Source organism: Notolepis coatsorum (assembly GCF_963971535.1).
Source record: "Notolepis coatsorum genome assembly, chromosome: 19".
In the NCBI taxonomy this organism is placed as follows: domain Eukaryota; kingdom Metazoa; phylum Chordata; class Actinopteri; order Aulopiformes; family Paralepididae; genus Notolepis; species Notolepis coatsorum.
In genome coordinates, this window is record NC_140183.1 from 28,950,873 (window position 1) to 29,239,230 (window position 288,358).

At 42.3% G+C, this 288,358-nt stretch overlaps 5 protein-coding genes across 7 annotated transcripts; 1 reads left to right on the plus strand and 4 right to left on the minus strand.

Annotated features, from left to right (window-relative positions):
* The first annotated feature begins 1,569 nt into the window (after window positions 1–1,569).
* slc4a7 (solute carrier family 4 member 7) lies at window positions 1,570–227,068 on the plus strand. Of its 2 annotated transcripts, none has more exons than XM_084336015.1 (25): window positions 1,570–1,691; window positions 59,356–59,437; window positions 91,388–91,534; window positions 95,851–95,989; window positions 97,573–97,733; window positions 101,314–101,496; window positions 132,274–132,392; window positions 145,773–145,930; window positions 146,338–146,425; window positions 146,594–146,740; window positions 150,472–150,575; window positions 151,662–151,836; window positions 161,978–162,111; window positions 186,512–186,757; window positions 196,436–196,541; window positions 198,879–199,058; window positions 200,571–200,684; window positions 215,088–215,249; window positions 215,814–216,065; window positions 218,845–218,913; window positions 219,613–219,786; window positions 221,038–221,169; window positions 221,644–221,738; window positions 223,644–223,751; window positions 225,876–227,068. In XM_084336015.1, exons 1-25 carry the CDS (start codon window positions 1,647–1,649, stop codon window positions 225,952–225,954), a joined length of 3,399 nt encoding a protein of 1,132 aa, XP_084192141.1. In that variant the 5' UTR covers window positions 1,570–1,646; the 3' UTR covers window positions 225,955–227,068. The 2 variants fall into 2 exon arrangements, with proteins under 2 accessions (XP_084192141.1, XP_084192142.1); XM_084336016.1 differs by having other exon boundaries at window positions 221,647–221,738.
* LOC311245977 (uncharacterized protein) lies at window positions 67,760–72,117 on the minus strand. Of its 2 annotated transcripts, none has more exons than XM_084336017.1 (6): window positions 71,991–72,117; window positions 71,515–71,541; window positions 69,136–71,026; window positions 68,953–69,012; window positions 68,680–68,751; window positions 67,760–67,970 (listed from the first exon to the last, which is right to left on the minus strand). In XM_084336017.1, exons 3-6 carry the CDS (start codon window positions 71,021–71,023, stop codon window positions 67,771–67,773), a joined length of 2,220 nt encoding a protein of 739 aa, XP_084192143.1. In that variant the 5' UTR covers window positions 71,024–71,026; window positions 71,515–71,541; window positions 71,991–72,117; the 3' UTR covers window positions 67,760–67,770. The 2 variants fall into 2 exon arrangements, with proteins under 2 accessions (XP_084192143.1, XP_084192144.1); XM_084336018.1 differs by having other exon boundaries at window positions 71,515–71,538; window positions 71,991–72,032.
* On the minus strand, window positions 167,817–177,644 carry LOC311245884 (complement C1q tumor necrosis factor-related protein 4-like; the record flags this gene model as incomplete). Its single annotated transcript, XM_084335911.1, has 8 exons — window positions 167,817–168,100; window positions 170,848–170,976; window positions 171,781–171,831; window positions 172,907–173,010; window positions 173,505–173,784; window positions 175,694–175,819; window positions 176,822–176,872; window positions 177,503–177,644. 8 exons carry the CDS (start codon window positions 177,642–177,644, stop codon window positions 167,817–167,819), a joined length of 1,167 nt encoding a protein of 388 aa, XP_084192037.1.
* Window positions 227,069–241,023: 13,955 nt separating the features above from the next.
* Window positions 241,024–249,284, minus strand: LOC311246436 (ectonucleotide pyrophosphatase/phosphodiesterase family member 7; the record flags this gene model as incomplete). The annotated part of the gene is made up of 5 exons (XM_084336591.1): window positions 241,024–241,100; window positions 243,063–243,285; window positions 244,566–245,189; window positions 248,453–248,598; window positions 249,044–249,284. 5 exons carry the CDS (start codon window positions 249,282–249,284, stop codon window positions 241,024–241,026), a joined length of 1,311 nt encoding a protein of 436 aa, XP_084192717.1.
* Window positions 249,285–251,670: 2,386 nt separating this feature from the next.
* LOC311246226 (sialoadhesin-like) lies at window positions 251,671–263,797 on the minus strand. The gene is made up of 8 exons (XM_084336348.1): window positions 263,727–263,797; window positions 261,796–262,140; window positions 260,937–261,209; window positions 259,763–259,859; window positions 259,310–259,355; window positions 256,967–257,073; window positions 254,633–254,683; window positions 251,671–252,668 (listed from the first exon to the last, which is right to left on the minus strand). Exons 1-8 carry the CDS (start codon window positions 263,779–263,781, stop codon window positions 252,659–252,661), a joined length of 984 nt encoding a protein of 327 aa, XP_084192474.1. The 5' UTR covers window positions 263,782–263,797; the 3' UTR covers window positions 251,671–252,658.
* Window positions 263,798–288,358: the final 24,561 nt, after the last annotated feature.

Below are 288,358 nucleotides of genomic sequence, written 5' to 3' on the forward strand. Positions count from 1 at the left end.
CCATTTTCAATTCATCATAACATATATGACATACACAACATACAGATTGACAGTACTGCTACATCTATACATTTATGACATACCAGATTTGCAAATACAGTATTGTTTGTGATACAAAAAGAGTCTAGAAAAGAGAGTATATACGTTTGACGTAGAAACTGTACATTGGAGGAGGTTGGGTATAGGTGGGGTGGGGGGGGGACTGTACATTGGAGGTGGTTGGGTGGGTGGGGTGGGGGGGTTGGGTAGGAGGGGTGGGTGGGGTACACTGTACAACAACTGTACAAGCAAAACTGAACTGTACATTGGAATATTGACAAAACCATACTTGGTAATTACTGTACATTGGAGGGGGTTTGGTTAGGACATTTACAGGGGCCAGTCTCCCGTAGGTGTTCTTTGAGAGTTTTGAAAGTGGGTAGTGATTCACATTCCTTTACAGCTTTGGGTAGGGCGTTCCACATTGATGTAGTAGCATAATTGCGAAACGTGTTTAGTCCCTTGTTTGAGCCGAATCTGGGTTTAACATGATTTGTGGAGCTCCCTCTGGTGTTGTGATCGTGGTATTCACTGACCTTTGGGAAGTATTTTGACATGTACATGGGTACCTTGGTCGTGTAGTGTATCTTGTAGACCAGGCCCATTGCAAGTTGCTGTACTCTGTCATCTACTCTAAGCCATCCTAGGTTGTCAAAGTGGGCAGGGGTGAGGTGGGTTCTAGGAGTAAGGTCAAGCAGTAGTCTGACCAGTTTGTTTTGTGATGTTTGTAATCTTGTTTTTATTGCCTTTGAGGTGCTTTGGTACCATGAGGTGCAAGCATAGTCGTAGTACCCTTGAATGAGTGCTCCTGCCAGAGTCTTCAGGGTATTCTTGTTTTCCAGAGAGGAGATCCGGTACAAGAATCGGGTTCGTTGGTTGACTTTTTTTTATTACTTTGGATGCCATTTTGTCACAGGAAAGATTTGCCTCTAGGATGGAACCTAGGTATGTAATTTCATCTTTCCTTGTGACAATATTGTCACCCACTGTAACTGAGAAGCCGTCGGTCTTGCTGAGTTTGTTATTTGATCCGAAGAGAATTGTGTGAGTGAATGGGTAAAAAATGTGAGGAACAAATTGTAAAGCGCTATATAAATGCAGCCATTTACCATTTATACCATAGTACCCAAAACAGAGACCATTCATCATTGATTGATTGAATGAAAACTTTATTAACAGATTGCAGAATGGGTACAGTACAGTACAGCTCAATACATACAATTGTTAAGGGGATGCAGACCAGAGAAATACTTTGGTCTTGTTTACATCAGGGTCCCCCATTTTCAATTCATCATTCACCATTCATACATTACGCCCCCCCCCATATTAACCCCTGCCCTGGGGTGAACTGAATCATTAAAGGGGTCTCGTGTTTTGTTTCAAGCCCCGCCTGGTTTCACACATAGCACCCGCCCAGTCGACTTTCCCCATCAAATCATTGGTAGAAATAAAATTTTAGAAAAACTGTCGCTCAAAACGGGGCGGGTTTCATTCGGAGTTACATTTGCCAAGCAGTTGTAAAGTATATTGGCAGTGTGTGGCGCGTCAAACGGGGGGTCCTGACAGTTCCAAATTCAAAAAGGATAACGAGGACAAAAGAGAGAGACATGGAGGAAGAGAGCAGCGAACAGATGCGACCTCTCCTAACATCAGTAGGTCTTTTTTTCCTCGCGTATCATGAGTCTACCTTAGCTGAGCTGGCGGCTACTAGCGACTCATTTCATTACCCTCAGTATTCTTTCAAAGACCAAGGGGACTATACAGAAGGATGGGTCAATACGTCACTGTGTAGCGCGTGAACGCACATTGGTGCCAAGTGTGGACACTTTCAGTTCGGCCAACATTGAGTTGAATGGGATCAGCCATCTCCTCGATTATGACCTGCCATTTAAACGGGTTATTATTACCTTGGGTGTCAGAATTATAGGCAATGTGTTACATTGTTACCTAACTAACGTTTGGTATGTTGGTTGATGTATATTTCCTCGGATATCTGGTCTATTCTATTCTTCTCACAGGCTTCAATAGAACTGGCACCAACTTCTGGCACCAAGCAGAGCATAGAACGCTTGTATTCTGACGTGACGACCCTTCCTTATTTTATAGTTTCCTTGTTCCTGGTTCGGAAACTAGATGGTTGTAGCCGAGGCGTGAGGCTGGCTGCTTTTGTTGTTGGGGTCGAGTCAGACCACGCTTATGCCAGGAAGTGGCAGACTGTCTGTTGTCTATTCTCTCAAACGATGATTCACTGGCAAATGATGTCGGGAGAGTGAGAACGACATCGAGGGAACAGATGCCCTCCATCTATTGGCTGAGCTATGTGTAGTCTAGGCCAGTGGTTCTCAACCTTTTCTTCATGTAAAGGACCCCCAAATTGATGCGTAATAGGTCAGGGACCCCCCCTTGATTTATATCAGGGACCCCTATTTGAGAAGATCATTGTTTTTAAGATGTGATTTAGTCCAGAATTCCAGTCTATGATGTATGTAGGTGGGGAGATGTGAAAGTGGAGAAAGTGAAACCCATGGTCATAATAGTCATTCTTACATTGTTCTACTTCTAGTGAATATGAAATTCGTGAAACAAATTTAGCTGGGGACCCCCTGGAACCCTGTTATCATGGACTACTTTGAGAACAACTGGCCTAGGCTACATACTATGTACTATGGGCTTTTTTCCCTCATGTCCTTTGACACATTTTCTATGTCCTCTTGAATATCATTAGGCCTACTCTGTTATTGTAGATCTTTACAAGTGGCACAGACCCACTTTGTGTGTATTTTAGTGAAGAAATAAACGTGTATTTACAAAGCAGAGCTTTTTTTGCCTTATTTTCTAAGTATTTCTTCGCCAGGCGTGTTCAATGCCCTCAAGTTAATCTAAGCTAAAACAAGGCCACACGGTGACAGTGAACTCATTCATTCAGTAATAGATGTGGGCTACATGATGATGTCATGAGGTTGACTATTGTGCTATGGAGCCCTTTAGGCCTGAGATGTGTGGGAGATATACTGGATGTGGAAGATCACCTGGTCTAAGCTGTTCCTATTGGCTCCTTCACCGCCTACAACTGTCTTACTCTTACATGATTGTACCTTTGTCTACCCACATAACAGTGTGAAAGCCATGTACAATAACACCATATATTTATCTGTATCTATATGAATACATATAGATCCCATACCTACTCTTATTGGTCATAGTGTATTTAAACTTGTATCACCGTACATAATAATACTGTACATAAATTAAATTTGCATATTTAGTCTGTAGCTTTATTTTATATCCATTCAATCACATTGTTATGCACTTTACTGTTACCTTGCACTCTGGTTAGATGCCAACTTCTTTTCATTGTACTGCACTTGTGCTGTACGATGACAATACATTTGAATAGAATCTAATCTATCATGGCGCTGGCTCTCAAACACATTCAGACCACAGACGATATTTCCTTACCCTCGTGTTGGATGCTGCTGCTGCTCCTCTGAAAAAGGGTCATGTCAGTATTGAGTAGCTTTTGACCTTCAAAACCCTGCATGTTATCATATGGTAATACATCGTTTTGAAGTATCACCCTAGTAGCCTAGTAACCTACTATCTACTGAATATCTCTTGTAATTGGGCTGTACTGTACAAAGTTGACTGGAAATTGCCAAACCTTTAGCATTTATTTTCGCTATAGCTTTTGTAGGGCCTTTTTGTTTGGAACATTTGTCTCACTTGCTCAGGTTGGCAACTGATCCTTAAAGGTTCCATGGGTAACATTCAGCCACTAGATGTCATATTAGAGCAACAGCATGTCATTTATCCAATCAGGTGTGTCCATGTGGGGAAATGGGAAATAGGGAGGGGATGCATGAATACTTTACCCAAGGCAGTTGTCCTTCCGCGTTCGGTTTGCGCGCCCTGATTGGCCTCTCGGTGCCCAATCGCGTTAGCCCTACTATCGCCGCACGGAGGAATACTATCCTCGAGTTAACCTAATTTATACAAATGGAAGTATTGATTTTGCCGTAACGAATCATTAAAAAAATATACCGTTAACTGGAATATGTTGTTTCTTTACACATATGTTGGATTATGTAATTGGTTTGTCATGACAAACCAATAAAAAATCGCAAATTAACCGGTGGTTATCTTATTATATTAACATAGCTACAACAACACACAGTAACGTTAATATAATTACATGCATCATTGTTTACAATGAACGGTGGGGTTCTGTGTTTGTTGGTGTCTGTAGATTGTTGGTGAACAACTAACTTTAGGTTAGTTTTAACGTTAGCTAGCAGTAGGGATGGACGCCTTTGTGCAAATGCAGGCAGCTACAGGCACTCGAGGTGGAAGAGCTGCTGAATTTAATCAGCAGGAGAGAGAGAGCTCATCAAAGCCGGATATATCCCTGTGGTTGTAGGCACGAATATGCAGCTCGAACTACCTATTAAATTAATTGATTGCTGTTTAACTTGTCCGTGTCCAGTCCTTTCGATTAGCCCCACCGTTCATTGTAAACAATGATGCAATTGTAATTATATTAAAGTTACTGTGTGTTGTTGTAGCTATGTTAATATAATAGGATAACCACCGGTTAATTCACGATTTTTTATTGGTTTGTCATGACAAACCAATTACATAATCCAACATATGTGTAAAGAAACAACATATTCCAGTTAACGGTATATTTCTTTAATGATTCGTTACGGCGAAATCAATACTTCCATTTGTATAAATTAGGTTAACTCGAGGATAGTATTCCTCCGTAGGGCTAACGCGATTGGGCGCTGAGAGGCCAATCGGGGCGCGCAAACCGAATGCGGAAGGACAACTGCCTTGGGTAAAGTATTCACGCAGAGGGTATACATGTAAACAGCAACATTCATTTTGGACCTGCAAAACATTTGAAAATAAATCAATTAAAAAAATTGGTGAAAAGCAATACTTTTATTCTGCACCTTTCTAAAAGCTCTGTGGATGTATTTCTTTTAAAATTAAATATGCACACATTCTTTTGGCGGCGAATTGGAAATGAGCCAATTGCATAACTAGTATGAAATAGGCTACTTTACGAGTCATTGAAATGGAAAGCCCTTACAGGTCTGAAAGGTTTTCACACACATACCCATACACGTACACGTACACGTACACGTACACACAGTGAACGGCAAGAAGCAGCCAACCTCAGGTCCCAGACACAAAGGGAAACCAAACATCTACCAGTCAGCCAGAGGAATCTCTCCTGGTTGAGGGCGATACTATACATCGTCCACACTCATGTCATGCGAGCAGCACTGGTTTAATTTAAAAGCACGTTCTTAAAAGCTTGAAACTGGAAAGCAAGGTACTAGCAACTGTAGGGCTGTGTGGAAGTCACGAGTGTTTATGCAGGAAAAATAACGGAAAAAAATTAGCAGGCCGGGGTGGCACACATGTGATGGAGCTGAGATGTGATGGAGCTGAGAAACCTGAGATGTGATGGAGCTGAGATGTGCGCCTGCTAGGGATGGGTTATGGCTTATGGGTACCTTTCACATTTGAACCGATACCGGTACCCAACGGTACTTTTTTCCGGTACTTTAGTCTCTAAACATTTAATCTATCTACCTCAGTTGTAAAAAAAGAATCAAAACTTACTATTTAATAAATAAATAATGTATTATTATTAATTATTACTTAATTATTATTTACATCTTACTGATGTAAAGCACTTTGAACTGCAATCCCCTGTATGAAAGGTGCTATACAAATAAAGTTATTATTATTTATTTAGAACAACATATATCAGTCGCACACATATCTTTAAATAAATGTTATGTTTATTTAAAAAAATATGTTTTACAAATTAACTAAAAAGGTACACATCTATATATTTAAATACAAAATAAATAAAGTTATTGTATTTTACAAAATAACAATATAAAACAAGGGTAAACAAACCACTCTAGCAGCAATTAACTATTCTGTTGATCAAAAAATACACATCTATATATTTAAATAACAAATAAATGAAAGTATTTTACAACTGATTAAACAAACAAACAATCTAGCAGCAATGAACTACTCTGCTGCTGATTGAGTATTCTAGCAGTTATTTTTCAGAAAGATTAACATGTTCACTCTCTCTGGTAAGAGCAGAGCCCGCTCCACTCTAGTGTTGTCACGATACTGGAATTTCAAACTTCGATACGATACCTTGAAAAGTATCGATATTCGATACCATTTTCGATACCACAGGGAAAAAGGTTAAATCTTAAAATGTAAAAAAAAAAAAAGAAAAGATGAATATATATATTTTTTTTAAATAAATTTTGCTTTTGTTGCTGGTCGATTCTCCTCAGCTTCTCTCTGGTACTATAAGAGAAGATAAATATAACACTTTTAAAACCCTTTATTTATTTTTAGATCAGACATTTAAAAGTAACTAAATGATATAATCTTAGAAATTAAGTAAAGTTAATAGTACTGCGTGTTAAGCATAACAGATTGATTGATTGGAAATTGTAACAGATTGCAGAATGGGTACAATACAGTACGGCTCAATACTAGGGATGGGTACCAAATTTGGAGTATCGAATCAAGTGAGATACACATTTTTTTTTAAACTTTTTTTTCTTTTAATGTCAACGTTCACACGCACAATATATGCTTACCTAGGATTTGACTTGATTCAACAACAAAGCAGTCGGAGCAATGACGAGCCGAAAACTGTCGAAATTGTAGTTATTTGAAGTTTGGATTTTTTCTTTTTTACGACTGAGGTAGGTAAATAAAATTTCTTGAGACTAAAGTACAGAAAAAAGGTACCGTTGTGTACCGGTATCGATTCACAGGTACCGGTATCGGTTCAAATGTGAAAGGTACCCATCCCTACTCAATACACACAATTGTTAAGGGGATGCAGACCAGAGAAAGACTTTCGTCTTGTTTACATCAGGGTCCCCCATTTCAATTCATCAGGACATATATGACATACAGATAAACCGTACTGTTACATCCAGACATTTATGCAAGATATACAGTACTGTTTAAGAGACAGTTTCTAAAAAGAGTAGGGCTGACCTTCGAAGCTTTTTTTGGCAATCGAAGCTTCGGGCCGAGCTTCGATTTTAATTCGAATCTTCGATTTTTTCTTTTTATATATATATATATTTATATATATATATTTTTTTTTATCTTATGTTGTGGGACTTGTACAGCACTTTCGTAAACTTTGTTGTTTTTAAATGTACTCTATAAATAAAGTGGATTGGATTAATGAATTAAGTAGCCCCTTTCGTGACTGTGACGCAGCCAACAAGGTTTCACTCGGCTGTGTGATTTAATTCAAGGTGGATCGCTGTTGTCGTTTGAACAACTTCAGATTTCATGGGAACTACCAATCCCCCAAAATCAAGAATGTTTAAGATGAATGAAGTAAGATTTTGATTATTTGAAATATGGCCTGTGTAGACTAAACTATGCACAGAATTATGTCGGTCTACAAGGTCCGGATTCTACATGGTCCGGCAATGTAGACCTTGTAGACTCCACTACAGACCAATTATCAGTGAACATTTTTAAGAAGGGCTACTTCCACAAAAAAACAAAGAACTCACCAAAACATCTCAGTATCACCTTATCTAAATGTTCTATTTCATATATGGAGATTCATATTTATTTATGTATTGCATGCATTTCTACATTTTATTTCCTATTTTGTTTATTCATCCCAGTATCTTTCTTTCTTATGTGTGGAATTCTACAAGGCATGTAGGTGTATATGTGTTTGAGGATGATATCCTTCAAACAGGCAATAGTGATGATATAATTTGGGCAGTGCTGAGCTGGGTTACTTTCCTCCAGTGTATTTGTCCCCCGGCCCCACCCAATGGCCCCATGCACACACACACACACACACACACACACACAAATCAAAGTAAAAAATAAATACAATTTTTTTTTTAGAAATTATATATGTATATATATTTTTTTAACTTCGATTTTTTTTTAATGTTCGAAGCTTGTGCCATCGAACGAAGCTTCGAAGTATTTAAGACAGCCCTAAAAAAGAGATGCAGTTAATTTACTTAGTTCTTCTGACCATTAGTCAAAGTATTTTCCTATGCACTGAAACTCATAAGACCACATATAAGGCTAGCATCATTCAGTTACAGCTATTGACATTCATTAGCCAGCTATCTAGCCAGCTACTGCACCATGAACTGCCAGCTAGCCAGCTAGCCACCCCCAATCCAGCCAACCGTACAAATGACGGTCTCAGCCAATCACATCGATATGTACAGTTAGTTAGCTAGCCATTCCATTGCGAATTAAAAGGTAGGCACTAGGCAACCAGCCAGTATTAGCTAGCTAGTAGCTAGCTATGTAGCTAACGTTAGCCAACTGAGAAAGATACCTACAGGGCTGTACGTTAACTTTTTTTGCACATAGCACTGGTGCTACAGAGGTTGATAGTTTTGTAGCACAGGCCAAAATCTTGTAGCACAAGTATAAAACATGTTATATTTGTAACAGTCACAAATGTGCCTATTGTATTTGTGTTATTTAGTTGCAGTGCCATGTTTGGCTGTCATTTAGTATATCGCCATGTGTTATTATTACTATAATAGTAATACTCTCATATGCTATTTTCAATTAATATCATAAACAACATAAGGAATATTAGCATAATTTTGAGTGGACTGAAGGAATGAGTCAGCGTTAATAGTTTTAAATGCAAATAATTTATTGAAACATAGAAGTGGGGTCGGTTGGGACACACACACACAATGGGGGACCCTGATGTAAACAAGACAAACGTCTTTCTCTGGTCTGCATCCCCTTAACAATTGTGTGTATTGAGCCGTACTGTACTGTACCCATTCTGCAATCTGTTAAATAAAGTTTACATTCATTCATTCACACACACTGTTTCAACTCACCACCCCTGCATCATATTGTAGTCTAGTCTGTCTTCAAACTTCCACTCCTCTCGAAATTTTTTATATTTGAATATCAACATTATCTGTCCATCCTCAGTTTACTATAATATACTCCTGTCCTGAGTCCTGACTAGTGACTTCATCGTCTTTCCAAACGCACGCACGCACACACACACACACACACAGGGAAGGGGAGAGAGTGCCCCCCCATTTCCCTTTCCACACTGTGTCTGCTGGCTCTGCCTGTGATCAGGATTAGCTTGTTAGCTTGCTAACGTTGTAGTGATTGTAATGGTACATAAACGTTAATTTCGGGCGATGTGCGCATAAAGGAATGGCGACGGTGCAAAGCATGTAGATGCATTTGACCCGTTGCGAGAAAAAAAAAACACCACAGACTTATTTCGGGACGTGTAGGCGCACTGCTGTGTTACGCAGCAGCAGTGCGCACCAACACGCTGCTCAAGCACGGATAGGGCGGATATGACTCGTCGAGTTGTCACGGAGTTTTTTCAAAATAAGAGTATCATATGCACCTGAATGTTGCTAGCTGTCGAGCCTAGTTATTATAGCTGGAGCTGCGCGTGGGCAGAAATGAGACCCGCTACAGGATTTTCAAAATAAGAGTATCTATATGAACCGAATCCCTATCGCACCAGTGCTAGTGAAGTAAATCCATTCATCGCACAGACCGCTGTTGCTGTAGCACGTGCGAGACACTGTACAGGCCTGCTGCAAGCTTGCAACGAACGCCAACATTAGACAACGCCTCATGTATTAAACTAAAGTCAATCGTTTAATGGGTCATTTTGTTTAATGATTCAGGGATGTTGAAAGAAGAGCTGTCGAGGCTCACTCGCTCCGTGAGGCTCACTCGCTCTGCACGGAGCGAATGAGAGCAGAGTTTTGTTGACAAGACACTCCGCAAGGGGAGGGGGGAGAGGCAATGGCCCAGCAGCGTACGTGTGCGTGTGTCAACAACTTGCTGTAGGAGAGAACACTGCGAGAACGCCAGCTGGTATCGATAGTGCAGGAAATGAGTATTGAAACTGTTTTAAATATTCAGAATCGATATGTATCGAAAAATCGATATTTTTGACAACACTACTCCACTCACTGTGTCCCTCGCTTTGGAGAAGACCCGCTCTGCGGTGTGTGTGGCTTGTTTACCGACGTCACATCTGCCACTCTTCTGTACTGCTACGCTGCACTGCTAGCCTAGGGAGCTAACGTTATGTCCGACGATTAGCTAACGTTAGCTTAATAACTGGATGTTTTCCCTTGTCGCACTGGTGCTCCCAGCTCCCAGCAGGTCTGTCTGTCTGTCTGTGTGTATGTGTGTGTGTTTAGCGTCTTTTCCCCCGTGGCCATGTGCGTTCTAAAAAAAAAATGGATTGGCTATAACTAGGGATGCCCCGATCACGATTTTTGCCACCGATACCGATCACCGATCGTCTATGAGCCATATCGGCCGATGCCGATCGTTTTTGGTTTTATAATATATATATATATTTTAAATATATACTTTTTTAAAATTTTTTTAATAAAATATATATATTATATAATTATACTTGTAGTTTTATTATCTGCGAGACTGCGAGACATCGCCACCACGCAACAAGTCAAAATGCTCGCTATCTGCAAACAGTTCCACTGTCTGTGTATACTAGGGCTGTCTTAAATACTTCGAAGCTTTGAAGCTTCGTTCGATGGCACAATCTTCAAAAAAATAAATAAAAATTATTTATTTTTTTTGCCTCAAATCTTGCGCCTCCATTCCAATGAAACGCAAATAAGCGGCGCCTCGACTCCACCTCTCTACAACAAGCACGTGGAGATGATCTGTGTTGAAAACAACAAGGACATGTGCAGCAGACATGTCGACGAAGAAGTCATCAGACGTGTGGTTACACTTTAAAATATGCAAAGACAATGCCCAAAAAGCTGAGTGCCAGATATGCCAGAAGAAAATGGCATATCACAACTCTACAACAACTTTGTCAAATCACCTAAAAAACGTAAGTATCGTTGTACACGATGGCGACGCCACACAAAACATTAATCAGGCTATGCCTATGCTGCTATGACTAATGTGTTACCAAGTTGGCTAATTTAATTGTAATCATCTGCTTTTGTAGGTGCATTGTCTGATATAATTATAAATTAAATATAATATAATTGTTTGCTTGATAGACGAAGGTTGCAACATAATTATGTAATGTCATGTCGTTGGCTGTGAGAGCAGCCCCACTGCACCCAGGCAGCGCAGCCGAGTGAAACCTTGGTTGGCACAGTCACGAAAGGGGCTACTTAATTAATTAATCCAATCCACTTTATTTATAGAGCACATTTTAAAACAACAAAGTTTACCAAAGTGCTGTACAAGTCCCACAACATAAGATACAAATAAAAATAAAAAAATATGTTATATATATATATATTATACTTAATTCTTTTTCCGAAGCTTTGAATTAAAATCGAAGCTCGGCCCGAAGCTTCGATTGCCAAAAAAAGCTTCGAAGGTCAGCCCTAGCACTATGTGCCTAAACTTTGCTAGTCAAGACTCGACAGTACGCTGGGTTGAGGCGCGGACGGAAGTGGCCATTTTTCAAAATAAAATACCCGAAAGACTATTAGTATAGCGAGGTGAGTATTGCAATATGAATCGATCTTTTTACGTTGCATCGATCCTATTTGATTATTGATAATAGATCGATATATCGATCTGGATCGATGTATCGTCCCACCCCTAGTTGAGGCGCGGACGGAAGTGGCCATTTAAAAAAATAAAATACCCCGAAAGACTATTAGTATAGGGAGGTGTAGTGGTTACATGATTGCTGTTTCCGGCCGGTCCATCATCTTGAAAACACAATGTATTTGCCCATTGCCCATTTCTAAATCGTCTCGTTTAAAACAAATAAAGCATCAACATTTGCATGGTGTACCTTTCTGTGCGTATTCATCCACAATCTATAGCTCAACATGAAAATTATCGCAATGAATTGTAAAAAAAAAAATCACTGAATTTTATTTCAACCAAAAATGCTTAACAAATAATGTTAGTGATAGAAGGGAACTCATTTTGTGCAAAAATGGAAAGCTTTCCAAATGTTCAATTGTTACAATAGCCGATAATCCATTTCCCCAAAGATAAATCACTATACGGGTGGACCTCGCAGGCGGTCCAAAGTGACGTCAGACTACACCTCCCTATTTAGGAGCAAATTGTTTGCATGATTAAAAACGATGGTTCGAACATCCGTTCGAAAAACCCTGGCGAATGTTCGAATCCCAAAAACAGGCTTGGGACAGCTCTAACTGGAGCTGAGCTGAATGTGTTAAAATAGACATAAAAAGGTGAAGGATTGGACTTTGCGAGCTAACTGTAATACAATGTTATTTTTTACAATAATTTACATAACATCTTAACCGTTGAGTGCCGACGACGCTAATTGTTGTTTGATTTTTTTATTAGCGATCTGAATTCATATTCATCAACGAGTCTCCCGTTGGTACAGCAGACCCTCTAGGACAGGGGTCTCAAACTCAATTTACCTGGGGGCCGCTGGAGGTAGAGTCTGGGTGAGGCTGGGCCGCATCAAATATTCCACAAAAAAAGGGTTTCAAGTATTCCAAAAATGTATTAATACATCAACAAACTACCCCTTTGCCTCATCATAAAACCTCACAAACACCAGCAACTGAGCATTCTCAGTGGTGTCAGTGGACTCATCCACAGCTATGGAAATGCACTGTGCATTTTTTTTATTCTATCACAAAGCTGTTTAATGAAATCATCAGCCAGTATTTCAGTTATTCTGGTTGCTGTGCTATCTGAGGAGGATTTGCTTTTGTTTGCCTTCAAACATGGTCTCCATCACTTCAGTCATACATTATTTTATTATGTATGCATCAGAGAATGGCTTCTTGTGTTTAGCCAACACCCATGCCACTGAGTGAGGACTTGGTTGCTTTTTATCGTTGTGACATAACTTTAACAATAATTCTGCTTGCAGCTTGATATGATGATTTCATTCCATTTATTTTTGTGGTTCTTAGTGCTGAAAGGTTGCATCAAAATAACTTTTGTTTCGTATTGGCGTTTCAAATTGCGTTTCAAATTGCCACTCTTCACAAGAGCTACCGTTTCTTGGCACATTGTGCTGGTTGGAGGGAGGATGAACGCATATTTTTCAGTCCATTCACCTTTGAATTGCAGCGATTTTCACTGTTGACTTTTATTTTACTGGCCATCTTTGAACATGCCATATCTTTCTACTAGCTGCCTGCTGGCAAAACTATGCTACTAGCTACAGTACCTGCAGATTAGACTACTGTAGATGCGCTGTCAACTCTCGCTCTGACTCCGACCCGTTGAAAGAGACAACATGCATTCCGTAAAGACCCGCCCTACTCTGCCTCTGATTCGCAGACTGTGGGTGGGGGGGGGATGGTGACGGGACGCTGAATATGATTGGACCAAAGCAGTAGACAGACACAGACAGTTGGAGCAGTGCAGCCGGACAGGAGCTTGCAGAGGAGATGGGGGAGAATTTCGAGGATACCTGCTATACGCACTGATGACAGGATATATTTCCTTCCACTTGGTATCACTCCGGAATCACGTTTCAACCACTAACGTTGCTGCCATGAGCCTGCGCTATGGTAGCCTACAAGTGATCAAATAAATAAAACGCCCAACTCGCGCAACGAGTCGGCAAAAGGTTTGATGTCAAGTAGGGGGCCGCAAAATATCATCCTGCGGGCCGCAAATGGGCCGCGAGTTTGAGACCCCTGCTCTAGGAGCTCAGATGGGAAAATACCGCCCCCTATCGTTAGGCCTGCCGCGATAAGCAATAAATCGATTAATCTGCGCAATAATTAAAATGAATGCATGATTTTGACGGGCGCGATTAATTGCTATTTGCGCGTTTGTTTTAATGAGGCAGAATCAGTAGCCCTTGTCAGTCACTCTGTGTGGGGAGGCGGGCCGCTGGCGTTACTAGAGCACAGCACGGGAGCTCCTGTGAGCACATAGCTTAACTACATTTACATTGCTCCTTTTAACTAGGGGGGGATGCACCGATGTAACTAGGGGGGGGTGCACCGATGTATCGGTCGGGTATCGGTATCGGCCGATAAGTGCCTTGTTGACTGCAATCGGCCTATCGGCCGATAAGCTCGAATGTGCCGATGGCAGTAGCCGATAAATATCCATCAATTTGTGTTGCGTCAAAAGGCAAAAAAAAGTTCAGTCGCGTCGCAACCTGCACAACGCCGCCCCCGGCCCACACACACACAAGCTACTGCATCAAAGTTACTACTTATGATTAACAAATTCATTCGTTTTGTGGCATTAACGTTATATAGTTAGTGTTACACGTTCAATAACATCAGCATATTATTTACCCGAACGTAGCAAGCATTACTCGTTCATACTAGCTCAGTTCCTTCCGTTGCTCATAGAGCCCTGAGTTGTACTCATTCTGCAATCTGTTAATAAAGTTTTCAATCAGACACATGTATAGAAAGGCTTTGTTTTATTATAACATTCGTTGCAGTAGGGCGGCTACGTGGCGCAGTGGGCAAGGCGCTCGCAACGAATGCTTTCAGTTTAGCTGGTCGTCCACAGTAATACACATTGGCCGTATTACGGGGAGGGAAACTGAAGGGTGGGGATCGGGCGTTGTGGACAGCGACTCCTACAGGTCGGTTGGTGCGCCTGCGCAGTAGAATCAAGCGACGGGGGCGGGGCCCCTCCAAAGCCCAGACCCCCGACGCTGAAAGATCGAGCCGCGCAGGTGAAAAGATGCGACGGCTGTTACCTCGAGTATCGGAGGGGACTCGTGCTATGTATGACTTAGTCCACATTGCAGCCGGCTTGTGGGAGGCAAGAAACAACGTTAGAAGACAGGGGAGGGTTGAATTGGACGATATGAAAAATTTGGATGGGAGATAAATAGAAAATGGGAGAAAAAGTGGATTAAAAAAAACATTTGTTGCAGTAAAATCATTATGCCTCGTTTAGTCATCCTGCGGAGCTAAAAGCTAAACGTCGGCCGCGCCGCCGCGGGGATCTAACGTTGTTGTTGTTGTAGAGCTCAGCTCTTGTCAAAATCAATGGCGGACAAAAGCGGAAGTCAAAAATGTATACGCGCTTGCCGATTGGTGGTAACAGCAGAGGCGGGTGCAAGCGGTGTGTGACGTAATTGGCAGAATCGACTGTCAATCAAAATTTCATTGGTTGAGACGAGCTCTGGTTGAGACAATAGTATCCAGCTGCAGCCCGGCAGACCATACTGGGAGAACTAGTACCTAGCTGCAGCCCGGCAGACCATACTGGGAGAGAGATAGTGCTATTTCTTGATGTTTCCTTTTTTTAAGTAAGTAAAGAGGCCTATGTTCATATCGGTGAGCACAATTTGTAACACAAATATACAGTAGTTTCATAAAAAAAAAAAAAAAAACTATTACAAAAAAAACTATAATTACAAAAAATAATAATAATAATATAATTTTTTTTTGCCACATATCAGTATCGGCCGATTGTGTTAGTTGAACAATCGGTATCGGTATCGGTGGCAAATTTTCATATCGGTGCATCCCTACTTTTAACCAAGTAGCGTTCTTTGTAGTGTAGCTATCTTTAGACCCAAGTAATTACTCGCTACTGCCCGGAGAAACTGGACTGCTAAATAAAGATTAAAGATCTAGCGTTGATGCTATTCAATGCTATCAACATTAGCTAAATAGCTAACAAACTAAATACAATGTATAGCATAGCTACAACACACAATAACGTTAATACAATTACATGCATCATTGTTTACAATGAACGGGTGGGGCTAGTCAAAGGACTGGACACGGGGACAAGTTAAACATGAATTTATTATAACAGGTAGTTTCGAGTCGTGCCTACGCACCACAGGGCTATACTATTATATACGGCTTTGACGCTTCCTCCTCATCGTTGATTGCCTGTAGTAGCTGCATCTAACGTTAGTAGCTAACGTTAAAACTAACCTAAAGTTAGTTGTTCACCAACAATCTCAACATTTGTTTTATCATTAGCTCAAAAACACAGAACCGGACGAGACAAATTGTCCGCTCATACGTTCTGCTAGGATAATAACAACAATACTTCCGGTCGGTGGGTTTCAAAATAAAAGTCTGAAACACCGGAAAAGACGTTTATTTTGTACAGCGTTTTCCTCCACGAGTACTCGAGTACATCATGTGATCAATCGATCTGGATTATTTTTGCCCATCCCTAGTTTATCCTGTGCTGAAGTCTCTATTCCAATAGAGATAGTATATATTTTGGTGTTTATTTGATTATTGTTTCACTGCCTTTTTATTTATTACGTTTCCACAGTTTTTTCCTCATACTTTATTAACATTTTGTACATGGTACCGCAAGGTCCATTAATAATACATGTACATGTTAAAAGGATGACACAAAAAGCCAGACAGAGGGCTTGTTTCCAGTTTCAGTGTTTTATAATAAACAATCAAACTGAGCATTTTTTTATTTAGGATATTTAAAATGTCTTCCAATGTTAAATAAAGGTTTATTGCACTTTGAAACGGTTTCCTTGCATTATTATGCTATTATTATATTAGTAAAAAAAATAAAAGGTTAATTGAAAACTTTTGGGAAATACATTACTAAAAAAAAAAAATCTCTCAAAACCGCAATAATTTTCGGGACAATTAACACTTTAATCGCCAAGGACGCCTTAACACGTCATTCCCCGCCATGCTAATTCTGCCAATGACTCCGTAACACATCATTGAGATCAATATTTCAAAAATCTGTGATCGCAATCATATTTCTCCCGCGGAGACTTGAGATCTACTGTTGATCCCCTCTCAACTCTCCAACGGATCGCCCAAACCGGAAACGGAAACTGGTGCTCATCCAAATTCGGTCCAATCACTCGCTATAGGTCCCGGGACTCGAGCGCGACACAATGGATAGCGATCCGTTACCAATAACTCGATAAACAACATGATTTGGACGTATATACTATTATACAACCTGGAGATGGATCGCATATTTCAACATCCCATAATAGGAATCTGTTTGCTCCACGCTCATCGCCCAACGGCCCGAGGAGACTGGGGTAAGTTTCAGCGTTTATTTTTACCGTGTTCGATACAAACTGCTCTAATGATCATATCACCGACACTACATGAATCATCTAACGTTGGCCACGGAATTATAAACGTCCCCCCCCCCCCCATCCGGTCAACATCAGATGATAAGTAGTAACTTCTAGAAGCACGTCCATTTGAAATTTTTTATCTGGCACCGATCGCTAGCATTTAGGGCTATAAATCACGTTCTGCAGAATGCTGCAGAAAACGATAAAAACATATTTATACTTTAGACCGTATTTTAGTATGAATATGTGAATGAAAAAGTATAACGTTCCTACTGTACATCCTGAACGATAGATAATTGACGTTGAATGGGCCATAGTAATGTCAATTTAGCAATACAATTTAAAAAGTTATAGCCCTGCAAAGAAGGGGAACTTCTCCATAGACGAATAGAGCTGGCAGAGGATGGTATAAGGATGTACATAAGCGTGGCAAAGAAAGTGTTAATCGCCCAGCAAAATGTGTTATCGTGACAGGCCTACCTATCGTCTATCCCTGTGTAACTGCAGGCCATTCGATTATACTGGTGGATCTGTGTGGGGGGAGCCAACTGGCTCCATTATGCTGGCGAGGGATCTGATGAACATGGAAGTGATCGCGAGTTGGAAAGCAGCCTGGAATATATATTTACAGCAGCCAATAATCAATCAATAAACGCGATCGATATTTGGAATGGTGATCAGGAATTGGAATAATCTTTTTGGAGAACATCTGATCTAAGGTAAGGAGTCTGTTACCAGTTTTAGGATAATCAGAGCTGTATTCACTGAGATAACAGCGTGTCCCATATGTGTGTGATCTTGAGGAAATGAGCTAATCGATTTCTCAGCTCGCTTTTATAGCGTGCATAAGTACACATATACTATCGATAATCGAGCGTTTATTTGAAAACAATTAATAAATAGGCCGACAAATGACCGTGTCTAGTGTATTCGAGAATATTCCAATAAATGCCGTTCATGAGGGAATCTTTCTATTTTCTGGAAATCTTCGAGAAAACGATGGATTTTCTAAATGCTATAAAAAGGATATGAACCGATTATTTAAAAATAAATAAATAAATAAAATACGTTTCGACAATGCAAACAAGTCATTGATAAGCGACGGGCAGATTAGACACATAGCCATAATTTAAAACATAGATTATGCGTTTTTAACACTAACATTGAAGTGGATGATGGCATTCAAGGGGGTAAAAAGGAAAACACGGCCGTCACTGAAAGTGTTAAGAAATTACTAATGTGTATGGAAACTGACAAAAAAGGTAATGGTAAAGGTAACACTTAAAATGTATTATTGCAGCGGCAAAAGGCGCAGTGGACATTTTTGGGTGCACCTAAATTATGTGCTGGTGCACCTAAATGAAAAAGTTAGGCGCACTGGTGCAATCAATGTAAAAAGTTTGTCTGGAGCCCTGCACACACTCCCACGCACGGGGCTGGAGGTTGTGTGTAAATGCTCGTATCTCTCTATCTCTATCTCTCTCTATCTCTCTCGTTCTCTGCTGTCTCTGTCGGCACCCGCGCACGTCAACCCGTTTGAGGACATAATTCCACTCGCTCTGTTGTTGAGCGAATTGTTGATTGTGGGCGGTGACTACAACCAGTGCCTTACTCACGTCAGCAAAACAGTCAAATCAGAATGGCTTAGTTGAGTGAGGGACGATCTCGTGAACTCGAGACTAGACTGATGAGTCAAAATGAGAATTAGAGACACAGACCCCATTGATATAAACCCCCATTGCTAGGAAACAATGCTAAACACTGGAAAAGGCCATTTATAAGACACAGGACCTTTAAGGCTTAGCAGGCTTCAGGGCTGCTCTTTGAGGCGAAGACACCAGCTGTAGCCTGTTTTAAGGGTTGTAAAACAGGACGACATCCTGACTTTGTCCCAAACCAAGCCAGACAGACACCCTTCCTAATATGGCTGGGAGAAAACTGTGTTGAAAATATCTTATATACCGGTGCAGCCGTATGTGTGAGTGCAAATTGGGAGTAGCTAACATGTTCTGACTCATCCTATAGCTTGTTGGGACACACAGAGCTTCTTCTCTTGTCAAGGTTAATGTTGTCCGTTTCAAAATGATCGGTCTGCATGTTGCTGGTGTTAAACCTAAGCCTGAAATTGTAGGTTTGGTGTTGTAGTTTAAGTAGACGCGTGTAGATGGGATTTAGCGGTAAGCAGGTGTAGAGGAAGCATGGTGGCTGAGAGACGACACCAGAATTGACTCTTGGAACCTCCTGGCAGGGGGTTTGTGGGTCTTAATTTAACATCTGTGATAAGGGGTGCCCATTCTGCAAACCCCAGTGGCCTACAGTGGCCCAGTGGCACAGCGCACAACACAAACACACCCTAACCTCTCCTCGGTTACATATATTGGTGAACGTGAGAGGGAATTTGTTTAACTAGAATTCAGACGTCAACAAGACTTTTAGTGGTGCGAACAAGTTGACAACCTTATTCCTTAAAGCCGCGACTCTTCCTCCGCTCCGCTTTTGCCGCGGTGATTACAGTCTGCTTTTTATCACAAACAGATGTGGCTTTTCTGATGCCAAGTAAACACAACTCCTGGGCTAATGGAGGGGTGGGAGGGACTGCCACCCTAACTGGCTTATGTTTGCTCTTTAAAGCCCCAATCCGTGATTTTTTTTCCCCTTTTTCATCATATGAATTTGGGGGATTTTCACGTAAGAGATTTTGATCTCTAGATGGAAAATAAGCTTTTTGGAATTTTCTTAATCCATCATTATGTCAAGTCAAGTGTTCCTTTATTAATCCCCTTGGGGAAATACAGGTGTCATAGCAGCATGGGAGAGAGGGAAGGGGGGAGGTACAGGCAGGAAATATAAAAGAAATGGTAATGAAGTAGAACATAGTCATAATAATAATAATGGTAGAATGGCAGACTGCCAATTGGTCAGTAATAATAATGATAATAGTATACATGGTACACAATCAAAATGTAGTAGGATTCTCCGCCAATGTTAGTAATTAAGAGTCCGAGAGTCTTAGCAGCAGTCCATGCCCACGGTTGTGGAGCCAATTGGCCCCTGGCACGAAGGACTGGCCGAGGCAGTTCGTGGAACATGCTCCTCATCTTGACTAGCTCCTCATAGAGGGGGTGGGTGGGAAGGGTCATCCAGTATAGAGTCCAGCTTTTTCCTCCTCATCCTCTCGACTACTACCACCACCTCTAGTTTGATCAGTTCAACCCCCACTATGGAGCTAGCCTTCTTCACCACCTTGTTCAGTTTGTTTTGTGTCTCTTGCTTTTATTCTTTTGGTTGTGGTCATTTGTTCACATTTGTGTGTAAGCAAAACACACCAACACCTAACGTTAGCTACTCACACACACACTAGCCTGGAAGCCAGCACACACAAACGATGCACACCTGTAGGCCTACATCCATTTACCCACAATGTAGCCATCACAATGTAGAGAGTGAGAGGCTCATGACAAATTATATATTATTGAGTCCCAACGAAGCTAAACGAGCATTTGGGCAAAAAGGTTTCAAATGATCTCCTACACTGACCAACTCCACACATGAACACCTCTGATCGAATACTATAATGGTACTTGCACATGAAAATAAATCTTCTTCCACTCACCTGAATGATGCTGAAGTTGAAACCTCATATCATGATGTTTCACCATCTCTGTAAAGACCACCCCAATACAAGCCCTGTCTGGATCAATGTACCGTTTGTTTTTTGGTTGCTTGCTATTATGTTAGCAGCTACTTTAGTTTAGTTTATTTATTACCTAGGGACAATGCACAATGTGCACACCGATCCGACTTTTTCAGTCCCGATACCGATACCTGGGTTTGGGTATCGGCCAATACCGATACCGATCCGATACCCATTGTCCAAATTTTTTCTCTCAAAAAGTAAAAAAAAATTGTTATCCATGTTTTTTTTTTAATATTTTTATATTAACACTTTGATCGCCGGGGTTAAATTCATAATTTACCATCCCTCGCCAGCCCTATTTAACATGGAGAAGTTCCCCTTCTTTGCAGGGCTATAACTTTTTAAATTGTATTGCTAAATTGACATTACTATGGCCCATTCAACGTCCTATATCTATTGTTCAGGGTGTAGCAACGTTATACTTTTTCATTCACATATTCATACTAAAATACGGTCTAAAGTATAAGTATGTTTTTATCGTTTTCTGCAGCTTTCTCCAGAACTTGATTTATAGCCCCAAATGCATTATATTGATGATCAAATACAGTTTGATAGGAATCTGTGCGAGATAAAAAATTTCAACTGGACGTGCTTCTACGAGTTACTACTTATCATCTGATGTTGACCGGATGGGGGGGGGGGGTCGTTTATAATTCCGTGGGCAACGTTATTAGGGCTGTCTTAAATACTTCGAAGCTTCGAAGCTTCGTTCGATGGCACAAGCTTCGAACATTAAAAAAAAAATCGAAGTTTAAAAAAAAAATATATATATATATAAATGTTTTTTTCAAAAAAAAATGTTTTCAATTTTTTTTTTTTTTTTACTTCGATTGTGTGTGTGTGTGTGTGTGTGTGTGTGTGTGTGTGTGTGTGTGTGTGTGTGTGTGTGTGTGTGTGTGTGTGTGTGTGTGTGTGTGTGTGTGTGTGTGTGTGTGTGTGTGTGTGTGTGTGTGTGTGAACTACCCATCCCAGTTAGGACAGCCGAATCCCGTCCAATCTTTCGCCGTCGACTAAAGACTCACTTCTTCAACCATTATCTGAAATGATAAAAAAAATAAGAAAAAAAAAATCTAACCGTGACTAACCTTACTGTCATGCACTTGTCCTAATAAACTAACCTACACTGTAACACGCAACACTTTGATGAACATTGTTACTCAGCTGATAGTTCAAATTTCTTTAATAGTTGTCATACAGAAGTACAGAATACTTTTATACAAAATGCTTCTTACTGTTACGCTCCAGAGACTGTGCAAGACAAGATAAGTATGAAATAAAATAACATAGTATAGCATGTGAATTAGAAGTAAAAAAAAAAAATGAGGTCACAGTGTTCAGTTTAGACATATGTACAATGTTCGATGCAGCATAGACATAACTGAGTTACCATATAATATACAATACTGTGCAGTGTACTAATATACAATACTATATAGTGCAAGGCAGAAATGGGATGAGGTGCAATTTAGGTACAATTTACAGTAGGTGTACGAGTTGTAGTGCAAATCCTTTATCAATAAATATAAAGTGTAAAGTGTGTTTGTGTGATCTAAAGTGTGGAGAGTGGGTGCTGCAGTGTGTTGTTTGTTTGAGTGAGTGTGTGCGTGTGGGTGTGTGTGCTGTGTGCATTTGATGGTTGTTGCATAGTGTTTATTGTTCGTTTAGCAGCCTGATGGCCTGGGGATAGAAGCTTCTTCTGAGTCTTTCTGTGCTCGCCTTAAGACTCCGGTATCGCTTGCCTGACCGCAGTAGTTCAAAGAGGCAGTTGTTCGGGTGGCTCGAGTCCTTAATAATTCTCTTAGCCTTCCCCTTGCACCGCTTGTTGTAAATGTTCTGGAGGGTGGGAAGCCCCCCTCCAATTGTGCGTTCGGCTGAACGTGTCACTCTTTGTAGTCTGCTACGGTCTTGTGCAGTGCTATTCCCAAACCAGGAGGTGATGTTGCCGGTCAGGATGCTCTCTATTGTACATGAGTAGAAGTTCCTAAGGATCTTCTGACTGACTTGGAACTTCCTTAGGCGCCTGAGGAAGTAGAGGCGTTGTCGTGCCTTCTTCACAACACTGTCAATGTGTGTGGTCCATGTCAAGTCCTCGGATAGTTGTACCCTTCTTGCTGTCTTGTCGTACAGAACTTGTAAGTCGCTTTGGATAAAAGCGTCAGCTAAATGACTAAATGTAAGTGTGTGTGTAGGTGTGTGTGTGTGTGCGCGCGCGCCTTGTAGAATTCCACACATAAGAAAGAAAGATACTGGGATGAATAAACAAAATAGGAAATAAAATGTAGAAATGCATGCAATACATAAATAAATATGAATCTCCATATATGAAATATAACATTTAGATAAGGTGCTACTGAGATGTTTTGGTGAGTTCTTTGTTTTTTTGTGGAAGTTGCCCTTCTTAAAAATGCATGAACATTCACTGATAATTGGTCTGTAGTGGAGTCTACAAGGTCTACATTGCCGGATTATGTAGAATCCGGACCTTGTAGACTGACATAATTCTGTGCATAGTTTAGTCTACACAGGCCATATTTCAAATAATCAAAATCTTACTTCATTCATCTTAAACATTCTTGATTTGGGGGATTGGTAGTTCCCATGAAATCTGAAGTTGTTCAAACGACAACAGCGATCCACCTTGAATTAAATCACACAGCCGAGTGAAACCTTGTTGGATGCGTCACAGTCACGAAAGGGGCTACTTAATTAATTAATCCAACCCACTTTATTTATAGAGCACATTTAAAAACAACAAAGTTTACGAAAGTGCTGTACAAGTCCCACAACATAAGATACAAAAATATATATATATATTAAAAAAAAATCTTAAAAAAAAATCGTTTTATTTTTTTTTAATTTTTTTTCGAAGCTTCGAATTAAAATCGAAGCTCGGCCCCGAAGCTTCGATTGCCAAAAAAAGCTTCGAAGGTCAGCCCTAAACGTTATATCATTCATCAAGTGTGGGTGATATGATCATTAGAGCAGTTAGTAAAGAACATGTTGAAAAATAACGCTGGATCTTACCGTATCTTCCTCGCGCCGTTGGACGATGAGCGTGGAACTGAAATATTCCTATTATGGGATGTAGAAATACCCAATCCATTTCCAGGTTCTATAATAGTATATACTTCCAAATCATGTTGTTTATCGAGTTATTGGTAACGGATTGCTATCCGTTGTGATCAGCTCGAGTCCTGGGACTATTGGCGAGTGATCGGACCGAATTGAAATGAGCACCAGCATCCACTTCCTGTTTCTGCCCTGGGCGATCCGCCGATCGGCCACCAGATGGCGCTCTTGAACCGTTGGAGAGTTGAGAGGGGCTCAACAGTACATCTCATGTCTCAGGGGGAGAAATATGATTTCGATCACAGATTTTTGAAATATTGATATCAAAGACGCTGTCCAGCGTCAATTAATAAACTGTATGCCTCACTGTCACTGTGTGGAAGAGACTGGGATCATTATTTTGTGCAAGGCAACATCAGGCTTGACTTAAAACATTACTTTCGGTGCATCCCTAATCTCTGATCACATCTTGATTCTGAACTGGAAATTATTTCTCCTAGATGCTCCCATAGACACTAGGGATGTCCCGATCACGTTTTTTTGCTCCCGATCCGATCCCGATCATGTGATTTTGAGTATCTACCGATACCGATCTTTCCCGATCCGATCAAATTTTTTTATTTTTATTATTATTATTATTATTTATTTTTTTAATCCCAATTTCTCACATTACATTCACCCTGAATGCTGACGTTATCCAGGTGAAAAGTTAACTTCATTCAAGCGAGGCATTGCAATCCTTGACATAAATCATTTGATGTATAATTAAATCAAAGGAAATGCGTTTGGGTCTAAGAGTGTGGCTGGTCTGCCGTTCTGCAGCTGGATACTATTGGTTTGTTTTGGCAAAATTCTTCTGCTCTGTGTGACAATAAATAAATGACTGATGATATGCAATTTAAAACTAAAACTAAGGCATCAGTATGAGTTTAAGACGTGAACATGGTCATGTTTGTTGAATAAAAAAAAAAAGCAAAAAAAAAATAATAATAATACAAATCTGGATTTTTTATTTTTATTTTTGTCTATCCCGATCTTCGGAAAATTGGATTGGGACATCCCTAATAGACACCATTCATAATTTTTTCTTCACCCGTATTGAACATATCCTGTTGATACCTTGCCTATGTTGAAATACAAATATGCACTTGTTCATTATGTAAATAACTATTCTGTTGAGAGATTTCTGGAACTATGCCTGGTTTTGGAAATGGAAAGGGGGATGTTTGTGTGGATCTAGAGACCAAATCAAGAATTGAACCCCAACACCATCCTCCCTCCCACCACCCAGTAGCTTGTCCAGTAGGGATCATTCACAATGGCCCTGTTACGGTGACAGGGGGGACACCATACAGTTGCGAGTGCCCTCCCTTGGATGAGATGTTAACTGAAGTCCCAACTCACTGTGGTCGACTCGTTAAGCTCTTAACACTTTGAGTGCCACGGATGTGTTTTGTCGTTAGTTCATGCCGCCAGTTGAGTGCCACCAACGCTATATAGCGTTTGTTTGTCGTATTTCTTTTTATTAGCGATTTGAATTCATATTTCATCATATTTCATCAATCGAGCCTCACGCCAGTGTTGCAGACTCTCTCTGAGCTCAATTGGGAAAATACCGCCCCCTATCGTCTCTCCCTGTGTAATTGCACCCCATTGGTCCAGCCTCCAGCCTCCAGCCTCCTCATGTTACTTCTCCGGCGAGGCATCTGAAGAGACCCAAGTTGATCGCCGGCCCGGAAAACGTGTGGAATACATATTTACAGTACCCAACGCTGAATCACTAAACGCGATCGATATTTGGAATGGCGAACAGGAATTGGAATAATCTTTTTGGATAACATCTGATCTGAGGTAAGCAAAAAAAAATATATATATATATCCGTCTCGACCATGTTGACTGCAAACAAGTCATTGATAAATGACGGGCAGATTAGACACATAGCCATAATTTAAGACAGAGATTATGCGTTCACAACACTATCATTGAAGTGGGTGGTGGCATTCAACCATGCTTTACCATGTTAACACATAGCTGTCAACATTGGGTTTTTAAAAAACGTGCAGGTTTTAGCCCCGCCCCTTCTCCTGGCCCCGCCCCCTCAGCCCGCTCCCTCCCACCCGGCCCCGCCCCCTCCCAATGGAGCTGCCTCGTCGCTGCCATCTGCTGGTCAAAACCGGTATTCTTTTGTTTTCCTACTGTGTAGAGTGTAAATGCTATAAAAATACAGTAAATTACCTTTTATCAAAATATTAACCATTAAATAAAGGTTGTAATCTGTAAATGCATTTGATTTTACTGTAATTTGACAGTATTTGGAAACCATAGATGCCAGACATTTAATTTTCTTGCAGCTTTTTTTCTTACAGTCTACAGTCAGTGAATCCTAAATCTCCACTAGGCAACCACTTAGAACATGAAGAACATATTTAGTATAACAGCGAACAGATATAATAACTAATTGTAAGAATTCTGTGTTTAAAACTGTTTTGAAACAGTTTGTACTCTCCACAGAGGAGAGGTGGGGGGGGGGTATTTTTGCATCTGAATAGAGCTGCGCCTTAGTTAGCAATCAATCAATGTATTACCAGTGTCTTTATACCTTCATCACTGTAGGCTACATATTAATACGACAACTCAAGAAGAATCAAGAGGTTTATTTGTCACATACAGTGAAATGCAGGTGGTCATGCCCGCATTGATTGTGCAAAATGCAAAAAAATATAGACACAGGATATGCATGATAAAAAAAGACATGCCATGTTCCTGAAAAAGCTATAAAAAATACCTATGGTCATTAATTTAGCAGTGGGAAATGGGAATATCATTTTTGGAACAGTGTGTGTGTGTCTATTAAGTCTGTGTAGTATGTCTGTATTGAGCCGTACTGTATTGTACCCATTCTGCAATCTGTTAAATAAAGTTTTCATTCATTCTACAGAGAAAAATGAGATAGAAAAAAGCCAATGCGATTTTGTGTTTTTCCTCAATATCTCTGCAATGCCTGCGAGTTACCAGTAACTGTATTTGTCATACCATGACAATTCACGACAACTTTTAAAACTGATCAATTTATTTATATGTATAAATCGCATTCAGGAAATTGGGCGTCAGTGAAAGCATGCTATCCGTGGAGGAATGGCAGGAGCAGGAGCAAACGGCTGTTAGTGTTCACTAGGGCTGCAACGATTAGTCGACATAATCGACGATGTCGATTATAAAAAATCGTCGACGAGAAATTGTTGCGTCGATTAGTCATTAAAAAAAATGACTACCTATCTTTGTGAGAGTGGCTTCTCAGGGTTCCAGACAACATCATAACATGATGATCCCATAGCAAATTTTGGACATTGAAAACATTGTTCCCCTGCAGGAGATGATGATCAGACTAGACACACAATACATTACACACGCACTCCTCTCACTCACACACAGCGATCAGAGTAAGACACACACATACACACTCCTCTCACTCACACACAGCGATCAGAGTAAGACACACACACATACACATTCCTCTCACTCACACACAGCGATCAGAGTAAGACACACACACATTCACACTCCTCTCTCTCACACACAGCGATCAGAGTAAGACACACACACATTCACACTCCTCTCACTCACACACAGCGATCAGAGTAAGACACACACACATACACAAATTACACAGTACACACCTCTCACTCACACAGCGATCAGAGTAAGACACACACAAATTACACAGTACACACACTCCTCTCACTCACACAGCGATCAGAGTAAGACACACACACATACACACACACACGGACTCCTCTCACACACAGCAAACAAAAGTTATTTAAAGTACACTTCCACTTTAATTTGTATTATTTAATTTATTTATCTTGTTATGAGTGATTGCTGTATTGTTCTTCAAATACATTTTCATTTAAAGTGGCTTAAAGATCCAAATTCAAATGTTTCATGAGTCATTATTTTAATTTGCTATGGGATCATCATGTTATGATGTTGTTGTTTGGTCCTGACAAGAGTCTCAAAGTCTGGGGTGATGGTAGACAAGCAACTCTGAGGTCATGCTCAATGTCCAATCTGTTCCTCTGCTCTGTCTTCAGCTGGACCAGAGCTGAGAAGCCACTTTCACAAAGATAGGTAATTAAAAAAAAAAAAAAAAAAAAAAAAAAAAATTGTTGTTGTTTACATTGGTTTTCGATTAGTCGACTAATCGAAAAAATTATCGGCAGATTAGTCGACTACCAAATTAGTCATTAGTTGCAGCCCTAGTGTTCACCAACCAACACATTTACACATTCCTGCATTTGTATTGTTTTATCCACAGAAGATTTGCAAACCTTTTGTTCCAGAGACAAAAGCCACAGAGTGGGCAATCAAGAGACACTGGCTAAGTTGATTTGACACCCTCGGTCCGCGGCCGCCTCGGTGCATCATCTACTCTCTCCCCTGAGCTCTGAGCTCCGGTCGCGTCGCTGTCTTCTTCTGGTCGCAACGGTCTGACTTCCTGTGATAACGGTCCAATCTACACTGCTGCCACCTGTCGTCACGGAGGAGAATTGCACCCATTTTGTAAAAAAAAAAAAAAAATAATAAGTACAAAATACGTACCAATCCGTGAGCCGTAAAGAGGCCGTGCAGAGGTCGAAAAAACAGGAGAATCCCGGTAAAACCGTGAGAGTTGACAGCTATGTGTTAACAAGTGGCACTGTTTAACAGGCAGGCAGAAAAGTGGCATTTCTTTTAGGACTACCTTTTTTGCAATGCTTAGCTTTATACTTATAGCACATGCATGAGCCTGGTCTCTTTTGAAAGATAACATTCGGAAGTTGCTAATGCAAAAAAGGATAAATCACTTTTAGTGCTAATGAAATAGAGTAACAGGTTTGAACTTGAACTTGTGTACTCTCATTTCTCTTAATAGTGGTTGCCAGATTCCAGATTCCATTATTCCAGCATAGAGGTATGAGCTGGAAAACACAGCGGTTCCATAGCCTGAAGTCTTATGTAGTACAGGTCCAACATTTTATAAAAATCAGAAATGGGTGCTTGAGAGGTTTTAGTAAACAGTGTCCCAAAAAAAAAAGTTCCAAAATCCTCCTTGGCCATCCACCTCTGTGTGTTCTGAAGTCTGAGTCACAAAATCTTTTCGCTTGTCAACTTTCACCTACTTCCTATATTCCAACCCCCCATGTGGGGTATTGTTGGAAGTGGACACTTGTTGGCTACAACGTAGGGCTGGGCGATTAATCGACATTTCGATTAATTCGAATTAATGATTTAGGATGATTTTCAAACTAATGTTTTTTTTTTTTTTTTTTTTTTCACCTTTTATTTGACAAAGTGATGTTTGGTGAAAGTTAGATTTGCACTTTATTAATCCCAATAGGGACATTCATCTTTGTTTGATCAAGAGTAACCTTTTATATTATATATTCAATATATTCAAATCGTAAATCGGATTTAAAAAATAATAATCAGCGATTTTTTTGGCCTGCAACAGGGCAGTTTTAAAACCAGAGACAGTGGACAGACTTGTCTTTCTTGCCTGCAACTTAAAGTAATGGCTTTGCTTGTCCAAATGACAATACTGACCAAATTCAGATTTCTTTTTCTCTTGTCCATTTATTTTGTTTGCTTTCTAATTTAAAATACATTTTGAAACCGTCTGTACACAGTAGGCTATGTGTGCTAGCAGAACTAGACTCCAGTCACGAGTCACAGTGCACATGTGCGGTGGTTTGTCCACCAAAAAAGCGCCAAAAGATCGAAAATAAACTAGCAGAGCCAGAACTGTTCAACTCCTCTGGAGCCACAGCCAGCAGAGAAGCCGGTTTACTTTAGCTTTTAAACCAGCTGCAGCCTGAGAACTGGAGTGTGAGGGGATGTAACACTAAAGATGGCGGCAATGACAAAGAAATGCTGCAAAATAAACATACATCTGTTGTTAAAATTTTTTTTTTTTTTTTTTTTTTATACTTATAACAATTCGATAATTATCGATATCGAGAAATAAAATAAAATTATCATATCGTTATCGCGATATGATTTTTTTCCATATCGCCCAGCCCTACTACAACGCTGACCAAACATTTTCGCCATCAGCGGTGATTGGTCAGTTCTTGAGCGTGTACTGTCCGACGCGGTAATTTGACACACAGCCCGTAAAAAGACGCTCGTCTGACATATCGTCATGGAACTCGAGAACCGAGGCATGGAATTGGTCGAGTGAGGTGTTCGTCGAAAGACGGCAAATTCAAACGGTATATTACATGATCTGTGAAAAATGCAGCCCGAGCCGGTAGACGCTCGCAAAGTGCCTTAACTCATTCAGCGCCAGTCACGAGAAAAGTCGGGTTAACTCGCCCAACCGCTCAGCGCCAATCACGAGAAAAGTCGGGTTTTAATCGTTATTTCTTTTATTAGCTATATCCATTCATTTTTCATCCATCCAGCCTGATGTTATCATTGGGAATGGGTCTGAGCTCGCAAAAGGGCAAATACCGCCGCCTACGCCTTATAGCCGGTATTGCACTCCATTAGAAATGGTGTGGTTTCTTTTCTGGGACGATCTGAGCCGTACAGGTGGGATTTAAATTAGGGCTGGGCGATATATCGAGTACATTATTATATCGTGAACATCGAGTATATGTTGTCACGCTGCGGCTGAGATGAGACTTGCTTTAGCGCAGAGCTGTCCTCATTTCATAATAGACACAGACCAGCGCGTATCTTAAATGTCATGCAATTGTAATTTCATTAGACAGACCAGCGCGGACCTTTAAAGACATGCAATTTAATTGACTGAAGCAATGGGCTAACGTTAGCTGCTAACCAAGTTATCCATGATGACTAGGCTAACTAGCTAGCGTTAGCTGCTAACCCTGGAAAACGCTCAAAGCGGACTCCACGACACTAGTTCCATTCGTGAGGAAAGGGGTTGGGTTATATTGACGACGCTTGACAACAGAAGTTTAAACATAACTTCATATTTATTGGTTATTTGTTTCTTTATATCAGCATCCAGTTTCAATCTTCGTGTGTTCAACTTCCTATGTTTACATTCGAGTGTGATGTTATCGCCTACGGCAGCTTAGACGCTCAAAACGCGAACCTAAAACAAAACCCGAGGGGGGGGGGGGGGGGGGGGGGCTGGCTCTCTCTCGCTCTCTCTCTACATTCAATGATTTAAAGTAGCCAAACGTTACAGTATAAATACTAACTGGATAGTTGATGATATAAACATTTAATTTCATTATCTGAAATATTCTAAAATCATTAAGTTTGCTATAAGCCATTATCCCTTTGTGTGTGATTTATTTTCTCACAGTAGTGTGTATATATATATATATATATTAGGGCTGCAACTAATGACTATTTTGGTAGTCGACTAATCTGTCGATAGTTTTTTCGATTAGTCGACTAATCGAAAAAAGAAAAAAAAATATATATATTTTTTTTTGCACTACCTATCTTTGTGAAAGTGGCTTCTCAGCTCTGGTCCAGCTGAAGACAGAGCAGAGGAACAGATTGGACATTGAGCATGACCTCAGAGTTGCTTTGAGACTCTTGTCAGGACCAAACAATCTTCACTCGCGCACTGCGAGTAAATTATTTTTCCGGTTCGCACACACACAGGGAGCGAAATTAACTTTTTGACTCACCGGCCAGTGGCGGGTAGATGGGAAGAGTTTACCCGCCAAGCATATTTCTTACCTGCCAATTTTTTTTTGATTAAAAAAAAAAAATATATATTTTATATAAAAATCTTTTTTTTAATAAAATATATATTATATAATCATACTTGTAGTTGTATTATCTGCGAGACATCGCCACCACGCAATAAGTCAAAATGCTTGCTATCTGCAAACAGCTCCACTGTCTGTGTGTATACTTGAGTAGCCTCCAGCTCCAGCAAGGATTCTCCGGCCCTGCAGCTAGACCCTATATTCAGCTAGACCCTACATTCAGCATGCAAGGATTCTCCGGCGATGCAGCTGGACCCTATTTATAACGTTATGGACCTTTTGTCAAATCACATTCAACATGCCCTCATCTAGAATACGCATTCAATCAATGTTATAAGACATTGATATCAGGAGCTATCTGTAGCTACTGCTAGCCCGGTAGATAACGTTAAGACAATTTAGTTTACTGGGACAGATCGATCTACCGTGAGCTAGCTAACGCGAGCTAACGAGGGAACGGAGGTATTTATGCACTCGAGTCGACTATTGCTGGAGCATTTGTTGATATCAGCAGCTATCAGTAGCTAGCCAGCTAGATACCGTTAGACAATGCCTCGTCATGTATTAAACTAAAAGTGAATAGTTGACTGGGTCATAGTTTAAACAGTACCGGTAGCTCGTGGAGGTCCGCTCTTCTAGAGCAGACTGCCTGTGTTGACATGAGCACTGCGAGCAGAAGCCCTTAGCCAATAGTATCCCGCTGCAGGGCTGGGCGTATATGACTCGTTGCCACGGTTACACGCCACACGGCGTGCAGCCCTCTAAGTGTCAAGCGCCAAAGGTAAAAACTGAGCGCCCCTGGCGGGCGGCGGGCTTTAGTTTCGGTCCCTGCACACACATATTATTAGGGGCAAATATGAGGGAAATGCTCGCACTGTAGAGCATATATATATTATATATATAATTAGTGAACTGTCTGGGGCTTTTCTTGCCCCCCTTAACTGATTTTCGAGGGCATTTGGTAAATTTTCGAGGGCATTTTGCCCCAAGCCCCCATTAATTTCGAAACCTTGTGTGTGTGTACTAGGGCTGCACCATTTTGAGAAATAATCTAATTGCGATTTTTCTGACAGATATTGCGATTGCGATTAAATGTGCGTTTTTTCTTTTTCTTTTAAAGCAGCCCCACAGAGGTTTATTGTAAAATGCGGCTTGCATCTGGCCTACGCGGTGGGTCTGTTCGGGACACCGAGCCTGAAAATGTTTCTTTTTACCTGGGAATCGATACCGGTACCCAACGGTACCTTTTTTCTGTACTTTACTCTCCCTCTCTCAAGTCTAAACTTCACAACACACAATCTAAAACCCCTTACCTCCCTCTCCCAAACCGTTCCTACAACAATATCAACCTGCAAATGAGATCTTGTATCTCAATGGGACTTCCTGGTTAAAAAAATAAAATGTAATTTTTTTATTTTATTTATTTTTTGTTAATTGCATCATTTCAAATCGCGATTTCGATTTAAAATCAATTAATCGTTCAGCCCTAGTGTGTACTATACTGCTATACTGCTGTCTAGGGGTGGGAATCACCAGAGACCTCACGATACAAGTTTCAAGTTTCTCAAGTTTCTTTAATAGTTGTCATACAGAAGTACAGAATACTTTCATACAAAATGCTTCTTACTGTTACGCTCCAGAGACTGTGCTAGACAAGATAGTATCAAATAACATAGTATAGCATGTAATTTAGAAGAAGAAAATGAGGTCACAGTGTTCGGTATAGACATATGTACAATGTTCTGAGTTACCATATAATATACAATACTATGCAGTGTACTAATGTACAGTACTATCTAGTGCAAAGCAGAAATGGGATGAGGTACAATTTAGGTACAATTTACAGTAAGGTGTACGAGTTGTAGTGCAATCCTTCATCAATAAATATAAAGTGTGGGGAGTGGGTGCTACAGTGTGTTTGTTTAAAGTGGGTGTGTGCTATAAAGTGTGTGGAGTGGGTGCTACAGTGTGTTTGTTTAAAGTGAGTGTGTGCGTGTGGATGTGTGTGCTATGTGCGTTTGGTGGTTGTTGTTGTGTAGTGTTCATTCATTGTTCGTTTAGCAGCCTGATGGCCTGGGGATAGAAGCTTCTTCTGAGTCTTTCTGTGCTCGCCTTGAGACTCCGGTATCGCTTGCCTGACCGCAGCAGTTCAAAGAGGCAGTTGTTCGGGTGACTGGAGTCTTTAATGATTCTCTTAGCCTTGCCCTTGCAACGCTTGTTGTAAATGTTCTGGAGGGTGGGGAGCCCCCCTCCAATTGTGCGTTCGGCTGAACGTGTCACTCTTTGTAGTCTGCTTCGGTCTTGTGCAGTGCTATTCCCAAACCAGGAGGTGATGTTGCCGGTCAAGATGCTCTCTATTGTACATGAGTAGAAGTTCTTAAGGATCTTCTGACTGACTTGGAACTTCCTTAGGCGCCTGAGGAAGTAGAGGCGTTGTCGTGCCTTCTTCACAACACTGTCAATGTGTGTGGTCCATGTCAAGTCCTCGGATATGTAGGCTCCGAGGTACTTAAAGCTGTTGACTCTCTCAACCGGTGCTATACCGGTGCTATACCGTGATACCGTGATACGATACAACCGGTGCTATACCGTGATACGATACTATCACGATACTTGAGTCACGATTCGATAGTATTGCGATACTAAATATATTGCGATATGCTGAGTATTGCGATATTAATATTGCGATTTATTACCTTTTTTCAACTGCAAAGTAAAACTTTGTCAACATGTTTTATCTAATAAAATAAAGTTCAGTTTGTTCATCTCACTTCAATAATTTTTATTGCAGAACATGGTATTTTCTCAAGCAGACGGATGTAAACACTGTAATCTGTGTTGCATGTACCTGACAAACTGAACTGTTTGTATTAGTCATATTCCAACTTAACTGAATGCACATGTGTGCGTGCAGGCATGTAGTCATGCACACACACGGTTACACGCCGTGTTAGTAGGTCACTGAGGCAGAAGTGCGCGTTGCGCCCTGTGATAAGTACCCAGCCGTTGTAGAAAGCAATTAAGCTACCCGGCCCGCACTTATCACCTAGACTTTGCATAATAATAGGATACCATAGCATAACAACGAGAAGTGCCAAACCAAAATACAAGCCCTGTAGCAATTGGTGGGGGGTTGCCTTGATCTGTGGTCAAGCAACCCGACTGGAAGGATGAGACATTAAGTTGTGCTTCAGTCTGAAGGAAACTGTCCTTCTGTACAGTAAACTAACTCTAAGTTACATTGTTAATTTAGTTTGTATTTACTTTTCTAGTTTAAGTTAATTCAATTAAAGAAATTGTAACTACAATTACATTTAAAACATTGTTATGCATAATAATCATGTTTTGTGCGCAACCGAGGGAACATGTATGCGCGTGCGCGGGAGCGCGCGTGCACGTGGCGTGTGGGCAGTTCCCATATTATGACTGCATCACTGTGTGTGTGTGGACTACTGTACTATTACAGGCAATGTTCCCCCTAAGGTGCGCCCGTGCGCGCGCACATGGCAAAACGCTCCCGCGCACATCTGAAATCGGTTGCACGCAAAAAATAATAATAATCTGGATTTTTTTAACTTTTTTCTTTTTATTCAACAAACATGACCATGTTCACGTCTTAAACTCATACTGAGGTCTTAGTTTAGTTTTTTAAATTGCATATCATTAATTTATTTATTGTCACACAGACCAGAAGAATTTTGCCAAAACAAACCAATAGTATCCAGCTGCAGAACGGCAGACCAGCCACACTCTCAGACCCAAACGCATTTCCTTTGATTTAATTCTACATCAAATGATTTATGTCAAGGATTGCAATGCCTCGCTTGAATGAAGTTAACTTTTCACCTGGATAACGTCAACATTCAGGGTGAATGTAATGTGAGAAATTGGGATTAAAAAAAATATATATTTTTGATTGGATCGGGAAAGATCGGTATCGGTAGATACTCAAAATCACATGATCGCGATCGGATCGGGAGCAAACAAATTTGATCGGGACATCCCTAACGGTAACCTGTTGCGTGTGACGTTACCAAGAGAAGCCCCGCTTTCAGGGCTTTGTGGGCAGCGCTACTGCACGCTCACACAGACACACACAACAGATGAGGAAGTGGACAGATCCGACCAGCATTGCTAGCTCCTCACAATGCAAATGCGAAAATGTACATTACAGATGAACTGCAGAGAAAATTTCCAATTTATCATCCCGGTCGAGACTAATTGGAAGCGGAGTGCAACGCGTGCAAAGCTTGACCATATGTCTGTGTGTCTAAGGTGCTGGCGATCTCAAAGCTCACATGGACACAGCAAAACATTACAAACAAAGCGGTGCAAGGCGAGAGTTTGATGGCAAAGTTGACCGAATTGATTGAAGAATGCAGCTATACAGAGAGAGAAAGAAAATAATTTAAAACTATTTTGATGCCTCAAAATGATGTTTTGGTTTGATAAGATGCTTATGATACAATCATTCTAAGGATTATGTGTAATAAATTTGTTTAGTACACTAATTGCAACAAATCTGAAACTGCATAGTGCACTTTTAAATTAGTATCTTTGTGAGGTTACTGTTTTATAATTACATTGAAAAGATAAAGATATATTTCTTAAAGCTGGATTTTCTAATACAGAAGAGGTATTATTTAGAACATTACATCATATTTTTCTTGTTATTTATTTTGTCCAGTAAGACTTGAAAATATATATTATTTTTAGTGCTGTCAGGCGATTAAAAGAATTAATCTAATTAATTACAGGATTTTCCAAAACGCATACTTTTTTTTACTTTTGTAACTTATTTTCAGAAATTACTGATATTTTGAAACTATTTAAGGCCAAAACATGTATAAAAAAAAAAGAAAAAAAAATCTTTTTTTTATATATATTTTTTTTATAATATCGGCCCTATCTTGATATCGGACCGATACCGATGTGTAAAAAAATTGGATGGCAGAATTCAGTACTGTATCTACAAAACCTTCTGTTTAATCATCTTCCATCTATTAATTTGCTTAGATTTTTCAGGTCTGGTCAATTTGAGCATGGTGTTATTCAGTCAAAGATTAAAAAAAAATTATTGATATTCTCATTTGGTTCATTACAATTTACTCAAAATAAAATTTGCATTCAATAAATCACTGCGCAGATTGATTGATTGAATGAAAATGTTATTAACAGATTGCAGAATGGGTACAGTACGGCTCAATACACACAATTGTTAAGGGGATGCAGACCAGAGAAAGACTTTCGTCTTGTTTACATCAGGGTCCCCCATTTTCAATTCATAATGAATTGTAAGTAAGGGTGCAACTTGCTCCGTGCAATCCATTCTTTGTGGATCTAGCCCACAGTATTTCTGACACTGGGAATACATTCCCTGAGATTCACAGATGTCCCTAGAATCAGATACCAAGAACATGCAAATGGGCCATATTAATTTTTATTTTTTTTTGTAATTAATTTTGAGTTAATTTTCATAACGCGATCATTTGCTGTGTAATTAATTAATCTAATTAACGCGATAAACTGACGGCCCTAATTATTTTGTCATAGGTTGATTTAGTTATTTTCTTGAGATTTGTCAGATAGATTACTTTAGGCATAATACAGCATGTTGAGTAACTTTGGTTATAGAGAGATATTATTTTGTTATATAAAATAATATAAACAATAATTTTATATCCATTATAATGATAAGGCATCTTTGAGTAAACTTTTAAGTATCTTGAGGCTGAAGGCAGAGTGTCATCTTTAAAAAAAATCACTATGGTCAAATTGGTCACCCTTGAAGTCTCATTATAATTCACTTAATAAAATAATGACGAGTCAGCCTCCTAAAAAGACAAAAGTTAGTGACACGACTCACACCGCCGCCACCAACCCAGCCAAAGTAAGGACTATGCTCTGTGTAACTGAGGGGTACAATTCCCTGACTGTATTATATAAGTATGGTATCATTAAACCACTACTGTCTTATGTACATTACTACTGGCCATACAGTACACAGGTATATCAGATGAACACTTCCCACAATGACACGGTTCCACACAAAACTGGGTTATAATAATATTTATTAGCAGCAATGATAGTATATAACAATACTTTACGTAGGGTTGCGCTTATAAGGCGAAAGAATGTGCGTGAGCAAATCAATAACGTAAGTCCATTATCATATTACGCAGGAGATAATGAATACCACCTGTATCTTAGGCCTAACAAAAATAATTGTTGGTTTCAGGTTGCCGACCGACCCTGCCGATTTAGGTGCGACCAGATATATTTTATGAGTTTTTAAAAAAAAATATAAAAAAAATAAAAAAAATACGTTTTTTTTTTTTTTTTTTTTTTTTTTTTTTTAAGAATAAAGTTTCATAGAAATCTTAGTCAAACATTTAGTATTATGGATATTAAACATGCTGGCAGAGTACATGCATCCATGTTGTTGTGAACATTTTAATTAAATAAAGAAATTCCCTATCCATAGTCGCCGTGGGAAAGAATAAAATAAAAAAATAAAATAAAATAAATTCCCTACCTACCCATGGCCAAACTGACAACCAACCTGAAACCAACTATTAATTTTGTTAGGCCTTAGGAATTATATCTATGGTACACAGTGTTGTGCTAGTTACTGAAAAATAGTAACTCAGTTACTTTACTAGTTACTTCATTTCAAAGTAACTTCGTTACTGTACTAGTTACTTACACCCAAAAGTAATGAGTTACTGTGAAAAGTAACTATTTTGTTATTTAAAAAAAAGATAAAAAAAAAAGATTGCTCCCGAGTCCCATGCCCTATAGTACTCAAAATCGGTTGATCAACTTGACAGTTTCCATTCACATCACCGAACTCTGCTAAGCAATGTGGTCTAGATACAAACACAAATCTGACACAAACAAATGTTGTCCCGAGTCATATAATAAGAAGTGCGCCGGTTGAAGGAACAGCCTTGATGTCGCCGGAGCGTTTCATTATAACCATTATAATTCAAGGGTACTACGACTATGCGTGCACCTCATGGTACCAAAGCACCTCAAAGGCGCTTAAAACAAAATTACAAACATCACAAAACAAACTGGTCAGACTACTACTTGACCTGAACCCCAGAACCCACCTCACCCCTGCCCATGACAACCTAGGATGGCTTAGAGTAGACGACAGAGTACAGCAACTTGCAATGGGCCTGGTCTACAAGATACACTATACGACCGGGGTACCCATGTACATGTCAAAATACTTCCCAAAGGTCAGTGAATACCACAACCACTACACCAGAGGAAGCTCAACAAATCATGTAAAACCCAGATTCGGCTCAAACAAGGGACTAAACACGTTTCGCAATTATGCCACAACAATGTGGAACGCCCTACCCAAAGCTAGGGGTAACGGTACTGTATATTTGAATACCGTTTATGTCACAAATGTATCAGTACTAAATACCTATATGTCCCTATGCCATAAATGTCATGTATGTTGTGTATGTCATAAATGTCTATATGAATTGAAAATGGGGGACCCTGATGGAAACAAGACAAACGTCTTTCTCACATCTGCATCCCCTTAACAATTGTATGTATTGAGCCGTACTGTATTGTACCCATTCTGCAATCTGTTAAATAAAGTTCTCATTCATTCATTCATTCACCATCTTGCAAGTTGCAACGTTGTTTAAGATATCAATCAAAGCATTGCAACGTTAGAATAGTTAGGATATCAATTGTGCATGAAAGGACTATATTTATATTGTTTGGTTAGTATTATGAGATTCCCTGGCAGATTTCGTACAGTCAAAATCCGTTGATCAACTTGAGTTTCAGTGAACACATTGCACTGACTCACCAAAGTCTGCGGTGGTTGAGATGTAGTAACGTTACGTTAGTCCAGTTGACTCCAGCAGCGCCTCAAACATGTTCTTTATCTCGTTTCCATGTTGTATATTAATTATCTCTCCAAGTAGTTGCTAAATGGTTTGTTAGTTTGTTACTGCGTTCTTTTTATATAGATTCATAGCGAGCGTTTGTTTTGTTTACAATAGAGAGGGTCTATTTCTTTCCGTAGCCGCATTTCTTGCGCACTTCTGATTGGCCAGTGGCCAGACTCTCCTCGTATCATTCTACGCGGGTGGGGATGAGGATGATAATAAAATAATAATAATCACTACCGCTCGCTATCAATCTACGCCATATATAACGCAAATAACGCAGTGACGAACCATTCAGTAACGTAAGTAGCGTTACTGAATTTCAAAAGTAATGCGTTAGAGTACTAGTTGCGGCAAAAAGTAACTTCGTTTCTGTAACGCGTTACTTTGTAACGCGTTAGTCCCAACACTGATGGTACACTAGTAAGGCAGCGGGAGATACTGGTAGGGTCCCTCCGGTTGTAGGCCAGCAAGGGGAGAGGATTTGTCGGTAGCAGAGTCTGGGTCAACGAAGAATAGGGAGACTCCAAGTACAGGAGACGGTGCAATAATCTCTTGATCCGCAGACGAATAACAGCTGTTCTCCGGCATGCAGCTCCACATGGAAGAAAGCTAGCCAGCCTCAGGCTTCTGAGAGGCGGGCTCGACGTTGCTCCTCACAGGGTAAATCCCACACAATTGTGGGTGTAGACGATTCTCCGCTCCATCAATTACAGGACCAAAGCAAATATAATCCAGCCGAAAAGGGCTATGTAGTCGTCGGGTAGGTTATCCAGTGTACATGTCCACACGGTCCTCGTCTAGGGCTCCTCGGGTGAAGGCGCCAGGGTAAGCTGCCCAGCCTGGATAAGCACACTAGCTGGTACGAGGAAACGTTGGTGATGCTGGTCACTGTAGAACGGTAGCCGCACGATACACTATACATAAATAGACTATTACTGAATTAATAGAATAGGTCGAACTTGACGGTACAGCGTTAAACTCTGATACTTCAGTTATTAATTCGCACGCGGTCTCAATGCTCTATTTGGGGCCAAACAGGCCATACTTCACCGCACGTTGTATCGTGGGTGAGGCTTCAACTTATTGGGTAACTTAACTTCTGTATTCACCTGCGCCGTATTTATACGTTAGGTGAACAAACTAGTACCAGCTTTATTCCTGTCTCGTATCCTTGCGCAGAGCCGTTCATGTCCAGGCAAGTCTTTGGCGGTGACTTTGAACCAGACCTTGGGGGTATGGCAGTGGCGCCTAAGGGACCGCTGTCAAATAAGAGAACGAAATATTATGGTCTGTACTAGGTTAAAGGGATATTCCGTGTATATGTACAAGGAATACACAAGGGATATCAAACAATATACAAATATTATGCAATATATATCAATTAATAAATATATATATTCGGTTTAATCTGATCCTTCGTAACACTCTGTATCGTCAATCAATGGTCAAATAAATATTTGATTAAGGAATATAATATGCCTTTTTGTATTATTTCTCTGTGTATCAGCAAAATGTATATATTTTTATGTTAGACATTAAGGGAAATTAAGATTCTCAGATTTTTTACAAACTGCCGCTTATCAACTAACGGTTAATCGGCAGGTGACGTATGTTGCTCAGTAGTTGCTGATGTCTGCTCAGGAGGTTTGAGTGTTTGCTCAGACCAAAAAAGTATTAGAGGGAACATTGATTACAGGTATTGAAATGAACAATGCAACTTCCTTAAACAAAAAAATAATTATACAAAAAAAATTTTTTTTTAAATGAATAATTAAATATCGATACTTGGCGTCCTTGTATCAATATTTCGATACAGTATCGCCACGCAAAGTATCGCGATACTACTACGTATCGATTTCCCCCCCGCCCCTACTGCTGTCATTCTTGACCAGGTAAGGTTGCTCTCAGAAAAGAGGTGTTAATCTCAAAGGGTTCTAACCTGGTATATAAAGGTTAATGAAGAAGTAGCAGTTGTAGTAAAAGGTTTTGGTTGAATAAGAAGACTTTCATGACCAATTTGTATACCGTTTGTATTTTTGTTATTATTAACTGTAATATTACAGTTTAGAATTTTTTTATAACCCCCAAAGTAGTCATGTTTTTTCCCAACAGGAAATCCCCCCACTTCCTTTTGCCTTATTTGCCCTGTATTACCCGAGGTGCCCCATTACACACACACTAGGGGTGGGACGATACATCGATCCAGATCGATACATCGATGTAATTATCAACAATCGAATCGGATCGATGCGATGTAATAAGATCGATTCATATCGATACTCTTATTTTGAAAATCCTGTGGCGAGTCTCATATCCGCCCAAGAACAACAGCAGTAGCTCCGTGTGTGTAGATGTTACAGCATAGCATTCTCCCTTTCTGTGTGTGTGTGTGTGCGCGCGTCTTTGGAAAGACCAGATGAGGTCAGAGGAGTTTGATGTTTAAATGTTATTTAAACATAAACAATATAATACATAATAAATGTAGGCCTATACATGATCATGCAACATCAACAAATTGTTGTAGGAACGGTTTGGGAGAGGGAGGTTGTGAGTTTTGAGTTCCAAAAAATGTAGCTTAAAGTTTAAAGCTCAATATATAAAAACGTGGCACTTTACAGTGAACAGGAGGTCTATTTGTATTAAAAACAATAGATTGATTTTCCTTTAAATGTCTGGAAGAGCTCAAAAATACAAATGTCAAATGATATTTTCATTACCTTTTTTTTGTTGATCTAAATGTTACTGATTGTGTTAAATGGGCATATGATATCATCTCATATCGATCGCATTCGCAGGCACCTGAATCTAATCGTATCGTATTGTATCGTGAGAGACTTTGTGATATCGGCAAATATCGTATCGTTGTCCAAAAAATCGATATCGTATCGTATCATGATGAAACTGGTGATTCCCACCCCTAACACACACACACACACACACACACACACACACACACACACACACACACACACACACACACACACACACACACACGTTTACAGTCCACACGTACCCCTACACAGATATACACATGCAGAGAGCTATAAATAATGAAATCATACTTTGGCCTCTACCGACTTCTGGCAGCAGAGGCAACATTTGAGAACTGTCATTTACTGAGGCACGTGTACGTCGCTATGCACTGGCGCACTGTGTCTAGTTGTCTACAGTATATGAGCAGAGGTTCAGACAATAATTTGCAGCAGAGCTGGAGTCGCTCTCTCCCGCACTGCAACCCCCGCGGTTAGTTTTGGGAGTTTGCTAAATTGATACAAGGTTCGGTTTTGAATGTGCTAGGGAGAGTGGCGTTTCGGAAGACCAGCTGCTGTTTTCTGCTGCCCTGTGGACTCAGCCAGACATGGACTATTGGGGTGATATCATCAGTCAATCATCCAAGAGGAGGGCCAGCAAAGCAGCTCTACAGCAACATCAAGTTCGTGTGGTATGTGCTGGTGTGTGTGTGAGAGCCCAGGGAACAGTATGAGGGAGAGGATGTGTGTGTGCGCCCAGAGTACAGTATGAGGGAGAGAATGTGTTTTGAGAGCGAGTAGGACAGCGAGCGTGAAGTGGAATGAGTCTGTATTCTGCGTCTCGTCGTCAGCGTTGTTGGGGTGCGCTGTTGTATACAAGCGGTGAACTTCCCATCACAGTCAGGACAGATGAAATGTGTCCAATGGTGGAACAAACTTCCCATGACAGTCAGGACAGATGAAACACGTCCAAGGGTGGAACAAACTTCCCATCACAGTCAGGACAGATGAAACACGTCCAAGGGTGGAACAAACTTCCCATCACAGTCAGGACAGATGAAACCCGGAAAATCGAACTGCTGTTTACTAAAAGCACACTTCTTCAATCAATAACTTAAGCAAAACCTCTAGGCTCTTACTATTATGTACTGTGCTACTATGTCTATACTACTATGTACTATGCTACTATGTCTATACTACTATCTACTATGTAGGCTTGCTGCAGTAGTCGGTGTTACTGGTGTTACTGTGTTCAGGCATACATTACTTGCCCACCGCCCCCAGTACAGAGTAGCTTAGCAGGGCTTGACATTAACTTCGGACAAGTGGCTCAGATATTTTACTTGTCCGAAAGCTAAACTTACTTCACTTGTCCGAAATGTACTTGTGAAAATAAAGGCCTATTAATAAAACCGACAAGAGATTTGGACAATTATTATGATTTAATAACTTAAACACAGTGTGTGTGCATTTGTGTGTGTGGGGTATATACTGTATGATCAGTCCTCCAGCTCATCTTCACTCCCCATCAGCACCAGCTCATCTTCCTCATCTCGCCTCTCTCTTGACGACCAGGGGTTGAACCCTGGTCTACGCCTATAGTTGTATAGTTGTTATTACGGTATAATTGTTATTGCCATAAAAAACACCATTCAAATAAATTTTATTTTTATTTGAAATAATTTCTTTTAACACTTTCGGGGCCAACCACGTATATATACGTTATTGGGCGCCAGCGGTTAACGGCCAAAAAACGTATACCGGTATATACGTTTTTGGATAGTTTTCCCTTTTTTTTTCGATTTTAATGTCCTATTCAGGGACCTGTATATTGCCGTTAAAAGGCATACTGTGACTACGAAGGTGCAGTACCGGCCAGATCCTGCTAGTAGGCAGTATCGAGAGTGCAGTAAACCCTGTTTCAGACCGGGTGCTAGACTCGAATGTCTCCGGGTGCACTTTTCTAGTAATGGGAAACCTAGGGCTTCACTCGATCGCATTGATTCGTTTTCGGGACCCCCGATCCATATGTTGTGGTGGGTTATGTCGTGGACCAAATGGACATACGATGAACCAGATCAGATGGCGATCAAACAATTGGAATATTCTTTTTGGAATACCCATCATACCCATCCCCCTGATTGCCGTGTGTTGTGGTAAAAACGAATTTTTTTTTTTTTTTTTTTTTTTCTGCAACAGGGCAGTTTTAAAACCAGAGACAGTGGACAGACTTGTCTTTCTTGCCTGCAACTTAAAGTAATGGCTTTGCTTGTCCAAATGACCATACTGACCAAATTCAGATTTCTTTTTCTCTTGTCCATTTATTTTGTTTGCTTTCTAATTTAAAATACATTTTGAAACCGTCTGTACACAGTAGGCTATGTGTGCTAGCAGAACTAGACTCCAGTCACGAGTCACAGTGCACATGTGCGGTGGTTTGTCCACCAAAAAAGCGCCAAAAGATCGAAAATAAACTAGCAGAGCCAGAACTGTTCAACTCCTCTGGAGCCACAGCCAGCAGAGAAGCCGGTTTACTTTAGCTTTTAAACCAGCTGCAGCCTGAGAACTGGAGTGTGAGGGGATGTAACACTAAAGATGGCGGCAATGACAAAGAATTGCTGCAAAATAAACATACATATGTTGTTAAAAAAAAAAAAAAAAAAAGTTTTTAATTTTTTTTATACTTATAACAATTCGATAATTATCGATATCGAGAAATAAAATAAAATTATCATATCGTTATCGCGATATGATTTTTTTCCATATCGCCCAGCCCTACCGTGAATGTGTTAACAATAGGCACATTAGATCAACAAGTAACAACAAAACAACCTAAACATAACAATATTGTAACACCTTTCTTATATTATTGTCAGAGTAATACTGTGTGTGTGTGTGTGTGTGAGTGAGAATCAAATCTCAGTCGCTTACCTCAGTCTTTGTTTCTGTAGAGAAAGAGAAAATAAATTGATTTAGTGAAAAAATATTTCACAATCATTATGACATACAAATAAAAAAATATATATCGTTAGTGTTAATGATGTCTTGTAGATTATTATGGTTATTTGCAACTCTATTCTTTTAAGGACTGATGGGGTAGTTTATGAAGTAATAAAACATGTAGTGAAAAGTACAGATATCCAAACTGACAATTTCGGTGGCAGCGTAGTCATACAACAGACACTGTGATGTATTGGGTTTGCGTTTGAGCCTCTTGGATGCCGTATTTGAGTGATCACAAGTGCGTCACACTAGGTCCGGAAGTCAAGACAAACACAGTTGTACGCTGGGCTCCGATGCATTAATGACATGTAAACGAACAGCCAATAAATGTGAAGTTAAATTTGAACCTCGGTTGTCAAGCCTCCTCGTCAATATAACAGATACACCTAGCTAACATGGGGCGGGCTGCTTTGAGCGAACGATACACACAATCAAATCAACTGCTCAACTGTTAGCTATTACTGCTGTGTAAAGTGTTTTCACACACAGGGCTAACGTTAGCTAGCAAGCAGCCCACTATCAAGCTAGAACGCTAACTAGCAGCTGACTACTGTATCATACAGTTCCAATAGACTAACATTACACCTCTGTGATTTTAACGTGTCCTTACCTTAGACTCGAGGGTTGTACTAGGGTTGGATGCAGTTCACTTCCCTGTTGGTCAGTCTGTGTCTGTTCTCCATCTTCTTCTGTTGTTTTTAACGTTATCCTCTTCAAATATTGCAGCATATTTGCGAGTGCTCCCTTGACTGAGAGAATGGCCAGTACCGCGGGAACTTTTATTAAACATTCTGATATTTTCGCCCTCAAGACGTTCACCGTTTGTCCAGGACAAGTAATATTGACGTACAGAGATTGAGAGTTTCCAGTGTGACACTGAGACAGGCACTTTCTGATAGAGCCATATGGAATCCGCGTTCACGGAATCGCGGAATTGAGCAATACAAATGGAATCAACTGTTAAAAAAAATATATATGTTGTGGGACTTGTACAGCACTTTGTTCAACTTTGTCAGTGCTGTAAAGTTTAAACCTTTTTAAATCTTAGACAAACAAAACACTTTGCTTTCATGAAATATTGTAAGCCGTCATTTGAGGCTTTATAAAAGCAGCACAATGAACACAAATCTGTCAGTGCCGAGTCCGACCTCATCTTAAATAACAAACAGCATTGCTTGTTGTAGTTAACAGAGAGGCAGAATTGATTTAGCAAAATATATATATATATATATATATATATATATATATTTATCTTTTTTCTTTTATATAATCGAATTTTATTTTCATATTAGAATCCCATGCCCATCGAACGAAGCTTCGAAGTATTTAAGACAGCCCTATTAAATGGACTGTTATATCTTATTAAATTGTGGACATTTATTCATTCCCACTTTATTAGACACTATTTCTGATGGTAAAATGAGCGTACAAAGCAAAATACAGAATTCTGAAATATTAAAACGGAAAAAAAACAGAATCTGAAAAAAAAAATCATGGAATTTGTAAAAAGATTTAACGGATTTCATATGGCTCTACTTTCTGATCAGATGGAATAACGTTACTATTCGTTTGGGAAATATATATATTGCAATGAATGCATCGATCCTAAGGTGACTATTCAACTGCATCGATTTGAAAATGTTAGAATCGGTTATAATTTTTTTATTTTTTATTATTGTATTTTTTATTTTTTATTGACCTATAGTCCATTCATGCTGAGTGAATCAGTTCCCCCAACCACATTTGTGTATTTTTTTTGGGGGGATTAACTGCTCGAAAATGTATCAAATTTAATCGAATCGTGGTCAAATGAAGAGATTTCATGATGCATTGAACCGTTGCCTGAAGAATCGTAATAGAATCTTTGTGGGGTCAAATATTTACACCCCTAGCTGTCACTAACGATTATTTTGTTATCGATTAATCAGTTGATTATTTTATCTATTAGTTGATTAATCTAAACCATTAATTTACCAGAAAAGCCAACAACAATTGATTATATTTGCAATTGAATATTTAAACATGTTTAATGAGTATAAACTACTAGCCAGAGAGATTTTTACTGGCCATAAATAGCTTTTTAGTATATTTCCATGAATTATTATATGTATAATATTGCGTGTTATCTCTCCACTCCATGCTATGGTAGTGCTTGTGCCAGCACAGGAGATATGATTCAATTGTATTTATAATATAGGCTATATACACATATATAAATCAATATCTTCCTTTTGAATAAAATAGGCTCAGGAGAAATCAGGATTGTTAAAGCTAATTAGCCTAATCCATGTTAAAAAGAGTAGCCTATAGGGAATTGACACACACACACACACACACACACACACTCCATCGAAATGGAGAATCGGAATCGGAACCGGAAGCGTTCAAATCCATACGATGCCCAACCCTAGTCAGGACCCTGCACATGTTTTGTTTGATATTGGCTGTCAGTGCAGTGTCATCGGGGCCTGGAGAGACACTTTAATCAGTTCCAGCACAGGCTTAACTGAGGATGCTGACGTATTTTTCTCCTGAGAGGACATCTGTCAAGTCAGCCACTGGTTTCATTGCTGCGTTGATGGACTCCAACACAGCAACATCCTGCCAGGTTGGGTTGAGGTGGCCATGTTTTCTGTCTTGAACCAGGACACTTCTTATGGCTGGGAGTTGCTCCAGCACCCTCTCTACAATCTTCTGCTTAGTGCCCCATTGTGTGGCAACATCCTGTGGGAAAGATAATATTGTTATTTTCATTAGTTAGTCTATATCAACATTCTTAATAGAGCTGTCCCTGAAGCCTGTTTTTGGGCTTCGAACTTCGTCAGGGTTTTTCGAATGGACGTTCGAACCTTCGTTTTTAATTACAAAAAAATTTATCTATTTTTAAATTAAATTTTTTTTAAATCTTTTTAATAAAATATCCTCAAACTGAATCCTAGGGCTGGGGGCGATTCTTGCTAAAATGTGAATCACGATTTTTCTCTCTAAGAATTGAGATCACGATTATCTCACGATTCTTATTTTTTCAATAAAATCATTTAAAAAGTAAAGTAAAAAATCGTCATAACTTAGAAATGAGATTGCATGGGCGGCTAGGTGGTGCAGTGGGCAAGGCACTCACCACCAATGCTGGAGACGCTGGGTTCGAGCCCAGCTCTCCACATTGTTTTCAGTTTGGCTGGTCGTTCATACTAATACAATTGGCAGTATTAGGGGGAGGGAAAACTGAGTGGTGGGGATCGGACGTTGTGGACAGCGACTCCTACAGGTCGGTTGGTGCGCCTGCGCAGTAGAATCAAGAAGCGATGGGGGCGGCGCCCCTCCAAAGCGCAGACCCCTGACGCTGAAAGATCACGCCGCGCAGGTGAAAAGATGCGACGGCTGCTCCCTCGAGTATCGGAGGGGATTCGTGCTATGTATGGCTTCGTCCACATTGCAGCCGGCTTGTGGGAGGCAAGAAACGGCGTTCGAGACAGGGGAGGGTTGAATTGGATGATACGAAATTGGGATGGGAGAAAAATAGAAAAATGGGAGAAAAAGTGGATAAAAAAAAAAGAAATGAGATTGCATAGGTCTATGAATCGAGATCGCAAATTTTTTTCGATTAATTGCCCAGTCCTACTAAATCCTCAATTTGAATAAAGTGATTAATCTGAATAAATTAGTATTTTTATAGTGTAGACCTAGTAGTGTAGCCTATAGTGTATACCTAGTAGTGTGCAACTGTGAAGAAAAACCCCATTCGTTTAAACAGAATGAATAGACGCATACAAAAGAAATATGTTAAAATTATTTTTTATATATTAAATATATATATTTAAAACATTTTTAATTCTAATGTTTATTTAGAATTCGAACGCCAACGTAACAAACGAAGGTCCGAACGTTTGGGCTCAGCCCTAATTCTTAAACAAATACTACCTTTTACATTTCCATTATTTATCATTAATAATTTGTACATGTTGTATTATTTTTATATTTTCTATTTCTATTTATTTTTTATATTTTTATATGCCCTCTTGGCCAATTCATATACGCTCTCATGAAAGTACAGACAATACAGGCTACTATAAAGTTAGATTATATAATACAAAATAAAAATTACTTTCATCATTAAACATCACTCGCCAGTACTAGACAGTGTTGGGGGAGATTATTCTCACTCTGTGCCTTAAAATTTTATTAACAGATTGCAGAATGGGTACAGTACAGCTCAATACACACAATTGTTAAGGGGATGCAGACCAGAGAAAGACTTTCATCTTGTTTACATCAGGGTCCCCCATTTTCAATTCATAATGACATTTATGACATACAGTACACAACATACAGATATACAGATATAAGAATCTAATCTAATAATGACATACATGACATACAGATATACAGTACTGTTACATTTGTGACATACAAGATATGCAAGATATGATATCCTCAGTTCTTTCTTCTTCAGCCAGCTCATGTTGAATGTGTTGACCAAACTTCTACAGAGTCCCATGGCACGTGCTGTCCGATCTTTGTCACTGTGCAGACCATGGGACACAGCAAGGTGGATGTTGTGGCCAAAGCAATTGAGCCATTGCCAGCCAAGGTTCCTTTGCAGCCACAATGTTAGCACCATTGTCTGTAGTCATTAGGGATGGGTACCTTTCACATTTGAACCGATACGGTACCGGCAGGCATGCGTTGGTCATGGGACGGGGTTGCACTCCGTGCAGGGTATGATTTGAGCAAAGATTTGAGCAGAAACGCGTGCACGCACACAGGAATGCGCTGCACTCGCCAACTCGCTATAAGTACCCACCTGGGCTACTTTGCATATCAATAGCACCGGTCATCAGGTGTGTTAAATACGTTCTCAGATACATTCACACCTAACTTGTGAATGATATGTGTTACATTCCATTCGTAGAGGCAATTAGGCACGGTCTGTAGTCTGTGCTCAAGCGAGGGGACATTTATGCGCACGCGCCGGGAGCGCGATTTATGCGCACGCGCCGGGAGCGCGCATGCACGTGGTGCCATTAGCGTGCGTGCAACCACAGTTGATATCAGGAACGCACCGCTGGGTACCGGTACCTGTGAATCGATACCGGTACCCAACGGTACCTTTTTTCTGTACTTTAGTCTCAAAAAATGTAATCTACCTACCTCAGTAGTGAAAAAAAAATCAAAATTTCAAATAACTACACTTTCGACCGTTTTCGGCTTGCCATTGCCCCGACTGCTTTGTTGTTGAATCAAGTCAAATCCTAGGTAAGCATATATTGTGCGTGTATCTCACGTGAATCGATACTCGGTAGTACCGACGTCCGACGTGTTTCGGTAAGTACCTTTAAAAGTACCGAATTCGGTACCCATCCCTAGTAGTTATGCAGACTAGATTGTGCTCATCCAGTCCCCAGTCTGCTAAAGCAGACTTAAGGTTTTCTCCAAGGATGTCAGCATATGGCTGGGCGATAAAACGATAACTATCGCGATAAATTATTTCCTCGAAATAAACATGAAACGTGGTCGCAAAGTTTCAATATATCGATTTTCCAAGCTTGGATATGAGCACACGCACTAACAACCAATCAGTGAAGGAGATGGCCGACAGCGGAAGGAGACCCGCGCTGCACCTCTGGGTAGAGAGGTAGGACTCAAGTAGTAAACAAGGCTGGCTAGGATAATTAGCTTGCACGGCGCTATTTTATAGTTTACGTGCCGAGTGGGTGTGTGGCGTGAATTCTGCTTTGCATCCTCGCCATTCCTTTATGCCCACGTCGCGTTAAATACCGAAATTAACGTTGCGTTAGCGTAAGCTAACTAAGCTAAGCTGATAGAGCCATAGAGAGAACAGCAGAGGTCCATTAGGGACTGGGAAGGAGGGGGATTACTGCATTCTCGAGACAGTGCCACTACCAGGATCTGGCCGGTACTGCACCTTCGGACTCCCAATATGCCTTTTCCAGCCAAAATACAGCTCTGTGACAGTGAATAGGATATTAATATCAAGAAAAAAAAGAAAAACTAACCAAAAACAGTGAACAGGAGGTCTATTTGTATTAACACTTTGAGAGCCACGGACACGTTTTGTCGTTAGTTCATGCCGCCAGTTGAGTGCCACCAACGACATATAGCGTTTGTTTGTTGTATTTGTTTTTATTAGCGATTTATTTTGAATTCATATTTCATCAATCGAGCCTCACGCTAGTGTTGCAGACTCTCTCTGAGCTCAATTGGGAAAATACCGCCCCTATCGTCTCTAGGGATGGGTACCGAATTCGGTACTTTTGAGGTACCGAACCGAAACACGTCGGTACTACCGAGTATCGAATCAAGTGAGAAACCGATTTTTTTTTTTTTTTTTTTTTTTTTTTTTTACTTTTTTCTTTTCATGTCAACGTTCACACGCACAATATATGCTTACCTAGGATTTGACTTGATTCAACAACAAAGCAGTCGGAGCAATGACAAGCCGAAAACTGTCGAAATTGTAGTTATTTGAAGTTTGGATTTTTTTTTTACGACTGAGGTAGGTAAATAAAATTTCTTGAGACTAAAGTACTGAAAAAAGGTACCGTTGGGTACCGGTATCGATTCACAGGTACCGGTACCGGTATCGGTTCAAATGTGAAAGGTACCCATCCCTAATCGTCTCTCCCTGTGTAACTGCACCCCATTGGTTTAGACTGATGGGGGGGAGGGTCCAGCCTCCTCATGTTACTTCTCCGGCGAGGCATCTGAAGAGACCCAAGTTGATCGCCGAGCCGGAAAACGCGTGGAATACATATTTACAGTACCCAACGCTGAATCAATAAACGCGATCGATATTTGGAATGGCGATCAGGAATTGGAATAATCTTTTTGGATAACATCTGATCTGAGGTAAGCAATTTATTTTACCAGTCTTGGGGTAATCGGATCTGTTTTGACCTATATATCAAAGTGTTAAAAACAATAGATTGTTTTTCATTTAAATGTCTGGAAGAGCTCAAAAAAATGTCGAATGATATTTCCATTGCCTTTTTTTTTTTAATATTACTGATTGTGTTAAATGGGCATATAATATCGTCTCATATCGATCGCAGGCACCTGAATCTAATCGTATCGTATCGTGGCAGACTTTGTGATATCGGAAAATATTGTATCGTTGTCCAAAGAATCGATATCGTATCGTATAGTGATGAAACTGGTGATTCCCACCCCTAGTGAGTACCATAACTCCTACCAGTTATAAATGGAATGACTATTCGATTCTGAAGTCTCTCAGACAAGTAACTTTTGAACCAATTGCAAATATTTGTATCAAAGCCTACTACATAATCTTTGCAATAGAAGAGAATGGCCAACTCTGTTGAATGCCTTTGACAGCTATTTATAAATAGGGCAACACAGTGTTTCTTCTGTCAAGGGCGGATACTATGTCATTCATAAGACATGGCTGAAATTGTGCTATGTGCTTTTCTCTAAAACCTTATTGGTGTGGATTTAAAACGGAATACTTTGAGATAAATGCTTTAAGTTGGATAAGCAGCAGGATAACTTTGAGATTGGTTGATAATTATTCAGGTCACTTCTATCTCCACCTTTATGTAAGGCGGTCACATGGGCTGAAATTAAATTAATCTGTGGAAAGGGCGATCCGGTTTGTCTTCTCCTGTTGATTCCCTTGATTCAATTAATTACTAGTGTATAGTAATTTATTGTATACATTTAAGGATTTAACTAAAAAGCCTTGCACATAATTTACTGCTCACTTATACTCTGTTACATATCTTACAGTGTGGAAGTATGGGGGTCGACATTTAAAAAGACAGTAAATCCAATAGTCTTACTGCAAAAGCGGGCCATTCGGAACCTTTTCAAGGCTGGTTACTATGAACTAGGGCTGACCCCTATTAGTCGATTATTTTGTATTTTTTATCATTCTTTCCAAAAGAAAAGAGGCCTAGAAGTGTGGCTAACGCTAATGGCATGCATACCAGAGGCTAACTGCCTACGAAAACAGGCACAGAGGCACTGAAAGAGGATTTCACCCATCTAATGAACACACTAGACTAGACAAATATCAAGATGTATCCATCAGTGGACCAATTGCATGCTTTTGCAGAGGACACAAAGCCTTCAGTCGACTCCTTCAGACATTAAGCACCCCCACAGCCCAAATGGAATGATACAAAAAAAAGAAATGTAATAAATAAACCTTTTTTTAAATATTATATATATTATATTAGTCGACCAATAGTCGACTAACGGCAGATTTTGGCCAATCATAGTCGACCATCCAAATCCTTAGTCGGGGACGGCTACTATGAACACACAAATCCATTGTTTATAATGTCTCATATTATGACATTTAATGATTTGGTTTATTATAAAACTATGCAAATAATGTACAGTAACAGAGCTAAAGCAAAGTTACTCCCAGACGGGGTGCAAAGGTCTTTTTCAATACATCAAAGAAAATATGATTTGAGAGATATTTGTAAATGTACTGTTCAAAAAGCTAAGAAGGGGATTAAAATGTATTTCTATTATTGGGGTTAACTTGTGGAACAATGCTGATATACAGTTACGTGAGTAATTCGCTTTTGGTTTTTAAGAAAATGGTTTGTAAAGTTATTTTTGAAAACTTCAAGGGTGAATAATACTGTTTTTTGCTATTTTCTTTTATAATACTGTTTGAGTCTTAATTTTGTTAAGAATATAGGACAGGCATATATAAGCATTATGCTTCAGTCTGTACCTTTTCAGTCACTGTAAAATCAAATATTGTTAAATGATGGTGTATATTGTATTGTGTGAGACTACTACTACTACTACTACTACTACTACTACTACTACTACTACTACTACTACTACTACTACTACTACTACTAGTGCTTCTAGAACAACATTATTAGTGAAGGGTTGAATATGTACATGTTAATTTCTACCAGTAGGAGGCCCTGTATAATTGTTTTTGAATAAGTGACCAGTGTTCGAAAGTGAATATTAAAAGCTTGATGTATCTCCTTCTGTTCCGATACTAAGCAATCATTAAATTGAACATGCTTGGGTGGCCCCTACTTTTATCAGCATTTACTGCTTTGACCAGCACCTTGATGGTCTTTCACTCTAAGCTGTTTTCATGGAGCATGTTATCTACAATACAAATAAATGTTTTAATGAAAAAATCGATCAATGAGAGTGGAGCAAACGGATCCCAATTATGTGACGTTGATCGAGGCGATCCAGTTCCGGTTTGTATAATACTAATATACGCCCAAATCATGTAGTTTATTGAGTTATGGCAACGATCCATTGTCCACGGTGTGTGGATTGAGTCCCGGGACGATAAACGAGTGGCCGGACGGAATAGGGAGACACACCGGGGTCACAATTATCGACTTCCGGTTGCAACTTGCCGATCGGCCACCAGGAGGCAGTATTGAAGCGTTGCAGAGTTGTGCGGAGTCCTACAGCATCAGCCAAGACTCCGTGGGTGAAATATGAATACCATGACGAAAATATGAAATATTGATCTTAAACACGCCTTACGGCGTTATTGGCAGACAACGCATGGCGGAGAAAGCCGCCTTAACACGTGATTGGCGGAGAATGGGTTAATAGCGAGTTTTTAAAGATTGCGACCACCCCCGCATTTCCTTCACAATGGTTTGATCAACTGCCTCCCGAGTCCCACCCACAGCACGCAGTCAGTGGTGCATGATGCAGGTAGGCTGAGTGCTGTGTATATCACCGCGACCAGTCTGTCATTGGTTGCAGACCTTTCCAGTAAGTTGTTCAAACAAATTATATGTTAGACATGTCTTTACTTCTACCACTCGATACAATAAAACACATTTATAATCACCACCTTCTCTTAATCTGATTAAATTAGTATTTTTCTTTTATTAAATCAACTTTCTTTAATGAATATAACTCATCAGTTTCGTCAACATAAATAATCCAATAAGGGCACGGTTGGTATGAAAGTGATGGTGACGTCTTATAGTATAATATTAGTGTAGCCTAATCTGTGAAGAAAACCCCCATTGGTTTAAACAGATTGAATAGACACAAAAAAGATAAAAATAAAAATTTAAATAAAAAATTCGAATGTTGATTTAGAATTCAAATGTCAACATTATGATCGAAGCTTCGAAGCATTCGGTACAGCCCTAGCTGCTAGTAACACCAACCAGTGTTTGACTAGCTAGCTACCTGGTAGATCGAAGCCCATTATAGAATAATAGAAGATAATATGATAGAAGCCCTTCTCCTACTGTAAATAACCTGCACCACTGTGTGTGTGTGTGTCTAGCCAGCCAGTCAGGTAGAACATGGCAGAAAAAATACCGACATCAGAGCCTTTTTCAGTACACCAAAACACAAAGTAATAACCCTAGTAGCCTAATATCTCAAAGACTTAGACTACAGAGGTTGAAACATGTTCATACGAAAGAGGTGAAATGCTCAAATAATTTGATAATTATGTTATTAGGCAGAGCAGGCAAGAAATGGTACACAGACACTGAGCAGAGCTGGGGACGGATACAGTAGGCAGGAACAGACTGGCAGAGACGGGGAGTCTCAGGTATGTTTGTTGAGTTTTTTTTGGGCAACATTATGAAATTTTCTCTATTTTTTAGACTTGTAAAATATGGACATATTTTTATTTAATTTATTTAACCTTTATTTACCCAGGCAAGCAATTAAGAATTTATTCTTAACATTTATTTGAACATAATTGGACAATGCCATGGATTGTTGTCACTCTCAAACTTAAACTGGTGACTGAACCACGACAGTCAACATAACATATCAAAGTGCTTGACTTAAAACATATATCAAAGTGCTTGACTTAAACTTAAAAGTCTCTTCTAACATACAAAATAACTCTGTTCCTCAATATACATTTAACATTACAACGTAGGCTATGTGTTGCAGCACTACTTTTGGTGTCTCCCCCAGGAATTGCTCTTGAGAAAATGTAATGTAATTGTCCCCCCCAAAGTTGATATCAGATTTTCGCCCCTGGGTTCAGTGATCAGCTATGACAGGTTGAGGTTACCACCTACTTCCTTAAGGTAATTTTAGTTAGCTTTCAGCCAGTCAAGATTGAAGTCACCCATCACAATCATCTCGGCACCAGAGCACGGAGAAAGTAAATCTGCCATTTTACCAATTGAGCCAATATCAGCAGATGGAGGCGATGAGGCAGGAATCATAACCTGGGTGCTGTCCATAATTCCTTCTTTGATGTTTGCCCCTTCCCCTGCCCGCTATTTGCCAGGGCTTAGGCTGGCGTGGAGTGGAATTGGTCAGCAGCTTAGGCTTTGGGCTCGGCGGAGACCATGTGGCGCCAGCGGGTCCGGGACTGAATGTCCAGTGTCTGTGGCGGGGGAAACATGGGTAGGGCCAGGGACTGAATGTCCAGTGTCTGTGGCGGGGGAAACATGGGTAGGGCCAGGGACTGAATGTCCAGTGTCTGTGGCGGGGGAAACATGGGTAGGGCCAGGGACTGAATGTCCAGTGTCTGTGGCGGGGGAAACATGGGTAGGGCCAGGGACTGAATGTCCAGTGTCTGTGGCGGGGGAAGCATGGGTAGGGTCTGGGACTGAATGTCCAGTGTCTGTGGCGGGGGAAGCATGGGTAGGGCAGGGCTAGGGACAGCACAGGGACGGGTGGAGTCTAGGGCTGCAACTAACAATTATTTTCGATTCATCTGTCGATAATTTTATCCATCAGTTGATTGATTATTTATGTTGATTTAATTTGGTTGTGTTGATGTTATTTTTTTTTGTATTTTTTGCAAAATGGGTATATTCTGTTTGGTTTTACACAATATGTCTATCGGTGTGTTGTACGTGTGTAGGGGCAGGTATATATAAGATTTTTTCTTCTTCCTGTTCCTTTCGGCCATGGTATTTTTTGTGAATTATGTGAATATGTACTGTTGGACTGTGGTGATTCCATGTACGAATGAATAAATGATGATGATGATGATGATCTAAACCAGCGGTTCCCAAACTTTTTTGGCCGTGCACCCCCTGTCACCTCCCGACCTAGCTGACGCACCCCCCAATGGGTTTCTGTTAGAAAAAATTGTTGCTGGTCTCTGTGCACAGATGAAGCACACCTGTGTCAGACACGCCCGAGACATTGTTTATTATTATTATTAAAACGTACGTTTTTTTATTAAAACGTTTCTTGAATTTCATGATTTTTTACAGTGAAAATCCCCATTTGAAATAATGTATATTAGTTAGATTTATTAGGCATAAAAAAAATATTGTTTGGTTCCTGTTGTTAAGACCATGAGTAGGTAGGGAATTTATTTAATTACATTTTTTATTTTATCTCTTCCCACGGCGACTATGGATAGGGAATTTCTTTATTTAATTAAAATGTTCACGACAACATGTATGCATGTACTCTGCCAGCATGTTTAATATCCATAATACTAAAGGTTTGACTAAGATTTTTATGATTTTTTTTTATTTTTCTTTACCACCATTAGCCTTTTCATGTCACGCACCACCGAGAGGGCGCTCGCGCACCACAAGGGGTGCGCGCACCACAGTTTGGGAACCACTGATCGAAACGATTAATTTACCAGAAAAGATTATTGATAAAATTTGCAATTGAACATTTCTAAATTATTCTAGTTATGTTTTTCAAGTGCTGTACTACTATCCTTAGGTGACACAACCTACTGAATACCCAGAGTAGGAGAGGAGCCATGCAGTTTATTTATGTCTGTAAATACTGTGTAGTGTGGATGCCTACTGTACATGAGTAGGGTGAGTAACCTACATGCCATTACTGGTTTTTATCTATTGACTCATTATAACTACTTTATTATCTTGAAATAATATAAGACCCATCAGTTACTACACCTTTGTTTATCATTACATACATGTATCTATGGCTATGCCTGTAGCTAAATGCTGAAAAATAGGGAACTTTTTGGCTTTAGATTTTGAAAATACCAGCCAGATTCTTTACCGGCCAAAAGGATAAATATAGCATTGTATTATCTCGCCACTCCAAATATATATTAGTGCTTGTGCCAGCACAGGAGATAAGATTATAAAAAAGATGATACATATACTGTATTTAAATCAATACCTTCCTTTTGAATAAAATAGGCTCAGGAATTAGGATTGTTAAAGCTATTTAGCCTAATCCGGAGTTGGCGTCAAAAACTAAACTTATTAAATGCAAGTCAAGTCAAGTCCTGAGTCCAGGCAGAATCGCAAACAGAATCGCAAACAGTGGTTTGAGATACGTTATTTATATTTAGTGTTTCATTCATTCATTGCACACTAGTTAGATGACATGTTGCGCATGTTATGGAACGTCTGCCATTTCTACTGCAAAGACGGCATAATAAGTAACGATATGATGCGTCGGTCATGAATATGCAAACAGACAAAATTTCATGATCAATGAAACGTTTCTTTGCTTACAGTTAATCTTCATTTCATCAGCTATACTGTTATCATTTTATTCTATTACAAAGACATATTTGAATAATATTGTCCATTAGTTTTTTATTTTTATTTTATTTTTTTTCCGATTTTTCTCCCATCTCACCCTTCCTGGTTGTTGCGCACTTTCTCTACTGGAGATTGTCACATGCTTTCCTCCGACGCATGTGCAGCCTGCCGGCAGCCAGCCTGGCCGCGCAGATTCTCACTGGGAGAGTGTAACGTGTGGGAGGCCACACTACCTCTCTCCAGATCCTACCCTCGCTGAGCAGGCGCCCCGACCGAACTGTAGGGGTCGCTGTCCAGTGTCCACAACGCCCAGGACCCACCCGCCTGCTTTCCCACCCTCTAATACTGCCAATTGTATTAGTGTGAATGGCCAGCCAAGCTGGTGACAACGCCGGGAGCTGGATTCGAACACGCGAACCCAGCATCTCCGGCGTTGGTGACGAACGCAATCTCCACTACGCCACCTGACCGCCCATTTGTCCATTAGTTATTTTTTTATGACTCTGCTATTCATTTACTATTTACTAGTATGAGCTTCCATGGACTGATTAGTGTTTGTGTCTCTCAGGGCAATGACGACGAGGCCGTGGTGGACCTGGGAAAGACCAGCTCCAACATACACACCAACTTTGAAAAGGAGGAGCTAGAGAGTAAGTCCTGCTTATACAGAGACACACACACACACACCAGTGTTTCCCATTAATTACCTAGACTGTGGCGGCCCGCCACAGTTGTATAATGAACCAAAAAAAAATGTAATTTATTTTTTTACTATTTTCTTTTTTAATATAAAGTTTGCCAATAGGGATGTATCAGTAGTATTGGCAGTGGTAGTAGTCGTAATAGTAATCCACTATATCTTTTTTATTTTCTAAAAAATAAACCAGTTCAACACAGGTAACCACTTTTGCTTCATTTCTTTGATTGCTCAAATGTATGCTCTAGTCCAGTGGTTCCCAAACCTCTCCTCGAGACACCCCAGCCGTCCACCACCAGCACACCTGATTCAACTAATACCTAGAGGGTCGGAGGTTCACCCCCCATAGTATCTGACAATCCTGTGGGAAACACTACACGCACGCACGCACACACACAGTAGCACAGAAGACTAAACCTGTATTTATATATACATAAAGTAGCAAAGATACCTTGACCCCTATACACACACACACACACACACACACACACACACACACACACACACACACACACACACACACACACACACACACACACACACACACACACAAAATAGCACAGAAGACAACCTTTATTTACAGACACGTACAAAGTAACAAAGATGCCTTGACCCATATACACATTGCGCACATGTACACAAGCATGCACACACACACACACAATAGCAAACTATGTTTCTACCACTGCTTTGTATAACGGCCGCAGGACATGCAAATTCTTTACATGGCTGTTTCACATAAAAAGGCCTCTCTGCACACTCACAAATATACCCCCCCCCCCCCTTTGCCCTCCCCTCACACACATGCACACACTCGCTGCCCTCACACATGACTCATCAAATCTCCCGGAAAATCCAGTCACATTTTCTCCCCTTAGCTGGGCTGGGGAATGGGAGAGGTCTGCACAACGTTTACTCACTCACATTCCACCAAGCCAAGGAGTTGGGGAAGGAGGGCTGAGGAGGGCTGAGGAGGGGAAGTGACTGAGTTGTTCAACACCTCTATGTGTGTATATAGCCGTAGGCTGCAACATGTTCAACATCTCTCTTATGTGTGGTGTTGAACACCCGTGGGCACTTATTCACAAGACCTGTTAAAGGGGCACTTCACTGAAAAACCACACCGATTTATTTTAGTTCGACAGTTATTGAGAGTAAATAAGTTTGAATAACTCCTTTTTTTCATCTACATAATTTCATTGAGCTGTAATTAACACTGGCTCTACCCCCCCCTCCATTTCAAATAACTACAACAATGGAATTTCCCAATACCTCAATAGTCTCTCGATCAGCTTCCAACTTTCTCTCGTCAGATAACGGAGTAACCAGAAGTAAATGCTCACCCCTTCCACCCCTTGTGTTTCTGGTAGGAGTGGCAATAGTTAAATAATACTAGAGGTCGATTTCTTTGAGGTGCCACCTAACAGTGGGCTGTCACCTCTTTCTTTCTTGTCCTAATCTGTTGTAATTTAATTAGGGCAGGGTGCCATATGAAGCGTTTTGAAATTAGTTTACCTACTTATGTATTATGGTTGCATGTCTCTTTGTATTGTCATATTTGTCTGAAGTCCTTTTTTACTAACTAACTAAATTGTATATATTTTTTATTATATATAAAATAATTATCGCAGAATGATGCAGCACTGATGTTCCAAGTACATTTTCCCCTCAAGGACAATAAAGTTTATTCTTATCTTATCTTATTTTTGACTGCTGTTCTCTGACGCCCACCCAAAGCAGGAAGTTGGAGCATGTACAGGCAGTTTATGGCTATTTTCTCCAGCCTGACATTATGTACAGAGCTGGCTGGGAGATCATTTTACTCTAGTAAAGCAACTTTTCTATGAGGGACCCAAAGTGGAATTCCCCTTTTAACAAGGTTCCCAAGTTACAAGAAAGACGTCCTCCTTATTCTTCAAAGTGTACGCTGTTCCAGTTGCAAAGTGTCATTGAGAATCTTTTAAAAAAGATCAAATGTTGGAGGATAATTTTTTTTTTTAGCTAGATATGACATTATCTCAATTATCTTCACAGCTATGGGATCTAGTGTCCTGTCCAATTCAGTACCAAAGAGATATTGTATAGGTGTAATGTCCAAACGGAATTTTCAAGCCTTTAGCAGTCAGGTCATGAACTTCTTTCTAAAAACGTTTACAATTTCTGCATTCCCAAAAAACATGGATAATTGACCCTTTACAAATCTTACAACGATGGCATCTGGGGGATGAGTTGGGGTACATCTTACTTAAACATTCTGTACATTCTGTACATGCACTTAAGTTATTAATAAACAAGAGTTCAGGGGGGGTGGGAAAGTGGAGCTCTTTTTCAATAGCTGTCCAACATACAGTAGTGGGTTTTTCTACCCAACTAATCAAGCCCTTTGTCTGGGCAGCCCAGTACTACATCTGAAAGTCTGGGAGACCCAGTCCACATTTCTCTTTAGATTTAGTTAACGTTTTGAAGGCTATTCTTGGTGGGGAGTTCTTCCAAATAATAAAGGAGCTTATCAATTTGTTCATGGATTTGAAGAATGCTTTGTCTAAGTATCAGGGGTAGTGACTGAAATAAGTAGTTGAATCGTGGCAAAACATTTTTATTAGGTTAATTTGACAAATGAGATGGGTATGAGATTACAGTGTTCCAATTCCTCTTTGATATTTTTAACTACACTAAGTAGTGTAGTTTATCTGAGACATTTTATTGTTTGATCAGCACATTCTTTTTTGGCTTATTTCCGTATTCATGATAATGTTGTTAATATCTCAGACAACACCAATTTGAAACAATTTATTTCCCAGAGGAACAGAGTTTGCCGTTCCTCCTCTTCCTCCTCCTTTTCCTCTTTCTCCTATTTGAGAGGCTGGTCCAGGCTCACTTCAAATCTGGCTTTTCACTCACTGGATAAACACCAATTTGACTACCATGAGAACAGCAGCACAGAGAACAACATCTCCTCAGTGCTACACTCCGCCATCTCGTACCTGAATGAGAGCAAGGCCCCTTACCTGCTCCAATTCCCAACACACACACACACACTTGTACCAAGTTGGCTAATTATATCGTCAAACATTTAACCAACAGCATTAGAGACAAAAAGAAGGGAAAGGCAAGGCTGGTAACAGGAAGTGCCACATGGGTTTTAAAACAGGAGGGCTTCTGATTGGCCAACTGGTGATTTGATTGATGGCTGGGATGACTGGCTGGTTTCCAATTAGTGTCCTGATGAAGGACAGGAACCTGGAAGAGAGAGAGAGAGAGAGAGACCCTCGACTTTAACCCCTCTGACTTCCTAACCAACAGACTCCAGTTTATTAGGATAGACGATCTCACTGGTGTCCCGCAAGCTTGTGTGCTGAGCCCCCTTCTCTACTCCCTCTTCACCCACAACTGCCCTCCATTATCAAGTTTGCAGATGACTGTGGTGGGCCTCATCAAAAACAACAATGAGTCGGCCTACAGGGAGGAGGTCTAGCACCTGGTGGGGTGGTGCGCCGACAACAACCTGGCCTTCAGCAAAACAAAGTAGGTTGTCTTGGACTTCAGGAAGACTAGAGCTGGCACTGACTAGAGACTAGAGCTAGAGCTGACTTATTTTATTTGGAATATAATGACTATACGCAAAAGTAGCCTAGTTTTAAGTTAAAATATTATAAATCTACATGCCTTTTGTATCCAATTTGTATGGATTAATTTAGGAGTGAAATGCGAATGAAGGGTTGAAATCAGTACTTGCAAGCTTGCCCCCAGATATTATTTTAAACTCGCACGGACCAAATTAGGGGGCAATTTGCGATCATCTCGTCGCAGTGTACAGCCCTGGTCTAAGGGGGGCTACTGAGTCCAGAATGGAGAGGCAGGTGGAATTAAACAGGGATGTGAGTTCATCTATGTTAAGGTGGGAGGGAGAGGCTTCAATAGTACAGAATCTACAGATGTTAGGGGCAGCTAGGAAGGCGGAGGAAAACGTACTGGTTGTTAAGGGGTTAATGCTGCGGGAGGGACGCCCAGGGGAGGGGGATTTGGCTGGGGGGAGAGAGAGAGAGGAGGTGAACATTACAGCATAGTGATCAGAGGAGCATGCATTTTCATCAATATTCATATTTGACACTGAGAAATCATGGGTTAAAACTAAGTCAAGCTTATGGCCTAGCTTGTGGGTGGCGGTGTGAGTTCGAATGAGTCGATCAGTTCCATGAAATCAGACACCATAGGCTTGGATGGGCAGCACACATGAATATTAAAGTCACCAAGAATCAGGATTCTGTCATGGATGGACATGGTATTTGACAGAAACTCGTAAAATTGGGAGATAAAGTCCTTGCTGCTAGGGGGCCGATAAACAAGGGCGATTAGGAGAGGTTTGTCCAAGTCAACCATGGTCAACTGAACTTCAAAGCTGGAAAATTGCGCACAGTTCACAACATGGCAGTTAAAGGAGTTTTTATATACCAAAGCTAGTCAAGTATGTCATGTATGTCATTATGAATTGAAAATGGGGGACCCTGATGTAAACAAGACGAACGTCTTTCTCTGGTCTGCATCCCCTTAACAATTGTGTATTGAGCTGTACTGTATTGTACCCATTCTGCAATATGTTAAATATTGATTGATTGATTGTTATTAACAGATTGCAGAATGGGTACAGTACAGCTCAATACACACAATTGTTAAGGGGATGCAGACCAGAGAAAGACTTTCGTCTTGTTTACATCCGGGTCCCCCATTTTCAATTCATCATAACATATATGACATACATGACATACAGATAGACAATACTGCTACATCTATACATTTATGACATACCAGATTTACAAATACAGTATTGTTTGTGATACAATAAGAGTCTAAAAAAGAGTATATACATTTGACGAAGAAACTGTACATTGGAGGTGGTTGGGTGGGAGGGGGGGGGGGGTAACTGTACATTGGATTATCGACGAAACCGAAACAAGTAGGTTCCCTTAAAACGCTAACGCTATATAAAAAAAAAAAATACAGTGGAGGTTAAAATAAGAATATGACTTGGCCTGAAAAAAAGTTCAGTCAGGAGATTTTTTTTTGCTTTAATCCCTGCTACACTGCCTCAGATTGGAAAGCACGGGTGGTGAAAGCCGCCCAATACATCACTCCCTGCAATTGAGACTATTCATCACAAACGGTGTCTATGACGCCTCATCCCAATCACGGACTGTTTGACTTTGCCCCCCTCCTCTCTGGGAGGCACCATAGCAATCTGTTCCAAGTCAAGTAGACTCAGACTCTCAGCTGTCATCTCTCAGAACTCTGCCAACCCACCCCATACTATAAACTCCATTGCCTATTAGTGTTGTCAAAAATATCGAAGTATCGATACATATCGATACTGAATATTTAAAACGGTTTCGATACTCATTTCCCGAAATACCGATACTTTCTGCAGTATCGGTACCAGCTGGCGAGTGTTCTACCGCAAGTTGTTGACACGCTGTTCAGAGCACGCTTGCCCCTCCGCCTCCTCCAGCCCTCCCCCTCACAGAGCCGTCTTCAGTTTGTAAACAAACATTTTAGCTGAAGATGGCAAATGCAGAGCCTCCGCAACTTGTGCTTGTGGATAAAGAAAACAGCAGGGTTTGAAGTAAACAACGAAGGACAAGCTAAAGATGCCACAATGCCCATTTGCAAGCGGTGTTACAGAGCAGTGCCAACGCGGATCTCCATAAAGAAATGAAAGAGGTTCGTGACAGCTGCTCTTTCAACGTCACTGTGATTGAAGCATTAAACCATTAACTCTAGTTTAATACATGATACGTTGTCTACTGATGGCGCATAATATCAACAGCTGATTCGTTGTTAGTAACGTTACAGCTATAAGCTAACGACTGCTAGTCGTTCCTCCGTTAGCTCTGTTAGCTTAGCTGGCCACCTTTATAATTACTGCATGGAAACGGAGTAACGTTAACGTTTAAACGTTATGTCAAGGTCATACAATACTACAGTCGACATAAGGTTAACGTTACCCCGTTTCCATGAAGTGTTTAAATAGCAGCAATCTTGTTGAAAATGTAACGTTACTAAATGCTCCGAGCATAGCTGCTCTCTCTCTCTCTCTCTCTCTCTCTCTCTCTCTCTCTCTCTCTCTCTCTCTCTCTCTCTCTTGTTATCTTTAAATAGAAATCGAAACTGTTACTAACTGTAATACAAACAGTTAAGTTTGTCAGGTACATGCAACACAGATTACAGTGTTTACATCTGTCTGCTTGAGAAAATACCATGTTCTGCATCTGCAATAAAAATGATTGAAGTGAGATGAACAGTTATTTTTAAATGTGTGATCTAAAGATAAACAAAGTGTTTTAAAAGTGTTATATTTATCTTATCTTATAGTACCAGAGAGAAGCTGAGGAGAATCAACCAGCAACAAAAGCTAAATTTGTTTAAAAATAAAAATAAATAAAAATGTTTGGTATCGAAATGGTATCGAAGTATCGATACTTTTCAAGGTATCGTATCGAAGTCGAAATTCCAGTATCGCACTGACAACACTATTGCCTATACTCTAGGCCAGGGGTGCCCAACCTTTTTTGAACCAAGATCTACTTTTTAATTTGCCACCTAGCCGAGAGCTACCAGCCCAAATTTGACCTACTCTCGGCTAGTATTAGTAGTAATAGTAGATTAATAATACCCATTCAATATGCACATGACAGAAAATATTATATGGCATATAATATTTTCTGTCATGTGCATATTGAATGGGTATATAATATAATATGATATTTTATATATCATTGTAACGGTGTAGTGTAGGAATTACAAGAATGACAAGAATGTTATTAATGAAATTAATGAATATTATCAAACGGAATTGTTTCTGTATACACATTTATAAAACGATCAAGGCATATTTAGCAATTTTTTATGCGTTCACATGCGCTTTTCAAGAATAAACAAACGAGACTTAATGGGAAGGGTGTGCTTGTACATTTGAACATAGTTTCATGATACGTGGCTGCGTTGTGCTGAGAAAGAGGCGCAGATCCGCTTCTACTCTGAGGCGAGATCTGTATTTATGTAAGGGTTAATGTATAGCTACGAGGTCATTGTCGCAAAATAATTGACTGACACGAGTTTAAAATACCGAGCCGCCTCGGCGAGGATGATGACCGAGTATAGCTATACATTATCCCGCTTATTACATGGCTAACTTACTAACAATATACCTAATTCATTTTACAAAATCGACAAGACGAGATCAAATGCAGACGCAGTTGTTCTGTGGCTCTGTCAGCCCAAATAAAGTGATTATTATTATCGCCGGCAGCCCGGCAGGTGTGTCTAATTGCACTGAAACAGTGTGTGTCAGTGGGGCTTGATTACTCCAGCTGCGAAAAACAATAATCACCGGTGGTTATCGAAAAATAATTCACCGCTGTCGGGGGCTATTGACCAATCACAATCAAGCATTTCGGCGAATGTTAAAATGCCATGTAATAATTTGTATTAATGTCAGAGCCGAGAATCCCGCTTCACAGAGGTATGTTGACGCAAACGGGACAATCTTTTTCAGCACAGCATTACATAGCACTGGGTAACGTCACAGTGCCCAAGTGCGGCCACCTTTTTATAGGATTCTATCACATTTGCATAACAATAGCGAATATTACGTACCTTGCGCCGTTTTCATTGGAGTTTTTTACAAAACAACGCTGTTTTATTTGTCCTATATATGCGGATATCATTTAAAAACTTAAATTTTACCATTTTAGTTCCCTTTAGACAACAAACATAATGCTAATGATGCACTTTAATTATGATAATTAGGTGGCCATTCACGGTCACTGTACTGAGGTGACGTGAGGGCGCATTCATAGTTTAACGCTCCTGTGTTCAGATCGCATTTTCATCAACTTTTACCGACCTGCTGACCTGTGAACTGTGAAAAAAGGTCTTGGAAAATGGAGTTCTTTAGTTTGAACCTGTTTTCATCCTTTAAAATCAATGCTGCCATCTACTGTCAGCTGGAAGGTAGTGTCGTTTGTCTACCATCTCATCTCAGGAGCAAACAACATCCCCATTTTATTTGTCTAACAAACAAAATATTAATCACAATCACTTGTCACATTAACATTTGTGAGTACATGTGTTTTCAACAAAAATATGACAAATTTAACACAACAGCCAGCACTTCATAAAATTTTATAAACATTATATAAAAAATACAATAAACATAACTTGGAACAATAACTATTTACAGCACACCATACATATTTATAAATTTTTTCATTCGCTCACTCATTCATACACTCATTCATCCAAACACCAGTAACACCAGAAAGTAGCATCTTCGTCCTCCTCCTCCCACTGGACACACATGGTGTGGAACCATTTGTGACAGTTGTCACACTGGACCCACGACACCAAACCCTCAGAGTCCACAGGGGGGTTCGCCTTTTTACACCGGCCACACCGCCAGATCCCCAGCTTCTGCCTCTTGGTGGTGTGACCTGCAGTTAAAAAGAAATTTATTATTATGACGCTGCTTGATTACAATATACCAAGGTCCAATAATAAGTAAGGGATAATGTATAGCTACGAGGTCATTGTCGCAAAATAATTGACCGACACGGAGTTTAAAATACCGAGGCGCAGCGCTGAGGTGTTTTAAACGTCAGTGAAGGTCAATTATTTTGCGACAATGATCGAGTAAAGCTATACATTATCCCGCTTATTACATGGCTAACTTACTAACAATATACCTAATTCATCGACAAGACTAGATCAAATGAAGACGCAGTTGTTCTGTGGCTCTGTCAGCCCAAATAAAGTGATTATTATTATCGGCAGCCGGCAGGTCTCTGGTCTGATTGCATGACTGAGTGCAGCTGTGCATATGCTGAGCAGCACTGATACAGTGTGTCAGTGGGGCTTGATTGCGAACAGCTGCGCACAGCGGTCATTATTGTCCCACAGCGGTCATTATTGTGTGATAACGGACCTCTGACACGGGCTATTGACCAATCACAAGCAAGCATTTCGGCGAATGTGAAAACGCCATGTAATAAATATGAATAACTATCTATATAGTACTTTTCACACATGGACCACAGTTCAAAGTGCCCCACAGCAATTTGTATAAAATCAGCAAATTTTTTACAAAATAAATAACAATTCATAAGTTTGCCCTGACAAACTCAAAAAACATAAGTAACATGCCGATGGGTGTCGTGGGTCTGGCGTGGGAGGAGGAGGATGTCGATGCTCCTGTTGGTCCAGGAATACAGGAGGCTGCAGACACAAAAAGGGAGCACCACTCAAAAAAATTATTTTGTTTGGTTTGGTAAATATTGCGCTATGAACAGTCTATCAGTGTACTGTGTGTGTGTGTAGGCCGTAGGGGCAGGTACAATAAGAGTTTTTCTTCCTGTTCCTTTTGGCCATGGACATTTGTAGATCGTGTTTTTTTCACAGTTGTTTGAAAAAGCTTACGGTGGGAGGGAGAGGAAGTTGGCTGGGACACCCGGTGGGACTGCGGTGGGACTGCCGGCTCTGAGAAAATGGTTAAGAAACAATAAAACATGATTATTTATTCATAAAAAAATTTATACTTTTTTGCTAACTGAGAATGTTGTCTCCCAAATAACTGTTAAAAGAAAACAAATAAATAAATACCATCCATTATGGCTGTTGGGGAGGAAGAGGTGGAGGGGTGGTGATCTTCCCCTCTCAAAGCAGGCAGGCGAGTGCTGGTGTGGAGGCTAGAGGCGGGCAGCAGACTGTGGGAGGCAGAAGAGGGGGGCATGGAGGCTGAGGCTGAGGGACCGGCGATGGAAAGACCGGAGCTGGTGGTGGGAGCGGCCCCGGGGGACACTCCTCTTCTGCGGCTGGGGAGAGAGCCACCACGCGGGGTACGGGAGGAGGTTGTGGGAGTCCTTAAAGTTTCAGCCCGCTGCCGCTGTCGGTCTGCCCTGGCCAGAGCTCCTGCCTCGGCGCGGGCGGCGCGGTCCTCTGTCTCATCGATGGCATCCGTCATCTCCTGGGCGGTGAGCAGGCGGGCCTTGGTGGTGTTCCTCCTGACCTTTCCAGATCTTCTTGTGAACTCTATCTGGGCCAGGAGTTGTCCCAGGTCCGCTGTGATCCTCCCTGCTGTTACAAGGGGGTGGTTGAGGTAGGGGTTGGGGGGTGAGTCCTGGACTAGAGCACGGGGGCTGGGTGGGGGGCTGGGAGGGGGGCTAGGAGCACGGGGGCTGGGTGGGGGGCTAGGAGCACGGGGGCTGGGTCGGGGGCTAGGAGCACGGGGGCTGGGTGGGGGGCTGGGCTGGGGGGTAACAGCAGGGTTGGCACCAGGAGATGCAGGGGGAGGGGCAGACGGCATGACCCTCGACCAATCAATAGCCGCAGGGTCCAGAGGGTAGAGGCCACACCTCCTGAAGCCAGCCACCACCACCCTCCGATCTTTCTGCCTCTGGTAGGTGTCTCTGAACACCCTTGAAAACTCCTTTTTAGAAATCATGAAGGAGTGGCTAACTGCCGACAGATCTCCCACAAGCCCGGAGAAATCTGCCTTCAAGGGTGCAAAGAAACTCACATCCAGAGGCTGAAGGATGTGAGAGGTGTGTGGCGGTAGGCACAGGAGAATGACCCTCTCCCTCTGTGCCGTCCGGACCAGCTCTGGATCCAGGTGGGACTGGTGACCGTCCATCACAAGCAGCAGCGGGCGCTCCTCCGTGGCATACTTCAGGAAGTGGTCGGTGAACCACTTCCTAAAAAGCTCTGAGTCAATGTACCCCGCTGGCGACTTCCCGTAGAGGGCATTGGGGACTCCCTCCCTATTGTAGGGCCCTCCTGGGTAGCCCCCCTTATAAATAATAAAAGGGGGGACGTCCTCCCCAGCCGCGTTGAGGCAGGCCAGGACCGTGATGTGTTCCCTGGTTCCCTGGGCCTGCCTGTAGGCGTGCTTCGTCCCACGGGGCACAACGACCTTCCTCCGGTTGGAGTCCATCTGAAACCCCGTCTCGTCACAGTTGTAAATATGACGGGGTTTCTCCCTCAGCCCGTGCTCCTCCATGGTGCTGGTGAGGAGCTTGAAGTATTCTTCTATGGCCCCCCTCTTAGCGCAGGCTGCCCTCCCACGGTCAATGGTGTCCGGGATCCGGATCGTGAGGCGATGGTGTTGCCTCTCCCTAAAATTGATCCACCACCCCTGGCCAAGGGATGTTTTTAGGTTCCCTGGGTGACGGAGGTTATAGATGGCCAGGGCGTGGGCCAGGACCTGCGACCTCGTCAGCGGAAACCCATAACTGGCAGAGTACAAGCAGTACTCCACCAGGGAACTCTCATCTTCAGGGGTCAGATAGGTGCCCCGGCCGATGTTGCAGGCCAGAGACACCTTTCCGCTGAGTCGGTCGATCAGGCTGGACTTAGGGACCTCGAACAACGTGGCTGCCCGCCTCGCACTCCACCTGCCTGCTCTGACCTCTGCAATGGCCTGATCCATGGCCTCCTGGGTCCACAGACGCACCTTCCTCTCCCTCTTCCGCATTTGCCGGATATTAGGCATGCTCTGCAAACACACAAAAATATTTTAAACAAGAAAGTAAAATAATATGAACTTTATTATTATTGTACGACTGACGAGTTTATTTTATTTGATTTATTTAGCACATTATTTAAAAAAAAACAGTGCTAGGAGGGAACTTATGTGAGTGATTTATGATGAAATTAAATTAGATTTGAATTGTTTTTTTGAATATGGATAAGGAGGTTGTTGACCTCAATGATGAATTTAGTTTATTGCTATGGTTTGTTGGATATGAGTGAAATTCTGATGAAAAGATGCAGAACAATGGAAGGTATCAAGAACATCTTGCCTTTTGTTAATGAACTTGAATATGAATGAGCATGAAACCAAAATGATTATGCTGAAATATTACCAGACATGCAAACACACACACAACCTTACCTTCACCCAGTTCAGCATGGCAGCCTCACACACACACACACACACCTCCATTCACCTGTAGAGAAACAAACAAGCACACACAAACCTACCGTGTCTGCTGTCTGACTTTGTCACTGCTTCAGATGTTTTTTTATACAGAGATTGAGAGAGAGAGAGAGAGAGAGAGAAAACCAGTTCATTATTTTCCCCGCGAAAATTATTGTTCTCCCTTCGATTATTTTCGCGCAACCTCAGTTCATCACTCGTTCAGACAAACTTAGATCTCTTATTAAGATTACAAATGTACAACACATTTCGTCGGACAAAACACTGGCTATATATGCTATTGCTAGCAACATAACCAAACAATCTGACTTCATCTTGGGGCGAGTGGGAGTTCGTGTTTAAGGAACAGGAAGCTACTTTTACTTGGAAATCAGCGTCGCCCCGAACACATTCGAACAATTATAACGTTGCAGTGGTACAAACGTTCACATCTAGTAGTCTTTAGATGACTAAATATAGATGAATACTCATGAAATTTGATATATATACTCTAAAATAAGTATGATTTCATATCACCTACCTTTCGACGTGAAAATCTGGTGGGGCTGTGAGGAAAGATCCAGAATGCCGCGCAAGATGGGGCGTGACCGAAGTTGGGTTTGGGCGTTCCCAGATAAAGAGGGTGACCGGGATTGGTTTACGTTCCGTTAGTCGTTCCGGACTGATATCAGAACTTTGCGAGGGCCTGTCCAGTGAACTTAACTTTCAGTAGCGCGTCACACGAAAGATCAATCAACGCCTCCTGCTCAGACAGAGGGAGGCCTGTTGCGACTTGCAAGCGTCATGTGCAATGAACGGATCTTGGATCCAGTTGTTCAAATTGTCCGTGCTCTTTCTTTCGGGGAAATAATTCCGAAATTGATCAATGAGCCCTTCTATGTGGCTACAGATGATGGGCTTCAAATCACAGTTTTAAATTCAGGATGCTTAGTTTCCAAGTGCCGCTGTAATTTACTTGGTTTAAAGCTCTCGTTAGAAAGAATCTCGTAACACAAAACGCACTGTGGTCTCGGGTCATCTTCTTGGCCAGTCCAAGTAAATCCATATGCCAAGTATTTAGGATCATAACTTCTTTTACTCCGTTTCATAGTAGTTCTGGTATCGCTTCTGCCTTTCTCTTGCCAGCATTTGGAACACACGCACGTGACGTGCCGCTTCTGACAACAGACCTATCCATTGCGAGTGTCCAGGTTAAATGAATCAACTTTATCATCAGCTTTATATGCTTGGCCTGGAAAGCCCCCCCCCCCCCTGGAAGTGCTTTAGTTATGAGACCGTGTCGATCACAAATATCTGAGTACACATTGACTCACAAAAGACCAGACGGTCGATATACCTGTGCAGGACTGTCACGCACGCTCGCGCATGCACGTCGCGGCACTTTGCGCTCCTCTGACTCACAAAAGACCAGACGTGGCCTCAGTGATGTATGATGTGTATTGAAATACTGTGCCTCCGTTGATGCAGGGGCGAGACATGGCAAATACACACAGCGGCCAGGTGGAAAACTCTATCTGAGTTGGGCTCGTGGATTTTCGCTTGATAATTTTAATTTTTTTTTGCCAATGCGCAACCCCACTGTCACCTACCTAAATAATCTCACGGTCTACTTGAAACCAGCGCGCGATCTACCGATCGATCGAGGTCGACTGGTTGGGCACCACTGCTCTAGGCTCTCATTGCCTATACCCTATTACTAGGGATGTCCCGATCACGTTTTTTTGCTCCCGATCCGATCCCGATCATGTGATTTTGAGTATCTGCCGATACCGATCTTTCCCGATCTGATAAAAAAAAGGAAAATACTTTTTTTTTTCTTTTTTTTATTCAACAAACATGACCATGTTCACGTCTTAAACTCATATTGAGGCCTTAGTTTTGGTTTTAAATTGCATATCATCATTCATTTATTTATTGTCACAGAAGAATTTTGCCAAAACAAACCAATAGTATCCAGCTGCAGAACGGCAGACCAGCCACACTCTCAGACCCAAACGCATTTCCTTTGATTTAATTATACATCAAATGATTTATGTCAAGGATTGCAATGCCTCGCTTGAATGAAGTTAACTTTTCACCTGGATAACGTCAACATTCAGGGTGAATGTAATGTGAGAAATTGGGATAAAAAATAAAATAAAAATAAAAATGTATTTGGGTGTGTGGCTGGTCTGCCGTTCTGCAGCTGTATACTATTGGTTTGTTTTGGCAAAATTCTTCTGCTCTGTGTGACAATAAATAAATGAATGATGATATGCAATTTAAAACCAAAACTAAGGCCTCAGTATGAGTTTAAGACGTGAACATGGTCATGTTTGTTGAATAAAAAAATTAATACAAATTCCAGATTTTTTTTTTTTTTTTGCCGATCCCGATCTTTGGAAAATCACGTGATCGGCCCCGATCACGTGATCGGATCGGGACATCCCTACCTATTACCCATATTGTACAAACGTTTTAATTGAATTTATTCTTGGGCTTTCTGTATTTTTCACCCATCCCAATTTAGTCGTTATGCCAATTCCCTTCCTGGTCGTTGCGCGCATTGCCCCACTGTCGGCTTGGGGAGGGTGTAGAACTACCACATGCCTCCTCCGATACATGTGGAGTCGCCAACTGCTTCACCTGACAGCGAGGAGTTCCACTGGGGTAACGTAGCGCATGCAGAGGTTCACGCTATTTCCCCCTGATCCCCTCCCTGCTGCGCCCCGACCGAGTCACAGTTTACAACGACCAGGACACATACGCCACTGGCTTCCCACCCGCTAACACTGCCAATTGTGTTTAATAGGGACGACTGACCAAGCCGGAGGTACCGACTGCTGGATTCGATATTGCACGAACTTTGAACTCTGTTGGCTATACTCAATTTATACCTGCATATACATATACCTAATCTACTCTACTGCTGACATAGTGGAGCATATACCTAATCTACTCTACTGCTGACATAGTGGAGCATATACCTAATCTACTATACTGCTGATATAGTGGAGCATATATTTAATCTACTCTACTGCTGACATAGTGGAGCATATACCTAATCTACTATACTGCTGATATAGTGGAGCATATATTTAATCTACTCTACTGCTGACATAGTGGAGTATATACCTAATCTGATCTACTGCTGATATAGTGGAGCATACTGTATATTTAATCTACTCTACTACTGACATAGTGGAGCATATATTTAATCTACTCTACTGCTGACCTAGTGGAGCATATATTTAATCTGTTCTACTGCTGGCATAGTGGAGGTCCAAGGTCTCCAGTTGCCCAAATGTCATCACATCACTGTAATAAGTGTCAGTTCATCAGCAGTACCAACTCCATGGAAAAGGTCTTCTCCCAGAGAGAGTTCTTACTGCTCCTGTTACTAATGACTCCTCCATCCCGACCCATGATCATAAACGAGCATCGTTCTAACTATATTTTTTACACTGTACTATATTTACACTAGATCATTACAGTTCTTTGAAGTCATGTCATCTCTTGGAAGACGTTGCGGTGAGGGGCCTTTTGGGTTGATTATATCCTTGCTGTACCTCACTCAGAATTTTCTGTCGAATCGGACTTGGCAGGTCAATATGACGATTTGACTATTTGTTTTATATAAAAAAAGATTATAATATAAATATATATATTTTAAGTCTATTCATAAGACTTTCTGGCTAAATACATTGGCATGCATTTCAGTGCCAGCATACATTAACCTCTTAACAGGTGCCCCCAAAAGTTGCCATTTTTTACTTGAACTTGAGGACTGCATACTTTTTTGCAAACCAAAATACTATACTTTATACTTATAGCACATGCATGAGCCTGGTCTCTTTTGAAAGATGACATTCTGAAGTTTCTGATACAATAAAGATAATAAACTTTTAGCGCGTGCATGGGGCGTTTGGCCTACTGTCATATTACGACTGCACCACTGGTGCTAATGAAATAGAGTAACATACAGTAGGTCTGAACTTGAGTTGTAGAAAAACTTGTTACTCACATTTTCTGTAGTAGTTAGTAGTCCAGAAGTAGTATTTCCAAAGAAATTTGCCATAGCCTGAAGTCTTGTGTAGTACATGTCCAAATTTCATAAAAATCCGTTCAGAAATGAGTGATTAGGACTCCAATGCATTCCACGGAAATGTATCTTCCTGTTACTTTTCACCTAGATCCCTGATTCGCTAATTCCCAGGTGGGGTATCATTGGAAAGCCAGACTCATTGGTTACAATCCTGTCCAATAATTGTCGAGATCGTCAAATGATTGACGGAGGTAGAGCCTCGGGAGTCGCGGGTGGTATTCGAAAAAAAGAAAAGTCTGCTGTGTACTTCGACGCACGCCTCACATATCTGCATGTAACTCGAGAACCGCTGAACGGATTTTGACGCCTGAACCGGCAATCGATAGGCAACAAGTAGGGCTTTAATTCGATCTATATATTGTATTAAAAAATACAATACAAAAAAAAACACAGAAGCCGCTAGAGGTCGCCAAAGTGGCGTGTGGCGCCGGTGGGCAAATCATCCTCAAGAGGGCCCGGGGCCGGGCCGTTGCACATCAAGTGCAACAGAGTAATATGATTTTTTTGAACATTTCAAATCAATAGATCCGTTAACTCATTGACTGCCACGCTGTTTTTCCATCTTTACTCCCTGGCGCCAGCGTTATTGACCATTTTCACGATGTTTGCGTACCCATCGTATATTCTATATTATAGCTATGGAGACAATAGTATGGCTCATTTGACAGGCACGATTTATACTCCAACAGGCACAAAACTGTTAATTTATATATATATTTTTTTATCTACTTTTTCTCCCATTTTCAATTTTTATCCCATCCCAATTTCATGGAAGGGTAGAATTGGACAAAACTGTTATTTATATATAACCTTCATTTGTGCGCTATACCACGCAAAAAATCGCCCCGTTTCACAATAATCCAGGCTGGTTTTCTAGATTGAGATATAGAGTGTTTTGTGCAGTATGTGCAAATGTCACGGCTGCTCACCTGAAACCTATATTATTGCCAGGTCAAAGGTAAATACGACCATGTTTCTTCACAAAATCGGGGGGGGGGTTTCCCGACTCTGCGACCATTACAAAAGCATGTTTTATGATTGGGTTCGGTAAAATAGACGTTACCTTCCCAGCCTTCCCAGAGACAGTCGCATTTCTCTCCTCTCCCCAGGCTCCTCAAGGCCGTTCCTACCGCCGCTAGGGATGGGTATCGTTAGGATTTTATCCATACTACTACTCTTATCGATACTGCTTAACGGTTCGGTACTTTATCGATACTCTTATCGGTTCTTTTTGATTTAGCAAAAAAATTATTAAGAACAGAATCGACATTGCTTTATTATTCTTTTATATAACTATATTACTGCACATGGCTACTTTTTTATCAATTAATACAAGCAGTCAGATAAACTATTAACTATTAACTATTTTGGGACTTTCTATTTTATTTAGTAGTAGTGGTCCTGAGTTAAGCTGGTCCACCCATCCGATGTAAAGGCTAACTTTGGCACATCTTTAAAGGGGAACTATTTTACTATTTCTTTCACTATTTGGGCACTTTTACACAATTCCTGTGAGTCTATGGAACACCTCTGTAATATATATATTTTTTTTATTCATTTTGTATTTCTAATCAAGTCCTCAAAAACAGCATTTTTCTACCTCAAGATTTCGAGCTGTTTTGAGCCTGGGCTCCTAAACCACTGCGCCGGGCCTGCTGAGCGTTGTGTTCGCCTGAACATTAACATGCAGCGGTGACTATATGACATCACATATAGGCACATTTTCAAACGACTCAGTTCAGTGAGGGTGAATATTGTGAGAGGAGAATTGGAAGAATGCACCAATATGAGAATTTTGAGACATAGATCATATTAATATAAGTTCACATAGCTAGGAAACAATGCTAAACACTCAAAAAGGCCATTTATAAGATAGTTCCCCTTTAAGCTCTGTGATAACATTGGCCTTTTCAACATTATACCAGGCAGGAATCGGTGTGTTACTGAGGACATTCCTGCAGGGAGGGGTATATTTGCAGTTGAGAGCATTGGTCATCTCCCTACAGTAAAGATTAGAAATGATTGAATTATTGTAAATTTGTGTGGAGTGGTGGGAATAGCTGCTTCAATAATAACTTATAACAACAACAACAGACAAGTTAGACAACTATGTATACAAAAAAAAACGATATACACTGAATGATTAGTTGTTGTTACCCTAAAGTCCTTGGACTCCACTGTAAAGAACGGGTGCAGGCCTTTGACAACAAACTTTGTCACAGCCCTGTGACACTCGTTCACCCTATCCTGTCATCCTTCCTCTAGCTGCTAGGGAGAAAGGACTTTGGGTGGTGGAGGTAGAGGGAGGATGTGTGGTGGTGCCAGGCTTACTGGGCTGGGACATGGTGGCTGACGCCTCAGCTTGACGATCTATAAAACGTTTTTAGATTGTAGTATTTGTAGCTAAACAATTATTTTGTTTATTAGCCTATTTGTAATAATTCGTTATTAGCCTAGGCAACTCCGTATCTTGGCTTACCGGCTGCAGTGTACGTGGATGCAGATGGAACACTGCGCACAAGGCAGTCGAATACGGAATTCACCGATCTCATATTTATACTGAATATCGGCCAATACCGATCGCTGGCCGATCGATCGGGGCATCCCTAGTATTTTTATGATTTACCAGAAGTGCTGAGTTCAACATAGTCTGGTGGAAACGCACCTTATCGTCCATAATCATCATCCACATAATCCCTTTTGGCCTCTTCATAATATCCAATAGTTCGCTCTAGGCGATCGCCATTGTCGAACGTTCGATTGCTGTAGTTTGCTCAGTGATGCCATGCCACTGCTGCGAGTGCCCTAGTGATCTGGTTACTCTCAGCCCATGCAGTTCACCTGCCACCTGTCGGGATTCAATCGTCATTGCAGGTTCCAGCCATCCTCACAACGGCCCGCACAAGTGTTTAGAATAAGAAAATAGCAAAAAGTGGCGCTGAATGAGTTAAGACAACTTCATATGACGCCAGATGGCTGATTTGAGTGAATTGCTGACAATGCATTAGCCTGCATGTGGATTTGTCGGAATAATGTATCAGAATAATGAGACCGTACTAGGGTTGTCGCAGTAACATTTCCCATGACTAATAAAGTCATGATAACACAGGTATTACCGGTGACATCAGCCATTTTACATAATGGTGCTCAATATCTGTAGAACGCTTACTTAGATTTTTAACGTTATGTGGCTACATTGATACACTGTCTATTTCTTTCTTTTTTATTTACCGGTATACTAATGTGGGCACTGATATGCAAAAAATTTCTAAATGGGTTTCATCTCTCTCTCTCTCTCTCTCTATATATATTTATATATACTAGTACTGTCAATCGATTAAAATATTTAATCGCATGATTGTCCATAGTTAACACATTGTGCGCCATAAACGGCGTAAGTCGTTATTGCCCGCCATGCGTTGAACTCCAACAACGGTGTAAATCGTTTTTGGGATCAATATTTAATTTTTTCACCATGGCATTCATAATTCATCCAGCCTCCCTCCGGACTGCAGCGGCACCCTGTCTGAGATTGCAACGCCTCAATACCGCCCCCTGGTGGATGGTCGGGCGAGTTACACTCACGGCAAAACCGGAAGTGGCCATCGGTGCATCGAGGAATTCCCTCCAGCAGTCATATCTTGTTACGAGTGCATTTGGATCGTTTTCTAAACGCAATAATCGATATGATTTAGGCGTTTATTGCGCCATACAAACCGGAAATGGATGTAGGAGGTCGACGTCAAATAATTGGGATATTTTTCTTCCAGTCTCATCGGCGAACGGTAAGAGGAATATAACGTTATTTTCAGCCCGATTGTTTATTAATTTCACTGCAAACCATCTGCTCAACATATCAACCCATACTAAATAAAGCCGTTACTGACGATCAAGGAATTATAAACGACCCCCCCCTTTCCTTCACGCATGATGAAGCATAATGTATACCGATCATATACATTTGATTTTTTTAATATAGCGTTTATAGGAAAGAAACGCCAATCGATAATCTATCATATACGTCAGGGCCTATAACTAGCGTTTTTGGAATTACAGCAGAAAAGCTTAAAAATATACGTATATTCTAGACTGTATTAACGCAACAATGTATGAATGAAAAAATATAACGTTCCCACATCCAGAACGATAGATAATCGATGTTGAATGGGCCATAGTAATGCAGATATAGCTATACTATTTAAAAAGTTATAGCCCTGCAAAGAAGGTAAGGCAGACTGGGTATAATGGGTATAATGATGGGCACAATGCCCAGTGCCCAATTTGTTAACTCGCGATTAATCGCAAATTAATCTCATTTTAAAAAAAAAATCTTTTTTATCTACCTTAAACAGATCTTTTTCAAGTTCCAAGTTTTAATACTCTTATCAACATGAGAGTCAACAAATGCTTGCTTTATGCAGCCATTTAACACAAAAGGATGACCCTCATGCATTGCAAATTTGCATCAAATTCAAAACCGAGTGATGCACAAAATAACTTAAAAGAAAATAATAATTTAAAACAATGAATAAAGTGTGCATGAAATAATAGGGGAAAGAAAACATTAGGAACTTGTTACATTCACCTAGGGCTGGGCGATATGGCCAAAAACCTTATCGCGATAAAATTATAAAATTATTTTCATATAACTCGATATCGATAATTATCGTCGATATAATGTCTGTCAAGTTTAATTAACTTCTTATGCCCGGCGCCGATGGACGGGCTATTAATAGACTTGTTTTGCTGCTGCGAATGTCTCGAGTTGATGTCGTCATCAGTCCGCGCACGTTAGCAGTTAGCCAGAGCAAGCGGTGTATCTAGGCCTGCCACGATAACAAATTTTGCTGGGCGATTAATTGCCCCCGAAAATATCGCGATAAGCGATATTATTGCGACCGGTTAGAGAATTTTTTTTTGAGAAATTTATTTCCCAAAACTTTTATTTTGAAGCCCACCGCTCCGTCTTTTCCGGTGTTTAGACTTTTATTTTGAAGCCCACCGACCGGACCGGAAGTATTGTTGTTATTATCCTAGCTTGCTGATGCTGCTGGTGGACTGGGGCCAGCTAACGTTAGCTTGCTGATGCTACTACTACTTCGACATGCTGCTAGTGGACTGGGGCCAGCTAACGTTAGCTTGCTGATGCTACTACTACTTCGACATGCTGCTAGTGGACTGGAGCCAGCTAACGTTAGCTTGCTGATGCTGCTGGTAGATCGACATGCTGCTAGTGGACTGGGGCCAGCTAACGTTAGCTTGCTGATGCTACTAGTAGATCGACATGAAACAAATGTTGAGATTGTTGGTGAACAACTAACTTTAAGTTAGTTTTAACGTTAGCTACTAACGTTAAAACGCTAACGTTACACTACAAATAACGCTACTTGGTTAAAAGGAGCAACACTATTGAGAAATGTAGTTAAGCTATGTGGTGTTGCCCCACGGAGCTCCTGTGCTGTGTTCTCTGCTCTGTAGTAAAGCCAGCGGCCCGCCTCCCAACACGGACAGTGACCGACAAGGGGCACTGGTTCCGCCTCATTAAAACAAACGCGCAAATAGCAATTAATCGCGCCCGTCAAAATCATTGCATTAATTTTAATTATCGCGGCAATTAATCGATTTATTGCTTATCGCGGCAGGCCTAGGTGTATCCCATGACAATGTACTAAATATGACCCTAAAATACTCCGTTCCGCCCCAATACATTGCAACGACGTCTACCGCATACCCCACACTACTCTAACCGTGGCCTCAGAATTCACGCCACACACCCACTCGGCACATAAACTATAAAATAGCACCGTGCAAGCTAATTATCCTAGCCAGCCTTGTTTCCAATGCACTAAATATCACCCTAAAATACTCTGTTCCGCCCCAATACATTGCAACGACGTCCACCGTATACCCCACACTACTATAACCGTGGCCTCAGAATTCACGCCACACACCCACTCTGCACGTAAACTATAAAATAGCGCCGTGTAAGCTAATTATCCTAGCCAGCCTTGTTTACTACTTGAGTCCTACCTCTCTACCCAGAGGTGCACCGCGGATCTCCTTCCGCTGTCGGCCATCTCCTTCACTGATTGGTTGTTAGTGCGTGTGCTCATATCCAAGCTTGGAAAATCGATATATCGAAACTTTGCGACCACGTTTCATGTTTATTTCGAGGAAATAATTTATCGCGATAGTTATCGTTATCGTTTTATCGCCCAGCCCTACATTCACCCACACAAGGGCTGAGTAATCACCCCCCCCCTCTCTCTCACACACACACTCTCTCAGCTCTCTTTCTCTCTTGCCCCTTCCTCGTCTCTCACCCCCCTATCTCCCTCTATATATCTCACACACACACACTTCAGAAACAAACATAGTATCAATGAGAGCATCAATAATACACCTGAGTGAAGTCTAGTTAAACACTTTAATTGCCAAAAACGCTGGAACACGTCTTTCCCTGCCATGTTCATTCTGCCAAAGATGCTGGACCACGTCTTTGATATCAATATTTCAAAAATCTGTGATCGAAATCATATTTCTCCCCCGGAGACCTGAGATCTACTGTTGAGCCCCTCTCAACTCTCCAACGGTTCAAGAGTGCCATCTAGTGGCCGATCGGTGGATCGCCCAAACAGGAAGTGAGGCGCCTGAAGTGGTGCTCGCCCATATTTTGTCCGGGCACTCGCTATCGTTAGCGGGACTCCATCTTGATACACTGGACATCGATCGGTTGCAAATAACTCTATAAACAACATGATTTGGACGTATATACTATTATACAACCTGGAAATGGATCGGATATTTCTACATCCCATAATAGGAACATTTCTGTTCCACGCTCATCGCCCAACGGCGCGAGGAAGCTACGGTAAGATTCAGCGTTATTTTTCAATGTGTTCGATACTAACTGCTCTAATGATCATATCACCCACACTAGATGAATCCTATAACGTTGGCCACGGAATTATAAACGACCCCCCCCCCCCCCCCATCCGGTCATCATCAGATCATACTTAGTAACTTCTAGAAGCACGTCCATTTGAAATTTTTTATCTCGCGCAGATTCCTATCAAACTGTATTTCATCATCAATATAATGCATTTCGGGCTATAAATCACGTTCTGGAGAAAACTGCAGAAAGAGATGAAAACATACTTATACTTTAGACCATATTTTAGTATGAATATGTGAATGAAAAAGTTTAACGTTGCTACACCATGAACAATACATATAGGACATTGAATGGGCCCTAATAATGGCAATCTAGCAATAGAATTTCTCCATGTTAAATAGAGCTGGCAAGGGATGGTATATCATGAATTTAACCTTGGGCAATCAAAGTGTTAAAAAAATTATAATAAAAGTATATATATATTTTTTTGCGATTTGATAGTTGCATGATTCCAAATCACGATTTCGATTTAAAATCGATGAATCGTGCAGCCCTACAGCCAGGCTGGTAGCAACGCCGAGAGCTGGGCTCGAACCCAGCGTCTCCTGCGTTGGTGGCGAGCGCCTTGCCCACTGCGCCACCTAGCCACCCTCCAAACATCACTTTTTGTAAAATAAAAGGTGAGTCTAAATATATATATATATATATATATACCGGTATATATATTTTTTTTGGAAAATCGATTTTCATTTTTGAAAATCGTTCTAAATCATTCATTCGAATTAATCGATAAAATCCATTAATCGCCCAGCCCTACTTTGGGTGTATCAACAGGCTGAATGATTGGCTAGGAGGTTGTCTGTTGTATGTGTGTTCAGTCAGTGTGCTGGTTGTTTGGATTTGGGGAAAGCAGTGACGTACAGCTTGTCTCTGTGGAGCTCCTGGCAGTCCCTGGCAGCACGGCCTGATGGGAGGATAGGAGAGAGAAAGAGAGCGGTGTTTATGTTCTAGCTGGCTAGGAGGAACAAAGAAGACTGAGGTGCTCAGCCAATGTTACTGCTATATAAAAACAGTATGTTCAGTTGCACAAGTATTTCTCCAGTTTTTTTTAGGATCTACAGTAGAAGGAAATTGCAGGACTACAACACACGTAGTTTCAAACTGGAATCTGGAGTACTGGACGCCTATATATCGGGTCAATACCAGGTTAAAATACAGTCGATATCAATAGAAATATCGCACAAATAAATCTGATATGAAGAGCCATGTCGGAAATCAAAGCTGTATAATAGTAGCATGTTAGATCTGTCTAATAGTAGCATGTTAGAGTTGTTTAATGGTGACTCCTAGTAGCATGTTCGATATATCTAATGGTGTCTCCTAGTAGTATGTTAGAGCTGTCTAATAGTGACTCATAGTTTAATGTTAGAGCTGTCTAATGGTGACAAATGTATCTAACTCAACAATCACTAACTCAATCCACTTTGTCTAATGACCCCAAACTAATAGTCTAAATCTACACTGTTCAGTAAAAGTGCTGGTTTGGATCGGTGCTAGGTATCGTAAGTTTAGGACTCTAAATTAATATTGGCAGTGTACTTTGTGCATCCATATTTTTTCTCCCATCTAAATCATGCCTCCATTGACGTCCACGGCACATCTCACAGCAAGGGCTATCGTCGCCAGCATTCAGAAGATGTTTACAAAAGAGGAGCCTTGCATGTCCCATCTTGTCCTTTTTGAGTCTTTTCTTTTCCCTCTGTCCCAGTGATGATAGATGGTGCGTGTCGTCCGTGCTCTAAATTCCTTTTGTCTAGACGTGATTTGTAGAGGTTGAAGTCAATGGAAACAAAACATAGTATCTAGCAGGACTGTGAGAGATCCTCGCACCACTGTGTTAATGGTTTCCTGTCCGTATCAGCAGGATCTACAGATGAACCACGTTTACTGGCAGAAATGTTTACATTTACTGCCCCCATGCATCACAACCATACTGTAGGCTAAGACTGATGTACATAGTATTAAATATATGAGGAGCGATGCGTACAGTACAGTCTACTTTCTGTTGGTGCGCTGTGCCTTGACATCATATTGTAACGACCCTGGGATTGAGGAGATTGGTCAGCCGAGCTGTCACTCTGCGCTCTACCAACCTGGGGCTGGCAGGTGACGCTATTGGTCACGAGAGCCCGGGTTGGTGGAGGGGCTGAGGGTATAAGAGGCTGGTATACCTGGAAGTTCACTCTCTTGGGGTATGGGAATGCAAGCAGAGATGATGCACCGAGTCTTTGTACCTGAGACCCATACCTGAGACATTGAATAAAGAGATAAGTGAGAAACAACAACGAGTCGGTGAGTCGTTAACACTTTGAGTGCCAGGGACGCGATTTGTCGTTAGTTCATGCCGCCAGTTGAGTGCCACCAACGGCATATAGCGTTTGTTTGTCGTATTCTTTTTTTATTAGTGATTTGAATTCATAATATTATTTTATCAATCGAGCCTCACACTAGTGTTGCAGACTCTCTCGGAGCTCAATTGGGAAAATACCGCCCCCTATCGTCTCTCCCTGTGTAACTGCACCCCAGGGCTGGGCGATATGACGATATTATATAAATATCGGGTACAGTTCATTAACGATACACTTTTTAAACGTATTGTGGATATTGTGATGTTTTGCCCAAGATGATTGTGTCGCGTCAATCTGGTCCACACGTTCAAACTTTTGAACAACGCCGCCCCCACACACACACACTACTGCATCAAAGTTACTACTTATGATTACCAAAGGCATTCGTTTTGTGGCATTAACGTTATATAGTTACACGTTCAATAACATCAGCGTATTTACATAGCAACATCCGTGGACGACCTAGATAGATAGCATATCTCAGCCCGTGCTGACTGAGTTGTGCCCATTCTGCGGTCTGTTATTAAAGTTTTCAATCAGACAGATGTATGGCAAGGCTTTTATTATAACATTCGTTGCAGTAAAATCATTATGCCTCGTTTAGTCATACTGCAGAGCGCTGGTAATCTAGTCGTCGGCCGCGGGGAGCTAACGTTAGTAGCTATGTTGTGAGCACTCGTCAAAATCAATGGAGGACCCTGGAAGTAAACAACTTCACAACACGCTTGCCGATTGGTGCTAAGAACAGCAGGGCGGGTGCAAGCGGTGTGACATAATTGGCAGACTCGACTGTCAATCAAAATTATTCTGTTTGCCGTATGAATGAATGAATGAATGATAACTTTATTAACAGATTGCAGAATGGGTACAATACAGTACAGTGGACTGGAGGATGAAGACCAGACAAAGACTTTCGGCTTTTTTACATAAGGGTCCTCCTTTTTCAATTCATTAAAACATTTAGAGACATACAAATATACAGTAGTTTCATAAAAATGCTAAAATGCTATTGATTGATTGATTGATTGATTTAAAACTTTATTAACATATTGCAGAATGGGTACAGTACAGCTCAATACATATAATTGTTAAGGGGATGCAGACCAGAGAGACTTTCGTCTTGTTTACATCAGGGTCCCCCATTTTCAATTCATCATATTTCATATCTAAATCATATAATATCTCATTGCTAAATATATGCAATATATAATCTAATAATCTAAATCTAATATATAATATAAAAATGCTAAATGCATGGGTATTTTATTTTGTCTTTAATGTTAGCTTGCAAACTCAAATACTGTCTTGGTAAGCCTCATAATGAATTGTTTGGGGAAAAAAAGAAAAACATCGTGATGTGTATCGTGTATCGCCGAAAGGTCAGAAAATATCGTGATATCATATTTAGGCCATATCGCCCAGCCCTACTGCACCCCATTGGTTTAGACCCTGTTACTTTTCCGGCGAGGCATCTGAAGAGACCCAAGTTGATCGCCGACCCTCAGAACAGCGTGGATTATGTATTTCCAGTACCCAACGCTGAATCAATAAACGCGATCGATATTTGGAATGGCGATCAGGAATTGGAATAATCTTTTTGGATAACATCTGATCTGAGGTAAGCAATTTATTTGACCAGTCTTGGGGTAATCGGATCTATTTTGACCTATATATCAACGTGTGCCCTATGTGTGTGTGTCTGTGTGTGCGCGCTGATCAGGAAATGAGAGAATATATTTTTCAGATCGCTTCTCTAGCGTGCATAAGTACACATACTATCGATAATCTAGTGTTTATTTGAAAACTATTCATAAATAGGCCGAAAAATTACAACGTTTTTGTGTATGCCCGAATATTTCAGTAAATGCCGTTTATCACGGAATCTATATTTTCCTGAATGAACAGATAAAAAAAAATTAAAAAAATATCCGTCTCGACAATGTTGACTGCAAACAAGTCATTGATAAACGACGGGCAGATTAGACACATTAGACAATTTAAAATAGAGATTATGCGTTTAGAGCGCTATCATTGAAGTGGGTGGTGGCATCCAACGATAAATAGTGCACGCCACGCTGGCAATCAAAGTGTTAATAGTGAAGACGCTACATTGGTGTCAGAAGTAAACAAAAATTAGAAAAGAAGCTACATTGGTGTCAGAAGAAATCAAATGAGAAAAGAAGAGTTTGACGGAAGAGTGCGTTTCGGTCGAGCGTTAGCTTAGCTTCAGTTGGCGGTTAGCATTAGCGCGGCAGCATAGATTTCTGCGGCGGGGCGAAAGTGAGGAGTGAGAAAGGAGAGGACGAAGAAGAAGAAGGAATGTGCGGGTGGTCAGAAAACATGGACAATGAATTAAGAGAAAAGATTATCCAATTATCCGCCGGCCGAGGCAATAGTGTTCCACCGACGCTTCGCAGGGTTCCGCTTCCCACCGGTCGGGGGTCAAATGTGACCCAGGATGTAAACAAACATGGCGGCGCCCATGGCACGATGGCGGGCTCGACAGTGAAGACGGCGAAAGACCCGGGGAGCCACTGCGGGGGTCGGCCGATGACATTGGGGGCCTGACCCGGCGGCCGTGTGGACATGTGCCCCATGTGTACGGAGCTATGGTTGAATGGAACTCTGCTGTGTACAGAGCCATGGTTAAATGGAACTCTCTGCCGTGTGTACAGCAGTGTCCTCCATCTTCACCAGGACACAGCAGAGTCAGAGTGTCCTCCCTCTTCACTAGGACACAGCAGAGTGTCCTCCCTCTTCACCAGGACACAGCAGAGTGTCCTCCCCCTTCACCAGGACACAGCAGAGTGTCCTCCCTCTTCACCAGGACACAGCAGAGTGTCCTCCCTCTTCACCAGGACACAGCAGAGTGTCCTCCCTCTTCACCAGGACACAGCAGAGTGTCCTCCCCCTTCACCAGGACACAGCAGAGTGTCCTCCCTCTTCACCAGGACACAGCAGAGTGTCCTCCCTCTTCACCAGGACACAGCAGAGTGTCCTCGTCACCAAGATTCTGGTGGTTGTTGATGTTTGGGGACATTGGGTGTGGTGGGAGTGGTAGTGGGTGTTTGGTTTCTCGGGTTTCAGCCCGGGGGGGAGGTAGAGTTTTGAGTACTGGGGAAATTGAGGCCATGTCCAGACGAAAACTATTTTGATCTTTTTCGTTTTCATTTAGTTTTCATTTAAAAAAAGGTTTCCGTAAAAACGAAAATGTCTCAAGATAATAAGTGAGTGCCACAAATTTACAAATTAAATGTCTTTCCTGTTTTAGACGTTGCTCTTTTATTTTGAAAACCCCTGACCGGAAGTGTTGTCGTTGTTTTCGATAACTTGAGCTAACTTAACGTTAGTTTTCAAAGGAGTGGAGAGAGACAGAGACCGCGGCTCAAACTACCTGTGTTGTATTAAAGTAATTGATTGATGTTTAACTTGTCCCTGTGTCCAAACGTTGTCTGTATTATTTAACGTTACCTCAGGATACCACTGTCTATTGTATTTAGTTGGTTAGCTATTTAGCTAATGTTGATAGCATTTTGAATAGCATCAATGCTAGCTGGCTGGCTACAGCTTTATTTACTAAATTATGGAGGCTTTTTAATCGTCAAGGTAAGAGAGGATTTGTCATGATCAACTGAAGGCGTATGCTATGGAACAATATGTGCTTGGCTACTACTTGGGGTTTTCAGAAAAAGGCCAGCTATGTGACGCTAATCTCTTGCTAGTATCGTGTATTGCATCACAGTAGCCTCCCGATCAAGCTCAATAGCTTCTGTAACACGACCGCAACCATCTGATGCCATTGTTGTTTAATAATAACTCCCGGTGTTTAATAAACACTTCTAGCCAGGACATATCTGGACATATAAGACATATATGTATCATGTTTCTTTTTTTGTTGGCTGGGTTTGCATGCGGATTAAGGGAGATGTCAATCTGTTCTCGACGGTGGTAGTACAGGCGCAATACATTTAGCTGTAAAAGCCTGATCAAGCTCAATAGCTTCTGTAACACGAACTGTACATGCCATTGTTGTTGTGATGTTTGGCTGAGTTTGCACACACGGGCTAAGGGAGAGGTGGGCTATCGCGTCATCGGTTCAGGAGAAGATGCGTATCGCTTGTAAAGATGGTGACGCAAGGGGGGCGTCTTCAGAATTGCGCACTCTGGGAGCCGGTCTCAGAAAGTAGCGCCTTCAGGCTGCCAGAATGCAGTTCCGTGTGGATGAAAGGTACATACGATCAAATACTTTCACTGATACGACTGAAATTGGTTTCGTCTGGACATGGCCTGAGTACTGTGTGTTTAGCAGGTATTTGGGGAGGGATTTGGGTACTGTAAGAGCCAATTTACATGGTAAAGTTCCATATGCTATATTTTATGTATTTGTTTGGATTTATGTATTTGTATACATTGGTACTTACACATTCTATGCGTTGTGCCTGTCAAGTTGGGTTCATGGCAGCAGTCCCTTTGCTCAACAGTAGGTGGCTTACCTGGCTACTTAAAGGGTAATGGGAGTGGGACTGATGGCAACAGTTTTGACCGGCGTCGTTATCATCGTTTCATGGACCTTGTTTTGTTTGTAGTTTGTAATGTTTTGTTCATTTGAAGGTACTAAGGTAGTAGCGTTTACTTTATATATTACATGCAAATTGTGCATATTGGTAATTGTGTGGCATAAATAAACCCACTGAAGTATTATTGCAATGGACCTTGTGGACATTCTATCTTTTGATCAGACGAGTAGCCTACAGGAGCCACAGACACGTCAACTTCTAGCCGGTTTCAGCCTCCTTATGGTTTGTAGGTTTATTGTTTTTTAGTCAAGTTCATTCAAGCCTTTATAGGTACTGTGTGCGATTTGAGTACTGTGTGTTTAGCAGGTATTGGGGGAGGGATTTGGGTACTGTGTGATTTGAGTACTGTTTGTTTAGCAGGTATTGAGATAGAGATTTGAGTACTGTGTTTTTAGCGGGTATTGGGGTGGATCATTTAGTTCGTCCCTCGAGGCGAGGGACTTTGTTGTGGGGGGGTAATGTAATGACCCTGGGATTGAGGATATTGGTCAGCCAAGCTGTCACTGCGCTCTACCAACCTGCAGCTGGCAGGTCACGCGAGCCCGGGGTTGGTAGTAGTGGTCTGCAAGGGCCTTGAAATAAAGCCCGAGCCCTGCCCGAGCCCTTGAACTTCAGGCCCTGCCCGAAAATAAGCCCGACTGTAAATAATATTTTAAGCCCTAGCCCGCGTGAAAACCCGAAAAAAATTATTATTATTATTATTATTATTATTATTATTATTATTATTATTATTATTATTATTATTATTATTATTATTATTATTAAAATATAATTTTTTTTGTATTTGTTTTAAATATTCGAAACACGGTTTTATATGAACGTAATAAATAAACAAAACTAAGAAGCATTTACATAGCCTGTTTCGCAATGCCGTCTCTCCCAGTGCTCGCTTATATAGACTGACTCACACTGTCACACATCAGCCTCGTAAAACGTGAAGGCTATAGAATCTTCTTTGACACACGCACACACACACACACACGACACACAATAGCCTACTCAGTCAAACAAACAAACAGAAAACAGAAATCAGATTTCGAGCAGAGCAACGTAATGAAAATCACAACAAAACAAGTAGCAGTCGCGACCCAGCAAATAGTAAACATCACTCACCAGACGTCAGCAACGCGTTGAACACCGTTAACAAAACCGGCTACATACATCCCAAGAACAAATTAAAACGTTCGCCAACTGGCTATATTCCAACACAACCAATCGAGTTGAACTTGTCCCCTGAGTTCTCTCTGCGCGCTGCAGTAATTACATCCAAATGTTTCTCTGGCGCAAAAGAGAAAGCGAATCTTAAAACGAAGGTTATCATATAACCCTAGTTATATGAAAAAAATGAAAAAAAAACGCAAAAAAAAAAAAAAAAAACGGCGGTGCCCGGGCCCGGCCGAGCCCGAATTATTTATAAAAAAAAAAAGCCCTACCCGGGCCCAGGTTGCAGTGCACTAGGGGAGGGGGCAAGGGCTGAGGGTATAAGAGGGTGGTACACCTGGAGTACGCTCTCTTGGGGTATGGGAATGCATAAAGCGTTTTACAATTTATACACATTCACACACCCACGGCGGAGGAAACCGTTCAAGTGTCTTGCTCACGGACACATCGACACATTCCCGGGGGGACCTGGAATCAAACCGGGAACCTTCCGATAACCGGACAACCGCTCTGGTAACAATCTCCTGAGCCACTGTCTCCCCAGTGTGTGTGTTTGTTATGGAACTTTGCCTTGGTGACAAGATTGCAGAGATATATCAACAACTTAGGAACTCTTCTGTAGATACTATACCTTGAATAGTAAATATATTACTTACTTATATTGTAAACGAAATTGTGGGCCATCAACTATGAACATTTTCTTCATTCAACTTTGTCTTCCAAAGTATCTTGGAGTTAATGTATGTACATGGAGCAGTTGTTAAACCTGTGTTTTCTCTCTTCCCACCCCAGGCCACAGGGCTGTGTATGTGGGCGTCCATGTCCCACTGGGTAAACAGAGCAGCAAACGCAGACATCGTCACCGTGGACACAGACACCATCGCAAGAGACGAGACCGCAGCTCCGACAGGGAGGATGGACGAGAGTCTCCCACGTACGGTAGGACCAGTCCCGCCTATATCATACCATACTATACTATATCAGACCATGCCATACCATACTATACTACACCTACACCACACTATACCATACCACCTTTTTAGACCCCCCCCCCCCCTACCCCAAAATTGATGGCTACACTGCTGTGAGACAGATCAGTAAAAACAACTTAGTACAACATTTTTTTTTTTTTTTTTATTGGTCTTTTTCCCCCTCCATTTTCCTCCGATTTTTCTCCCATCCCAATGTTAGTCGTATGCCAATTCCCAGTCCCTTCCTGGTCGCTGCGCACTTACCCCCCACAGTCAGATCATCTGGGAGAGTGGAGGCTACCACGTGCTTCCTCCGACACATGTCCAGCCAATCACCGCTTCTTTTCACCTGGCAGCGCGGATTCTCATTGAGAGGGCGTAGCGTGTGGGAGGACCACACTATCCCCCTCACGTCCAATCCGCGCTTAGCAGGCGCCCCGACCGAACTGTAGGAGTCGCTGTTTACAACGACCCGGACCCACCCCGCCAGCTTCTCCCACCCTCTGATACAGCCAATTGTATCAGTGCAGACGGCCAGCCAAGCTGGTGACAACCCCGGAGCTGTGAGCTGGATTCGAACAGGCAAATCCAGCTCAGCTCCGGGGCTGGTGACGAACGCAATCTCCGCTCGGCCACCTAACCGCCAGTACAACATTATTTTAAAGGACCAGCCCAGTCTTTTTTTACATGTGTGTTCCAAGTCATACTCACTTTGATACAAAAATCAAGGTGCTCATATTTTTTCATAATCTTTTACTGTTGCTGAAAGATTTGGTAGTAATTTTTATTTATTTTTGTCATTGGCTTCCATTGTATCTGAAACCATATAAACTCAAGAAAGTCACCATACTTGTCTAAAATACTTATGTATCACATGTTTTCTGAAATGTTGTGCCATTGTGTATAACACAGTATCTCAAGAAGATATATAACTTTTTAGTCACCGTATACTAGAGAGCTCCATTCCCACTAAACTGTTGTGGGTCCTCCTGCCGTAACCGAGAGGGAAATAGGCGCCGCTGTCAAAATGGTTATAGCTCCGGCATGCTGTAGACAGGCGGGAAACTACGGAAATGTTTCCATTAGCTAATTATGCCAATAAAGAGGGAATAACATTCTACCTCTCTTTATACGCAGTTCAATCTTCAGCGTTAAGTTAAACCTTTATTAATCCCCATGGGGAAATTTGTCCTAGCATTTAACCCATCCTAACTATTTAGGAGCAGTGGGGAGCCACACAGTGCGGCTTCCGGGGACCAAGTTCAAGTTTCAAGTTTCTTTATTAGTTGTCTACAAAATACAGAATACTTTTATATGAAATGCTTTTTCCTGTTCTGCTCCTGAGAGTGTGCTATAGATAAAAAGAAAATAGATAAGTAAAAAAATAAGTCAAAAGTACGTAACAAGTGTAAACAAAAGTGTTCAAAACAATATACCGTACATATATACAATATACAATACAGAGTAGAAAAAAACTATTTGCAAAAAAAAAATTAATTACAATATAAAGTACAATGCAGAAATGGGATGAGGTACAACTTAGGGTAAGGTGCAATGAGGTATGAACTGTTGTAGTGCAAATCTCTTTACCAATAAATATAAAGTGTCTAAAGTGGGTAAAGTGGGTGCTACAGTGAGTTGTTTATTTATTACAACTCCAGTTGTAATGCCAGTACTTTAGTCAAGGGCGATGGCAGGATAAACCTAGCATGCATGTCTTTTCATGATGTGGGAGGAAACTAACGCAAACACAGAGAGAACATGTAAACTCCACACAGAAAGGCCTCCTGCTGAGGTTTAAACCCATGGCCTTGTTGCTGTGAGGCAACAGTGCTAACCACTGCGCCACTGGAGATGGATAGGGGATGAGAAGAAGCGGTAAGATAGGGGCATTTTTCTACATGTTTATAAGGCTATGCCAAAAATGAGGTAATAATTGCAGTATCTATTTGAATCCATTACAGTAGAAGAGCTAAGTTAGTCTCTCTCTTTCTCTAACATACCCTCTCTCATCTCAAACTAGGAGGGACATTTTTCGAAAAGGCTCATAAGGACATTTTATTTTTTATGTTCCTTCTTGAGTCTGCTTGAAATTACTCTATTGACTGGAGCCCGTTTGAATAACATTTCTTCAGTCCAAACTGTTAATTGTCTTGAAACATTATTTGCATTAATTTTATTAAAACAAGATGGTTGTTTTTGAAACTGTTATTTTATTTTTTACATTGCGTGTTGGTGGGCAGGAGTGGCTGAGTTTTCTTTTAAAGGAGCAGGTCTGTTGAATAAAAAAATGTAAACTTGCGGGGTGCAAGCAAGCACAAGATGAACTGAACAAATAGAGCACCTTTCAGGGAACAGAAATAAACACAACTACTCGGGGAAATAAATGCACCTCAGATGTCAGTCAGACTTTCATGGATTTATGTGGTGTTTTAAGACACATTTTAGTCAGATGTTAGCATGGTGTTTTAGTCGGATGTTAGCATGGTGTTTGTTTTAGTCAGATGTTAGCATGGTGTTTTAGTCAGATGTTAGCATGGTGTTTTAGTCGGATGTTAGCATGGTGTTTTAGTCGGATGTTAGCATGGTGTTTTAGTCGGATGTTAGCATGGTGTTTTAGTCAGATGTTAGCATGGTGTTTTAGTCAGATGTTAGCATGGTGTTTTAGTCCGATGTTAGCATGGTGTTTTAGTCCGATGTTAGCATGGTGTTTTAGTCAGCTGTTAGCATGGTGTTTTATTCAGATGTTAGCATGGTGTTTTAGTCAGATGTTAGCATGGTGTTTTAGTCAGCTGTTAGCATGGTGTTTTATTCAGATGTTAGCATGGTGTTTTAGTCAGATGTTAGCATGGTGTTTTAGTCAGATGTTAGCATGGTGTTTTAGTCAGATGTTAGCATGGTGTTTTTTTTTTTGATCCACTTTTTCTCCCATTTTCTATATTTTTCTCCCATCCCAATTTCGTATCATCCAATTCAACCCTCCCCTGTCACGAACGCTGTTTCTTGCCTCCCACAAGCCGGCTGCAATGTGGACTAAGTCATACATAGCACAAGTCCCCTCCGGTACTTGAGGTAACAGCAGTCGCATCTTTTCACCTGCGCAGCTCGACCTCTCAGTGTCGAGGAGTAACGCGTGGGAGGCTCACGCTGCCCCCGACACTTCCTGATTCTACTGCGCAGGCGCACCAACCGACTTGTAGGAGTCGCTTGTTCACAACGTTCGATCCCCACCCTTCAGTTTTTCCCTCCCCGTAATACGGCCAATGTGTATTACTGCGGACGACCAGCCAAACTGAAAAACAATGTGGAGAGCTGGATTCGAACACGCGAATCCTAGCGTCTCCACACTGGTGGCGAGTGCCTTAGACCACTACACCACCTAGCCGCCCTGAGATGTTAGCATGGTGTTTTAGTCAGACGTGGTGACTTTCATGGGTTTATGTGGTGTTTTAAGACATATTTTCAGATACAATTGAATCTGCATGAAATAAATAATTTTAGTAACTGTTAAAAGGACACTTCACCAAAAAACACATAATTTCAAACACATCCCAAAACAGTTTTGAACAGATTAATCTAGTTTGGAAGTTTATTGAGAGTAAATATTGAGAGTGGTGTCATATGGGATATTGAATCATTGTGCTGTGTTAATTACAGCAATACCTTGTCTTATCATTTCATTAATCTGTAATTAACACAACACAAGGACTCAATGTCCCTGATGACATCACTGTGGCCATATTCAAACTAATTTACTCTCAATAACTGCCAAACTAATTGAATGTGTGCAAAACTGTTTAGAGTTTTTTGATGTGTGTGAGATTATGTGAAAAATAAATCGGCATAGTTTTTTGTTGAAATGCCCCTTTTTAAAGAATGAAAAAAGAAGGGCACAGTGATTCTCGTATGAAGGCAAGAATGACTTGGAATCCACATGGTCAAACAAACTAGTATGATCCTTTTTAGCATTCATGCAGTTATGCAAAAGTAAAAATAATTCAATAAAAAAAAAGTATGCGTGTAAAATGTCCATTCAAGAAAAAGAAAAAAACATTCTCCAGATGGCACTCAAAACTTCTACTAGAGGAGGGCCCCAAACACACATTTAAACTTGAACGCAGCTGCTCGCAACCTTAGGAATGTGGCAATTCTCCAAATCCACAATCCCATTTGACTCTCCATTTTTATACAAAAAATGGATAGAAAATTAAACGTATAAACACACCCGCCCGCCCCGTCTGCTCACACAGAAACCCATGAAATGGATCCATGTTCTTTCCCCAGACACGCCTTCCCAAAGGGTTCAGTTCATTCTTGGGACAGAGGATGATGACGAGGAGCACATCCCCCATGACCTCTTCACCGAGCTGGACGAGCTCTCCTTCAGAGACGGACACATCCAGGAGTGGAAGGAAACCGCCCGGTATATACGCAACAACACTACAGTCTGCTCTATATGGACCACTTACATGCTTCAAAAACATACCCCGGTAGCACAATGTGAAGCCATGCATGACTTGGTATTACATTTGAGCGCTCCTAGATGTCATACTAGACATCCATACTCTAGCCCTGTCATACTAGACATCCATACTCTAGCCCTGCCATGATACTAGACATCCATACTCTAGCCCTGCCATGATACTAGACATCCATACTCTAGCCCTGCCATACTAGACATCCATACTCTAGCCCTGTCATACTAGACATCCATACTCTAGCCCTGTCATACTAGACATCCATACTCTAGCCCTGCCATACTAGACATCCATACTCTAGCCCTGCCATACTAGACATCCATACTCTAGCCCTGTCATACTAGACATCCATACTCTAGCCCTGCCATACTAGACATCCATACTCTAGCCCTGTCATACTAGACATCCATACTCTAGCCCTGTCATACTAGACATCCATACTCTAGCCCTGCCATACGAGACATCCATACTCTACTCTAGCTCGTCATACTCCATGGATGTCTAGTATGACAGGGCTAGAGTATGGATGTCTAGTATGGCAGGGCTATAGTATGGATGTCTAGTATGGCAGGGCTAGAGTATGGATGTCTAGTATAGCAGGGCTAGAGTATGGATGTCTAGTATGACAAGGCTAGAGTATGGATGTCTAGTATGACAGGGCTAGAGTATGGATGTCTAGTATGACAGAGTATGGATGATATGGATACTGCGGTCTCTTTAGTTTGTGGATGTTAGATCAGTTGATTGCTGCCATCCAGGCACTGCTGTTTCTTTCTCTAATGATAGACATGGGTTTGGCTTTAGGTATAGTACATTTGTATTCATTAAGAGGAACAACCTACCCCTGGGCAGTAAGGCTCTGAAACTGACTTACAAGAGTTGCCATTGCACTCAAATAACTTAAAGTGGCACTTCACTTAAAAAAACGATTCAGATTTATTTTACACATAATCTCACACACATCCAAAAACTCTAAACAGCTTTGCACACATTCATTTAGTTTGACAGTTACTGAGAGTAAATTAGTTTGAATATGTCCACCAGTAATTTCATTGGGGACACGGAATCCTTGTATTGTGTTACTTACAGCTCAATTCAATTACAAGGTAACAGTTTGTTTGGAGAGCCATATTTGGACACAATTATATTCCCTGTCTCGGAAAAGACCCACCTTCGACTGCTTTTGGTCTCATCTTAGTCTTGACTACAACACTGGTTATAGAGAATAGTAGGCACATAATTAACTTGGAATTCTCACAAATGAGGTCAGAGATATTTGAGGAAATATAATTTGATATTTGACACATCACGACACATCACACATGAAATCAATTGGGATTATTTAACCTGTGATTTTGCCTTTGGGAGCAGATACACTGTATTGTGATAGCCTAAATAAAAATAATTCCCCTTTTGTAGTGATACATTTTTTTTCCATTAAATAACCTGAATTAATATGAATTAACTTCGACATCACCCTGCCATAACTGTTGTAACTAAACGGCTGTGCGTGTGTTTGGTGTTGCAGATGGCTGAAGTTCGAGGAGGACGTGGAGGATGGGGGCGAGCGGTGGAGTAAACCCTACGTGGCCACGTTGTCTCTGCACAGCCTGTTTGAGCTGCGGAGCTGCATCCTCAACGGAACCGTCATGCTGGACATGAGAGCCAACACCATAGAGGAGATCGCAGGTCCGTTGGCTGCTGAGGCTGAACGCCCACAGGGTCCTTAACCCTTTCCCCGCCAATAACGTCGTACACCGGGTTTCAAGTTCATGCGAATTCTGCCAATAACGGCGTACGACGTGATTCTGATCATAATTTCATATTTTCGCCATGGTATTCATATTTCACTCACGGAGCCTTGTCGGATGCTGTGTGAGCCAGCACAACTCTGCAACGCTTCAATACTGCCACCTGGTGGCTGGTCGGCGAGTTGCAACCGGAAGTGGATCTCTTGTGATCCCGGTGCGTCTCCCTATTCCGTCCGGCCACTCGTTTATCGTCGCGGGACTCAATACACACACCGTGGATATGGATCTTTGCCATAACTCAATAATCTACATGATTTGGGCGTGTATTAGTAATATACAAACCGGAAATGGATCGCCTAGATCCCCACCACATAACTGGGATCTGTTTGCTCCACTCATCGCCCAACGGTACGAGGAGACTGACGTGAGTTTCAGCGTTTTTGTTTATCATTTTCGATACAAACTGCTCTGATCAATATATGACCCATACTACATGAAGCATCTAACGAGTATCACGGAATTATAAACGCCCCCCCCCCCCCCTCGTTCACCCGCGCATGATCAGTTATAACCCTTAGGACCATGTACAGTTGACATTTTTAATATAGCGTCGATCGGTATCAAACTGCATTTGATGATCTAATATATGCATTTGTGCCTATATCTCACGTTCTGGGAAATACTGCAGAAAACGATAAAAACATATTTATACTATAGACAGTATTTTTGTGTGAATGAAAAAGTAAAACGTTCCTACATCCTGAACAATAGATAATCGATGTTGAATGGGCCATAGTAATGTCAATTTAGCAATACAATTAAAAAAGTTATAGCCCTGCAAAGAAGGTGAACATCTCCATAGACTTACAGTGCTGCCAGAGATCAAACAGCGATGGATATAAGCGTGGCAGAGAATGGGTTAATTTATCCTGAGACTCACCTGCATGTTTTGGTTTCAGTCGGAATTGTCCTCCCCTTCTGCTGTCTGCGACACGATTTTGCTTAGCGCAGCCCAGGATGATTGTGATTGGTTTAAAGAAATACAAACAAGCCATAGCGTTTTTTTCTATACCTGAATAATAATGGGTCCAGCCAGACCTTCCTCCGGCGCTCACACAGCCCTAAGGTAGTGTTGAGAGTGAGATATGGCTACGAGACTATGGTTTGTGAAACATTTGGAGACATCAGTTACCCTATTGTCCCGAATATAAGATAGTGTTTTCCCCCCCACAAATTAGACCTGAAAAAGTGGGGTCGTCTTATATTGGAGCTTATATTTGACCCTTTTCCCAGTAAGCTAGTATGACGTGTTTGTATCAACCGATTCCTTGCAAGCTCAAGATGCATGGTATGTAATCTTGATATGATATCAAGATACATATGATATCGCTGGCTTCATGCTAACTTAAAAACGAGCCCGCTGCGGCCTTCAAAACATAATGATGATGATATGTCGGGTGATCCACTGAATGAATGTCGGGTGATCCACTGGCTAAGGTTTCAGAGGGTTGAAAGTAAGGCCAAGTTAACCAAAGTCTGGACTGAGGAGGAGTTATTATATATATTTAATTAATTATACAGGTGCAGCTCAATAAATTAGAATATCGTGGACAAGTCTATATATTTAGCTGTATTGATGCAGTCATTTGTGCAAAAGGAGCCCCAACCAAGTACTGAGTGAACATACATGAACATACTTTTCAGAAGGCCGACATTTCTATATACAAAAGAAAAATACATCTATTTTTAAAAATGTATTGGTGATACAGACTTTTGGGCTTTCATGAGCTGTAAGACATAATCATCCAAATTAAAACAAATAAAGGCTTGAAATATTTCACTTTGTGTGTAATGAATCTATAATCTACGAGAGTTTCGCTTGAATTGAATTACTGAAATAAAATAACTTTTCCACGATATTCTAATTTATCGAGCTGCACCTGTATATAATATATATATATATATATATATATATATATATAAATATTATATATTTTAAGATCATGGTAATCAATGACTCAGTCTAATTGAAATATAACCTAAGCTTGTTAAAAAGCTATGTAAGACCGCGAAAACAAACTTGAAATGTTTTATTTTCACATTTATCCTATGTCGCAAAAACAAACACCAATAGAATAAAGTTCAAGCACTTTGAGATACCTTATGTAAGGCGCTATGTAAAATAAATGTATTATTAATAACCGCTAGGGGATCAGTAAATGGCAACTGCAGGGTGGCACAGCGCAAAACCACTTTTGGTCAATCATTCTTTTCTGTAAAAGGGATACATTTTTGGAACGCCCTGCCAACTGAAATAAAAACACAAACTGATCTGAAAACAACACTGGCTGAAACAACCAAACCTGCGATCATTGATCACTGATCGTGCACTCATACATACACATGGACATGTACACACAGATAGAGGAACAGACACACATGGATATGTACACAAAGCTAGAGGAACAGACTCACATAGACAAACATACATATTACTAGATAAGACTACAGTACACACATGCATACAGACACACACACACCTATAAACATGAAAATACACATATTGCCATGAATCACGGAACACACACATGCACACATACGTAAAATGACTGATGTAATTAACGAAATTATTGTATGATCATATAAAGAATGTCACAATTATGTGCTCATTTTAACTAATGTACTTTTGGTAATGATGATAATATCATCATTACCAAATTATGTAATGACCACTTTTAAGTAGGAAAGCCTAACCAGGGACAGGGGTTGCAAATTAGCCTTGGCTAGAAATCCTATATGCAATGCATCTGTATCTTGTTATTGTAACCAGCTACAATGTTTACTTTTGCATTGTCTCTGACAAATAAATAAATAATAAATGTAAAGTAATCATCAAACATAAAATATATATACACAGATCTTTATAAAGGTGCAAAATAAAAGTATCCTACTTCCCATTTCCCCATGTAGAATGCAACTGATTGGATAAATGGCATCTTCGCGAGCCTTTACACTGTGAAGGAAACACGGACAGTGTTTGAAGGATGGGATGAAGGAACAATGTAGGATCGTGAAATATAGAAAGTTCAGGGTAATTTTGGTTGAACTGGGGCTATTGACAATAAAGTTAAAATAATAATTTTGAAAATTTTCATATTTTTTACACTCTCAATCGTCAATTGATATAACAGAATAGTGATTTTACCAAACAGCTGTTCTGGGCTGTTCTAACCAGTTTTCTGGTGGGACATTCCTGGGGAAATCAACCTGCACACAAGGTATGACAGATAAAACGGTATGTTTTTTTGCCACCAGCAACAACAGCAGTTTATTTGAATGAAGAGAAGCCTAACTCCTTAGTTTGTAGTAGGTGTAGCAGTAGTTGTAGTCGTTTTTTTTATTTTCAAGATTGAAAGCAAGTCAATACAGTGCAAAAAAACTAAAACTGCAATGATCGCTTATCGCCAAAACAACCAAAAATGAGGATTACCACTTTAACCTTGTTGTCGTTCTTCCAGACATGGTGATCGACAGCATGGTGGCGTCGGGACAGCTTGAGGAGGACGCAAGGCAGAAGGTGCGTGAGGCCCTGCTGAAGAGACACCACCACCAGAGTGAGAAGAAGCTGAGCAACCGCATCCCTCTGGTGCGCTCCTTTGCAGACATCGGCAAGAAACACTCTGACTCTCATTTACTGAACGGTGAGGCCCGCCCTGCCCGCTTGATCTGTTTCTTCTTCATGTCACGCAAGCTGTCTAGAACAGCATTTGTCTGTATGTCCTGTCTGTCTGTCTGTCTCCACAAAAGTAGACGAGTCACAGTTTATGCTCCTATGTATACAATCACGGCTCACGCTGCTATGTGCATACAGCGAACCACAAGGTAACATGTTAGCTAGCGACATTAACATTAGCCAAGTCTTATCAACATTAGTAGCACACGTTTTCCATGCAAAGTTAGCAACGCACGTTAGCCAAGCTAACGTTAAGCTTGTTTGAGATTACTTTCGGCTCGCCTCAAAAACCTCCAGCGAGAGTAGCCGATTACAGCCGGGGGAGGAGTAAAAAAGTAACACTTCTTGAGTTGACTAGCCTGCTGGCCTTGTCTCGCAATGGCAGATATTGCGTTCTCTCACACACGCACACACACACACACACACACACACACACACACACACACACACACACACACACACACACACATTATATATATATATATTGAGGCAAAACAGAATTATTCAGCAGATGCTTTATCATGTAAGATGTGTGCAACGAGATATAGGCCTATATATTATAGTTTTGGCTAATTATAACTTCGAGAGCACTGATGAGGATAATGCCAGCTAATTATCCTTTGGATTTTACTTGGGGGGGGGGGGGGGGGGGTATATGAGAACAGGTAGAAATACTATAACACTCACTACAAATTGATGTGAATCAAGTCTTCATTTATTATTATTGGATACCGGAGTTTGTGTACCAAGAGCTTCTTCAAATAACTTTCTCATTATATTTTATTCAGGGTGGTTGATACTGTTATTTCGATATAAACTCCATTGCAGAGATGTTTATTAAGACAGCATTTATTAGGCATTCAATTGTGAATGTCAGTACTCCTATAAAGATCATTTGGTGTCTGTCTGACATTTCATGAAGTTTATCTTGGAATAATGATGGATAAGATGGACGTCTCATAACTTCCTTGTGGGTGGTGACAGCTTTTCTGAGCCAATGGGCGCTTTGCGCAAACCAGAGCAAGTCGTTTCCCATCATGCATGAGGTTGTGCAGTCGGTGGAGAGCAACTGCGTCGCCTAGCCCTGGAAACTGCGAGCGCCTTGCTCCCGTGAGATTTCCGTGGCTCGGCGGCTCGCGGCAACGCGCTTGGCAAGGCGGTGGTTAAAACTGCGCAGGCCTGTTATCAACCCTAGCAATGTACGAAGCTATAAGTTACGCAGCGTTAGCAACGTACATTAGCTAAATTGCACACCTAGTAACTTGCTATCTGTAGCTTAAGATTGCACAGGGAAGCCACAATGACAAGTGTTCACACAATGTCATTATTTTTAAGGTTTGCACTATTTCAAGAATGTCTTGTTTCAAACTGTGGCTTTTTTCTGTGACTTTGAAGGTTCCCACAAATTTTCTTTTGAAAAATGCCTTCCGTTTTTGTTTGTTTGTTTTGACCACAGGTGGTCATATTTTGTCGGATGATGTGCACAAACTTGTCTCTAAAGTGGGTTGGGTCTGTTGTGCTGATTGGTTGAGTTAACAGTGACAAAGTCACATGATTGGTGCATGGCCTCCCATCGACATGCAATTTGATGGTGATATATGACTAGACTTTTAAACACAACTTTCTCTAATGTTGTCTTAACTTGAGACTTATTGTTTAGTCCCCCAAGAGCTCTGATTCAAATATGATTAACACTAGATACTAGATAGTGTTACATAGTTGTTGACATTGTTGGTAGCTAATGTTAGAGCTAATGCTAGCTTGTTGTTATTAGCTAATGTTAGAGCTAATGCTAGCTTGTTGTTTGGTAGCTAATGTTAGAGCTAATTCTAGCTAACAGCAATTTTTACGATTGGATTCAGTTTTGGTTCTTGGTTTCATGATTTGATTTAAAATCTATTCTTTATTCACCACGATTATGTAGGCAATTTGTGCTACAAAGCTTATTTTTTGCTTTGCTATGTTTTTCTGCTTGGCTAATCTTGCCAATCTGTAGGAGAGAGCCAATTTAGGTTATGATTTATAGTTCTAAGGTCATAACTGAAAACTGAAAGAAAAGAAAATGTCTGGGTAATTTGTGAATAGATTTTTAATCTTAGAAGATGGAATATCTATGGCTATGTTCACACTGCAAGCCTCAATGTTGATTTATTGATCAGATCAGATTTTTTTGTTTGGCTGTTCACATTACTTATTTTAATTAATTTATTAATTAATTTATTTATTTATTTATTTATTTATTTATTTATTTATTTATTTATTTATTTATTTATTTATTTATTTATTTATTTATTTATTTATTTATTTATTCTTTATAAATGTGTCTAATATCAGATTCCAGTGTAAACTGGTCAGCCTCCTGAACTGACCCACGTGCGCAAATATACAATAACCAAGATGGAAGTAAACATGGAGTACACTGAAGTCACAGTTTACGGTTTAATTTATAAGTTGATGTGCATTGGAGGCCAGCTAATTTGTGAGCAGATGATAATGGGGGAGAGGGAGGAGAGTAATTTCTTCTTTCAATATGTTTTCCAACTTGCTTGTACAGAAGTATCACCCCAAATACTTATAAGGTAAACACCTCACTTGCCCTCCACTGACCACCTCCATCACAGCTGTCTTCCATGTTTGTATTGACCACCTCCATCACCCCCTCCCCCCTAGTCCGAAACCTTGGTGTCCTCCTTGACCCCACCCTCTCATTTGACCCCCACGTCCGCTCCATCGTAAAAATATCCTACTTTCACCTCCGCAACATCGCAAAAATCCGTCACTGCCTCTCCCCCCCCGCTGCTGAATCCCTCATTCACGCCTTTATCTCCTCCCGCCTGGACTACTGCAACTCCCTCCTCACTGGTATCACCTCCCGCTCCCTCCATAAACTTCAGCCGCCCGCCTCCTCACTAACACCCGGTCCCGCGAACACATCACTCCTGTCCTCCACTCCCTCCACTGGCTCGATCAAACCCAGCATAAACTTTAAAACACTACTCCTCACCTTCAAAGCCCTCCACAGCCTGGCCCCCCCCTACCTGACTGATCTCCTTCTTCCCTACCGCCCCACCCGTTCCCTCCGGTCCTCCTCCACTGCCTCCCTCACTGTCCCGACATCCAAGCTTAAAAACTTTGGAGATCGGGCCTTCTCTCGTACTGCACCCCGACTCTGGAACTCCCTCCCCCAGTCCATCAGAGACTCCCCTACACTCTCCACCTTCAAAGCTCGCCTCAAAACCCACCTGTTCTCCCTTGCCTTCAACCCCCCCCCCACCCTTAAACCCCCCCCTCCCCTCTAACCTGATTGATGTCTGTCTCCAGTCTTTTTTGTGCTATCATGCTGTCTCCCCTGTTCCCCCCCATGGTCTCATGTTCCTTTTGTTTTTGTTTCTTTGTTGTTTCTTTGTTTTTGTTTCTTTGCTTTCATTTCTTTGTTTGTACTCTTGCTCCCGACTACTGTCAGCGACTTTGGGTTATTGAGAAGCGCTATATAAATTAAATTAATTATTATTATTTATTATTATTCACAGTTACTCCCGCCAACCCAGAGTTGTGATGAATGTCAATCTAGAGTGACATAAAAGTTGCACGAATTCCAACACAACTGTTCAGACTGAGTTCGCATTTGCAAAGAATCTGACCTGTATCTGATATAGGATCACATTTGAAAGTGGATCAAATCAGAATTGAAAAAATCTGATTCCATGTGATTGATTTGTGCAATTCCCCCCCCCCCCCCCCCCCACTTTTCCCCCCTCCTTTTTAAATTTTTTCTCTCATCCCAATTTAGCCGTGCCAATTCTTCCCTCCCCTGTCTTGAATGTTGCTCGCATATGCCCCCCACTGGTCGGTTGTAGGGAGGATAGAAGCCTTGCATCACATGTCCCCTCCGATACATGTGGAGGCAGCCTGTCGCATCTTTTCACCTGCCAGCGCGGACTCTCATTCGGCGAGGTGTAACGTGTGGGAGGCTCACACTACCCTCGCCATTTTCCTGTCTCTGCTGTGCAGGCGTCCCCCAATGACCTGTAGGAGTCGCTGTCCACAACGTCCAGATTACCACCCATCGACTTCCACCCGCTAACTCTGCCAATTGAGTTAGTATTTTTGTGCAATGTTGTACAAAAAATCTGATTTGGGCCACTTTTGCCCGCAGTCTGAGGCCATGTCCAGATGAAAACGATTTTGATCTTTTTCGTTTTCATTTCGTTTTCATTTAAAGGGGAACTATCTTATAAATGGCCTTTTTCAGTGTTTAGCATTGTTTCCTAGCTATATGGACTTATATTAATATGATCTATGTCTCTAATTCTCATATTGGCGCATTCTTCCAATTCTCCTCTCACAATATTCACCCTCACTGAACTGAGTCATCTGAAAATGTGCTGATTTGTGATGTCAGAGAGACTCGGCTGCATAATAATGTGGCCCCATGTGGCATCAGGCCACACAGTGGTTGGAGCCCAGGCTCAAAACGGCTTAAGATCTTGAGGTAGAAAAATGCTGTTTTTGAGTACTTGATTAGAAATACAAAACAATTAATTAAAAAAAAATAATTACAGAGGTGTTCCATAAACTCACAGGAATTGTGTAAAAGTGCCCAAATAGTGAAAGAAATAGTAAAATAGTTCCCCTTTAAAAAAAGGTTTCCGTAAAAACCAAATTGTCTCGAGAAATAAGTGCGTGCCACATATTTACAAAATAATTATTTTTCCTGTTTTAGACGTAACTTTTTTATTTTGAAATCCCCAACCCCCCCCCCCCCCCCCCCCTGACCGGAAGTGTTATCGTTGTTTGTTGCTAGCAGTTTAACTTGTGTTGTCCGGTTCTGTGCTTTTGAGCTAACGTAACACTAGTTTCCAAAGGAGTGGAGAGAGAGAGACCGCGGCTCACATGCGCAAAATGCACTACAGCCTACAGGCAATCGATGATGAGGAGGATTTTAATCGGCAGGAGAGAGAGAACGTGTCAAAGCCATATATAATATGGTGCGCGCAGCTCAAACTACTGTTGTATTAAATTAATTGATTGATGTTTAACTTGTCCCTGTGTCCAGTCATTTCGACTAGCAAACGTTGTCTGTATTTAACATTACCTCAGGATACCACTGTCTTATTGTAGCAAAAGTTTTCTCTATTTAACGTTACCTCAGGATACCACTGTCTATTGTATTTAGTCGGTTAGCTATTTAGCTAATGTTGATAGCATTGAATAGCATCAACGCTAGCTGGCTGGCTACAGCTCAACACCAGCCATGGGTGCTTCAAGGTCCTTTTATTGGTTTACAAAGCCCTAAATGGTAAGGCCCCTGCTTACCTAGCAGACCTCCTCACCCCCTATACCAACACCAGGGCCCTCAGATCGGCTGATAAGGGTCTCCTAACCACCCGTAGGTCTAACTTCAAGTCTAGGGGGGGACATGCTTTTGCGGTCGCAGCCCATGACCTCTGGAACAGCATCCCCATGACTATTAAATCTGCCCCCTCCATCAAGTCTTTTAAATCAAAACTCAAAACCCACCTATATCGCCTGGCCTTCCCTGACTCACTTTGACTCTTGCCTTACTTGTTGACGTGTTGTTCTGTTTTTCCTTTGTCTATCCGTTGATATATTTTTTTAGTTTCTGTTTATTTTATACTTTTCTTTGTTCTTAGCTTAGCTATGTGAAGCACTTTGGTTGACAAGCGTCATGTTTAAACATGCTATATAAATACATTTGATTGATCGATTGATTGATTGATGGGAATACTATTTACTAAATTATGGAGGCTTTTTAATCGTCAAGGTAAGAGAGGATTTGTCATGATCAACTGAAGGCGTTTGCTATGAAACAGTATGTGCTTGGCTACTACTTGGGTTTTCAGAAAAAGGCCCCCTATGTAGGGCTGGGCGATATGGCCAAAAATGATATCGTGATAACTATATCGAATATCACTCGATATTCGATATTATCGATATTGTTATAAGTATATGTATGTATGTTTATTTTGCAGCAATTCTTTGTCGTTGCCGCCATCTTTAGTGTTACATCCCCTCACACTCCAGTTCTCAGGCTGCAGCTGGTTGAAAGCGAAAGTAAACCGGCTTCTCTGCTGGCTGTGGCTCCAGGGGAGTTGAACAGTTCTGGCTCTGCTAGTTTCTTTTCTATCTTTTGGCGCTTTTTTGGTGGACAAACCACCGCACATGTGCACCATGACTCGTGACTGGAGACTAGCTCTGCTAGCACACATAGCCTACTGTGTACAGACGGTTTTAAACTGTGTTTTAAATTAGAAAGCAAACAAAATAAATCTCAATTTGGTCAGTATTGTCATTTGGACAAGCAAAGCCATTACTTTAAGTTGCAGGCAAGAAAGACAAGTCTGTCCACTATCTCTGGTTTTAAAACTGCCCTGTTGCAGGAAAAAAATTTATAAAAATAATTCGATATATATTTTTTTCGATATATATATTTTTTAATATAGAATATTAAAATATATCGCGATAATTATCGTTATATCGCCCAGCCCTACCGCTATGTGACGCTAATCTCTAGCTAGTATCGTGTATTTCATCACAGTAGCCTCCCGGTGTTTAATAAACACTTCTAGCCAGGACATATCTGGACATATATGTATCATGTTTATTTTTTGTTGGCTGGGTTTGCGCATGCGGATTAAGGGAGATGTCAATCTGTTGTCGATGGTGGTAGTACAGGCGCAGTACATTTAGCTGTAAAAGCCCGATCAAGCTCAATAGCTTCTGTAACACGAACGCAACTACTCTGTACAATGCCATTGTTGTTGTGATGTTGGCTGAGTTTGCACATGCGGGTTAAGGGAGAGGTGGGCTATCGCATCATCGGTCTAGGAAAATGCGCGTATAGGCTTGTAAAGACGGCGACGCAGATTTTCCCACTCTGGGACCCGGTTTCAGAAAATAGCGCCTTCAGGCACCAAGAACGCAGTTTTGTGTGGATGAAAGGTGCATACGATCAAATACTTTGACTGATATGACCGAAATTGGTTTTGTCTGGACATGGCCTGAACATAGTATTTATGCTGATGTCCGTTTTGCCTTTGATGTGACCTGGAAGGTCAACCTGCTGTGAACCCTGGGTTTGCTGTTTGCCAACGTGTCCGTCTGTTGACTAAGCATGGTAAATAACTGTTTTTTTTTATAAGCCATCACTTGTACAAATTGGGCAGATTTTTTTCAATCTATGTCTTATGAATCATGCTGATAACACACTACTCATTCCCCCCCCCCCCCCCCCCCCCTACTTGACACCTTTAGTCTGAGAGCAGCCCTGCCTTTGTTAGTCTAATGACTTATGATCCCGCTTCTATCCCCAGGCCATCAGGATGCTCAATGACGCTATGCAACACTAACCCAACCATCTATGAAATCATAGCACTGATTGGAGACAAAATAAGTGATGAGATAGTCAAACAGGTGAAACAAGCTAAATACGTTCCCATCATAATGGACTGTACTCTTTGAAAGTTGCACATTTGTAATAAAAATTTTTTTATTTAGTATATTTTTTGTTCGCGTCAGATTATTTATGACATAATTGAGATGAACACTGGTTGGGGGCCCCTCCTAAGAATTATTGCCTAGGGCCCCAATAGACCCTAGCAGTGCCACTGCAGTGCACACACACAGAAAGGGAGAATGGCAATTTAAAAGGCTTTACTCCCCTTTGCGTAATTCACTCAAAGCTCGGGCTGTCGTTGTGGGAGACACAGGTTTTTATGCACAAGTCTCCCGAACAATTTAAAACCAAGCGCGAGTCGATCAGAGCTTCCTACACTGATTCCCGGAGGTATTATGCAGTGCATGAAAGTTACCAAAGCCAAGGAAGCTCTGATCGACTCGGGGCTTGGAACATAAACGTTTCTAAAGATATTAAGCTTTTTCCTGCATATGTTCACACTGCCAACAAAGTAGCCTATTGGGGCCATTGTCTCAAAATGGATTTGGTAGCTGTCATTTCTGCGTGTCTGTCTTCGAATACCTAAGACTGAAAGTATTCAGCCCCTCCCCTACGACACAACTGTAGTTCTTTAGACAACGAGGGAATGCGGGACAAGTTAACAATAATTAACATATTTACAAGTCGTATTCAATTTTGAAAATAAGGAAACTGATAGAGAACATTTCAAAGCACTAGAAATAGTGAATATCACATTTTTGACCTATTTCTGGTAAGGCATTTCCATGCCTCAGTATCCCAGATAACCTCACATCCCAGTTTTCTTATCACGGTTTCTCATGACCGGGATAAAGCGATTATCCGGATTAGTGTTAATGGTGTATGATGTGTCAACACTAATGCAGAAGACTATTTACATCCTGCATGTTATTCGGATATCATGTAAACACAGTGGGCTTATAATATGGCCATTGACATTTCTGAATTCCTAACCCCCTAATTGACATTTTATAACTGTTCACTGTGACCTCATTTTTTACTTCTAATTTACATGCTATACTATGTTATTTTATTTCATACTTATCTTGTCTTGCACAGTCTCTGGAGCGTAACAGTAAGAAGCATTTTGTATAAAAGTATTCTGTACTTCTGTATGACAACTATTAAAGAAACTTGAAACTTGAACTTGAAACTTGAGGTGAAGGTTGATTTTCTCAGTCTGTGGAACTCTCTTCTGCTTTAACCTGCACTTTAAACTACGCCTTGAGGAGCATGAGCCTCGTACCACCAGTGATTTCAACTTTCATTTCTGTTTTACTCTCCTTCCAAACCTGTCCTCTTTCTCCTCCTCCCTCTCCTGTCCTCCTCCTCCCTCTCCTGTTCTCGTCCCCCCCCTTTTCTGTCCTCCTCCCTCTCCTGTCCTCCTCTTCCTCCTCTCCTCCCTCTCCTGTTCTCTCCCTCTTTTTTCTATCCTCTTCCTCCTCCCTCTCCTGTCCTCCTCCTGCTCCTCCTCCCTCTCCTGTTCTCGTCCCCCCCCTTTCCTGTCCTCCCTCTCCTGTCCTCCTCTTCCTCCTCCCTCTCCTCTCCTCTTCCTCCTCCTCCCTCTCCTGTCCTCCTCCCTCTTCCATCCTCTTCCTCCTCCTCTCTTCCATCCTCTTCCTCCTCCTCCCTCTTCCATCCTCTTCCGCCTCCCTATCCTGTCATCTTCCTCCTCCCTTTCCTCTCCTCCTTCTCCTCCTCATGTCCTCGTCATCTTCCTCCTCCCTTTCCTTTCCTCCTTCTCCTCCTCATGTCCTCTTCCTCATACTCCCTCTTCTGTCATCTTCATCATCTTCCCTTTCTTGTCCTCTTCCTCCTCCTCCCTTTCCTGTCCTCTTCCTCCTCCCTCTCCTGTCCTCTTCCTCCTCCTCCCTCTCCTGTCCTCTTCCTCCTCCTCCCTTTCATGTCCTCCTCCCTCTCCTGTCCTCTTCCTCCTCCTCCCTCTCCTGTCCTCTTCCTCCTCCTCCCTCTCCTGTCCTCTTCCTCCTCCTCCCTTTCATGTCCTCCTCCCTCTCCTGTCCTCTTCCTCCTCCTCCCTTTCATGTCCTCTTCCTCCTCCTCCCTTTCGTGTCCTCTTCCTCCTCCTCCCTTTCATGTCCTCTTCCTCCTCCTCCCTCTCCTGTCCTCTTCCTCCCCCTCCCTCTCCTGTCCTCCTCCCTCTCCTGTCCTCTTCCTCCTCCTCCCTCTCCTGTCCTCTTCCTCCTCCTCCCTTTCGTGTCCTCTTCCTCCTCCTCCATCTCCTGTCCTCTTCCTCCCCCTCCCTCTCCTGTCCTCCTCCCTCTCCTGTCCTCTTCCTCCTCCTCCATCTCCTGTCCTCTTCCTCCCCCTCCCTCTCCTGTCCTCCTCCCTCTCCTGTCCTCTTCCTCCTCCTCCCTCTCCTGTCCTCCTCCCTCTCCTGTCCTCTTCCTCCTCCTCCCTCTCCTGTCCTCCTCCTCCCTCTCCTGCCCTCTTCCTCCTCCTCAGAAGGTCTCTCATCCTCTCTGCTCTCCCTCAACCGTTGGCTCTCCAACACCTCCTCGTGCAGCAACACCACTCCCCCGCCCTCCCCACGCGCCTCCGGAGGCTTCTGGGGCCCTGCCGCCTCCTCCTTCTCCCCCCACAACAGCCCTCGTCCCCCTTTCCTGTCGCGCCTGCAGCACCTGCCCAGCCCCTTGGCCGCAACCCCCACCTTGCCCCTTCGCTCCTCCACTCCGGACAGGCCGCTGGCGGCTGGGGAGCAGGAGGGAGGCGTGGGGATACCTGATGTGGTGGTTTCCCCACCCAAGGAGGAGCTGAAAATCAGCTCATCTGAAGAGGAGGACCTTTCACCCTCCTCTAAGCAAGGCAAATATCCTGCCGGCATGGTGTGGCGTGCCCCTCCCCTCCCCTACTCCTGTCACTGTGGTTACTAACTTTTAATTGGTTATTGGAACTTATTTTTAGGCATCTTACATATTGCTATCCTGCATCCGTCAATGAAAGAAATCCAGTATATATTAAAAGTAGTCTATTTCTTTTAGTATGAATATTACAAATTGAATAGGGTTGCAAATCGTAAGCATGTTCCTTAATAATTGATCATTGATAACGTTAATGATCAATTCATCGAATAATTGTAACTAAAAAGACCAAATTTACCAAACAATAATGAATGTATTTGTTTCCTCAATCAAAAGGTTTATCAGAATCAGAATCGGAAAGGTCGTTATTGCCAAGTAGTTTTCACATACAAGGAATTGGCTTTGGACGTTATCGGTGCAACATTAGCGGACAGACATTGACAGACAGATAATACAATAAAGAGGTGGAGTAAAATGAAATATGACCTAATTTAAGCACAATATAGAATAATATAATTATGAAATAAAATATAGGCCAGGGCTGTACAACTGTAAATAAGAGGTTGAATACAATTATATGGGATATAAACTAAATAAAATAGGCCAGGGCTGTACAACTGGTCAGATGTGGTCATTTATATACACTAATTAGAATGAATTGCAGCAGCGACATATAGTGCATTCTCGCAACATTGCATGGCATATGAAACATAGAAATGTAGAGGCCTACACATATTAAAACACATTTGTATCGACTTTAAGCGGGCGTGCTGCATATGTGGCAAAACATTTTTAAGTCACTCGCCACTTAAAAAAAACAAAAGCATGTATTTAACAAATTCTAAAATGTTCTAAACACGGTTTTATATTAACTTAATAAATAAAAAAAAAATGTAAAATCTACTTATGTCCAATAGGTATAACTAAATAACAGAGTGTGCTCATAAAATGCTGAAAACAACCAACTGTTAATGAAGCAACAATAGTATTTTTAATGAGGTTATTATTATTATTATTATTATTATTATTATTATTATTATTATTATTATTATTATTATTATTATTATTATTTTGCAACAAGATGGAACATAAATAGCCTCTCTCAGACTGACTCTCATGCATGGTCCCGATTCCAGCATATCGACATGGTCAGACGGGAGCGCATGCAGCCTGCATCACAATCAGTCCAAAAACACGGGTATAAGGTACTGGCTTTGCCAGCCTCGAGGGGAATCTCCCCGCATTGACTTTCCACCAGTCAGTCAGATTTGTATCCAGGGATGGGGAATGGCTTCTTTTAACTATAACGCAAGGTGGTCTGCATCTGCCATATGCCGACCCGGTAAACCTCTAACGTTTAGTTAGCAACACCGCAGTGGTGACTCGCCAGTCCTCTGTGATGTAGTAGCAAGTGACGGTAACATAGCTTTCGGTCATCAGGGCAGTCGAGCGGTCTGTCGTCGATGCAACCTTGCGAGCACCGGTAACGTTAGCTAGCTGCGTGAGAAACTCCGAACTTCGCATCGGTGTAGCTCTTCTCGATGTGCAAGGTGGTTGTGCCTCAGGATGGGATATGGCACGCTGGCTCAAGCAGGTGTATCATTTGCCGAAATCCTTCGCCATCAACCATATCGATCATGCCGTTTTCGATAAATGCACAGACTGACTTGGGTTATTTTTTTTCAATCTACCATTTGTAGTGCACACAGAGTTTGGTCAAATGCCATTCAGTATACTCTGACCGGGTCACAGCCCCCTAGTCCTGTCACCCTTTGACCTTTACCGTCCGTCCCCAGACCCTCTTAACACTGCAGACCCCCTCTTAACATTAAACAAAAGGCCAAGGATAGTCTGTTCCATGGATTTGGCAGAGTAGGGACATGCCTGTATACACCAGACACCAGCCAAATGCTTTGGCTGAGGCTGATATGGTTGAAAATTCCACCCTGGACACATTTTATAATCTGATCTCTTTGATTTGTATCTTTGATTTCTGTCTTTGATTTCTAACTTTGATTTTTATCTTTGTTTTTTAGCTTTGATTTGTATTTCTAACTTTTATACTTTTATATCTTTATATCTATGTTTATATCTTTCTTATATCTATCTTTAGGAGATTTGTGAGCATACACTACCGCCTCCTAAAGCTAGAAACTAAAGGGTTATAAAACCTGGGGCTGCTCCATAAACAATGAATGGTGCTCTGACTTCACGAGGCCATGTTTGTGTGAGCTCTCAACACTAAAATGTGGTTCATATTCTAGAATTCTAGAAGTTCTGTAAGCTCACAAAAACAGTGTATGGCCTTGCAAAGTCAAGATGGAGAGTTCTCTCTCTGATTTCTAGCTTTAGGAGAGAGTGGTGCGTGTTCACAAATTACTGACTTGGCTGTCCTGGGGCACAGGAAGTACATATGTGAATGCTTAAAATGGGTGGCTGTTCCCCTTCAAGTGTCCAGGCCTGATGCATTCTGTAATAACATAGTTTGCTCTCTGCTTACAACCACACCTCTCTGACGGTGACTGAGCACTGAGATGCGCTCCTACTCACGCCAGTTTCCACTGCCCCCCCCCCCCCCCCGCCTTTGTTGCCAGACCCCTTTTGTCAATGGAAACTATTTTGTCATTAACCTTTGACAGGAGACGGGGGCAAACTGAACCTGTCATTGATCCAATGCATGGCAGAACCCCCCCGGTGAGAATATTTTCTATGTAGTTTGTCGTTTCCATGGAGATAAAGGGGCACTTCACCAAAAAACAATGCTGATTTAGTTTTACACATGATTTAGTTTGACAGTTATTGAGAGTAAATTAGTTTGAATATGGCCACCAGTAATGTCATCGGGCACATTGAATTCTTGTGTTGTGTTAATTACAGCTCAATGAAATTATAAGGTAGCAGTCTCTATAAGTAAGTAAGTAAGTAAAGTAAAGTTTATTTATATAGCACTTTTCACAGAGACAACTCACAAAGTGCTTTACATACAGCAGAAATGAAATAAAATAAAATAAAAAGCAAGAACCATTCAAGAGATAAGAGACGGAACAAAACACAATGCATCACAGAGAAACAAAACAAAAGACATATTCTATACCTGAAGGAGAAACTCAAACATTACCCAAAGGCCTGTTTAAACAGTAATGTTTTTAGCTGATTTAAAAAAATTTCAACAGACGCTACAGCTCTTAGGCCACGAGGAAGGGCATTCCAGAGTCTAGGCGCTACAGACTGAAAGGCTCTCACCTTTGGTGATCAGCCTGGTGCGCGGAATGACCAACAGATCCTGGTCAGCTGTCCTCAGGGTCCTGCTGGGCACATGTTTTTTTCTTCTCTCATTTATTCGAAAGAAAAAAGTCATAATGTCTACTTCGGAGGGTCGCGCTCGCAACGCCACTCTTCACCAGCGGTTCTCCATTGCCGCCTCTGTCGTGCGTCTTGGAGCGGGGTTGAGGCCTCTCTCGTGGTCGGCAGCCACGCCTGGTAGGCGTCCGATGGGTAGTTTGCCTCTCCAAGGAGCTGGTGCACCAGTGTAGTCTCCTGTGCGATGGCCTGGTTCCGGCTCTGGTTCCTCTGCTTCCGGGGAGTCGTCCGCTGTTGGGCGGCCGACTCCTTTGGTTGCGGGGGATTTGAGACGCAAACTTTTTGCGTCAGCTCGCTCCCGTCGCAAGATGGTGGCTTGCAGACGCGAACGGCCTGGTTTTGGTGAGTTGCTGGAGCCAGATGAGGATGCGTCGGTCTCTACATGCCCGATGGAGACAGAGGACTACATGATAGAGGCGGACGGGTTCTTGTTTGAAGGCCCGGTGGAGACGTGTCCCCTGCCTGTCCAGGTAACACTGGAGGGGGAGAGATGTCTCCTTAAGGTTCCCCGCCCGCAGATGTTGGGTTAGAACCTCCAACTCGGCGGCGGGATGCCCTGCTATCAGCCACATCAGAATGTGGCTCCTTGACCAGTAGTCTGCTGTATGTGAGGGACGCGGGCTCGGAGGAGGAAAGTATGCAGGGGGAACTGCGTGCTTTGTTTCCCGAGCTCATGGCGGCGGCGGCAGTCGCAAACGGCGTGCCGCTGCCGCAGCCACTGCCTGTTCCTGTCCCTGATGATCTCATAGGTCATCTATGGCAACGTCGCCCGGTGAGAGGGGTGGACGTTGTCTACCCATTTTTCCCCTCAATGGCGTCCTATGTCCGTCAGGGCCAGGTGGTCTCCCACATCATAGGCCTTACTCCTGCCTACGTGCAAGTCACGCGGGTGGCGGTTTTGGTCAACGGCATGAAGGAGGGCGTGCCACGGCTTGATAGGCCGATGGCGGCGCTCCGTTGTCCGGAGGTGGTGTGGGAGCCGTTACGGAAGCCGGTTCCCCAAGGGAAATCGGCGAGGTGGTTGGCATATTGGAGCGACCAGTCATTTATCACCGGAACACAATCTCTAGCTGCCGCGTCTAACATCGCGCAGCTGGCGAGATTCATGTCCGGGATATTGACGGGCGGCACGGAGCTGACTGATTTACAGCATGATCAGCTCGCCAGGAGCCATCCTGCATCTGACTCAGCCGCAGGCTATAGCCGCTGGGAAAGTGCGCGCCCTGGCAACTCTGATCCAGCGCCACCTTTGGCTGGAGCAGGCGCGTGTGCCGGAGAAGAAGAGGACACCACTTCTGACGGCACCCCTCTCCGATGCTGGACTATTCGGGACGGCACTGCAGCTGATGACCTCAACCTGCAGGGAGATGCAGGAGGAGCGCTCCGTGCTCCAGCCTCATTTCCCCCCGCCCGATGTCGCCGGTGGAGTCAGACGGCTGCCGCGTCGTCGAGGATCCTCCGCCGTGGCCGCCGCTGCCACCAACGCCACTGCTTGACCTTCAGCGAAGAAGGCCAGGAGGAGAGAGGGCGCCTCCGCTACTGCAGCCGGCCCATCTACGCCCGGAGGTGACGGTAGGGAACGTCGAGACCAGCCGCCGATCGTTTACCGTCCCTCCGGGGCTCCCCGGGGTGGCAAATCCCGAGCGGCTCGTGGCAGGCGTCGCTAAGACCCAGTGACTTTTTCCCTCTGTGGTCCCCCCCTGTTTCTCTTCCCGGCCCCGCTATGATTTTGTTCAAAAATAAAGAGTCCCCTCTAAAGGTGGACTGTATTTTTTGTTAACAAATTGTTTATTCACCAAACATATGATGGGGTTGCAACGTGTGAATCTTTCGCTAGTATGCAGTGGTGCAGTGGCAAATTGACAGTAGGTAAAACGCTCCACGCGCGTGCGCGCGCATGTGCACGCGCATGCGCGATTGCGCGCGCGCATGCACAGTTTTTTTGGCACCGTTTTTTTTTTTTTTTTTTTTTTTTGCTGCATACTTATAAAACATTTTTTTTAAAGATGTTTTTTTTTTTACAAACATTAATAATGCTTGTAATAAACCAAACCGTTTGTAAATCCGTCAATATTTCAGCGAGTTATGAGTATTTTTGTCTGTGCAGCTCACTCACTCTCACTCAAGGCTAACTGGAGCAAGATGGCGGCCGTTCAGTGACGTCCCTCTCCATTGGCCGGCAGCGCGGGCAAGCTATCTAGTGTTCTATATATATCTATGCCTTAAAGTGTTGCGGTCCTGAGAGTGTTGGTGCTCTCGTCCTGCAGCTGGATACTATTGCCTCACAGCGCGGCCGTCAGCGCGCGGCCCAGAGAGCGCCGCTGGCTCTGCGGCTCTGCAGCTGCATGCTTCTCCGGGAGTCCGGTTGGATAATGCCATGTAAAAAGTCGCATGCCTGACATATCGGCATGTAACTCGAGAACCGAGGCACGGATTTTGGCGATCCAGATGGCATTCGAACGGCAACGAATAGCGCTTTATTCTGTAATTTATATGTTCGGCGAAAAATGCAGCCCCGAGCCTTCAGATGCTCGCAAAGGGCCGTGAAACTGAAACTGAAACTGAAAAACAGTGAAACCCCGGACATTTCGATGAATTAATAACCCCCCCCGGACGCCCCGGACAGGGCGTGAAAAGAGGACATGTCCGGGCAAAAGAGGACGTTTGGTCAGCCTACTCTACCTGTGCTTTTGTTATGTAAAAACGGTGGCCGCGCCGAGCCGGTACTTAGTTACAACGAATGGGAACAGCGGATTTTTGTGTGCGTGACTGCGCGTACACGCGGGAACATTTCCGTGCGCGATTGCGCGTACTTCAGCCTCAGTGAGCGAGGTATAACGCCGTTATACCGAGTTATACCAGCACTGCAACACTGCTAGTATGGGTTGATAGGAGGGTTACATTCATGTTGGAGCTTAAGCAAGGCCTGCAGCCTACACTCGGTTGAAAAAGGTTTTTTTCTGCCTCGACCTGAATCTCCACATAAAGGTAGAGGTTAGTTGTGTGCTCTGTTGCTTACACAGTGATATTGAGCTACAACACTATTGCGTTGGGTTTGCAGTAATGCTCGTATGAAAACGTACCACGGCTCAGCCGTTCTCTCTCTCTATCAATGTTTTTCTGTGTTACAACATGGATGCGGGTGTAGGATTCACACGCACACAACTTGGTCTTGCTATAAACCCTGTTCACAGATGTGTCTGTGGTTAGCGTGCATTGTATTAGCTTACGCTATTCATTAGCATTGCTACTAAAGGTATCATATGGCTATTGTTGTTGTTGTATGCAATGGTTGGGCTTGTGAGGGGGTGCCGGATAAACCCCTCCTTCCCTCTTCTGATTGGTCAGGGGGTTTATTAGCCTCTCTTTTTCGTTCAGTCAGGGCCAAGCTGTTAGGCGGCTTGGCAGGGAGGGGGGGGGGGGAAGGGTTTCCCAGACTCTGCAGTGCACCCATCACAGGCGTTTGAGTCTTGGGTTTCCCCCCGTCATAGCACACGTCACTAGGCACGTTGCTATTGGACGATGGCTTCCGTGAGTTTAGACCCGTATGTAGGGTCTGTTGTTGTCAAGTGTCGGGATAGAGCGTAGGAATTACGGTTCCACTACGCTCGATATACGCGTAACTTGAGTCGGTTGGTCACATGACTCAATGTTACCGTGGCTTTTCAATCTATTGCTCACGTGGGAAGTCTCTCTGAGTAGTTCCGTCTATCCTTTGTGGTAGGGATGACGGGATATAAAAATGTAAACTATTTTTTACCCTCGGCTGCGTCAAGTGGGATTCATGTCAGTCGGTGTTTCTTTCTTTTTTTTTATAAAAAAGTGTGGAGAATGTGAAGCACGACACCCTTCTTGTCGTTCTCCCAGGCGCCTTGAGGGATCGATGTGGGGTCTGGTTAGACTGTCCATTGATATGTTTTGTGTCCCGACGCATACATAGTGCTGGCTCGGGGTGTTTCTGATAAGAATCATGCGGGTGGCTAGTACGCCTTGGTTACTTGTTATTAAAACAGCGTTTTTATAAAGCAACTGGGATGGGGTTTTTTTCTTCTTCCGAGAGCCTGTTACTGGGTCTCGACGGATTCTCGTTCATATCTGGGGGATGTTAACGGAATAGATCAGAACATAGGTAGAGGGGTCTCACGCCCTTGGGGTGGGCCACCGAGCGCGGTTCAAACCGGACCATCTGGGTGGCACCCTCTTTTCATGTTTTAGATCAACACGCATATCTGCCCCTTCTCCTGGAGTAGGCATGTCGGCATGGTTAGGGCACGGGACTGGTTCTGGTCACGCTGGTCCAGGTCAGTTAACCCGTTGTCCGCCGGGGATGCAGATCTGCTGTTCTGGTACCCTGAGGGACCCAGGGGGAAAAATGCCGGGTCGGCCCGGGTGTCACAGGGTTAGGCGTTATGGAGACCCTTTGTTGGGTACACTTTTGTACCTGGCACTATTGTAAGGGGCTGGTTCTCCTTCTTTCGCCCCTCTCTCACGCATGGCGAAGAGGGGGCTGTTGGGGTGGTCTTCTGGACCTCCTCTGGTAATCCTGTGTGCTTCCCGGGCTGCCGGGCCCGGTCTGAATTAATGTTTTGTTGATACCGTAGGCCTGGGATAACCATTTTTTGGAAACTGAAACACTTGTACTGCGGTATAGCTGGTGTATACCCGCAGGTGTGTTTTGGAGTTTTTTCTTGAGGGGTTATAGGAACAGCCACCGTCTGTGTACCGGGAGGGTGGTTGATTCCCTGGTGTGTTGGAGCAGAGTCAACTCCCGTGTTACCCGGTTGAGTGTGCCCCTGCACTTCTCTGCCTCTACCCCTCTGGGTGGTTTTTTTTTAATGGAGGCTTTGTCATGGTGCTCAACAACGCCAACATACGCCCCTTCCGCCGGGGGGGCTGTTTTCAGTTGACTCCTTTGGCGCCTGTCTCCGCAGTGCTCCAGGTCTACAGCCTGCTGCCTGGTTTCCCCGGTGCGCTGCCTGCTTCCGTTGGTTGAACTTTTTGAGTGCTTACGGCCATGCTGACTGCCTGTTCTGCAGGGTCAGTGTGCCAGGCGGTGTACTATTGGGGGGGTAAGGGCCCGCTCTTGGAGGGGCTCTATCCGAATACGCTGGCGATGTGGGGGGCGGTGTCACTAAGTGACCGCCTGGTGGGGTCTTGATGCCTGGCGTCATTGACCTCTCCGGGCCCCCTTTTTCAAGGGGATCCAGTCCCTTCAGTGGGTCTGGGTCTTCCTTCGCGCTCCGCTGCTACGGCCTTGCCACGGGGTTGGGTTTGCTCTTGACCCCGTGATTCTGGGGGCAGTAACGAGGGTTGTTCCTTCCGTTCGTTCCCTGGTGGCATGCGGGTTGTGCGTGTGCGTAGTCGTGTGGTCAAGCCACGGTCTGCTCACCCTGTGCGTTGAGTTGCTTGAGTTCCTCTTCGTACGGTCGGATCCGTCTCCCTCCCGTCCTCCAATAGGGAGGGTATCCCTCCATTAGGGAGGGTCGGGCGGCTCGGTCCTCCCCGGTCTGATGGTTGTGGGGGGCCTCAGCGGGGTACATTTGTCGAGCTTTGGCTCCCGCTCAGCTCCTCTTGTGCAGATGATGCTGAGCGTAAGCCATAATGAAATAGAACGTAAGGTTATGTATATAACTAAGTTCTATGAATTATGGTGACGCTCAGCATCAGGATGCCACTGCGGCCCTTGATCTCGCCTTGTGGTGAAAGTTTGGGAAGGAGGCGAGTAGGTGACCACACACCTGCTTATGAAGGTAAGCGGATAGGGGTGTGGCCAGACGAATGTTGGGATGTAAAGGTACATGGTGGAATTCTTTATTCAGTGCACGTGCACGAAGTGAAGTCAGTGCAGATGATGCTGAGCGTCACCATAATTCATAGAACTTGGTTATATACATAACCTTACGTTATCACTAAGTGACTCACTAAGTATGATCACACCTAATAGTTGAGATTTGGATAAGCGAACATGTAGCCTGATGTTATTCCTCACAAACTATCATTACACCTGGGTAAAACAGAGTCCATTCTCTTTGGATCAAATAACAAATTCAGCAAGGCCAACGGCTTCTCTGTTACAGTGGGTGACAATATTGTCACAAGGAAAGATTAAATTACATACCTGGGTTCCATCCTAGAGGCAAATCTTTCCTGTGACAAAATGGCAACCAATGTAATACAAAAAAGTCAACCAACGAACAAGATTCTTGTACCGGATCTCCTCTCTGGTAAACAAGAATACCCTGAAGACTCTTAACAGGAGCACTCATTCAAGGGTACTACGACTATGCTTGCACCTCATGGTACCAAAGCACCTCAAAGGCACTAAAAACAAGATTACAAACATCACAAAACAAACTGGTCAGACTACTGCTTGACCTTACTCCTAGAACCCACCTCACCCCTGCCCATTTTGACTACCTAGGATGGCTTAGAGTAGAAGACAGAGTACAGCAACTTGCAATGGGCCTGGTCTACAAGATACACTACACCACTAAGGTACCTATGTACATGTCGAAATACTTCCCAAAGGTCAGTGAATACCACGACCACAACACCAGAGGGAGTTCCACAAATCATGTCCAACCCAGATTCGGCTCAAACAAGGAACTAAACACGTTTCACAATTATGCCACAACAATGTGGAACGCCCTACCCACAGCCGTAAAGTAATGTGAATCCCTACCCGCCATGACAAACTAGGGCTGGGCGATATAACGATAACGATAAATATTGCGATATATTTTAATAATCGTTTTTTTTTTTTTTTTACTTTTTTTTTATTTATTTTTTTACCTGCAACAGGGCAGTTTTAAAACCAGAGACAGTGGACAGACTTGTCTTTCTTGCCTGCAACTTAAAGTAATGGCTTTGCTTGTCCAAATGACAATACTTACCAAATTCAGATTTCTTTTTCTCTTGTCCATTTATTTTGTTTGCTTTCTAATTTAAAATACATTTTGAAACCGTCTGTACACAGTAGGCTATGTGTGCTAGCAGAACTAGACTCCAGTCACGAGTCACAGTGCACATGTGCGGTGGTTTGTCCACCAAAAAAGCGCCAAAAGATCGAAAATAAACTAGCAGAGCCAGAACTGTTCAACTCCTCTGGAGCCACAGCCAGCAGAGAAGCCGGTTTACTTTAGCTGTTAAACCAGCTGCAGCCTGAGAACTGGAGTGTGAGGGGATGTAACACTAAAGATGGCGGCAATGACAAAGAATTGCTGCAAAATAAACATACATCTGTTGTTTAAAAAAAAAAAAAAAAAAAAAAAAAAAAATTATACTTATAACAATTCGATAATTATCGATATCGAGAAATAAAATAAAATTATCATATCGTTATCGCGATATGATTTTTTTCCATATCGCCCAGCCCTATGACAAACCCTGTTTCTCACCACACAACACCGCTTGACTCAGACCTTCTCTCCTGTGTAGGGTAGATTGACTGTTCTTACATGTGTAATGCCACCTAGAGGCTCCGGAGGTATTCCATAATGAGGTGACTGATCCCCATCACAGCGCCACCTAGAGGCTCCAGAGGTATTCTATAATAAATTGACTGATCCAGCACTCTTTCCACTAAGCGGCTGCTGTCTAGATGGGAACTACCGGTACTCTCTGTAGATTTGTAATCTGTTTTGACTGAGCAATATAGGACATGTGATCCTGGAAGTGAACTTGAATCATCTCTCTTGAACATTGCCGTGTCAGGTCCAAGGCACTGATGCAGAATGTCACAGTAGTTTGACTCATTAAGTGGGGCTTTAAACAGTCTGGCTTAGATGGCCTGACCCTCTGACTGAAAGCTGATAGCAGGCTAAAAGAGGTTCATGGAGGTTCATTGTGTGTGTGTGTGTGTGTGTGTGTGTGTGTGTGTGTGTGTGTGTGTGTGTGTGTGTGTGTGTGTGTGTGTGTGTGTGTGTGTGTGTGTGTGTGTGTGTGTGTGTGTGTGTGTGTGTGTGTGTGTGTGTGTGTGTGTGTGTGTGTGTGTGTGTGTGTGTGTGTGTGTGTGTGTGTGTGTGTGTGTGTGTGTGTGTGTGTGTGTGTGTGTGTGTGTGTGTGTGTGTGTGTGTGTGTGTGTGTGTGTGTGTGTGTGTGTGTGTGTGTGAGAAAGCTGATAGCAGGCTAAAAGAGGTTCATGGAGGTTCATTGTGTGTGTGTGCGCGCGCATGTGTACCAGTGCTTAATTTGTAAATCAGGAGGTGCCGGAGTGCTGATCCAGTGGATTGAGGGGAGAGCCTCTGTGCTGCTGTGCTGAAACCAAACAAGAATGTCATGATAAACAACGCCATGTGCAGTGCACCGATTGTTGCATCTCGTAATATTATTGTTGCATCAATAACGCCTAGAGCCACACCAGAAGCCAAAGTGCCGTGAAGCACCATTTCCCGTAGTGACCATGGGAGCCTGGTTGTTCACACCAGAAGCCATTTCTCCATGCAAGAGATTCTGCTCCTCTGCTCCAACCACATGTAGAGGTGCTCACTGACAAAACAGACCAGAGGCCAAAGCTACACACGCACTATATTATGCCCACAACAATGGGACTTATAACTGACTATATTACCACATAAACACACACTAGCTGTGGGGCTTACAGTAATATGCAAAAAAAAATATTTCTACCCAAAAAGCAAACCTCTTGCCAGCAAACGGTGTATATATTTGTGGGGATTGCATTCCCTCATTCATTGCATGCCCTATGCCAGGGGTTCCAATACATTTTCTGCCCGGTCCACTTTCTTGGATTCAAATGACTTGGCGGGCCAACCCCCTAACCCCCTCACCCCTCCCTCATTCAAAATGCAGACATAGGCTACGTGAGAAGAACAGAGTTTCGTTCATTTCAGTTGCATGAAATTCCTTTCAGTTGCATGAAATGCAAGTCCGAATGTAACATTCAATAATAATTTTAGTATTTTTTTCGTTATATGAAGGAGCATCGAATTTGCGCAATTGTAGCCTACAGCTGGAAACACTTTAACGCAGGCCTAGACTTTCATGAAATAAAAATGTGTATTGTCCATGACAGAGAAGCGCAACACTGTTTAACCGAATGAAAACTAGATATGCAGGACCGCTTCGAACTTAACAATTAGCATACATTTTAACATTTTTAACAGTCGGAAGTAGGCTAGTTCACACAGTCAGCAGTACTTCGTTTTTTCCAAGTTCTGATTTAGATTGCGGCATTAAGCCACAATAGTCTATGCTATGCCTACTTAAACAAGTGATTTGTGAGTAACTTTAATGGGAAATAAGAGAATGACAGAGCAGATAACATTAAATCTCACATGATTTACACTATGATGTATTGACCAATTATGACCGTGACAGGGGAGGTGCCCGATCCAATCAAATAGGTGTCGGTCCCAATCTGGGAGGTTCTGGATCCTGTTCCTGGTGTCTACTGTATATGAGTGTATGTGTTGCTTTGTGGGAAACCTTTTTTTTGTATTAATTATTTTAGTTCTGGACATATAGTAAGAAGTAAGGAGCTTTTGAGGATATTTCAGGCAGTCCTTGTTTTCTCCTCAAACGTCCATTTTAGAATTAAAGGTGCTATTGATAACTTTCAGCCACTAGATGTTGCACTAAAGCACCAGCATGACATTTATTCAAATAGAATCTCGAATGAGGAACTTTATAAGAAGACAGGCAGCTTGCATATGTCCCTTGAGATAAGGAGACGTAGGTTAAGATGGCTCAGCCATGTATTGAGGATGCCCAATGAAAGGTTACCCAAAGTTGCCTTGAGATGGACCCCAGTTGGGAAGAGAAAGAGGGGTAGACCAAAGAACACCTGGCGAAGGACAGTGATGATGGAGCTGAAGGAGATGGGTCTTTCCTGGGACGAAGCGCAGGCCAAAGCACGAGACAGGATTCAGTGGCAGTGTATGATTGCGGCCTTATGCCCCAACCGGGACGAAGAGGATAAGTAAAAGTAAGTAATGCCATTTATTCAATCAGGTGCATTCCACATGGGGGAATGAGACATAAGGAGGGGATACATGCCTGCAACATGTAAACAACAACATTCATTCTGGACCAGCCAACATTTTTTAAATGATACATTCATTCATTAATACTTTTTTGGGGGGAGAAAGCAATACTTTTATTCCACATCTTTCTGAAAGCTCTGTGGATGTATACTGTATATTATACAATTGTTTATCTATGGCACCTTTTAAGGCTAGGATGAGAATTGGAGATAAGTTAAGCTTTGGACAAGACTTAGGTTGGGTATATATTGGTGAAAAATACTATCTACTACTGTAATGTATATAATACAGTGTGTGTGCCTGTCTGCCTGCCTGTCTGCCTGTCTGCCTACCTGCCGCAAGTAAGAAATGGCAACACGTGAACTCCCTTTGAGCAACCTGCATATTCCTTCCAGAGTAGCATAATAACCAATGATGTTTTAAATGAGCAACCTGCATCTTCCTTCAGTTTCAGTTTATTTATAAAAAAAAAAAAAAAAAGGACAGTACACATTGATAAACATTTCTGTAAATGTGTCAGTTTTAGCCAGCTGGCTAATTCGCAACTGTAGTCCTTTTGGCAAGATGTTATGAGACCGACAATACACCTAGAACAGAAACATTAAAAGTACAACACAGTATTTACAACATAATCCAACATAATAATAAAAGCAATAATAAAATACACAATGAAATGATTAAAAGTGATTACATGTTTGATTGGTTAATAACCAGCTATTGAGTTTTTTTTAAAGGTGTGGTAGGTAGCACAGTGTCTTATTTCAGTTGGTAGGGTGTTCCAGAACTGAGACGCTCTGACTACAAAACAGGACTGACTGAAGGAGCTGGACCTAAACGGCACAGTACAGTCCCCTCTCTGGGTAGATCTTGTGGACCTATTATAATATGTTTTTTGTTTGATAAAAGTATTGAGGGGTGAGTAGAGTAGCATAATAACCAATGATGTTGTTTTAAATGAGCAACCTGCATCTTCCTTCCAGAGTAGCATAATAACCAATGATGTTGTTTTAAATGAGCAACCTGCATCTTCCTTCCAGAGTAGCATAATAACCAATGATGTTGTTTTTAAATGAGCAACCTGCATCTTCCTTCCAGAGTAGCATGGCTTATTATTAGCACACATGACATGTGTTCTCTGGAATAATGACCGGAAATAAGGGCATATATCTGTGTGGAACTGACGGTTTCTAAAGTCCCACCTCTGTTGGCTACTGTTTTATGTTTTATGTCAGCAAAACTCTCAAGATGAACTTTACTGCTATTCACCTCAGCAAATGACTGTGAAATGAAAATAACACTCGGGACTGCACATGTCAATACAACCTTGTTGCATATAACCTTTTTTGGCTCTTTGGCATTGAAGTTAAGTGTGCGTGTTCATACCAATTGGCTAAAAAGGGGCGTGACAATGAGTGTCCTATCATAAAAAGGTTGCAGGTACTATAATGTATCGACATACTGTAATATATCAAAGTACTATAATGTTGTATCGACATACTGTAATGTATCTACCGGTATGTACTGTAATGTATCAAAGTACTGTCATGTTGTATAGTACTGGCATGTTGTATCAACGTACTGTCATGTTGTATCAACGTATTGTCATGTTGTATCAAAGTACTGTAATATATCAAAGTACTATAATGTTGTATCGACATACTGTAATGTATCAAAGTACTGTCATGTTGTATAGTACTGTCATGTTGTATCAACGTACTGTCATGTTGTATCAAAGTACCGTCATGTATCAAAGTACTGTCATGTTGTATCAAAGTACTGTAATATATCAAAGTACTATAATGTTGTATCGACATACTGTAATATATCAAAGTACTATAATGTTGTATCGACATACTGTAATGTATCTATGTACTGTAATGTTGTATCAAAGTACTGTCATGTTGTATCAAAGTTCTGTCATGTTGTATCAAAGTACCGCCAATTTTGTATCAAAGTACTGTAATGTATCAAAGTACCGTCATGTTGTAGCAAAGAACTGTCATGTTGTATCAAAGTACTGTCATGTTGTATCAAAGTACTGTCATGTTGTATCAAATTACTGTCATGTTGTAAAATTTTTTTATTTTTTCTCCCCATTTTTATATTTTTCTCCCATCCCAATTTCGTATTATCCAATTCTTCCCTCCCCTGTCTTGAAGGTTGCTAGACTATGCCTCCCACTGGTCGGCTGTCCACAACGTCCAATCCCCACCCACCGGCTTTCCCACTAGTGGTCTGCAAGGGCCTTGAAATTAAGCCTGTGCCCAGCCCGAGCCCATGACGTTCAGGCCCTGCCCAAGAATAAGCCCGACTGTAATGCAACATTTGAAGCCCTAGCCCGAGTGAAAGCCAGAAAAAAAGAATTTGACTTAAAAATGTATTTATTTTTATTTGTTTTAAATATTCTAAACACGGTTTTATATGAACTTAATAAATAAACAAAAACGAAAATGTCCAATAGGTCTACCTAAATAACAGATAGGCACATATCGCGCTGAAAACGAATGAAGCATTATATTATATAGCCAAATATTAAATAATTCTTTTTTTATTCGAAACACTGTTTATATATTAACTTAAAGGGGAACTCCAACATTTTGGGAAATTAGCTTATTTAACATCTTCCCTGGAGCTAGACAAGAAGATACATACCTTTTTTGTCTCTGTGCGTGCATTTTAGCTTTGGGAATAGACGCTCCGTTAGCATAGCTTAGCTTCATCACTGGAAGTGAGGCAGGACAGTAGCCTTACAGTGCCTTACAGTGTATTGCAAGGTCTGACATTGACCAAACTTGATATGCATGACCTTGGTGGGCTCTAGGTCAACTCCTGAAAAGGGGGTCAATGTCAGACTTTGCAATCAAAAGTTAGGGGGCTAATAACCCTTGCCATAATTTCAGTGCGCCCCCTAACTTTTGATTGCAAGGTCTGACATTGACCCCCTTTTCAGGAGTTGACCTAGAGCCCACCAAGGTCATGCATATCAAATTTGGTCAATGTCAGACCTTGCAATACACTGTAAGGCACTGTAAGGCTACTGTCCTGCCTCACTTCCAGTGATGAAGCTAAGCTATGCTAACGGAGCGTCTATTCCCAAAGCTAAAATGCACGCACAGAGACAAAAAAGGTATGTATCTTCTTGTCTAACTGCAGGGAAGATGTTAAATAAGCTAATTTCCCAAAATGTTGGAGTTCCCCTTTAATAAATAAACAAAAACAAAAATGTCCAATAGGTCTACCTAAATAACGCATATCACTCTGAAAACTAACGAGCATTATATAGCCTGTCTCGCGTCTTTCTTATTAGAATGCCGTCTATTTCCATTTCCCAGAACGCGCGTTAGACTGACTCACACGGTGCCTCGTCACAATCAGTCCAAAAACTGCTATGTCATGAGTATACAGAGGTACTGGCAGACACAGACTAAAACATTAATGTCATCATGACACAAAAGCATACAGAAAAAACTCGACCAGCAGCCAATTATATATCAAATAAATCAGGACTCACCACGCTGTTGACGTCAGCAACAAAAACGTCTTGCGTTGAATAACGTTAACAAAACTTCGCCAACCGGCTGCTACATCCAAGAACAAATTTAATGTTCGCCAACTGGCTATATTCCAACTTCAAACAACAATTGAACCACTTCGGTCTGCTGTTCATTTGTTCACCATCCACCGTTGATGTCCTTCAGCACTGTTCTACTGTCCTCGAATTCTCCTTGCGGTAATTACATCCAAATGTAACGCATTGGGAACTTTCAAAAGCTCTCCCTTTCCCTAATTCCCTTTAATATTTTATCTGGTAACTTATCCATCTTGACTCAGAGACACGAGGCTCTGACTCTCTGATCTCTGATGACAGCTGGCGCAAAACAGAAAGTGAAAGCAGCGCGAGGCGTGCACACTTTTTTTTTTTTAAATTTATTTAAAAACAAAGCCCTACCCAGTCTGAACCCGTCGGGTCGGGTAGGGCCCCGTCGGGCTCGGGCAGGGATGCAGTGCACTATTTCCCACCCTCTAACACTTGCCAATTGTGTTAGTATGAACAACCGGCCAGCCGGTAGCAACGCCGAGAGCTCGAACCCAGCGTCTCCTGCGTTATTGGTGAGCGCCTTGCCCACTGCGCCAATCAGCCGCCCCGGTTGGATGTCTTTTTCAGTGTAGCGTCTCAGCGGTGATGTCAGAGGAAGTAGTGCCTAAAGGCAGTAGGATTGTTGAATCACTAAGTCAGTCACTATCGTCTGGTTAACACTGTTGCCTCACAGCAAGAAGGTCCTGAGGTCAACCCCCGGCAGGGGAGACCTTTCTGTGTGGGGTTTGCATGCGTTTCCTTCTCATACACTAGTTTCTCACACCATGGAAGACATGCATGCTGGGTAACTCCTGCCAAGGCACTGGCATTAGGACTGGAGTGGCCTGTGGATGCGCATTGCTTCTAAATAGTTGGGATAGTTAAATGGAGAGGATGCATTCCTGGTATTCCTATTGCATTCCTATGTAAATAAATAATTTCCTTTCTTATTTGTTGGATGTTTTGGGTGCATCAACTCTTTGGTTTTGAAATTCATATTGTTGTTGTGTGTTTTCTATGCTTTGATTTGAGCTAATCCCTTCCCACAGCACGAGCAACATGAACTCTCGCATGCATAGTAATATGTCTTGGCACGGTGTGATATGACACACTTATTCATAAACGTTTGACGTTGCTGCGCGAGAGCGGTCTAGGGATATACCCATACTGGTGTCGGATGTCAAATCCGATATCGGACTAACGCAGGATATTTGTATCAAATAAGTTACCCGATACTTACAAATCTGACGGGCGGGAGCCGTGTGTGCAACACGTCGTAAATCAAAGCAGAGACACTGCATTCTGCTTTTTCGACACCCATAGAAACGGATCGGTACTCTAATGGAACAGATCGGTACTCTAATGGAACAGATCGGTACTCTAATGGAACGGATCGGTACTCTAATGGAACAGATCGGTACTCTAATGGAACAGATCGGTACTCTAATGGAACAGATCGGTACTCTAATGGAACAGATTGGTACTCTAATGGAACAGATCTGTACTTTAATGCAGTGGTTCTCAAATGTTCTCACGTCAAGGACGCCCAAATAGACACATAATGTCAGGAACCCCCATTTGATACTATTTTGTTCCAGGGACCCCCATCTGAGAAGATATTTGTTGTTAGATATAAATGATTCCAGAAGTTTATACTGTAGGTGGAGTGATAGCAGAGGAGAAAGTGAAACCTATGATCACAATAATCATTCTTATACTCATTGGGCTACACTTGTAGTGAATACAAATGCTTGTAAAAATAAACTATTCCCTATTTTTCTGGGGACCTCTTGGAACACTCTCACTTGGAGAACCACTGCTCTAATGGAACGGATGGGTTCACCATATCGGCTGACACTTTCAGTTTAGCACACAGTTTAGTAGACGGTGAAAAGCTCACACCTCCCTAGAACCAACCATTTCTCAGTTAATCAGATACAATGAGCGAAAAGAGGGGGAAAATGGCTATTTTCTTTTTTCATTTGAACCAGTAAAACTTATTGATTCAAGATTGTTTATTGTCATATGCACAGTTAAAACGACAGTTTGCCATACAATGAAAATCTTACTTTGCTAGTCCACCCTTCACAAAAAATCACAGTACTTAACTTAAAACATATTTAAATACAAGCGAGTGCTAGAAAATAAGGTAAAATAGATAAAAATATATATACAAGGCACAGTGAGTTACATTGTTCCGATCATGTGAATGGAGGTGACAGCGGTCACAGCAGCAGTTAAAAGTGTCTTTAGTGATTCATAGTAGAAGGTGTGTGTGGAGGGGGGGGCTAGGCATTCAAGAGTCTGATGGCCTGTGGGTAGAAACGGTTTGTCAGTCTCGTAATTCTGGCTTTCAGTGCAGTTTCCATACCAGACTGTGATTGAGCTGGTAAGGACACTCTCAACCGTACTTCTATAGAAGTTGCTGAGAATCTTGGGTGGCATGCCAAATTTTCTCAGCCTTCTTAGGAAGTACAGTCGTTGGTGGGATTTTTTAATTATATGTTGGGTGTTGTGAGCCCAGGTGAGGTCCTCGCTGATGTGGATACAGAGGAATTTAAAGGTTTTAACCCTATCCACCTCCAGAGGTGTGTGCTGTACACTCCTCCTCCTCCGTGGGTCAATAATCATCTCCTTGGTCTTATCTGCGTTCAAGGAGAGATTATTGTCCTGACACCAGGCCACCAGTTCCACCACCTCCCTTCTGTACGCCTCCTCAGCTCCCCCAGTGATCAGTCCGATGACTGTAGTATCATCTGCGAATTTGATGATACTGGTGGTGTTCTGGGAGGCCACACAGTCGTGTGTGAAGAGGGTGTACAGTAGGGGGCTCAGCACGCAGCCCTGGGGGGTCCCTGTGCTTAGAACCTTTGTGTCTGATGTCCGGTTGCCGACTCTGACTGACTGGGGCCTATTTGTAAGAAAGTTCAGCACCCAGTCACAAAGAGCCGGTGTCAGACCCACAGTGAGGAGTTTAGCAGAGAGTATTGTGAATACAAAAAGAATATTAGGTTATTTCAGTGGGTCATTCAGTAGATATTAATGATCCGGGTTTGGATGAATTAACACCAGCCAAGTGCTGGTACATTTTGGCTATGGCAATCTGGCTGGTAGCCAACCATCCGTCATCATCTACTGTGAAAATACTCTGCCTACGAAATAATTGGGTTTTGTTTTAACTTTTTACTTCATCAGGCTTGCTGGTGAAATGCTGAATGTTTTATGGAAGAAAAGAAATCATGGGAAATGCGCTACCATCTTGACCAGAGTCAGACAAATGAATGGAAGCGAATACGGACCACTAGCCTAGTTTAAAACAGCTAGGCTAGCTGGTCCATATCCGCTTCCATAAATTTGTGCTAAGCTACGCTAGCTTGCAGCCGGATAGCTTTTTACTGAACGCACAGAGGGGAAATTGGTATCCATCTTGTTGTCTGACTCTGGAGAAGACGGTAAGCGCATTTCCCATAATGTTGGCGTCTTCGTTTAAATTCCTGTGGCTAACTGTAATCCTGGTATATCCCCCCAGGCCTGTTGGCCTCGCCCCAGTCAGCCCCAGGAAACCTGGATAACAGCAAACTCGGCGAGAGTCGCATTAATGGAGGCAGCGGCGGAAGCCGAGAGAACAGCACAGTGGACTTCAGCAGGGTAAGACTCTCTCTCCTCTCCTCCCACGTGTTCTCCTTTCCTGCTCTGGGCTGCAAAGTAAGCAATACTGTTCCCCCCCAACAATTCGTATAGATTTACTTCTTTCATAGTAATTTTCCTTCATACTTGTTTGCCAGCATGGCCATGAAATATGTAATGAATTGTATTCACAGTGGTCTTAAAATTTCTTAAATTGAACTTGTTGAAACCTGCAGGAACCCTGCCTTTTTAAATGAACAGACTGTACAGAACACAACGGATGTTGATGATACCTGACATGTTGAGTTTAACAAGTTGAGAGTTTCTTTGTTATTTTATGCCCATTGCATACTATTTTAGTTAGTATTATCCAGTTTAACTACTGAACATTATACCATATTTTGTTCCCCACACACATTTTCATTCCATGAGTGCTTACAACCACAATATAGGAACTTGTACCCATAGACATAAACCATGTTTGGTTTCTATGCAGGTACCTTACATCGCTTAGCAACTGGGGAACTAGCTTAATTGTTGTTGGTGCCAGTATGTTATTGCCTCATTGCCTCAAAACACTGAGCTCACAGGGGGCTCGGTTTAAGGGTAAATCAAAAGATTTAACCAACCTACCCTGGCTATCTGAAGATGCTCTTATGAAATCAAGTACTCTATTCAAAACATTCTCTTGTCGATTAAATTAATAAAACTCACCGGACCCCTTCTTCTGCCTATACATGAATAAATAAGTAATTGGGATAAATAAAACATAAAAATAGCTAGCTTGCATTGCGTGCGGATCACCAGGGCCCTATCACCAGGGTACTTGGTTCACCTAAGTCCCCAGATTCAATTAACCCGATTAATAAATCCAGGCTTTCCCTGTTCCTCGAAGGCGGTTTCACTCTTGTTAATTCGAACCAGACTTGATACTCAGGATAATTGCGTGCGGCCGCATCACCTGAAAAGACAGCAGGTGTCGATTGCAGAATCCTGAATTTCTTAAATTTTTTTTTAATTTCAATACCAATCATTTACCCAATACGAAAGTTAAATACCAAAAGCTTACTTAAGAAGGAGGCCAAACTGCAGTTGGATCACATCCAGGAGATGATGGTCGTAGGCCCGATGTACTGTAGGGAGGTCGGAATGACCGGAAATGGAGCAGAGAGGAGCAGGAGGTGTGTGTCAGGGTGGCTACCTGGAACGTCGGTAGCATGTTGTGACGGTCAGGAGATGTGGTAGAGGCCCTACACAGGAGAGAGGTGGACCTCTGCTGTGTCCAGGAGTCGAGGTGGAAGGGTGGAAGTGCGAGGATGCTGGGTGTGAAGGGTAGAAGGTACAAGTTATTCTGGCAAGGCTGCGACAAAGGGATCGGAGGTGTCGGGTATTGATAGCTGAAAAGTGGATAGACCAAGTGTTGAGCGTCAGCAGGGTGAATGAGCGGATCCTTGCGGTGAAGATGATGATTGGGAAGTGCCTGGTGAATGTAATATCGACCTATGCCCCACAAGCTGGCTGGTGTGCGGACAAGAAGGATGCGTTATGGGTAGGGATGGGTACCTTTCACATTTGAACCGATACGGTACCGGTACCTGTGAATCGATACCGGTACCCAACGGTACCTTTTTTCTGTACTTTAGTCTCAAAAAATGTATTTACCTACAGTACCTCAGTCGTGAAAAAAATTATCCAAACTTCAAATAACTACAATTTCGACCGTTTTTCGGCTTGCCATTGCTCCGACTGCTTTGTTGTTGAATCAAGTCAAATCCTAGGTAAGCATATATTGTGCGTGTGAACGTTGACATGGAAAAAAAATCGGTATCTCACTTGAATCGATACTCGGCCTCAAAAGTACCGAATTCGGTACCCTACCCATCCCTAGTTATGGGACGAGGCCATCATGGCGATGCCAAGAGGAGGCCATCATTCTGGGAGGCGACCTGAATGGACATGTGGGGAGGGAGTCAAGAGAGACGTACGAGGTAGTGGATAGCTTCTGCTATCTTGGTGACATGCTGAACGTGGATGGAGGGGTGGACCTAGCGGTGGCGGCAAGGGTACGGAGTGGATTGAAGAAGTTCAGGGAACTCATGCCTTTCTTAACAGCCAAGGCCCTATCCCTGAAGAAGAAAGGGCAAGTGTATTCAGCCTGCGTCAGAAGTTGCATGATGTATGGAAGCGAGACATGGGCCCTCAGGGCACAAGGAGAAGCTGGACAGAGCAGAGATGAGGATGATCAGATGGATGTGCGGCGTGTCATTAAGAGAGAGAAAGTGGAGGAGTGGAGGCGATTGTGGAAATGGTGAGAAGAGACAGACTGAGATGGTACGGACACGTGCGGAAATACCCAATACTAAAGTACAATAACAATTATTTACCCAATTTTGCACATAATGATGTTTGGATGATCTGCGTTTTTACATTTGAGAAAAACAAGAAAAATGTCATGGGTACAAGACTGTACCTAATGCATCTTTCCAGGAAAGGGTTAATTCTCTCGAGCGAATGCTGCAGAGCTGAGAGGATGGCATTAGGAAACCAAAATAGTAAAAAAAAAAAAAAGGAATACTCCAACATTTTGGGAAATTAGCTTATTTGCCATCTACCCTGGAGTTAGACAAGAAGATACATACCTTTTTCTTCTCTGTGCATGCAGTAGGAGTAGGAAGACGTTGGGAACTAGGCTAATGGAGGAACCTACTTCCAGTGACTGACGCTAAGCTAGGCTAACGGTGCACGTCTTCCTACTCCTACTGCATGCACAGAGAAGAAAAAGGTATGTATCTTAACACTCCAACATTTTGGGAACCCTGGAGTTAGACAAGAAGATGCATACCTTTTTCTTCTCTGTGCATGCAGTAGGAGTAGGAAGACGTTTGGAACTAGGCTAATGGAGGAACCTACTTCCAGTGACTGATGCTAAGCTAGGCTAACAGTGCGTGTCTTCCTACTCCTACTGCATGCACAGACAAGAAAAAAGGTATGTATCTTCTTGTCTAACTCCAGGGTAGATGCCAAATAAGCTAATTTCCCCAAATGTTGGAGTTTTCCTTTAAAATGCCGTAGTTGACATGTTTTTTTGTATTTTATTTTTTTATTATTTTTTAAACAAACATATAAACAAACATGACAACACACGATAAGATATACAAGCATTAATTGTCAGGGCACATCCAATGAGATCACCTTTTGGTTAGTTGTTTTATATAAGATATACCCATAATACCTGTTATCTAAAAAAAAAAACCCTACACACATATGCTCAGCTCGAACCCCCCCCTCCCGGACCCCACCTTGAGAAGTACCTCCACTATCCCTCGCACCTAACCAGACACTACCATTATAAGCTAGCTTTTATTCTCTCCACCACTTCTAACCACATTGACATTTTGGATTCATTGAGACCCAGAATTCTTGCTGTAGATATTTCATGGTAAATTACATCGAGATATGTAAGAAACCAAACTTTACGGCACATTTTTTCCGGTTGAAACCAGCGTGATGCGATCAGCTTTTTGGCTACTGTGATACCCGATAAAACCAATCTCTTTAGCTGTGGATTCACTGCAAACTCAAAAACATCATTCAACAGCAATACCGAGGGGTGTACAGGTATATTCCAAGATACGAGTTTTGATATTTGTTGGGTCACATCTTTCCAGAATGCCTTAACTGGTGAGCAGTCCCAATACATGTGCATAAATGTCCCTTCGTCCCCATTTGTACATTGGGTGCATTTGGAATCTTGTTTGAGCCCCATTCGGCACAGTCTTATAGGAGTCAAGTATGTCCTGTGAATATAGTTAAGATTGATTTGTTGATGATCCGGGTTCCTTGATGTAAGTCGGACATTTGCCCAGGCTCCTTGCCAATCAAAGTCATTTTCCAGGTCTGGTATATCCCTCCTCCAGACAGAGTCAAGTTGGAGGGTTTCATACGAGGACGTTAGTAATTGATGATAAAATTCTGAAACAAAACCTCTCGATGTCTCTCTTGAGTAGAAGAATTTGTGGTATCTGTGGTGTTCAATTGGTCTGTCTAATGGAACACCGTGAGACTTCAAACATAGCTCTAACTGTTTGTGAAAAAGCCATGTGGACTTGGTGAGATAAAATTTTTTGCGTATTTCTTTATCACTACAAAAACCCTGTTTGTTAAAAACATCCCCTAATGAGTGTATGCCTTGCTCTTCCCATATAGGGAATCTTATAGGTCGTTTTCCAATTAAGAGAGCATTGTTATTGAATAAGGGAGTATGATTGTGCCATTCTTGTGGGTTAGGATTTTTTTTTTGTGATTCACGCCATATCCGGATCGCATGAGTAATTATGGGGCCAAATTTTCGTTCACAGTGCTTGATTGGTAGTTTAGTGTATGCTATGTCCTTCAGTCTATGTGGGGCTACTATGTTTTCTTCTATTTTTCTCCAAGATGCTAATGCTTGGGAGTCAAACCATGTTGTCAATGGACTTAATGAGTACGCCTTAAAATATAGGAAAAAATCTGGAAATGCCATGCCACCATCTGCTTTATTTCTCTGTGCGGTGGATCTTTTTATACGTGGTGGTTTGTTATTCCAAATAAATTTGTATGTGGAGGAGTGTAATCTTTTCCAGTAACCCTCTGGAGGGGGTAACGGTAGCATTGAACAGAAGAAGTTGATTTTAGGTAGTACATCCATCTTAACTATTGATATCCGTGCTTGTACTGTGTTCTTAAGTTTTGCCCATCTATCAAGGTCGTCTTTGATTTTGTTTTGGATTTTTGTGTAGTTGTGCTTCACCGTTTGTCTTATGGTAGGGAATATTTCCACTCCCAAGCATCTGAAATGTTTTACCATCGGTATCTGTCCTGGGAGGGTTGTATCTTTTTTTGCAGGGGTGTTAAGTGGAAGGAAAGCCGACTTCGGCCAATTTATCTTAAATCCCGATAAATCACCAAAGTCCTCAATCAACTTGAGCAGATGAGGCAATGTGGTGTTGGGGTTTTTCATGAACAATATTACATCGTCCGCATATAAACAAATTTTTTGTTGTGTGCCCTTGATTACGATAGGTTCTATGGATTGGGATTGTCTTATATATTGTGCTAAAGGCTCTAATGATAGATTGAACAGTCCGGGACTAAGAGGACAACCCTGTCTGGCAGAGCGTGATACCGGAAATATTTCAGAGATGATTGTGCCTGTTGTAATCATGGCCGATGGGTCTTTGTATAATACTTTAATCATATCGATGAATCCTTTTCCTAACCCCATCCTTTCTAGCACTGCCCACAGATACGACCATTCCAGCCTGTCAAAGGCCTTCATAGCATCCAGGGACAGCATCGCCTTAGGTATGGTGTCCTCCTTGTCGGCATCAAGTACGTGCAGTATACGTCTTATGTTCTCAGTGATCAGGCGGCCTCCTATGAAGCCAGTTTGGTCCGGGTGAACTAAAGACGTCATATGCTTTTGTAATCTGATGGCTAATACCTTAGAGTACAGTTTGATATCTGTTCCGAGGAGGCTTACAGGTCTATAACTACCGCACTCGTTGGGGTCTTTGTCTTTTTTAAGGAGGACTGTTATGAGTGCAATATTGTCAATTTTATGGAAGTTCCCCTCCTTGACTGAGTATAAGATCATATTTAGTAATAAGGGGCCAATTATGTCCCAACAAGAAAGGTACATTTCTGATGGGAAACCGTCTCTTCCTGGAGCCTTACCACTTTTCATTGCGGTTATGGCCTTCTTGAGTTCCTCTAGTGTGATCGGTATTTCTAACTGTTTAGCGTCATCCTCTGAAAGTTTAGGGAGAATAATTTGATTAAGAAATGTGTCAATTTTGTTTTGATCGAAGGTCATTTCTGATTTATATAAGTCGGAGTAGAATACTTTGAATGTATCGTTTATTTTTACAGGATCTGTTACAAGTACTTGTTGTGCTCTAATGGTAGTTATATCTGCAAATGTTGCATTAATTCTTAATCGCATGGCTAATAGGTGGCTGGGTTTGGAACCATGGGAGTACTGCTGTTGTCTTGTGCTGCGTATTTGTATTTCCGATTGTTGTCTGTATATGGCATTGATCTCTATTTTTAGTACGTTAACTTGATTTTCTAGTCGAGTTGAGTTGTTGTATTTCAGAGAATTAAATAACGTTGAGTAAAGCGTTTCCAGCTCATCCAGTTTTGTGTTTTGATTCTTGCGCATTTTGGAGGAAAAGCTATCCGTGAAGTCTTTGATCATTCCCTTTACCGACATCCATATTATTCTGGGGTCTTGCACCGAGTTTGCATTCTCCCGTTGGAATACTATAAGAGCTTCTTTGAGTTGTGTAATGAATTCCTTGTTGTTAAGCAGCAACGAGTTAAATCGCCATCTTGGGGCTCGGGAGGATAGTATACCAAATGTACCTTTAAGGAGTAAATAACAGTGATCTGATGCGTTGGGTATCATTTCCACTTCATAATTATCAAATAGTCTCTGTGATGCAAAGACATAATCTATTCTGGATAGTGTCTTATGTCTCGCAGATCGACAAGAGTACTTTCGGGTCGTGGGATTAAGTAACCGCCATAAGTCCTTTACACCTGTAATCTTTGACCAATCCTTTAATGCCTTCGATGAATTCTTTTATTCGCTGGAAAAGGCGAGGTAAGATTTGTCTATCCTTGGGTTCCAGATGGCATTAAAATCCGCTCCTATTATAAATGAGTAATCGGGAATGTCTAACATTGCATTGGTTAGTGTAGTGAAGAAATCTTCTTCGTACAAATTTGGGGCGTATACCGCTATCAACGCTATTTTCCTGTTCTTATGTTCAATCTTAGCTATAGTTATCCGACCTTCTACATCAGACCATACTCCCTTTAGTACAATATTCAACTTACGTTTAACGACTATTGCTACACCCCGAGTTCTCGTTCCAATAGAGGAGTGACTGATATTATGGTATATGTTGTCCGCTAATTTACCTATGTCTTTCCCTAGAATGTGTGTTTCGCTTAGCAGAGCAATGTCCACATGTTCTTTTTTCATCAGTGTGAGCACGCTTTTGCGTTTGAGTTGGTTATTTATTCCCCCGGTGTTCCATATCATTATATTCAAACTAGCCATAGTCTATACATGTTGCATTGTAATTTTTGGTAATGCTTCTAGAGTGCGAGGCAATAATAGATATACATCCCACTAGTGAGGTCCCGTTGAGAGCCGAGCTTAAAAACATACATATATACAAATAAAAATCCCCTACCCTTCCCTCCCACCGAAGTCGTACAGGATTGTGTTCCATGAACACAACCTTTGCGTATGACTCTCTCCCTTGCACCACCGGATATCCCAGAATGATCCAATTATCCTTAACATTCCTATGTATACCATAGGATCTAACACTCTAAATTCTACCATAAGTAGAATGTCGACTGTGGCTTGGCCACTTACCCGTAAAAAATAAATAAATAAAAATTTAAATGAGATAAACTAAAAATAAAGACCAAAAATAAGCTTCAATTGTCATGCCCTAATCACTACATTTTATATGAACGTGTAATTTATAGTAATTTATAGTAACCCATGAATAATATGAAGGTATTGAACTGAAGAGAGAGCCTCAATAAATCAGAGAGAGCGGATGAAAAAAAAAACAAGTAAAAGGAAGAGAACATTAACTTAGATCTTAAAAGAGCATTGCTATGCTTAAACATCTAAAGTATTAATTGGAGAAGTAGTGAAATTATTTCCCATTAATAAAAAACAGTTTTTAAATACGTATATGCAGCATTTCCCCTGACCGGGGTGGGCGATGATCGTTGTGTAGAGTGATCTTCAGCCGGCCGGCTATGATGGCTCTGTGGTTCTGCATCTAGATAGCTGTTGATTATTCCCCCGAGGGGCTTCTGGTAGAGTGAATGACCACGTATTGCTGATATTCCAGAATGCTCCATATATCAAAGAATGCTTCGATGTTCTAGATTATTCCAATATTTCATTTTTACATTGTCTGAATGTTCCAGTATGTTCTGGAGTGTTCCAATCTTAAATCCAATATGTCCGCAATAATATAAACACGTCGGGGAAAGCATTCAAAAACTCTGAGCACGTAGGTCTCTCTGTCCCAAATCCTCGGTTATTAAAGGTTGTACTATATGGTGACCTTGCATAACTGAGATTTAAAAGGCCATTTATACACTATTCTGCGTTTTGTTCAGACAGGAATTTGGCTGCCTCTTCAGGCGAGTTGAGGAGAACCTTTGCTCCTTGTTTGTCGACGACGCGAAGTATTGCAGGGTATATTAGTAGGGGTCTGTATTTCCCCAGGTATAGTTGAGACATCACCGTCTTGAACTTGGCACGCAGTTCCACTACATCACGACAATAATCTTCAAAGCAGTGTATTGGTACCTCCATGTATTTCAGATTGCCTTTCATCCTGCGAGTTTCACGCATAATCATTTATTTTATTCTGACTTGGCGCAGTATAACTAATATCACTCTGGGCTTAGCGTTATTGCCAATGGAGCGGGGACCCAATCTGAAGCACTGATCCATCTCCGGTATTTTAGGAAGGATTCCTGTTCCCAAGATTTTCTGTAATTCTGTGGCAAACTCTTCAGGGTTTTCACATCTCACTGATTCGTCCAGACCGACAATACGAATATTCAGCTTGCGTTTTTGATATTCCATCTCGAATATTTTGGCTTTCTGTTCTTTATTGATTCGCGTGAGCTCCAACGTTATTTCGCTGAGCTCCGTCTTGATTTCATTGTAGTTCCCCTTCATCTCAGCAGTTAGGTTAACTTTGTTAGCCTCTATTTCATTGTAGATGCGAGTGAAATTGATTTCGTGGGCTTCCACTACTTTCTCCAGAGCCTCGGTGCGTTTATTCTGTGCGTCGGCGTCCGCTCTCAGCGCATCAATTTTGCCTTCAATAGATTCTTTAATAGCATCTACTTTTTGAGTTATTATCTTCTCCGACAGTTGTGATTGGTGGATCATTTCCTTCATTATTGTCTTCCCCATTTCCTCCATTTTCCGGATGATATGTTCGGTATCTGCGGAGGTGTTTGATGGGGATGAACTTGAAGCGGCCTCTGTCAAGTCAATATTTCCTGCTCTCCGCTGTACGAATCCTGGGTCCCGCGGCGGGACCTCTTCTACTGGTTTTGGTTTCGCTGGGTCTTTCTTTGGTGACATCTCGATTCTTTTGGTCAATATAGTTAGTTGATAGTCTCAGTTGATATATGCGTCAAGTTTTAAACGCATTAATGGTTTAAAAATATGTTTTTAAAACGAAAAAAAAAATAACGGGTGAGCAGCTGTGTCACATGCGACCTACTCCATTCTAACGCTAAACCGGCGACCAGTTAAAGTTTAATGTTTAATTGACGTCTAAAATTAAAACAACGGTAGTGGCCAATGCCGTGATAAGTTAACCAACGACAATGTCAGAGATGCCATGTCAGAGTAGTTGCTCTTGTGATTGGCAAGGCATGCCGAGGCATATGGATGCTCAGTGTTTCCCCTGAAAAAAAATTCAGCAGCGGTGATGTGCCTCTAGGGGCACATTTAAAGTTAAATGCATCAATCTGGTGCACTTTGAGAGCAAAATAAAGAGGCTAGATCTATGATGAACTTTGTGCTCAAAACACAAAATCGACTAGACTGCAGTGCTTTCTCCCTGCAGCCTTTTCCTCAGGTCAGTCTTTTACATTAAGCACCCCCACAGCCCAAATGAAACGATAAAAAATATATATATATATTATAATATATATATTTTTTTTAATATATAATTTTTTTTTAATAGTCTAGTTCAGTGGTTCTCAAACTTTTTACACCAAGTACCACCTGAGAACGTAGCTGGCTCTCCAAGTACCACCATATGACCGGCGTTAAAATACAGTCTATTCAGCTATGCACAGTTCACGCAGGAGGCAAATGTATCCCTAATACCATTATTTATTGTTAACTTTTGTCAGACACAGCCACAATGTACAAAGGGATAGCACTAGAACTAGCAAACGCTTCCACACAACTCATACAATGCAAGGGGCATTGAGAACATAATAACTAACATTCTCACATAGCAAGTGAGAAAATTAAGAACAACTGTATTTCAGCTAATGTACTTAAATCTCTCTCTATCTCTCTGTTTCTCTCTCTTTCTCTCACTCTCTCTCTCTCTCTCACACAGCAAGCAATTGTCCGTCATTCACACACACACACACACACACACACACACACACACACACACACACACACACACACACACACACACACACACACACACACACACACACAATTATTCTGTTACAAAAACTTAATTTCCTGCATGCTGGTGCAGACATTTTTTAAATGTTACCCTTTAAATGCCAGTGTTTGTGATGGGCATCACAAATTATTGTAAAAAAGAAAAGAAAACACATATTCAATACATTTTTGAATGTTTACCCTTTAAATGCCAGTTTGTGTGATGGCATCACAAATTATTGTTAAAAAAACACACAAAGTAAAATATTTTCAATATATCAAATGCAAAGTACATTTTTCTGGGGGGGATTATTACAGGCTAGGCATGTGTCAATGATTAGCAGCAACACATATTTTGATGGATTTTTTTGTAATGTCAGATTTAACACCAACTCTTTTCAGAAAAGTGGGAGTATTTCATTTTGTATCTGACATTACAAGAAATCTAAAAATAAATGGTTATGATCAGGGCTGAAGTTGAATTAAAGATTTATGACTGTTTAGACTGCATTACTCTCTGTCACAGTGATCTCCTGGTTGTTCCCCACTTAGATTATCTAACTATCGCGCCGCCGCAACCAGAAACACTGGCCTGGCCTGCTTCTACTGTAAGTTCAGTGGCCTGACTGCAATTTTTTTTATTTTTTATTTTTTTTTGCTTTTTTTGGAAATGTTTTCAAGTACCACCAGCAGTACCACCAAGTACCACTAGTGGTACGCGTACCACAGTTTGAGAACCACTGGTCTAGTTCATAGCAGCGGCGGTCCTAATTCAGCAGCGGTGCAGCGCCGCTGCTGAATGCATATAGGGGAAACACTGGATGCTGTAGTAGTTACCATGAAAACAAGTAAAGATTACGATATAAAACACACATTTTCTCAAAGATTAAGTTAATTAAAACATTTACCCTTTAATTGATTCTAACAGTATAATAATTTAATAATATATACCTCTGTTCAAATATTATGAACCTACACAATACTGTTTGGCTGTAATACTTCAATGGGTGGCTACAATGGTCGTAAATCGCAGGTGGAACCTCACTCCCCAGATCTATATACAGCTCAGTAAAAGTAATGGATTGGCTGCTCCTTAAAATGTTAGGACTCAGAATCACAGGGGTAACTGTACATTGGATTATCGACGAAACCTTACTTGGTCCCAAGAAGAGGGTCTCGTGTATTATTGGGTTTAATAGGACATTTATTGTACATTGGAGGGGGTTGCGTTAGGACATTTACAGGGGCCAATTTCGAATTGCAGTCTCTCGTAGGTGCATTATCCATTATAACCCATGGATTGAGGAGAATCAAGCACTCCCGGTTCATGTTCTTATGTGGATTATGTTGGCAACACGATCGACATCAATACTTGGAATGGCGATCAGATAATTGGAATATTATTTTTGGAGTACATCCTAGTCATGGTAAGGGCTATATGGATCCAAGAATCCATTCACTGCGAACCGACCGTATGTGTGTAATGTGTGTGTGTAACGTATTCCGTTGGTGGCAATCAAAGCATAGAAAAACGACCCCACCCTTTCATGCATTCATGATGAAACATAATACCGATAATATAGCGTTGATTTCAGATTGATTGTTGATACAGGCGAGAAACACCAAGTTTTTAGTGAAATGCACTAAACGCTGCATAGCGTAGTTTTCTGGGATTAGACGGGATTACTCAAACTATACTCATATTCACCACGGTATAAAACGGGAATGTATGTATGAAATATTTTTATCTTTTTCACAAATTGAACGATAGATACTCTATGTCAAATGGGCAATAGTATTATATCCATAGCTATGGCACTGAAAGTGTTAACTGTCTCTCAGCATGACATCATTATGCCACTATGAGGCCCCCCTGTCCCTCAGGGGTCAGACATAACTAGAGGGGTCCAGAGGCATGCTCCCGCGGGAAGATAATTCTTCACTCAACAACTCTGCCTTTTGATAAAGGATATATAACTAAATTGGGGCCCTTTACTTTACATATGGTATGTACAGTATAGGGCTGTCCCCAACTAAGGATTTGGATAGTCGACTATGTTGCAAGTCTGTCTACACATGAACCTGGGGCTCTCTGGGGACTCTGATGGTCCGGGGTGACCCCCCACCCTCGGGGCATGTGCACCGCTATGCCCAGACAGTAATCCAGGCAGGGCTCTTGGTATTGGATATCATCATTAAGGGAGTTCTTCCGATACCACGAGGCCACTGAGCATACCGGCTCAGTGGCCTCGTGGGTAGAGTGTCCACCCTGAGTTCGGGAGGCTGGGAGTTCAAGCCCCGGCCAAAGACTATTTATAAATGGTACCCATAGCCTCCCTGCTTGACACTCAGCATCAAGGGTTGGTTTGGGGGGAAGTCCTTGCGACATACTAGCATCATGTCCAAGGGGTGTACTTGTACATCAAGCTGCCTCACACTACGGAAACATGTGCCGTATCGGCTCGAGAACCATTGGTTCTCAAAGGCAAACTTCTTCCGATACCGACGGGCTGTTTTTAGCCTGGTATTAGCCTGATATCCAACACCAGCATTATCAGCTTGTTCTCTGATGCTGCTCCTGGTTGCGTTACCTGGTCCGTCCAGGTGTTATCAGCTTGTTCCCTGACCCTGCTCCTGGTTGTGTTTCCTGGTCCGTCCAGGTGTATCAAGCTTGTTCCCTGACCCTGCTCCTGGTTGTGTTTCCTGGTCCGTCCAGGTGTTATCAGCTTGTTCCCTGACCCTGCTCCTGGTTGTGTTTCCTGGTCCGTCCAGGTGTATCAAGCTTGTTCCCTGACCCTGCTCCTGGTTGTGTTTCCTGGTCCGTCCAGGTGTATCAAGCTTGTTCCCTGACCCTGCTCCTGGTTGTGTTTCCTGGTCCGTCCAGGTGTATCAAGCTTGTTCCCTGACCCTGCTCCTGGTTGCGTGTCCTGGTCCGTCCAGGTGTATCAAGCTTGTTCCCTGACCCTGCTCCTGGTTGTGTGTCCTGGTCCGTCCAGGTGTATCAAGCTTGTTCCCTGACCCTGCTCCTGGTTGTGTTTCCTGGTCCGTCCAGGTGTATCAAGCTTGTTCCCTGACCCTGCTCCTGGTTGTGTGTCCTGGTCCGTCCAGGTGTATCAAGCTTGTTCCCTGACCCTGCTCCTGGTTGTGTGTCCTGGTCCGTCCAGGTGGATATGAGCTTCATGAAGAAGATTCCTCCCGGGGCCGAGGCCTCCAATGTGCTGGTCGGGCAGGTGAACTTCCTGGAGCGGCCGATTATCGCCTTTGTGAGGCTGGCCCCTGCAGTGCTGCTCACTGGCCTGACGGAGGTCCCTGTGCCCACCAGGTAACACACACACACTGTGACTTACTCAGCCATTCATTCACTAGCACTCACACTTACTTGTACATACTCACTCACTCACTCACTCACTCACTCACTCACTCACTCACTCACTCACTCACTCACTCACTCTCTTAAAGGGCCACTTCACCAAAAACAATGCTGATTTATTTTGCACATAATCTCACACACATCCAACAACTCTAAACGGGTTTTCACACCTTCATTTACTTTGACAGTTATTGAGAGTGAATTAGTTTGGCTATGGCCACCAGTGATGACATCAGTACCGTGTCTTATCATTTAATTGAGCTGTAATTAACACAACACAAGGATTCAATGCCCTGTGTTGCGCAGGCAATTATTTTCATTTGAGACAAGCTTCTCAGTATTGTCTTCCTAATTTGCAGGTTTCTCTTCCTGCTCTTGGGGCCGCTTGGGAAAGGGTCCCAGTACCATGAGATTGGTCGTTCCATCGCCACTCTGATGACGGATGAGGTGAGACGTAAATGTTTTGGATTCTTACATCATCATTGAATTCTCAAACTTCGTCATACACCTGAAATGGTTAAATCTAAAATATTATATGTAGCTTTTTGGAATGAAAACCTCTGTTAGTGTCGGTGTGGTTTCTCTATGACGTGAGCATTTGGCTCGTTCTTTTAGATTTTCCATGACGTGGCGTACAAGGCCAAGGACAGGAACGACCTCCTGTCTGGGATCGATGAGTTCCTGGACCAGGTGACTGTGCTGCCACCAGGGGAGTGGGACCCCACCATCCGCATTGAGCCGCCCAAGAGTGTCCCCTCGCAGGTGGGATATTACCCCCCTTGGCCCTTGTACTGGACCAAATGTTCTCTAACATGATTAACCTATTTAAAAAAAATAAATAAAAATCTTTCTTTTCTTTTACATGAAACATAAAACATGACAACACACAATATAATAATAATAATAATAATAATAATAATAATAATAATAATAATAATAATAATAATAATAATAATAATAATAATAATAATAATAATAATAATAATAATAAACAGGACTTCACAGGACAATAATAATGACAATAGAATGACAATAGAAATAGCAAATATAATAAATACAGAACCTAAAAATAAAAACAAATTATATTATCACAGACACCACAAAATACTGTTTCTTCCCCCATTCCCACCCCAGGACCCATCAGGACCAGCACCCTGATCCCGCCTCTCCGCTAGATTGTGGCCTTCACTTTCTTGGCCGCTGAGGCCCATAGTTCAATGGGTTGTCCAACTCCAATCACCCGTGCAGTGGAGATATCCATATACCGTACTTTTCGGACTATAAGCCGCGGCTCTTTTCCCCATTTTTCGACCCTGCGGCTTATATAACGGTGCGGCTTATATGTGACTCGATGTGACCAAACCCAAAAATGTAAAAATCGAAATATTGCTTTTTTGACTGCATTGAAATGTTATTTATCTGTTCCCTTATTTGCTAAACTTAATACAACTTGTAAATGAGTTAATTCTTGTTATTTGTCTGACAGTATTGTGTCCCAATGCTAATTACATATGGTAATTAAACATTAAAACACCTGCGGCTTATAGTCCAGTGCGGCTTATATATGTACACATCATTCAATTTAGCTGCTGCGGCTTATATTCAGGTGCGGCTTATAGTGCGAAAAGTACGGTAAATGACATCCAAAAGTTTCAGAGACCAATTGACCATTGTACGTTTCTCAGGTTGTTTCCACCTCATGGCATCAGTTTCTTGGCTGCTGTAACGCCCGCCAGAACTATTATTTTTTGCTGTGTGGAGGCCGGCAGTAGTGATATATCATTTAGGAGTAGTGTTGCTGCTGTAAGTGGAATTGTCAGGTTACATATGTTTGAAAGTTTAGTTGTTATAGATTTCCAAAAACTAGCTACCGGTGGGCATTCCCAAAACATGTGCATATGTGCCAGTGGCCCTCAGAGTGCACAAAGTGCACAGAGAGTCAGCCACCAATCCTAGCACAGCTTCCTAGGCGTGAGATACGTCCTATGAATATAATTAAAATATATTTGTTGGTGATTAGGGTTACAGGAAGCCAATGTGTCATTGGTCCAAATATCATCCCAGTCAAACTCTGGGTCTAATTCTGGGATGTCTCCTCCCCAGACTATATCTAATGATAGGTTTTTATATGTGGATTTGATTAAGAGTGTATAGAAATCTGAGACAAAACCTCTTGAGGTTGTTCTCTCTCTGAAAAAGGATACGTCTGGGAGGTCATAAAAATGGGTCCTGAAACGTGCAAAGGCCGTTTTTCCATAAATATCCCCCAGTGTGTGAACTCCTTTCCTTTCCCATTGAGGTTTGTTAACAAGTAGTTGTTGGTTATGAAATATTGGAGAGTCGAGGTGTCATGGGCACTTGACAGTACCTCTGTACATTACGCCATGTTTGAATCACATGGGAGATGATAGGACCATATTGTAATTTACATTTTGTGATAGGGATGTTAGAGTATACTATATATATATATTTTTTTTTATCCACTTTTTCTCCTTCTATTTTTCTCCCATCCCAATTCCATTGTGCCAATTCTCCCCTGTCTTGAACGTTGCTCGCATATCCACTGGCCGGTTGTAGGGAGGATAGAAGCCTTGCATCACGTGTCCCCTCCGGTACACGAGGAGGCAGCCTGTCGCATCTTTTCACCTGCCAGCGTGGACTGTCATTGGCGAGGTGTAACGTGTGGGAGGCTCACACTACCCCCGCCATTTCCTGTCTCTGCTGTGCAGGCGTCCCCAACCGACCTGTAGTCGCTGTCCACAACGTCCAGATTACCACCCATCGACTTCCACCCGCTAATTCTGCTAATTGAATTAGTATGACGGCTGGCCCAAGCCGGACGCAACGCCGACAGCCGGAGTCGAACCCGGTGTCTCTTGCGTTGGTGACGAGCGCAATGTTCGCTGCGCCACCCAGCCGCCCCGAGTATACTATATCTTGTAATCTTTGCGGAAAGACTGCCGCTTAGGTAAGCCACGACACAGCAATTTCAGGATCAAACCAGCTTATCAGGGGTCTCAGCGAGAAGGACCAGAAATATAATTTTAAATCGGGATTGCTAAACCCCCATCCTGTTTCCTACGTTGAGTGGTGGTCATTTTGATTCTCTGACGTTTGTTGTTCCAGATGAATTTAGATATCATAGTTTGTATCTTACGCCAGTGGTCAATTGGAGGGGGTAAGAGGAGTATTGAGCTAACAGTTTATCCTGGGCAGTACGTTCATTTTTACTATGGATGCTCAGGCTTGTAATGAGTTGGGAAGGTCCGACCATCTATTGAGATCCTGGAGTATTTTGTTATAAGTGCCTGAAAAGTTATATCTAGTTGTCTGATTTAGGGTGGGGAAAATCTCGATGCCTACAGTAGGTATTTAAAGTGTTCAACTATGGGGATGTCGGCCGGTAGTTGGACCGCTTGGGCCAACTCATTCAGAGGTAAACACGCTGATTTGGGCCAATTAATTTTTAAGCCTGAGTTTACCGAATTCATCAATTATCCTAAGTAAATTTGTGGCCGATTGGGAAGGGTCCTGCATAAAGAGACATTTTGTGTGGGGTATCTTTGATTGTTATAGGGACGATTCCTTCTGTTTGTCTTATAAATTGGGCTAATGGTTTGAGGGAAAGTGTGAAAAGTCCGGGACTCAAAGGACAACCTTGCCTGGAAGACCTAGAGACCGGGAAGAGAGTGGAGCATATTTTCATTATCATTGCTGATGGGGAAGCGTAAAGTACTTTAATCATATGTATACATTTCTTTCCAAGTCCCATAACCTCCAGTACCGTCCATAGATATGACCATTCTAGTCTATAACATTTTTACGTATGTCATAAATGTCATTATGAATTGAAAATGGGGGACCCTGATGTAAACAAGACAAAAGTCTTTCTCTGGTCTGCATCCCCTTAACAATTGTGTGTATTGAGCTGTACTGTACTGTACCCATTCTGCAATCTGTTCATTAAAGTTTTCAATCAATCAATCAATATCGAAGGCCTTCATGGCATCCAAAGACAGAACTGTGGCCGGCGTTATATTGTCCTTACTATTGTCAATTATATGTAATAACCTTCTAATGTTGTCCGCGGCTAAACACCCTGAATAAAACCGGTTTGATCACAGTGTACTAGCACTGTCATATACTTTTGTAGACGGCGGGCCAGGACTTTGGCAAATATTTTAAGGTCGGCACGAGAAGACTTGTCAGAAAATAACTGTCAGTAATGGTAAAACATTATGAAAAAAGAAGGGTGCCTTGACTCAAGGCAAGAATGACTTGGACCCACCTGTCAAAGAAAGACTGGTATAGTCCTTAAAACGCAATATTGAATCTAACGGTTCTTTGTCCGAAGTATTAAATTGACTAAAAGAAAAAGCCCTTAGTTGACAGCTAACGACTGATTCAACTAAGATGGGGACACAGCCCTAGAAAACGTACTTTTAAAATCTTGCTTCGTTTCCCCTTTAATGCTCTGTTTTATGTTTGAGCAGGAGAAGAGAAAAATGCCGGCTCTGTCTAACGGCTCTGCCCAGCCCTCGGAGAGCATCAAGGAGGAGGAGCACCATTCTGGACCAGAGCTGCAGAGGACAGGGATGTAAGTACACACACATACACACCACACACACAGTAAACGGCTGTATTACTATACTTGTGAGGGCGCTCCATTGACTATATTCACTTAACCCTAATGACAATCTTACACCTCACCAAAACAGGCCTTGACCTAACCCTAATTACCTATAACTAGGCATTAACCGATTTCTCTTGATAATTCCTCAGATTCCTTTAATTCCCATAAAGTTGCATCCATAAATCAATAACCACATAACCATAAATCAACACATGCTTAAAGGAACACGCCAACTTTTTGGGTAATTAGCTATTTGCCATCTACCCTGGAGTTAGACAAGCAGATACATACCCTTTTCTTCTCTGTGTATGCATTAGGCTTAGGGAACAGCCACACTGTTAGCCTAGCTTAGCGTCATTCACTGGAAGTAGGTGTGCCAGTGTAGCCTTACTAGCCTAGTAAGAACTGGTCCTCACTAGTATAACAATACAAGTCAAATACACACACACACACACGTACAGATAATAGATTTACTCGATAAGTCTATTGTGATGAAAGACAAGTGAGCGGTGGGCTCTGCGCCTCATTATACAGGAATTGCATAGAAAGGGGAGAAAGGGCTGTTTGAAGGCGACTCACTTTGATGTGTGCAGGATAGGTCTGTTACCTCATCCTTTCATGTGCTGAGTTCACACAGTGCTTTCTTCTACTTCAGAAACACACATCCTGTCATCCAATGAGCATTTTTAATTTCCAGGGAGCGCAGAACGTAACTATTAACCAAGTAATAACAAGAAAACAGTCAAATACAATTTTAAAACGCTATTAAAACAGCATCCTTTAACTAGGGATATTTGAACAGATGTAAAAACTATTGAAAGGTATGAAAGTTAAAGTTCAGTAATAGATGTTACATGATCGCAATTAGTTAAGAAAGTTGTTTTTCTAATGTGATTGTAAAGGCAATGCTGTAGCTAATTGGGGATCCTAATGAACTAAACAAAATTATATATAAATAAATAAACAAACAAATTAATAGATAATAAATGCATTTTTACTATTACTACTACTACCAGCGTTAAATAAACCATATCTGTCATGTGTTGTCAGGATATTTGGGGGTCTGGTGAAGGATGTGAAGAGGAAGGCTCCTTTCCTGTGGAGTGATATCAGGGATGCAGTCAGCCTGCAGTGCCTCGCCTCTGTCCTCTTCCTCTACTGCGCCTGCATGTCTCCTGTCATCACGTTCGGAGGCCTGCTGGGGGAGGCCACCAAGGGCAACATAGTAAGAACAACAAGGAATACTATAGGTTAAAACCCACAGGAATACTATAGGTTAAAACCCACAGGAATACTATAGGTTAAAACCCACAGGAATACTATAGGTTAAAACCCACAGGAATACTATAGGTTAAAAACCACAGGGATACTATAGGTTAAACACCACAAGAATACTATAGGTTAAAAACCACAGGAATACTATAGGTTAAAACCCACAGGAATACTATAGGTTAAAAACCACAGGAATATTATAGGTTAGAAACCATATGAATATTATAGGTTAAAAACCACAGGAATACTATCAGTTAGAAACCACAGGAATATTATAGGTTAAAAACCACAGGAATACTATAGGTTAGAAACCACAGGAATATTATAGGTTAAAAACAACAGGAATACTATAGGTTAGAAACCACAGGGATACTATAGGTTAAAACCCACAGGAATACTATAGGTTAAAACCCACAGGAATACTATAGGTTAAAAACCCACAGGAATACTATAGGTTAAAACCCACAGGAATACTATAGGTTAAAACCCACAGGAATACTATAGGTTAAAACCCACAGGAATACTATAGGTTAAAACCCACAGGAATACTATAGGTTAAAAACCCACAGGAATACTATAGGTTAAAAACCCACAGGGATACTATAGGTTAAAAACCCACAGGAATACTATAGGTTAAAACCCACAGGAATACTATAGGTTAAAACCCACAGGAATACTATAGGTTAAAACCCACAGGAATACTATAGGTTAAAACCCACAGGAATACTATAGGTTAAAACCCACAGGAATACTAAAGGTTAAAAACCACAATAATACTATCAGTTAGAAACCATAGGAATAGTATAGGTTAAAAACCACAGGGATACTATAGGTTAGAAACCATATGAATTCTATGTTAAAAACCACAGGAATACTATAGGTTAAAAACCATATGAATTCTATATGTTAAATACCACAGGGATACTATAGGTTAAAAACCACAGGAATACTATAGGTTAGAAACCATATGAATTCTATATGTTAAATACCACAGGGATACTATAGGTTAAAAACCACAGGGATACTATAGGTTAGAAACCATAGGAATACTATAGGTTAAAAACCACAGGAATACTATAGGTTAAAAACCACAGGAATACTATATGTTAGAAACCATATGAATTCTATATGTTAAATACCACAGGAATACTATAGGTTAAAAACCATATGAATTCTATATGTTAAATACCACAGGGATACTATAGGTTAAAAACCACAGGAATACTATAGGTTAGAAACCATATGAATTCTATATGTTAAATACCACAGGGATACTATAGGTTAAAAACCACAGGGATACTATAGGTTAGAAACCATAGGAATACTATAGGTTAGAAACCACAGGAATACTATAGGTTAGAAACCACAGGAATACTATAGGTTAGAAACCATATGAATTCTATATGTTAAAAACCACAGGAATACTATAGGTTAGAAACCATAGGAATAATTATAGGTTAAATACCACAGGCACAGGGATAATATAGGTTAAATACCACAGGGTTACTATAGGTTAAATACTAGGGATGTCCGATATTATCGGCCTACCGATATTATCGGCCGATATCGGCATTAAAATGTGATATCGGAAAATACCGGTATCGGTTTTCAAATTAATTTTTATTTAATTTTTTATTACATTTTTTACATTTCTATAACCTTTATTTACCCAGGCAAGCAAGTAAGAACAAATTCTGATTTTATTTATTGTCAAAAGTATGCATAATGTTGTGTTAATTCCACAACAAGAGATATGTAATGTTAATTACCTGAAATTATTCCATTTTTGGGGGGGGGGACGGGGGGGGACCCTGCATATATCGGTATCGGAAATTAAGAGTTGGACAATATCGGTATATCGGTATCGGTAAAAAAGCCAATATCGAGCATCCCTATTAAATACCACAGGATACTACTATACCAGGGATGGCCAACCCGCGGCTCGCGAGCCGCATGCGGCTCTCTGCCCGTCAATGTGCGGCTCTTCCATCCATAAAAAAAAAAAAAATAAATTAAAAAAAATTTTTTTTTACCTTTTTTTTTTTTTACTTTTTTTTTTTTATGTCACTCATTCCATAAGGACGTAGAATAAACATTTACAATTTTTTTTTAAATGGTCCATTTGCATGTTCTTGGTATCTGAATCTAGGGACATATATGGATCAGTGTCAGAAATAGTGTGTCTGTTACTAGGCTTGAGTAAATTGTAATGAACCAAAGGAGAATATCAATTATATTTAAAAAAAAATTATCTTTGACTGTAAATAACACCATGCTAAAATTTACCAGACCTGAAAAATCTAAGCAAATGAATAAAAGGAAGATGATTAAACAGAAGGTTTTGTAGATACAGTACTGAATTCTGCCATCTTTTTTATAATGTAAATTTCTCCCCAATTTTTCATCATATTGCAACACGTTCACAGAAAGGTAGAGAAACTAACTGCGTTCTGTTTTATGGCAATAACGTTCAGGTTTGTGGGAGATAATCCCAAAAAATAAGAGAAATTAAAAAGTAAATCCAGAAGTCAGATGATTGACAGGGGCTGGTGTGAGCTGGGTAGGGTAGTTTTTCGAAATTTGAAAGCCCTGAGTCTCTTCCTTCAAAAGACTACACTCACTTTTGGCTGTGCCACTTCCTCCTGTCAATATGCGCCGGTTTCCGACTCAATGCCCTGAGATTTCTATAATCTTATATTTCACTAATAACAGTTAAAATAATTGGTAAACAAACATAATGCTGAAAATATACACTTTTACTGTATATCTCGGGCTTAAGAGGTTAACCCTGTGAGGCCCAAATTAAAAAGAAATTAGCAACTTCAGAGGCCAGAGGGTGGGACATATAAACACATTTACTATCAAATAGCATTGTGAGGCTGAACAACGGGACCATGTGCTTAAAGGGGAACTATCTTATAAATGGCTTTTTTCAGTGTTTACCATTGTTTCTTAGCTATGTGGACTTATATTAATAGGATATATGTCTCTAATTCTCATATTGGCGAATTCTTCCAATTCTCCTCTCACAATATTCACCCTCACTGAACTGAGTCATCTGAAAATGTGCATATCTGTGATGTCAGAGATTTCTCAGCTGCATAATAATGTGGCAGTTGATGTGGCAGTTGGCACCAGGCCACACAGTGGTTGGAGCCCAGCCTCAAAACGGCTTAAGATCTTGAGGTAGAAAAATGCGGTTTTTAGTACTTGATTAGAAATACAAAACAATGAATTTTTTTTGAAAAAAACCTAGGTGTTCCATAGACTCACTGGAATTGTGTAAAAGTGCCCAAATAGTGAAAGAAATAGTAAAATAGTTCCCCTTTAAACATTTTTAAATAAACATTATTTTTTTAAATAGCTAAAAGTGATTTTGTAATTTTGCAATCGTGGGTCTCACAGGGTACTTTTAACCCTGTGAGGCCCAAATAAAAAAGACATTAGCAACTTCAGAGGCCAGAGGGTGAGACCTATAAACACATGAAGGGTGCCGTGACTGAAAAAAAAGGTTGAGAAACGCTGGTATATGGTGTGGCTCTTTGTGGTACCACAGTAATTTTTTTGTGGCTCTTAGTCTCTGACTGGTTGGCCACCCCTGTACTATACTGTAGGTTAAAAACCACAGGGATACTATAGGTTAAAGACCACAGGGCTCAAGGAGGTAGAGACCAGTGGCTCAGGAGGTAGAGCAGTCGTCTGGTAATCCAGAGGTTCCCGGTTTGATTCCCACTCTTCCCGGGCAGCATGTCGAAGTGTCCTTGAGCAAGACACTTAACCCCTAATTGCTCCCGATGAGCAGGTTTGCTCCTTGCATGGTTGCCTCTGCCATTGGTGTGTGACTGAATGGGTAAAAATGTGAGGAACAAATTGTAATGCGCTTTGGAAAAAAGTGCTATATAAATGCAGCCATTTACAGGAATAGTATAGGTTCAAAACCATAGGAATACTATAGGTTAAAGACCACACGAATACTATAGGTTAAAAGCCACAGGAAAACTATGACTACTATACTTGATAAACTATTTAATACTATAAGTTGTACAGGTCTAGTTAAAGGAACATGCCAACATTATGGGAAATGTTTTTTGTATGTACTGTATATACTTTATTGAGGGAGACCCTAATTTTCAATGCAGAGTGTACAGAGCATTACATGTAACAGGACTTGACTTAATCCTCTTTACCCCGTTGGGGGGCATAGGGCATCCACCAGAGCTCTCCATCTCACTCTCTTCTGGGCCAGGGCCTTTGCTTCTTGCCAGCTCACTCTGATGTTCTTTAGGTCTTGGAGTGTGGAACGTCTCCAGGTGTTTCTCGGCCTACCGGCTTTCCTCTTCCCCTGCGGATTGTAGTCCAAGGCCTGTCTAGTGATGTTGTTTGAGTCCTTCCTAAGGGTATGCCCTATCCAGTTCCACTTTCTCCTTTTGATGGTAGTAGCTATGCTGTCCTGGTTGGATCTTGCTTGTGAGGCCCTCGGTAGCCTTCCACGTTTCAGAGCCGTAGAGCAGGACAGTATTCACATTGGTATTGAAGATCCGTAGCTTGGTGTTGTTGGAGAGTTGCTTGGACAACCAGATTGGCCTGGGTATCCTGAATGCTACCTGTGCTTTGCTGATGCGTGCCTCTATGTCCCTGTCTGCTCCTCCATCCCTGCTGATGTTACTCCCTAGGTAGGTGAAGTGCTCCACGTCCTCTATGGCCTCTCCCCTCAGTGTGATTGGATCATGTGTTTTTGGATTTAACCTCATGGTCTTGGTTTTTCCGTTGTTGATCTTGAGTCCAAGTTGGTCACTGTTAGTCTGTAACCTGTAATCTGTCTTCTGTTGCATGTGTGTGTGGTTTTCAGAGACTAGTGCAAGGTCGTCTGCGAAATCCAGGTCCTCGAGCTGGGTAAACAAGGTCCACTAGATTCCTGTCCGTTGATTTTCAGTTGTTCTTCTCATGATCCAGTCAATGGCAATGAGGAAAATCAAAGGAGAAAGAAGACAACCCTGCCTGTTGTGATGGCAAAGGTGTCTGACCGTTTGCCCTTGCCATTGAAGGCCATTGAAATCCTGGTACATGTTCTTTATTAGGTTGATGATGATCTTAGAGGGTAGGCCATGGTGACCTAGGAGTTTCCAAAGCACTTCCCTATCTAGGCTGTCAAAGGCTTTTTCTTTTTTTATCCACTTTTTCTCCTTATTTTTCTCCCATCCCAATTTCGCCTCGCCAATTCTCCCTTAAATTCTCCCCTCCCCTGTCTCGAACGTTGCTAGACTATGCCTCCCACTGGTCGGCTGCAGTGAGGAGTCAGGACCAAGCCTTGCATCACGTGTCCCCTCCGGTACACGAGGAGGCAGCTGTCGCATCTTTTCACCTGTACAGCGTGATCTCTCAGTGGCGAGGAGTAACGCGTGGGAGGCTCACGCTGCCCCCGATGCTTCCTGATTCTGCTGTACAGGCGCACCAACCGACCTGTAGGAGTCACTGTCCACAACGTCCAATCCCCACCCACCAGCTTTCCCACCCCTAACACTGCCAATTGTGTTAGTATGAACGACCAGCCAAGCTGGTAGCAACGCCGAGAGCTGGGCTCGAACCCAGCATATCCTGCGTTAGTGGCGAGAGCCTTGCCCACTGCGCCACTTAGCCGCCCTTGTCAAAGGCTTTTTCAAAGTCTACAGGGAGTTTTGCCACTCAACACACTGCTCGATGATAATTCTTAAAGTGCATGACTTATCCTTCCTAAAACCTGCTTGCTCTTTCCTCAACTGACCGTCTAAGGCTGCTTGTATCCTATCGAAGATAATCCTACAAAGAACCTTGCTAAATCAAATCAAATTGATTTGTAAGGCCCGACAACACACGTCAATGTCCCCATGGGCTGGACACGTCTTCTTTAACACATTCCTGGCCAACCACGTACGTGTTTGGGAGCCGACCGTTGAAGGCCAACCACGTATATATAGATGGTAAACTCGTTTTTGCTTTTATTCCATTTTAATATCCTACTCAATGTCACAGAGCTGTATTTTGGCTGGAAAAGGCATATTGGGACTCCGAAAGTGCAGTACTGGCCAGATCCTGGTATTGGCGCTGTCTCGAGAATGCAGTTTCCCCTGTTGCAGACTGGGTGTCACTTTTTTTCCCCTCCGGGTTAGCTTTTCTGTTGGCCTAAAGCTATGGCTTCACCAGATCGCCTGGAATACTTTTTGCGATGCCGAATTCAGTATGCAGTAAAGGAATATAGCATCAGCCAATGGACATATCGATCTACCAGATGGCGATCAAATAACTGGGAAATTCTTTTTGGAATCCAACCGGCCACAGGTAAGAGCGATTTGACGTCAATTTCAGCCTGATCGGCCTTGTTCTTATAGCCATCCACCCGGTCAGCGTATGATGTTGCAATAACGAATGCCGTTATTGGTAATCAATAATCAGAAACGACTTCCCCCCCCCCCCCCCCCCCTTCATGCATTCATGGTGGAACATGATACCGATCATATGCATTTAGATTTTTAACTCTAGCTTGTGTAGGGCCAAAACGCCATCGATTTAACGTTATTAGCTTAGCGCCTTATAACTAGCTTTGCAGGAATTACCCCAGACCATTCCGATATTAAGTTCATATTCACGACGCTATAAAACGGGAACGTATTGATGAAAAAATATTTCTTTATGACCTATTGAAGGGAAGGTTTATACTGTCAATTGACAATGACAATGGACACATAGCAATAATATAGATTTAGCTCTACAAACAACCTCACGCACAGTGAAAACTTGTAATGAAAAGCTGGCCTCATAGAGTGGGGCCCGTCTAATCCCAATGGCCCAGAATGTGTTAAACAAGTCAAGAAGAAACATCACAATAAGTCAAGAACAAAACAAAAACACCATAAAGTCCAAAGAATAAATGCAACACTCCCAGACATACCCCACGCGAAGGAAAAACTCACTAAAACCTAGCAATAGGAAAAAATGCACTACAGGCAATGTGGAGGAGAGAAACCTTAGAAGGGCCATTCAAGGGGGGATCTCCCTTTTTTATTTAAATTTTTTTGTCCTCTTTTTCTCCGCCTGATTTTCTATTTTTCTCCCCATCCCAATTTAGTCGTTATGCCAATTCCCCCCCCTCCCCTACCTGGTTGTTGTGCGCATGTTCCTCCTACTGGTCGGTACAAGGGAACCCTGAAGTCCACCACATGCTTCCTCCGACACATGTGGAGACAGCCAGTGGCTCTCTTATCACCTGGCAGCGAGGACTCTCATTGGTGAAGCATAACGCGTGGGAGGTCACGCTGCCTTCACCATTTCCTGCCTTTCGCTGAGCAGGCGCCCAGACCTGACCTGTAGGCGTCGCTGTCCACAACGCCAGATTACCACCCACAACTTCCCTCCCCCTAACTCAGCCAAACGAGTTAGTATGACGACCGGCCCAAGCCGCAGGGCAATGCTGACTCCGGGAGTCGAGACCGCAGCCTCTTGCATTGGTGACAAGCGCAATCTCCGCTACGCCACCCGACCGCGGGGGGGATCTCCCTTCTTAGATATCGGTGATAGTAGTGTTGCAGTAAAACAGGCGAACAGGTGGTAAGCATGCACTCATATGTGTAGTGAAACACAGATAAGTGCATGCGATAGCAACTGAACATTTTGAAAGATTAAAGATGGAGCTGATAGCAGATCTATTTGAGGCAAAGGGGCGGCACAGAGAGGGTCGCATCCTCCCGGTCATCATCACGGGACGTCCAACACTCCGGTCATCACTCCGAGACAGCCTCTGACAGGCAGACGGGACAGGCGTTAGACAGTTTGCGTGATTGTGATGGGCGGACATAGCAATAGATATATGTAGTAAGCATATTATGTGAATAGAATAGAAGTACTTAACCCAGCAATGAACTCCACGTCTAAACCACGTTGACGGACCACGGACAGAAGACTGTAAGAAGCTGATCCATGGCCTCGGTGGTGCACGTAGAGCAGTCACTGCAATGTTGGCCAAGACCTGAGACATCCACCACCTTGGTCAGCACTACGAGACAACCACTCGCTAGAGACAGACAGGAGCATTATGCCTCTCCAGTTGTTGCATTCACTGAGGTTTCCTCTTTTTGGAATGGTGACCATTAAGCCCGTTTTCCCTATTGGGATTACCTCTGTATCCCAGATCTTGTTGAGGAGGTGGTATAGAACCTCTGTGGTTGATTTGGGATCAGCTTTCAGAATATCAGGCGGGATGTTGTCAACTCCTGGTGCTTTTCCAGCCTTCATCTTTTTGATGGCTCTGGTTATTTCATCCTTAGATATCCTCCCACAGTTGACCGTCAATGTTTCTGATGGGATACTGCTGATCTCTGGTGTTATTTCTGGGGGAGGTCTATTTAGGAGTTCCTGGAAGTGTTCCTGCCAGCGGTCCAGCTGTTGGGCTTCCTGTGTGATGAGTTGTCCCTGTTTATTCTTCACTGGTCGGCTAATGGTCCTGTTCTTCCCCACTAGTTGTCTTGTGATTCTGTAAAGATCTTTCATGTTCCTCTGTCCGGCTGCTACTTCTGCCTCACATGCTAGGTTGTCAACATATCTTCTCTTGTCCCTTCTCGTCTTCTTCTTCACTACCCTGCTCTTTTGTTGGTATTCTTGCCTCCATTTTTCTTTCTTTGTCATATCTGGTTCCCTATTGCACTTGTTTTTAATTTTCTTCCTTTCCTCTGTCTTGCCAGGTGTCATCTGCAATCCAGTCTTTTCTTTCACCTTTCCTATAGCCAAAAACCTGTTCACAAGTGTCAATGAGGGCCTTCTTGCAGAGCTTCCCCACTGTTCCTCAACATATCCTGTTTCTGCTAGTACTTGAAATCTGTTTTTAAGTGTAAGCCCCGCTTCCTGCCTAACCTGGTGATCCCTTAGTTTTCTGATGTTGAATTTTCTCTGTGCTCTATTTTCTTCCCTTTTCCTTACGTCCAAAAGAAACAAGAGTGCTTAGTTCTAGGTCATGTTGTAATAGATTCCATGATTCTGCTGCACTAATACAGAAAGCAGAGTAGCATAGATGAGAGATATGGTGGCAATTGACCAAGTAGGGCTTTATAAATAAACAAATATCAATGATTATTTTGTCTGTCAGATAAAGAGGACCAACCAACCTTATCACAAAGAACACAGTGGTGAGTGGTGTAGCTGTCGCTAGTCTAAAGGCCTGAGTGTGGAGGCTGCAGCATGTCTGTATGTTACATCCCCATAGTCCAAAACTGCCATGCAGGTTGATTCAACAATGCTTTTCCTACATGGAAACAGGCTTTGTTTCTGTAAAAAGAAAAAAACCTTTGACACAATTTGTCTGAAAGATTACTGATGTGGTGTTTAAATGTGAATTTGTCATCAATCCAGATTCCAAGATATTTATTTTCTGTGACCATTTCGATATTTGAACCATTTATAGTAGAGGTATGCAAATTGCTATAGTCTATCTTTGGGGATATCGAGAAAACCTTTTGACAGAAAAGTCTTGAGTTGATTGTTTACCAAGGATTCCAGGATTTTGGCTAAACATTGTAGTTTGGAAATTGGGCGGTAGTTTAAATCACCTATCACCTCCCTTATGAAGAGGAATCACATCACCGATTTCCAAACACAAGGAAAGAAAAGCATCTAAAGTTTCTAAACCATCCTCGCCAGTAGAGCACCTGAGATCAATGGACCGCAATGCCTCAAGAACATCACCAGGAGAGAAAGGATGAAAATCAAACTGGGAAACATAATTAATAGGATGCACACATTTAACTAATAATTAATTTACCCTGTGTACTCTAATAGATGGCTGGCAACAGCAAAGCGTTTGTTAAATGCAAGGCTAATTTTATTTTGATCTGAAAAGCTATCCGTCTGCAAGCTAACCTAGCTTAGCACAATTGAATGGAAGTGGATATGAACCACTCCAGTAGAGGTGTTTTTGGCCAATAGCTAGGGTAGCTGGTCCATTTCCGCTTCCATTCATTTGTAATAAAGCTAGGCTAGGCTAGCTTATTCGGGCAGATGGATTCTGATGTGTGAAAGGTCTATATCTACTTGCCTAACATCTGCACCTCTCTCTCTCTTGTCTTTTTCAGAGTGCAATAGAGTCTCTGTTCGGGGCTTCAATGACTGGTGTGGCCTACTCCCTGTTTTCCGGCCAGCCGCTCACTATCTTGGGCAGCACCGGTCCCGTTCTGGTCTTTGAGAAGATCCTCTTCAAGTTCTGCAGGTGAGTCAAGTCCACTAGGAGTCAGGCTGGCCTTCTAATAGTGCCGCTTTCAACTAAAGACATTCTTAGTCGACTATTTGGTGTAGAATGTTGTTAACTAATCAGACTAATCAAATGGGTCATCCAAATGTAAACTAATTCTTAGAAAAAGAAATATAGGAATAGAGGGACCAATCCAAGTGCTCCTGTCCGTCTTCGTCAGGGACGTGACAGTGTTAGCAATCTGTTGTGCATGTTTTTCCATTGGGTTTCTCTTATCGGGGGGGGGGGGGGGGGGGAACCCTTGCAATCACGGGGAGAACATGCAAACTCCACACAGAAAGGCCTGGGAGATACCCCACCTGGCAACGTGGAAACCTGGTCCCCAAGCGGGAGTCGAACCCTGGAACTTCTAGCTGAGGCAACAGTGTTAACCACTACACCACTGTGCCGCTATATCTTGTACTATATCTTGTGATTGTCATGGAAAAGTGTTGGTGAACATGAGAGGGACAGCTAGATAGACTAGAACTCTGGTGTGAAGGAAGAGCGAGGGCACTGTGTGTCTGTGTTAGTGTCTGTGTTAGGCCTGGTCCACACTGCAAGATGTCTGTGTTAGGCATGGTCCACACTGCCAGCATGATGTCTGTTAGGCCTGGTCCACACTGCCAGCATGATGTCTGTGTTAGGCCTGGTCCACACTGCCAGCATGATGTCTGTGTTAGGCCTGGTCCACACTGCAAGATGTCTCTGTTAGGCCTGGTCCACACTGCCAGCAAGATGTCTGTTAGGCCTGGTCCACACTGCAAGATGTCTGTGTTAGGCCTGGTCCACACTGCAATATGTCTGTGTTAGGCCTGGTCCACACTGCAAGATGTCTGTGTTAGGCCTGGTCCACACTGCCAGCAAGATGTCTGTTAGGCCTGGTCCACACTGCAAGATGTCTGTGTTAGGCCTGGTCCACACTGCAAGATGTCTGTGTTAGGCCTGGTCCACACTGCAAGATGTCTGTTAGGCCTGGTCCACACTGCAAGATGTCTGTTAGGCCTGGTCCACACTGCCAGCAAGATGTCTGTTAGGCCTGGTCCACACTGCCAGCAAGATGTCTGTTAGGCCTGGTCCACACTGCAAGATGTCTGTGTTAGGCCTGGTCCACACTGCAAGATGTCTGTGTTAGGCCTGGTCCACACTGCAAGATGTCTGTTAGGCCTGGTCCACACTGCCAGCCTGATGGATGTGTCTGTGTTAGGCCTGGTCTACGCTGCCAGCATGATGTCTGTGTTAGGCCTGGTCCACACTGCCAGCATGATGTCTGTGTTAGGCCTGGTCCAGATTGCCAGCATGATGTCTGTGTTAGGCCTGGTCCACACTGCCAGCATGATGTCTGTGTTAGGCCTGGTCCACACTGCCAGCATGATGTCTGTGTTAGGCCTGGTCCAGACTGCCAGCATGATGTCTGTGTTAGGCCTGGTCCACACTGCCAGCATGATGGCTGTGTCTGTGTTAGGCCTGGTCCACACTGCCAGCATGATGGCTGTGTCTGTGTTAGGCCTGGTCCACACTGCCAGCATGATGTCTGTGTTAGGCCTGGTCCACACTGCCAGCATGATGTCTGTGTTAGGCCTGGTCCAGACTGCCAGCATGATGTCTGTGTTAGGCCTGGTCCACACTGCCAGCATGATGGCTGTGTTTGTGTTAGGCCTGGTCCACACTGCCAGCATGATGGCTGTGTTTGTGTTAGGCCTGGTCCACACTGCCGACGCAGAATCTCTAGGATGACGTGCTGCTGCCACCACTCTGAAATGAAAAGCAGGCACACACACACGGCTGAGGTAAGCGGTGTGGACCGAGCCTTAGTGAATGAGATGGGTAGCAGTGTGGACATGGTCTTATTTAAGGGGACAGGTAAGATTCAAGCGGTTTATTGAATCTTGAATCTTACCTGTCCCATTAAATAAGACCATGTCCAGGTAACAGTGTGGACATGGTCTTATTTAATGGGACAGGTATGGAAGCAAATGAGTGCCAGAAGTATTTGAATTTAATCAGACACCGCATTTATAGCATTGAAAATAATAACTTTGAAAACATGTATCTGAATTTGAAAACATGTATCTGAATTTTTTCAGACAGCGCATTTTTGTATCTGAATTATTTCAGACACCGCATTTATAGTTTCAGACACCGAATTTATAGCATTGTAAATAAATACTTTGAAAATCATGTATCTGAATTTCTTTGCTCCGAATTTACCTATGCGAAATAAAAATGCAGTGTTAATAAAACAATTCGAATGCATAATAAAATTCAATTCGACGCCAAAAAAAAAATTCAATGCATAATTGCGGTGTATATAATTCTATGTCAAAAATTCAATGCATAATTGCGGTGTATGGAATTCGATGTAAAAAACCAACATCCGGGTATCCAGCTGTAGAACCACAGAACCACCGCAGCAGGCTGAGGCCCCTCGCTTCCATTGGCTGATTTGGGTCACGTGATTTGGGTCACGTGACCGTCCCACCCAATGGCTGAATTGGAGTATTGCACTGCGGGCATTGGCTGATGCACATATCTCGATGTGATTTATCAAGAAATATCTACAGCAAGAATTTTGGGTCTCAATGAATCCAAAATGACAATGTGGTTAGAAGTGGTGGAGAGAATAAAAGCTAGCATATAATGGTAGTGTCTGGTTAGGAGCGAGTGATAATGGATGGATTATCCAATGGGGGGTCTGGGAGGGGGGGGTACGAGCTAGAGCATATGTGTGTAGGGTATTAGATAGCAGGTATTAGGGGTATATCCTGTATAAGACATTTAACTAAATGGTGATTTCATTGGATGTGCACTGTTAATTAATGCTTGTATATCTTATCTTGTGTTGTCATGTTTGTTTATGTGTTTGTTTAAAAAATTATAAAAAAATAAAATACAAACAAAAAAAATCTAACCCTAACTAAGCTTATTATCATGCATTGTCCTAATATACTAACCTACACTGTAGCACTCAACACTTTGATGAACATTGTTACTCAGCTGATAGATTTGTGCCCTTCCTGATGACTTGTCGTACAGAACTTGTAAGTCACTTTGGATAAAAGCATCAGCTAAATGACTAAATGTAAATGTAATAATACGATAATAATAATTATATATTTGATTTGTAGGGCGCTTTATAGTTGTGGAGCAAATCCCAAAGCGATACATTGTAAACTAACATAAAAGCTAGCAAGAGAGTACATTTTATTTTAAAAGAAATTTATTTTAATAATCGATTATGTTCTGTCACTGCATCGATGCTGAATCGCCCATGTCCGCATCGCGATGCATCTTAGAATGGAGAAATGTCCACACCCCTAGTAGGGCTGGGCAATTAATCAAGTTTATATTTTGGCTATCCATGAATAATGATGATGTAAGATAGAATAATTCTAAAAAAGTGACATCTATAATGAATAGTAAACTAAAATGAGTGCATCTTTTATCCAGTGCAGTATTATGCATAGTAGTGGTGCTGTGGCGCCATCTGTTGCCAAGCCAGGGTTCACACTCGTCCTGGACAACTTGGAAAACAGTTATATAGTACAGTTATATATATATATAATTATATACAGGTATAGTAACTTTTTCGCACCTACTCCCCAAACTCTGCATGCCAGATTGATAAACCTAGATCTCTGGACAATCCAGAGACTCCGTGGGCAATCTGCGCATACAGAGTTTGGGAAGTAGGTGTGGAAAAGTGACTATAGTTTGGCAGAGAAAGTGCCAATCAACTTGGGATTGGTCTCTACGTGTTCAGGAGACTCAGGCAGGCGTATACAATTATATTGGATCATGTCACCAGCACCCCCACAGCCATAGCTACAACCATTTAATGTCAAGGCTCTCATCCACATTCATTCATTTTCTCCCCCCGTTCTCTCTCCCATGAGCTCAATGCAGAAGTGCAGTGGTCTATGGCATTTGACAAACTCATGCTGATTCTCCTCTTGTTTTAAAGTGCTTTAAAATCCGAACCGTAATGACTACAAAGTGTACATTCTGTGATGGGATGTAACGGTCACCTGTAATGAACGTGAGACAAAAAGGAGGGATACAACTGGGGTTAAATGTGTCAATACTAGGCCTACCGGTAAATTATATGACCATTTGTGAGCAAGTACTGTACTGGATTCTCTAGAAAAAGCTACTGGAAATGTCCTTGAAAAGTCCTGGAAAATTATTTCTCAAAAAGAGTGGGAACCCTGCAAGTTCATCTTAAGCCTTGTCGCTTCATTCTACAACACATGATTTATTTATTCACTCCACTGTTAATACTGTATATATTAGTATTAACTTGTAGAAATAATTTACCATTATACTTACAGCAGTACTCTCTTCCCAATTGAATTCAACACTTAATGTGCATGAGCTGCACGGGGGCTTGCAGGTTTATGTAGTCTATGTGTAAGATCTATATGTGTTTGTGTGCTTTAAATCACATTTACCCGATTTTAAATCCTTTAAATCACATTTACACTGAAGTCTTTGTACGTGGATATAGATTATATGAACAAAATGAATAAAACATTATTAACACTTTGATTGCCTAAGGCTAAATTCATGATATACCATAGGTTGCCAGCTCTATTTGTCTATGTAGAAGTTCCCCTTCTTTGCAGGGCTATAACCTTTTAAATTCTTTTAAAATACACATTGAAAAATAACGCTGAATCTTACCGTATCTTCCTCGCGCCGTTGGGCGATGAGCGTGGAACAGACATTTCCAGGTTGTATAATAATATATACGTCCAAATCATGTTGTTTTTTCGAGTTATTTGCAGCGATCGATGTTCACTGTGTGAAGACTGAGTCTCTCTAACACTAGCGAGTGCCCGGACCCCATATGGAGTGAGTCCTACCGGGTTAAAGGTAACATCAGTTTTTTTCGATATGCCGATCGGCCACCAGATGGCGGTCTTGAACCGCTAGAGGATTGAGAGGAGATCACACTTGTGTCTCAGGGCCCCGGAAAGGAAATATGATTCCGATCACAGATTTTTGAAATATTGATATCAAAGACGAGTTACGGCGTCTTCGGCAACTTGAGCATGGCGGGGAAGGACGCCTGAAAGCGTCTTCCGGCAGTTAAAGTGTTAACGTAATAGAGGCCTTTCATGGAATGTTTAGAATGCTCATTTGTCCTCCATGTTGGAAGAAACAGCAATTGTGTGCAAATGTGCAAAACAATGGTTGCTATGTGAGAAATATCTCAACAGAAATGTCTTATGACTGGATCTCATGTTGGAAGAAAGAGAATGAACGTACTTTCCTTGCAAGGCCTCTATTATTTAGTCAGAGTTTTGCATACAATGCTAAACAAAAAATAAATGTTGCAGACATTTGAGGGCAACATTGTCGTTAGTGGTTTTGTTTAATATACATCATAACATGAAATGGCAATATTCAAAATAACAAAACACAGTTTACAAACACAGTAAGTCTTCTTTAATGAGGTATGATCTATAACTCTACTAGGGCTATTGTGAGGTATGATATATAACTCTACCAGGGCTATTGTGAGGCGTGTATTAACCCCTCCCTACTCCCCACTTCCCCATGTGGAATGCACCTGATTGGATAAACAACATGCTGGTGCTCTAGTGCGACATCTAGTGGCTGAATGTTTGCGCCCTGCCAACATCTCCCTCTGGCTACCCCTTCCCCCTCGCAATCTCTTCTCACATGGGGAAGAGCAGGAATCCGCTGAAGGTGCTGTGATGGTTGCTGTTGTCCCAGATGTGGGTGTTGTGCCACAGCTTCATCTTCAGTGTGTCACCCTTCTCCAGCAGCAGGGCGGCGCCGTTGGAGGCCGTGTCGCTGCCCTCACCGGAGGGCTGCTCGTGGACGATCAGCTGGAGCTCTGCGTTGTTCTTGTAGAGCACGGAGCTCATGGTGAAATCGGTGGGAGCGTTCGCCGTGAAGCGGACGTAATAGACGCCACGCACCGGTGCTGTGAATTCACCTAGGGGGGGGTATCATGCTATTAAGTAGTGTCAATACACACCAAAGAATATGGGAACATTACTTGTTGATTAACATTCACAGTTCACAGTAGTTATAACTGAGACAAAATTAGGAAAGGAGACAGTGGGTGTCCCTGGCTTCTTCCGTCATCAGCTCTGGAAAAATATGCAGACTTGAGAGCTCCAAAATGAATGGAATGAGATGTAAAATGTTTGATACCAGTAAAAGTAGAGGAGGCTTACTGTATTTGATTGAGGAACAACTTTGCAATGTTTAGGGTCTTTGGCATGCCACATATTGGCATTTTAAACTCAATGTCATTCAGCGGATCTATTTAAGAACGGATTTTTGTTATATTTTGGGTGCATGCTGATGATTTATTTCACCTTATTTGAAAGCTAGGCCTGCTATTTGGCTAGTTTTTACATCAAATGAGAAGATTGAAGATTTCAATATTGAAATTGACATTCCTGATATTTAAGCAGTTGATTGCTAGTCCACATACTTGTAGGTACACTACGCATATATGACACGAATGGTGTGGTGTGAGTTTTCAGCGAGGACATCACATCCCATTCATTTCCCCTGCTGATTGCCCTCTTCCTATACTCTAAGCCAGTGGTTCTCAAACTGTGGTACGCATACCACTAGTGGTACTTGGTGGTACTGCTGGTGGTACTTGAAAACATTACCAAAAAAGCTTTTTTTTTTTTTTTTTTTTTTTTTTTTTGCAGTCAGGCCACTGAACTTAGAAGCAGGCCAGGCCAGTGTTTCTGGTTGCGCCAGCGCAATAGTTAGATAATCTAAGTGGGGAACAACCAGGAGATCACTGTGACAGAGAGTAATGCAGTCTAAACAGTCATACATCTTTAATTCAACTTCAGCCCTGATCATAACCATTTATTTTTAGATTTCTTGTAATGTCAGATAAAAAATGAAATACTCCCACTTTTCTGAAAAGAGTTGGTGTTAAATCTGACATTACGCAGGTGGCGCACGGAGATTACGTTCGTCACCAACACCGGGAGACACTAGGATTCGCCTGTTCGAATCCAGCCCCCGGCGTTGCTATCAGCTTGGCTGTCCTCTCACGCTGATACAATTGGCTGTATCAGGGGGTGGGAAGCTGAAGGGTGGGTCCTGGGCGTTGTGGACAGCGACCCCTACAGTTCGGGGCGCCTGCTCAGCGAGGGTTGGATCTGAGGAGAGATAGTGTGGCCTCCCACACGCTACACTCTCCCCGGTGAGAACCTGCGCGGCCAGGTTGGCCTGCCCCAGGCTGCACATGCGTCGGAGGAAAGCATGTGACAGTCTCCGGTCTCCCGGACCAACAGTAGGGGAAAGTACGCAACAACCAGGAAGGGTGGGATGGGAAAAAAATCGGGAAAAAGGAGGGGAAGAAAGATAAAAAAAAAAAAAAATCTGACATTACAAAAAATCCATCAAAATATGTGTTGCTGCTAATCATTGACACATGCCTAGCCTGTAATAATCCCCCCCAGAAAAATGTACTTTGCATTTGATATATTGTAAATATTTTACTTTTTGTGTGTTTTTTTTAACAATAATTTGTGATGCCATCACACAAACTGGCATTTAAAGGGTAAACATTCAAAAATGTATTGAATATGTGTTTTCTTTTCTTTTTTACAATAATTTGTGATGCCCATCACAAACACTGGCATTTAAATGGTAAAAATTCAAAAATCCCTGCACCAGAATGCAGGAAATTAAGTTTTTGTAACAAAATAAGTGTGTGTGTGTGTGTGTGTGTGTGTGTGTTTGAGTGTGAGAGAGAATGACGGACAATTGCTTGCTGTGTGTGAGAGAGAGAGAGAGAGTGAGAGAGAGATAGAGAGAGAATTAAGTACATTTGCTGAAATACAGTTCTTAATTTTCTCACTTGCTACGTGAGAATGTTAGTTATGTTCTCAATGCCCCTTGCATTGTATGAGTTGTGTGGAAGCGTTTGCTAGTTCTAGTGCTATCCCTTTGTACATTGTGGCTGTGTCTGACAAAAGTTAACAATAAATAATGGTATTAGGAATACATTTGCCTCCTGCGTGAACTGTGCATAGCTGAATAGACTGTATTTTAACGCCGGTCATATGGTGGTACTTGGAGAGCCAGCTACGTTCTCAGGTGGTACTTGGTGTAAAAAGTTTGAGAACCACTGCTCTAAGCTCTTTGGTGCTACTGTAGATTGAGGAGCAGATGCATCTGGTAACCAGCAATTGTTTGACAAGTTTGACTTGTTGACCTGTATGTGTTGTGTACTTTGATACTCCTGATACTTAAAGTGCCATGATATAAGGTTTGAAAGGTTACTTTAAAAATTAGATTACTGAGTACCTGCTTAAAAGTGTAATGGTTAACGGAATCCACTGGAATACTAAAACTGAGTACTGTAATCTGTAATTTTGTGTCCAAAATCCATAGAATGTGAAAGTAAAGTAATAATTAATTCCAGTTTTCTGATTTGTTATTTAAATAGTATTATTAATTGAGCTTGAGTCCATAATGTATAATGCCCTTTCCCCTTCAATCATGTCTGAGTAATAGTACAGTAAAGTAATCAGGTATTTTTTAAGTTTTAAGTAATTTATGGTGATTGATTTTATTATTATTATTATTATTATTATTATTATTATTATTATTATTATTATTATTATTATTATTATTATTATTAATATTGTGGTTTTATAAACCAATGCTTGTGTGTGAGTAGGACGTGAATCCATGTACCTGTCTGCGAGTTGTACGCCTCGCCGATGTTGGTCAGGACGTCCTTGTAGATGAGGTCCATCATGCCGCTGGTTGTTTTTACCAGGCCGTTCCCTCCCAGCGAGGCTGCAAACGCCACTTTTGGTGTGTCTGTATGTGAGACAAAATGTTTTTAAAAAAGGGAAAGGAATGTTATTCACCTCAATGGCTAAACAGTTCAAAATTACATTCAGTACTAAGGAATTGTGTTAATGTGTTGAATCTACGTTATAGTTTGCAATGCATCTAACAATAGATTAGTCACTGGTTTTAAAAGTCGGATTACATTCCACAAAGACCTAAGTCATTAAATTGTTTTTCTTTTTTAATGTGTCGGCAGTCTATGTATGTGCAGTGGTATTATCACTTTTTTTTATCCAAAACTTGTAAACTAATGTGTATCACAATGAAAGAGAGAAAGACTGAGGGCGGTCGGGTAGCGCAGCGGACTAAGTGTCTGCCTACCACCACAGAGCCAGTGGGGTCGAATCCGGCTTGGCCGACCGTCCATACTAACACAATTGGCAGCAGTGTTAGCGGGTGGGAAGCCGGCGTGGGTGGGTCCTGGTCGTTGTAAACAGAGACTCCTACAGTTCGGTCGGGGCGCCTGCACAGCAAGGGAAGGATCTAGGAGAGGTAGTGTGACCTTCCACACGTTACACTCTCCCAGTGAGAGTCCGCACTGCCAGGTGAAAAGAAGTGGTGGGCTGGCTACACGTGTCGGAGGAAGCATGTGATAGTCTCCGCCCTCCGAGACCGACGGTAGGGGGTAGAGTGCACAACGACCAGGAAGGGGATTGGGAATTGGCATAATGACTAACATTGGGATGGGAGAAAAAAATGGAAAAAGAAGGGGGGAAAAAGATATATAAAAAAATAAATAATAAAAAAAAAAAAAAAGCGAGAGAGACTAACCCTTGTATGCCTTCAGGTTGTTATCTGCAGCGTCCAATCTTTGTTTCATATCTACAAGCATGGGGAGAGGTGTATAAACACATGTATTAGAGCAGTGGTTCTCAAACATTTTGCATGTAAAGGAGCCCCACATTGATAAATAATAGGCCATGGACACCATTTGATAAGATTTTGATTCCCAGCGCAGATGTTACTTGTTGGATTCCCATAACTGTCACTATGTAGGTGAGGAGATAACAAAAGAGAGAGTGAAGCCTATGACCAGAACATTCTTATTCATTCTCTTATTGTGTTAACCTGGAGATAATCAAATATTAGTGAATTTAAGCTGTTCCCCCTTTTGCTCGGGAGCCCCCTGGGGGACCCTGGGCCGCGCTATGAGAACCCAAGGTATTAAGAAAAATGCACATGTCAACTCATTCTCACATCGTTTTTTGGACAAAATCAATTTTAATGGTAGCAGCTGGGTGGTTTAGAGGTCTAAGCACTTGCCTACCACCGCAGAGACCCAGGTTAAATTCCTACCACCGCAGAGACCCAGGTTAAATTCCTACCACCGCAGAGACCCAGGTTAAATTCCTACCACCGCAGAGACCCAGGTTAAATTCCTACCACCGCAGATACCCAGGTTAAATTCCTACCACCGCAGAGACCCAGGTTAAATTCCTACCACCGCAGAGACTATAGTTAAATTCTTGGCAGCAGTACTTCTGGCTTGGTCAATCGTCCCTAAAGCCAGTGGGGGTATGAGTCCTGGTCATAGCAACAGTGTTCGGCATGGAGGGGATCTGGATGAGATGGACCTCTGTCTGCATGCGTTACGCTCTCCAGGTGAAACTGAAGCTGTCAGGTAAAATTAAGTAGCTGGTGACTACACATGTATAGGAGGAGGGCTGTGGTAGTCTATACCCTCCCCAGACTGACGGAGGAGGCATGTGGTAGTCTACACCCTCCCCAGAATGACAGGACAGTGCAACGACCAGGAGAGAAGTGGCATATCAATACATTTGGGGGATGAGAGAAAAAGTGAAAAGGGAAAAAAACTCAAATAAATACAATTATAATAGTTTTGCAAAGGAATAGAGTTTATCTATGCTTCCCAGGAACTGATCTGGACACATCTTACCCATGTTCTGGTTTTGGAGTTGGGTCATGGTGTATTGAAGCTTCTTCAGCACAGCTCGAGTGTCGGTCATGTCTTCAGCTGCCGCAGCCTCTTCCTCTGCATCCCTGTTTGATAGAACAGTCAAAATCATACAATATACATTACATATATGTAGAACAGACACAATGACACAATTAATATACATTGAAACTGAGGTATAGAACAGACAGAATCAAACAATATACATAGAACGATAAAAGCAAACTGATAATGTCTGTAGGAGTTGTGGGTCGGCGTAGTGGGAGTTCACTGCCTGACACCTATTGGCCATTTTGGTAATGGCACCGGCAGTCGGTCAGCCCTGGGTAGAAGCTAGCCAGCTTACTTGCTTTCCATAATGGACTCAAAACATATCCAGTTTAGTGGCACATGACTGGGCTTTTCCCTGACCTTTGACAACTACGGTACAACTGGACAGACTCGAGTCCTCGACTCCCAACATTCGGCGTTGGGCACCGATTGGCCATTTTAGTAACGGAGCTGGTTGATGCTGTTGATGCATTCAGAAAGAGCTTCATTGTTGGGAAAGCGGAGTGCCGAAACAAGGAGTTCCACTTACATGGGGAAGAGCAGGAATCCGCTGAAGGTGCTGTGATGGTTGCTGTTGTCCCAGATGTGGGTGTTGTGCCACAGCTTCATCTTCAGTGTGTCACCCTTCTCCAGCAGCAGGGCGGCGCCGTTGGATGCCGTGTCGCTGCCCTCACCGGATGGCTGCTCGTGGACGATCAGCTGGAGCTCTGCGTCGTTCTTGTAGAGCGCGGAGCTCATGGTGAAGCCGGTGGGAGCGTTCGCCGTGAAGCGTATGTAATAGGCGCCACGCACCGGTGCTGTGAATTCACCTGGGGGGGGGGGGTTACTTATTGATTAAAGGTATCCACCCACGTGTTTCATGTAAACAACTTGCTTTTGTTTATATTCACACTTCCACCCAGGGGTTTGTTGTTGTTGTATGATCTGAATATATCAATATTATTTCCTACGTCATGTAACAATGTAATGTTACAAAGTAAATTTTTGCAGTTTTCTTTGCTTTTGCAATGTTTACATCCTAAATATGTGTTAAGTTTCGGGTTGGCAAAGCTGCAACAAATCTGACCTCCTTTGAGTCAGTTAGCTTGTAGGCTGGTAAAGATATGCCTCCTAAAGTGTGTAAACGGAAGTACAGGCTACAGGTTTTCCGGTTTCGACAAAACAATTATAGAAACGTGTGAAGTGCAGGGCGGCTAGGTGGTGTAGTGGGCAAGGCACTCGCCACCAGTGTGGAGACGCTAGGATTCGCGTGTTCGAATCCAGCTCTCCACATTGTTTTCAGTTTAGCTGGTCGTCCGCAGTAATACACATTGGCCGTATTACGGGGAGGGAAACTGAAGGGTGGGGATCGGGCGTTGTGAACAAGCGACTCCTACAAGTCGGTTGGTGCGCCTGCGCAGTAGAATCAGGAAGTGTCGGGGGCAGCGTGAGCCTCCCACGCGTTACTCCTCGACACTGAGAGATCGAGCTGCGCAGGTGAAAAGATGCGACTGCTGTTACCTCAAGTACCGGAGGGGACTTGTGCTATGTATGACTTAGTCCACATTGCAGCCGGCTTGTGGGAGGCAAGAAACGGCGTTTGTGACAGGGGAGGGTTGAATTGGATGATACGAAAATTGGGATGGGAGAAAATATAGAAAAATGGGAGAAAAAGTGGATCAAAAAAAAAGAAACGTGTGAAGTGCACAATATTTCCTCATTTAAGCTACTGCAACGGCTTTGCCTGAAGAATTTACTACATGACCGGGACGTTCTAGCTTGTTTGCCGACAGGATTCGGGAAAAGTTTGGTCAGTTTTGGAGGCAATAATAATATAATAATAATGCAGGACCTCTTTAGGGGGGTCTTTATTCGGCATGCAACGAACTGGACATGCAATTGGAGCGGCACACGCACACCGGGATACACGCACACACACATGCATTGTCTTTCCTCAGTCGCCGATGCGATTGAGTCTCTGCGCTTGACCCATCCCGTCGTCCTTCCCCCCATGGGCAGCCGGGAGCAGATAGGGCGTCAACGTGAGCCGCGCCCCGGGGACCAATCCAAGTGCTCCTGTCCGTCTTCGTCAAGGACACCACAGCGTTAGCGATCTGTTGTTGTGCATGTTTTTCCATTGGGTTTATCTTATCGGGGGGGAAACCCTTGCGAGCACGGGGAGAACATGCAAACTCCACACAGAAAGGCCTGGGAGATACCCCACCTGAGTACCTGGCATCATGGAAACCTGGTCCCCAAGCGGGAATCGAACCCTGGACCTTCTTGCTGTGAGGCGACAGTGTTAACCACTACACCACCGTGCCGCTCCAGGGGAAGTACATACACCGGAAATTCTACCCCTACACACTTTCGGCAGTAGTTCTTTACCAGGCTTTATCTCACGGAGGAGATAAAACTAGGAACGAGGTTAGTTAGCTTGTAAGATTGAGGGAGATTGTATAGACCAATCGGACTGAAGCACAAGGGCATGTTTACACGCCCTCCAGTGCACTCTCTTTGTATTCTCCATCACGCCCGTGCTCGTGGTATGCTTGCTCGTCCTTGTGCCCATGCTGGAAGAACACGTGATGCACAATTTTTGGGGATCCTTTCTCTCGTACTGTTCTCTATAGACCTGGGGAATGAGGTTCCACCTGTGATTTCCTCCCATTGAAGATCAAAAGCTATATTGAGGTATTGAGTCATGCTTGTGTGTGAATAGTACATGAATCCATTTACCCGTCTCTGAGTTGTATGCCTCGCCGATGTTGGTCAGGACGTCCTTATAGATGAGGTCCATGCGGCCACTTGTCGTTTTTACCAGGCCGTTCCCTCCCAGCGAGGCAGTAAACGCTACCTTTCTGTCTGTGTGTGAGACACAGAAAACGGCATTTAATGCTAAGGATTTGTCTTCGTTTGCTGAATGTACTGTATACTCTGTCAATGCGATACAGCGCTCCCAATTTAGTTTTTTCGATTAGTTTAGATTAAAATGTATCGTCATCATACAGCACCGGTACAGTACAACAAAAATAAGTTTGCAGCTACAGTCAGTAACCACAGTGCAGTAACGGTGAAGGGCATTAACAATATACAGTGTAACAAGTGATTATATGGAATATATATAAGGCTACTGAGTAAATATGCTATTGTGATGTATGTACAGTATTATTATGTACAGTGATGCAAGTATAAATAATACATTATGGTAGTAACCCATACAGGCCAGTGGTATAACTAATACGAGTAGGTATGGGATATATATATATATGTGTGTACATAAACTGAAATATATGCATATATATATATATATGCGGTTTATACAGTGTTTTATTACATGGCGTTTTCACATTCGCCGAAATGCTTGCTTGTGATTGGTCAATAGCCCCCGACAGCGGTGAATTATTTTTCGATAACCACCGGTGATTATTGTTTTTCGCAGCTGGAGTAATCAAGCCCCACTGACACACACTGTTTCAGTGCAGCCAATCAGACACACCTGCCGGGCTGCCCGCGATAATAATAATCACTTTATTTGGGCTGACAGAGCCACAGAACAACTGCGATTTGTCAAATGAATTCGGTATATTGTTAGTAAGTTAGCCATGTAATAAGCAGGATAATGTATAGCTATACTCGGTCATCATCGCAAAATAATTGGCCTCGCCGAGGCGGCTCGGTATTTTAAACTCTGTCGGTCAATTATTTTGCGACAATGACCTCGTCACATACATACATTGTATGAGGGATACATTATCCCTTACATATGGGGGACTAGTCCTATAGGTTGAGGTTGGTAGTTATGATTGGTGTTTCAGGTGCACTGCAGTGCCTCTCTCCATCTATAGTCAAAGATATAGTTCTTACCTTTCATTGCCTTCAGTTCTTGTTCTGCCTCATCCAGCCTCCCTCTCATAGCTGTGAGCATGATAAGAGAATCATATATGTCAGGACACACTTTCCATCATCCGCCAAGTTACTGTTTAGTTATAACATTTTAGTATAAACTAAGGCTGCTCGATTATGGCAAAAATCAGAATCACTATTATTGTGGTCAATATTGAGATCACAATTATTTAACATGATTACTCAGTAACTTGAAACAATATGCATTTATTGGACTGTAAAAATAAAGTATTTTTACATCTTACATCTTAAGACACATTTTCAGATACAATGGAAGCTAAGGCAGTGGCGAATTTGTAGAAAATAACCATGTTTTTAGGTAACTGTAAACTATTTAGAAAATAAAGACATGAATGACTTGTAACATGTAAAAAAAAAAAAAAAAAAAATAAGACTGGTATGGTCCTTGAACCTCATGTTGGCTACTATGTGATTCCAGAACTTGAGCTCTAGTATTGGAGCATGCAGACAGTTTGTGTTACGCACCATAAATAGTGGCCTAAACTGTCTGTGTGCTCCAGTCAAACCTCCCCTGTTGTTTCGTTTCATGATATTTTGTGCTTGGCAACCCTAACAACCTGGGCAACCCAATTTGTCCAATCCTGCCGAATAACTAAAATGTGGGCCTGGCTGTTGTCTTACCGAACCTCTCTGACTTCAGTTCTTCCATGGCTTCTTGAAGCTTCTTCAGCTCAGCCAGACTTTGGGTGTCCATGTCGCCCCTGGGAGGCAGAGCCAGGCAGGTCCAGGCCAGCAGTGGAAGGAAGAGGAGACTTGATGCCATGGTCTCTTGTCAGTTCGTCTAGGCTTGTCTGACCAGCTGGGTTTGAAGCTGCAAGTGGGTCTTAGTAGTGAATCCTCTTATGTGCTTAAGCCTTACCAAACAAAAGTAGACTGTCATTGGTTGCTTTTGTTGACGCGTATTGATGTAGGAGGCCCATGTAGGTCATAGTCCCACCATGGACCCATGGGATGGGTTTCTTTCTCAGTGTGCTGCTTTCAGACCCAATAGAGAGTTAGCATGCGTATGTTCCATGGGTCTAACGTGTCAAGTCAAGAGTTTTATTTGTCACGGCATACCATACAGTGAAATGCGGGTGGTCATGCCCACAGCGATTGTGCAATAATAAGAGTAATAAGACATAACCGGTATAATGTACATAAAAGTTTTTAAAATGCATGGTAAAAGACATGCTAAGGTCCTGCGATAGTGCAATACAGTGTTAAGCTACGAATGAGGCACTGGGTCTTATGTACACTACTATACAATACTATACTATACAATATACAGTTATACTATTATAACTGTATATTGTACTAAGTAGGGCTGACCTTCGAATTTTTTTGTTGGAATTCGAAGCTTCGGGGCCGAGAGTCGATTTAAATTCGAAGCTTCGAAATAAAAAAAAAAGTAAATTAAAATGTTTATTTTTTATTTTTATTTTTTTTTCAACTTTGTCAGTGCTGTAAAGTTTAAACCTTTTTAAATCTTAGACAAACGAAACACTTTGCTTTCATGAAATATTGTAAGCCGTCATTTGAGGCTTTATAAAAGCAGCACAATGAACACAAATCTGTCGGTGCCGAGTCCGACCTCATCTTAAATAACAAACAGCATTGCTTGTAAGAAACAGCATTGCTTGTTGTAATTAACAAAGAGAGGCAGAGTTGATTTAAAAAAAAATATTTACAAAAAAAATCATATATATATATTTTTTTATAATCACATTTTATTTTCATATTCGAATCCCATGCCCATCGAACGAAGCTTCGAAGTATTTAAGACAGCCCTAGTACTAACTGTATATTGTACTATTATTAAGTTATACTTAAGTCCAACGATTTGATCATGACAAGCTGTCATCCATGTGTGTGTGCACCTGGCCTGGTGTGTATCATAGCCAAATGGCTCTGGTTGTGTGCATGCAGAGTCTGTCAAGCGGATTGACTCTAGAGAATTCAACTATTCAAAATAACATAGGTATTTGGGGGGAGGGGGAATGCGGCAAATCAAACTTCCTCACGCTTTTATTTTGAAGGCAGAATCGCTATACTGAAAGTGAAACTCATGCTGTGTGCCTTGCTGCTGACCTGATGGAGATTTGTGATTGCTGGTTGAGAGGTTACATGCTAATGTAGGCAGGCAGCTGTTGAAGCTGATGACTGAAGCTAATGTGCAAGTTGTTGTAATTGGATGGACAGTGAAGCTAATGAGTTTCAGTAGAGTATGTTCGCTTGCTTGCTCTCTGTGTGTTCAGTAGAAAGTTACGGCTGCAAGCTAGCCTAGCTTAGCACAAATTAATGGAAGCGGATACGGACCAGCTAGCTGTTGGCCAAAAACACCTCTCCCAGAGTTTTCAGCTAGGGTAGTGGTCCGTATCCGCTTCCATTCATTTGTACTAAGCTACAGTAGTGTTGGAGAAAACTCAACACTTTATTATACGTGACTTTATTCAACGGAGATACAAATATGTCTGACCCTGCGCAGAGTCAGACTAAGCGTCTGTAATATTCACAGATATTTATAATGTCAGAGAGTGGTACGATGTAAGGCTGAGACTATATGCCATTTGGAAGAATCGATAAATTGGGACAAAATTATCGATAAATATAGATTTTTTTTAAATTATTTTGCATGTGTAAAACCTTCTTTAAAGGGGAACTCCAACATTTTGGGAAATTAGCTTATTTAACATCTTCCCTGGAGTTAGACAAGAAGATACATACCTTTTTTGTCTCTGTGCGTGCATTTTAGCTTTGGGAATAGACGCTCCGTTAGCATAGCTTAGCTTCATCACTGGAAGTGAGGCAGGACAGTAGCCTTACAGTGCCTTACAGTGTATTGCAAGGTCTGACATTGACCAAATGTGATATGCATGACCTTGGTGGGCTCTAGGTCAACTCCTGAAAAGGGGGTCAATGTCAGACCTTGCAATCAAAAGTTAGGGGGCGCACTGAAATTATGGCAAGGGTTATTAGCCCCCTAACTTTTGATTGCAAAGTCTGACATTGACCCCCTTTTCAGGAGTTGACCTAGAGCCCACCAAGGTCATGCATATCAAGTTTGGTCAATGTCAGACCTTGCAATACACTGTAAGGCACTGTAAGGCTACTGTCCTGCCTCACTTCCAGTGATGAAGCTAAGCTATGCTAACGGAGCGTCTATTCCCAAAGCTAAAATGCACGCACAGAGACAAAAAAGGTATGTATCTTCTTGTCTAACTCCAGGGAAGATGTTAAATAAGCTAATTTCCCAAAATGTTGGAGTTCCCCTTTAAAAAAAATTTAGAATACTTTTTTCTTAAATTTTTATTTTTTATTATTTAATGTTAGTTTGTGTGTGTGTCACATGCACTCACTGTAGTTTTTGCAATGCTGTAGTTGGCCCACGACACACACACACACACAAACGTTAAAGGGGACATCTCTTGCTATTCCTTTCACTATTTGGGCAACTTTACACAATTCCTGTGAGTATGGAACACATCTGTAAAGTTTTTTAAAAAAAAATCATTGTTTTGTATTTCTAATCAAGTACTCTAAAGCAGCATTTTTCCACTTCAAGATTTCAAGCTGTTTTGGGCTGGGTTCCGCCCATAACCGTTTTGAGTGACAGTCACCCACAGTCTGCACTGGCAGATAGAGAGAGAGAATAGAGAGATTGAGGGGGATACTAATTAATTTCGCTGCGGGGGGGGGCATAATCCCACGGGACAATGCATTGGTAACTTGTTTCAAATGACAATATATACCCCTGTGAATATTATTGCATGGATCGGAATACGGGCGTGCGCAATGATATTTTGACAGTGATATGAGAGTGCTCCCGACTGCGAGGGGGAGAGAGAGAGAGGGACACGGAGCATTTACACACAACCTCCCGACCGCAGGGCAGGAGCTTCTCTCGGGGAAACACACACACAGAAGCTCCTGCCCCGCGTGCACGGTCGGGAGGTTGTGTGTAAATGCTCCGTGTCCCTCTCTCTCTATCTCTCTCTATCTCTCTCCCTCTCTCTCGCTCGCTCGTTCTCTGCTGTCTCTGTCGGCACCCGTGCAACCCGTTTGAGGAAGTGTCAGTATTTCCACTTGCTCTGTTGTTGAGTGCGCTACAACCATAGAGGGGGTGTTAGTTATGCAGATCAGCTCCTTGCTACGTAGGATAGCGAGTCAAATCAGAATGGCTCAGTTCACTGGGGGAGGATATTGTCTCAACTGAATTGGAGCAATCCGCCAAAATGAGAATTAGAGACACAGACCCCATTGATGCAAACCCCCATTGCTAGAATGCTAAACACTGGAAAAGGCCATTTATAAGACACAGGATCTTTAAATAATATATTTCTTTCTTTTTTAAGAAAAAAAGTATTTAAAACTTTTCGATAAGTGGTCTCAGCCTTAACACTTTCAGTGCCAGCCATTAGACGCAGGCCTCTGTAGCAATGCCACCGCTAGATAGATAGGGATCCATCACCTTGTTTGTAGAGCTATAACTATATTCTATATTATAGCTATGGATACAATACTATGGCCCATTTGACATCACCTATCTATCGTTCAATATGTGAAAAAAATTAAAAAATTCCATCCATACGTTCCCGTGTTATACCGTGGTGAATATAAGTATGGTTTTAGAGCGGTCTAGCGTAATTCATGAACTGCTGAGTTATAATCCTATACGCCAATTCCACTATAGACGTTGCCATTTCTTGCCTGTACACGCTATTATTCCAAAATCAGATCTATGTCATAGGTATTATGTTCCATCATGAATGCATGAAAAGGGGGGGGGGGGGGGGGGTCGTTTCTGATTATTTGACTGTCAGTAACGGCATTCGTATTGAACACTAAACACGCGTATCAGCCCGATCGGTATAAAAGCATTGCAGGATCAAGCAAAAATTTACGTCAGATCGTTCTTACCTGTGATCGGGAGTATTCCAAAAATAATATTCCAATTGTTTGATCGCCATCTGGTACATCCAATGTCGATTTGGTCCACGGCATAATCCACCACAACATATGGATCGGGGATATTTGACACGCTTCAATGGAACCAGGACAACCGTTCGCCTCGGCCGACAAGGAAAAATGAAACCAGAGACATTTGGCCGTCCCACAGGCGAAGATACAAGGTAACAAAGGGTGCTCGATACCGCCGTCTAGCGGGATGCGGCCGGTATTGCACCTTGGCGACCTCAGACTCATTCCCTATGGTAACAACAGGCTCCCTGGGTGGATAATGAATAAAAATATCAAAAAAAGGAAAAGCTACCAATAAACGACTTACTGTAAGTCGTTTTTGGCACTGAACAACTTAGGCCCAGAAACGACTTAACTTGTTTTTGGCACCCAAAGTGTTAATACGATGTGTTAATACTCATCGTCTCACTGATCGTGAGACAGGGGACAAAGGTCAGGAACACAGCAACAGTTGGCACTCTCCCTAGTCATTTACCAGAAATCATTGATTGAGTGATTAAGCAATCTTTGTTTAGCCACTCTGAATAACAACTTTGTCTGTATAACAACTTTATGTTGAATCACACAGCCCCACCCATCCTAGTTGAACATGAAAATGTGAATGTAAGCAAATGAGAATTACAGATACCAAAATCACATAGAACGGTTTGTAGTTCATTCTGTAATTAAATGCTGTGGTGAAAACCGAAAACCCTCGTATAGTGAACCGTATGGGTGATACATGTAGTACATATATGCATCTATATAGAACAGCCACCCAAGCAATACCCGTTACAGACTGAAATGAGAAATGACATAATATTCCAACAACATCGATCCTTATCGTTCACAGTCCAGTAATAGTCTCTCATCCTAAAGAAAAAGAGAGGAAAACAAACATTGCATAGCCTCACTCATCCCTCCTCTTCCTCCTTTTTCACATCTCTACCATACCGTGTTCCTACCGTCCTCATGACCATAGCCATAACCACCCTGTCCCTCCAGGCCTTGCTTCTCCCGGGGAAACGGAGTCCTTATCCTGGTCCATAAACACTTCTTTCTACATTTCCAGCTGTTCTCTGAAACATTTCCTATACAGACGCCTCAGAGACAGAATTCATTGGTTCTAATCGGCTCCATGACAGACCCCCCTACCCCTCGATTCTTGTACCGGATCTCCTCTCTGGTAAACAAGAATACCCTGAAGACTGGCAGGAGCACTCATTCAAGGGTACTACGACTATGCTTGCACCTCATGGTACCAAAGCACCTCAAAGGCGCTAAAAACTAAATTACAAACATCTCAAAACAAACTGGTCAGACTACTGCTTGACCTTACTCCTAGAACCCACCTCACCCCTGCCCACTTTGACAACCTAGGATGGCTTAGAGTAGACAACAGAGTACAGCAACTTGCAATGGGCCTGATCTACAAGATACACTACACGACCAAGGTACCCATGTACATGTCAAAATACTTCCCAAAGGTCACGATCACAACACCAGAGGGAGCTGCACAAATCATGTTAAACCCAGATTCGGCTCAAACAAGGGACTAAACCAGTTTCGCAATTATGCCACATCAATGTGGAACGCCCTACCCAAAGCTGTAAAGGAATGTGAATCACTACCCACTTTCAAAACCACTCTCAAAGAACACCTACGGGAGACTGCAATTCGAAACTGGCCCCTGTAAATGTCCTAACCCAACCCCCTCCAATGGACAGTAAATTACCAAGTATGGTTTTGTCAATATTCCAATGTACAGTTTTGCTTGTACAGTTGTACAGTGTCCCCCACCCACCCCTCCTACCCAACCCACCCAACCACCTCCAATGTACAGTCCCCCCCCCCCCCCACCCACCCAACCCCCCACCCCACCTACCCAACCTCCTCCAATGTACAGTTTCTACGTCAATTGTATATACTCTCTTTTCTAGACTATTTTTGTATCACAAACGGTACTGTATTTGCATAAATGTATAGATGTAACAGTACTGTCTATCTGTATGTTGTGTATGTCATATATGTTATGATGAATTGAAAATGGGGGACCCTGATGTAAACGAAACGAAAGTCTTTCTCTGGTCTGCATCCCCTTAACAATTGTATGTATTGAGCTGTACTGTACTGTACCCATTCTGCAATCTGTTAATAAAGTTTTCAATCAATCAATCAAAGCACTTTCCCCGAGTTACTCTCTTTACATTTTCCACAACACTAGGCTAGCTTGCTTTTTTACTGAACGCACAGAGGAAATTGGTATCTATCATCTTGTCTGATTCCACCGCAGCGCCTAGATTGTGGAACAGCCTCCCCCTCAGCGTACGGACCGCCCAGACCGTGCAGGCTTTTAAATCACTTTTAAAAACCTACCTGTTCTCCTTGGCCTTCCCCCCCACTTAATCACCTCTAGACCCCTGGCCCTTCTATCCTCTTTGTTTTACTGTGTCCTACCTGTTTTTATTACTTTCATTGCTTTACTATGTTTTTAATCTTATATCTTTTTTTTTATTTTTATTTTTTATCTTTCTTCCCCTCCTTTTTCCCGATTTTTCAGCGACCAGGAAGGGGATTGGGAATTGGCATAACGACTAACATTGGGATGGGAGAAAAACGGAGGAAAAAGGAGGGGGAAAAATATAAAAAAAAAAGAGGAAACGCACACATGCTTCTTATTAACACATGCGTTGGTTGCCAATAACGAGATTTCTCGTTGTTTAATCGTTATTTCTTTTATTAGCGATATCTATTAATTTTTCATCCGTCCAGCCTAACGTTATCATTGGGAATGGCTCTGAGCTCGAAAAGGGCAAATACCGCCCCCTATCGTGGATTGGATTGAGTGGACATGTGCATCAGAGAAAAACTCAGCAGCTTTTGATTATGCGTTTCAGACTATAACGTTTGATCAATAAACGCGATCAATATTTGGAATGGCGATCAGGAATTGGATTCATCTTTTTGCAGAACATCCGATCTGCAACTGTTAGCAGTTTTGGGTTAATCAGAGTTGTATAAAACGGAAATGTACTGATGAAAAAACAATCCGTTTCATACATGTTGACTGCAAGCAAGTCATTGATAAGCGACGGGTGTATTAGACACATAGCCATAATTTAAGATATAGTTTAATCGCTCGCAAATGTGCTCATCCTCCCATTGATTAACGTGCTGGCATCCAATCGATAAATCGTCATATCCGGCTAGCACACAATGTGTTAAGGGCATGTACCACCATTGAATAGGGGGGAACATTTTCCTTTCATCTTATCTAAAATACATTTTACATAATGAATATAACATAATGGCTAAATTGCTAATATTTCATTCAAAAGAATTAGCAAATGTGCATGTTCATTAGAACACAAAAGTAGAGTTTGTCTTTTACAGAGGACATTAGTTTCCGTCACGTTTCTGTCGGGTTATTTTAAAAATACTTTTTTAGGGTGAGGTTTGTTTTATTTTCACATAGAATACCCCATGAAATGGAAATATATATACAGTCGGGTCCAAAAATATTTGGACATTGACACCATTTCCCTAATTTTGGCTCCTTACACCATCACAATAGACTTGAAAAGAAACAATCGAGAAGATGTGCTTTAAGTGCAGACTTTCAGCTTTAATTTGAGCGTATTTACATCTAAATCTATTTACATTCTACACATGTGCACACCCCTAATGACTCATAAATAAAATAGTCACTTTTGATACTTGGTTTTCAAATCCTTTGCAGTTGATGACAGCCTGAAGTCTGGAACCCATAGACATCACCAGACAATGAGGTTTCATCCCTAGTGATGCTTCCACTTCTTTGCCTTAAAAAACTCTTTGGTTGCTTTCGCAGTATGCTTCCGGTCATTGTCCATCTGCACTGTGAAGTGCTGTCCAATGAGTTCTTTTTTTATAATAATTTTTATTGCAGGGTTACTTGGATACTTTCCATATTGATGCACACGAGCAAACTTGTTTTTCTTTTTCTTCAAAGACAATTTTTACAGCGGCATATAACAACAAACATTCTTTCATTTGGAGGATTTATACATACAAATGAACAGGATAGCTAAATAAGATAGATTATTGCTGGAAAATAGGAATGAGACCAAAAGACCAAAACAATAGAAAAAGGCAAAAAGCCAAGACAAAACGGAGAATATATATTGCAAGAATAACACTGTGAACTTATATACCATCTTCATCCTCCCTCAGACCCTTTAAGTAATCCAACACCGGTCCCCATGTCTTATCAAACACCTTTCTGCATCCTGCATTTTTTTATCTAAGCCTCTCTAAGTAGAGGGTCCACCCAGCTCTCTCATCGTACTGCATCAGACTTCCAGAGTCTCAAAATGAGCTTGTCCAATGAGTTTAGAAGCATTTGGCTGAATATGAGCATATATAAAGCTCATGTAAATGACAAGCTGTTGAAGCACTGTCAAATTTGGTGGCAATATCTACCAAGTTAAGGTGATAGTGTTTTGCAAAAAGTTAATTCAGTAATTTTGATAAAATAGGCGTTTATGTTTTTTCAGTAGCTCGTTGCACATGACTGCAGCCAGCTCATATAAAAAGCATGGAAATAGTGGTGTAGTTGCTTTTGAAAATGTTTTAGGCAGTAGAGGAAAAATATGATCATATATATATATTTTGTAAACTGTAATGCCTCACGTTGGTGTCTGTCCTCCACAGTGAGTACGGCCTGTGCTACCTGTCTCTGAGGACCAGTATCGGGCTGTGGACGGCCTTCCTGTGCCTGGTGCTGGTGGCCACTGACGCCAGCTCCCTGGTCTGCTACATCACACGCTTCACCGAGGAGGCTTTTGCAGCGCTCATCTGCATCATCTTCATCTACGAGGCCCTAGAGAAGCTGGTGGCCCTGGGGGAGATGTACCCCATCGACATGAACAACCACATGGACAACCTCACCTTCTACACGTAAGGCTATACCTCCAACATGTTTGGGTGAGCTCTTACACCCAAATGAGGTTTATATTCTAGCATTGCTAGAACGTCCGAACCAGAATTCGAACTTCAGATTCACATTCCTTTTATTGTCGCATCATTTAGTACCTTTTACAGCAAAGAAATTTTTTTATTCACTTTGTTGTAGTTCCTCGACCATAGCAGCATCCAATATAATATAAATAAACTAGATAAAAATTGTATAGAATAAAATAAAATGGACATCCGCTTTAGACACAGACAGGAGAGAGCTCCCGTTCAAAAGTATAAAAAAAGACCCTCAACGGCGAAATTGACTTCCAACCGATATTCCCAGCCCGTCTGAGAGTGAAATACGATGAGGAAACCATGGTCTACGAGATGGCCAGGGAGGCGGCACAAGACATGGCTAAAAGAGGCCTCCCCATCAATCCAATCAAGGCACCGGAGACACTGATGGAACAGTTGAAGCAGATGACATGGCAGACAACGGGAAGGCGAACAAGAGGAAGCGACCCAACATCCAGAAACGAAGCAAGTTACAAAAAGAAATTGCAACGCTACAAAAGGGACACACCTGCAAACGAAGAATCAGAACAGAAGAATCAGTAAGACAAAGAGGTGGTCAGCCTATTAACATAATTAAAATATACGATTTGAAATTATATGAAAATGATAGTATAAATGTTATTCCATAGCTATGATAATGAATGGGTTAAGGGTAAGGAAGTAAATACATAATTGGGTACAAAAGAAATAAGCAGGGCCATAGTAGGATAATGTTACGTACCCCAGTAAGGAGACGCAACACAAGGCCACAGACAGGGTAGGTAGGTGAGGGTGCAGTGACACAAAACCAAGGAAACAATTAGCAAAATAGTATTTATTTTTACAAACACAAAAAAACTCAGCAACACAGAGCAAGGAGGACTACCTAGTGGCACCAAATGAAATACCAAAAGGAAATGAAAACCCACCCCCCCTTACAGGCGCTGGCGCCCAAAAGTACAGGTGGTGGTGCTCACTCTAAAGCTGGTGTCTTTAACATCAGGTTACCTACGTGATGCAAAATGTAGACCCAGTATGTATCTTCCTGTCCTCAATGTCCCTGTGTGCGAAACAAAAGATTAATACACAAGAAAAAAGGAATCACCATAGGCTGGGTGACAAGGGAACAAATATACAAGGGATTAATACAGAAATGTGCTACAAACACCAAAAAACACAAGGATTCCAATAAAGAACTATTCACCAAAGGTCCTACTCAAAAGCACACAGCTCTACAATTACAATAATGCTCCAAAAGCCACAGTTCTACAATAATGCTGAACACAAAAGATATCTCCTAAACTAACTAACAGCACAAAGTGCCAGAGCCTTCACCAGCTCTATTACCACACAAACAGAGAGCGCTCTACCAACAAGCACAGAGACATAGTTACCACCAACACAACACAGAGCTCTGGCTAACACTGCACACAATGGGACATATGAAGTGAGAGAGAAGGTTGATTGCTGACGAGCCTCAGCTGCTGCTGCACTGGGGTGAGTTGCTGATTGACCAGCTGCTGCTGCAACTGGGACTGGGAGACACCTGATAATGGGGATATGTAGACACAAGAGGGAGACAAAAGAACACAACAAACAAAACATGCCTATATATACACAACAGATATTATACATTACTCCCTCTATACATATACATAAGGACACCGTCTGTAACAATAAGATTAAGAATAATAGAAGGATAATTAAGGGGAAAAGGGTAAGCTAAGCGGGTATGTACTTCATATTTTAGAAATGACTTAGAACTGAGAAAAAATGAAACACCTAGCGGTCTAAATAAGATACAAATAAGAACAGGGAAATGAACGGACTATGGATCTCTAACACTTTTTTCCTCAAGGGCCCCGTCTATCGACAGCGAGAAGAGGGTTTCCCCTTGGAGCCTCTTACAGGCTCGTGGAGGGTCACAGAAGTGACCTCTACCTTGGTAGTCACAAAAGTTGACTATTTTATTTACTTTAGTTACTTTTCTCTCCTTTTCTTTTGGGTTCAGTGTAAAGTTTTTGCTTATTTTTTGGCATGCTAGTGTCGAGGTAGGCTCCTATGTACATAATGGGATACTCACATGTCATAACCTATAATGCGATAATAAGAGGTAAAAATGTTATCCTTTAACGTCAACGGTATACTTAACCCGGTAAAAAGGAAGAAGATATTATCAAAACTAGGGATGTCCGATATTATCGGCCTACCGATATTGGCATACAAATTTTATATCGGAAAATGTCGGTATCTGTTTTCAAAAAATAATATATTTTTTAATTTAAATTTTTTTTAACATTTATTTAACCTTTATTTACCCAGGCAAGCAAGTAAGAACTAATTATTATTTCATTTATTGTCAAAGTATACATAATGTTGTGTTAATTACATGACAAGAGATATGTAATGTTAATTACCTGAAATTATTCAGTTTTGGGGCTGTGACATACAAAAGGCTGTGACATACAAACACATATTAGAACATAAGGATAAAGAAGGCAGATTTATAATGATAATAGGCAATGATCATGTGATTTTGAGTATCTACCAATACCGATCTTTCCCGATCCGATCTTTCACATTAGTAACCGATTTGACGCATTTGTCAGAAACTGGCGAAGCGAGACAAGCCCCTCTGTTGTCTCAATAGTCCCTTGAGTGCCGGTGGCTCACGTTACATTCACCCTGAGAATGTGCTTATACGAGAAATATTCAAAGTTTCAATCTGTTTGCAGTTCCCAGATATAATAGTTCCAGATATAATATCGGCCGATATGGAAAAATGTTTTACACATCGGTATCGGTTCGATATTAAGATAGGGCCGGTATTTACAAAAATGTAGTAGTAGTAGTAATAGTTTCAAAATATCAGTCATTTCTGAAAATAAGTTACAAAAGTAAAAAAAAAATTATGCGTTTTGGAAAATAGCTCTTTATTTGATTATCATAAAAAAGTGTTTTCTATACAGAGTAATCGGTAAATATCGGTATCGGCAAGAACGGCAATATTAATACCGGTTATCGTATCGGCCACAATTTTCACATCGGTGCATCACTAGCGAATTGGCTTCCCTGATGTTTTGGGGCAGAGTTTGTTCCATCGTTTTGGGGCATAGTTGACAAAGGCTGAATCACCAATCTTCTTTTGACTGTTTCTGGGAACCTCTAGTAGTCCAGCAGATGATGATCGCAGCATTCTTGCTGGCATGTAATTTATTAGTGTTGGCAATGTAGCTAGGTCCCTGTCCATTTAGGGCTTTGACTGTACCTTAAAGTAAATTCTAAATGTTACATGAAGCCAGTATAAAGCAGCTAAGACTGGACTAATGTGCTCTCATTTTGGTTTTGGTTAGCAGCCGGGCTGCAGAGTTTTGGATGAGCTGAAGCCTCTCTTTTCTTCGGGAGACCTGTGAAAAGTGCATTACAGTAGTCTAACTTGCTACATACTGTATGAATGTATGAATTAGTTTCTCAGCATCGTTTTTATTAATAAATGGTCGTACTTTTGCTATGTTTCTGAGATGAAAGGACAATGTTTTGGTCACTTTGTTAATATGATAATTGAAGTTCAGTTCTGAATCTATGATAACCCCAAGACTTGTGACCTCAGATTTGATCCAAGGGGTTAATCCTCCCAGGTTCTTAATTAACGTTTATTTTTCTTTCTTTTTTTGGGGCCGATAATTCGAATTTCAGTTTTGTTCTCATTTAGTTTCAGGACGTTTTACTCATCCATTTATTTATTGCCAATAAGCAGTCGGTAATGGAGTTAATAGCTGTCTCATTTGGTTCAGCAGATATGTAAAATTGTGTATTCTGCATAGCTATGGAAACCTACATTATGTTCTCTGATGATACCACCCAGTGGTAACATGTAAAGGGAAAAGAGTAAAGGACCTAGGCAACTCCCTTGTGCATTGTTTTTGGAGTCAAAGACATTGAAGTTAAATGATCTTGTGGAATTTAAAACGGCACAATTAATGTATAAAGCAAAAAGTCATGCACTTCCAAGAAACATTCAAGAATTGTTCTTTGATAGGGAGGGGGGTGTTACAGGCTGGGCTACAGCTCTGCCTTGTGGGCGTGCTGGGCCGGTGCCTGTATGATATATGACGTGTCTCACTTCCTGGGGAAGGTGTGGTTTGTTTACTTGTTGCTTGGCAATACATGGCATTAAGAACCAGCGCGACTCGACTCTTTTATTGTACAGCTACACTTACAAACATGGTGTCAGAAGTGGAACTAGGAGGACCCAAAGAGGATTTATATACGGCCCGAAACAGCTGTTTGCAATAACAGCGGACGTTTATGTGTTGTTTGGGTGAGAGTTTGTGGCGACTGGCATCCAGCATTCCGCCTCCGGAGCCAATGAAAATGACGGGAGACATTCACGGCAACTGGGTGAGCTTTCAAGCAGAGTTCGAGGACTATCTTCTTGCGACCGGGCTCAGCGAGAAGGAAAAGCCAGTACAGGCGGCGGCGCTCAGACGGTTAATGGGGAATGACTGTCGTCATATTTATAAACACAACCTGGGACTCACCGTGGAGCAACAAAAAGATGTGGGGGCTATTCTGACAGCACTGCAGCAATACTTCACACCGGCTAAGAACGTGATATTCGAGAGGTACGTTTTTGGCAACTTGAAACAGGAGGATGGAGAGCTGTTTGATGCTTTTGTTACAAGACTGAGAGAAAAGGCTGCCTCTTGTGAATATGGAGCTATTAAAGATGAACTCATAAGAGACAGGCTTGTCCTAGGGATAACTGATGAGGGCGCTAGACGGCGCTTATTAAGAGAAAAGGACCTTAAATTGGATCAGGCCATCATTATTTGTCGAGCAGCTGAGGTCATGGACAGTAGGTTAAAGACCATGTCTCTGGGCAGCGGCAGCTCCGGGCCTGGGGACAGCGTTAACGCCACACAAGGGCAGCGATATGGACGGAGGCCTGCCAGCAGGCCATCCGAGGCCAACACATCGGCACAGCCACAGAACATGAGAGACACTGGTGAATGCAAGTACTGTGGCACACGGCACAAACGTGGGCGTGACCAGTGCCCCGCCTTTGGTAAATCATGCCGTTCATGTGGCACGGCTAACCATTTTGCAAAAGTTTGCATGAAAAGAGGCCAGCAAAAAAGTGGTTTGTCAACCTACCACTGCAAAAAGGCCTCCAAAGGTGCCAGCTCGACTCGGGCGCCACATGCAATGTGATGAGCATCAAGGACAAGTCAAGACTGGCACCTAGAACACCCCTTCAGAAGAGCTTCATCAAACTGAAACTTTACAACAGTGAGTGGATGAGCTCGTTGGGGGTGTACAGCACACAATGCGTCATTAGGGGTAAGACGCACAGACTGGACTTTGAAGTCGTACATACTGGCCAGAGGCCCTTGCTTTCGGGGGAGACATGTGAGAGGCTTGGTCTGATACGCTTCACCATTTCTGAGGAGCTGAATAAAGTGGAGCACTGCAGGAAGGTGTCACTGACCAAAGAGTGGCTCGTCAGCACCTACCATGATGTGTTCACCAGCCCTGTTGAGTCTCTGCCCGGTGATATTCACTTTGAGCTGGACAGCACGGTGGCGCCGGTGCAGTGTGCTCCCAGGAACGTTCCAGTGGCCCTGAAGGCAGTTGTTAAAGCACAGCTGGATAAATATGAAGAAGATGGCCACTTGACCACAGTCACTCGACCCACGGACTGGATTAGCAATCTGGTCATATTGAAAAGGCCAGACAAATTGAGACTTTGTATAGACCCAAAGCCCCTTAACCGAGCTCTGAAACGGTCCCATTACCTGATGCCCACTTTGGATGACGTGCTGTATAAGCTGCCAAAGGCACGTATATTCACGCTGGTGGATGCACGGGATGCATTTTTACAGTGCCGTTTGGACGAAGAGAGCAGCCTGATGACAACGTTCTGGACACCGTGGGGTAGGAAACGTTGGCTAAAACTCCCTTTCGGTGTGTCAGTGGCTCCAGAGCTGTACCAAAGAAAGCAGCATGAGCTGCTGGCTGGCTTGACGGGGATTGAGCCCATAGCTGATGATATCCTCATAGTGGGCTGTGGGGACACAGAGGATGAGGCCAACCACGACCATGACACGAACCTCGTCGCTCTGATGGACAGATGCAGAGAGGTAAAGCTGAGACTGGGCCTGAAAAAGATGCAGTTTCGACTGAAGGAGGTCCGCTTCCACGGCCACATACTGTCCGCAGAGGGCCTCAAGGTTGACCCTGACAAGGTCAGGGCGGTTCTGGACATGCCAAACCCCACAGACGCAAAAGGGGTCCAGCGATGTGTTGGGTTTGTGAACTACCTGTCGAGATTCATGCCACGCTTGTCAGCGGTATGTGAGCCTCTGAGGAGACTGCTCGACAAAGATGTGATGTGGCACTGGCTGCCCAAACATGACGCTGCCATGAAGGAAATCAAGGCTCTGATCACGGCGGTGCCAGTCCTAAGGTACTATGACGTCCACAAGCCGGTCACCGTACAGAGCGACTCCAGTCAGACGGGTCTGGGCTGCTGCTTGCTTCAGGGGGGACAGCCTGTCGCATTTGCCTCTCGTGCATTGACCCAAACGGAGCAAAATTATGCACAAATAGAAAAGGAGTGTCTAAGCATCGTATTCGCCTGTCAACGCTTCCACTACTACCTATATGGGAGGGGTGATGTGACTGCAGAGACCGACCACCGCCCGTTGGTGTCCATCTTCACTAAACCTCTCCTCAGTGCGCCAAAGCGCCTTCAGAGCATGCTCCTCACACTGCAGAACTACTGCCTGGCGGTGGTGTACAAGCCAGGCCCCGAAATGTACATAAGTGACACACTCAGCAGAGCCACCACCCCACCACAGAGAACAGATGCACTGTACAGACGGGAAATGGTCTGCAGCATTGCGGCAGGAGCAGTGGGACACGGCCGCCATTCGGCAGGCGGACTATCTGAACGTCAGCAGCCAACGTCTGGCACAGATTCGAACACACACTGAGGAGGATGTGTGTCTGCAAACACTCAAGTCAGTCGTGCTGAAGGGATGGCCAGACCACAAAGAGGAGACCCCTTTAGCCGTCCGGGACTATTGGGCCATCAGGGACGAGATAAGTGCACAGGATGGCGTGCTCTACAGGAGTCAGCGCATCATAATTCCGAAAGCTATGCGTCCGGAAATGCTGAGACGGATCCACTACAACCATGTGGGGGCAGAGGCGTGCTACAGACAGGCTCGTGATACACTGTACTGGCCCGGTATGCAAGGGGAAGTCAAAGATTACGTACAGCAGTGCTCTGTGTGCAATGAGTATGCACACGAACAACAGAAAGAGACTATGATGTCACACCCGCTCCCCACACGGCCCTGGCAGCTGGTAAGCATGGACCTGTACAGCTATGCAGCACAGAACTTCCTTCTCGTGGTGGACCACTATTCGGACTTCTGGGAGGTCGACTTGCTCCCTGACCTGTCAGCGGACACCACGATCCGACGATGCAAGGCACAGTTTGCTCACCACGGGGTCCCAGACAGGGCCATTTCTGATGGTGGGGGCCAGTTTGCCGGTGGGGAGTTCCGGGCGTTTGCGAGGGAGTGGGGCTTTGAGCACGTTATGTCCTCACCGAGGCACCCGAAGGCTAACGGCAAAGCGGAGTCGGCGGTAAAGATTGTGAAGAGCCTGTGCAGAAAGGCAGACCGGGCCAGAGAGGACCCCTGGAAGGCCATTTTACATTGGAGAAACACACCCACTGAGGGTATGCAGTGCAGCCCTGCACAGCGGCTTATGTTGCGGAGACTGAGAACCCTTCTCCCTGTGGCCGACCAGCTGCTGGTACCTCAGGTCGTCACAGGGGTCCCGGACAAGCTGAGAGTGAAACATCAAGCAGCAAAGTTGATGTATGACCGATCGGCGAAGGATCTGCCGGAGCTGAACGTCGGCCGGCCCATACGGATGAAGCCACTCCCGGGTGACAGGACGGGCCGATGGAGAAGAGGCATGTGCCTGCAGCAGTTGGGACTCCGGTCCTATCTGGTCGACGTGGAGGGAACTGCGTATCGCCGCAACAGGGTTGATCTCCGACCAGCAGAAGCGGCCCCTCCCCAGCCGTCAGTTCACCCAGAATTGGCCCCAGAACAGCCTGCGAGTGGGGGAAGCACCGAAGAGGTCGTCAGCGGTCCTGAGGAGTCTCCAAAGTCATCAGCCCCGAGGTCGACGCCGTTTTCCCCGCAGACTGGTAACACACCAGGCCGTGAGTTACGGCCTCCGGACAGACTTAACCTCTAGGTCGCACACAAACTGAGACTGTCACACACACACACACACACACACACACACACACACACACACACACACACACATACACATAGTCACGCTCGCACCCCAGCACACAAGGACTGTGCACATGCGTATGGACTGTAAGATATATAAAAAAAAAATTAAAAAAAAGGAAATGGGAATGGGAATGTGGGAAAATTGTGATTCTGTGTTTAATTGTGGTTGTTATTGATGAGGTGTTTTGATACTACTTAGGTCTGCACGGATTGATGTTGTTACTTACTAAAGGAAGGGAGATGTTACAGGCTGGGCTACAGCTCGGCCTTGTGGGCGTGCTGGGCCGGTGCCTGTATGATATATGACGTGTCTCACTTCCTGGGGAAGGTGTGGTTTGTTTACTTGTTGCTTGGCAATACACGGCATTAAGAACCAGCGCGACTCGACTCTTTTATTGTACAGCTACACTTACAAACAGGGGGTTATAATATGAGGGGAGAACACAATTTAAAAGTGCTAAATGTACGCACTACCATGAGAAGACACCGCATCTCGATATGTGGAGTGAAACTGTGGAACAGTCTAAATGTGGTGCTAAATAAATGTCCAAACATGAGACAATTCAAACTGATGTATAAGGAAATTATGTTCACAAGGTACAGGGATGAGGAAGGGACTTGATATTCACGGGTGTTTACATTTTTATTTTATTTCTTTCATGTTTTACATATATAGTTTTTTTCTTGTTTTTTTTCTTTTTTATGTTTTAAAATAGTACACTCATTTGAGTAGTGGAAAAGGGGTAGGATTAAATAAGTGTATACTTCTTCCTACTCCTTTTCGAACATGTAGATTGAGTTGTGTTTTGCTTTTGTTATTGTTTGTTTGTATTCATTGCATGTTCGAAATAAAGATTTCAAATCAAATAAAAAAAGAAAATCAACCCCATATAGTTGTTGTCATACTGTATATCTCAGACATATGGCCTCCTAGTTTAACATAGAACTTCCTCCCTCTGATGTATGTAATTTCAAGGTTATTTCATATTGCACAGGCCTTGTATATTGCAATGTACCATGTAAGTTGTGACCACATGAGGTTTAAGGTCCGGACCAGAATTCAAACCTCATTGGGTGTTAAGAGCTCACGTAAAAATGGTATGGCCTCATAAAGTCAGAACCCCTTCTTTTGGCGCAGCCCCAGATTTTACATCCCCACTATGTCACTGAATGGTTGATTTGAGAGAGTTGCGTGTTCACATAATACTGGCTGAACTGCCCTTGGGCACAGGAAGAACATTATGTGAATTCACTAACATCACTTTGATCTTCTCTGCACTGGGATTTGCTCAAGGTGTCAATGTTCACCGCCGGTCAACGCCTCAGCTGAAATCCTAGGTGTCTGGAACAGCAGCGGGCTAACTCCAGAAACCATATCTTGGAGTGACTTAGATGTGAAGGTATTGTGCCATATCATCAACCTGACTGAATTGATCGCATACTATGAAACCACAAGGTCTCTGAATATCTGAACACATTTGCTCTGTCTGTTAGATAATATGCAGACGTACTCTAACTCATTAGTCTGTGTGCGTGCATGACTAGGATAGGGTCAGTTCACTTGGAATGCAGTCAAAAACTAACATAAATTAACGTTTATTTTAAATCATTATTAACTCTTTCAGTGCCACGCCTGGTTTTCCATTTTACCGCTTGAATGCCACCATCCGCGCCAATGTTAACGTTAATATCGCCTAATCTATGTTTTAGATTATGGCTATGTGTCTAATCTGCCCATCGCATTATCAAAGACTATTTTCCAGACAGTGCTGTGAAGGCAGATTGTTTTTTTATCACGTCGTTGCCGTTTCAGAGCAGTTAGAAAAGCCCCTGTTTTGATATAAAAAACAGCTCATTCTGGAGCATTCTATGAAAATCGTCTTTTAGTAGAATATTCCACAACGTTGATATTCGTCGGCCTTTTTATGAATCGTTTTCAAATAAACGCTAGATGATCAATATTATACGTGCACGCACGCACATTACGGCCGCGCGCGGATAATCGCCTCGTTGATTTCCTCTCGGAGTTTTACATTGAAACCGAAAGAAGACATTTCACAAAACAGCTTATAACTTCATCAAACTTACTCTGATTATCCTACCACTGATAACATAGAGTCCTTACCTGACATCAGATGGTATCCAACTGGTATATTCCAATTCCTGATCACCATTCGAAAAAATCGATACGTGTATGGATCCAACGCGACACAGTGGATCTCCATGATCCGCGGGATCTGAGGCTCCAGAATGAACTCTAGTAACCCCGGCTGGATCAGTGAACTGGAAAATGTGGAGTACCGGATTTTTTTCCCCATTCATTTTCATTGAGTCCATTCCAAAATCACTTATGTCATCTGGGAGACGACAGGGGGCGCTTTTTTCCACAGTGATCACCGGCGCAGCTCGGCAATACTCGGGTAGGCTCGGGTGATGCAATAATTTTTCAGATCGCAAAAAAAAAAAAAATCCGAGAAATCTCGTGAGTGGCTAGCAACCACCTATAAAAAAACACGAGAAATCTCGTGAGTGGCACTGAAAGAGTTAACACATTGACCGCCAGCAGCAGGCGGCGCTGATCCCCCTTCATCGCCAGGTCTTTATTCAATGGATATAGATTTAGACTGCGACATTTGCGAGTGCTTAAAATATATCTTATATTATATCTATGGGTCTAATAACGCTGTCGACCCTCAGTGAGTTGCTTCCAGTCAACATGCCCAAAACAGATTGTTTTTTCATCCGTACATTTACGTTTTATACCATTTTGAATAGAGTATGGTTTAGGTGCTTTTGAGTAATTCCAGGAAAAAGACGAGAAAAAGGCATTTTACTGTAATCCAGTCATCACGTTGTAATTTTTCGGCTGATTATCTAATCATCCTGAAATCAACGCTAGATTATCATTATTATATCTCGTTGTGCATACATGAAATTACCATCGTAGCGGGGCGCTCGCCCCCCCCCCTACCCACAGCAGTCAACGGTAATAAGCACAACACGTCCACACAGATAGCTGTGATCGCGGTAGAAATAAATATCAGATCAACGATCAAATTTATATATAGTGTTCTTACCTTGTATCTGATGTAATGCAAAAGAAATAATCCAATTATCTGATCGCCATTCCAAATACTGCTCGTGGAGGTCCGTACCACACTACCGACCGTTACATATGGGCGGGCGGGCGGGGTTACTGTTCGATGCCATCGTTGTATAGAACTGGCTCGCCTGAGTATTTAAATCCCGCCCGCCCGGCTCAGATCGGCTCCTAAAACACACCAGCTAATTTCCGATGAGATGCAATAGCTCCGTAAGGCAGTAGAGGGCGGTGTTGACCTTCTGCCAGCTCAGACAGGGTCTGAAGGGTATACCAGAGGTTGCAGCTATGAATTATGAATAGATATAGCGAATAAACGAAATAACGATCCCAAAAACGAGTTAACTCGTTTCTGGCGCTGAACGCATGGCGGGCAATAACGAGGTAACTCGTTTCTGGCACAGATTGTGTTAATGGATCATGCATCCCATCCTTGTGTTAATTTAATTTGTTCAATATTTGAATTTGGAAGAAAATCCACTTCCTGTAATTAATTAAAATGTTTCAGAGAATAGTTTGCTTCATTGAAATACTCGGTATGCGCACTCTCCTTCATATTTTTCTCTCTCTCTCTCTCTCTTTCACTCACTCACTCACTCACTCACTCTCACTCACTGCCCCCCCCCCCCCCTTGTAGGAATGTAAGGAGCTCAGAGGCAGTTTTGTGGGGCCGGCCTGCATCCGGAAGCCGGCCTATGGTCATGAGGGCCCCTACATCCCAGACGTCCTCTTCTGGTCCGTCATCCTCTTCTTCACCACCTTCTTCCTCTCCTCCTTCCTCAAGCAGTTCAAGACCAAGCGCTACTTCCCCACCAGGGTCAGCATTACTCCACTGTGTGGCTTTTGTTCTTTTAAAGGAAGGGAATATCACATCATGAGTTAGCAGGGCCTGTGATGAACATATTTATGTGTCATTGTTCTGAAATCTGAATCGTGATACTTTCCCTGGGTTTTATATTCATATGACACCCAATATTGGGGGGGGGGGGGGGGGGGGGGGGGGGCTGCCGCGCGGCACACCGCGCGGCACACACCCCTGAACGGGAGAGGGAGAGAGTGAAAGAAAGAAAAGAAGAAAGGAAGAGGGAGAGAGGGAGGGCCCCCCCCCCCCCCCATTCGGGAGCACAATCTGCCCGCGGCACACCTGAACGGGAGAGGGAGAGAGTGAAAGAAAGAAAAAAAGAAAGGAAGAGAGAGGGAGGGAGGGAGGGAGAGAGGGGGCCTTATCAATAACGGCCTGTCTTTTTTTTTCTCTCGCTCTCCCTCTCTCTCTCTCTCTCTCTTTCTCTCTCTATCTCTCTCTCTCTCTCTAACTCTCTCTCTCTAACTCTCTCTCTATCTCTCTCTCTCTCCCACCCCCCCCTCTCTCTAACTCTCTCTCTCTCTCCCACCCCCCCTCTCTCTCTCTCTCTCTCTCTCTATCTCTCTCTGTCTACCAGTCGCAGACTGTGTGGACTGACTGTCACTTAAAGTGCTTATGGGCGGAGCCAGGCCATAACAGCCTGAAATCCTGAGGCTGAAAAATTATGGTTTTGAGTACTTGATTAGAAATATAAAACAATGCATTTAAAAAATAAATAAAAACTTACAGATGTCTTCAATAGACTCACAGGAATTGTGTAAAGTTGCCCAAATAGTGCTAGGAATAGCAATGCATGTCCCCTTTAAGGTGAGAAGTCAAGGGACCCCTTTGAAAATGGCCATGCCCATGGCATTTTCCTCCCATCAAATGTAAGATTGAAAATAGCTTCACTTTGGATCTCTAGTTTCATATGATAGCAATATCTTCAAAATATTTGCCCGCTAGAGCCCTTTAAAGCTAATCAAACAGTGGGATATCGGTAACATAAATGCCAATACCAATGTATTGTGATAAGCCAATATTGGCCACCAATATTGGTCGTGCTCTACCACAAACCAGTGCAAAGTCAATGGGGTCAAACTCCTATCTGTGCTAGCTGAAATCTGCTTTGTGTGCACTGTGGAGTACATTTCAGTGAACCTCAGTCAGCATGTACAGACAGGAGCTTGACCTCATTGACTTTGCATTGCGACGACTATCTTTGGATTATGGTCAGGGTTACAGTTAGTTGCAAACTCACCAATTTGTAGGAAATCCAACAGAAAGTCGGCACTCATGAGAACAGCCTGCACTAGAGTGATGTCATTTTGGGAGCTCTCTTACAAATCAAGATTCAAGAGGTTTATTCATCACATACATACACAAGACATATAGTGAAATGAAGGTGGCCATGCCTGCTTCGATTGTGCAAAAAATACTAATAATTCTTATTCGGAACCTTACACCATCCCATGTTGTTGTTACCAGGTTCGCTCCACCATCAGTGATTTTGCCATCTTCCTGACCATCCTGATCATGGTATTGGTGGACTACCTGGTGGGAATCCCCTCCCCGAAACTCAACGTGCCCGACCGCTTTGAGGTAGCTACTGGTTCCTTGTGTGTCAAAATTACCTTTTTAAGAATTTTAGAGACAGGGAGAGAAACGGAGAGACACAAAGCTTACAAAAACACAGAACGTCCTGCTATTTGGTAGGGGTGGGAATCACCAGAGACCTCACGATACGATACTATCGCGATACTTGCGTCACGATACGATAGTATTGTGATACTAAATATATCGCGATACGCTTAGTATTGCGATATTAATATTGCATTTTTTTATTTATATTTTTTTATTTAATTTATTACCTTTTTCAACTGCAAAGTAAAACTGTGTCAACATGTTTTATCTAATAAAATAAAGTTCAGTCTGTTCATCTCACTTCAATCATTTTTATTGCAGAACATGGTATTTTCTCAAGCAGACAGATGTCAACACTGTAATCTGTGTTGCATGTACCTGACAAACTGAACTGTTTATATTACAGTCATATTCCAACTTAACTGAATGCACATGTGTGTGTGGACTACTGTACTATTACAGGTATTATCTATCTAGGTCGTCCTCGGACGGGCCCTCCATCGGTGCTTCCAGTCATCCCGATCCTCCATGCATCTGGCTAGCTCACCGGTGCATTCTGTTCCCGCATCTCTCCTGAGTACGTCCACATAGGTTAATGTGGGACGTCCTCGTGATCGATGCCCGTGTGTTGGTTCCCACAGCACAAGTTTGCTGGTTGGCATCTCATGATGTCAGCCTCATTCTCCTGACTGCCACTTTCTCGCTCACCCTTAGCACCCCCCCCCCCCCCCATCAGGGGTTCCGTTAGAAAAAATTGTTGCCGGCCTCAGTGTCGGGTAGATTTCAATCTACCGGTCAAATGAGAGAAATTCCGGTCAGAGTTTATTGAGCTTAAAAACAATTGATAGGCAAAAGAATGACAACAAAACAAAAGAATGACATCATCAAGGCATGTAGATTTATAATATTTTTACTTAAAACTAGGCTACTTTTGCGTATAAAGTCATTATATTCCAAATAAAATAAGTTCCGAGACTCGTGCTGCTGCCGACTTTAAATCAAATAGGTGTCTGTGGGCAGTCGCCCGACATTAATAAACAACAGTCTGTTATAATCACATTTTTATGAGCTAACGAATTCCGTTATATTGGACATTTGTATTAATTATATCAAGCGAAGAACTGAGAAATTTGGCAGAGAGAGACGGCAACATTATCGTGGGTTTGCGTGACGACTCTCTCTCTCTCCACCTCCCAATGACTTATTTGCGAGAGTATGTCGATGCAGAGCAGCAGATTCAGCTGTTATTGGCTCTTTTCTGGGGACCGCACGCGTGTTGCTTATTAACAGCGGAACAGTGCAAAAATGCTTCCGCTTTCGTCACCGCACGCCACTACGGTAATGCGCCTTTCTTTTCACCCCGCTTAGACAAATGCATATGGCATTTCCGCGTACATTGCAACGAATCACTTGGAACCTCGGCTGTCTTTAACTATGAGTGAACACAACGCAACATTGTAACGTTAGCGAACCTCGGCTGTCTTTAACTATGAGTGAACACAACGCAACATTGTAACGTTAACGTGTACTTTACTATGGAATATAGTATATTATCGCAACGCGTCGTCAGACTAAACAGTGTTGTGAACACAACACATTGTAACGTTAACGTGTACTTCGCGACGCGTCGTCAGACTAAACAGTGTTGTGAACACAACACATTGTAACGTTAACGTGTACTTTACTATGGAATATAGTATATTATCGCTCTACTGTATTTAACTATGAGTGAACACAACACTCTTAACTTACCATCTTTAGATATTAAAGTACTCAACCTCTACAGTCTTTAACTATGAGTGAACACAACACTCTAACTTACCATCTTTAGATAATGAAGTACTCAACCTCTACTGTATTTAACTATGAGTGAACACAACACTCTTAACTTACCATCTTTAGATATTAAAGTACTCAACCTCTACAGTCTTTCATGTTAGCTCAGTAGTGCTCAATCAATCAATCAATCAATCAATCATGTACCTCGGCGCAGCTGAATAACAGTAGGAGTGATCGCCTGCTGCGTCCATCACGTGTACATGGTGATTAACCAAATTGAACCAAAGCGTGTTAATATGTGTCGAACCAAGCGGGGATCTCATGCGCTCGCGAGCGCGGCGCGAGCACCTCACCTCGCGAGCACGCCGGTGCACGCACCTGGGCGAAGGAAAAGGAAAGGCGCATTACCGTAGTGGCGTGCGGTGACGAATGCGGAAGCATTTTTGCACTGTTCCGCTGTTAATAAGCAACACGCGGACCGCACAGCAGCGCCCCCCACCCAACATTGAATTGAAAATGGCTGAATTGGAGTACTGCTGGAGTACTGCATTGTGCTGCTGCTGCTCCGGCTCTGCAGCTTCATAAAAGTTGCCACACCCAGCACTAAGCTCTCGCTGACAACGTCGTTGTCATTATTAGAAGCAACGATGAAACAAATGTAATGATTGTTTCGTTCATCGCATAGTGTAACTGAGGGGTACAATTCCCTGACTGTATTGATAAGTATGGTATCATTAAACCACTACCGCTTTATGTACTTTAATTACTGGCCATACAGTACACGATATCTAAGTATGATGAACACTTTCCCACATATGAAATCAGGTCCACACAAAGGTAATAGTCAAATATTTAATATATAGCAAAAGGTACATATAATAATTACTTATTACATTTATGATTTGAATTGAATGCTCTTGTAAGGCAAATGAGTACTCGTAGGCAAATCAACACTGAATGTCCAATCTCTGGTTACACAGGAAGCAAGTATACAACCTGGCTCTTAGGGGATTACATCTATGGTCACTTAATGATTATAGCTGGATAATATACTGCAGGGGTCCCGCCGGTTGTAAGCCAGTAGGGGGGGTAGGAGAGCCGTCGGCTGTATCCCGTCTGGTCAACGATTTCCAGGGAGAATTCAGGTACAGAAAACAGTGCCCGTGGAACCTTGATCCACAGATGAATACACTTGGGCTCTCTTGTAGACGATAGCTGTAGTTGTCGCTGTCGGTCCACAACGAAGAAGAAGCGAGGCGACCTCAGTCTGGTCTGAGCGCCGTCTCACCTTGGCTCCTCTCGGGGTAAATCCAACACTCACCGGTGTTGGCGATTATCCGCTCCACAAATCAAAGCACCAAAGCAAATAGATATTCCATGCCGTATAGGGCTCAGCAGTCGTCGGGGTAGGTAATCCAATGTGCAGGTCCACTCGTCCTCGCCCAGAACTCCTCGGATGAAAGCACCACGCGTGGTCTGCCCAGCCTGGTTAAGACTCTAGATAACGCGAGGAAACGATGGGGGTGCTGCTCACTTTAGAACTCTAACCGAACGATGCACCATACATAATAGACTATTATTACTTAATAGAAATACGGTGCCAAACTCTGGCAATTCAGCTATTAATTCGCACGAGGTCTCACTGCTATTCTAAGGCCAAACAGGCCGTACTACACCGCACGCGGTATCGTGGGGTGAGGCTTCACGTCTTGTTACTTAGTTGGGTAGAAGGGTAAAGGACTAAGAGGAATTCTACATTTCTTGCGCCATATTTATATGCACAGTGGACAAGTAGTGCCGCTCTGCTTTCGGTAGCCGTATTCCTGCGCGGAGCTGAGGCTAGTAAAGGCATGTCTCGTCTGTACCTTTGAACTTGAACGCCAGGGGCTTGTCCCTGGCGCCTGGTCCTTTTGTCCAATAAGAGAATGAACTATTATGGGCTGTAGTAGAATAAAGGGATATTCAGTGTATATGTACAAGGAATATACAAGGGATATCAAACGATATACAAATACTATTAAATATATATATCCATAAATAAATATATATATTCGGTTTAATCTGATCCTTCACAACAGCCGCCCCCTAATTAGTCCCACCTAATTAGCTGAGCAGAGACAGATTAACCGCACTGTCCACTACTCAATGTCCGCTGTAAGGGTCAGTCAACTCACAAAGTCATAGGGTCATGGTCGTCATCAATAGTATCAGGGAGCCTTGGCAGTTCTATTAGCCTCGCTACGGGTCGGGTGTAAGTCCGTCCTTGGACGAGCACTTCAGCTGCTCGGACCTTTCCATCGGCACCGGTGATCACTTTGCTTACGCGGCCAGCCGGCCACATAGCTCTGGGTAGTGACTGGTCGATGATCATGACGACTGTTCCTTCTGTCAAATTGTCTCTCTCTTTTACCCACTTCTGGCGGGTCTGTAGAGACGGTAGGTAGTGGAGTAGGAAGCTGTTCCAAAACTTATCAGCCAGTACTTGACTGTACCTCCACATTCTTCGGCCGTTCGCTTCTTCAGGCCTGTACATTGTCTGTGGTAGCGCGGGGTCCAGCCGCCCCATCAAGAGGGTGTTGGGGGTGACTGGGTCGACATCTGCTACATCAGACGTAACCGAGGGGCTTTGAGTTCAATACTCCCTCGATCTCCGTGAGGACTGTCATTAGGACTTCTTCCGCCACAGTCTGGGCCCCAAGCACGGCGTACAGGGCTGTCTTTATGGAACGTACTTCTCGTTCCCAGGTTCCACCGAAGTGAGGTGCGTTCGGGGGATTAAACTGGAAGTCAATCTGGGATGGAGCGAGGTGGGTCTTAAGTTCTGGGCCCATAGCTTGGAAGCTCTCTCTCAGCTCTCTTTCTCCGCCTTTGAAGTTTGTCCCGTGATCGGACAACAATGTAGACGGTTTTCCTTTCCGTGATGTGAATCTTCGGAAGGCCATAAGGAATGAGTCTGTGCTCATGGTTGGAAGGAGTTCAATATGTATCGCTCTGGTGGTCATGCATTTGAATACAATACCCCACCGCTTCTCGGTTCCTCTTCCTCTCTTTATATACAGCGGGCCAAAACAGTCCATACCGGTGGAGTGAAAGGGCTTGTCGCCGAGTCGGAGGCGACAGGGAGGTAGGTCAGCCATCCGGGGTATACTGGGCTGCGCGCACCACTTACGGCAGTCTAGACAGGTTCGCTGGAAGCGCCGCACTGCTTCTCTCCCTTGCAGTATCCAATAACGACGTCTGATCTCCGCGAAGACTCTCTCTGCCCCTGCGTGGTGCACATCCTCGTCGTATTTCTTTATGATCAGCTCTGTGACCTTGTGTCGGCTACTTAACGTCATCCGGTAGGTCTGGGGCTCTCCGCAGACGACCACCCACTCTGATGAGATTATGGGCGTCGCTCTCGGGGGCCAGGTGAAGCAGTCTGCTGTCTGATGGGACGGGCTTTGCTCCCTGTAGACAAGCTAGCTCATCGGGGAACGAGTCTCTCTGGGCTCGTTGTAGTAGAAGGAGTTCTGCTTCTTCGTAGTCAGCTGCTGAAATGTCAGTTGTGGGCTGAACCTCTGGGTGGTGCCACAGAAATGTCTTTAGCTGCGCACCTTCTAGGGTGAGGCAATCGTCTAGAACCGGGTCTGTGGGGACGAGTGTGTGTGTCAACCCACAGAACATAGGTTTCTTGTTCTCTGCCTCCTCTTTGCTCGCCTCCCGTGGGGTGGGTGTAGGCCACTCTTCTTCGGGGAGCTTGAGGAACTCTGGCCCGTCACTGTAGAGGTTGGGACGGGTGAGGTCATCCAGGGACATTCCCCGGGTGATGACGTCAGCTGGGTTGTGTTTGGTGTCCACATACCGCCAGCTGGTTACTTCTGTTAACTCTTGAATCTCGGTGACTCTGACTCCCACGAAGACCTTGTATCTGCACGAATCAGACCGGATCCATGTGAGTACGGTCGTGGAGTCTGACCACAAGATTATTCTTTGCACCGGAATGGTGAGTTCACGTTGGATTAACGTGGCGAGCTGCGCTCCTGCTAGGGCTGCGCAGAGCTCTAGGCGCGGGATAGATTGTTGCTTGCGTGGGGCTATTCTTGAGCGAGCCAGGATGAAAGCAGTATGTATTTCTCCTCCCTCCTCTTGGGCACGCAAGTAAGCCACCGAACCGTAGGCTACTTCGGAGGCGTCGCTGAATACGTGCAGGTCGATCTTGCATGTCTCTGGCCTCACTGTGGGTGGGAAGTAGCTGCGGCGTATATTAACACCGGGGAGTGAGCGGAGTTCCGTCTCCCACTCTCTCCATGTGGATGCAAGGTGTTCGGGTATGGGATCGTCCCAGCCCTGGTCTTTGTCCCATAGCGCTCTTACAATCATCTTTGCCCGGGTGGTGTAAGGTAGAATACATCCCAACGGGTCATATTGTCTGGCGAGTGTTCTGTATACACTCCGTCTGGTGGTCGGTATTGCCGTCGACCTTCCCTGCTCCTTGATCAGGGGTTTGTGTCTATAATGGAGCGAGTCTGTTTTGAAGCGTCAGACTAGTCCTAGTGTCATTTCTTGGGCTTCTCCTGGGATGGTCGCCATCCAAGTATCGCTGCTCGCGGCCTTGTCCTCGGGGGAGAGGCGGCGCAGTATTTGCGGGTCGCTGCTGGCCCACTGCCTGAGATCAAAGCCGCCTTTGATCAGGGAGGCGCGGAGCTTGAGTAGGAGAGCCTCGGCTTCTTCTGGCGTCGAGGCGCTTTGTAAACAGTTGTCCACGTAGAAACTATTTGTCACACTTTGTTGGACCTCTTCATCTGCTGCTGGGTCCTCTGCGACGTGTTTTTGTAGTGCAAACAATACCGGGGGGTCGCTGCTGGCCCGCTGCCGGGGATCAAAGCTGTCTTTGATCAGGGAGGCGCGGAGCAGCGCACGACGTCGCCAGTCAATTTTCTTTGTGTCCCGCTGTGATTAATTTGGTAATCTCAGCGCGGTACACAGCTTCTTGAGCGGGGTCTTTGGCTAGGCGCCGCTCTGTGTTCAATAGATACCGCTCCGTCGCCTCTTTTGTAGCACGAAAGGTGGGCATTCCCTCTCGCCTCAGGAGTGGAGTTGCGTATCTCATCACTCCGCTGACGTTGACTCTCTTTGTCCCGTGCTCGAGGAGGGCTATAGCGTAGATATCTTCCTTAGAACGAATGTCTTTCTTTTCGTTCTTAAAGGGCATTGTCTCTAGTGTCCATAGCCTCTCTACATGCTGCAGGAGTGTGGTGTCTCCTTCTGTCACTCTGGAGTGGAGGCAGCCAGTGGCTGCTGTTCGGTTAAGCGACTTGGCGAGGGGGCCTTGTAACGTCCATCCTAGGCGGGTTTCGACTGCTGCAGGACAACCTCTGGGTCCTGTATGGACCCGGTCTATCGGGACTATGAGGTCTGCATGGTCGGAGCCTATCAGCAGGGTCGGGGTGGCGCCGTCTATGAGCGGGATAGGAAGTTGACGCAGGTGCACATATTTCTCCATCAGCTTGGCGATGGGGTAGGTGTACTGCGATAGTCCTATTTCTTGGCTGGTGAAAGCATTAGTAATCCTGTACCGTCTCTCTGGCTGCCCGCTTGCTGCGATAGTGAAGGAGACATTCTCGCCCTTTATCGTCTTTAGATCTCGTCTTATTGTCCGAATAGTCATCTGGTTCTCGCTCCCCCGTAGCCCCAGCTGGGCCGCAGCGGACGCGAGGAGAAGGGTCTTCTCTGACCCGTCATCAAGGACGGCGTAAGTGTCCATGATCTTGTCTTGGTAACTCAGGGTTACACGGACCACCTTTAAGAGCACCTGGGCGCCGCTGCTGCTAGCGGGGTCAATGTACATAACACTTGCCTTTGTGCTGTTGGATGGTGCAGGCTTTCTTTTGTTACTGTCGTGTAGGACATCCAGATGGGCTCCGTCACACCGACTACACTTCTTCTTTAGGCGGCACTCGGCTGCCATGTGACTGCGCGCACATCGGTAACAGCGCCTGTTGGACTTTATCCAGTGACTTACTTCTTCAGCGGTCATCTTCTTGAACTGGTCACATTGTGACAACCAGTGTTCCTTCTCGCAGTACGGGCACACCATCTTCCACTTCTCTTTCGTCGAGGGGGTACTGTGGTTCTTGCTGCTCGGTACTGATTCTGATTGGTGCATGACAGTCACCGATCTTCGGCCATCGTTTACTCTCCTAGGTCCCTCTCTGGAGCTTGGCGTGCTCCGCACGAACGTATCCAGCCGTAGGCTGCTGACTTCTCTCGCCAGGAAGTCGGCTAAATCTAGGAGGGATGGCTCTGGACCGTTAGGATCACGGTGGTCTCTTTGCCGCCTGAAGCGCTCCTGTCGGGCGGGCGGCAGCTTCTCTAAAATCCTCTCGACGTTCGAGTTTGCGTATAGTTCGTGCATACCCTTTTCTCGTTGCGCCCCCAGCATCCCTACCAGGGATTGTACTTTTATAGACAGGTCGTCTAGTGAGCGATTGTCTGTTGCTGGGGGTAGGCGATCAATATGCCTTATCTCCTGTATTACGTAATCCCATATACGTCCATATCTCTGGTCCAGCGCTACTAGAGCCGCGGTGTATGGGGTCGTAGAGGTGGCATAGGCCAGCGCTATGTTGTGCGCTCGGGGCACTTTCAGGTGCTTCAATAATATTGCATACTTGTGGCGTTCATCAGCGACATCCACCATCATTGTCTCTAAGCACATCCGGAGCTCCGTGTACTGTGCTCGATTCTCATGGGTGAAGTCTGGAAACGTCGGTGTGCCAATGTATGACGCCATGGATGGCTGGCACATCGGTGAGCGTTGGAAGAGAGGCCTCCTGGGCGAGTCTCTTCTTACGCCTCTCGGTGGGCTGGTACTGGCAGGGTACCACGGCCCGCTGGTCCAGGTGCTATTCCTCGGGACTGGTCGTGCGTCATGCTCACCCGTGAGTCGAGTCGGGGGTCTGTAGCGCAGAGCCGCGGGGGTATAGCCTGGGCTGTACTGGACCTCCTGGTCCTGTGGAGTAATGTGCTGCTGTCGGGCTTGACTCTCCTCTTCTCCCTCTTCTTCTTCTGCCAGGTCATCTAGATCCTGTAGTCGTTTATTTAGCCTCTCCGCCGTGTCCGCCGTTCCTTCCTTGTAGCTGGGTCTCACTTGGACCGGTCGGGGAAGGAGTTCGGAGGGGGGTGTAGACTCTCTCTGGTGGTCGAGTTCAAGGTCGCCTAATCGGTTAGGGGAGGGTGCCCTTGACGTGTGTCTTGACGAGGCTCTGGAACCCCTTGTGGAGGGAGGGGGTGTTGCCCTGGTGATCAGCTGCTCCATTAGCTGCGCTTGTAGTCTGTCGCGCTCGGCTTGTAGTCTGTCGCGCTCGCCCTGTAGTCTGTCGCGCTCGGCTTCGCGCTGGATGAGAGCGATGTCGCGCTCTGCTTCTCTTTGGGCACCGTCAGCGGCACGCTGGGTGTCGGACCGGTCTCTTGCCATATTCTCTTCCGTCTGAAGGCGTCTCATCTCCAGGCGTATGTGCTCTTCTTCGCTCCGTTGCTGTGTTTGGAGTCGATCGCGTTCACCCTGAAGTCGATCGCGTTCACCCTGGAGTCGATCGCGTTCGGTAGAGGCTGTCAGGCTGACGAGGAACGCCTGTGACAGCATCCTCTCCGCCTCGCTGGGGGAAGACGCTTGTAGAGGTGAGCCGCTCCTGGCTGTACTCGTTGGGGAGTCCTGGAGCTCTATCTCCTCTGCGCTCTCCTCATCTTGTTCCGTGCAGAGTTCCACCTCTGGAGGGTTGTCTTCCTCCCGGAGCTCTGGGGGGACTACTTCTTCGGTATTGGCGGGGGGTAAAGTCGTGTCAGTTCCCTCCTGGTCCCCACCGTGAGCTTGGTCACTTACATTAGAACCCACTAGGGCCTCTGTGGTCGGGGTATCCTGGTTGATAGGGTTGTTGGACATAATTTTACTTTCTACTTTTACTGCGTTTACTGTTTGTAGAAGGCTAGGTAATTTACTGACAGCGTAATCCTCTAAGTACTGAGGTGGCTGTCGTCTACGTTGCGGGCGTTCTACTTTAGGAGGACCGTTTCGTGGAGTGTTCATCATAGGCCATTTCAATATTAATACCACTATATTAATATTACACTGATTACCCTCCGGCTCGAAGGACCAATTGTAACTGAGGGGTACAATTCCCTGACTGTATTGATAAGTATGGTATCATTAAACCACTACCGCTTTATGTACTTTAATTACTGGCCATACAGTACACGATATCTAAGTATGATGAACACTTTCCCACATATGAAATCAGGTCCACACAAAGGTAATAGTCAAATATTTAATATATAGCAAAAGGTACATATAATAATTACTTATTACATTTATGATTTGAATTGAATGCTCTTGTAAGGCAAATGAGTACTCGTAGGCAAATCAACACTGAATGTCCAATCTCTGGTTACACAGGAAGCAAGTATACAACCTGGCTCTTAGGGGATTACATCTATGCTCACTTAATGATTATAGCTGGATAATATACTGCAGGGGTCCCGCCGGTTGTAAGCCAGTAGGGGGGGGTAGGAGAGCCGTCGGCTGTATCCCGTCTGGTCAACGATTTCCAGGGAGAATTCAGGTACAGAAAACAGTGCCCGTGGAACCTTGATCCACAGATGAATACACTTGGGCTCTCTTGTAGACGATAGCTGTAGCTGTCGCTGTCGGTCCACAACGAAGAAGAAGCGAGGCGACCTCAGTCTGGTCTGAGCGCCGTCTCACCTTGGCTCCTCTCGGGGTAAATCCAACACTCACCGGTGTTGGCGATTATCCGCTCCACAAATCAAAGCACCAAAGCAAATAGATATTCCATGCCGTATAGGGCTCAGCAGTCGTCAGGGTAGGTAATCCAATGTGCAAGTCCACTCGTCCTCGCCCAGAACTCCTCGGATGAAAGCACCACGCGTGGTCTGCCCAGCCTGGTTAAGACTCTAGATAACGCGAGGAAACGATGGGGGTGCTGCTCACTTTAGAACTCTAACCGAACGATGCACCATACATAATAGACTATTATTACTTAATAGAAATACGGTGCCAAACTCTGGCAATTCAGCTATTAATTCGCACGAGGTCTCACTGCTATTCTAAGGCCAAACAGGCCGTACTACACCGCACGCGGTATCGTGGGGTGAGGCTTCACGTCTTGTTACTTAGTTGGGTAGAAGGGTAAAGGACTAAGAGGAATTCTACATTTCTTGCGCCATATTTATATGCACAGTGGACAAGTAGTGCCGCTCTGCTTTCGGTAGCCGTATTCCTGCGCGGAGCTGAGGCTAGTAAAGGCATGTCTCGTCGGTACCTTTGAACTTGAACGCCAGGGGCTTGTCCCTGGCGCCTGGTCCTTTTGTCCAATAAGAGAATGAACTATTATGGGCTGTAGTAGAATAAAGGGATATTCAGTGTATATGTACAAGGAATATACAAGGGATATCAAACGATATACAAATACTATTAAATATATATCCATAAATAAATATATATATTCGGTTTAATCTGATCCTTCACAACACATAGGCTATTTAATTTTAGCCTATTTTAATACAATTCAAATAATCAAATTGTGCTTAGACTCAGGGAATTATTTTCACCGGACATTAAGACCGGAGAGATTAAATATGTCGGACTTCAACAGATTTTGACGGTCAAATACCGGTAATTACCGGCTAACGGAAACGCTGCCCCCATACAAGTTTGCATTAGTGACATGCTCATCCCTGTTGATGTTGAGCACCACACGCATCATTCTGGTGTAGCACCCATCCAAGGACTTCTGCAGGGTGGGCTTCAAGGTCCAGCATTCACTGCCATACAAAAGGACAGACTCAACTGTTGCATGAAAGAAGTTGAGCTTGATTTGACGGGGGAGGTTGGATTTCCACACACTGGTCAATGCCGTTCAGAGCCCTCCACGCAAGCTCCTTCCTCACTTTAAGGTCTTGCTCGGACGAGTTGACCCACGAGCCCAGGTATTTGAAATCACCGACTTCCTTTAGAGCAGAGCCTCCTGTTGTCCTTAGAGGTGGATGATCCGGGAGGATGTTATACATTATAACCTCGGTTTTCTTGGCATTTAGCCTAAGGCCAACCTTGGCGCACTCCGTCTCCACTCTGCACAGGAGTTCCTGTGCCTGCTCCACGTAGTCAGAGAGCAGGCTGATGTCGTCCGCGTAGTCAAGGTCTGTTAGGACTATGGCGGGGTGTCGTCTCGATCTCCTTGGGGTTATTGTGAGACCAAGTTCCTGCTCCCGTCCATTGATGGCCTTCCTGAGCGCATAGTCGAGGACTATGACGAAAAGGAAGGGGGCAAGGGTGTCCCCTTGCATCACTCCAGCCAGGATGTCAAATTCTTCACTGTTGCCGTCTGGGGTTACCACCTTGGCCCTTGTACCCGTGTGCATGGTCCCTATGGCCCGGAGTAGATTGGGAGGGACTCCGTAGGCCTTGAGTATCCTCATCATCACGGCTCTGTGTATCGAGTCAAAAGCCTTTTTGAAGTCGATAAAGCACAGTACCGCTGTCAGGTTGTTCTTCTTCACCTCCTCGATGATTCTTCTCAAGGCCAAGATCTGGGCCACAGTAGTCCTCTTCTCTCGGAAACCATTTTGGTTCTCCCTGAGGTGGGGGTCGATGGCATTCCTTATCCGGTTTAGTATCATGCGATTGTACATCTTTGCAATGACACATGTCAGACTTATGCCACGGTAGTTGTCTGGCTTCGAGAGATCTCCGGACTTAGGCACTGGGATGATGTTAGAGAGAGACCACATATCAGGCTGGTTGTTTTTCATCAGGGCATGGTTGCAGAACTCCAGGATGATGTTGTCAAGGTCACAGTTCTTATAGACCTCTGGGGGAATGCCGTCCGGCCCAGAACTTTTCCCCTGCTTCAGTGTGGATTGAAATGAACAATGCAACGTCCTTATACAAAAATAAACTACCAGAATTAGAATAACTTGGGGGCGGCCGGGTAGCGCAGCGGACTAAGCGTCTGTCTACCACCACAGAGACAGTGGGATCGAATCCAGTTGTGGTGCTTCCGGGTTGGCCGACCATCCATACTAACACAATTGGCAGGTGGAAATGTGTCGGTGATAGTCTCCGCCCTCCCGGACCGACGGTAGGGGGGAGAGTGCACAACGACCAGTAAGGGGATTGGGAATTGGCATAACGACTAACATTGGGATGGGAGAAAAAACAGAAAAAGAAGGAGGAAAAAGATAATAATAAAAAATAAAAAAATGTATAATAACTTGTATAACATAATTGTATCTGTTTAAAATTACCTTAAAGGTTTGAACCTAATGTCGCACTTTGGCTTCCTTATTAACCCTTTCACTGCCGCACTACAGAAGGTGAACCCTTTACTATCACACTACCGACAGTTAGTGTGATAGTAAAGGGTTAACCTTCTGTAGTGCGGCAGTGAAAGGGTTAACCTGCTGTCGTGCTGCAGTGAAAGGGTTAACCTTCTGTTGCGTGGCAGTGAAAGGGTTAACCTTCTGTAGTGTGGCAGTTAAAGGGTTAATAGAACTACTGGTGTGTTTGATGATGTGAGAACTGGGATGAAGATGAACTTAAGATCCCGTGGGGGACTATCATAGAACTTGTCTTACTCTGACACATTTTATATGATGTAAACATTAAATCAAAGGCCACGTATTTGTCTAACACTCCCCCCAAAGTTGTTTGTCAGAACTGTGGAGAACCTGTCTGCTCTCTGGGCGCTGACATGTTGAATAGAACACCACTTTTTGAGTGGAAATAACGATTTGAACTAAATCAAGATGTCAAGATCCTGAAAGCAGATTCACGCATTTCAAATTGGATCATTTCAAGTGGCTCGGAAATGAATGTTTAAGTACTATAGAATGTGCCTTGAAAAATAAAATTATATGATATACCGTGACCCATACTGTCTTAAGTTAATCTCAATATAAATAATGTTTTACCGGTTGTGATATGCAGCTAGTATAGTGGTACATATTGCAGTCAGAGAACAGGCTCTCCTCCTCCTTGGGGCTCCAATAGAGGCTAATGTTCTCAGCAAGCCCCTGCACCTCTCGCTCTAAATAAAGTTCAACGACCAATCAAGGCCAGCTCATGTCATGCTCCTGTGTGAAATTAAAGGTATTGATTTTGCACGGGGGCCCCATGCAACCCACTCTGGATCTCCACCATATACAGCTGATCCTGCTAAAGGACTAATCAACCACAGGAAAAAAGTTACATAATGTCTGTTATTTTATAGCCATAAGTAATATATGTATTACAAATAAGTACATATATTATGTATTTAAAAATGTTTAGCCTTGCTTAGCACAAATTAATGGAAGCGGATGTACCAGTTAGCCTAACTGTTGGCCAAAAACCCCTCTCCCAGAGTTTTAAGCTAGGCTAGTCGTCCGTATCGGCTTCCATTAATTACTAGCTTGCAGCCAGATAGCTTTCTACTGAACGCATAGAGAGGAAACTGGTATCTATCTTCTTCTCTGACTCAGGAGAAGACCGTAATCGCATTTCCCATAATGTTGCCATGTTCCTCTAATGTCTGTCCCCTCCAGCCCACATCCAAGCACCGTGGTTGGCTGATCTCCCCACTAGGTACCAACCCCTGGTGGACTCTCCTGGCAGCCGCCATCCCTGCCTTGCTCTGCACCATCCTCATCTTCATGGACCAGCAGATCACTGCAGTCATCATCAACAGGAAGGAGAACAAACTCAAGGTTAGACCAGTGCCAAAACAGATAAGAGGGCAGTGGTGGTATATTATATAAGATGATATATTCCTTTATGGATCCCCTTGGGGAAATTTGGGACACTAATAGCATGTAGTACCATGTGGTATCATGTAGTACATTTACATTTTGTCATTTAGCTGACGCTTTTATCCAAAGCGACTTACAAGTTTTGTACAACAAGTCATCAGGAAGGGTACAACTCTATCAGTGCTACAGTGTAGGTTAGTATATTAGGACAAGTGCATGACAGTAAGGTTAGTTAGGGTTAGGGTTGGATTATTATTATTATAATCTTTTTAGATATTTCAGATATTGATTGAAGAAGTGTAGTCGACGGCGAAAGATTGGGCGAGTTTCGGCTGTCCTAACTGTGGTGGGAAGTTTGTTCCACCATTGTGGGGCAAGGACCGAGAATAGGCGGCTTCTCTTTGATGACCCTCCCGGAGCTCGGACCAATCTGTCATCCAAAAATAAACAAATGGGTAGAGGGAAATAGGAGACATGTTTCTGTCCTGTTGCATCATATCACTGCCTCGTCTCTTCCTTCAGAAAGGCTGTGGCTACCACCTGGACCTGCTGGTGGTCTGTCTGATGTTGGCCGTGTGCTCAATAATGGGCCTGCCGTGGTTTGTGGCGGCCACCGTCCTCTCCATCTCCCACGTCAACAGCCTGAAGCTGGAGTCTGAGTGCGCGGCACCCGGGGAGCAGCCCAAGTTCCTGGGGATCCGCGAGCAGAGGGTCACCGGCTTCCTGATCTTCACGCTCATGGGCTGCTCCGTGTTCATGACCTCATTCTTAAAGGTGACACGTGAATCCACCAGTAGAAGAGGGCGTAATGAAATCGAATGGGGTTGAATTGACATTTAACAGATTATAACTAGAAATCTAATGAATACAATGCCCAAAGTGCTTCACAGCAGTAAAAATAGACATAGAATGAGCATACAATAGACAGAATAAAAGTAGTGCAGAGAACAGAGCATGTGAGCGGAGCGGGTGGATTTTGAAGTGAGCGCGGAGTGGGCTTTAAAATGGGTCAGAGTGACTGCGGAGCGAGAGCTCTCCTCCGCTCTGAGCCGCTCCCAGCCGCTCAGTGCACACGATCACACAGTGGTTTAAACTGATGTAATATACACGTAGTACAATGCCAAAGCAATAGGTGGCGATGTAGTTCAAACATGAAGGCCATTTTCAACCAATCAGAAGGGTGAACGCGTCACTAGTCAGTAGTCACTACACATCCTGCTAAGTCAAAACAGAAATCCGCCATCTTTAAATCACCTCAGGAACTATTTAGCCACATTTATTTTCAGCATGAAACAAACAAAGTGCAATAAAAAAAAGACACATTCACTGTGTTCTGCCTCATTTATTGATGAAACGAAACAAACATCAACACAATGTACCACCAAGAGCGGAGAGTTTAGTCTCACAAAAAGAGCGCTGATGTTGTTAGCTTACATGCTAACGTGTATGGGATCTGCCAGTATAAACACTTAGCATTGCGGCTAGGCTAGCGTACATTAGCATAGTAAAGCTAGTAGAATGGTTGAAAACGTTATTTTAACAGATTGCAGAATGGGTACAATACAATACAGCTCAATACAAACAATTGTTAAGGGGCCCAGGGGGTGCAGACTGTTGTAGTTTGGTCAAATCAAGCTAATTTACATCATGCTCCAAAAAAAATAATTTTTTTTTCTGCTGAGCGGGCCGGAGCGTTTGATGCGCAAATGAAGGTGAGCGGTGAGCGACCGTAGAGCGGCTTGGGGGGGGGGGCCAACATGAGCGAATGAGAGCGGAACTAAGCCATCCAGAGCGGATTTCTCAGCCACTCCTCGCCGCTCACATGCTCTGGCAGAGAATAAGAAAAAGGGTAAAAACAATGCAGGTAATAAAACACTGTTGTCTTTTGGATCTCCCCCACCAGCGTTTGCACAATAAAATAAACAATAAAATAGCTCTCATTTCTAATACAATAATCACAGTGTAGTGGCAAGATGTATTAAAAGGCTAAGGTGAAAATAGATATATTGGGGCGGCCCCTTATTAGTCTATTCTGTTTTATTTTAAGCGGATGTGTATTTTTCAATGGTTTCGTAATGTTGAGTTGTATCAGTTACTTAATTGAAAACTGTCAACTCTACGGCTTCACAACAGTCTTCATAAGTATGTGTTGGTCTTCTATTAAAACTTAATCTAAAGGCGCCATTTTGCATTTTTCCATCCATTCACTGGAGGACAGTAAGGTAGAAAAAGGATGGCATTTTTACAGACTTGCTGATTTAAATGGACTTAAAATGGATTTAAAGTTGATGAAAAAAAAACTCAGATTATTTGTCAACTATGAATTGCGTTTGCAAATAGCTCTTACTATTTGTCATACCGTTGACAGCGGTGACTGTGAAATGTGTTATAAGTCACCATAGCTAACATCTTGACACACCAACAAAAATACTAAATAGATGTTAAGTTTAGATGATCACTGGCGGCTGGGTGTATCAAACAGGGTTCCCATCCCACGGGGTCTTAAACGTATTAAAACGTCTTCAATTTAATAATCAGAATTGTAGGCCATAAAAAGTATGATTTTGATAAGTCTTAAAAATGTATTGGATTGGGCGGCCGGGTAGTGCAGTGGACTAAGCACTCGCCTACCACCGCAGAGACTCTGGGTTTGAATCCAGCTGTCAGCGGTACCTCCGGCTTGGTCAGTCGTCCCTACTAACACAATTGTCAGTGTTAGCGGGTGGGAAGCCAGTCGTTGTAAACTGCGACTCCTACTGGTTGGTCGGGCGCCTGTTCAGCAGGGAGGGGATCTGGGGGAAATAGCGTGAACCTCTGCACGTGTTACATTCCCCCAGTGAAATTCCTCGCTGTCAGGTGAAAAGAAGCGGCTGGCGACTCCACATGTATAATAAATAATAAATGTTGTATTTTTAATGTATTGTCATCACATTTACAGTTACATTTGTAGTCAAGGTGTAGGATAACACATTCAGTTGCATTATTATCCATGGGATATTGGTTATAATGGTCATATTGCCTTTTAAATTAAGATTATGTACCAGGCGAGGGTATAAATATGATGTTTTCCTTCATTGTATCCATTTACTCTGGAATGGTAATAGATGTGGGTTTACTTACACTGGATTCATATGCCCTAGCTTGTTACCTATCAAAGGAGACCAGACGCATGCATATAGGCCTTATGGTTCAGGAGCTATCATGATTCATTTGGGGCATGTAATTTCAGACAGGAGGCCTGAAAAAATATGCTTGGTAGTGTTATAAAAGATGTGATAGCACACATTTGGAGGCAACTGCTGCATTGCTATCACATATTTTCTAGCAGCAGGGGTGTATACCTTCCCAAAAATCACTATGAAAGTTAGTCCCCCAAGATGGTAACGACCAACCCTACTGGCTCACGGCCTTAGTACTGTTACATTTCATGTTTAATGTACATTGTAATGTTGTAGACGTCCAGACACAGTGTCTCCCTCTGCTCTCGTCTCCACATGTGTAATGTTGTAGACGTCCAGACACAATGTCTCCCTCTGCTCTTGTCTCCGTCTAGTTTATTCCCATGCCAGTGCTCTACGGAGTGTTTCTCTACATGGGAGTCTCCTCACTCAAAGGCATTCAGGTTTGTGTGTCTCTTCTGTCTCCAGTAGTTTTTTTCGACTTTTATATGTGACATATTTTTGAAAATGTGGTTTGTCGATAGTCTTTGTATGGATTTGACAGTCTGAAATGTTATTTAGGTGCTGGGAAAAAAGCACCTAGGTACTCATTGGCTGTTAAAAATTATTGTGTGATGTCACAAGCAATGAATTAGCTGTAATCAATCAATAAGAAAATAAATAATAAAAATTTTAATTTAGGGGGGAAGGGTGGGGCAGAGCTGTCGGGGTAGATTAAATAATATTACATGTATGAAATGTTTTTTTTATTCAAGTCAGTTTTTTTTGCAGGGCTACCGGGTGCTTGGTGCGTCTGGCGAGAGCTTGTATGGAATGTGTGAGAATTAAAATTGGCGCGCAAGTGCAGCTGCCAGTTCAGTGTCGCTACATATGTGTTTTAAAAATGTTTACTAGTACATGTATTGTTTATTAGAAGATACTAGCTTAGTATGTTATTAAAAGATACTACATGGTACTACAGTACATGATACACTACATAATACGACACTATTCAAATGTACTACAGGGTATTACAAGTTTTATAGGGTCAACCAAAAATGGACAAACAACATAAGTAGGACTCTGGAGTGAACACAATACCAGAGTTGAAAGTGTTAGTTTCTCTGTCTGATCCCAGTTCTCTTATATCTGTCCCCCTGTAGCTGTTTGACCGCATCAAGCTGTTCAGCATGCCGTCCAAACACCAGCCGGACCTCATCTACCTGCGCTACGTTCCACTCTGGAAGGTCCACATGTTCACCCTGGTGCAGCTCACCTGCCTCATCCTGCTCTGGGTCATCAAGGCTTCGTCCGCCGCCGTTGTTTTCCCCATGATGGTAACAGGAGCACAAGTACAACGAGAATGTAATAGTCTGTCAGTCGTGTAAATGATTAACCCTTTCACTGCCACACGACAGAAGGTTAACCCTTTACTATCACACAACTGACGGTCGCCAAACCGACTGTCGTGTGGCAATGAAAGGGTTAACCGGCTGTTGTGTGGCTGTGAAAGGGTTAACCTGTGTATTGTCGCAGTGAAAGGGTTAACCGTTTGGTAGTGCGGCAGTGAGAGGGTTAACAGTGCTGTTAGGGCTTTGCGAAATGGATTAAATCTTCTATCACAATATGGGACATTTCATATCTCAATAACAACATATATCACAATATAGTACGTTTTCTGTAAATTTCATTAAACATTTGTCTACAAAATAACCACATACGTCATGAGTACTTTTTGATAGTGCCGAGTGTGAACTAAATACAAATTAAAGGCTTTCTCTTTTCTCTTATTTGGAAGTGACGTTGAATAAAACAGCATGCCTCTCATCTGTTTCTTACTACAGACCCAATGTCAGAACCATATACTGTATGATACAGTGTGTCATGCTTTTACTGGTAAGCTGCCCGGCATTTTAATTCTGCAAGCTAATTATACCCATTAGGTTTCAATTAGTTATTCACCCACAATAGTTTATAAGATTAGCAATTCTCGGTTAAACTGGTCCTGGACTTTGAGAACTAAGTGGAAAGCACATGCACCCAAACACACACACACAAGCAAGACACAGAAAACATCTCTCACTTGAGTATCTCTTTCTACTGGAGCTTTCACTTATCTTGCTCAAAACCAATAATTTCCACGGATTTGATTTCAGAGGTATGATGAATCAGCAATAATTCACTTGATAAAGTAAAATGAGATGGAACCTAATAATACCACGTCTTCAGTCGAGTGAAAACGGATGACTGACTAGCTTTTAAAAGCTAAAATAAATAAAAACTTAAGGTATTGGTAATGTAATTTCATATAACATCAGGAGTTGTTGCTAACAAGAGGAGGTCAGATTACCTTATTGTACAGTTATCAGTGATGGGTGTAGCACTCACCTGTAAAGAACGTGAGACACTTCATCATGAACCCTGGATCATTAAAAAAGGAGGAATAAAACTGGGGTTAAATGTGTCAATACTAGGCCTACAAGTGCTGTCCTGGATTGTCAAGAAAAACCCCTGGAAATGTCCTGGAAAATGATTTCTCAAAAAGACAATCTCCCCATCTCGTTCTCCTCCTGTTGGCCGTACTCTAGGTGTTGGCTTTGGTGTTCATTCGGAAGCTGCTGGATTTCGGCTTCACGAAGCGGGAGCTGAGCTGGCTGGATGACCTGATCCCTGAGAGCAAGAAGAAGAAGGAAGATGACAAGAAGAAACGGGAGAAGGAGGTACAATAAACCGTACCCCAGGGGTCGACTGCCCACCTCTTTTAATAATAGTACTTTGAGGTGGGATGGCTTTTTTTAACAGACCTTTTCCTCAGAAGAGATGGATAGATGGATAGATTGATGGATGAATGGATAGATGATATCAACAACATCTTGGCATTCTAGAATTGTTGTAGAAAAGCTTTCTATGACTAGTAGCCATTGTAACATCACCATTAGAATGTTCACAGGTGAGATTGTAATAAAATAAAAATATATTTTAAAATAATGTTCCCATAATTTTTCTTATTTATAAAAAATAAATACAATGATATATATTATTTTCAGGACATTTCTCCAGATTTAATGACATATTAACACGAAGGTCGTACTCATAGAAGCTTTAACTCTTCTCTTCGCATGTTAACATTTGAATTTTGTTCAAATATACACCTCTCCATAACGACTCCATACTGGCTGCTTATGTTCTTCTAGCAGGCCCGACGCATGCTCGATGAGACGGAGGTAGCGGAGCAGCTGTACGAGCCACAGAACACCATCAACATCCCCGACAAGAAGCACAAAAGCAGGTCAGTCGATGGGCGTCCAGTTGGCACAAGTGAGTGCCGCTGGAATGTTGACTTAATTTTTTTCATGAATCGCCAGTGAAAAACCAGAACCTTCCTCAAATCTACTTTATAGACACTCACATTGTCGTAAATGACAACCATAAGGTGAACAACTACAAAGATACTGTACATGTAATGGTTTGTTTTGCAAACATAGGTTAGTGTGGTATTTCACTTAGAGAGAACATATTTAGCAACGCACACTTTCTTAGGAGGAATTATCATTGTTGAGGAATCCATCTGCCCTGGGGTGTCATAGGAAATGACTTCTTGCGAAGTGGAATTTGGAAAGCAAAATAATTCACTATTATTACCCAAATCTACATTTGCTTGGAAGTAGTAGAAGTGTGATATATATCTATATGTCTGTCTGTCTGTCTGTCTGTCTGGTCTGTCTGTCTGTCTGGTCTGTCTGTCTGTCTGTCTGAGAGAGAAAGTAAAGGAGACATAGGAGAGCAGGTTCTTTCAGGACACAGTAGGAAAGCTCAGAGGGAGACAAAGTAGGAGAGACACAGGAGAGAAGGTTCTTGAGACAGTAGGAAGGCTGAGAGAGACGAGGGAGAGAAGGTTATTTATTGAGACATTAGGAGGAGACTCAGGAGAGAAGGTTCTTTATTGAGACAGTAGGAAGGAGACACAGGAGAGAAGGTTCTTTATTGAGACAGTAGGAAGGAGACACAGGAGAGAAGGTTATTTATTGAGACAGTAGGAAGGAGACACAGGAGAGAAGGTTATTTATTGAGACAGTAGGAAGGATACCGGAGAAAAGGTTATTTATTGAGATGGTAGGAAGGAGACACAGGAGAGAAGGTTCTTTATTGAGATCGTAGGAAGGCTGAGAGGGAGACGGAGTTGAAGGAGAGTTGGTTCTGGTGGGATTGAATCCTAGGCCAACAGAGGTACCTATGGTCTTAACCACTACACCAACTCTGTTTTCAAAACACAGTAAATGAGTAGCGGTGCTGGTGATGGCAAGTGAACAGAGCATCCTATATTAGGAGGTGACCATACATGAACTCCTATAAAGGTAAATTAAGGAAATGTCCCTCTGACCCAACAGGGCTTTATAGCCATGTATCCATAATCCAACTGTTACAGACAGGTACAAGCAACAGAACTAGGCCACAGTTGTAATCTTAGGGCCAGCCTGGATAAACAGCATTTAGGATGAGAGGGAATGAGAATGCATGAACTTCATGTTCAACCTAGAGTTTTGAGCTAACATGACTTGGACATGTTCAACCTACAGTCATCAGCTGACATGACTTGGACATGTTCAACCTACTGTAGAGTCATCAGCTGACATGACTTGGACATGTTCAACCTACTGTACAGTCATAAGCTGACATGACTTGGACATGTTCAACCTACTGTACAGTCATAAGCTGACATGACTTGGACATGTTCAACCTACAGTCATAAGCTGACATGACTTGGACATGTTCAGCCTAGAGTCATCAGCTGACATGACTTGGACATGTTCAACCTAGAGTCTTGAGCTGACATGACTTGGACATGTTCAACCTAGAGTCTTGAGCTGACATGACTTGGACATGTTCAGCCTAGAGTCATAAGCTGACATGACTTGGACATGTTCAGCCTAGAGTCATAAGCTGACATGACTTGGACATGTTCAGCCTAGAGTCATAAGCTGACATGACTTGGACATGTTCAACCTACAGTCATAAGCTGACATGACTTGGACATGTTTAACCTACTGTAGAGTCATCAGCTGACATGACTTGGACATGTTCAACCTAGAGTCTTGAGCTGACATGACTTGGACATGTTCAACCTAGAGTCATAAGCTGACATGACTTGGGCATGTGTGTGTGTGTGTGTGTGTGTGTGTGTCTTCCCCTGCAGTGCGGACCCGTCTGTGGTAAACATTTCTGATGAAATGGCGAAAATTGCAATGTGGAATTCCCTAGCCATGAACACCGAAAGTGCCAAAGCTGTGAAACCCAGTCCGAGGTATGTATGGAAAGCCTCTACCTTCCCAGCCAGAGTTTGGGTCAGTTCACATTGAGTTAAAATAATTGTATTTAATATCTACTACTATCTAATGCTATCTACTACTATTATCTACAGCTATCTACTAATAATGGCAGGAGGGTGATGATTCATATGTTCTTTGAAACCTCAGGGACTGAACTTGTAACACTGATGGAGAGTCCAATGTACACCAAAAATCCATGAAGTGCCATTCAAATGTATCGAGAGACATTGGTCTAAATGTGTAAAACAATTGGATGAAGAATGTGTCATTATGATGACTTAAAGGTGCTATAGATAACATTCAGCCACTAGATGCACCAGCATGTAATTTCTCCAAGCAGGTGCATTCCACAGGAGAAATTGGAAGTAGGGAGGGGATATCTGCACGCAACATGCTGGGAAAAGCAATACGTTTATTCTGCACCTTTCTAAAAGCTCTAAAAGTATTCTTAAATGATTACTCTACATTATCTATAGCACATTTTAAGACATTTCCTTCATAGTGTTCCTATTATCATTGAGACTTTCAGAGATTCTTAAGTAACCGTAAACTCCTGGCTATAACAAAAATGTTATATAGCTTACACTGGTCTTTTTACTTGCTACCAGCAGCTCTATAGTTCACTCTGAAGTGTCCCCGCCCTCTAGCGGTCACAGTTTTCACCCTGTGTGTGTGTAGGTGAATGCATTCACATGTGGATGCATGTGTTTATATAGTCGAAAAAAATTTATTTGGCATTTTCACTTAGTTATTCGTCGATAAACCAGTAATGTATAGAAGATGTGGGTTTACCTCTAGACGCCTTGCTGATGGTAGCCAATACAGTCCTCCACTGAAGTGAACGGGGACCGTTCCGAAAATCAGGTGTAAAATGACCAATCATATCTTGTGCAGCATTATCCATGGTCTTGGTATCTAGGGACATCTATGGACCTCAGTGAATATATTCCCAGTGTCAGAAATAGTGTGTCTATTACTAGGCTTGCTTAAATTGTGATGAAACTAAGGAGAATATGAATTATGATTTTTATTTGCATCTTTGACAGTGAATAACACCATGACCAGACATGAAAGACTGCCACTGATCTCGTTCAGTACCTTCCTGAGATCATGTGTACAAAATATCTTAAGGAAATGAATAAAGGGAAGATGATTAAACAGAAGGTTTTGTAGATACAGTACTGAATTCTCCCATCCGGACCAATGCAATTTGAAATAGTATTATAGAATAGCAGGCTTATAAATTATAAATAGCCAATTCGCACATTTATGGATTGTGCCAAATCTTATATTTCAAATGCCCGAGTTCAATTTGGATTTAGTATCACCAGGCGTGCATAAGAACCGATAATGAAATCTACTGTATGTACAGTCGTTTTTTAATTTGTGCCAGGGTGCAACCATTTTGAAACAAATTTCAAATCAAATTGTTGCTACATGCTAAAAATAGGGAAGAGAAACTAACTGTGCTTCAATATATACCAATAACGTTAAGTTTTGTGGTTTATTATCCCGAGTAATAAGAGATATTAAAGAAATTCATACAGAAGTAATTTGCTTGAAACCCCATAGAGGCTTTTGGGAAGTGTCGTTCGGAAAAATTCCAACGCTCATCAAAAGCTCTCGGTGTCCTCTACAAAATGGCCACAAAAAACCTACAATTCCCGACGTTCAAATGTTCCAAAAATTTCGACTTTTGCGAACTATACAACACCAAAACGAAAACGAAAATCTATCTAATAACACTTTAACTTATTGGTAAACTAACATATTGATGATAATATAAATTATAACTGCTGTTGTGACATGGTTATAATGTTTATACTTTAATACGTTTGAAAAATAAAACGCTACTTTTGTCAAACAGTCTGGAGAGATTGATTTATGACTGTTATTTGCGGTCCGCCGATGGACTGCACGGGTGGAAGTGGTTAAGAGGTTAAATTACATGCTGGTGCTCTATTGCGACATCTGGTGGCTGAATGTTAGTTTGTTTACCTATAATAAATATATCATAAGATTTGTGGCCATATTGCTCAGCCCCAGTTGATGACGATGATGATAATGACGATGATGTCGATGACATTCTGTGTCCCCAGTCAGGAGAGGTCGTGTGTCCAGATTACTTTGGAGGACGAAGAGGGCCAGAAGGTTGTGGATGCTGAGAGCTCTTTATGATCCCCCAACACCAGACAGACGCTGTCAACCGGTCCTCTCGTGCACCAGGGGGCACCATCCTTAAACTTAAACAAGATGGCCCTCGGGAGCTGCTTGGATGACGACGGGGGAGAGAGAGAGCGCTCTTTGGGAGAAATATGTTCCATTGTTTTGGTAAAAGTGGTCTCTCAGTGCGGGATCTGTCTTTTTAACACATAAAATGGTCCTCGAAAGGGTTTCTGCCAAAATGCTGCACACTGTAACGCACTGTTATACAGTTTAGTAGTTCCCTCTTGTAATCCCCGGAGTAACAGAGACATCAAAGTCGTTTGGCATTCACGATTACTCCATGTTCCGCACATAGCTACTGGGTGTAAGTGTTGTGTCAATGTGCCTGTAGTCAAAGGTCCCTGAATATACTGTAAGCAGGATCTCCGCAAATCAACCAGAGAGGCCTTGGCCTTGCAACGGCTGTTAACTGAATTTCAATGCTATTATGAGAAGAAGAAAAAGCACCTGAAGTTTTTAGTTGTTTCATTATTTAAATGTTTTGACGAGGTAGACCCTCCAAGCACTTTTAACGTGCGTTTTTATTTAATCCTTCATGCTGATGTGTGTGTGTTTCGTGGATGGGTGCGTGTGTGTGTGTAGGTGCTCCCATGTGTGCCTGGTTTTACCTCACTGTGTACACCTGTAGTGGCCAAATGAAGTGCCGTCAAAGCCTTGCAGTTTGCAGCATCAGTAAAAAGAAACTGAGGTTTCCCTCATTTGGAGCAACGATGAGTTTACAATCAACAGAAAAGACAAAGAGTCACATAACACAATACAAATGTAAGTACACAACAAAACAGTCACAAGTTGACACACACACTCTTTAAATTCTGTAAATGTTGGAAAAACCTTGAACTAGAGTGAGTTGGAGGTCATTCCAAGTGTTTGGCACATCAATTGAAAAGGCTAGCATTAGTGCCTCAAAGCCTAGCAATGCTATCCTACAGCAGGGCTCCAGACTAACTTTTTTCACCACCGTCCCAGAACCGTCCCGAAATACAATTGTAACCGTCCCAAAGTGAATGTAACCGTCCCAAAAATCAAATGTCGTTTCTTTACTTTGGTTTTGTCGTCTATAGTTGTTATTGCCATAAGAAACACCATTCAGAGAAGGGGAGAATAAATTGATTTAGTCAAAAGGCTCCCAGGTGGAAAGATTTCACAAGAATAATTATGATTAAAAAAAAAATATATATATATATATATATATATATATATATATATATATATATATATATATATAAAAGGTGTTTAACAAGGTGCTAGTATAGGGATATTTGGTCACGGTGCTGTTATAGTCAACCAATTGGAGCCATGTTGATTATTCCTTCCATAGGAAAATATATTTAAATGTATTTGTATTTTATTTCGTTTTAGTTTTTTTTGTTATTACAAATGTGTGTTTATGGTTGAAAATGTTAGATAAATAAAGATCAAATCTAACTGAATAAGTTATCCCTCTTCTAACAAGAAAGAAAAACGTAGTTTAGCTTTAAACTATATAATGTCATTGCGTCCAGAGATTCCACCTTTGATAACTAAAGTAATGACACTTGACTAGTAATGGAACATGTCCCTTAGATCGTGCTGTCCTCCTGGTCGATATTGATAACTGCTGCTAAATTCCAGCGGGCCCTCCTCACTGAATATAATATAGATTCATCATGTAGCTGAAGTGAAGTCGTCTATTTCTCCGCGTTCGTTTCGATAAATGTAACGTTATGCCAATTAACTCGCAATGGTAGTAACATTACGTGTTGGTATAGAATCTAATAGAAATCCTTTAATAATCCCGAGGGAAATTCGGCACTACAGAGCAGACTATGTATCGCTCACATTGAACAACAATAAACATTTAGGTCAATAGGACTAAAATAGGAATAACAATATAATAATATTAACAATAAGAATAAAATAGTGTGAACTATGGATTAATCAGTGGCAGTCTGATACGTTAGTCAGTAACGTTAGCTATAATAAGCAGCTATAACTAGAACGCGTCGATAACTCTATACAGTTCCAATAGACTAACATTACACTTCTGTGATTTAAATGTGCCCTCACCTTAGACTCAGGCCCTGGGGTAGTATTGCTGGATGCAGTTCCCTGTTGGTTAGTTTGGGTCTGTTCTCCATCTTCTTCTGCTGTGTTCACCCTCTTCAAATAGCGCAGCATGTTTACAGTGCTCTCTTCACTGAGAGGATGCCACAGTGACAGTATAGCGTGTTTTTTTTATTTATTTTACTTTTCGCGGTTTTTGTACAGTGGTCTCGTGCCGTGCGACTGTCAATTACCAGCTGTCATTCACTGTGTCAACCAGGGTTAAATACCAGTGGAGAAAGCCTAGGTAAGAGAGATTTCCCTCACCTGTTAACACGTTTTTATTTTTCGGAGCGAGATTCATTTGGGGTGTGATGCTGTCGCGCTGCTGCAGCGCGACTGGCTGAGGAGAGGTGGGTAGGAGCTTGATGCTGGATTAGCGTATCGCTGCCTTGGGAGACGGAGATAGACATTGGATTCGGCTAATCATGCAACGTTTAGACTTTAGTGAACTCTGTGAACATAGTCAGCACGAGACATTCACCATTTGACAGCAATATATGCGCGCACTGACAGTCGGCTAATTTACATTTCCTGTGAAAAAAAGAAAAAATCCTCTCCGTCCCGTTTGCGTCCCAAAAAAGATTTCTGTTCGTCCCAAATCAATATTTGATCGTCCCCGGGACGACGGGACATCGTTAGTCTCGAGCCCTGTCCTACAGTATGATGTACTGTAAGTTGTGTTGAACAATGGTGTACTGTAATGTGACCTGCAATGATTCTTTATGGGTCAAATTGTGAAACTTTCATAGAGCCATATATTTGCCTTAATGGGGGACTGTATTAACACTATCAGTGCCGGCCTTGTTTTCCATTTTACCCCCTTGAATGCCATCATCCACTTCAATGTTAGCGTTAAAAACGCATAATCTATGTTTTAAATTATGGCTATGTGTCTAATCTGCCCGTTGCTTATCAATGACTTGTTTGCAGTCAACATTGTCGAAACGGATTGTTTTTTAATCGGTTCATATCCTTTTTATAGCATTTCGGAAAGCTATCGTTCTCTCGAAAATGTCCGGAAAATTGAAAGATTCCCCCATAAACGGCATTTATTGGAATATTCTCTAATACACTAGACACGTTGTCATTTGTCGGCCTATTTATGAATAGTTTTCAAATAAACGCTAGATTATCGATAGTATATGTGTACTTATGCACGCTATAGAAGCGGGCTGAAAAATCTATTCTCTCATTTCCTCAACATCACACACACACACATACACACATACGGCACATGCTGATATCTCAGTGAATACAGCTCTGATTATCCTAAAACTGGTAACATAGACTCCTTACCTTAGATCAGATGTTCTCCAAAAAGATTATTCCAATTCCTGATCGCCATTCCAAATATCGATCGCGTTTATTGATTGATTATTGGTTGCTGTAAATATATATTCCACGCTGCTTTCCAACTCACGATCACTTCCATGTTCATCAGATCCATCGCCAGCATAATGGAGCCAGTAGGCTCCCCCCACAGGGATCTTCCAGTATAATCGAATGGGCTGCAGTTACACAGAGATAGACGATAGGGGGCTGTATTTTCCCATCTGAGCTCCTAGAGGGTCTGCTGTACCAACGGGAGACTCGGTTGATGAAATATGAATTCAGATCGCTAATAAAAAAATCAAACGACATTTCACGTCGTCGGCACTCAACGGGGGGCATGATAAGACGACAATACACGTCGTCGGAACTCAAAGTGTTAATACATGAATCATTAATGGGGGCAGCCATACTTAAAGGATAAGGCTGGTGTCATTATATCCCTGTATGACAGTGTGGATATTATGGTTATATTTCATGCTGGTTTCACATCTTGGATCCTGCACCATTCCGACACCCGTCCGATACATTCCCCTTCTCTTCATGGATCTGCTGGAAGACTTTAATCAATGGCCCTTTACAGTGCCACACTCTGAGAGAGTCACTGCTCTCCCTCAACGGTCCTCATCAAGGCTACCTGGGAAGATCGCCGGTCCCGCAATGCCCGACGTCCCGGTTCGCCGTGGTGAGTAGGACCCCAGGTTTCTCACTCCCCATGGCGCTGGACACCTCTGATGACGACAACATCCACACTGGCTGCGTTTGGTATTCCGACTTCTCTGGCTTGGAGATGGACATTGAGCAGGACTTCCAACCTTCATCTGGCAGGCACCTCAAAAAGAACAAGTTCCCCAGGTGCCTTGTCCAGTTCCACCATCCAGGGAATAAGACAGACTAAGTCTGGTCACCAGCTTTCTGGCCCCTAGGAAAACTGGAGGTGTCAGCTGATTGCAGTGAAAAGGAACCAGGACTGGTTCACATCTATAGACTTGAAAGATGCTTACTTTCATGTCCCCTTCTTTCCAGCCCACAGGGTTTCCCCTTCTTCCAAGGGACGGCATACCGTTCGGCACCCTGCATGTTTTTGGAAATGTGTAGAGATGGCACTCGAACCGCTGTGTCACCAGGGAATATGAATTTTATCCTACTTGGATGTCATTCTGGTTTTCAGTCAAACAGAGGAGATGGCAAAGCTTCACACTAGAATCCTGGTGGAGCACCTTTCCCTGTTTTGGGGTTTGCAATCAACTGGAAAAATAATGCACCTTTTCCAGCAGGTGGCGTACTTGGACATCACTCTGAACTCAGCCACCATGATGGCTTCCCTCTCCCCTAACCCATCAAGAGGACATTCTTTCATCTTTACAGGGGTTCCATCCTCAGAGGGCGGTCATCATCAGTCATGTGCCAGTGTAATGGAAGTCTGTGAGTAATATCCACAGTCACGATGGACTGTGTTGTGAAGTGACTGTGGCAGTAAGTGGTACTGTGAGTTAAACTCACTCCCCCTTAAAATACACATAGACACATTACCAAGCAGCGAATTCACCTTGGTATAGCGGTCTGTGATGTCGCCTGTGGTGCGGCCGACCCGGGTTCGAAACTCCCTCGGGGCATCGCCACTTAACACAATGCAGAGGAGTCACATAGGATTGGTCACACCTCCTTGGCAGGATGTCAACAGCCCGTCTTGCAGTTCACTCACTATTCTCAGTGGATGCTCTTTTCATCCCTTCTGCTGCCATCTGTTTCACTTCCTCGTTGGTCCTTTTTTCTTTGAGCAAGATGTCTTGTGTCTTAACCTTAACATTCTCATCTCTGTCCTTGCCAACTGTTCTTCATTCTTTCCTAGGCACCGGGTTTCTGTACCATACAACAAAACAAGTCATACCATGGTCTTGTATAGCTTGACTTTCAGTTTAACTGGTAACTTCGCACATCACTCCAGTTCAGCCACCCGGCCTTAATTCTTGCTTTATACCACTTTCCTCCTGTCTCTTCTATCGCTCTGCCAAGATACTGGACAAGATACTGCTGTAGCCTTTCTCCAAGATTATCCTCTAACCAATCACTGTCACCACATGAAGTGGTTCCACAAACAACAATGGAGTTCTATGGCTTTGTGATGTGAGCTATAATGTGATGTTTGCTAGATGGAGCACACACCATCAAACCAAAATTACACCAGCCTTATCCTTTAATACAGTCCCCCATGTCTGATTGTTAGTAAGCCCTACATTTAGCCAAATCTAAGACAAACACAACAATAAACAATAGTCCACATTAGATGAGTTCCTAGTTGATACTTACTTAGGTAGCTGGATGCACTTTTTCCCCCAGCATATAAAATAATTACTCAAATACTGTGAGCTGTGCTGTTGTGACTCTGTGTTTTGACAGAGAATAATTTCATTGTTGTGTAATACTTGGTCGGCATTCAGTACATGATCGACAATAGGGAGATTGTTTGTTTTGTTGTTTTTAGCTAGCAAGTTGGATGTGTGTTAAATTAACCTTGTCACAGCAACTTAAAAGAAGTGCTGAACATACATCAACACCCTGAATATCATGAATCCATTCATTATATCTCTGTATGGCAGTGTCACCCACATTTGACGTAGAGCAAAATCAAAAACTGTACAATTGCGATTGTGTCAATGGACATTTCAGTGGAACACGCTATCCATTTGAATGGTTTACAGTAGAATATCGGCTGTTGGATTTTCTATTATATTTGAGATGTATATTACCTTCTTCATGATAATTGTAATATTTTGTAACTATCGTTTCTCGTATGTAAAGCATTTTAATTTATTTGGAAATTGGTCAATTTAGCTGAATTTGTGGGGTAGGTGGCAAGAATTTACCATTGTTTTGCACATTTTTGGCGGCTTACCTGTGTCGACAACTTTTGGTGAATCTTTTTAGGATCACGTCCCCAACCACTATTTTCTGGCTTGGTGTGCATGGACCTTAAAGGAACACCTTGCTTAAGTGCATGGACTTTAAAGGGACACCAGGAATGTTGAAAAGTTTTTTCTTCATGTTATTTTTATTCACCTAACCTAAAGCTACCTTGTTAGCACTGGCATTTTTGCTTCAGCTAACCTAAAACTAGCTTGTTAGCAGTGGCATTTTTGCTTCAGCTAACCTAAAACTAGCTTGTTAGCAGTTACCACTTTTTCACTACCAATACTAATTCTAAGTCCTTAGCTTTTAAGTATTGGCTGATACTGCATACCGATACTCTCCATTACTTTTACTAAGCAGTATAGACATATGCCATTAATTGGTATACTGTTTTCTCCAGAATTGCAGAAGATCAAGCCGATTAGCTTTGACATCTTCTCTGTATCATCTGTTAAAACGTGGCTCTTGGATTTTGGAGGTTGTATTTTAGCCTAGTTTCATCCCATTATCCGTGTATCCCTGAAGCAAATGTGCTAATAATGCTGAGCTGGTGTTATTCCACACAGTGTAACAAGTCCCTGTCAAAGAAAGATGAGCCAAATTTCAACGTTCCCAAGGTGTCCCTTTACTGTACGGAAAGTTAAATAATTCCAACTACCAAACTTAAGTCCCAAGAACATGGAGCCAGAATCGGTGGCTAAAAGGTTTTCCCCAAAGTGTTAGAAACATATTTCCTGTAGTTTATCTGTGCACTTTAGGTACTTGTGCCACATTGTAATCAGGAATTTATACTTCAAAAGGAAGTTGGTGGTCAGAAGGAAAATACCTTCTTCATGGGGTGAATTTGCCAGCCGTCTAATAAGATGTGTGAATCAGTTGTACATGTCCAACTGGGAAAATGGGTGTAGTGTTGCCAGTACACAGGATATGATGTTCGTAACCCTTGGACCACAGACTACAATGTGTACATAACTAGAAACATAGTTTAGATATACAAGGGCATGTATGGGCAGTGTGAAGCATGGGTGTGCCCATCACAGCGGCTTTATTGAGTTAGGCCCATGCCATCTCCGGAAGGTTCTGGGCCGAATCCTCCTACCTGGGCGAATGGTCCCAGAACTCTTTGGAATGGCCAGGCTGATGTAGGGAATTAATGGGGGTAGGGGTGAAGTGGCCAAGTCTCAGAAAACAACGTTGTGTGTTGCATTCACAGAGTCGAAGGTGAGCAAGTGTGTGCAGACGAGACGTTTTCCTTCCCAAAAAGAACCAGTACTTTTTGAAGTATAAATTCTCTCTTGAGCGGGTGACCGACGATGTTACCTTTTCTAGAAACAAATCCTTCAGACAAAGAGCCACATGAATCATTTGGGAGTGCAAGCAAATCTGCGTCGCTAGCAAGTGCACAACTTCTGTTTTCTACTGACAAACGCATAGACCACTTAAACTTCACGTCTTCACAGAATCCATCCGATTTTTTAACAAGCCTTGTGTTTCTTTGTGTGAAGGATTCCAGTGTTTTATCCGTTCAGTTCTTCATACTGTACCTCGCTCACTCTTGAGCTTTTACTCAATTGGTCATCCTGTCTTTTCATTGTCAGCCTACTTTCTTTCTGCAGAGTACGTTGCTCCTATTAAACACTGGACAAGACTGTTGACAAGCCATTGAGTTCCTCTTTTCTTTTAGGCTGCTTTTAGTTTTGTATACCGGTAGTCTAGCCTACAAAATTAATAACTCAAGTGCTAATGGGTGTTTATATGGGTCTTGAAATGTATCTATGCCTTGACCTTGACATGGTTTAAGTAGGAAATATGAATGAATTAAATTACATCCCTTCTAATTTTTTTTTTTTTATGGGTTTTTTCAGTTGTACTCAAAGTTCCAACCAAGATATACAAAAAAAAATACTACTTCTGGGTTATTTTCAGTGTAGACCCTATATTTTCCTATCATCTGGCATGATTTTGATTGTACTGATTTAGAATCTGACCATAATCTCATAATTGGACCACTGTTGAGTGAGTTGTGAGTTAGCTGAGCCCTCCCCGGTTCCCCATTCATTGTGTAGGGGCAGCCGAGCAACAAGGAACATCTTTGAAAAATCCAGAACTGTGACCTCAACGTTGAAAACCTCACACCGTAGTCGGTAGTAGTGGTCCAATTGTATTTGTTTACAAGAAATGCAGTGGAGACATGGGGGACCCTGATGTAAACAAGACGAAAGTCTTTCTCTGGTCTGCATCCCCTTAACAATTGTATGTATTGTACTGTACTGTACCCATTCTGCAATCTGTTAATAAACTTTTCAATCAATCAATCAATCACACAAACCCAACCATATCATTCAATGCGAGACCATGGGTAGCTCCAATGGAGAGCTAATGGAGTCGAGGCATAGCTATCCCCACCTCCTGGTTCAAAAGGTCCTATACTTTACTATGGAGATTTTAATATAATTTTTATTTTGACTAAAACTGAAATAACGTAGCTTTGTGTATTTCTCAGAAAGATCCGGCTGTAATCCAGGCCCCACCCCCTCAGCTATATATTAATGTCTTAGTCGGGACCGTCACTGACCTAGCCAAGCAATTTTGCAGGTAATAATGTAGGTAAAAAAATGTTATGCAAATGAGCAGACATCGTTGCCAGCAGCCCGAACAGGCCCATGTCTGCTCATTTGCACAATGGTGTTTTCTATTATGCCAGATGATGGAGAACTACAGTAAAAACTAATTAAAAAGAACCTGCATTCTCCTTTAAGTGTCCTTTGCAGTTTCAAACTTAATGTCCTTGTGACAAATCAGTAAAATGCATCTATTGTATCAAAAATGTAGGACCTGACGCACAACACAAGACGGGGTGTAAAACAAATTTTAGAACGACGGCTTTCTGCAGACCCTCAATTCATACATTGACAATGTATTTCCAGTTTATATCCCGTTTTAGAGTGAAACCTTTCATTCACAGTTCTCTTACTGTTATTAGAAATTGTGCACTCAGTCATTACCAACACGTGGTAATTTGAGGCAGCCTACAAACTAGAGCGCAGTGGGCAGTGTCATCGCTCTAGAGTGCTGCAGATAGAGTTCATTTGTGGAAGAGCCTCCAAGTGGAATAGCTTTTGTATCCGCAGGTCTGCAGGGACTTCCACAGACCCCATCAGATATTGCCCCCTCTCTCTCCCAGCTGGGAAGGTGTGTTGTGTTGCTGTTCTATTTTAAATTACTTTAATTTTAAGATGTGCAACCAATAGTATATGTCTACTATTTTTACAAGTTTTCTTTTGTAATGTAAATTAAAATGTTCAATGAAAGCAATAAAATCTATTACATTGTGAAGCTGTCTGTGGCTTTCTGTCATGTTAAAGAAATGATTTAATAAAGACCAATGTGCATTATTGTATTGAGTTTTATTAGGCCTGGCATGTTGCTGGTTATATCCCCAGCGCTGGTGTTGTGTTCCAGCTGGGAGTTGGCAAGTAAAGGGTGCCTGGATTTACATCTATGGTTGGTGCCTCAACATCACAGCTGAATCACCTTTTAAAGGATCATGCAAACATGGGAAATGAGCTTACCATCTTCTCCAGAGTCAGACAAGAAGATAGATACCAATTTTCTCTTTGTGCGTTCAGTAGAAAGCTATGCACCTAGCAAGTTATCCTAGCTTAGAACAAATGAATGGAAGCAGATACGGACTACTAGCCTACAGTTGCTTAAAGCTCCAGTAGAGATGTTTTTGGTCAACGCTAGGCTAGCTGGCTCTGACCATGACGCTGATTACATGCTTTGTACAGGGCTACTTGTTTGTATGTAGGAGGGATGTATGAAAAAAGCCATATTCCAGTTGATCCTGAGCGCCACTTTGAGCAGGTTATTTTCTTTGGAGAGCGCATGGATTTACTGCCACTAAAGATGTTTAAAAAATTTGCTTGAGGAACCTGGTATAGAGGGTGTTGTTTATCCTTTCCCTAAACCCAAAGCCAATCACTCAAATGTCGGCACTGGATTTATGTGCTCAACATTATCAACAAGGTATCTAAAGGTGGTTTTGTTTACAGTATAAATTACTATACAGCTATAGATATACAGTAGTATGTAGTTACTAATTACTCTATAGCTATATAGTAATTTAATATACTGTGAATTTCTCCAGACCTCTCTTGGCAGAGCCTGAGATGTGACTCGCAATAGCAGCCCCTCCCTTACCCCCGCTAGACTCCAACCCACACATCAGATAAATTTTTTTTAACAAAATGCCAAATCTTGCAATTCCAAGAGGTCACTACTGTTTGAAGGCATTACAGATTCTACCCTTCAAATAAATTGTCTCATATATGGCCTGCTACCTAGAAAATGGTTGTATAAAGATTACCATTGGTGTGACAATGGGCAATGCGGTCCCCTTTAATAGTGCAACACATTTGTATTGATTGTAAGAATGTACAAACCATCAGTCATAGCAGTTCATATAACAAGAAAACTATGTCCGAAAATAAAGGAGAAAGAAAGTTAATAAGATACATTTTGGTGGCAGACTTCTTCAGAGTAAATTCTAACTACTGACATGCATTTCTTTCTTATACATTTGAAGAGGTTCAAAATAACAATAATAAATGTAGCTTTATGGATATTACATTTTCTTCTAATTGATTTCTTACTTTACTATTATAGTTTATTTTCAGACTGAAGATGATTCTCTGTTCAAAAGCTGTTTTAAAATAGGTGGCTGTAACAGAAAAAGCTGAGATGGTTTCTTTCATGGTGATTTATTCAATGGTCAAAAGACAGTCAAAGGTTATTTCTCCAAACGACAGCCTATGTTTTCTCCTCTTCCCCAAGTCAGACATTTTATGCAATTCCCTGACCCCTTGAAACCAAGATGGTTTGTTCCAATGTCTGTTTCAAGGCTCCCCTATTTAGAATTAACAAACGTTTATCCTGTCGCACTTAACTCATTGACCGCCGGGGATTAGTCGGGCCCCCGCTCTAGCACTGCCACGCTTTAAAAGATTGGAGTGGATCACCTTGTTTGTAGAGCTATAACTATATTCTATATTATAGCTATGGATACAATACTATGGCCCATTTGACATCACCTATCTATCGTTCAATATGTGAAAAATAATAAATGTTTCCATCCATACGTTCCCGTGTTATACCGTGGTGAATATAAGTGGTTTTAGAGCGGTCTAGGGTAATTCCCGAAATGCTGAGTTATAGCCGTATACGTCAATTCCACTATAGACGTTGCCATTTCTTGCCTGGACCCGCTATTATTCCAAAATCAAATCTATATCATAGGTATTATGTTCCATCATGAATGCATAAAAGGGGATGAATTCCATCATGAATGCATGTAATGAATAGAAATATCGAATAAAAGAAATAACAATCAAATAACGTATATATATACGTGGTTGGCGTTCAACGGTTGTAGGCCAAACATGTATATAATCGGTGTTGGCGGCCATTGAGTTAACTCATTGGCTGCCACGCTGTTTCCGGGATATGGCTATGCGCTGCAACGCATTAAACCAATGGAGTCCGTCGTCTTGTTTGCAGGGTTAAAACTATATTCTATATTATAGCTATGCAATACTATGGCCCATTTGACATCGAGTATCTATCGTTCAATATGTGAAAAAGAAATAATTTACCATCCATACATTCCCGTTTTATACCGTGGTGAATATAAGTATGATTTTAGAGCGGTTTGGGGTAATTCCTGAGAGGCTAGTAATAGCCTGCGACGTGTATTATACTAAATCCATTGGAATTTCGTCCCTACACATGCTACAATAAAAAATTCAAATGCATATGATCGGTATTATGTCCCATCATGAATGCATGAAAGGGGGGGGGTCGTTTCTGATTAATTGATTGTCAATAACGGCATTCGTTAGTACAACAACATAAGCTGATCAGGGAGATGGCTATGAAAACGAGGCACAATCAAGCTGAAATTGACGTTAAATTGCTTTTACCTGTGGCTGGTCGGATTCCAAAAAGAATATTCCAATTATTTGATTGCCATCTGGTAGATTGTATGTCCATTTGGTCCCGAAAATTATTCAATGCGATAGGGTGAAGCCCTAGGTTCAGGTTACTAGAATTATTATCTATTAGCTGGTTTTAACTAGTTCTTAACCAGCCATATGAAGATTAAAGATATACGTCACTATTCAACTATTGTATTCTTGTTGGGTGGGGGTGATGGGAGGTGGGCTGGGTTTGGGCAAGGCTATCAGTAAAGTGTGTCTTGGTAGTTTTGAGGTAAAGGAACTTCCCTCCCATGTGAGCATCCAGGGTTCATTCGTCATTCCCCAGCAGGGGAACTCAAACATTTTCTGAATTATAATTCTTTAAATTTTTTACTTATTTGTAATATGTACACATTACTGTATATATTACTTATGGCTTTGACATAACGTACAATATGTACCTTTTTCCTGTGGTTGGTGAGATCAGGCTGGGCTGGGAAGTGAATGGTAGGATTGGTTTGAGACTTTTCCTGTTATAAAATACTGTAAACGTAAAAGTCAATACATTTTTTCTTTTTTAAATTATAATCAAATGCAATGCAGTAAAAAATTATTAAATCCACAATCTGAAACATTTTATTTTACAAAATAAATAGCCATATAATTACCTTTGTATGCACAATTACACATAAGTGCTCTCCCATTTTGTTATTCTAGAATATAGTGCCTACTGAATATATAGAATATTAAGGATATACTGGAAAGGCTTGCGCATTTCCGATGTCTTGGAACTAGCCTGCCCCGGTGAATAGTAAATGTCCCAAGACATCACGTCGTTCTGAAAGAATCAAGCATAGGAAATAATGCAAGGACAGCTTTCTGTTGTGGATGGTTAAAGCTTTTTTTTTTTTATCAAATATTTTTATTTTCTTTTTTTCCAACATGAAACAAAACATATCACAATACAACAACAACAACAACAACAACAACAACAATACATAAAAAGACTTCCCAAGACAATAACTCAACACCACATGTCAAGACAACAACTGATACAAACTGTACAGTGATCATCCTACATGGACACTCGCTCGTTCTCTCCCTCCCCCCGCTCACCCCAGGACCTCAACATGAGTCACACTCACAATACATCACTCAGCAAAAAACAAGAATCAAAACAAAAATTTCCAAACTTATATGCGTTCCCTCAACTTTGCCACTGCAGCCAACCAAATTGCGATATCAGATTCCCCACAGGTACATTTATGCATATGTACTGGGAATGCCCTCCTGTTGTGATTTTTTGGGAAAATGTTACATATCAGCTCTCAGACATCTCTCTAACCATACCTGTATCTCCTTCTGTATTATTATTGAATGATCTCTCTCAATTACCGACCTCTATACAGGTGAAAAAACTCATTTTGGTCGGCCTCACAGCCGCAAAATAATTTGAGAGTTATGGGAATGTGATTTTTACCAGCTGACTTGTAAGAACAGAACTTGTAAGTCGCTTTGGATAAAAGAGTCAGCTAAATGACTAAATGTAAATGTAAATGTGACTGTCTTCAAGATATGGATCAAATAAAGGAAGAACCAGAATAACTTTCCATGTCCACACTAATACTGTAGAGACACTACAATAGCTAACCAAATTGACCTCTTAAGGTTGTGATACTGTAAAGGTATAATTTTAAGGACAGTCCTGTTTTCATATCTATATTAAACATTTACTATTTTAATTTACAATTAAATAGAGTAGATATGTTAATATGAAAAGATGTCCCTAAAAAAACTGCTATTTGCCCTACCTTACCCATCTTGGACAATGCAATTTGATGTCTTAAAACAATAGCTTCTTTTAATTTTTTTTACTTTGAGAGCTCAAAAGTTTTTTACTTTTTAAGATTTAAGCTTTAACCTTTTTTCTTTCAAAGCCAAATAAATCAAAGAAAATTAGCACATTTGCAGAATTACAACTTTAAAGTTGTAAAATCCCCTGCATATTCCTGTTTTACATACCTGTATCTACTATATCTATATTAAATATACCTTACTCTTACTAGTTATCCCACTGGTTTACTACCATAGTGTATTTATACCTGTATCACTGTACATAATAATACTATACCACTGCACATACATCATGGTAAATGGACTGCATTTATATAGCGCTTTTATCCAAAGCGCTTTACAATTTATGCCTCACATTCACCCATTCACACTCACACTGATGGCGGAGGCAACCATGCAAGGTGCCAACTTGCTCATCGGGAGCAGTTAGGGGTTAAGTGTCTTGCTCAAGGACACTTCGACACACTGCCAGGAGGAGCGGGACTTGAACTGGGAACCTTTCCGATTACCAGACGACTGCTCTACCTCCTGAGACACTGTCGCCCCTAACATCAGATTGCATTATTACTCAATAGTACTCATTATATTCCAGTTTAATCACTTGTATATTGTTATTGCACTTTACTGTTACCTATGCACTCTGGTTATGTGCCAATTTATTTTTGTTGTACTGTAGACCTACTTGTGCTGTACGATGACAATAAATCTGAATCTAATGTAATCTGAATCTAAAGGTACAGCTGAGGAAGTAGACTCATGATTGGAAGGTCACCAGCTGGCGTTTCAGTCCAGGTTGTAGTCTTGGATCATGCAGTCTTTATGGGAATGATAGAGGCTGTAAAGACGTTTTGCTGACCTGCCAGAACTACATGACCGTTAGAATGAAGAAAAGCAGAGATGCCAGGAGACCAAGAGACATTTGGCTTCTTCTTCCACCCCCACCTGTCAAAAGAGATGAGAGGGACAAGAGCAGAGCCTTTCATTTATATAACACACTGAAATGGAGTGTGTTCACATGCACACAGTATTCTAGATGCTACTTAAAGGTAGAATCTGTGATTCTGTCAAAACGGCGACCTCTAGGCAAAATAGCACTGATTGGTATACAGTAGATGTGTTTTCCGTCCACGTCAGACTCAGTGAGCGCATCAAGGAGGCAAAAAGGAATGTAATCCTGGTCAGAACAACGGGCAGACTACAATTATTTGCCTTTGTTATTGTTAGCCATGCTAAACAATCAATCCATGCCAAAGCTACTGTAGATATGTAAAAGGTGAAAGACTGAAGATGCAGGTAGGGGGCAACTCAGTTACGTAAGTCAGTGCCAGGCATGTGCACACATAGAGCCCAAGGGGTTCTTGAGCACCTGCCTTTTTGAGCCTCATAAAAAGTGCCCTTTTTGAAAAAAAATATATATATTATTTTTTTTTTAAATTGCCGTTACGCATATAGACTGCCCTTCCAACTGAAAAATGTCAGGATAGAATCAAAATATTAGGTAAAGAGAGAGAGATGCCCCATATTCCATTGCAGTTTGCACGGCCTCCTCAGCGTGCCTCTCCGCGGACCTATATTTTATGCATAGCGTGGGTGGTGATGATATTACACTCATTGAGGGACACGAAGAAGTCAAGTCCGATGGGATTTGGGAATCTCAAATACAAATCGGGATTGGAATAAAAAATGCATTTATATTAAACAATACAGAATATACAGCACTTCTTGGGGTCTGTAGGGTAAGCACTTATTCCCTCCCCCCTGAACATTTATGGAGATGTATGGGCCTTGTAAGTCAGTGATAAAAGTGTCTTTCAAGGATAAGTGAGCTCCTGCACTGATTATTATAGTTCAATATTCAATATTTGATCACCAAAACCCCCCAAAAACCATAAAAATTCCCCAAAAAGGTGAAATGGTGAGGTTATGGAACCGCCTGGTCCAGCTGCCAAATGGCAGGGTGACAAAAAAGATTTTTAATTGGGACAGAGCACACGGTCATCCCTGGTCAAGAGAGATGTCCATGATTTTTTCTTCTACTGACTTAAGTATGATTTTTATGAACAATCTGCAGTGTAAGGTTCACATAATTAAAACAAAATTATCAACAATCCATCAGGATAAGTGGAAGGTGGAGATTTGGAAAAAACCTAAACTTAGAAAATATGTTGCAATTAAAAATGAGTATTTTACTGAACCTTATGTAATGTTAAACTTAAAGAGAAGGCGGAGGTCTCTGTGTGCCCAGTTGAGGTCTGGCACCCTGCCATTGGCTGTGGAAGTGGGTAGATTCCAGGGTAAACCTGAGGAGGAGCGGTTTTGTGTTCTATGTGATCTGGGAGTAGTGGAGGATGAATATAATTTTGTTTTTTATTGCCCTTTGTACACCGCTTTGAGGAGGGCTTTATTTGAGAAAATTCAAATTGTAAATCCGGATTTGTTTTGGCAGTCTGAGAGTTGTATGTTGAGTTGTTTTTTTGTGGAGGACATCTTCAGTTTTGCAGGATTTTTGGAGAAAGCATGGCACTTGAGACAAGACACACTATATCCTATATAACTATTTGAATTCCTCTTGTTTCTTTGTTTATTTACATTATTATATATTTATTGTTATGTGTCTTGTAAGCCCATATGGGCTGGGCATACACCTGTATGTAAGACAAAACATCAAATCAAATCAAATCAGTAGCAACTCCTCCCATAAACCCAACTCCAACCCGCACAAAAAAATATTTAAACAAGGTGCAATGGGCTCATTTGCCTATAGAGGGTTGGATGCTTGTAAGCACTGTTTGTTGAGCCAATGTCTAAAGCCACCGAAGCAGTAAATAATCTCAAAGTAACCAAATCACCCAACACAGCATTCATAACCATAACCATTCATTCTGTAGTGATGATGACCTTTACCATTATGGACCAGCATGCCTTCTGTGAAGACCAGGGAGCCGTTGTTGGGCGCCGGCTCCACCCGCAGCAGCTTGCACATCAGAGGGTAGATGTGCACACTGTCGAAGGGCTCCGACAGGTAGTTCTTTTTTAAATCGGGCCCAAAAGCTCTGAAGATGGTTTTCATGTCCATCTCTCCGTTGTGGTAGCCATGGTCTCCTTTATTTGCATAGACGATAAAGAACTGTTTAAAAGAAGAATTAAAAGAAGAATAAGTAGTTATTTAGTTAGTAGTTAGTAATTACTCTATTTTCAGTCATGTTTCGTTAAAGATTCACTAACAAACAAAATTTAGGATTTGAAATGAGTACCGTGTAAACTCAACCAAGTGCAACTATGTGGAATAATCCAGGAGTTTAGTGGTTGAGTAGTACTGTCTCTACACCATTGGTTCTCAAACCTTTTCATGTCAAGGACCCCCAAATTGACACATACAGTAATAGGTCAGGGACCCCCATCTGAGAAGATGTTTGTTTTTAGGAGTGATTTAGTCCACAATTCTATGACTGGCGTGGCGTGGATGTAACAGTGGTGACAATGAAACCTATATCAAAATAGTCATTCTTATACATGATCTCGTTGGTAAAATATTGTTGAAATTTAACTATTATTAATTTAGCTGGGGATGCCCTGGAAAACAGCCTCAAGTACCCCACTTTGAGAACCACTAGTCTACACAGCCCTCATTTCAATTACAGAAAATCTTTGTTAGTACGTCTTAGTCGGTTGTTTTTCTTCAACAGATGCTTGTCACATGCAGGTCAAGTTTTAGTGTTTGACCATTAGTGTCCCTAACACGGGAGCATGCCTATGTTCCCATATTTCCTTTTTTCATACATTTTTATCAGATTTTATCCCCCTTTCTCTATTTGTAGCCAATTACACCCAACTATTATACAATTGTCCTCTGGTAGTAGAGGGTTAGGGAACATAGGGCTGTGGGACCATAGGGCCTCATTTCGAGAAAAATCTTAGAAATGTGGGAACATAGGGCTGTGGGACCATTGGGCTGTGGGAACATAGGGCCTCATTTTGAGAAAAATCTTAGAAATGTGGGAACATAGGGCTGTGGGACCATTGGGCTATGGGAACATAGGGCCTCATTTTGAGAAAAATCTTAGAAATGTGGGAACATAGGGCTGTGGGACCATTGGGCTATGGGAACATAGGGCCTCATTTTGAGATACATCTTAGAAATGTGGGAATATAGGGCTGTGGGAACATAGGGCCTAATTTTGAGTGAAAATAACTTCTTATAAATGTGGGAACCTAGGGCTGTGGGACCATTGGGATTGGGCTGTGGGAACAAGGGAACAGGTTAGCATTGTTAGCATTTCAAACCGAAACTAAGGGACTACCAATTGAGTAACCAACTAAAACTCTAAATGTCCCTGTTAAAATGTCTCATTTATCAGGATTGACTATGTTTATTCTCAGTAGATATATTCAAAGAAAAATACCTACAGAATTTAAGTTGAACCCCAGATCGGCAAAGACCAGAATGGGCTGAATCCGTTCACTTTTGGCCAGATGGAAACTCCTGGGAAGCTCATCTTTCCTGTAGACGGTCAGGTTGGGCGCTTTGGCGAGAGCATCAAAAACCTCCTGCTCCTTTCCTTCTCTGGGCGTCAACACCCCGTAGCCGCCGTAATCCAGGATCTGGAAGCTGGCGAGTTTCAGTAAATTCAAGTAGTTGTTGAGGACGAGCTCGTCCACCAGGGGCCTCTTCTTCACCGTGGTCATGCCGTGGTCGGAGGTGATGATCACGTTCAGTCTCTCCGTCAAACGTTGGCGGCCCATGGCCTCCCTGAGATAGCCGACGGTGCGGTCGATCTGCGCAACGATCACTTTCCTCTTCGGGTGGTCCGGTCCCAAAGCGTGACCCACGTTGTCGGGCTCTCCGTAGTAGAGGGTCACAAAGTCAAAGTCCTCCTGCGAGAACCAGCTCATCACAGTGTCAATGTTCTCGCGCCACTCCGTCTCGTTGTCGTCGGTTTGTCCAGGGAGCTCCACCCGGGCTCTGTCCAGCGCCTGGCCGCCGTAGATCACCCCTCCACCGGGATAGAAGAATGATGCCGTTTTGAGGCCCTGAGACAAAGTGAAACGTGTGGTGATCACATCAGGGTTCCCATGGGGTCTTAAAAAGCCTTAAAAGGGTCTTAACCTCACACTTTGCGCGCCACTCACGAGATTTCTCTGGTTTTTTTATAGGTGGTTGCGTGCCACTCAGGAGATTTCTCGGATTTTTGGAATGGACTCAATGAAAATGAATGGGGAAAAAAATCCGGTACTCCACATTTTCCAGTTCACTGATCCAGCCGGGGTTACCACAGTTCATTCTGGAGCCTCAGATCCCCGCGGATCATGGAGATCTACAGTGTTGCGTTGGATCCATACACGTATCGATTTTTTCGAATGGTGATCAGGAATTGGAATATACCAGTTGGATACCATCTGATGTCAGGTAAGGACTCTGTTATCAGTGGTAGGATAATCGGAGTAAGTTTGATGAAGTTATAAGCTATAAGTTTTGTGAAATGTCTTCTTTCGGTTTCACTGTAAAAGTCTGTGAGGAAATCAACGGAGCGATTATCAGTGCGCGGCCGTAATGTGCTTGCGTGCACGTATAATATTGATCATCTAGCGTTTATTTGAAAACGATTCATAAAAAGGCCGACGAATATCAACGTTGTGGAATATTCCACTAAAAGACGATTTTCATAGAATGCTCCAGAATGAGCTGTTTTTTATATCAAAACGGGGGCTTTTCTAACTGCTCTGAAACGGAAACGACGCGATAAAAAAACAATCTGCCTTAACAGCACTGACTGGAAAATAGTCTTTGATAATGCGATGGGCAGATTAGACACATAGCCATAATTTAAAACATAGATTAGGCGATATTAACGTTAACATTGGCGCCGATGGTGGCATTCAAGCGGTAAAACGGAAAACCAGGCGTGGCGCTCAAAGTGTTAAGCCCTAGCCATATTTTCAGATTTTCTTTTCTAAAATACATACCTTTTTAGATTGCTCCACTTCTACAAGTACCATTTGCATGTTCTTGGTATTTAGGGACATCTATGGATCTCAGGGAATGTATTCCCAGTGTCTGTTACTAGGCTTGAGTAAATTGTAATGAACCAAAGAAGAATATCCTTTTTTATTATTATTTTTTTTATTATTTGGTCGAATAACACCATGCTAAAATTGACCAGACATGAAAAATGCAGCACCTTCTTGAGATCACGTGTACAAAAGATCTAAGCAAATTAATAAAGGGCAGATGATTTACATGTTTTTTTGTAGAAAGAGTACTGAATTTTGCCATCCGGACACATGCTATTTGAAATATGAATATAGAATATCAGGCCTATAAATTACCTTATTATGGCCAAGTCACACATCTATGGATCGGGGCAAAATATCCCTTTTCCAATGGCAGAGTTCAATCTGGATTTAGTACCACCAGGCGCCCCTGACGGGGCAGCAAAAAGCGTGAATGAAATATACTGCAAGTACAGTTACTTTTTTATCATGTAAATTTCTCCACCATTTTTCATCAGATTGCAATGCCGTTTTAGTGCTGTATGCTAATTTTAGCAAGACCATGCCTAGAAACAACCGTTGGCAACCTCCAAGACACTGAATAACCTGAATAGTTCAACAGTCATAGAATTGTTTTCAACTATCCAATTAGTTGATTTAATTGACAAATCTGTAAGGTTTCCCACATTATTATGAATGCAGTCAAGCTAGAGTTCTATCTATTAGATGACCCTAACAATCTATTAGATGATCCTAACTATCTATTAGATGCCCCTACTGTAACTATCTATTAGATCAGGGGTTCCCAAAGTTTTCAGGCCGCGAGCCCCGAAATAACGTGTCAGAGAGCCGCGACCCCCACTATTATAGGAGGTCATTTCTTTTTACAAATTTAAAGTATAATTAGATTTTTTTAATTATTATAATTTTTTATAAATGGCAATGTATGGTTGAAACATGCAAACGTTCAAACACACACACACTAATAAGCAGCATTGGAGGCTTTTAACCAGGGCCGGACTGGGGAAATCATTCAGGCCAGGAAATATAGTGCGAAATATAGCCCCAGTCAGGCCACTTTTTAAGTGGGGGGTCTGGGGGTCCCCCACCAGGATTTTTTTTGTTACAAAGACTTCATTTCCTGCATTCTGGTGCAGGATTTAAAAAATGTGTACCCTTTAAATGCCAGTGTTTGTGATGGCATCACAAATTATTGTTAAAAAACAGGCTAGCATAGCCTATGTATGATTAGCAACAACACTGATTTTGATGGATTTTCTGTTTTTTTGTAATGTGAGATTGAAAAAAATACAATATTTTATTCAACTTCAGCCCATCATAACACCACATATTCATTTTATAATTCTAACCCTTTAAATGCCAGTGTGTGTGATGGCATATATTTGCAATATATCAAAGCAAAGTAGATTTTTCTGGGGGGGATTATTACAGGCTAGCATGTGTCAATGATTAGCAACAACACTGATTTTGATGGATTTTTTGTTTTTTTGTAAGGGTCCCGCCTCCACCAATCACATGCGGCTCCCTTTGTGTGTGTGTGTGTGTGTGAGCAAGAGAGAGAGAGAGATACAGTAGTTCTCCAACTATGTGAGTTGCAGTGATCTCCTGGTTGTTCCCCACATAGGTTATCTAACTATTGCACCGCTGCAACTAGAAACACTGGCCTGCCCTGCTTCTAAGTTCAGTGGCCTGACTGCATAAAAAAAAAAAAATTATTTTTTATTTTATTTATTTAATCATCTGGCGACCCCCCCCCGTGGCGGGTCGCGACCCCCACTTTGGTAACCACTGTATTAGATTACCCTAACGATCTAGTAATGACCCTAACAATCTAATTAGATGACCCTAACAATCTATTATATGACCCTAATGATCTATTAGATTACCATAACGATCTAGTAGATGACCCTAACTATCTATTAGATGACCCTAATGATCTATTAGATGACCCTAACAATCTAATTAGATGACCCTAACAATCTATTAGATGACCCTAATGATCTATTCGATGACCCTACCTATCTCTTAGATGACCCTAATGATCTATTAGCTGACCCTAACAATCTATTAGCTGACCCTAACAATCTATTAGCTGACCCTAACAATCTATTAGCTGACCCTAACAATCTATTAGATGACCGTAACGATCTGACCCTGAAAGTCAGCAGCTTCTTCTTCATCCCTATGAATGAATGGCTGTTCAGTTTATTGGGGCAAAACAACATTCATTAATGAGCGATCATTATAAAGTGCAAGGCAGCAAAGCCGGGGGAGTGACTGACTTGGTTCTGAGCTGTGATCCATAATGGCAAGACGCCGTTATCCCACCACTCTGACCTGGTCATGGTTTCCTTATGGGGCACTTTTTGGTTGGTTGTGGCATTATACATCATGTTGTGAACAACGCCGTGATCCTCCACCCATCTTCCTGTGAAGAGTTGGAAAAGGACACATGGTAAGACTGAAGGCATACAGCTATATACCATAATGTGGTATTATGGAGAATGGTGCAATTTGTTTAGACTTTGTTATCTTTTTCAGTTTGTCACAGTTTTTTTTGTTTTCTCTATGTTTCATGTTGATTTTTATGTGTTCTTGATACTCTATGTATATAGACAATTTTAAATAAAGATGAAAAGAAATTGACTGAACTGGGGAACAGGAAGACGTGCATTTTTAATGGGTGGCAATTACCTTTAGTTTTTTTTCTCTTTTTTTAAGTACCATAATTTCTTTCACATATGTGCTGTCAATCATATCAAATGTCATTATTTTCTAAAGGTGGCTCAGACACATTATTTGGAATGAATGTTTACAACCTGAAAGTACAGTCACAGAACAGCCCTAAAACAGTCCTCGCAGTCCTAGCTTACCAGTAATGGTGGTGAAGTGAGAGGGAGAGGTCATCGTAAGCATCGGGGGGGTGATGTACTTGGCCTTCACCCCGTCCTTAACCAGTTGGTCAAAGTTTGGCGTATCCACGTCCTGATCGTAGTCCCACCTGAAACCGTCGAAAGAGATCACCAGCAGCTTGTTCCGAGGCTTCCCCCGGCCTGTCGGTTTCGCTTCTACGCAGAGGGCCACTAAGATCACCACGTACAGTTCCAGCTTCATCTTCTCCTAGGCACTCGGCAATGCTCATGTCTGCTCGACATGCTTATCCAAACGTCTAATATATCAACACATGCCCCCGAAAGATAAGATTTAGTCGAAAGTTCGTTTTCAAGGTCAAAACCTTGAGTGGGATCGGTCTCACTGACTTGATGTGAAATAGAGATGTTATCTAATCAGAAGTGATTCTCCACCTCGAATGCTTTCTGGTCTCAAACTAATCTCAGCAACTCAAGATAACGTTTGGACTTGGGCTCAATGTCATGGACAGTTTCAATATACCGGTAGGTTGGTGTTTCATTCAATTTGAATTGTGTTGCTTATACTGGATCAAAATGTTATAAGCCTCAGGACTATTTTTATGTCCAAGTTCTAACAAGGAATACCCTCGTATACACTATACTCTGGACCTACTGTAATAATAATAATACATTCAATTTGTAACACACTTTATATTGTTACAATCTCAAAGTGCTACATGAAAGGAGATAAAGATAAAAAAAAATTATAAAACAACCAATGAAATGGAAGGAACATTCAGATCAAAACCAAAACAATATTATAATAAAAAAAACACACACAAAGCGCCGGCCGGTCCATTTAGGCAAATGCCTTGTTATTAAAAAGAAAAGCCTCAACGGACTGTGGTGCTCTCAGATGGTCGGGGAGGGAATTCCACAGCCGAGAAGCAGCTGATCAGAAGGCCCGGTTGCCCATGGTGCGGAGGAGCGATGACTTCCTTTAGATAGGAGGGGGCGTTGCTGTGGATGCACTGATGGGTGAGGAGGGAGACCTTGTACTCTATCCTGAAGGAGACGGGGAGCCAGTGTAGGGAATGGAGTATAGGTGTGATCATGTGTTCATATTTCAGGATCAGGATCCTAGCAGCACAGTTCTGAATGTACTGGAGCTTCTGGATGCTCTTGCTAGGGATCCCGATGAGCAGTGCGTTGCAGTAGTCGAGCCTTGAGGAGACAAAGGCGCAAACGAGTTTTTCGGCATCTGGCAGGGTGAGTGTGGGACGGAGTCTGGCTATATTTCTGAGGTGGAAGAATGAGGCTTTGCACAGGTGGTAGTCAAAGGTCAGGTGGGGTTCCATTTTTACACCCAGGTTAGTGATTACAGGTGAGAGACTACCTACATTAGTCTCCAGTTCCAAAATGCATATTTTAATGTAGAAAGATCAATGGTGCCTTCTTCCACCATTTTGGTCATTCTACTGGGTGTTGTCCTTACCAACCACCACCAGCGATACTTTGTAGGTCGGCATTTTAAATGTAAGGAGTAAAGTATGTTTTTTTTCCTCTGAAATGTAATTGAGTAAAAGTACAAGTATACAAACGTAATAATACTCGAGTAAAGTACAAATCCCCCAAAACAGTACTTAAGTATTGTAACGAAGTACAATTACTCAAGTATTTTACACCCCTGCCAACCACCACCAGCGATTTGCAATTGAAACAGCCGTCCCGTCGTAATTATTCTGTCCTTGAAACCATTACAATTGGAGCGGCTGGGTAGCGCAGCGGACTAAGCGGAGACAGTGGGATCGAATCCGGCTGCCGCGGTACCTCCGGCTTGGTCGGTCGTCCATACTGACACAATTGGCAGTGTCAGCGGGTGGAAAGCCGGTGGGGTGGGTCCTGGTCGTTTTAAACAGCGACTCCTACAGGTTGGTCAGGGCGCCTGCACAGCGAGGGAGGGAACTGGGGAAGGTAGTGTGATCCTCCCACGCGTTACACTTCCCCAGTGAGAGTCCTCGCTGTCAGGTAATAAGAGGCTGCTGGCTGTCTCCACATGTATCGGAGGAAGCAGACTTCAGGGCTCCCTAGACCGGCAAGTGGGGGGCAAATGCGCGCAATGACCAGGAAGGGGAGGGGGGGAATTGGCATAACGACTAAATTGGGATGGGAGAAAAATACAGAAAAATAGGAGGAGAAAAAGTAGGGAAAAAAAAAAACATTACAATTGAAAAGTCACTACAGTACAGTAGGTGCTCTGAGGCACTGACATCAAGGTGAGCATTTAAATCCGGAGATTACTGTAGCCTCTACCGTGGTTTTGGAGATGGTGTTTTGAAATTTGGACGGACACTATTCCAAAGAAGCTGTCACCGATTTGGCTCAGCTGTGGTGGTGTTTGGCGTCGTTCGTTGAGGTGTCGGTAGTGGTTGATTCGTAGTCGCTCTAACTCGCTATAGTGAGTTATAGTGAGAAGTGATTACTACTTTGCCTACTGTTGCAATATTGTGTAGCTACTTGGCGTGAAATGATAATTTACATATATTGATGATTTTGTCTCCAAATTGGATTTCTTTATTGAAATAAATCAGGGCAAAAATCAATGGTAGACATGATGTAAAATTATGTTATTATCGGTCACATGTAAATTAATACATCTCACATTAATGAGAGAGATTGACAGGGGCAATTTATTATATACATCCCAAGGGAAAAAAGGGTTTCATTTCAGTTAACACTGTTTTACAAGTCAGTTCCAGTGGGCCCAAAAGTCTTATACAATATATACATGTACATTCACAATATACTGTATATTAAAAAATATTGCTCAAAGAATTGCAGCTTGATGGCTCTCTTCAGTGCTATACTAACACATTATGTTTACGGGCCATTTCATACACCACTAAGTTTTCATGGAAACCTGAGCGATCAGGCTACCGGTATCTTTATACCCTCTGTTGGCCTGATAAGATACTTTAATAACTTCATAGGCCAATTCTACAAAGGACAACCTTGTACCCAATGCACCTCTCTCCCTCTCTTTCCCTCTTGCCTCCCCCCTCTATATCTTTTTCTCACGCCTTCTCTCTACAGCTATATTAATTACATCCCTGCTTACACCTGTATTCTGCACCAGCTGCAGACGTCTACTGTGAATATGGCCTGCATTTGCATTACATTTTTTTTTTATTACAAGGTCAGTATATTACAAACAAGCAGTCATAAAAGTTCAACTCAGAAATATCCATCACACTAAATGACAGCAAATCATTTGGAGTCAATATTCATAGAAATCCAGCTCATCTTTCCCTTACAAAAGAAATATGGTATTTCCCCTAAAAAAAGTATGCTATTTCCATTATATTTTGGTCACCACAGTGGTGGTAGTGACCATATTACCATTAATATCGTGCCATGGTATTATTTAAGTACAAAAGTGGTACCATGGTGACTTTTACCATGGCAGTACCACAGTCAATTATTTATACAATGGCCAGTTCCATGGTAAAACTTTTTTGTAAGGTATCTTATTGATAATACCAAGTAAAAAAACACAAATACCTAAATCAACAACAAACAAATTGCATGTAGGCTTCCACGTTTCCTCCCAGTACAGCAGTGGTGATGTTAGCAGGCTCACTGCCTCCTAGTGGATTAAAGAGGAAAATAACTGAGTTACTAGCATAGAACATGCCTCATCAGCTGTTGATCCAAGTAAGTGCACGTTGTTTTGGACTTCTACACACCAACGGACTTGAAACCAGTCTTAGCTTAGCAATGCTTCATATATCAGGGATCAGAAATGGATGGATAAATGACCAATAACAGATCAGTCAAGAGAGTTTATTAGTAGTACATACACCATACTTTAGCCATTTGGTCATTGCTTTTATTCAAAGTGCTACGAGGAGTTTAGCTTGGGTGACCCCTGTGAGAATCAAACTCTTGACTTGAGAGAGAGAGAGAGGGGGGGGGGTAGGTAGGTAGGTAGCCTAGGTAGGTAGGCAGGTAGGTAGGTAGATAGCCTAGGTAGGTAGGTAGCCTAGGTAGGTAGGTCGCCTAGGTAGGTAGGTAGCCTAGGTAGGTAGGTCGCCTAGGTAGGTAGGTATGTAGGTAGGTAGGTCGCCTAGGTAGGTAGGTAGGTAGGTAGCCTAGGTAGGTAGGTCGCCTAGGTAGGTAGGTAGGTAGCCTAGGTAGGTATAGGTCGCCTAGGTAGGTAGGTAGGTAGGTAGCCTAGGTAGGTAGGTAGCCTAGGTAGGTAGGTCGCCTAGGTAGGTAGGTAGGTAGCCTAGGTAGGTAGATAGCCTAGGTATGTAGGTAGGTAGGTATGTCGCCTAGGTAGGTAGGCAGGCATGTTACTTCAACAACATTGTATTGAAACAAGACAATATTAATTTTGACAATATAGGAGGAGGGAACAGGTAGGTGCCAGGAACAAAAATTAAGCTCAGCTTTAATTGATCATGGTGAATCCGAGAAGGACAGAAAGAGAGACCGGGACTGGGCTTGTTTGTGTAAGATAGGAGGGAAGAGAGAGAGGAGGGTGCCCTGTAGGGAGACAGAGGGTTAGAGGCTACTGTAGGAAGACAGAGGGTTACAGGCTACTGTAGGAAGACAGGGTTACAGGCTACTGTAGGAAGACAGAGGGTTACAGGCTACTGTAGGAAGACAGGGTTACAGGTTACTGTAGGAAGACAGAGGGTTACAGGCTACTGTAGGAAGACAGGGGTACAGGTTACTGTAGGAAGACAGAGGGTTACAGGCTACTGTAGGAAGACAGAGGGTTACAGACTACTGTAGGAAGACAGAGGGTTACAGGTTACTGTAGGAAGACAGGGTTACAGGTTACTGTAGGAAGACAGGGTTACAGGTTACTGTAGGATACAGAGGATTACAGGTTACTGTAGGAAGACAGAGGGTTACAGGTTACTGTAGGAAGACAGAGGAGGTTACAGGCTACTGTAGGAAGACAGAGGGTTACAGGTTACTGTAGGATACAGAGGATTACAGGTTACTGTATGAAGACAGAGGGTTACAGGTTACTGTAGGAAGACAGAGGGTTACAGGCTACTGTATGAAGACAGAGGGTTACAGGTTACTGTAGGAAGACAGGGGGTTACAGGCTACTGTATGAAGACAGAGGGTTACAGGTTACTGTAGGATACAGAGGGTTACAGGCTACTGTATGAAGACAGAGGGTTACAGGTTACTGTAGGAAGACAGAGGAGGTTACAGGCTACTGTAGGAAGACAGGGGGTTACAGGCTACTGTAGGAAGACAGAGGGTTACAGGTTACTGTAGGAAGACAGAGGAGGTTACAGGCTACTGTAGGAAGACAGAGGGTTACAGGCTACTGTAGGATACAGAGGGTTACAGGCTACTGTAGGAAGACAGGGTTACAGGCTACTGTAGGAAGACAGGGTTACAGGCTACTGTAGGATACAGAGGGTTACAGGCTACTGTAGGAAGACAGAGGGTTACAGGCTACTGTAGGAAGACAGGCTACTATATGGTGACAGGGGGTTAAACCAGAAGAACTCAACAGTATGGGCAATTTCACTGTGTTTCATGCTGTTAGAAGGGTTTCAGCCCAACAGCAGGTTTAAATACCTGGCCACTGCACTGTAAATTACCGGATCCTCCCGATGTTGGTGTGCAGGCCTACAAATAAGAATAACAGAGGATCAACATTTCAGCGTCAGCATTCAGTTGGCAGTATTTTAAGTTGTACTATGTACTGAAAACATAGTGTATTCACAACTGAATATGAAAACTGTATGAACTGATAACACAATTGGGTCCCTGGAACATTGTTTGAAGCTAGAAAGCTACCTGCAAAGTTACCATTTCACTGCTGCTGCTGCTGCTGTTGTCGTGTACAAAAGTCAGGACCCACAATTGTTTACAAACGCATTCTAGGCTTACATTTGCTTCACAGTGCCTCACAATTATTTTGTTTCGATTTATGATGACATAAGATAATAATTGTAAACAAAATAAATTACATGTACTGTATTATAAATATGTTTTGTAAAGTAATTGCAGGCTCTGCGCACACACTCGCAGTCTATCTTCTGTCTTGCATTTGAGTATATGCAATGACCTCATGCACAATTTACATAAACACAAATAAGTTTTAGTCCTTTACAATAAGTTAATATAGGTCTTTGAGGTCCCCTAAACATGTATTTTAAGTTTTTTGCTGAAAGAATCTGCTTATGTGCCTGCGGTAACGAGCGAACCTGGACAATCGAACTAAATTCAGATCTAACTTTCAGACAAAACATTGCAGATCAAGACCCCCCACCTACCCAACCCCCTCCAATGTACAGTTTCTTCCCCTTCGGATATATATATATATATTTTCTTTTCATGATTTCTTTTTCTTACACAGTACCATATATTTGTTTTGTATGTCATGAATGTCTTGATGAATTGAAAATGTAAACAAGACAATTTTTTTTCTGGTCTTCATCCTCTTAGCAGTTGTTAATATTGAGCTGTACTGTATTGTACCTATTCTGCAATCTGTTAATAAAGTTTTCAATCAATCAAACCTTGAGTTTTCAAAGCGTGGTATTCGAACGTGGTTTTAATTATTCAAATTTGAACGGTATTACTAACTATCCGTCAGGGAATTTTACTGTGGTTAATGGTTATCATTAAAACCGACAATGTAGTTCTCCTGGTTTTCCTACCCTAGCCTCATCTCCATTAGTATGAACTCAAAAATGGCTGCAATAATTTATGAGGCATAAGAAAATAAGGGAACTATGTGAAAGTTGACAAGTGAAAACGGGAAGTGAATCTAACTTCAGAACATGGACTTCTTCTTCTAACCCTTGATTGTTAGTTTCATTATGCATTGTGTGTTGAGTACTGACTTTTAATAATTTTTGTTTTGCAATAAAAAAAAAAAAAAAAACATGGACTTCTCTCAAAGACTCATTTCTGAACAGACTTTTATCAAATTTGGACCTGTACTACATATGACTTCAGGCTATGGAACCACAGTGTTTTCCACCTTATACCTCTATGCTGGAATATGGAATATTGCAACCACTACAGAAATATGTGAGTACACAAGTTCAAGTTCAACTCAAGTTCAGACCTCTGTTACTCTATTTCATTAGCACTAAAAGTGATTTTTCTTTTTTAACTTCAGAATGTTATCTTTCAAAAGAGACCAGGCTCATGCATGTGCTATAAGTATAACGTATAAAGCTAAGCTGTTAAGAGGTTAAAGATTTATGACTACAACAACTTGACACACAGTGCTGAGCTGCAAATTAATCTTCATGTTCCCAGCTTTCAGATGATGTCACCACTTCTATGTGGCATATATTGTTGACCTTGCTATCTCCCCCTAAAGATCCCCTGTTCTCAAAACAAAAATGGGTCTATGGTGGGTCTCAAAGGGTTAAAGATGGTTGTGACATGAATGAGGTAGATTGACTACATTTATGCTCTCACCTAGAACCAGATTTTATGCAAATTCCTTGACTTTAATCTCCACAATGTTTTTGCATAAAATGGTCAAGCTGCTCACAATTAGCTGGTTATGGTTCTCAATCTCATGGGCAGTTTGGTCACTTAGAAGTTTGCAATCTTCATTGGACAGTCACTTTTCAATCACAATGTTTGTCATCGACTTAACATTTTCCTGCAATAAAACAAGAAAACGTTGGAAATATATATATATATATATATATATTAATTTTTTCAATCAAGCATTGTGGGTCACAATAATCACAAAAAAGCAGCAAAGTCCTGGTGTGTCTGCCTAACTCTAAGCATAACCCTCAACCCATTCCTCACCTTTACCAAACACCCTCACCTTCTATGCCCAGAACTCAAACCAGTACTTACAAGTATAATACGCCTACAAACAGGCACGCAAACAGGCCAGTTGAGCCATTGCAATTAGGAGCTTAACCCACGTACCCAGGAGGAGGCTTGTGTTGGAATTCGAAGGTGGCGTAACTGATGTCCTCTCTCTCTGCCGTCTGTGGGACAGGCTCCCTTATGGTGCTGTAGACGGGATCCACTGCCTTCAGAGCCAAAAGAAGACGTTTTACTTTCAGCAAGACATACGTCTCAAGATGACTACTGTAAGGTTACTCAGTCACCAGGACCCATATACTGCATTATGTGTTGTTAAAGGAACACGCATTATGGGAAATTTGCTTACGGTCTTCTCCAGAGTCAGACAAGAAGATAGATACCAGTTTCCTCTCTGTGCGTTCTGGTAGAAAGCTATCCAGCTTCAAGCTAGCCTAGCTTAGCACAAACGTTTTTGGCCAATGGCTAGGCTAGCTGGTCCGTATCCACCTCCGGTAATTTGTGCTAAGCTAGCTAGGCTAGCTTGCAGCCAGATAGCTTTCTACTGAATGTACAGAGAGCAAACTCATTGAAATTACCATCAAACTATCATGATACCTTTTCCTAAGGGTTATACGCCTATTATAAATGCTCACTAATTATTATGAGGGATATTATAATACATTTATAACTAAATTCATCCAATTTATAATACCACCTCCGAAATAAAAGGACCTAAACTACATCGGATAGTTGACTGAAGACAACTGAAATCTACTTTGTGTGCACCATAGAGTACATTTCAGTGAGCTTCAGTCAGCTTGTAGCCTACAGGACAGGGGCTTGACCCCCATTGACTTTGCAGTAGTTTGTGGGTAACTAGCCAGAGCTACAGTAGTTTGAGGAACAGCATTGGTTGTGCTGAGAAAGGACTCTACTAATCAACATCAATGGTATGTCGGAAATAGGGCTAGGGATTCAAAAATCGGAACTATTCCTTTAAGTACATTCAATATCAAATCCTTTTATCTGTTTACATATGTATAATTTTTAATGGACTTTTACTTTCACCAGGCTAAAGGATTTGGGTACTTCTCCCAGCACAACATAACTAAAATACTAATACTAATAATAATAATAATAATAATTCTATCATCAAAACAAAGAGGCGTAATTGTGGAGGTCCCTCCCATATCACTCAGTGTATGTGTGGCTATTTTCTTTTTTTTATCCACTTTTTCTCCTGTTTTTCTGTGTTTTTCTCCCATCCCAATTTAGTCATGCCAATTCCCCCCTCCCCTTCCTGGTCATTGCTTGCATGTGCCCCCCACTGGTCGGTCTAGGGAGGGTTGATAGATACTCCTCCGATACATGCGGAGTCAGCCAGCCACTTCTTTCCACCTGCCAGCGCGGACTCTCATTGGTGAGGTGTAACGTGTGGGAGGCTCACACTACCCTCATCATCTCCCTTCCTCGCTGTGCAGGCGCCCTGACCGACCTGTAGGAGTCGCTGTTTACAACGACCAGATTACCACCCACCGGCTTCCCTCCCGCTGACTCTGCCACAGGGACGTGCACAGGACTTTAGAGGGGCAGGTGCTCAAAGGCTGAAAAGGGCACTATACCTGTGTGTGTTATAACCGAGCGTGCGCAGCGTGCAAGCCCGATTTTTAAGGGCCCTTTTCGGGCGGGGAGGGCCCCTTTTTATGCTTTTTGGGTGGTTTTGGTGATCAAATATTGAATATTGAACTATAATAATCAGTGCAGGACCTCACTTATCCTTGAAAGACACTTTTATCACTGACTTAAAAGGCCCATACATCTCCATAAATGTTCAGGGGGGAGGGAATAAGTGCTTACCCTACAGACCCTAAGAAGTGCTGTATATTCTGTATTGTTTAATATAAATGCATTTTTTATTCCAATCCCGATTTGTATTTGAGATTCCCAAATCCCATCGGACTTGACTTCTTCGTGTCCCTCAGTGAGTGTAATACCACTCATTGAGGGACACAGCGGTTTCTATCATCATCATCATCATCATCACCACCCACGCTATACATAAAATATATAGGTCCGCGGAGAGGCACGCTGAGGAGGCCGTGCAAACTGCAATGGAATATGGGGCATCTCTCTCTCTTTACCTAATATTTTGATTCTATCCTGACATTCTTCAGTTGGAAGGGCAGTCTATATGCGTAACGGTCAAATTAAATGTAAATTTTTTTATGAAAAAAAATGTGGGCACTTTTTTAGGCTCAAAAGGGCAGGTGCTCAAGCACCCCTTGGGCTCTATGTGTGCACGTGCCTGCTCTGCCAATTGAGCCAGTATGACGGCCGGCCAAGCCGGAGGCAACGCTGACAGCCGAATTCGATACCAGTGTCTCTCGCGTTGGTGACGAGTGCTTAGTCCGCTGCGCCACCCAGCCGCGCCTATTTGTGGCTATTTTTTTTAAAGTGACTGACCGGCACTATGTCTCCGTTTTCCTTATTCTGGACTTCTGCTCGCCTCCTGAGACGGGTAAGGAGAAAGAGAGAAAAAACAGAAATGGAAAGTTAAGACACAGTTAACACACTGTCAGACAAGACGATAGATACTAATATTCTTTCTGTGTGGGGTGTTTTTGGCCAACAGCTCCGCTCCCATTAATGTGTGCTAAGCTCTTGGTAATTGAGAGTAAAAGAGTACATTTTCACTTGGTAATTAAGTGTAATAAAGTACCTTTTTACCTAGTAATTGAGTGTAAAAGAGTACCTTTTCACCTGGTAATTACGTGTAAAAGAGTACCTTTTCACCTGGTAATTTAGTGTAAAATAGTACCTTTCACTTGGTAATTAAGTATAAAAGAATATACTTTCCTTTGGTAATTTTGTGTAAAATAGTACCTTTTCACTTGGTAATTGAGTGTAAAAGAGTACCTTTTGATGATAAGGAGTGCAACCGCCACAATGGTAAGCACAGCCAGCAGGACACTTATCACGATACCAGTGATCATGTATTTGGATGATGGTGATTCTGCAAACAAGATCATTTAAGTTAAGTGTTACACTAGCATGGTATTCCCCTCTACTTGCTTTAGGTGACTTGCTCCATCGTACGTATTTCCATCTAAGTGGTCTGCTCCTGCAACTATGCGTGAGGATCCCCCACCCCTCATGGAAATTCAAATTGTTACATTCGATAACTATTACATGGAGAACATGGCCAAACTGACTACCCCCCCCCCCCCCCCCACACACACACACACACAAAGGTACAAATAAAAGCCCCAGGCCCATGTTCTAATAACATATACTGTATATTATGTGAAGTTTCATTTAAAAAAAAATTTGCACAGTATTTGTAATTGAAAAGAAGCAATAGGGTTGTCTGTTGTCTGTAGGTCAGCTATACATTATGCAAATTGCGATTCAGTCAGCTATCAGCACCGCTCACAAGGTAAAGAGATGCCATCTGTTGGTCATTGGTACAAACAACACCCAGTGGTAGAATTACCAAGAAGGCACCAAACATCTATCTTTTTTTATCCACTTTTTCTCCCCATTTTTCTATTTTTCTCCCATCCCAATTTCGTATTTCAAATTCTTCCCTCCCCTGTCTTGAACGTTGCTAGACTATGCCTCCCACTGGTCGGCTGTAATGAGGATAGAAGCCTTGCATCACGTGTCCCCTCCGGTACCCGAGGAGGCAGCCTGTCGCATATTTTCACCGCAGCAGCTCGAACTCTCAGTGGCGAGGAGTAACGCGTGGGAGGCTCACGCTGCCCCCGATACTTCCTGTTTCCGCCGCACCGGCGTCACCCAACCGACCTGTAGGAGTCGCTGTCCACAATGTCCAATCCCCACCCACCGGCTTTCCCACCCTCTAACACTGCCAATTGTGTTAGTATGACGGCCGGCCAAGCCGGTAGTAATGCCGAGAGCTGGGCTCGATACCAGCATCTCCTGTGTTAGTGGCGAGCGCCTTGCCCACTCAGCCGCCACCATACATCTTTCTGTACTAAAAGGTGCATTTGGAACTGTAGACTACTGTACCACGCTCATCTTATTTAAATACGTTCTCAAGAGCATCAATAGCAACATCTTCACTTACCTCCTGCGTCTTCCACAGAGAGGTTGTATGAGTCTGAACGTGTGTTCTCGTAGGTCTTCAAAGCACAAGAGTAATTCCCAGAGTGGGCCACGGTCAGTGACTTCAGCTGAAGGGAGGGGCTGGTCTCTGAGAGGAGGACGTCATCTCGGTACCAGCTGATGTTGGATTGGTGGAAGGAGCATTGGGCAGTGCAGGTCAACATGACACCCTCACCCGCTCTCACCACCGCCGCTCTTTTAGCACCGGCATCGGTAATCATCATTTTCAATAAAACTGCAACCATACACATACTATACATTTCAACATCTTTCGGCAAAGAGAACTCATCTGAAGAATGAGAATTCATCTGAACTGCTCTGAAGAATGACAACATATTTGAACTTATCTGAAGAATGAGAACTCATCTGAAGAATGATAACTCATGTGAACTTATCTGAAGAATGAGAACTTATATGAAGAATGAGAACTCATGTGAACTTATCTGAAGAATGAGAACTCATGTGAACTTATCTGAAGAATGAGAACTCATGTGAACTTATCTGAAGAATGATAACTCATGTGAACTTATCTGAAGAATGAGAACTTATATGAAGAATGAGAACTCATGTGAACTTATCTGAAGAATGAGAACTCATGTGAACTTATCTGAACAATTTGAACTCATCTGAAGAATGAGAATTTATCAGAAAATGTTTAACTAATCTGAAGAATGAGAACTCATCTAAAGAAGGAGAACTCATGTGAAGAATGAGAACTCATCTAAAGAAGGAGAACTCATGTGAAGAATGAGAACTCATCTAAAGAATGATAATACATCCAAAGAATGAAAACTCATGTGAAGAATTACGTGAGTTCTTACCAACTTCGACTGACACTCCAGATGACCCGGTGTACTGTTCTCCTTCCACTTCGATTCTGAACCTGTAAATCTTGGAATCTTTTCGTTCGATCCTCTGAATCTGTAAAGTGCAGTTACTGGTGGAGTCTCCTAGATACGTGTATCTGGGATTTCTCTCGGAGGAACTACTGTTGTATACAAATGGTGTGGGATACTGGCATTTCGTATGGTCCCGACACCAAACCAGGTTCTTGACTTTGTACAGGGAAGGATAACTATAGCTGCAGGGGATGATTACAGTGGATCCTTGAAGAGCACATAATCCTGCTGGATATTTCACCTGCCATATATCATTACCCAGACCACCTGGAGGGAGAGGGAGAGAGAGAGAGAGAGAGAGAGAGTCAGAGAGGGGATTGTCTTGTCCTACTAAGTAACAGTTGAGAATGAATGCTCTATCATTAGCAAATAATCATATTGATGTTTCTCAATTTATACAAAATCTGTTCAGCAATATTTAAAGGGGAACTATCTTATAAATGGCCTTTTTCAGTGTTTAGCATTGTTTCATAGCTATGTGGACTTATATTAATATGATCTATGTCTCTAATTCTCATATTGGCGCATTCTTCCAATTCTCCTCTCACAATATTCACCCTCACTGAACTAAGTCATCTGAAAATGTGCTGATCTGTGATGTCAGAGATGTCTCAGCTGCATAATAATGCTGTGTAGTATCAGGCCCCACCGTGGTTGGAGCCCAGGCTCAAAACGGCTTAAGATCTTGAGGTAGAAAAATGCTGTTTTTGAGTACTTCATTAGAAATACAAAACAATGAATAAAAAAAAAAAAAAAATTACAGAGACTCACAGGAATTGTGTAAAAGTGCTCAAATAGTGAAAGAAATAGTAAAATAGTTCCCCTTTAACAGACCAAAATCAGTATTGTTATCATAAACAATCAATGTAATAATATAATGTAAAACCGAACCACGAACAACAAGTAACACTCGAGACACTCGAGACATCCTTTTGGTTTAATGATGCTGTCTCTGCAGCAGTGTGTGCAAAAGCAAACTGTAAAGTAGGGCTGGGCGATAAAACGATAACGATAACTATCGCGATAAATTATTTCCTCGAAATAAACATGAAACGTGGTCGCAAAGTTTCGATATATCGATTTTCCAAGCTTGGCTCCGTTCAGCCTCGGCTCAGCACACTCACTAACAACAACCAGCGTTACGTGATGACGTACTTACGCACAACAGCTAACAACCAATCAGTGAAGGAGATGGCCGAGACCCGGAAGGAGGTAGGACTCACTCAACAACAAGGCTTGCTAGGCTAATTAGCTTGCACAGCGTTGTTTTATATATTTACGTGCCGAGTATGTGTGTGTTTTGAATCCTGAGGCCACGTTTATGGTAGTGTGGGATATACAGTGGACGTCGTTTCAATATATTGTGGCGGAAGAGAGTATTTTAGTGTCATATTTAGCACATTGTCATGGAATACACGCTTAGAACCAACAGGCTGGCTAGGATAACTAGCTTGCACGGCACTGTTTTATATATTTACGTGCCGAGTATGTGTGTGTTTTGAATTCTGAGGCCACGTTTATGGTAGTGTGGGATATACAGTGGACGTCGTTTCAATATATTGTGGCGGAAGAGAGTATTTTAGTGTCATATTTATTGTCATGAGATACTCCGCTTGTCGGCTAACGTGCGCAGACTGATGACGACATCAACTCGACTTGAGACATTCGCAGCAGCATAAGAAGTTAATTAAACTTGACGGACATTATATCGACGATAATTATCGATATCGAATTATATGAAAATAATTTTATAATTTTATCGCGATAACGTTTTTGGTCATATCGCCCAGCCCTACTGTAAAGCTGTCTGTGTTTTGTTCCGCTTTAAGCTCTCTGTGTGGAGTGGTTCTTACCAGGCAGGACGAAGAGGATGAAGCTCCAGAGGTTTGTTTTTGTCCATGTCCTCATCCTTACTGGCTCTCTGCTCGTCTGGTTTCCACCTCTCCTCACTCTCAACCTTTTTCTTATTCCTCTTCTATCAATATATGTAAGACCTAAACTAGGTGGTACTTAAGAGGAAAAACACCTCTCTCTCTCTCTCTCTCTCTCTCTCTCTCTCTCTCTTTCTCTCTCGAGCGGACCCTGTGACATGTGAAGTTGTGAAATGACACCGGACTTTTAGACTTCCTTCCCTTTTTTTGTGTTTCTTTTTCAAGAAATGCCTTCATCAAGTCAAGTCAAGTGTTCCTTTATTAATCTCCTTGGGGTTTAATAATCTCCTTCAGGTGTCATATCAGCAGGGGGGAGGGGAGGTACAGGCAGAAAAGATAATATAATAATAATAATAATAATAATAATAATAATAATAATAATAATAATAATAATAATAATAATAATAATAATAATAATAATAATAATAATAATAATAATAATAATAATAATAATAATAATAATAATAATAATAATAATAATAATAATAATAATAATAATAATAATAATAATAATAATAATAATAATAATAATAATAATAATAATAATAATAATAATAATAATAATAATAATAATAATAATAATAATAATAATTTAATAATAATAATAATAATAGTGGAATGGCAGTATATCCTATCAATATTCAATAATAAGAATAATTTATTGTCGGGGGGGGGGGGGCTAAACATGCTCCTCATCTTGACTAGCTCCTCATAGAGGGGGTGGGAAGGGTTTTCCACTATAGTGTCAAGCTTTTTCCTCATCCTTGTCTCTGCCACCACCTCTAGTTTGATCAGTTCGACTCCCAGTATGGAGCTAGCCTGGTCAAACTAGAGGTGGTGGCAGAGAGGAGGATGAGGAAAAAGCTGGATGTTATACTGGAAAACCCCTCCATGAGCCTTATCTGCTTCAATCTACATTTACTGCTTGATACAAGAGACTCAAGTGGTATTTAACCCTTTCACTGCAGCAGAACCAAACGGTTAACCCTTTCACTGCGACAATACAGAAGGTTAACCCTTTCACTGCCACACGACAGCAGGTAACCGTCTGTAGTGTGATAGTAAAGGGTTAACCTTCTGTAGTGTGGTAGTGAAAGGGTTAAAGGGGAAATCCACCCTAAAACAGAATGTACATTGTGCTATTCCAACGATCTCAATAAGTGTCAAACTAAATTAATGTGTGCAAAACCCTTAAATAAATCGGCATTGTTTTTTGGTGAAGTGCCCCTTTAAGTTCTCCGGATACGCTGGATGCGTGTATACTTTCCGCAACGGAGTTCGGTTTCCGGGTTCCTCTGATTGGCCGCGACCCCCACGTGACCCGCCCCCCTTATCGCTGCCGCTGCCGCTCGCCGCTGTGTTGCAGCGCAGAGCGCTCGCTTCCTGAGTCGCGAAACGCGCCACTCTGCTGTCAAGAAACACGCTGTTGGTAACTCATCTTAATGTGCTGCACTCTGCTGTCAAGAAACGCGCTGTTGGTAACTCATCTTAATGTGCTGCTTATGCAGTTATCAGCTGTTCAAGAAACGCAGTCATCTTAATATGCTGCTTATGCACCACATCAAAACATGTAAAATATTTAAACAACCATTAAGCAGTGTTGGGCGCGTTACGCAGGAAGTATAGGATAGGGCTGGGCGATAAAACGATAACGATAACTATCGCGATAAATTATTTCCTCGAAATAAACATGAAACGTGGTCGCGTGGTCGCGATATCGAGTTATATGAAAATAATTTTATAATTTTATCGCGATAACGTTTTTGGCCATATCGCCCAGCCCTAGTATAGGAGTTGTGGAAAGCAGGATGAGAGAGCGTAGATTTCAGTGTGTATCATTTAATCATTTATCATTTAACATTTGAAAGGCATACATTGTTGTCATACAGAAGTAAAGAATACTTTTATACAAAATGCTTCTTACTGTTACGCTCCAGAGACTGTGCTAGACAAGATAAGTATGAAATAAAATAGTATAGCATGTCAAATAGAAGTAAAAATAGAGGTCACAGTGTTCAGTATAGACATATGTACAATGTTCGATGCAGAATAGAAGTAACTGAGTTGCCATACAATATACAATCTACTATGCCATGTAGTTATGGTATATTGACTTGAGCAGACTGTTAGATTAACCCTGAAACTGAAAATATCTGTTATAATAGTTCATTCAAAATAATGCTTTAATATTGAACTGTATTATTACATGGACTCTCAGGGTAAGACTGCTTACTCAACTGTATTAGAGAAGAACAGTTGCAGGTCATAAAAGCCCCCACGCTAACAGATGTAATCAGGGGAGACTGTATGTAAATAAGTCACACCCCACAGAGGGGACGGTTACTCACTCTACTAGGAGAGAGCAGCTGGTCTAACAAGAGATTAGAGGTCACAGAAAATATAATTACATTATACTAGATTAGAATGAAAAACAATATTGGAATAATAACAAGATCATAGTAACAATTTAGAAGGTAACTTACAAAGAAGATTGAATACCATTTTAGGAATGTCAAACTGGTTAAGTAATAAAGCTATTTCACTCTGGTTATAAAGCTTGCTAGAATCTAAGACCAAGGAACTATTAATTCAGTATACTTTATATAGGAAATCTGGTATTAAAATATAAGACAACGCCACATTGGTTTAATGCTGAATATAGATGTAACTCATTACATTAAAACTACAAATTAGAAGAGGTTCTAGGGTGCAACTGCCAATTCATTCTCTCTTGGGGGGAGAAGACGCCAACTCATCAACCTACCACGGCCCCCCCCCCGGTTGCTGCAGGCAACCACACGACAAGGACATGTTGGGGCAGACCGCCCCAACAAGAAGACCAACTGTTTTTAGATACTTGTGATTGGTTGAACCAGTTTAAAAATAGTGAGGTCATTTAAACCTATACATATTAGATCAGTACAGTTAGTTGGGAGGTCAGAACAGATGCACCCACCCAACCCAGGGGGTCTGATTCTGAGCCTCCACCCCTCCACAGACTGCTATTTGCCGCTATGTGAGTAAAACTGTATATGAAATAATCACTGTTTGTGATAACTAGCCTATCATAGACCAGGTTTTATCATGTGGTGGCAAAGAGTACTATAGTCTATTTCATTTGATAAACATGACTACTATTTATGTGCAAAACTGTCTTGATGTGAAGAAGCCAATGTGAATGGGCTATTTGATTATGTAAACCTCATCAAGCGTTTTGTACAAACATGTCTTATGATGAATAATTCCTGTACGTACCTGATTGCTTATCCACCGTTGGCCGCTCGGCAAATAAATGAGTTTGGACCATAAGTTCCTCTTTTGTCTGGCTACACAAGTTATTTCTCATCTGACTAAGTCAGGGGAGGAGACCAGTTTCTATCACTCTGTGATCTTTTCCTCCTTCCAGATAACAACCTCATTGTGCTGTAAATAACCTTAGGTATTGTATAGAATATACGACATACTAATATACAATACTATATAGTGCAAAGCAGAAATGGGATGAGGTACAATTTAGGTACAATTTACAGTAAGGTGTACGAGTTGTAGTGCAAATCCTTTACCAATAAATATAAAGTGTGTTTAGGTGATCTAAAGTGTGGAGAGTGGGTGCTGCAGTGTGTTGTTTGTTTCATTCAGATTTAATTACTGGACTGACTGTCATTATTGTTATTATTATTTCTGTTATTGTCCTGTGATTCATCATTGATTATTACTGTTACTGTATTGTTTATCTTGTTTCATGTAAAAAAAGGGAAAATAAAAAACATACTCAACCTCTACGGTCTTTAACTATGAATGAACACAACACTAACTTACACAGACCGTGACGCCAACCTCTACTGTCTTTAACTATGAATGAACACAACACTAACTTACACTGACCGTGACGCCAACCTCTACTGTCTTTAACTATGAATGAACACAACACTAACTTACACTGACGCCAACCTCTACTGTCTTTAACTATGAATGAACACAACACTAACTTACACTGACGCCAACCTCCACTGTCTTTAACTAGATGACTGCACAAGAGCACGCGATGTGAAAAGCGACAATATTATTAAACAGCAGCGAGCAAAGCGTAAGTCTCAGGAAGCGAGCGTCAAATTGAAAGCAAAAGTCAAGTCCATGGCCGCTCGCTCTGCCGCGCGCGGCAGCGGTGGATAGGGGGGCGGGTCACGTGGGGGTCGCGGCCAATCAGAGGAACCCGGAAACAGAACTCCGTTGCGGAAAGTATACACGCAGCCTGCGTACACTCCCTGTATCACCCACTTCTGGCCTTTATTCAAAATTCTGATAATAATTCTACCTCTGGGGGAATTCAGAGGTCTGGCCCTCCTCTCCTACAAGGCTGGTTTCCTGACATCAGATGACGTAATCTGCCAGTAATGATCAACTGTGTGGCTATATATAGCAAAGGGCCAAAAAAAATAATGAAGGCTTTAAATTGAATAAATCCAATGAGCCACGCTTGGGATGAAAGCTCTACTAATAACCTTACAGATGGAGTTAGGCCACTCAAGTCTGTTGAACGGAAAGTAACAAAAATATGGAAAAAAAGAGACTTTGGTCAACTGCCACACAATCGGTTTGGCTAAACTTATTGTAAATGTTAGTGGATTGGGGTTGGAGGTAGGCCTATAGAATTTAAATGTAAAATATCAGTTATTCCAGTTTCTGATTGGTGACAATAAATGGAAAGACATTTCAGAAGGTAAGTAATGTTACATGAATAGATACATAGAAAATGATTTAATATTTGTAATTCTTGCTGTAAAATAAAATGTAAGCACCATTAACAACAATCTAGCACACAACAAAATATGTTGGCTATTAATGTAATTTTATTTTTTTATTCTCTTTTTATTGATTTTCTCCATGGTCCATACAAGCAATATCTTGACTTCACCTTCATTTATCTCAGCCTTCTGCAGTACAAATTGCATCAATTGTTAATCAATCAATCAATCAAATTTATTTGTATAGCACGTTTAAACACGTTAGACACGCTTGTCAACCAAAGTGCTTCACATAGCTAAGCTAAGTACAAAGAAAAGTATAAAATAAACAGAAATAAAATCAACGGATAATAACTCTGAGTTAAAGTGCAAGTACACACATGAGGACCCATACAGTCAATAACATCCTATACTTCTTTTTTCTAGACAAACAAAAACAATAACCAAAAAGAACAAATAACAAAATAATATGTTGGGGTACATCTCCAATAAATCTGCATCTACCATAAAGCAAACAAATAACAAAATAATATGTCATTGGTTTTGGTATGCACAAATGTTTTTTTTCTGGTCTCTAGAACCACACACATTAATTAAAAATCTCTACACTATAGGCCAGGGGTGGGAAATTATTTTTCCCGGGGGGCCGAATGAGCAACTGAAAATATGTTGGAGGGCCGGGCCAAAATTCCAAACTCAATTATGCATAATATACATTTAATTTCTATATAAAAAGCAGTAAATGGCATTGTTTTGACCCCTGGTAAGAGTGTATGTTATTATTTGGCAATTAAAAGGTGAGGTTAGCTTTCAAAAATATCATTTATTCAAATAGAATTTATTTCCAAAATGATAAACAAAATGTGAAACATTAATAACAAAGGGCATGTATGAAAAAGTGCTATACAAATAAAGTTATTATTTTGAGTTTCATATACTATTGAAACAAGGATTTTCTTAGCTTTCTAAAGACATCACATCATCTTATAGCCAAAATAAACAAGACATGTCACTGAACTGTGTAAAGAAAAGTGTCCCAGTAGCCTTTTTTTTTTTACTTTACATGCCTATATTAAACATTTAATGTTTTCAGAACTGTGCAAAAAAAAGAAAAAAAATATCAAGTGTCCCATTTCACTTGTTATATATTTTTTTTCATTCAGTGTGATAAATCCAGTCTCTGTTGAGCTTTAACAAGTCCATCAAAGTCAGGTTGCATGTCTGAGGTGGAGATGCGAAGCACAGCTGCCAGATGTTCATCAGTGAGAGAGGATCTGTACCTGGACTTGGTAAACGTCATGACTGAGAATGTCTGTTCAGATATAGGTGGATCCAAAGAGAACCAACATCTTCTGAGCATGTCTTCTCATGTTTGGAAAGTTCTCCTGCTTGAGAGCAGAGTAGAACTCTAGCAGTGATGCTGACTTAAAGTGCTCTTTCAGTAGTGAATCAGACTGCAGGTCAATGATAGTGGGTGCACTATCAACACTGCAGGTAAAGGGAGAGGAAACCAGCTGCATTTCATCCTCAACCTTTTTGAAATCTTGAAAACGCCTTGAAAATTCATCATGCAGTGCTCCCAACATGGATGACGAGTACCTGTGCCGGTGATCAGCTGATGGTTTGACTTCTTTCAGATTTTATCTACCTACCTCAGTTGTGAAAAAAAGAAATCCAAACTTCAAATAACCACACTTTCGACCGTTTTCGGCTTGCCCCGACTGCTTTGTTGTTGAATCAAGTCAAATCCTAGGTAAGCGTATATTGTGCGTGTGAACGTTGACATGAAAAAAAAAAGTAAAAAAAAAAAATATATATATATATATATATTTAAAAAAAATGTATCATGTAATCTTTCGCGGGCCGGTCAGAATCATCGTACAATGCCCAGGTCTGCTATAGGCTGTTAAGTAGTAATGTTAAATTGGAATATTGACTTGATTCTATAACAATACTGTTCACTAGCACTGACTTGGTAAACATTCTAAGCTTGTGAAGAGTATAGGGTATTTGCTGATTAATTTAAAGCTGTGCCATGTAGTTTTAGGAAGATAACCTATACAATACTTAGTTGTAGTTTTAAATGCTTTAAATTTGTTTCTAATCTGGATAAAAAGAACACTTTTGAAACAAGTAATGCCCTGAACAGGCTACAATATGTGCAAATTCTGCTGCCAGGGTTCTCACCCGCACCAAGTCCTGGCACCACATCACCCCCACCCTCATCCACCTCCACTGGCTTCCAGTCAAGTCCCGCATCAATTTCAAGATCCTCCTCATCACCTACAAACCATTTTTTTCTTTCGTTTTCTTTCTTTCTTTCCTTGTGATAAATATTTTGTTGTTACGTTGTTCCCTGTCCCCCTCCCTTAGCTGTTAAGCGCCTTGGGTCTCCTGAAAGGCGCTATATAAATTTAAGATATTATTATTATTATTATTATTATTATTAAAGTGAACAATCACTGTGCTTCTTTGTATGGTAAATGTGGTCGGAGGGTAGGAGCACCACAGCCAAACAGGTCATTTCTAGTTTTAAACAGTGCTCCAGGGATCCATAATTTATCATGTGACACTTAATTCAATACTAAAGATACATAATTGTTTATTTAGACTATCCCAGGTTAGTTTCCCACCCCCCAAAAACGATATGGTGCAGCTTTAAAACAAGTCACAGAGCCGTACAATTTTAGTCAGTATAAGAAGATTACTTTATTGTCAATATACACAAGGAAATAGTAATTTGTCTTTTCGCATATCGCTCCTAGTTACACATACAGTTCCCCAGACATTTCATCAGAGGTCAAAGTGCAGGGTCGCCCGAAGTGCGGTGCCTTTGAGCAGTTTTGGGGTTCAGTGCCTTGTTCAAAGGCACCTAGGCAGAGATGGTGGGCACCGAAGATGTTATACCAGCCACCCTTTAGTCGGGGCCGAGGATCGAACCAACAACCGTTTGGTTACTGGCCGGCCTCTTTATCTCTAGGCCAGGGGTTCCCATTAGGCGGCCCGTGGGCCACATTAGGCCTGCAAGGCATTTTTATTTGGCCCAACAAAGTTCTATTAATCAAACGCAATAATTTTTTTTAAATACTATTTACGTTTCTCTTGACAATAGTGGCCGCTTTTCTGAGATGAGTGGCCGCTTTTATTATGAAATTCGTAGCACAGAGAACTTTTATTATGAAACAGGAAGGACACGAAGGAGCTCTCCAACTGGAGATGGTGCAGCTGTCCTCTTCAGAGGTGCTGAAAGCGCAACACTGTGACGTGACAGTTTGTCACAGTGTCTGAGTCCAACTTCAAGAACATCAAATGGCTGGCAAATGTTCTTCCTGGCCATGTTTGGATCGACACACACCTGAGAGTCCGGCTTCTCCACAATGAACTTAATCAAAAGTCAACAAAGAAACAGAATTACGAACGACATCATATCAGCCAAACTTTCGAAAACTTGCATTTGAGCGGAGATGCCACTTTTCGCATCGACACGCTCTGATTTCCATCCCATGGTTTCTGCTTGATCCGAATATTATTATTTTCTTTTTAAAAGAGCATTTTGGTTGTTAGACTTGTTTTGATGTTTTCAAAAGTGGACTGGGCAGAAAATATATTGGGAACACCTGCTCTCTAGGCCATCCTGCCTCCCTACAATGGCACTGCGATGAACACAGACCATTGTACTTTCATTGTACTACCTTATGATGCTTTGAGTCTGCCTGAACCGGAACTACTTCTGAAGCAATCACTGTCCCTTGATAAAGTAGTTCCAGGTAGAAGTACAATGCCTGTGTTCATCGCAAGGATGAGTACATCCGGGGACATGAAGTAACAAGACAAGAAAAAAAGTGATGTGTCACGTCTGATCTTTAATAGCGGGTGTCATACATGACTTGGTTTGGTTGAGGGTAGTCAAAGTTCTGTTCAGGGAACCCGTGATTATACCCCAGGTAGTCCTGGTATTGCTCTGGGTGGCCAAGACCATATTCTATGTAGCCGTTGTTGTCTTCTGCGTAACCTTGGTTTTGGTCTATATAGCCTTGGACTTCCTCCACGTAGCCCTGATTCTGCGCTCCATAGCAGTGGTTTTGGTCGGGATCGTCCTGCTGTGGGTGAAGGAGGTTAGGCTGCTGCTGGGGCTCCATCAGCCCACTGCTTCTCTTCAGTTTACCTTTCTTCCCCACACTCTGATATAGATACACAGCTAGAACAAACTGCACCACCTGGAGAGAGAAGATAGAGGAGAGAGGGAGAGAGAGAGAGAGAGAGAGAGAGAGAGAGAAGGAAAGAGATGAGGTAAGAGTGAATGAGAGAAAGATATTGAGTAAACATAGTAGTCAGGAGAATACAGTATTTTAGTAAAAGCTTGTTTTCAGTTACGTGATTCTGATTACGCACAACAATTCAGATGGTGTGCAAGGAAGTGAAAAGCAGATGAGATGAGAAGGAGACGAAATGAGAATGAGATTAGATGGAAACAAGATGAGAAGGAGATGTAATGAGAAGGAGATGAGACGAGATGAGATGAGAAGGTGCCATGATGAGATGGAGATGACATGAGAAGGAGACGAGATGAGAAGGAGACGAGATGGAGACAGGATGAGATGGAGACTAGATGAGAAGGAGACGAGATGAGAAGGAGACGAGATGGAGACAGGATGAGATGGAGACTAGATGAGAAGGAGACGAGACGAGATGGAGATGAGATGAGAAGGAGACAAGATGAGATGTAGACAAGATGGAGGAAAGCCCTTACTGTAGTAGTTTAGATTATATTATGAGATAAATGTTTTGATGTGGAGCGATTTCAAATTAATTGAAAGAATTGCCTGCTATCGAGGCAGCTTGTCACAATGTTGTCACATAAGTAACTCTTCTCAAGTGTTCTTTAAGGTCTTGAGGTCTTAACTTGGCGGTTTGGAGGGATTTTTGAGTTGCTTTTTTTTTTTTTGCTGCGACTAGCTAACCTGATGCAGGAGATGGGTTGTTAGTGTCTCACAAATCTAGCTGCATCGCATGGTAAGCAACCAGCAGCTCTATGTGCCTTATTCACTTTGCTGCCATATTGATCAAGTCTGATGCAATGTGAGGATGGATGTGGAAGTGCCCATTCACTTCAACGATAAAAATGCCCCTTCAAAAACAGAATAGTCAAAACAACACACAGAATCAGAACACTATTGGAATTATAGTCATGATTACCTGAATTATAGTCATGATTACCTGACTGAGAGTTTTTCACCACTGTAGGTTTCATGTTTTGAAATACATGGAAGTGAATTAGTCATCAGCTCATTGAAAATAAAGATGGCAGCAAGGAGATGAATAGCTCACTCTGTTAGACGCTTGGTTGATAAGTGTCCCCGTCGCTAGCAGCCAGAATTTCCGAAATATTAGTTTTCTCTAACAAATGCATCTATTTCTATATTTCATACATCTACTCCAGTGCGCCATCAGACAGATTATACCGTCAACAGAGAGAAGGGCGCTTGTGGAGAGAGCTAGGTCGCAAGGTTGCCCTGACGACAGACAGCTAGACTGCCCTGACGACCGAAAGCTATATTACCGTCTCTGGCGGGGGGATTCCCCATGCAGGCTGGCAAAGCTGGCACGCCAGTACCTCTGTATACCCGCGACATCTGTACCATCCGAGCAAGTGTTTTTGGACTGATTGTGACCAGGCTGCATGCACTCCCCTCTGCCCATTTACAGGAAATCAAATCCTGGTTCACTTCAAATATTCTCAAACTAAACAGTGATAAAACAGAGGTAGTACTCATTGGCTCCAAGTCCACACTCACCAAGCACCCCAGTTTCACCCTCACCATAGACAACTCCTTGGTTACCCCCTCCCCCCAGGTCAAGAGTCTGGGTGTCGTCCTCGACAGCACCCTATCATTCCATTCCCACATCAGCAACACCATCCGGTCCGCCTACTTCCACCTTCGCAACATCAACTGCCCTTCACTCACTCCCAACAGCGCCGCAATCCTGGTCCACTCCCTCGTCACTTCCCGCTTGGATTACTGCAACTACCTTCTCTTTGGTCTTCCCCACAAACTCCTCCATAAGCTCCAACTGGTCCAGAACGCTGCTGCCCGTATAATAACCAGAACCCCTGTCATCAGTCACATCACCCCCATCCTACGCCTACTACACTGGCTTCCCATTAACTCATTCAGAGCCACGCCCTTTTGACCATATTAGGGCCAGCGTGCCAATAAGGAGGTCAATGGGAGGATGGGGAAATTTGCGAACGCTTAAACTATATCTTAAATTATGGCTATGGGTCTAAAACACCTTATCAATGACTTCCTTGCAGTCAACATGTACGAAACGGATTGTTTTTTCATTGGTACATTTCCGTTTTATACCGTTTTGAATACAAGTATAGTTTTGGAGATGTCTAGTAATTCCAGAGAAATTCCGCGATAATCGCCCTTTACTGGAATATACAAAACACGTTGTAATTTTTCGGCTGATTTATGAATAGTTTTCAAATAAATGCTAGATTATCGATAGTATATGTGTACTTAATTTATGCACGCTAGAGAAGCGGGCTGAAAAATCGATTATCCATGCCGTGGTCAGCGCTAACGTTACGCACACACACACGCTGCGATGGCGGAGAAAAAAACATCTGATTAACCCAAGACTGGTAAAATAGAGTCCTTACCTCACATCAGATGTTCTGCAAAAAGATTAATCCAATTCCTGATCGCCATTCCAAATATTGATCGCGTTTATTGATCCAACGTTATAGCACCAAAACACATAATCCACTCTTCTCCCAGCCTCGCCAGTGAATGTGATAACACGATACTGCTTGCCCGAGAAGGGAAACCCCGGGATCGGAATTTTTTTCTGATGCACAGTCCCACCCAATCCAATCCAATGATGTGCAATACCATCCGGGAGACGATAGGCGGCGGTATTTGCCCTTTTCGAGCTCAGACCCATTCCCAATGATAACGTCAGGCTGGATGGATGAAAAATGTATGGATATTGCTAATAAAAGAAATAACGATTAAAACCCGAGTTTTCTCTGGTTTTCTCAGGTCTTGGCACTCAACGCATGGTGAGTTAACCTGACTAATCTTGTGGTTGGCACTGAATGGGTTAAACACATCATAGATTACAAGATCCTCCTCCATACATTCAAGGCCATCCATAACCTTGCCCCTCCATACCTGTCCGACCTCCTCCACATCAACATTCCCACCCAGTCCCTCAGTTCTGCCTCCTCCATCAACCTGACCGTCCCCCCAGCCCGTCTGTCCACCATGGGGTCAAGAGCCTTCAGCTGCTCTGCCCCTCGCCTCTGGAACTCCTTCCCCCCCGACATCAGGAACATTGACTCCATCATCCCACCTCAAAACCCACCTGTTTAGGCAGGCGTATGTCTGATTTTATTTTAAACTTGATTGTGATTTAATTGTTGTATGGCGACCTTGAGTGTCCTGAAAGGAGACTTATAAATAAAATGCATTATTATTATTATTATTATTATTATTATTATTATTATTATTATTATTATTATTATTATTATTATTATTATTATTATTATTATTATAATTTGTTTTATCCATCTCCTTTCATGTAGCACTTTGAGATTGTTACAATATAAAGTGTGTTACAAACAGCAGGGAGAGGGATTTTAGTTGATGAAATATTAAACACTTTTTTATTTCAGTTCACACTATCACTCCGATCTCCAAAAGAAGAGGTGTTCCTTTTGAAATAAAAATAAAAATAATAATGAAAATAGCCGTTATTTATTTCCATTTATTTTTATTTTACCTACAGGGAGCCACTGCAAAGTGGCTGAAGAGCCGCGGTTTGCCGACTCCTGCCCTAGTGTAACGGAGGTACCGCGTGTCTAACCACAGTCATGATGGACTGTGTATAGTGAAGTGGCTGTGGACGTTAAGCGGTACTGCAAGTAAAACTCACTCCCCAGAGGCATCCAGACCCATTACCAAGAGGTTTCAAGTTCAAGTTTCAAGTTTCTTTAATAGTTGTCATACAGAAGTACAGAATACTTTTATACAAAATGCTTCTTACTGTTACGCTCCAGAGACTGTGCTAGACAAGATAAGTATGAAATAAAATAGTATAGCATGTAAAATAGAAGTAAAAATAGAGGTCACAGTGTTCAGTATAGACATATGTACAATGTTCGATGCAGAATAGAAGTAACTGAGTTACCACACAATATACAATATACTATGCAATGTACTAATATACAATACTATATAGTGCAAAGCAGAAATGGGATGAGGTACAATTTAGGTACAATTCGACAAGCTCTGTCCCCTCGTTGAGAAACCTGCCCGCCGTTCCCCACCCAGTCCATGGCTGACAGATCCAGTGAGAGAACAAAGACAGGTCCTGAGAGCAGCTGAAAGGAAGTATAGAAAGTCACGCCTCACTGCTGACATCGACACATATCACAACCTCTTGTTAACATTCTCCAAAACCATTACTAATGCCAAAGCTTCTTTCTTTCACCATAGGATCGAGGCCTCTGCCAAGAATCTTCGCAAACTGCATGCTACCATGTCCTCCCTCCTCACTCCCCCCCCACCCCCCCCTCCCTCATCTTTCTCTGCCGAAGACTTTGCGATCTTCTTTGAGGAAAAAGTGGAGAACATCCGCAGCTCCTTCTCCCAACCCCCACCCATTCCAAATGCTGAATCGAGAACCTCATCCTTCACTCTGTCATCTTTCTCTCCCATTACAGAAGCCGAGACCCTGACACTGGTAACGTCGAACCGTCCGACTACATGCCAGCTGGACCGGCTACCTTCCCCACTCCTCCAGTCCATAGCACCAGACATCCTCCCATTCCTAACTGCAACCATCAACTCCTCACTCAACTCGGGGGTGGTCCCCACCTCCCTAAAACAAGCCAGAGTCACGCCCCTCATAAAAAAACCATCCCTGAACCCTACCGTCATAGGCAACTACCGTCCTGTCTCTCTTCTCTCCTTCCTTTCTAAAACACTTGAACGTGCTGTATCCAACCAACTTACTGCTTATCTCTTACAGAATGACCTCCTAGACCCTAATCAGTCAGGCTTCAGGACTGGTCACTCCACAGAGACAGCCCTCATTGCGGTCACAGAGGCACTTCACTTAGCAAAAGCGAAAGGCCTCTCCTCTGTCCTGATTCTCCTAGATCTATCTGCAGCCTTCGACACAGTCAACCACCAGATCCTCCTCGCGGCCCTCGCAGGAATGGGAGTGGTTGGCTCTGCGCTGACATGGTTGTCATCATACCTCAATGACCGCTCCTACCAAGTGTCATGGAGAGGGACCCTGTCGGCCACCCGCCCCCTGCGGACGGGTGTCCCCCAGGGCTCGGTTTTAGGACCCCTTCTCTTCTCCCTCTACACTAAATCACTGGGTAACATTATCACGTCTCATGGCTTCTCCTACCACTGTTATGCCGACGATACTCAACTCTTCCTCTCCTTCCCTCCCTCAGATATCCACGTCTCTGAGCGGATCTCGGCCTGTCTGTCCGACATCTCCGCCTGGATGACGACCAACCACCTCAAACTGAACCTAAGCAAAACAGAATTGCTCCACCTGCCGGCCAAATCCTCCCCCCTGACTGACCTTTCCATCACAGTCGAGAATGCAGCTGTGACCGCGTCCCCGACCGCCAAGAACCTTGGTGTTGTCCTCGACGACCAGTTGAACTTCTCTGCTCACATCGCAGCGACAACCAGAACCTGCCGATTCCTCCTGAGCAACGTCAGAAGGATACGCCCCTTCCTGACAAAAGAAGCCACCCAACTCCTCGTCCAATCAACAGTCATCTCCCGCCTCGACTACTGCAACGCACTGCTCGCTGGCCTCCCGGCCACTGCCACTAAGCCTCTTCAACTCATTCAGAACGCAGCGGCCCGCCTGATCTCAAACCTACCGAAGTCGGCCCATGTCACCCCACTTCTTAGGGACCTGCACTGGCTCCCCATTGCTGCACGAATCCGCTTCAAGGCCCTTGACCTAGCATACCGTGCGGCAAAGGGAACTGCTCCCGCCTACCTCCGGTCAATGGTCTCTAACTACACACCCTCAAGACCCCTACGCTCTGCATCTTCTGGCCGCCTCAGACCTACATTTACATTTACATTTAGTCATTTAGCTGACGCTTTTATCCAAAGCGACTTACAAGTTCTGTGCGACAAGACAGCAAGAAGGGTATAACTCTATCAGCTGAGTAACAATGTTCATCAAAGTGTTGCGTGTTACAGTGTAGGTTAGTTTATTAGGACAAGTGCATGACATTAAGGTTAGTCGGGTTAGATTTTTTTTTTTTTTTTTTTTTTTTTTTATCATTTCAGATAATGGTTGAAGAAGTGAGTCTTTAGTCGACGGCGAAAGATTGGACGGGATTCGGCTGTCCTAACTGGGATGGGTAGTTCATTCCACCATTGTGGGGCAAGGACTGAGAATAGGCGGCTTCTCTTTGATGACCCTCCGGGAGCTTGGATAGGAGTAGATCTGAGGCGGCCAGAAGACGCAGAGCGTAGGGGTCTTGAGGGTGTGTAGTTAGAGACCATTGACCGGAGGTAGGCGGGAGCGGTTCCCTTTGCCGCACGGTATGCTAGGTCGAGGGCCTTGAAGCGGATACGTGCAGCAATGGGGAGCCAGTGCAGGTCCCTAAGAAGTGGGGTGACATGGGCTGACTTCGGTAGGTTTGAGATCAGGCGGGCCGCTGCATTTTGAATGAGTTGAAGAGGCTTGGTGGCAGTGGCCGGGAGGCCAGCTAGCAGTGCGTTGCAGTAGTCGAGGCGGGAGATGACTGTTGATTGGACGAGGAGTTGGGTGGCTTCTTTTGTCAGGAAGGGGCGTATCCTTCTGACGTTGCTCAGGAGGAATCTGCAGGTTCTGGTTGTCGCTGCGATGTGAGCAGAGAAGTTCAACTGGTCGTCGAGGACAACACCAAGGTTCTTGGCGGTCGGCGACGCGGTCACAGCTGCATTCTCGACTGTGATGGAGAGGTCGGTCAGGGGGGAGGATTTGGCCGGCAGGTGGAGCAATTCTGTTTTGCTTAGGTTCAGTTTGAGGTGGTTGGTCGTCATCCAGGCGGAGATGTCGGACAGACAGGCCGAGATCCGCTCAGAGACGTGGATATCTGAGGGAGGGAAGGAGAGGAAGAGTTGAGTATCATCGGCATAACAATGATATGAGAAGCCATGAGACCTACTCCTATCCAAGCTCCGGGAGGGTCATCAAAGAGAAGTCGCCTATTCTCAGTCCTTGCCCCACAATGGTGGAATGAACTACCCACCCCAGTTAGGACAGCCGAAACACGTCCAATCTTTCGCCGTCGACTAAAGACTCACTTCTTCAACCATTATCTGAATTAAAAAAAAAAAAAAAAAAAAAAATCTAACCCTAACTAACCATACTGTCATGCACTTGTCCTAATAAACTAACCTACACTGTAGCACTCAACACTTTGATGAACATTGTTACTCAGCTGATAGAGTTGTGCTCTTCCTGATGGCTTGTCGTACAGAACTTGTAAGTCGCTTTGGATAAAAGCGTCAGCTAAATGACTAAATGTAAATGTAAATGTAAATGTAGTGCAAATCCTTTACCAATAAATATAAAGTGTGTTTAGGTGATCTAAAGTGTGGAGAGTGGGTGCTGCAGTGTGTTGTTTGTTTAAAGTGAGTGTGTGCGTGTGGATGTGTGTGCTGTGTGCATTTGATGGTTGTTGCATAGTGTTTATTGTTCGTTGAGCAGCCTGATGGCCTGGGGATAGAAGCTTCTTCTGAGTCTTTCTGTGCTCGCCTTGAGACTCCGGTATCGCTTGCCTGACCGCAGCAGTTCAAAGAGGCAGTTGTTCGGGTGGCTGGAGTCCTTGATGATTCTCTTAGCCTTACCCCTGCACCGCTTGTTGTAAATGTTCTGGAGGGTGGGAAGCCCCCCTCCAATTGTGCGTTCGGCTGAACGTGTCACTCTTTGTAGTCTGCTACGGTCTTGTGCAGTGCTATTCCCAAACCAGGAGGTGATGTTGCCAGTCAGGATGCTCTCTATTGTACATGAGTAGAAGTTCTTAAGGATCTTCTGACTGACTTGGAACTTCCTTAGGCGCCTGAGGAAGTAGAGGCGTTGTCGTGCCTTCTTCACAACACTGTCAATGTGTGTGGTCCATGTCAAGTCCTCGGATATGTGGGCTCCGAGGTACTTAAAACTGTTCACTCTCTCAACCGGTGCCCCGTCGATGCTGAGGGGGCTGTAGTCCTTGACCCCCGACCTCCTAAAGTCCACAATCATCTCCTTTGTTTTGCTGACGTTCAGGGAGAGGCTGTTCTCCTGGCACCATCCCGCCAGGACCTTGACCTCTTCCAGGTAGGCCCTCTCGTCGTTTGCAGAGATCAGGCCCACCACTACTGTGTCGTCAGCAAATTTGATGATTGTGTTGTTACTCCGCTGAGCCACACAGTCGTGTGTGTACAGGGAGTAGAGGAGGGGACTCAGAACACAGCCCTGGGGGGCCCCTATGTTGAGGGTGATGGATGAGGAGGTGCAGTTGCCTGCTCTCACCACCTGGGGTCTGCCTGTCAGGAAGTCCAAGACCCACTGGCAGAGGTCATAGTTCAAGCCCAGGTCCCTGAGCTTGGCTATGAGTTTGGAGGGGACTATGGTATTGAATGCCGAGCTGTAGTCGATGAATAGCATTATCACATAGTTCCCCTTCCTCTTGTCCAGGTGTGATGCTGCTGTGTGCAGCACATGGGCTATGGCGTCCTCCGTGGACCTGTTGGGCGGTATGCAAATTGCAGGGGGTCCAGGTTGATGGGGAGGGAGGAGCAGATGTAGCCCTTTACTAGCTTCTCAAAGCACTTCATGGCTATGGAGGTGAGAGCTACAGGGCGGTAGTCGTTGAGGCAAGCAGGCTTGGATTTTTTAGGTACAGGGATGATAGTGGACTTCTTCAGGCAGGTGGGGATGACAGCCTGTTCTAAGGACAGGTTAAATATGTCAGTGAATACCGGGGCCAGTTGGTCGGCACAGACTTTTAGGACGCGGCCGGGGATGCCGTCCGGTCCTGCTGCCTTCCTGATATTCACTTTTTTAAAGGTCCGCCTCACCTCATGCTCTGTTACCCTGAACACTGAGTCTCCATCAGCAGAACCCCCCCCCCCATTGCCGTGGCTTGTAGGCTGGTGTTGTTATTACCAGCCTCAAACCTCGCATAGAAGGTATTGAGATCATTTGCTAAGGAGATGTCACTGTTCAGTTTGAGGGAGGTGCCTTTGTAGTCTGTCATCGTTTTGAGGCCCTGCCACATAGCTCTGGAGTCAGCCTGTTCAAACTGAAGTTCAATTTTATCCCTGTAGCGCCGTTTTGCCTCCATTACTGTCCTCCTTACGTTGTATCACGCCACCTTGTGGTCATTCATGTTGCCTGCCACCAGGTCGGCGTTGTATGCTGTGGTGCGCGCTTTCAGAGCTTCATGGACGGATTTGTCTACCCAGGGCTTTTGATTTGGGTAAACTTTAATTATGGTAGTGGGGATTGTTTCTTCCACCAAAGTACGAACAAAGTCCAGCACTGTCACAGGTGAGTTCATCTGTGATGCCGCCCGCGGCGCGGGAGACCGGGGTTCAACTCCCAACTCAGGGCATGTCAAATAAGACCGGTTACACTAGCGTCTCAATAGTTTGAGTGTGGACCATACATATTCAAGTATTTAGAGGGGGGAAGCGTATAAATTGTGCATTGAGCGGCTAAAGCGAACACAATTATGATATAAGGACTGCCACATCACCGGGATGTTGCTAGCTAGCGTTAACTAGCTGATCTAACGTTAGTTTGTTTGCCAGTGAGGTAGCCTATACTGACAGTGTTGCCAAATACAGAAGGGTAGGCTTAGCCGCTCTGAGTGCTGCCTCTGAAAGAGGAAAGCACTGAACCACTGACTCCTCACATCACTCCTATCCCCCTATTCCAACACCAGGTCCCTCAGGTCAGCCGATCAGAGGCTCCTGACAGTCCGGAGGTCTAACCTCAAGCTCAGGGGGGGCCGTGCCTGTGCTGTCGCAGCCCTTGAACTATGGAACAGCATCCCCACCTCCATTAGGCTTGCCCCCTCGATAGATGCCTTCAAATCTAGGCTCAAAACCCACTTCTACCTACTAGCCTTTCCCGTTCACTGACTCATGCCCTGTTTTCCTATGTTTGCCTGTGTGTGCCCTCCCATAAAACGGAGTGTGATTGTTGTCAATATGTATCTATGTGTATCTACCCTCTGTACAGCACTTTGGTTGACACATGTCATGTTAAATGTGCTATATAAATAAATCTGATTGATTGATCACCCACGTGATGCCAACTTCATGAATGTCTGCCATTGATAGAGAGGGGAGTGGCAGCAGGAGTGGCCTATAACAAAAAGATGCATAACTTCTAAACGGATTCACGTAACATGGCCACATTTTGTGGGAAGCTTGATCATGGGGCAAAGACACACACACGCCGACATAACCCATAAACTGCTTATCATAAACACTTGTGGGAGGCATCATTGAACTCAGAGTTATACTGTAAAGATGCCACAAGTCTAGCTACTTTGAGAGCACCTGCACAATGAGGGTCACATTATTATCACATTACATGCTTTCAATGACCGATTATATTATTACAACATCATCGTCAGAATGTTCAGTTCTTAAAACACATGCAAGATCATACATGTGAAAGCTTTAACCTTTAACCTTTTGATGACATGCTTGATTTGGATTTGGTACAGTAGGCCTACCTGGATAAGCATGAGGCTCAAGTCCATCCCCACAATCGTAAGTATGTTCTCATTCAGCCAATCATCGATTTTCTCTTTGCAGCCCTGAATCAACAAACATTAGCATCATGCTCAATTAACAACAATCTAATAATATATCACTATGTAAAATGGCCCATTGTGTTTTACATAATGAAGATGATAGCACAAGTCACATAATGTAGCCTACTATGCAGTAGCAATACATAAGAAGCTACCGACATATTCATCTCAATCCAAAGTGCAATGTCTGAATCTGATGGCATGTTCTGCAAAGTGTTCATTTTCATGTTGACCACATGGTCTCATCAGAAAACGCAAATATACTACTAATCGACCACAGGAAAAAAGGTACATAATGTATGTTATGTTATAGCCATAAGTAATATATTTACGTATTGTATTTGCAAAAGTCCAAAATAAATGCTGCAACCAAGTGTTGAACCAACAATCATTGCAGTGGCTCTCTCACCACTATCTAACAATGATTATACTTAGTTTAGATACTTACTTAGAGGTTAGTTTTAACATTCGCTGAACGGTTATGGTTAAGAGATAAAGTTAGGGTTAGATAAAGTTAGGGTTATATTACATTTTAATATGTAATATATGTACTTATTTGTAATATGTACACGTGTTACATTTTCAATACAATATGTAAAATATGACTTATGGCTATAACATAACGTACATTATGTACCTTTTTTCCTGTGGTCGATTTGTAAATTATTTACATAATTTTAAAGGAACACACCAACATTATGGGAAAAGCACTGTATCCAGACAAGTGGATACAGACCAGCTAGCCTAGCTGTTGGCCAAAAACACCTCTCTGAGTTTTAAGCTGGGCTAGTGGTCTGTATCCACGTCCATTCATTTGTGCTAAACTAGGTTAGCATAGGAAATTGGTATCTATCTTCTTGTCTGACTCCCACAATTTTGGCGTGTTCCTTTAGTGAGATCGGGCTGGTTGAAGATACCCGCATCTACTAGAATGTTAGACCATCTATGCTCAAAAACACCAGCATCCCATTATGTCTGTGTGTACCTCTTCAAAGGTGTTGTTGGTGTTGTTTCCTGTCCCAAACAGATGTGTGTCGTAGCCAGGGAGGATGGGACACTTTGAAGCACTGAAGCAGGAACAAGGAAGCACCACAGAGTCGGTCAGACTTGTGTTCTTGACAAAGGAGTTCATCTGCCAATCAGCAGGGCCCGTCTTCCCACAGCACTTTCCCTTCAAACACATCCGACACCACCATGGTTACAGACAGGGCTGCCCTTTAAACACTGCCCTTTTTTTTTTATTAATTTTTTTTTTATTACGGTGTTGTTACGAGAAGGCTTGCTGCAGAGTTCAGGACATTAGATTAGATTAAAATGCATTGTCTACATTTGATCATACAGTAGAACAAAAATAAGTTGGCAAGTTCGCAAGTTGGCAGTGCAAATGTAGCAGTAAAGTGCAATAACGATATACAATGCAAAAGTGATTAAACTGGAGTATATATAAATGAGTACTACTGAGTAATAAGGATAATCAGATGTATGTACAGTGATACATATAATGTACAACACATTACATTATAGTATTATGTACAGTGATACAGGTACAGTATAAAAACACTATGGTAGTAAGTCATACTGACCAGTGGTATAAATAGTAAGAGTAAGTAAGGGATATATACAGTACAATATCTTATAAGATAAGATATTCCTTTATTGATCCCATTGGGGAAATGCAGGCATCATAGCATCATGGGAGAGGGGGCAGGGAGGTGCAGGTATGGGCAGCTGGGAAACTAGAGCTAGAGTTTAGGACTACATCTTTGACCATATGTACAGAGCTGTGAGCAGTGGGCTCATTTGACTCTGTAGGAAAGCAACGTATCTATAAATACAAGAGAGACACAGAGTAGAATCCCCCTTTAATATTAATACAAATAGAAATCTCAAAGACACATTTTCAGATACAATGGAAGCCTATGGTAGTGGTGAATTGGTAGAAAATAACTTATTATTACTTATTATGAAAGAACAGCGCCTTCATTTTTGTATCAAGGTACAAATTACTTGGAAAAAAGACTGGCATGGTCTTTTAAGAGTTCAAACAAGGGTCATACACAGAGAAAAGCTGTGAAACCCACAATGGTGCACTTTTTTCATTAAGTGCGTGTTGACTAGTGTTATCTTATGATTTGGTTAGGTGAGAGTTACTTACATAGTGCTGAACATTGTCCAGGAGCTTCTCTTCTTGTTTACTTAACCTTGTGCTGCTTCCATACTCAACAATTATACGGTCCACTGTTTCCTCGAGGGTTCTCTCAATCTAAGAAAAAGTCTCATTCATGAAGTAATCAAGTATTAAAGGTGCTATAGATAACATTCAGCCACTAGATGCCGCACTAGAGCACCAGCATGCCATTTATCCAATCAGGTCCATTCCACATGAGGAAATGGGAAGTAGGGAGGGGACAACATTTATTTTGGACCATCAAACTTTTTTTCAATCATAAATTCATTAATTAATCGTTTTTTTGGGGGGGAAAGCAATACATTTATTCCACACCTTTCTAAAACCTCTGAGGATGTTTTTTTTTTTAATGATTACTCTAAATTTAATCTATAGCACCTAAGTATTTATCTTAATGTCACACAATAAATCTCATAAATTAAGTGGTTAATTATTAATCTCAATCTCATTCATTAAGTGGTTATGTATTTTCACGTCAGTCTGTTACTTTTAAGTGTTTACGATTTCTTGAAATCTCATTCATTAGATGACAGTGAAATAGTTTTTACATGCTCTGTCCAAATTACACCTCTAGTGCCACGGACGCTTTATGTCATTAGTTCATGCCGCCCGTTGAATGCCAGCAACGCTATATAGCGTTTGTTTGTAGTTTTTATTTTATTAGCGATACAATACATTCATATTTCATCAATCGAGCCTCACGCCAGTGCTCCAAACTCTCTCTGAGCTCCATTGGGAAAATACCGCCCCCTATCGTCTCTCCCTGTGTAACTGCACCCCATTGGATTAGACTGGTGGGGGGGGGGGGGGGGGGGGCCCAGTTTCCTCATATAACTTTTCCGGCAAGCCATCTGAAAAGACCGAAGTGATTGCCGAGCCGGAAAACGCGTGGAATACATATTTACAGTACCCAGCGCTGAATCAATAAACGCAATCGATATTTGGAATGGCGATCAGGAATTGGAATAATCTTTTTGGAGAACCAGTCTTGGGGTAATCGGATCTGTTTTCACAAAGATATCAGCGTTTGCCCCATGTGTGTGTGTGCGCGCTGATCAGGAAATGAGAGAATAGATTTTTCAGCCCGCTTCTCTAGCGTGCATAAGTACACATATAATATCGATAATCTAGCGTTTATTTGAAAACGATTCATAAATAGGCCGAAAAATTACAACGTTTTTTGTGTATTCCAGAATATTCCAGTAAATGCCGTTTATCACGGAAAAGTTATATTTTCCTGAAACTTTCAAGAAAACGAGGGCTTTTCAAAAGGCTATAAAACGGAAATGAACCGATTAAAAAACAATCCGTTTCGACAATGTTGACTGCAAACAAGTCATTGATAAGCGACGGGCAGATTAGACACATAGCCATAATTTAAGACATGGATTATGCATTCACAACGCTATCATTGAAGTGGGTGCTGGCATTCAACCATGTTAACCAGTGGCACTGATAGTGTTAAGATATTTTAAATGAAAAGAAATGCTTGTGTGAAAAAACATTATGTACAAGTAATGAATTTGGAAATCTGGCTGAAATCGGAAAATTGGCAAGGAATTCATAATTTAGTCATTTTAGTGGATAGTTATCTGGTACCCTGACTATGTTTGGAATGCAGCCCCTCAGAGCAGGGCAGCACTAGCTACATCACCGTCACAGCTAGCTTGCATACGTACCATGGGTCTGATGTGTGTAAGGCACAGTGTGGTTTGCTTTTTAGATGCAAAGCACCTCATAGACCAAGGATTTCACTCACTCACTCACTCACTCACTCACTCACTCACTCACTCACTCACTCACTCACTCACTCACTCACTCACTCACTCACTCACTCACTCACTCACTCACTCACTCACTCACTCACTCACTCACTCACTCACTCACTCACTCAACCAATCTAACTCTAGTGGTGGTTCACAGGAATGGCATTTTGTGTAATACTTTGTGTCCTTCTTAAAACCATAACTTATGAGCAGAACAACGAAACTGTCACAGTGCTGGGTCAGTGTTGTTCACAAATGGTCCTTTATAAATGACAACAGAGAGGACCGAGATGAAAGCACACTGTTTCTGGTATTAGCATTATCGTTAAAAAATAATCCAGAGATTTCTGACTCACTCAAAAGTCAATTGTAGGCCTACATAAAGTCTACGTTTGTGAGAAGTGAGAAGACCAATGGTGTCGTATGTAACAGTTTTTCTGTTTGTACTGTAAGCGTGTGGGATGTCTCACCTTGCTACGGTTGACGACCAACAACACAGTGACAAACACCTGACCGAGGACAAGCACGATGATGAGTCCCATGTACTGTGAGAGAGATGGAACACAGAGACAAGGTCTCAAAACACCCACAGCCAACACACTAAAACCCTGGCGAGAACGTGGCTAGCCGATCCGTATCCACTTCCATTCATTTGTGCTAAACTAGACCAGCTTGCAGCCAGATAGCTTTCTACTGAACACACAGAGAGGAAATTAGTATCCATATTCTTGTCTGGTCAATGGCACATGCATTCATAATTTTCATGGTTAACTCCTCTTGGAGGCATGGCTTTGACTAATACATATTATTGTTATTTGTGCAGAACTTGTCACCAGAGTGACTTTTTCACATTCTTCCCCTGGAGAGGGAGAGCTTCTATACTTCCCTGGAGTCTGAGTTGCATGTGTGATGTCACTAAGAGGTCAAACCGCTCATGGTCCAACATGTGGTAACTTGACAGCTTTAGCTTCAGCAGAATTCCTGGTAAATAT

Excerpts from the sequence above, each read along its gene's own strand:
- slc4a7 (XM_084336015.1), top strand. The coding sequence starts at position 1,647 with ATGGAGGAAGAGAGCAGCGAACAGATGCGACCTCTCCTAACATCA. Across the intron at positions 95,990-97,572 it reads GAGTGGAAGGAAACCGCCCG|ATGGCTGAAGTTCGAGGAGG; the intron begins GTATATACGCAA and ends TTGGTGTTGCAG. Across the intron at positions 162,112-186,511 it reads ATCCTCTTCAAGTTCTGCAG|TGAGTACGGCCTGTGCTACC; the intron begins GTGAGTCAAGTC and ends TGTCCTCCACAG.
- LOC311245977 (XM_084336017.1), bottom strand. The coding sequence starts at position 71,023 with ATGCCTAATATCCGGCAAATGCGGAAGAGGGAGAGGAAGGTGCGTCTG. Across the intron at positions 69,013-69,135 it reads CCCAACAGCCATAATGGATG|AGCCGGCAGTCCCACCGCAG; the intron begins GTATTTATTTAT and ends CCATTTTCTCAG. Across the intron at positions 67,971-68,679 it reads CAGACCCACGACACCCATCG|GTCACACCACCAAGAGGCAG; the intron begins GCATGTTACTTA and ends TTTTAACTGCAG.
- LOC311246226 (XM_084336348.1), bottom strand. The coding sequence starts at position 263,781 with ATGAGGACATGGACAAAAACAAACCTCTGGAGCTTCATCCTCTTCGTC. Across the intron at positions 261,210-261,795 it reads TGGAGTGTCAGTCGAAGTTG|TTTTATTGAAAATGATGATT; the intron begins GTAAGAACTCAC and ends GTATGGTTGCAG. Across the intron at positions 254,684-256,966 it reads CAACACAAGCCTCCTCCTGG|GCCTGCACACCAACATCGGG; the intron begins GTACGTGGGTTA and ends TCTTATTTGTAG.